This window comes from Symphalangus syndactylus, chromosome 11, assembly GCF_028878055.3.
Source record: "Symphalangus syndactylus isolate Jambi chromosome 11, NHGRI_mSymSyn1-v2.1_pri, whole genome shotgun sequence".
Classification (NCBI taxonomy): domain Eukaryota; kingdom Metazoa; phylum Chordata; class Mammalia; order Primates; family Hylobatidae; genus Symphalangus; species Symphalangus syndactylus.
In genome coordinates this window covers 41,139,934-41,428,291 of record NC_072433.2, presented here as the reverse complement: position 1 = coordinate 41,428,291, position 288,358 = coordinate 41,139,934, and the positions used below count along the sequence as shown (strand labels likewise).

Sequence of the window (288,358 nt, the reverse complement as noted above, 5' to 3'; positions counted from 1 at the left end):
GGGCTGAGGTAGAAGAATTGCTTGAACCCAGGAGGCGGAGGTTGCAGTGAGCCAAGATCGCGTCACTGCACTCCAGCCTGGGCCACAGAGCGAGACTCCATCTCAAAAAAAAAAAAAAAAAAAAAAAAACGAATCCTGTCTATCTTGTTCATTGCTGTACCTGTACCCCCAGCATGTAGAACATTACCTAACATATATAATGAGCTCAATAAATAGCTGCTGGGTAAATAAATAATTTTTGCTTTTTCCTTAAATATTATTAGAAGCTTCAGGACAATACCATCTAGAACAGGTATCACTTTTATAGTCAGTTTACTGTGCTTGAGACAGTATTACTCAACAGTTGAATAAAATAGCTGGCAATAACTAAATTCAATGGGAAGTATTGTTAGGATACGAATCCTTGGCATATTCTCACTAGATTATAAGCTCCTTGGGGGTAAAAGTCAACTCTTTTTCATTGCTGTGCTTCCTGTAGTGCCCAGCAAGCATCGTTAAGTGCACTTTTATAATAAGAGCTTAGCTATGTCAAATGGAATTGAACAGACTAGCACAAGCGTCTGCAGAAATGTTCAAACACCCGCAAGAGGCAACAATAAAACTGCAAACTCATACCCGCTTCCTCTGCACCATTGGCTTGGATCTTAGAAAAGCACTATCTATAATTAGGATTTTGTTCTTTTTATATCTGCAGTACAAGAAAGGAGCTCTTACTTTCTGGGTGGCTGGAAAAACATAAAATAAACCACCATGTGAAACAAAAATGAAGATGCTCAAATTGTTTTCATCTTATTACCAGATCCCTGATTAAATGTGCCTGTCTGCATTTCCTTATTCTTCAATAGACCCTATTTCTAATGTAAGCCTTGTCATACCTGACCAAATATATCTTTTACCACTGGAAATTTAGGCTGATAACAAAGATAAGATAGGTTAGTGTCTAGGAAGCATCTTTCAGTTGCTGGGGCTAATGACCTTCTCATTAACTCATAACTCATAATAAGGAGGAAGGTGGTGGCTTCTATTTATTAAGTACATACTATGTGGCCAGTGCCAATAATATGTTAAGTGAGACACGTGTATTAACCATATAGTATTTTACATATATTAAAAAAGAAAACGCCAAACCTGATACTGGTGAAATCTGAATACTGCCTAATAGTTTGGTTGATGTTATTGTACCAATGTCAGTTTCTGGTATTGATAATGTACTAATTTATCTAATACATTACATGTTAGGAAGCTGGCAGAAAGGTGCAAGAAAACTGTCTACTCTTCTTATAACTTTCTATGGATCTAGAATTATTTCAAAATAAAAAGTTTTTTAAAAAATAAAAAAACAGAAGCAAATACTAGGATGGACACAAGGAGGTTAAATACCTTGCCTAGATCACAAAGCTCAAATGTGAAGGGGTGGGTTCATTTGAACCCAGGTTCACCTGGTTGGAGCCCATGGGTTAACTACCATTCACTACTTACAGGCCATGCTCTCAATTTCTCCCCCTTATTTCTCTCAAATAACACAAGCTCCTTAGCTCCATGTTGTTCCTCACCTTGGCTACCAGGAAGCTCAGAGCTAAGTGATACTAAATTACATCATCTCTTGACTATTACTGGAATATCAGTTTCATTCCTCTTGGGTCAGTTTCCTTCTAACAGCCACCCACCTTGGACTTTCTTAGATTCATTTTTATCTTTTTTTATTTTTTTTGGTTTTGGTAAGTTGCAACTCCTTTGAAAAATGATTCCAGATTACAGATAAAGTTAAGGCTCTTTCTCCAGAAGCTGTAACAATACTCTTACCTTCAAGTTTGTTTCTGAACCTAGGGATCAATTCATACCCCTCGGCCAGTATCCCACAGTACTTCCTAACACTAGAAATGTAACCAAGGCAAAAGACTAGGTATAAACCAATGGCTTTATGATTGCAAAAGGTGACAGGCCTTTCCTATCTTTATTTTATTGTCTCAAAATTAAATACTTGGCAGGGTTTTCCTTGAGCTAATTAGCATCTCTTCTTAACATTTTAAGTAACTGCTCATTTAAAGCAGTGAATGATTGCTCTGAGATTAGAGTGTAGGGAAAATCTTTCTGTTGGGAATAATCTACTTATGCGGCTGTTTGTTTGAAGCAGAGATAAACAGAGATTTTTTTTTTCCTTCTCAACATGCCAGGCATAAGAGAACAAGGTGATTAATGAAACTCAGCTTTTCACCAATAAATTTCTGACTTCAGATACAAGCTCACAGTTGCTGAGTTTTTTGAGTTAATAAATTTTTTAACCCACAGGAAAAAGAAAATGGCACCATGTAGATTCTAGAGCCCATTTAAATCTGTTACATTGTGAACTATTTTTGGTTCTTAAAATGGTTTAGGTAATTTTTCATTGGCTCTACTGGGAATGCCACTTTGTGCTCTGTTATTTATAATCTGCAGAAATTAATTATGCTGCTAATTAACAGCTTGCAAACAAATTATTGCTCACGGAGGTATTTATTCAGTTATGAAAGCACAACTTCAGGGTTCTATATAGATCCTTTCTGACAGCTCTTTTATTTCTGCTTTTGTTTCTGAATTTTTCTGCTTCTAAGATTCAATGAAGTTCTACTTGGAGGAGTGGGGATTAGTCAGGATCTCAGCAGCCAGAAAGTATGTCAACTACTCTACTGGGAGGAGGAGAAAGGCAAAAGGGTTGCACAGCCTGCTTAGTGTGTACCCTGGGGTTGATAAAGAAATTCCTTATGTGAGTGGTGGTTCCTCTAACAACCACTACAAGGCTTCACACCTCCACTTTTGCATTTCCCAGGCTCGCAGGAGAGCTCTGGAGACAATACTGGCATCAGATAAGGGGAAGGTAGAAATGTAAGCATGTGCCACATAGATGACTACACCCCATGCACATGCTTATGGCAGACAGTAACTGATCAGATTCAGCTCCAGACTCTGAATCCTTCTTGACACAGTGTTCCAGGTAGGCGTTACCTGCAGTAGGAGGAAAGCACCAGTGAGAGTGGGTGGCTTGATATTTCTAACTCATGCAAACAACTCTCCATCCATAACTAGGCTGTGGGATTGACCAGCGGGACGGGGAAAGTTGTAGATTAAAAAGCTCTTTTTCTCTCTTGGCAAGATCTCAAAGGGCCAATAAGGACACTGCCCAACTCTAACTGACCCTGCCCTGCCCAAAGAGATACAAAATTATTGGGTCCTGGCAAGAACATAAAGAGCTGGTATTAGTCTGTTCTCGCATTGCTATAAACAAAATCTGAGGCTGGGTAATTTGTAAAAAAAATAAGTTTAATTGGATCATGGTTCTGCAGGCTGTACAGAAAGCATGATGCTGGCATCTGCTCAGCTTCTGGGGAGGCCTCAGGAAGCTTACAATCATGGCAGAAGACAAAGAGGGAGCCAGCCCTTCACATGGCCAAAGCAGCAAGGAGGGGAAGAGGAGGTACTACACACTTTTAAACAACTAGATCTCACGAGAACTCACTATCGCCAATGACTGCACCAAGGAGGATAGTGTTAAACCATGAGAAACCACCTGCCCCCATGATCCCATTACCTCCCATGAGGCCCCACCTCCAACATTGAGGATTACAATTCAACATGAGATTTGGGTGGGACACAGATCTAAACCACAGCTGAGCTAGTCCCAGGGGATGGGCAAGTGGAACAGGCCATGACCCTGCAAGGGGCAAGGAGGCCACAAGAAAAAGTAAAAAGAACTCTGGGCAGGGGTTAGTCTATCTGGTTCTGAGTCCTTGCATGCCATTCAGCGGCTGTGAGACCCTGAGTAAGTTACTTCCCTATCTGACCCTTAGTCTTTCTCCCTCTGCCAAATGAGGGAAGTGGGCTCAGGGCTTCTGGGATCCTTCCAGCTCTGCTGTCCAGTGTTCCAATGCTGCTGCCGATGTTGGATGCACCTGGAGCCACCCAAGGCCGGGTCAGTAAAATGAAGATGCTAATGAAGATTGTTCTGGCACCTAGATAAGGGAGCACAGAGCTGGGCTTGTGGATCAAATTGAAGAATGTTGAGGACAATAGGAGAAAAGCAAGTTCAAGTGTGAAGGTCACCATGTTGTCTTTGATGGTTGGCACCAATGTAGCAGCATTTACCCCCAAATTCAAAGGAACCAAATGCACCTTGTGGTGCTGGAGACACTTAGTCTCTGAAACTCCCTTCACTTCAGCATCCCTCCAAGCACATCTTGCTCTTTCTAACTAACCAGCCCACCTTTCTTCCAATCTAGAACTCAAGGCCTCACCTATTCTAAACAAATGGATTGGCTGCCTTTCAGCATCTGTCTTAAAGCCAAGAAACAAGGACCCATATTTACTTTATCAGAAAAACCCAGAACCTTGGTCACTTGTCGCTGCAGTTAGACGCTTCCATGCTGCCAGGACCAGAATTCTGCCACAAGCGAGACCAGATGTCCCTGCAGCGTAAGCCATCCTCTCGCATCTCACAGAATTCAAGGCTGCCAGTCCCTGAGACAGTACCCTCTTCCTGCTTTCAGACCTTAACTCTCCATGTTCAAGGAAATCAGATTTACTCTGGAAGAGTATTCTCTCCAGCTTACAGGTGACAAATTGTCAAGAGTCAAAAACTGAGCGACATTTTCTGAATTCCAACCAACAGATTTAACAATGTCCATGAATACAGCACATTTTTATCATAAAATTTTCCCCTATACATTATCTTCCTTGAAGTTCACAACCAGCCTATGAGCTGAGAATGTCATAACCCCCATTTCAGAGATGACCTTTGGAAAGGTGAAGCAAGGGCCTCAAGTTCCAAAGCTGGGAGGTCACAAAGCTGGGTCTTGACTCCATGACTTATGAGAGTCGATCCTGTTCTGACCCCACACCATGGGCCTGTCTGATGTGTCATTGCTCAATAACTGGCACTGGGAAATTGAGGAGCAAATTTCAGGCCAGTGAAGCATCCACGACACTTCCTTTTTCAGATCCCCCTCCAAGCAGTACCCCTGCTGTCTGGAGGGCCTTCCAGCCAAATGTAGCAAAGCAATGAATATGGACTGGATTTGAACTCTGGCCCTTACTTGATTAACTGACTGATGTCAGACAAGTTTCTTAAATGCTTTGAGTCAGTTTTCTTTTCTGGAAAATGGCAACGATAAACTCTTACCATGCACAGAGAAAAATGTACAAAGACATTGGTCACAGTCTTGTTTACTATAGTAAAAACAGGAAACAATGTAATTATACATCAGTAGGAGACTGAACAAATAGACTGATGTTTAGTCATAAAATGGAATACTCTGCCACATTTAAAATGAACAAACTAGATAGACAGAGAGAGAGAGAGATGATAGATAAAATTAGGTGGATAAATCTAAAAAACCAGGAGTAAATACAGCAAAATGAAAACAATAGGAGGTATATAATATAATATATGGCATATATCCCATATTTTAACGTTTATATGTCTATCTACTAAAAGAATAAAAATATGATTGCGAATGATACTCAACAATCTACGGATATTGTCTCCTCTGTGGAGGGAAAAAGGTAAAAGCACATGAGTGGAAATGTTAATGTTTCTGATATAAGCACTGCACGATTGCCTTTAGGTCCGGTTCATGTTTCTAGTAAAGTTTCGGTAATTTGGGGTTTTTCACGCTGAATCCTATTTTAGATGTACCATGTAAGATCAATATTTAAAGAAACCTTTGATAATTTCAGCCTTAGCAAAGAATCTTTCTGTTATATAATTAGTCAGCCCCTAATTCTGTCTATAGCTTAAACTAATACTTCAAAACTGTTTTCCAAAAGATACTTATTCATTCAACGTATATTTAGTGAAGGAAAACTGTGCCAGTCACTGGGCTAGGAGAGGCATACAGAGAAAAATAAAGTAAATATGGATCCTGCAGTCTGAGAGCTTACAGTTGGGGAAAAATTTAACAAGTAAACAAATTGTGCAAAATTCTGTGAAAGAAGTGAATACGGTGTTATAATTTTATATATTAAATACATATATATTATTTTAGATGGATAAATCCCAAAAACTAAGAGTAAGGCAAAATGCAAACAATAAGGGGTGTATAATACAATATATGGTAAAAAAATCTCGTACTTTAACGTGGCAGAGTCTCAGTTATCTATTGTTTGTAATAAATGACCTCAAAATTTAATGTCTTAAAATAGCAACTCTACTATGTCTCACAATTCTGTGGGTTGACTGGATGGTTCTGCTTTCTGAGGTGTTGGTTGGGGTGTGGAGATGGCTGGAAGGTCCAAAGTGGCCTCACCCATAAGCTGGGCAGTTAGTGCTGGCTGCCAGCTGGGAACTCAACTGGGTCTACCAGCCAGGGCCCCAGTTCTTGCCCACAAACGCCTTCCTATGAGGCTGCTTGAGCTTCACCAGCATGGTGGTTGGGTTCAAGAAGGAGTGTTCCAAGTAGAAAAAATAGAAGCTTTGTACCTCCTAAGGTCCAGCCCCAAAATGACACTGGGTCACTTTTGCCACATTCTATTTATTAAAATAAGTCATGGGCCCATCCCAGATTCAAAGGTATGGAAATTCGGCTCTACTTGTACATGGAAAGACACGCAAAGACTTGATGGCCACCTTTAGTCCACCACCCAGAGGTAACAATTGCTTGTACTTAAGAAACACTGGGTACCATATCTTTTTCTTAGATATTAACCATGTTTATTATCAAAATGAAGTTTCTAAGAAGTCCTGAAGTAAAGATCATTATTTTACATATCTTTATAAAAATATGTTTCATTTATTTCAACCTGTATATATTTTTTACTTTTCTAACCCAGTATTTTCCAAAGTTAGTTGACCAAGTTGCTCTTTTTATTCACAGAATGCCTAGAACTAGCATTTTTGCACTCAGTATGAGAAATGACTGTTTTAAGTGAAATAGATTTTTGTAGTTTAGAGTTGCTTAAAGCAGGGTCCAAATGACAGGTATCTTGTGTTCCTTGGAGTAAACGTTCTTCTGCATAAATCAGAAAAATTAATAAACACTGCGACACAGTCTGCATGACAAAGCCCAGACCTGAGACAGGGAGGGGTCTTCAGCAAAGGGGGAAGGAAGGGGATCTGGGTTTTGTCACCTGCTCAGGCCTCCCCGGACTTTCAGCATTTCTCTGTTAATGCCTCTGGCCTAGAAATGACAAACTCTAGAATTTAATTTGCATCTGGAATAAAAATCTACAAGTAAAATGCCATCAACCTGTAATACTACAACCACCTGGACAATTATTAGATATGAACTGCTGTGAGTCACATGGAAGACCACTGTACCCCTCTTGAACTCAATCCAGCATCCAGCAGACAGGCTGTGATGTTCAGCAGCCTCAGCGGCCGTGTTACAATTGAATTACAAGGGGGAAAACAGCTCTGTGCTGATTTCATAATTATCATGATCTACTATTATGATCCATCACCAACAGAGCAGTCGGCGAAGCCGCAATAAATCATCGTTATTTATATTCCAACAAATCACGTGGAAGTATCATCGAGAATCATAATTCACACTCACTTCAGATCATAATTACCTATATATGACTGTCTAGCGATGTCATGAAGGTAACACAAGAAAAAAAAAATTATAACTCCTGCTGTCTTGAAGACTTGGTTTCTCTAAACAAGTTTTTAAGCTTTGCAAGGAGGAGAGCCAAGTTTTGCTATTTCTTTCCCCCAGTATCTTTTCTGGGTTTTAGGGGATCACATCAGAAGTGGGCTGAGTTCTAGGATCCATCTTTAAAAGGAACACTGGCCAACATTATAAGCTCTTAGACTTGACACTATTCTTGTGAAAAACAGCTAGAGAGATTGGGAATATTTATCCTGGGGGAAATATGACTTGCAAGAATGAAATATTTGGAGGATTGTCCTACAACTGTGCTGCCTCAAGAGGAGTCAAGCTCTGTCTCCATCGGGTGTGCAAGTAGGGACTAGACAGGATTATGGCTCCAGATAAAAGCTGGTTAGATAAAACATTTTCACATATTTTGTAGCCACCAAATTCTCAGAATCAGTAACAGTGCTGTGCTGGCCATATTGGAGACTGATGAAAAAGGAAATACCGATAATACTGATCTTATCTTCACTTAAAATATTACAACAAAATTGTGATATTTTGTTCATCTTTTTGCATTAATTTTAACGTGTAAAAATATTTTGGTGAAGTATTACTTATCTAAATTACTGGTTCTGAGGTGCTCCCTTAGATTTTGCAACCTAGATGAGTGCCACAGGTATTCATGCTAGTCCTATCCTGTTGAATTTTCTCAACAATTCCATAAAGTAGATACGATTATAATCCCTACTGTAGATGAGAAATCTGAGGCCCTGGCAGGTTACGTGATGCCTAAGCCATGCTCTGGACAGCCCTGAAACTTGCTAGAGTAAGAACAACTCACAGACTTCTTTTGTCTCCTTTACTTCTACACTATATTGCTGAATAATGAAGCTGAATTAGAGTGATTTTCAGTCCGAAGGAAGAGACCTAGAGTAACAATGGACCATAAATTAGAGGAAGAGATTGGCCGTACGTGCAGCACACTTCATTATTCACCATAGAGCAGGAACGCTTAACAAAGGGTCTACTACCTTTACAGGGTCCAGCAAAGAACAACTCCCCCAGTGTTATCTAAAAAGGTGTGTGTGGTCTGTGTGCATGTGTGTGTGTGTGTGCATGTGTGTGTGTGTGTGTTGGCCAGAGGGGGTCTATAGGTGTCATCAAATTCTCAAAGTGATCCTTGACTTCTGAAAGTTTAGAATCACAGCTATAAGGATTTGGATAACTTTCACTATGAAGTCTTACATTAAATGATCTGGAAACAATCTTCAAATTGTATCTATCACAACCAAGGTGTCTCCAGGAGAGCAACATGCAGTTATTGGAACCAAATATTGTTCCTCTCTACAAGCTTGGTTGGGCATAAGTTATTAACAGTCCCCCAATAAAATAACTGTAGAGATCACCTAGTCTTAAAACCCAATCTTAAATTCATTTTATTTATATGTCAATAAAATGAGGCTCAGATAAATGGTGTGACCTGTCCCCTGTCCCAGCTGAGTCATCACAGGGCTGAGTTAAATCTAAAGCTAGGCCCCTGAGCACCCTTCTCCATTCAAGCTTCTGGCTTCCACTGGATGAGCACACCTAGGACCCAGTTAACTCAGGTGTGACTGACCAACAATACTGACATGCTCTAAGGTCTGAGCCGCTGGTGCACATAAGCTAACGCTTTATGTACGTTAGCCCCAACTCACCTGGGACTCAAACCCTAAGCCTCCACTTCTTTGCATCTTCTTTCACATATAGACAATTGTGAAGCTTTTGTGAAGACCTTCTGCACTAAACCAGAGACTCCCTTTAGTTTGGGATTTGGAACCCACTACCCTGTAATTGGCACCACTCCCCAGAATCTTATGACAGCCCTCTCAGGGCCCAATTTCTAAAGAATTCCTCTCTGAAGCCAACATGTATAGTGATGATTATTCTTTAAAAATAAAGAGAATCTGGCTTCGGAGAGTGCACGTGAAGCCTGGTCTCAGAAATGGTAAATGATCTCATTTGGAAATAAATGTGGCTTGATAGCATGGTTTTCCAATAATTAAATTAAGGAATGCAAAAAGAAACAGAGCTGAAGATGGCAGGACTGGACAGATAAGCTTTAATGGGGTCTCAGGCCTCAAGAAAGAAAAACGATTTAACAAGGTAGAAAAAAGGTATCAGACAAAAATCACTAATAAACATTATCAACAATTTGAAAGTGGTGAAGTTCCCACCTGTCATGTGTTCAAGCTCATTTTGAGCCAAAAACTTCTGGGCACACTGTGGGACACACAGAGAGAGAAGAAATAGCCACTGTTGGCCAGGTGCAGTGACTCATGCCTGTAATCCAAGCACTTTGGGAGGCCAAGGTGGGTGGATCACCTGAGATCAGGAGTTCAACACTAGACTGGCCAATGTGGTGAAACCCTGTCTTTACTGAAAATGCACTGTTGGCTGGGCATGGTGGTGGGCACCTGTAACCCCAGCTACTAGGGAGGCTGATTCAGGAGAATTGCTTGAATCCAGGAGGCAGAGGTTGCAGTGATCTGAGATCATGCCATTGCACTCCAGCATGGGCAACAGGAGTGAAACTCAGTCTCAAAAAAAGAAATAGTCACTGTCCTTGGGGAGTTTACAATCTAGTTGCATTGTTAAGCGTAAAGCATAGCAATCAATCAGTGAATAATGTGACATACTACATAAACATGGTGCCATTGTCTTGGAGAAGAGAGTACCAGTATGAGTTGAAATAGCAATGGGAGGTAAGGCCTCCAATTAAGTAAGCCCTAACTATAATCTGCTAAGAAGGTATTTACCACCTCACGTCCTGTGCGTGCACCTCTGCACTCTATTACAGTCCGAAGCTGTCTTCCAGTATCAGGTTAATTCAGGACGAACTTGTTGTATCAGTTGGTGCAAAAGCAATTGCAAAACTGAAGTTTTTATATATCCAAAGGCCAGAAAAGGGAAAAATGTATTATAAGACTACAGGTATTCTGCTAGGTAGGACTGCATGGAGATTAAAATACAGCATTAGACCATTTTTTGAGAATTGTCTATTCATGTCCTTTGCTCACTTATTAATGGGATTATTTGTTTTTCTTTTTATTTTTTTTATTTTGTAGATATAGGAGACCCCTATGTTACTCAGGCTGGTCTCTAACTCCTGGGCTCAAGTGATCTTCCCACCTTGGCCTCACAAAGTGCTGGGATTACAGGCATGAGCCACTGTGCCCAGCCTGTTTGATTTTTTTAATTGTTGAGTTATTTGAGTTTCTTGTATAGTCTGGAAATTAGTTTCTGGTCAGATAAACAGTTTGCAAATATTTTCTCCCATTCAATAGGCTGAAATGATAAATATTCAAAGTGCTAGATACCTCAAATACCCTGATTTGATCATTACATGTTATGCATGTAACAAAGTATCACATTTACCCTAGAAATGCATGAAATATCATGTATCAATTTTTAATGCATACAAAAATATTAGGCAGGCAGAGGTATTTTGAATTTCTTTCTCAGATCTTTGATATGATAAAGGAAAATAGAAAGTTGGCTGTATACCTGGAATAGAGCATTGCACCTATATATATATATATATTTTTTTTTTTTTTTTTGAGACAGGGTCTTTTTCCCATTGCCGAAGCTGGAGGGCAGTGGCACGATCATGGTTCACTGAAGCCTTGACTTCCTGGGCTCAGGCGATCCTCCCACCTCAGCCTCCTGAGTAGCTGGAACTACAGGCCTACACCACTACATCCAGCTATCTTTTTGTGTTCATATTTTTAGTAGAAGTGGGGTCTCACCAGCTGGGCGTGGTGGCTCATGCCTGTAATCCCAGCGCTTTGGGAGGCTGAGGCAGGTGGATCATGAGGTCAGGAGGTCGAGACCATCCTGGCTAACACAGTGAAACCCCGTCTCTACTAAAAATACAAAAAAATTAGCTGGGTGTGGTGGCGGGCACCTGTAGTCCCAGCTACTCGGGAGGCTGAGGCAGGAGAATGGTGTGAATGCAGGAAGCAGAGCTTGCAGTGAGCTGAGATCACGCCACTGCACTCCAACCTGGGCGACAAAGTAAGCCTCCATCTCAAAATAAATAAATAAATAAATAAATAAAATAAAATTTAAAAAAAGATATGGGGTCTCACCATGTTGCCCAGGCTGGTCTTGAACTCCTGGGCTCAAGTGATCCTCCCTTCTCAGCTTCCCAAAGTGCAAGGATTACAGGCATGAGCCACCACACCCAGCCCCAACATATTTCTTGAAAGTGCCCCCTCACACTCACACCTAGAAGTAGAAATGTATAAACAGGAGGCTGGGAGAACCATGGACACCAGAGGAGGGTTGGGCCTATCACAGCTGGAGGAAAGCCAGTAAACCAGGAAGGAGGAGACATTGGAAAAAATGGAGAATTCTAGAGGAGAGAAAGAGTTAAAAAGACAGAGACACTGAAAAGGGAAGAGAGACATAGAGGGGAACTCAACAGGGCACGTGCTGGCCTCAGGTCTTGGTAGTGAGGCCACTGTGACTTCACAGAGCACAAACCAAAGCATGGATTGATTGGAGCACCACCACAGGCAGTTTCATCACCCTCTGCTGTCCCCTCTAAATGCCATATTGCCCCTGTATGATGTAAATTTTTATCACTAGAAATATCAACAAGTGAAGAGATTTCTGAACCTCTGTTTTTGTGTCTATGAGGTATGTGCAGCAAAAGTGATGAAAACACAATAGCTGAAGTTTTTTCATTGAGTTGGGTGAGTGCTCTCCATGAAATAACTCATTGAATCATCCTAGGGATCAACTAAGAGGGGGCAAATCACTGCCTCTTTCTCCATCAATGATCAGAAATTGAGATCTCTTTAGTGGGAAATTTTGGGGAAAAGGGTTCACTCTTAAAAGAGCCTCATCTAGAAATAAAAAAACAGTAAGATGATGGTCTTGTTTTCCTTCCTTCCTCATCTCTCTCCAAAGCATCCCCACCAATAAAGAAAAGCTTTAGAATCCCTACGGCCAAATAAAGAGCCTGGTACCAACTTAAACTCACAATTCCAGCCCCCTGCTCCACCCTGAGCCAATGTAAGCATTCCTCTGGTCTGTGAAACAAACAAATCAACAAATACTCCCTTGATCGAGACATACATACTTTGTAAAAATGTCCTTGACATAAACTCAAGTTTTCCTTTGCACGTGTGCACACACACACACACACACACTCCCCTTATTGAATAAGAGTATCCTCCAGCCCTTGGAAATTTACTGTACAGCTCATCTTTTCTGATACCTGATCCTTCCCAGAGTGGTCCTTATAGTTACCTTGCAGATAATGCCAAGACCTTACCAGCCCACTCCAAAGTGGTGTCCCAGTCACCCCATCTCTCTTCCACATCTCGATACTCTCAGCCAACACTGGGCACTGCGCAGTCAAAAATGAGTACAGTTCATGTTCCTGACCATTGATCTGCCATCAATTTTTTCCAAGCCTGAGGCATGCGATTATCTGCAAAGCTGACTTACAAGATAAAATCCCCAGGCCTCTCCCCTCCCCCTCCTCCTCCAACAAGCAGACATTGATTTTACACAGAATGTGCATGGCTTTGGTGGTGTTATTGCAATCAACATGAAAAATACCACTACAGTGCTTATCCGGACATCTCAGTTGTTTTGCCTCGTAGCACAAGTGATTGTTTAAAGAGGCTTGACACTGTTGGAGTCTTTTGTTTTATGGATTTTGCAAAGCATTGCTCTTTGTCTTTTGGGCTAGCAGAAGAGAGAGCTCTTTTTTCAAGGCAATGGGCAGTGCTTTTAGAAAATAGGATCCAAGGTGTGGACTGCTTCGGGGGTATCTTTAGCTCTCACACTTATGTGCAATTTTTCCTAAGGAAAGGCTTCAGCTACCTGGTCTGTACATTTAACTTCCTTCCTCTGGCCAGATTACCCTCTAAACGTTTACCCCCATCTGTTCACCATGATATTCTGCCATCCTTATTCCATCCTGATCCTAAGCAACTAAATGGGCTGTCTTTGCCCCCCTCTCAGTTTTCTCTCTCTACCTCTCTCTTTCTCTACCTCACAGCTGACCAATTATCTGACTCATCTGATCCCTAGCAAAAGTAAACAAAGAAACTTGGCACAAGCACCATTCACGTGCTACCCCTCCCTGCAGGCAAGAAGCCAGAGGCTGAAACTCCCCCACCTCTTCCCTGTCTGTAGCAACACAGGCACTTGTACCATTCTGTTCACCCACCTCTCCCATTAGAATGGGACCCCCAGAAGGCAGAAACTGTTCAACATGTTTTCTGCACTTTTCTTGGCTTGTTGCCCAATTAGTGCTGACTTTGAATTACACGGAGAAATAGGGCGAAGGTAAGGATTTAATTGGAAAATTGTGAGGCCATATATCAGAGAACGATTGCTAAATTCTCAAGAAGGTTATTTCAACATAGGCACTATTGACACACAGGACCAGATACCTTTTTGTTGTGGGAGGATGTTCTGTGCATTATAAGACATTTTATCAATATCTAAAAATGTCTTCAGATATTACCAAATATCCCATGGGGGGCAAAATCACCCTGGTAAGAACCACTGCCCTAGTGTATCATGGGCATATGAAACTGACAGTGCTAACACCATGTTCGTGAAAAGACGTTAGAGTTAGGAGAAAATGAGCTGTAGGGTTTCCAACATAGGATCATTTCACATCATGCCTTTCCCTACCTCTAGTCACCACATGACTCCCTACCAAACCACATAATGATTTTGACCCACCCACCCTTCTGAGAATCAGCATGAAACCATGCATTCCTGTTGACCCATGGAATATCAAAACTTCCGGCTTTAAATTTCATCCCTGAATTTATTAGTCAGTGTTTGGGTCCAACTTAGGGTTCACAGTTTCTTAGAGTAGATATAGAGAGAAAAGCTGGAAATTCCTGGGTAACAGCCTTAGAGAAACGGTTCTAGGCTTAGAATCAAGGCAAGTGGCTATGGGGCCCAGATCTGCCCCTGGGTGCCATGGGGCAGCTCCTCTTCCCTCCATGGGCTAGGCTTCTTTAGCTTTCATTCCACGGAAAAGGGCAGAAAAAGAAGAGGATGGATCAGATCAAGAGTTTGCTAAAGGTTATCTCAGGAGCCACATTAGGAGATGAGAGAAAACATGAGATGAAAGATTCCAGGCTGCCCCTTGAATCAAAGCCAATCAGAGTAATTTTCCTCTTAACTATTCTACATACTGGGCTTCTGGGTTAAATGTCCTTTCCAACCAAAAGAGTGTTTTAAGATTAAACATGCCCGTGTATGTGCATGTATGTGTGTGTATACATACATATGTTATTGTTATTAAAGACTTAAAACCACTAGACTTGATAACCTCAATGAACCCGTCTAGTTGCAATATTCTAGAAAATCTCTCAACATAGAAATAATTTTATGTACAAAAATACTTCAATGGCCACTAGAAGTCAGACTTGGGGAGTGCAGGAATTTGACCCATTCCTCCTTCACTTTACCCATGGCCACAAAATCCCTAGGTGGCCCCATGGAAAAGGACCGAAAATAAGGTGCATTTTGGAAAGCCTGAATTTAAAGAATATGGGGGAGGGCAGTGAGGGTACAGAGGGAGGGTTGATAGTTTACCATATTTTTCTCCTCCACCATACTCCTCTCCCCCAGCGCCTTTACCTATTTGCTCAGAGCTTGCAGCCTCCATCTACCAGTGCAGGCAACATTTCAGCTTCCCCTAGCCCCTCCAAGCCTCTGAAGAGGACTGGAGCCCTCAAACTTATTTCTGAAGCCTGAGCTCTTGACAGCAGGCCGGCCGGACAGCCGTGACTCCACAGACTTCTCCCTGAACCCCGTGGTCCTCCTGTTTTATTAATACTGCACATAACGAGCAGATGCAGCCCGAGTGGCAGCTACAAAGACACTCATCTCCTAAAATGTGATATTTGATCACAGGAGGATTTTGCAGTGGGATAGCTTATAATCCCAAATTTAAATCCTTCCTGAATTTCAGTGGTTCCAGTATTAAAATCCTTTTAGGATTTTTCAAAGTGCGTAATCTGTTTAGAATTTTTTAAGAACTCTCTGGCCCATTCTTTCTCCAAAAATAGGCCTGTTACATTTTTAACTTCCTTTAAAAAAAAAAAGAAAGAAATGTCTTTTTAAAAAATTATTTTGTTGTTTATTTGACTTAAGGGGCAACCGTTTCTAAGACATCCAATGAGATATTCTTACTAAAATAAAGTGAAACTTCTTTCAGTGACTGCAAATAAAACTAGAAGAAACATTTATTTTAAAAGGGATTAAGGAGAGAGAGAAACACAAGAAGTTATGCTAAGGGAAAACAAAAAAATAGAAGTACACCAGAAAAAAATACAGAACTCTCTTCTTCCGTCCTCTAAAACTCCCCATAACACCATGGAAAAGAGCAGGCTGGTGGCTTATTATAACTAAAGTGATACAGATTAAAGTGTGCAGAATAAGTGTTCCCTTGAGTCCAAGAGGTGCTGAATGAATGAAAGGGAGGAGGAAGCGGTGGTAGCAGAGAATGAAGATGAAGGGAGAGATAACCAAGGAGACTAGGCAGCTATTGCCCATGCTCAGCTATCTGAGCAAACCTCAACCCAGGGTAGATCTGGGACTTTCCTGGCTACTGAACGAGTTAGAAAAGTGTCCCCGAAGACAGTCTACAGGTAGAGATTTCCTCAGAATGGCTGAACCTCATGGACAAATTTTTCCATGTGATTTTCATTCCATTTTCATCATCTGTTATAACATAAAATTTCATCAACTGTAAATGTCAGTTCTTCCCTTTATTATTTGCTAATGTCATAAAAATCTGAATTGTTTGCTTTGTTAAAGGGCTTGCTGGGCATTGACTTTTCCTTATTTGTACGTTACTACCCCAACTGTGTGGGGTTTATTTATTAAAAAAAAAATAACATCCCTTTTGAAATGGGATTTAAATAACAGAGCAAGGTTTGCCATTATCATAAATGTATAAAGTGCTTCGTGAGTAATAAAATGGATCATGGATTCAGGATAATTCAAACTGAAATGTTATGTTCAGTATCAAGATTAGATTACATTAATGCAGTTCATTTTAAATGGTTTAAAGGCCATGAGATGCATGTGAAAAGAATCTGTATCATAACTTAGAATAAATAGACTGAGACATTTGTTTATAATGTCAGTGCTAAACAAATCTATTACTACATTTCTGCATGTAGCATTATATTACCACTGCTATTAAACAAACAGAGCATGAAGATAAATTATAGCTTTAATTATAAACATTACCTTTGCGTATTTATTAATTTAAAATGGAACAATGTTCAATAACCTTAGGTTATTTATATCAGCTAACATTTTAATTAACTTTGTTGTATTTATGCGACTTGGTAATTGTTGCTACCAGGCTCGTGTAGCTCCTTGAATAATGGAGGCAATCTAACCTATCCCTGTGAATATTACCCATTAAATGAGATGGTAACATTGTAACTCCTGCCAGGGAGTCAGACTCTGCTGCTCAGGCTCCCTGGGTGAGGAGCCCTAAGGCTACAAAACTTGCCTTTCTCCTTGGAAACCGCTGACCGGGAGCACCTTGAATTCCTGGACAGACTATAAAGAAAGGTGGCAGAGGGGACAGACTGTAATTATCCTGTGAATTAAGAATAGTAAGTATCTTTCAAAGAGGTTGAGCTGGAGAACCATCCTCGTTGAGCAAGTGTCCAGAGACCATGGTCCTTCCACAATTGTGTTCCAATTAAATATACCCATCACAGGCATGAATCTCAGTCATAAACCTCAGACAGGCAATGACTATCGCAATTCTGTATTTTTCATTAATCATCTTAAATTTTTCCCCTAAGCCCTCATTGCATGATTGATGGACAAGCCTTTCTCAGTCTTGGCTGGAGTTATACCACAATTCTGAAAGTAGAACGAAAAGCGAGGAAGCGCTTAGACGACAGCTCACCGTGTTTTCTGCTGATAATCTCTTTGCTTGCCTTTCCATTGGTTTTTTTTGGAGCCTGGTTGCTACCCACTTTCATGCCATGAAAGGTCTGTGAAAGCCGTACAGTGACTGAGAACCCTATTCTTCCTAGTGAGATCCTGTACAGTCACACACGGCACAACGGTGTTTCGGTTAATGATGGACCACATATATGTCAGTGATTCTGTAAGATTATAATACTGTATTTTTACTGAACCTTTTCTGTGGTTAGATATGCAAATACTACAATTGTGTTACAATTGCCTACAGGATTCAGTACAGTCGCATGCCTAAGAGCAATAGGCTACACCACACAGCCTAGGGGTGTAGTAGGCTACACCATCCATGTTCATTAAGTGCACTCTATGATGTTCACACCATGACAAAATCTAAAGATGCATTTCTCAGAGCACATCCCCCTCGTTAAATGACACATGACAGTAGTCATGCCCTCTAAGGTTTGCCTACTCCTTGAGGGCTGAATCAGAGCAGCACTTGGGTCAACCCTCCCAGGCCACATCCACAGCTCTGTCCTCCATCCAAACCCAGGGGAATAATCTCCACTCTCTCCTGTGTTCCCACAGCTTTCTGCCTTTTTCCTAAAACATGCTTTTATTTTGTCATTTTCATGATAGATGCATCAGCCCATTAAATGTGAAGACCAAAGTATTCAAAACACAAAAATGTGTTCCCTGTTCTCAAGGGCAGTGGGGGCTTAATCTTTATATTTTTAAATTTTTAACTTTTTAAACTTGTATTTCAGGTTCAGGGGTATATATGGAGGTTTCTTATATAGGTAAACTCATGGCACTGGGGTTTGTTGTACAGATTATTTTGTCACCCAGGTACTAAGCCTAGTACTCAATAGTTATTTTTCCTGATCCTCCCACCCTGCACCCTCAGGTTGGCCCCAGCGTCAGTTGTTCCCCTCTTTGCATCCATGTGTTCTTGTTATTTAACTCTTACTTATAAGTGAGAACATGTGGTATTTGGTTTTCTGTTCCTGCATTACTTTGCTAATCATAATGGCCTCCAGCACCATCTGTGTTCCTGCAAAGCACAGGATCTCCTTCTTTTTTATGGAGGGCTTAATCTTCATATACCACGTCAAACTCCAAGTAACCAGGGGAGAGAAGAATGTATGACTCTGCAGGAATAGGAAAAAAAAGCCTTCTCTCTAAACCTTTGTCTGTCACATTTGTGTCCCACCACATCCTTTACCCTCTCAACCCCAGTAGCTGCAAGTCTACCCAAAGGGCCTCTGGATAGGGAGCCCGTTGAATGGAGGAATTCTTCCTTTTCTAAGAGTATGTCTCTAGAACTCAGCACACAGCTAAGCACATGGAGAATGCACAATATGGATTAGTTAAAAATTCTAGATAAAAGGTAATTCTCTTCAACGATAAAAAAACAAACAACCCAATTCAAAAATGGGCAAAAACTTGAATAGAAATTTCTCCAGAGAAGATATGCAAATGGACAATAAGCATATGAAAAGATGTTGAACATCACTAATCATTAGAGCAATGAAAATCAAAACCACAGTGAGATACTACCTCACACCCATTAGGATGGCTACTATTTAAAAACACACACACACACACACACACAGTCAACAAGTATTGGTGAGGTTGTGGGAAATTGGAGTCCTTGTATACTGTTAATGGGAATGGAAAATGGTACAGCCGTTGTGGAAAACAGTATGATGTATCCTCCAAAAATTAAAAATAGTATCACCATACAATTCAGCAGTTTCCCATCTAGGTATAGACCCAAAAGAATTGAGAGTCTCAAAGAGATATTTAAATACTGATGTTCATAGTAACATTATTCACAGTAGCTAAAACATGAAAGCAACACAAGTGCCTATCAGCAGATGAATGAATAAGCAAACTGTAGTTTATACATACAACGAAATATTATTCTGTCTTAAAAAGGAAGGAAATTCAGATATATGCTACAATATGGATGAACCTTAAGAACATAATGCTAAGTGATATAAGGCAGTCACAAAAAGACAAATCCTGTAAGATTGCACTTGTATGAGGTCGTTTGAGTGGTTAAATTCATAGAGGCAGAAAATAGTGTGGTGGTTGCCAGGGCTGGAGGGAGGGAGAAATGTGGAGTAGTTAGTGCTTAATGGGTACAGAGTTTCAGTTTTACAAGATGAAAAGAGTTCTGGAAATGAATAGTGGTGATGATTGTACAATATTATGAATGCATTTAATACCACTAAACTATACATTTAAAAATAGTTAAGATGTTAAATTTTATGTTATCGTATTTTACCATAATAAAAAATAAATTGAGCTCCTAACTCTCACCATATATGAAAATGAACTCTAAATAGATTAAAGACTTAAAACTATGAAACCACTAGAAGAAAACAGGGGAAACACTTCATGACATTGGACTAGGCAAGGATTTTTTGGGTAAGACTTCAAAAGCGCAGGCAACAAATGCAAAAATAGACAAATGGGATTATATCAAACTAAAAAGCTTCTCCACAGCAAAAGAAAGAATCAACAAAATGAGAAACAACCTAAAAATTGGGAGAAAATATTTGCAAACTATGCATCTGATAAAAGGTTAATATGCAGAATATATAAGGGACTCAAACAATTCAAAAACAATAAAGCAAATAATCCAATTTTTTAAATGGGCAAAGGACTTGAATAGACATTTATCAAAGAAGACGTACAAATAACCAAGAGGCACATGAAAAAAATGCTCATCACTAATCATCAGGGAAGTGCAAATCAAACCAATAATGAGCTATCATCTCACTGCAATTGGAATGGCTGTTTTCAAAACAAAAATTGCAAATGCCAATGTGGATATAGAGAAAAGGGAAGCCTTATACACTGTTGGTGGGAATGTAAATTGGTATAGCCATTATGGAAAATACTATGGAAGTTCCTCAAAAAATTAAAAATAAAACTACTGTATGGTCCAGCAATCCCACAACTGGGTATATATACAAAGGACATGAAATCAGTATGTTGGAGATCTATCTGCACTCCCATGTTTACTGAACACTATTCACAAGAGCCAAGAGATGGAATCAGTCTAAATGTCTATCAACAGATGAATGGATAAAGAAAATGTAGTATATATATAACAATGGATTGCTATTAGCTATAAAAAGAGAATAAAATCCTGTCATTTGCAGTGGCATGGATGAATCTGGAAGACATTGTGATAAGTGAAATAAGCTAGGTGCAGAAAGACAAATACCACATGATCTTACTTTTACGTGGAATACAAAAAAATGGATCTCATAGAAGTAGAGAGTAGAACAGTGGTTACCAGACGATCGGGAGGGGAGGGCGGAGGGAAGATGGGAAGAGGTTGATCAGTTAGATAGGAGCAATAAGTTCTGGTGCTCTATAACATAGTAGTGTGACTATAGCTAATAACAATGTATTGTATATTTCAAGTTTGCTTAGAAAAGATGATTGGAGATGTTCGCACTACAAAGAAATAATAAATGTTGAAGGTGATGGATATGTCAACTACCTTGATTCGGTCATTATACAATGTAGACCTGTATTGAAACATCACACTGTATCCCATAAACCTGTACAACTATTATGGGTCAATTTTAAACAAAATTTTAAAAAATAATAATTTAAAAAAAAATTAATGATTCCCACCACAGGTATCAGTCAGTCCTGATAGTGTAATATAATCTGCAACAATCATGTCTCTATCTTCAGAAAACAAGCGGGTCAGTCCTAAAGTTCAGCATATCCCAGTGATCTGTAATGGTTCTCACTCTAGTCCTGATATTACGATAATGTCCAGGGTCAAAATGTCCAAAATTCCATAACAAGATTGTGAGGAGATCAAAATGGGACCTCTTTTAAAAGACACACAAGAAGTATTTAAATAAGCAGTCTTCTTTACCTACATATTTTTCATTCCTTTTTCTCCCATCCCTATAAAAAATTCAGCCAAATGATGGAAATGCATACACATTCACACACACTCCAGTTCTCTCCTCCACCCTCCCACTCTCCCTGTTGACTTTATTATCATTACCTCCATCTAGAAGGTCTGAATTTCATTTTTTCTACCACTGGCCAATTAGGCAACCTCTGAACATCTTCATTCTAAGATTCTATTTGTTCATCTATGGAATAACATCAATAATTTAATTCTTACCTACCTTCCCAGAAGGATCACTGTATCCAGTGAAATGTGGATATGAACGTATTTAGGCAGAAATAATAACCCATCTAAATAAAAGCAGTTATTTTACTAAAAACAAAAAATCATTAGGAGGGCTCCTGAAGAGAGTTAGGAAGTTGAGGCTTTATGCTGAATTGAAAATTCTTACTAGAATTGAGAAGTTCTAGAAAGACTCAGTGTAGATTATCCAATGCTTGCTGAGTTATTTATTAAAGATCTATTTTCCAGAAATAATGACAAAATCAGTATTTCCAGATGCTCCCCACCCCATAGAGTTTTGTTTTTTCAGAACACAAGCATTGGCTCTTGCCAATTGGTGGCTCTTGCCAATTGGTGGCTCTTGGGTCCATTTGCCTGCTAGTTACATTTCTAGGTGTGACTCGCTACTCATTTCTGCCTGGCTTCACCCAGTGGGAGACCCTGGAAGATACAGGAGGGCAGGGCAGAGAGAATTCAGGGTATTCCCTGCCTCTAACTTTACTTTCAGTGATGTCTCCAACAGGGATTACATCTCTCTCTGTGGCCCTAGTTCCCAGCTGGGCAGCCTCTGCCGTGGCTTCAGCCTCCATGGACAATTCTGGCATTGGGGCTTTGGCACTGCCACCTGCTCCCATTATTCTTCTAGCACTAGGAGTGAAGGCAGTTTTCTGTTGTTGCTACTGTCTGGATTGCCTCAACTTTCCCTGTTTGTCTTTGATACTCTCCCAACCCCCTTATAACTAGTTGCCATTATTAATGTCTTCTGTTAGACTACGTGGCATTGGTTGTAATTTATGAATGGATCTTGAGTGTCAGTTTCTCACTTCTGAGCAAGAAGGGAAGAATTACAAATGTAAATTGGGGATCCCCAACATTACACAGAAAGAAAAGTGGTCTTGAAAGGACATGGAAAGGGAGCTATCAACAAGCCAGAAGAGAAGCAGAAAACTCCATTCAGTGTTCCTGTGATTCATCCTCTTTCTCCCATAGTAAATTTATATTTTAATCAATTCCTTCAAGAAATAGAATGTTTAGAAGCCAAATGAATACAAAGCAGCATGGTAGGGAGAAATTTGGAGGATGCCTCTCAAACGCCATCACATGAACACGGCCATCTGCCAGCACCCAGGACACTAGCTGTCTCTTGGACACAGGGGACCCTCAGCCAGGCATATTTTACTCAGTGGCTGAGCCAGGCTGTGTTTATAATCTTAATAACACAGCAGCTTAATCAAGTCAGCCTTACTGCCTTAGCTATCATTTAATTGCCTGTGGTTTATATCTTGCATATTCAGTGGTTATGTGATTGAAAACTTAACGATTGAGCCACTTAAGAAAGGAAAAAAAGAAGACAAATATTAACACACATTGCATGAGAAATTCAGATTAAATAGAGTAATTTTACATTTCATCAGATTTTTTTCCAAACTACTGAATAAAGCTTGTGCACACATGCTGAGAGAATATTCTTCCCAACCTGAGCTTAACAGTGTACTTTTCTCCCATCAATAAATCTGCATAGCAGTGCTTATAAAATCACCTAAGTGCACCTCATTAACCTATATTTATCTGTGTTGAGTACCTGGTGATCACTGATGTTTCTAGAATTGATTATCTCCTTCCAGGTGATTCTGAAAGAACCCTGAGCTGTGAAAACTTTAATAGATCTGTTGACATTTCCAAAGGATTTTGAATTCCAATTTCCCTTCCTTGACCACCAGTTCCCAATCATTTTACTTGTTTCCCTGGAAGTTTCAAATCACTTTATCTTTGCCCCCAAGCAGAATCGGTGACCTAACAGACACATTTGACCTCCCTAGAACCGCCCCAGAACTTCTGCAGCCCATCAAAATGTGTGGTGGTCTCAATGACAGATGATGCTTACTGTAGTCAGGAAGTGAGTAAAAATTAATTGTGCTTTCAGGAACTGTGAGGTGACAGCAGGCTGAACCCAAGGCAGAGTCCATGAAACAAACACCCACTGGCTCAGTTTACAGCCACTCAAGCTTCCTTGGCAGTGTTCATGGCTGACTTAGCAGTTGGATGCTCCATGAGAGCAGGGACCCTTTCTGTTCCCCGCAGTGCTCAAACATCACTCATTGAATGAACTAATGAAACTTAAATAGTACGAATGTAACATAAATATGTTATGTAATATAAATATGTGAATGGGAATACTAAACATAGACTACAAACTTTCCAATCCAAAGAGACTTAGAAATCATCTATGCCCCTACCTTCCCTCTGGAGGTAATTACGGCATCAGAATTAGCCACTGGAATCAAACAACTTGCTGCACATATAAAAGCTATGTCTCTGGGTGAGCGAGTCTACTTTTCTAAGACTCAGTTTCCTCATCTTTGAAATGGGCATAATAATGGTAGATAATAGCATATGTTAAACAAAAAGAAGAGTGGCCAGCCCTCAATATCTGTTAATTACTGTTACCTACGTCAGTAGGTAATCAGGTCAGAGAATTTGGTTTACTTTAGTTTAGATTTTTTTAAAAAAACATAGAAACTTATTTTTCCCAGACAAAGTCTTGATAGAGAAAGAGCTCATAATATAAAGCAGATTGAAGCAGAATTACCCTGGTAGATACCAATGGGGGTGAGGAGGCTTCGAACACTAGTCAGTTTTCTTCTTGTACCCTGAGGTGACCCCAGGTTCATCTCCAGTAAGACCTGGAGAAAATCAGATACTGTATTTGCCTGGATCACTCCTCTCATTCCACAGACAGGGACACTGATGTTCAGAGAGAGGAAGTTATCTGCTTAACATCACACAGCAAGTTTCTGACCCAAGTTTCCTGAATCTTTCTATCCACCTTCCACCACCTCCAGAATCTCATAGCTGGCAGGGCCTTTGAGAGTGGAACAATGTGGTCCTCTCCCTCTGTAATATGCCTTGTTCATGTTGGATGTCTCCCTTATTAGGAATTCTAACGCTAGAGAATTCTGGCTGAAATCTGCCTGACTGCAACTTTTGCTCATATGCAGTTTTTATTTCAGTACATTATACCAAATAACATCCTGAGATGTGTAAAGATAAGTCAATACCTCTCATGTAGCAGTGAGGAGACATTCAGGTCCAATGTGAGGAACTGCCCTTTTCTAGTATTTGTAGTTATGCAAATAAAGCAAAATGAAAGAGTCACACCCAAGTATCCATTGACAGAAGAATGGATAAACAAAATGTGGTAAATACATACAAAAAAATATTATTCAGCCTTAAAAAGCAAGCACATTCTGACATAATCTACAGTGTGAATGGATCTTGAGGACATTATGCCAAATGAAATGAGCCAGTCTCAAAAAGACAAATGTTGTACGATTCCACTTACATGAGGTACCTAATCAAATTCGTAGAAACAAAAAATAGAATGGAGACTACCAACAGCTTGGGGGAAGATGGAATGGAGAGTTATTTTTTAATGGGTACAGGGTTTCAGTTTGGGAAGATGAAAGCGTTCTGGAGATAGATGGTGGTGATGGTTGTACAGCAATGTAAATGCACTTAATTGTACATTTAATAATGGTTAAAATAGGAAATTACATATTATGTATATTTTATTGCAATAAAAAATACTAAGTTTCTTTTTCAATCCATATCACTGGAGTACACAATGGGAGAAAAATGCAAGTGCCTCTCCAACAATAAATCAACTATAGTTCTTTTTTTTTTTTTTGAGACGGAGTCTCGCTCTCTCTCCCAAGTTGGAGTGCAGTGGCGCCATCTCGGCTCACTACAAGCTCCGCCTCCCGGGTTCACGCCATTCTCCTGCCTCAGCCTCCCGAGTAGCTGGGACTACAGGCGCCCGCATCACGCCCAGCTAATTTTTTGTGTTTTTAGTAGAGACAGGGTTTCACCATGTTAGCCAGGATGGTCTCGATCTCCTGACCTCATGATCCACCCACCTCGGCCTCCCAAAGTGCTGGGATTACGAGCGTGAGCCACCGCGCCTGGCCGATCAGCTATATTTCTACCCAAGACTGCAATAGGGGTTAGATGAAGTGTACTAGCTGCCAATGCACCTTCCACTAAGTCAAGTCCCCATGAGGAAGGAAGAGCAGAAAGAGCCTGGTCCACTGCTAAACCACCAGAAGTCATGTACCAGGGTCACAAGTTCTCCAAGCAAGAATTGGGGCTACTTGTTTCTCCCTTATGTGTATGATGATTTTTACCATCCCCGGACACATGACTATGAAGGAGCTGGATCAGCCTCAACTGGTAATCATTTTTCAGTGTTCATTACTGTAAGACCATTTCTCCAGAAACAACACCAGTCCCCAGCCCCTGTTGAACTTCTCTAGAGAAGCATAATATAATTGTACACCCTCCCTTCTGTAAGTCCAAATGATCTATCAAAGAACTCTTAGAATTTAACCTCTTCCAGGAAATCTTCCTGGCTTAATCAGAGAAGAAAAAAATGAGACAATCCAGTGGATATTCAATTTGCTTTTCCTCCCAAGTTGCAATAATGCCTCAATTAATTGGATTCTAAAAAGTTGTGCCATATTTGAGCGGCCACTGGGGCTAAAACATGAACAATACAAAATTTCTACCCGTAAGGAGGCAGGTTAGAAAGAAAGGGAGATAAATAAGCCATTTCTAAACAAGAGATTTTAAAACTGAGCTAGGGAGCTAAGGGGAAGAAGCACCTCACAGTGCTGCCTCTAAAAAGGGATTCATAATGGGACATCACAAGGGTATCATACTGGCTCCGTGCTGATCACAGAGTAGAAGCTTGGTCAATACTTGCTGATTATCTCTTCTGCTACCTTTAAGTAAGTTTAGAATATGCCCTCCCCTTAAGTGAGTCTCCTCGAAAATTTAAATGGCTGTTTTTCTATGTTTACCTTTCCCAATAATGTTTAGTATCATCTTGAGTCTTGCTCCAAAACAATATACCCCCAAAAAGTTCTTATCGGAATTTTCATTGAAATTGTATGCAATATATGGATTAATGTGGAAGAAACTGAACACTATCAGTTCTTCTCATTAAAGAGTCAAGTATGATATCCCATTTATTCAAATCTTTTCTAAACTACAAAGTTTCTATGCTAAGAAATTGTATGGTTTTCTTAGAGAGATGTTGCATATTTGTTATTATCTTTATTTCTTGGTGTTTATTTATGTAAATGTGGTTAATTGTTGTTATTTTAACTGATTATTTCCCAAACTTAGGAAAGCACATAATTATTTTTATTCTAGTCTGATATTTGTATTGAACTCTATTATTGGTCTTGATAGATTTTTATTTGCTTTATATCTGAGATGTTTTATGTATGTAATATTATATTATGCATATGTATATATGGATGTATTATACAAAGGATGATTATATTCTTTCCAATATTTATACCTCATTTCTTTTTCGTATCTTGTTTCATTTGCCAAGATTCCCAAATATTGAATAATATTGGTGATTGCCAACATCTTTAACTTATTGTTGATTTTAATGGGACTATCTAGTGTTTTACTGTGAAATCTATTACCCATTGTTTGTTTTAAAGCTTTCTATATATTTGCATGTATGTTACTCAACTGTAGGAAGAGAAAATTATGCATAGAATTTAGAGCAATAACACTATAATACCCTCAGTTTTCTGACAAGGACATAAGTTATGGTATTTCCCTGGACTTGCTAAGATGAGAAAATAACACATACTCCTTAGGAAACGTTTCAAAAATAAAAAGTTAAAAAGCAATAGAATTTTCCAAATGATCTTATTTAATTCAGAAGTTTAAAATACGTAGAATTAGCCAACTGTTGATGCCGCCAAACAGGAAAAACTTGTCTCCTTGAGCAAATTACTGATTCTCTGAACCATAAATTTTTCACAATTGAAAAATAGTACTATCCCACCTCCTATGATTGTTTTTAAGATTACCCACCTCCTAAGATTGTTTTTAAGATTACCCACCTCCTATGATTGTTTTTAAGATTAAGTGAGATACAAGACATTTATATATATATATTGCTCATACTAAGCACACAATACATTTTAGCTCTTTTCCTTTGGTCAAGGTTCTCATACATAATAATCACTGTATAAATATGTATGGAAAGAAATAGAATTTAGCATTCAATACATTTAACCTTGGTAGACTCGAATTACTCACCATCCATTTTTTTCTACAATAGACTCAGATTCAACACACACATTTTGAGCAGCTGTTACATTCCAAGTACGCTATGCTAGTCCATTTAACATGTGTTCTCTAATAAAAACCTAACAGTAGATTTTAGATTACATAGTTGGAGAGGTATATTAGTCCATGCTCATGCTGCTATGAAGAAATACCAGAGATTGGGTAATTTATAAAGAAAAGAGGTTTAATTGACTCACAGTTCTGCATGGCTGGGGAGGCCTCAAGAAACTTAAAATCATGGTGGGAGGCATTTCTTCACAGGGCGGCAGAAGAGAGAAATGACAGCAAGCAAGGGAAATGCCAGATGCTTATAAAACCATCAGATCTCGTGAGAACTCACTCACTATCATGAGAACAGCATGGAGCAAACTGTCCCCATGATTCAATTACCTCCATCTGGTCCTGCCTTTGACCTGTGGGAATTATTACAATTCAAGGTGAGATTTAGGTATGCACACAGAATCAAACCATATCAAGAGGTCTCCATGATTCTTCCTGTATGTTGTTCAGTACTGAATTGTTTGCTATTAAGAAATCAATGCTTTTTGGATGACAATCATTTGGAAAGCTCAGAGAATCTGAGTTGGAAGGGATGAAGAAAAAACTAGAGGAAAGGGGAGTTGTCCCCATTGTATCACGATTGATGTGGGTGTTAATAAGTGTGCATTTATTTTTGAAATGCAAAAAGACATTTGTTAAGCATCTGTCATTTGTTATGTGCCTGGCAATGTCTAGGCACTAGACATGTAGCTCTATTCAACAGTGACAAGGTTCCTGCTCTCTCAGAGCTTAACTCTTGTGCAAGAGACATCCAAAAATGCATAAAGAATTGAACAAGATAATCTAGATAGCAATAAATGTTGTAAAGAAAACAAAACAGGGTGGTGTGATGAAGAGTGCCAGAGGGATGTTTCATGAAAGGCCCCTTAAAGAGTGCAATCTGAGCAGAGACCAAGGAGACGACAATAATTTGGAGGGTTCTTGGACAAGTGTGACTCAGCCAGAAAAAAAGTATAAAAAACTTAAGGAAGGAAAGAGACTGGCATGTTACAAGAATATATAGAGGTCTTTAGAATGAGAAACCATTATTTGCAACATGCCTGGGCTTTTGGCATGTCAACTCAAGAGCCACAAGTGTCATAGGTCAGACTGTATCAATATTTTGCTCATAACCCTCTTAGAGCACCTTCTTTCACTCAGGGTAAAGGCCAAAGCGCTTCAATGCTCTCCACGTGATTTGCTCCACTGGGAGCTCTCTGACCTCATATCTACTGCTCTCATTCTCTTGTTTACATGACTCTAGCCACACAGGCCTCCTTATTGCTTCCTAAGCATGTCAGGCAAGCATCTACCTCAGGATCTTCACACTTCCTGTTTCTAATATCTGGAAATCCCTTCTCCAAGATACTCATTTGGCTCCCTCTTTTAGTGTCCTTTAGGTCTCTACTCAAACATTATATTCTCAAAGAAGTCCGCCCTATTAGTTTGTCTAGAGGCCAATATTCCTTGGTCTGATCTTCGTCACGTGTCTAAATTTTTTAACATGCTATTGGTTCATATTAAACCTATGGACAGCCAAAACTCTAGGGCCTTTTTTCATATAGACGGTTTTGTCAGGCCTCTGAGCCCAAGCTAAGCCATCAGCCCCTGTGACCTGCACGTACACATCCAGATGGCCAGTTCCTGCCTTAAATGATGACATTCCACCACAAAAGAAGTGAAAATGGCCTGTTCCTGCCTTAACTGATGACATTGTCTTGTGAAATTCCTTCTCCTGGCTCATCCTGGCTCAAAAGCTCCCCCACTGAGTACCTTGTGACCCCCACTGCTGACCATCAGAGAACAACCCGCTTTGACTGTAATTTTCCTTTACCTACTCAAATCCTATAAAACGGCCCCACCCCATCTCCCTTCACTGACTCTCTTTTCGGACTCAGCCCGCCTGCAACCAGGTGAAATAAACAGCCATGTTGCTCACACAAAGCGTGTTTGGTGGTCTCTTCACAGGGACGCGCATGAAATTTGGTGCCAAAACCCTGGATGAAATTTGGTGCCGTGACTCGGATTGGGGGACCTCCCTTGGGAGATCAATCCCCCGTCCTCCTGCTCTTTGCTCCGTGAGAAAGATCCACCTACAACCTCAGGTCCTCAGACTGACCAGCCCAAGAAACATCTCGCTAATTTCAAATCTGGTAAGTGGCCTCTTTTTACTCTCTTCTCCAACCTCCCTCACTATCCCTCAACCTCTTTCTCCTTTCAATCTTGGCACCACACTTCAATCTCTCCCTTCTCTTAATTTCAATTCCTTTCCTTTTCTGGTAGGGACAAAGGAGACACGTTTTATCCATGGACCCAAAACTCCGGTGCCGGTCACGGACTGGGAAGGCAGCCTTCCTTTGGTGTTTAATCATTGGAGGGATGCCTCTCTGATTATTCACTCACGTTTCAGAGGTGTCGGACCATGCAGGGATGCCTGCCTTGGTCCTTCACCCTTAGCGTCAAGTCCTGCTTTTCTGGGAGAGGGGCAAGTACCCTAACCCCTTCTCTCCATGTCTCTACTCCTTCTCTGCTTTTCTGGGACAGGGGCAAGAACCCCTCAACCCCTTCTCCTTCACCCTTAGCGGCAAGTCCCGCTTTTCTGTGGGAGGGGCAAGTACCCCAAACCCTTCTCTCCATGTCTCTACCCCTTTTCTGCTTTTCTGGGGCAGGAGCAAGAACCCCTCTACCCCTTCTCCTTCACCCTTAGCAGCAAGTCCCGCTTTTCTAGGGGGCAAGAACCCCCAATCACTTATTTCCACACCCCGACCTCTTATCTCTGCACCCCAATTGCTTATTTCCGCACCCCAACCTCATCTCTGCACCCCGATCCCTTATTTCCATGCCCCAACCTCTTATATCTCTGTGCCCCAATCCCTTATTTCCATGCCTCAACCCCTTCTCTGCTTTTCTGGAGGGCAAGAACCCCCCCCACCCCTTCTCCGTGTCTCTACTCTTTTCTCTGGGATTGCCTCCTTCACTATGGGCAATCTTCCACCTTCCATTCCTCCTTCTTTTCCCTTAGCCTGTGTTCTTAACAACTTAAAACCTCTTCAACTCTCACCTGACCTAAAATCTAAGTGTCTTATTTTCTTCTGCAATGCCGCTTGACCCCAATACAAACTCAACAGTAGTTCCAAATAGCTGGAAAATGGCACTTTCAATTTTTCCATCCTACAAGATCTAAATAATTCTTATCGTAAAATGGGCAAATGGTCTGAGGTGTCTGATGTCCAGGCACTCTTTTACACATTGGTCCCTCTCTAGTCTCTGTTCCCAATGCAACTCATCCCAAATCTTCCTTCTTTCCCTCCCACCTGTCCCCTCAGTCCCAACCCCAAGCGTCGCTGAGTCTTTCTAATCTTCCTTTTCTACAGACCCATCTGACCTCTCCCCTCCTCCCCAGGCTGCTCCTCGCCAGGCCAAGCTAGGTCCCAATTCTTCCTCAGCCTCCGCTCCTCCACCCTATAATCTTTTTATCACCTCCCCTCCTCACACCCAGTCTGGTTTATAGTTTCATTCCGTGAGTAGCCCTCCCCCACCTGCCCAGCAATTTCCTCTTAAAAACGTGGCTGAAGCTAAAGGCATAGTCAAGGTTAATGCTCCTTTTTCTTTATCAGACCTCTCCCAAATCAGTGAGCGTTTAGGCTCTTTCATCAAATATGAAAAACCGAGCCCAGTTCATGGCTCATTCGGCAGCAACCCTGAGATGCTTTACAGCCCTAGACCCTAAAAGGTCAAAAGGCTGTCTTAGTCTCAATATACATTTTATTACCCAATCTGCTCCCAACATTAAATAAAACTCCAAAAATTAAATTCTGGCCCTCAAACCCCACAAGAAGATTTAATTAACCTTGCCTTCAAGGTGTACAATAATAGAAAAAAGTTGCAATTCCTTGCCTCCACTGTGAGACAAACCCCAGCCACATCTCCAGCACACAAGAACTTCCAAACGCCTGAACCACAGTGGCCAGGCATTCCTCCAGAACCTCCTCCCCCAGGAGCTTGCTACAAGTGCCAGAAATCTGGCCACCAGGCCAAGGAATGCCCACAGCCCAGGATTCCTCCTAAGCCATGTCCCGTCTATGCGGTACCCCACTGGAAATCAGACGTTCAACTCACCTGGCAGCTACTCCCAGAGCCCCTGGAACTCTGGCCCAAGGCTCTCTGACTGACTCCTTCCCAGATCTTCTCGGCTTAGCAGATGAAGACTAATGCTGCCCAATTGTCTCGGAAGCCCCATAAACCATCACGGATACTGAGCTTTAGGTAACGCTCACAGTAGAGGGTAAGTCCGTCCTCTTCTTAATCAATACGGAGGCTACCCACTCCACATTACCTTCTTTTCAAGTACCTGTTTCCCTTGCCTCCATAACTGTTGTGGGTATTGACAGCCAGGCTTCTAAACCTCTTAAAACTCCCCAACTCTGGTGCTAACTTAGACAATACTCTTTTAAGCACTCCTTTTTAATTATCCCCACCTGCCTAGTTCCCTTATTAGGCTGAAACACTTTAACTAAATTATTGGCTTCCCTGACTATTCCTGGGCTACAGCCACACCTCACTGCTGCCTCTTCCCCCAGTGCAAAGCCTCCTTCACATCCTCCCCTTGTATCTCCCCACCTTAACCCACAAGTATAAGACACCTCTATTCCCTCCTTAGCGACCGATCATGCACCCCTTACCATCCCATTAAAACCTAATCACTCTTACCTGGCTCAATGCCAATATCCCATCCCACAACATGCTTTGAAAGGATTAAAGCCTGTTATCACTCGCCTGTTACAGCATGGCCTTTTAAAGCCTATAAACTCTTTTTACCATTCCCCCATTTTACCTGTCCTAAAACCAGACAAGGCTTACAGGTTAGTTCAGAATCTGCGCCTTATCAACCAAATTGTTTTGTCTATCCACCCTGTGGTGCCAAACCCATATACTCTCCTATCCTCAATACCTCCCTCTACAACCCATTATTCTGTTCTGGATCTCAAACATGCTTTCTTTACTATTCCTTTGCACCCTTCATCCCAGCCTTTCTTTGCTTTCACTTAGACTGACACACCCATTACGCTCAGCAAATTACCTGGGCTGTACTGCCGCAAGGCTTCACAGACAGCCCGCATTACTTCAGTCAAGCCCAAATTTCATCCTCATCTGTTGCCTATCTCGGCATAATTCTCATAAAAACACACGTGCTCTCCCTGCTGATTGTGTCAGATTAATCTCCCAACTCTCAATCCCTTACAAAACAACAACTCCTTTCCTTCCTAGGCATGGTTAGTGCAGTCAAAATTCTTACACGAGAGCCAGGACCGCACCCTGTAGCCTTTCTGTCCAAACAACTTGACCTTACTGTTTTAGCCTAGCCATCATGTCTCCGTGCAGCGGCTGCTGCCGCCCTAATACTTTTAGAGGCCCTCAAAATCACAAACTATGCTCAACTCACTCTCTACATTTCTCATAACTTCCAAAATCTATTTTCTTCCTTATACCTGACACATATACTTTCTGCTCCCCAGCTCCTTCAGCTGTACTCACTCTTTGTTAAGTCCCACAATTACCATTGTTCCTGGCCCAGACTTCAATCCAGCCTCCCACATTATTCCTGATACCACACCTGACCTCCATGACTGTATCTCTCTGATCCACCTGACATTCACCCCATTTCCCCATATTTCCGTCTTTCTTGTTCCTCACCCTGAGCATGCTTGATTTATTGATGGCAGTTCCACCAGGTCTAATCGCCACATACCAGCAAAGGCAGGCTGTGCTATAGTACAAGCCACTAGCCCGCCTCTTAGAACCTCTCATTTCCTTTCCATCGTGGAAATCTATCCTCAAAGAAATAATTTCTCAGTGTTCCATCTGCTATTCTACTACTACTCAGGGATTATTCAGGCCCCCTCCCTTCCCTACACATCAAGCTCGAGGATTTGCCCCCACCCAGGACTGGCAAATTAGCTTTACTCAACATGCCCCGAGTCAGATAACTAAAATACCTCTTAGTCTAGGCAGACACTTTCACTGGATAGGTAGAGGCCTTTCCTACAGGGTCTGAGAAGGCCACCGCAGTCATTTCTTCCCTTCTGTCAGACATAATTCCTCAGTTTAGCCTTCCCACCTCTATACAGTCTGATAACAGACCAGCCTTTATTAGTCAAATAAGCTAAGCAGTTTTTCAGGCTCTTAGTATTCAGTGAAACCTTTATATCCCTTACGGTTCTCCATCTTCAGGAAAAGTAGAACAGACTAATGGTCTTTTAAAAACACACCTCACCAAGCTCAGCCACCAACTTAAAAAGGACTGGACAATACTTTTACCACTTTCCCTTCTCAGAAGTCAGACCTGTCCTCAGAATGCTACAGGGTACAGCCCATTTGAGCTTCTGTATAGATGCTCCTTTTTATTAGGCCCCAGTCTCATTCTAGACATCAGACCAACTTAGACTGTGCCCCAGAAAATCTTGTCATCCCTACTATCTTCTGTCTAGTCATACTCCTATTCACCGTTCTCAACTACTCATACATGCCCTGCTCCTGTTTACACTGCCAGTTTACACTGTTTCTCCAAGCCATCACAGCTGATATCTCCTGGTGCTATCCCCAAACTGCCACTCTTAACTCTTGAAGTAAATAAATAATCTTTGTTGGCAGGACTATGCTGAATCTCCTTAGGCACTCTCTAATCAGATGTCCTGGGTCCTCCCAATTCTTAGACCTTTTACACCTGTTTTTCTCCTTCTCTTATTCCATTTAGTTTTTCAATTCATACAAAACCATATCCAGGCCATCACCAATAATTCTTCACAACAAATGTTTCTTCTAACAACCCCACAATATCACCCCTTAACACAAAGTCTTCCTTCAGCTTAATCTCTCCCACTCTAGATTCCCACACCACCCCTAATCCCACTCAAAGCAGCCCTGAGAAACATCGCCAATTATCTCTCCATACCACCCCCAAAAATTTTCACCGTCCCAACACTTTACCACTATTTCATTTTATTTTTCTTATTAATATAAGAAGATGGGAATGTCAGGCCTCTGAGCCCAAGCTAAGCCATCATACCTCTGTGACCTGCACGTACACATCCAGATGGCCGGTTCCTGCCTTAACTGATGACATTCCACCACAAAAGAAGTGAAAATGACCTGTTCCTGCCTTAACTGATGACATTGTCTTGTGAAATTCCTTCTCCTGGCTCATCCTGGCTCAAAAGCTCCCCCACTGAGTACCTTGTGACCCCCACTGCTGCCCGCCAGAGAACAACCCCCTTTGACTGTAATTTTCCTTTACCTACCCAAATCCTATAAAACGGCCCCACCCCATCTCCCTTCGCTGCCTCTCTTTTCAGACTCAGCCTGCCTGCACCCAGGTGAAATAAACAGCCATGTTGCTCACACAAAGCCTGTTTGGTGGTCTCTTCACACGGACACGCATGAAAAGCTTCTCTCTCTTGCTGTACTTACAACCCCGAGATCACCATATGAGCAAGCTCAAGCCTAGCCCCCTGGAAGATGAGAGACCACATGAAGCAGAGAGAAGCTGTCCCAGCTAAGGCCCCCTAGACTATCCAGTTTGCCAAACACCAGACACATGAGGAAGCCCGTCCTAGACCATCCAGCTGCAAACCAAAATGTGAGCTGACCTCAGACACCAGAGATCCAAACAGAGGTCAGCCAAGCCAGTTCAGTCCAGAACCACCCAGCCAGTTCATAGAATCATGAACTAAATAAAATGGTTATTGTTTTGGGCTACATTGTAGGGCTAGTTTTTATCAGAAAAAGCTAACTAATGCAGGTTGACTCAAGTTTTCTGGTTTTAGAAGCAGTGCTTTAAGGAATGTCTTTGCACATATATCCTGGTGCACCTGATAGACAGCAAGCCCTCATAATTGTGACTAAGGTAACTTAGGAAGTTGCACAGATAAGGAAACTGACACACAGCTAAAGTAAACAGTAATACCAAACTCACACATGGGGAGGAAGATATTTGGAATTAGTAGCCAGGTCTTCAAATCCCAATTTAACATTCATTCAAACCTAACATCCTCTTATTGATGGAGAAAAAGCAACACGTTTTTCAAAGTCAAATATTAAAGCCAGGCATGGTGGACTCATGCCTTTAATCCCAGCACTTTGGAAGGCCAAACCAGGAGGACTGCTTGAGCCCAGGAATTTGAGACTAGCCAGGGCAACAAAGCAAGATCCCATCTGTACAAAAATAAAATAAGATAATTAGCCATGTTTAGTGGCTCACATGTGTAGTCCTGGCTACTCGGGAGGCCAAGGCAGGAAGATCACTTGAGCCCAGGAGATCTAGGCTGCAGTGAGCCATGATCTTGCCACTGTACTCCAGCCTGGGCAACAGAATGAGACTTCATCTCAAAAAAAAATTAAAGAAGTTCAAATTCAGTTTGCTGGGCTATAACAAGCCTACATTTTTTAACCTGTGTCCTTTAATCTTGACAACAAACTTGAGCTTGTCAGGCTTTTAGGAAAAGAGTTCCAATAAGAAAGACCACTGGGAAGGCTGGATTCAATTTCAATACAGCAATATTGCTGTCCCCTAGGAACAAAATGTAATTGACATAATTTCCCTGACCTGATTGGTCTAATACTGGCCACGCATTGTAAAGGGTTAAACAAAGATTACAAGCTCTCTTTAGCAGGGGATGGTAAAGTTTATTATTTTTTTGCCCAGTCTGAGGAAGTACAAAAATATTATTTTCCTGGAACTTGGAAGGAGAGTTTGGCAGACAGTATGAATTTCAGGAAAATATTTTTGCCATTAATTATGTCATAAGCAAAAGAGTAAAATAAACTGTTTATTATCACATATAAAATGCTTTTGATCAGTCAACTGAAAAACTAATTTCATTTTCTCATTACACTGCCTCAGGCATCCTTTAACGTCAATTTTTATTATAGCAAAAGCAAGGAAATTAAAATGATCAGTATGGTACAGAGAGAAACATTTGCTTCAAAATTTTTAAAGGTAAGAATAACGAAGCACTGAATCTCTTTATCATTCATAATAATCACAACTCATCTGCAGAGGGGGTAATTCTACTCCAAGGGTCTAGAGGATCATCTAATCATAACCCTCTTTGAACCCCATGGGATCCTCAGGGTTGGTTGGTACTGAGACAGATGCTAGGGGTCCTGTTATGTGTCTAGAAAAAAAAAATGGAGTTAAATTTCCAGCCCAACTGGGCCTCCATAGATGGATCAGGGTAGAAGGGGGCTATATTAACACCCAGAGAAGCTAAAGAAGAATGCTATGCAAAGGGTTGAGGAAGGATCAGCTTGATTTCCATCCATTGGCCCAGCAGTGTATGTTACGGAAAGAAATAATTTTAAAAAGAAAAAAAGTTAGGTGACAGGTTTTCCAAACTTGTCCCAGTCCCTTAAAAACTCTGTGAGGTAGGGGGGGCGTGGTGGGGGGCATTCTGAGACTGAGTGTCCTGGCTCAACACAGTGTTCTGAAGCACCAACAAGGCTATGTATGTGAAAGCACTTTGTAAAGTGATAATCAAAGGCTGTTTAACAATGACCATTAGCATCGTAGAATGCCTTGGCTGAGGTGGACCTGGGACTTGGGTGCTTCTTGTGGAGAACCGTTGACATTGAATGGCTCTCTTGCTTTTTAGCTGTAGGAAGAGGAAGGTATTCTGGTGAAGGGTTGATAGGAAGGGGATAAAGAAGTCTTTGGTAATGGTGTGATGGCAGAGTCTCTGGCCCCTCATCAGCCTGAATGATCTGATTGACAGCCCTATGGAAGAAGGAATAGGAAAAACTAAAAGAGCCATGTCTCCATGAGACGTGGAGTGAAAGTCCTAATCCAGGGCATGGATAGTAAGGTTGTTGAGGGTCCCTAGTCCTTTCTGAGCCACTGCTCCATGCATAGTGTGGAACAGACAGCCTGACATGGTTACATTTCATGAAACAGAGGTGGTGATGGAAATCTTGAGAAGATGGCAAAGGCAGGAAAAATGAGTTCACTTGCTCTTGATTAAACAAATTTTCTGCCCCAAACCTGGGCATGCCCTAAAAAGCTCAGTTAGATTTCCCTTATTATGACTGTTATGACTGTAAGACTTATTACCTAAGGCCAAGCAACTTGTACACTCTAGCTACCCATAGACACTGTGGAGAAGGCACTGTCTTCTGTAGAGAGCATTGAACAGGCCTCCCCACTTTCCCAAGACTCCAGAGATAAGGGATTTCAAGCCTATATGCTCTAAGCAGCTCTGCCTGCCAGGTGAGAGAAAGTAAGTCTCAAATAGACTTTGCTTTTAAGGATAAGTCAATCCACCAGGGAGTCCAAATGTAGCGAGCAAAGAGAAAACACTGTATAACTGTGTGGCTCCAGGTAAGAAAGAGGGACAATGTTGGGGAGGGTCTTCTGAGAGGAAATTTAGCTTAAAGAAGGATAAACCACATTCTAGCATATAATATCTTATTCTTTCTGTTTCTGAGTTTTTTCACTTAAAATAATGACCTCTAATTCGATCTATGTTGCTGCAAAAACATGATTTTATTCTTTTTCGTGGCTGAATAATATTTCTTTGTGTATATACGCCATGTTTTCTTTATCCAGTCATCCATTGGTGGACATTCAGGTTAATTCCAATCTTTGCTGCTGTGAATAGTGCTGCAATGAATATACAAGTGCATGTACTGGCACAGCATAAGATTATACAAATAAAATTTAAAAATCTGTATGTGCAAACTTTTCATAATAAATCCAAGGCAGAAAAAAGACCTTATTCTATTCTTGATAACGATTTATTTTATTTTCCTTTTGTCCCACTTGCCTCTGAGAAGTCTGTGTTGATCGTACTCTTACCATGAGCTCTAAGGAGGAACTTGCCAATGAGTCACTATATCCAGCCACTCAAGTGATAAGGCCAGTTAGGTGTCCTTATCTCTCAGCTTTGCCTTCTTCACCATTGGCTCCATTATCGGGCACATTCTCCCATGTGTAAGTAAGAGGGCACCAGGAGTTCCAATATGGCATGATTCCAGCATCAAGAGAAAGAGGGCTTCTCTTTTCTAACAGTTCAAACACAAGTTCTAGAATCCAGTCCCTTTGGGCCTGGATGACCTCACTTGCATGGGTCAGGTGCTCATAAGAACAAATTGCTAGTCCAGGACAACATGATATCCTGATTGGCCAGGTGCAGGTCACCTGACCTTTTCTGGGCTGGGGTAGAGTTAGTTCCTCCACAAAATAAATGAAAAGATGACCCTATACAATTGACAATAAAGTTCTACACAAATTGTACAGAGGAAAAATGGAGAAAAGGTTCAATGGAAAGATGGCATCTGAAGAAGGCACCCATCAAAGGCCCTTCTTGCTAAATCAGGCCTGTTTGATGACAGCTAATTGCCTGGAGTTCAGGGTTTTCCCTCAGACCAGGTCAAGACTCGGATCCTCCTAATAGCATCATAAACCTTACTCCTTAGGCCATTTGTGAACAATTAGACATTATTATTTAGCAGTAAACTATTGATGTACTGGAACTGTTTTCAAATTTGGAAGTGCTTGGGCTTGTCTTGCCTTCTTAAGTTAATCATGATATGTATGGATACATATGGACTAAAACTAAGAAAAGGGTGGTTCCTCAAGAAAAATAAGAGTGCCCTTACTGGGAAAGGATGGCAGAGAAGCAAAAATCAGCAGATGGTTCTGTAAGCACCGACAGCTATGTTTAACCTTTTCCAAGCTTTCTTTAGGGCTTGGTTTGGAGCAGGGAGGAGGTCTCAGGGCAGATCCTGGATCTCCTCATGCTTGTGGCATTTGACAGGCACAGGCAGGTACCAGGTAAGTACAGGACAGCCCTGTTTTCCTCCAGCCAAGATAACCCAGCCAGATGAAAGGACAAGGCATCCAGCTGCCTCTCAGTAATCCCTCAGCCCATTTGGTAACCATCTGTCCTTCTCATTTCCAAATTTGGCCCAAATTAAAGGGGCCTGTATTTGCTTTTTTGGAAAATGTTATGATTTTTTCAAGTAAACAGTAGAAAGTGTATAAAGCCATGAGATTTATTGAAACTGCCAAACTGTCTGGACTTGATCAAACTGGTTTATGCTGGTTTAAATGTGTGTTCTATTCTCTCCATTTTATTATCATAAACAACAATTCCTATTTATTTAGACAGGACCAGAACTTCTCTTTATTTTTTCACATATTATTTCATTTGATCCCACATACGGAACAAAGGTCAGTACTACTGTCAGGCCCAGTTTATGGATGGCAGCATTGGCAACCTAAATAATTAAGCGTTTCCAGAACTCAATTTAGTGGCAGCATGCAGGGTTTTGAGCTCAGCTCTTCTGTAGAAGACTGTGTTCCTTCTGGTGTATCCTGTCATACCTGGACTCAGCCCACAACCATAACACCAATCACACACCCTCTGCCTCATTCTTTACCAATTCAATATTAAAAAGAAGAAAAGAAGGAATAAATTTAACAATCATTCACTCATTGTCCACACCTGGGGTTTGTGCTACTTACAACCTGGACAGCCCAGGTCATTGTATTCAATGGACAGTTTTATTGCTTCTATGGAAAAAACAAAAACCACTGTCCTAGATACTCTGTTAAGATACACAGATAAATAAGAAATGTTACTTATCTTCAAAATCTTGATGTCTAGTTGTGGACACAAGACTCATGTGAGAAAAAGATTAAAAATCTAAAGACAGTTTAAAATTTTATTTAAAAAAAATAAAAATTTAGATAGGTAGACAGATTGATCCATACACACAGTGAGGTAAAAGAGCTTGAGACAAAATAAATGAAATGGTGACCTTACATGATTTGTGATAAAATCCCACACAAACTATACAGAGGAAAAATGGAGAAAGGGTTGAATGGCAAGATGGCATCTGACAAAGCCACCCTTCAAAGGCCCTTCTTGCCAAATCGAACCTGTTCGATGACAGCTAATTGCTTGAATTCAGGATTTCTCAAAGATCCGGTCAAAAATTGGACCCTCCTAAATGCATTATAAACCCTAGTCCTTAGGTCATTTGTGAACAATCAGACATTGTTATTTAGCAGTTAGTTAATGATGTCCTGGACTGTCCTCAATTTTGGAAGTGCTTGGGCTCGTCTTATTAATCATAAGCCTCAGCAGTTCAGAAACCTTGTTCTCTATCTTCCCTGCCCCTTTCTCACCATGCCTAGCAAGAGTTTATATTCATAGCCAAAGCTAAATACTATAAACTGGTATTAATATTTACTGGAAAAAAGTTAATTTAGCTAATGAGCTCTAAATACAGTATATAGCTTTTTAACCATGCAGTGTTTAGGAAACACTCCCTGAAATCCTGGCATAACTGAGAACTAGATGGGACCAAAGAGCAGCTGGGAAATAGCACATTGTAAGTGCAGGCTACCCTCAGTAGCAGATTCTCCTTTTTCTTACCTTTGATTTTCCACGAGTAAACCATGGATTACCTTAAAAGAAAGGGAGGGATGAGTAGCTTGGCAGAAAAGAGACTTACCTCAGACCCTTAGGGTTGGGGATATCTTTAATACCTCTCTGTGACCTCTATTCTACCCTAGTGATCTTTGCTTCATGGTCGTTTGAACCAAGAAAGGAACCCATTTCCCATGGACAGGCAATTGGAAACAGTATTGAGCACCATGGACTCTAAGAAGATGCACCTGAACAGGAACCAGCACACAGAAAAAATAAAATAATTGGAATTTTTTAAATTCCATGCCTCAAAGACTTCAGTTTTTTTCCCTCTTCTGCCCTGTTAGAAGCTTCCACTTGTGCTTGTAAGATTCCTGACTGAAACTGCTTTAATAAGTTATTTCTTTTCCAAGCAATGAGTTGATCCAGCCTTGTTTGGTACATCTATTATAACACATCACAGACTCTCATAATTATTCTTTTATTTAATTCTACACATTCTGATTAGCTGTGTCTGTTCCAGGCAAGTAGTAGGAGTGTGCTAAGTGCCCTTCATTCAAAAAGAGTTCTTCAAAACACTATGAAGTGAAATTAAAGTAATTATTAAGTAATAGAAACTAAACACAATTCCATAATAGGCAGAGGGCTGGCAAATAACTAGCACACTGCTGTCAGAGAAATGTGTTTAGGGCTGCTCTCTGAAATACTTCCTGGTATCGGGTTCTTGGTAATGACACAGAGTGAGTGAAGAGGAAGGAAAACAGATTCGAGGGCCACTTTAAGATTTAAAAGGAGCTTTCTCTTCAACACTGATGGGGAACTCAAGAAGCAGTGTTCGAGAAGAAGAGATGTGTGCCACAGTATGTCCAGAAAAGCCTGCCTTCTTGAGCTCATCTCTTTAGCTCTCACGCATATTCCGTGGACCAAGAAGTTTTTAGTATAGAAGAGACAATTAAATTCCAGCTTTTCACCATTGTATCTCTTGCTCCAGAGTGAGCGATAGGGCATAGTGCAATAGACTTAAATTAGATTGCAGCAGAACATGTGTACTGACCTTTTCTCAGAGCAGATCTATTTACTTTATAATGCAGTTCAACTTGTAGGAACTGATGTACTCCTAGCTGGAGTAAAGGTTAAGAAATATGTGCATCTTAATTCATCTGGATTTCAACTCTGCTCTAGTCTTCTGCTTACTGTATAGACCAACATGTGTTGGCCCCAACAAAATGGAGAAAGCAACATGATTTGGAAGTTAGTAATGCATGGGCCCCTCTATCACTTAGTGCAGTGGTTTTCAAAGTGTGGTTTTAGGCAGGATTATCAGTGTTACCTGGGGTCTTGTTAGGAATGTAAATGTTGAGGTCCTGTGCCAAACCTACTGAGTCAGAAACCCTTTGTTGCAACAAGCCCTTCTGATGCATGCTAATATTTGAGAACTACGTGTGTGTGTGTGTGTGTGTGTGTTTGTGTGTGTGTGTCCCCACCAGGTGCTTTTGATGTGTCACCAGAGTCAATAGTCACTGATGTAGTTTCCTGTCTCCTAAAAAATGGAATGCAGCAGGTACCACTGGTGACACACAAATGTTAAGTGGTAGACAAGTAACTTCGCATGATCTGGAAGGTGTGATTTAAAATGGCAGTGGAATGTAATTTTAGATGATATTGAATCTCTTGGTGAAAAAGTGAATCTTTTTCTACCCTTGTCATTGTTCAAAAAAACTTTGTGTGTTATGAACAGAGACTCTATTATCTCTCTAACCCTTGTTAATCTCCCTTTTAAAATAAAGACAGAGCAGAGCCCAGGCTCAGAACCTCTAGTATTTAACAGCATCAAGACATAATATGATTAATATTATTAAACGTTATTTGAGTTATGTTTATGGATTGCTTTTTATTTATGTCAAATGACACTGTTTTTCACTATATGATAGTGATGTATATTTTTCCTTTTAATTAACTTTTTCTCAAAGAAGTATGAAACATTTAAAAATAAATATTTAGTAAGTCGTTCAAATAATATATGGCTATCAGGAACTCACTTACAAGACAGAGAGGGAAGGCAATTTCTTTGGCAGTGTTCAGTTATTACATATTATGCCTAACTTCCAGCACTGGCTCCATCTCTATCCCCAGGCCTCGATCCTCAGAAAGATGACCTGAAGCCTGAGATATTTGCCATCAGTGAAGAAAAATTTCATTATGTTTACTACACAATTTACTAAGATAGAAAAGTGACTCATACATATCAGAACAATGTGTCATCACAAAATTTGAAATCAAAAGGGTTCTGAATTACCCAGATGATTAAAATGTCAAAAATAGCCCATTCCTCAAAATTCAGGGTAATTGAATTTGGGTTGATCTTGAAAAAAGAACTTAGCTTTTTTTCATTTTTATAAAAGCAATGAGATTTTTCAATACAATATTTGGAAAAAATAGAAAGAAGAAATGTATCACATCATCCATTGTTATATTCCTTAAAAAGACAGTTGTACTATTAAGATTTTGGCCAGTTTTCTTCCAGTCCTTTTTTCTCCATTTAATTGTGACACACACACACACACATATATATACACACACAATTCTATGCCTTACTTTAGCATGAGAGCATAACATTTTCTTTTATATTTTAATTAGGGTTTTATTGTATAGATAATAGAAGAATAAATAAATCACTTTTAATAAGGGTCTCTATGTCCACAATTTCAGTACAAAAAGTACATCTCTTAGGTTGCTTTTGGCTGCAAGTAACAGAAAACCCAACTCAAATTGGCTGAAACAATAAAGATATGTATTATCTCACATAACAGAAAACCCAAAGTGGAGTAGATTATTCTACAATGACCAGCTTGACAGTGACAATAGGACCTGGATTCCTACATCTTCCTAGTGTAAGCTTCATCCTCAGACTGGTAGTTAAAGGGTTCAGCAGTTCTAGGTATCAAGGCCAGCTTCCCATGGGAAAAGAAAAAATAATATTTTTACTTAGACCTGTCTTAGAAAAGAGAAAATGTTCTGCAGAAATTCCCCAACAGACTTCCCCTTACCTCTCATGAGACAGAGTTGGGTGACATGCTCACCACTTCTGACCCAGTCATGGGTCAGGGAAAAGAACTTTACCTGATTGGCTTACCTCAAATTCCTTAGGCGGTGAATCAAGTACCTTTCCCTCCAAAAAAAAAAAAAAAGACGAAAACAGATAGGGAGGTCTTTTTAGCATATTGACATAGCAAATAGTGTGGTGCAATGTTTAAAGAAGATATTTAACATTTCTCAGTGGCTAATTGATTTTACATAGTGCATAAAATCTAATGAGCTTCTAGTTTAACTCCTAGTCCCTCTGTGTTTTAGTCCATTCTGCCTCTTTATCTTTATTTATTCACCATTTCCAAGATAATTTTACATTCTAATCAGTCACTATTTTCCCTTGTTTCATAAGTACACATTTTCTTCTCCAATGATGTCCTAATCAGGTTTTACTTCAACTCCCATTCCATATCCAACTCCTGATACTTTCTTATATTTGTAGAGCATCTCTTAGGTAAGCAGAATTTCCCCTCTACCTTTATTGGTTTACCTCCTATGGTAAACATATCTTGCATTTGTCTGTCCAACATGTACTCCTCTAGTGTCTTACTGATTGAACCCCAAATTTCCATGGAGAAATACACTTCCCCTACTTTCAATCCATATGACTCAAATCTCCAGTCAACAGAGAATCATGATCAGACAACAACAATGAATACTTCAAAGATGGACAATTGGGTTGATTAAAGTCTATTAGCCTGAATTCCAGGACTTTTAGAACTGATTTGCTTTTGGTTTGGGTTGCTAATGGGATTTAAATCTGGAAATCCTGGCAGCCATCTTGCCACCAAAGAGACGGCCTGCCTGGGAATGAAGCCAACATAAGTTAAAGAAGATACAAACCAATAGGTGGAGAAGATGAGACCAAACTCTAGGAACAACACTGGATTCCATGGAGCCAGCCATGCTCGAAACACATTCACCTCTGGACTTTTCAGATATGAACAAAGGCGTTCCCTTTTTCACTTAAGCTAGTTTGAATATAATTCTATCTCTTGCAAACAAGAGAGCTATGGTTAATATGGCTCCTTCTCCCTCATTCTAATTCTATTCATCCTTCATCATTCTAATTCTATTTATCTTTAAAGGAGCAATTCAAATGGCATCTTCTCTAAGAAGTCTTCCCTATCCACCCATCTTTACTTCTCTCTCTTTTTCTGAACAATTTCATCTGTTTATTGCCTATTTGATTTTTTTGAATGAGTTTCAGCCCTAAGAAGTACAATATTCCAATTAGGGGCCATGTTTTATGTTTCTTTTTTATTCACCTCAAAACCTGAAACAGAGTTTAAAACACAGTAGGTACTTCCTAATTTATATGTGACATTTCTCAAAAAACTGAACTAGAGATGCTTATTATGCAGAGTTCTTGGGAAGGGGTCAAGATGCTATTGAACTTTGAAAATATCATGTTGTGAGTTTCTGTCATTTGTCTGCTATGACCCAAGAGGACATATCTATTATTTGGGTCTCTGAGGGAGGTCTCTCAAACTAGAATCCCTCAAACCCAACTGACTTCTACATACTTTGAAAAAAACAAAGAAAATAAATGAAGGCCAAAATATCAGTCATAAATTAATATAGACCAGCATGGAAGATGACCCATCAGGAATGATCATCATGTGAGCTTACTAATACTGAATCCCCAAATCAGGAAGACTTAATTTCCTAGTGTTGGCAGCACTGAACCAGGGATGCTTCACCTCCTCACTTCTTCTAGGGTAGAAGGAGAAGCAGAGAAATTATGCTCCCTGTGGACAGCTCACTTCCAAGATAAATAAAGTCAAGATGGAGCCAACTATACCCGGTTATTCCATTAACATTTACAATCAAACAGCATTCCACCTCCCCAGGCAAAGGATAGAGAGGGTAAGACCATAAGTGCCATACCTAAGGAGTTTCCTCTGCCTTGAAGGAAACATCAACAGTAGAGAAGAAGCATTCCCATCTCTCAACACATACTCCCAGCCACTTGCTCTAGTCATACCTTAGATACATGCGACTGATGGGTGCTAATGGTCTCCACTTATGTTCCCAGTGATAAAAAAAGAAGCCACAAAGAGATTGTGAGGAAATGATCTAAGAGACTGGGTAATATCATCCAGGAGAAGTAGACATGGTGTTACTTTATAAAAAAAAAAAAAAAATCTCTTTTTTCATTATTTCAGTCCTGACTTTTTCTTACCCAAAGTTTCTTTCTAAATCTTTTTTTTCTCATGTTTTTGGGACTATGCTGAAGTGGAATTTTATGCTTCAAGAAGAGAGTTGATGATTCATGGAAAGTGTAATTGACAAAGAGTTGGCATGTTTTTCACTCTTCTTTTTTCTGCATCAACTGAGTAAGATTAGTGTTTTACATGGATTATTTTTTCAATAATAGGGAAGGCTATGTTGGCAACAAAAATTGCAAAACAGCAACATCATAAGCTTGCCTAACCATCCAGTGGAAGAGAATTTTCATCTTGAAAAACACTCTTGGTCTAGCAATCTAAGGACCTGAGTAACAATTACAACTGAAATCATTAAGCATCCACGTTTTCTCCTATGGAGAAATTGGACCCTCTAGGGTTCTTAGAGGGAAAATCAGAAACATTAGGGGAAGACCTTACATAATAACCTTTCTGTAAATCTTGGATGGCACAAATGATTTTATAAGACATTCAAGTCACATGTCATTAATCAGAAATGACAGTCTTTATTCACATATATTTGACTGAGCTGCGTAATTTTAGACTCCAATAGGTCTAGATAAATGACCCTAAGTATTGTACTATTTCAAATTGACAATGATTGATGATAGAGGGAAAAAACGAATGCTGAAAAGGGACCCTGAAGTAAACATTGAAAATCAGTCGCACTACCTTGGGGAAAAAAAGTTTGGGAATTTTCTTCTTCAAGACTTTTCCTCTTTCTTAACATCTCTATCTCCTTAACTCTCAGTTTAATCAGTTATATATTGTCGGGATTTCACACTGCAGTGAAAAACAGACTCATTTTGTTATTTTTGTTCAAATAGGCAGAAGAGAAGATAATGATTAATAAAAATGTGTCTGCTCTGTAAATATTTCCTGAACCTTTTATATATCAGGCATTGTTCTAGGCACTAGGGCTTCAGCAGATACAGTTCTTGCTCTCTAAGAATGCTCATCTTAGTGGAAAGAGATAGGCAATATCCAAGTGAACAAATAAATAAATGAGATTATTTCAGAGAGTTCTATGTTGTATAAAGAAAATAAAACAGGATGATTTAATAGAAAGTGATAGAGATGGAGATTTCACTTGGAAGGTCAAGAAAAAACTTGCTGGCCAGGTGCAGTGGCTCACACCTGTAATCCTAGCACTTTGGGAGGCCAAGGCAGGCATTTGAACCCAGGAGTTCAAGACCACCCTGGGCAACGTGGCAAAACCCTGTCTCTACAAAAATTAATCTACAAAAATTAAGCAGGCATGGTGGCAAGTGTTAGTAGTCCCAGCTACTAGGGAGGCTTAGGTGGGATGATTACCTAAGTCTAGGAGTTTGAGGCTGCAGTGAACCATGATCATGCCACTGCACCCCAGCTTTGGCAACAGAGTGAGATCCTGTCTCAAAAAAAAAATTTTTAAAAAGAGAGAGAGGCCTTGATAAATAGATGACATTTTAGCTGAATAGAAGCCAGTTTTTCAAAGAATATATTAGGCAGTGAGAGCAGCAAATTCAATGGCCCTGAGGCAGGGACAGCTTGGTCCATGGAAAGAAGAGACAGGAGGCAAACACGCCCCTTTTCCTGGTAAGAAGGGAGAGGTAGTAAGTCAGGACAGAGAGACCATCAGGGCCAGATTATATAAGGCCTTTCAGGTCGTTTTAAGGAGTTTGAATGTTGGGCTACATGCGGTTTTAATTAAGCAGAAGGAAACCTCAGTTTCACCAAAACAAGATCTATCATTGCTTAAACCCTCCTGAGCAAGGCATTGTGTCTCGTATACTACATTTCATTATACAACCTCCTTGCAAAGAAAGTTATTGTGTTTTAAAGACAGGGAAACAACGAGCTCTTATCAAGGTTGCAGAGCTAGTAAGTAATAAAGCCCAGATTCAGATTCAAACCTCAGGCCATCTATTTCCAAAGTAAAATACTGCCCACTACCCTCCATCATATTTTCTTATTTTCTCAAAATATTAAAGGAACAAACACACAATTATATTCTTGGCCCCAATGAAGACATGATAATGTTTACTAGTAGTGCATAATAAAATAATTCATAATGTCTATGTCAAATGTTTATGTGCATTTTGATCCTTTTTAAAATTTTCTTAATAATTGCATGAGGCTATTTCTTGCTAATTCTCCCTGGTGAGTAGCTTTCCTTAGAAATAGCTTTCTGAGTAGAAGCCTGTGATGGGCAGGTGTTATCCAATGGCTATTGATTCAATCATTCAAAGATTCATGGAGTGGCCACTATGGTTCTAGGTATGAGGGATACAACAGTGAATAGAACAGCAAAAACATATCTCTCCTCACGAAGCTACATTCTAACAGAGGAAACATCTATGTGTCACGATAAAACCGAAATTACTTTTCCACCAATGATCCCCACAGTACTAGTGTTCTGCCTTTCTTTTCTTTAAAAAAATAAAATTCATTCTTATTTTTTGTTATTATACATTAAGTTCTGGGGTACATGTGCAGAACATGCTGTTTTGTTACATAGGTATACACGTGCCATGGTGGTTTGCTGCACCCACCAACCCATCATCTACATTAGATATTTCTCCTAATGTTTTCCCTCCCCAAGCCCCCTAATCCCCCGACTGGCCCTGTGTGTGATGTTCCCCTCCCTGCGTCCATGTGTTCTCATTGTTCAGCTCCCACTTATGAGTGAGAACATGCAGTGTTTGGTTTTCTGTTCTTGTGTTAGTTTGCTGAGAACGATGATGGTTTCCAGCTTCATCTATGTCCCTGCAAAGGACATGAACTAATCCTCTTTTATGGTTGCATAGTATTCCATGGTGTATATGTGCCATATTTTCTTTATCGAGTCTATCACTGATAGGCAATTGGGCTGGTTCCAAGTCTTTGCTATTGTGAATAGTGCCACAGTAAACCTAAGTGTGCATGTGTCTTTATAATAGAATGATTTCTAATCCTTTGGGTATATACCCAGTAATGGGATTGCTGGGTCAAATGATATTTCTGGTTCTAGATCCTTGAGGAATCACCACACTGTCTTCCACAATGGTTGAACTAATTTACACTCCCACCAATAGTGTAAAAGTGTTCCTATTTCTCCACATCCTCTCCAGCATCTGTTGTTTCCTGACTTTTTAATGATCGCCATTCTAACTGGTGCGAGATGGTATCTCATTGTGGTTTTGATTTTCATTTCTCTAATGACCAGTGATGATGAGCTTTTTTTCATATGTCTGTTGGCTGCATAAATGTCTTCTTTTGAGAAGTATCTGTTCATATCCTTTGCCCACTTTTTGATGGGGTTGTTTGTTTGTTTTTCTTGTAACTATCACTTCTCTGAAAAAATATTTATCTGCCAAACATCCTGGGCTGAAAACAAAACAAAACAAAACAAAAACAAAAAAACTACAACAATACCAAAAATCCTTACCTGATAGTGGCAGAATATTCATTAAAAAGTGACAAATTTGATTTATCAATTTTCTAATATTGTTACCAAGCAAAACGGGCTCACTGCCTGATGCTCTAGAAGCCAGTACAATGACACTGGGTTTTTGAGAAAAGAAAAGCTTTTTATTGAAGGTCAATCAAAAAGGAGATAGGAGTCCAGCTCAAATCTGTCTCCTGGTGCCAGCTTCAAGGCAGTATTTTTATTAGAAAATGTTCAAGGGTGGATTCTGGCTTTAGTACGTGATTGGGGGAGGGAAAGAGGAGGTCTGGAGAGTCCTCAAGCATGTACTGTTATCTCTTCATGCCTCCTCATGAGTCACACATGCAATTTCAGGAGAAGATAGTATGAACCATGTGGTGGGAATTTGGACTGTGATGTCAGCAAGTTCATTCTGCATAGACTGTAGTCAGCCATATTGGTTCCAATCAATTTCAGCCAGTTTTGTTATCCTACAAGCAGAGGGAGTTCCAGAATTTCAGCAAGTTGTTGTTTTTTTCATCTGTCATCCTACAAACTCAAGAATCTGTTAGGCATTTATTTCTTTAACTCTTTGGAGTACAATTTTAATATCAATTATAAATTAACATTTTTAAAGTGCATATGGCTAAAAGTGCTACACAAAAGCTACAGAGAAATGAATAATACATAGTCCTTGCCTTCTATGAGCTTACAAATCCACCAAGAATTGGAAAGAACAAATAAAAAACTGAAAAGTTCAAAGATAAGGTGACTATTGGAGTTGCCAGTGCCAAGATTCCAAATCAGAACACTGGAATTATTTCATAGAGTAGCTATGTTTAAATCTCACTGGGTGGCATAGTCAAATACAGAGAGTATTACCTGGATTGTGTGGCATTAAAAGAGTGAGATCAATAAAGGAAACAGAAGTCAGATAAGATAGAGAGATGTGGTCTTAAATTATCTACTATGAGCACCATTGATAGGGATTCTCTTAGTTTTTATTGGGCCTACAAATATCTTTGTTTTTCTTCCTTTTTGAAGGGTATTTTCTCTTGACAGAGAATCCTAGGTTAATGGGGAAGTTTTTGTTTGTTTGTTTGTTGGCATTTTAAAGATGTCATTCTATTGTCTTCTGGCCAGCATTGTTTCTGATGAGAAGTCAGCATTCATTCTTACCTTGGATCCCCTATATACAATGTATACTTTTTTCTCTTGCTGCTTTTAAGAGTTTCCCTTTATCACTGGTTTCCAGCAATTTGACTTTTTGTAGCTTGATGCAGTTTTCTTTGCGTTTACCCTGATTTTGGTTTGTTGAATTTGTTGGATCTGTAAATTTCAAGTTGTTATCAAATTTGAAAGTTTGTAGGCATCTTTTCTTAAAACATTTTTTCGGTTCCTTTCCCTTTTCTGGGACTTCAGTAACACATATTAGGACTTTGTATATTGCCCCATTGGTCAATGAGGCTTTCTTATTTTGATTTTTATTATTTTTTCTCTGTTTCAGTTTGGTTTGTTTCTATTGCTATAACTTCAAGTTCACTAATATTTTTCATCAGTGTCTAATTAAGCCAATCCATTGAATTTTTTATTTTCAATATTGTATTTTTCAATAAAAATATTTCAATATGTTTTATTCTTTTTTATATCTTTCATTTCCCTCTTCAACTGTGTGCATATTTTTATCTAAATTTTTGAGCCTATATATAAGACCTGTTTTAAAGTCTTGTCTGCTATTTAGGTCTTCTCTGTCACTTCTGAGTCTATTTCTATTGATTGATTTCTTGTAGTTATGGGTCACATTCCCGTTTTTCTTATCATTTCTATTATTTTGTAATTGGATTCCAGAAATTATCAATGTTACAATATTGAGTTTCTAGATTTTGATTGTCTTTGAACAGTGTTGAATTTTGTTTTACTAGGAAGTTTCATGTACATTTGCTTGTTCCTTTTGAGATTTGTTTGTAATTTTTGTTACAGAGAGTATAGAGTAGGCTTTACTCGAGGGCTACATCCCACTTTTAAGCTATGGCCCTCTGGGCTTTCTACTGAGTGTAAATATTCAACAAATTTTTTCCATGTGATATGGGAAAAGTTGAATGTCTCTCAGTCCAGTGTGAGATCTAAGAATTGTTCAGCTTCAGTAGTTTTTCTGGGCTAATCTCATGACGTTTCTTACTGTGTACATGCATTTTAGCATTTAACCAAAAGGCTCAAGAACTCCTATGAAAATTTTGAGAGCTCTTTCTAAGCATACCTCCTCTTCTTCTGTACTCTGGCCCACAAATTCCAGCTACCTAGGCCTCCCCAGTCTCCTTCTCCTGAACTCAGGGGGTCTGATTTGCTTTCACTGAGCTTTCCCAATTTATTGTAATCCATAAAACGTCTCAAGCAGAAAGTTTTGGTGATCATTGGTCTCACTTCATTGGTCTCACTTCTTCCAGAACTCACAATCCTGTACATTTATTGCCCAGTATCTGAAACCACAGTTAGATAGCAATTACTTTCTCATGGTCAGCAGTGGAAGTCCGGCACCATTAATATGAGAGAACAGTTTGAAACAGGGATAAATAATATTTGACAGAGAAAAAGATAGGTAAGAGGATCTCTACGGGAAGTAGTACAGAATTCCAGTAAAGGAAATAATTTTTAATGTCTGACAGATCTTCATTCAAATGCTAGATTTGCAATGTGAATGGGTAAAGGGAGGATTAAATGAGATAATGCATGCTAAATCCATAGTATAATACTATCATAGAGAAAAACCCAATCAATATTGTGAGAAATAATAATGGAAAGAATAACTGGGTAATAACTGAAGAATTCAGAGTCTTATGGAATGCCTCAAATAGTGAGGAAATAAAGAATTGCACATGCACACTAAAGAAGAAATTGGTATAACATACAAATGAGAGATGACTTTAAAATCTTTTTTAACTAGATCAGTTTTCCCACATATTGCCTCTGATCCTGCTACTCACACTAGTGAAATATTAGTAACATGATGTTTCAATGATGAGGAAAATAAGAAAACAAGAAAAGAAAACAGCTTCCTAAAGAATAAGCAACTGGAGATCAAGAGTCATCTCTTGTTCATATGGCATGATTTCTAATTTAAAGCTGGGACACTATAAATAGCATTTAATATAAAAAAGTACACACTAAAATCTATCATTTATGCATGCATTCAGTGAGTGTTTAATAAGCATCTTCTCTAGCCTACAACTACAGACTGCATATGAATAGGCATTCTAATCCCCCTTCACTCTTGTCCAGTCCCATGACAGAAGCTATTATACAAATGTCTGATCTCTACTGTAGCAGGTTCCCTGGCAGCTGGGTGTGGTCATGTGATAAAGATCTGATATGAGAGAAAATTAATTTTTCCCTTCTTCCTTCAGATATTCTCATGTGAGAACTTGACACTTAGAGTACATACTCCATCTTGCAAATCTGAAGTGACAACTTTGAGTATGCAAAACCAAGAAACTGTAGATAGCACGATGGATGAACAGAAAGAGCTAGAGGTCTATGTATACCATTAAACAACCAAGCCATCCGTGAATCACTGACCTCCAGAACTCTTGTTATGTGAGAAAAGTAAATGTCTTCAGCTTTTAATCCAGTGTTAACTAGGATTTTCTTTCATTTCAGCTAAAATCATCCACATACCATCGAGACTACCAAGATGTCAAGTCAGTCAGATACTTTCATGGGGACCTTGAAACAGGAAGCTAAGGAATGCAGGCAAATAGCAATAAAGTTTAAATACAGGTTTGAGTAAAATACAGGTTTTTAGGTAAAAAACAAAATACCCTTCTGGGTCAGTCTTGGAAATCTTAGTGGAAGACATAGGGTTTAAACTAGAATTCTTGTTGAACCTCTAATATAATTCATGCAACATAAAAATAAGAAGTGCGGCACTATTCATAATAGCAAAGACTTGGAACCAACCCAAATGTCCAACAATGATAGACTGGATTAAGAAAATGTGGCACATATACACCATGGAATACTATGCAGCCATAGAAAGTGATGTGTTCATGTCCTTTGTAGGGACATGGATGAAGCTGGAAACCATCATTCTCAGCAAACTATCGCAAGGACAAAAAACCAAACACGGCATGTTCTTACTCATAGGTGGGAATTGAACAATGAGAACACATGGACACAGGAAGGGGAACATCACACACCAGGGCCTGTTGTGTGGTGGGGAGAGGGGGGAGGGATAGCATTAGGAGATATACCTTATGTTAAATGACGAGTTAATGGGTACAGCACACCAACATGGCACATGTATACATATGTAACAAACCTGCACATTGTGCACATGTACCCTAAAACTTAAAGTATAATAACAATTAAAAAAGAAGTGCCACAAAGAAGTACAAATAATTATGTGTAAAGTTGGAAAAGGGAAAACTGTATACTTGGCACTTTTCAAGGCACTATGGAGCACAGAAAAAGAAAAATGTTTGCTAACCTCAGGCAACTTTAAGTCCATACTGGCAGTTTATCAATGCCAGTACATTTGAAGAAAGAAAGATTAAAACATGTCAATTTTCAGAGTAAGACTATAAAGGGTTTATTCCCTTGAAGGTGAGATCTGAGAAGTCAGTTCAACAGTTCAAACTGGGCAGTTTCTGGGAAAGTTTTATTGAGCTCTCAGCCAGTGGTCTCCTGCTTGCAGCCTTGGTCTATGGCACCTCAGTGAACTTCTCTACCATCCAGTGGGGGTAGAACCACCTGCTCTGCATCAGGTGTGAATCTCATCGTATATTCTTTCTAGTTCTCTTTATTCCTCATTAACCAGTCCCCTGACACTCGTTAATAACAATTTTGTATTAAACCTTTCCAGTTCAAATGACGTTGCAGCTTCTGTCTCTTCACTGGACCCTGACTGATACCCATGCCATTTTATGTCCACATCTCCCCACATCTTGTCCACTCTGTTACGTTGTTTCTTAGTTTAATAAATGCTCTAAGAGGCACTAGGTTAATTTGTTTAACTAGGAGTTTCCTAGGTTTGCTGGACCACAAGACATTTTTATAGCTAAGCACCTGTTATTTGAGTACCTTAAAGTACACTGATATTTAATGGATCAGTTTGGGAAATGTTGCTTAGGGGACTCATGGCTAATCTAATTGTTTCCTAAGAAGGTGAAAAGTGCTTGCAGCCTCCAAAGACACTAATTTTGATTCACTACATTATTGAATATCTACAGTGTTCAGGACACAGCATCACCAGAAAGCTTATAATAAATGGAAATGTGAATGTCAAAAAATGTCATGGGGAATTTTAGGATGCTGTGGAAAAATAAAGGAGTGAGAAATTCAATTTATTAGGGGAAGTACTAGGGAAAACTTTCTGGAAGCAAGGACATGGAATTCAATCTTTGAGAATAAGCAGATTTTGATGGAGATGCATATAATGGAGTGGGCCAGGGTAAGAAAAATAGGCAGGTGGGGTAGGAGGCAAAGACCTGTGGTTATTAGGACTCCCATGCTACCACTGACAAAAATCCAACTCAATGACTTAAGCAGAAAAATGAATTTATTGGCATGAATAATTAAGAAGTCCAACTCATGCTGCAGGCACAGCTGGATCCAGAGACTTAAATCATGTCACGAGACTCAGGTTTACTCTTTGATTTCCTGGTTTCACTTTTCTCAATTGGACACCATTTCCACTCATGGAATGTCTCTCCTAGAGTTAGTTGTTATGTTCGATTCTGAGCAACCTTAGAAAAACTAAGGATTATCTTTTTCCTAAGAGATCTAGAAATAAAAAGCCTCACAGAATTCAGTTCCATAAACTGTGACTGAGTCACATGTCCATCTGTAAGCCTATTCTTGTGAGCAATAAGACATGATGCTCTCAGTGGCCAGGCCTGGTTCACACATCTATCCTTGTGCCAAAAACGGAGTCGGCAACATCCATGACACGTAAATGAAGGAACACCAGGAGGCAGTTACCAAAAAAGAAGAATAGCTAACAGACAAGCAAAAAGGAAAAGAAAAAGGAGAGCTTATACTTCCATAGGGAAAGAGTAGAAGATGGAATTTCATGATGCTGAAAAAAACTTGATGCTGAAACCAATGACCCAAAAAATTCAGATTGATCAGGTTTGTAAGTGAAATCATTTGATACTTGAAAAATAGAAAAGTCTTGCCTAACTCTAAGGCACACACATTAACCTTCTCAGATTAGCAAAACTAAGTAAAGATCTAAAGTCATTTTCCCTACATCAGAGGAGACATCAGGAAGGTTTGGATTTTCCAGAATGCCTGGAGAGAACATCACTCTGGTATTTTGTGAGCAACTTTAATGTTCACAACGAGAGAAGGCACTAAAAATAGAACAAGAGATGGCATTGCTTCCTGACAGTGGGTTCGTACAGTTGATATTAGATACCAATGTACAATGCAAAAATAAGGACACCAAACATTACCCAATTTGAATGAGGTTTTTTCTCAATTTCTCATTACCTAGGAGGCTTAATATCACATTAACCAACTAAAGCTGCCACAATGCTGATGGGCCCTGGTGAGGAGCTGCTAACAAGATCTGAACATGCTTAATAAAATGACCAAATCTCACTGATTTATAGCCAACTAATTACCTGGCAAATATCCAGGCTGTGTTCTCCCTGCTGGAATTGATAGCAGGCTGTCAATGTGAGAAGGGACAAAAAGGCAGTTCACAGTTGAAAAATAAGAAGAAATGTTTGATATATTAGAGTGGACACTGTTACTCTCTATCAACTTATCTTGGGGTGTCTAGAGTCATACTGTCAGCCAAGTGCAAACTGGTATTTTTAGGGAAATCTAGAGTTACCCGGAATCCCATCCACATACAAAATATTGGAAAGGGGTGGTAAAGGCTATTTGTAAAGTTTGGCTCTCAGGAAAAAAGAAAACAGAAAGCATACTAGGGCTGTAGAAGTCAGTTGCCTTACTACAGAGATCCCTTATTTCTTACAAAGAATGTGCATTTGGGAAACCTCTGTCTGTGGCATTATTATTCATTTGGGGAACACTGTGTCACAAATTTTCTAATGCTCAAGACTGAAGTTTAAATGAAAGATTTCTGGTTAAATAAAAGACTACCCAAGCAACTGACCACTAAAGTTTGGTGCTTTTGCAAGAACATCTATGTATGTTAGTAGACACATCTGACTTAAGCAGGCAGAAGCTAGCTACCAGTGGCTTGGAATTAAGAGACTGAACAAAAACAGAACATCTCACTGACTGTGTGCTCAAAAGCAAAACAAAACAAAACCAAAAAAACATTTGACCTGGCCTTTCTTGACCCAGCTGTCAAAGGGATCATGACAGGGGATCATGGTGCTTTTCCAATTTAGCCTCATTTATCTCATATATCAATGTTACATCTAAAGATGAACACAGGGCATCCTTGTACAAAGGGGATATTGACCAAGAAGGCTTGGGGCATTGGCAAGTTTCTGAAAATGAAATGATAGGAAAAAAATAAGGCGTCAGGCATATAATAGGTCACATAGATCTGCAAAAACAATAGCTACAGCTTGTTAATTTTCTTAAAAGGCCAGAGTCCCTCATTTATTATGTTTTTCTCCTTTCCAGGGAAAATGAATGTAGAGCATATTCTAGCATGAAGTCTTCCCCCACTCAGCTATGAGCTTTGTTCAATTAGCTCATCTACTTCTGGCGTACGCATCTACGGTTTCTTTCCTCTTCTGATATCAACATGTAATACCCTTTGTCTGGTCCCTCAAGAAATGATATATTTTCAAATTCATAGTCTTTTATTGTAAGCAATAGAAATGAACACTAGTAAAGTAAATAAATAAAGACAAAAGAGGAGGTACTAGGCTTATTTATGAAATGAAGAGTGGAAAAATTGCCCGGACTTGGGAAGGAAGGACCAAGCCTGCTAAGGAAATCCCACAGTGAAGATTCCTAAACCTTCTCTAACAAGTGTTTTCCAAGTCAATTGATGATAGGACTCACTTAAAGTGTTTTGTTAAAACACTGATTGCTGGGTCTAACCCACACCTGCTGAATCAGAACTTTGGGCGGGGAGGGTATGCTGGAATCTGTACATTTTATAGAAAAGACCAAGAAACACTGAAGAAAGTGCTAATATTAACTCCACTCCATTGAACCTCAGGCTCTGCTCCAACTGGCAAATTCCAGGAAGGGATAAGCTGATTGGCTCACCCAGGGACAGGTGTCTGCCCCTGAGTCCATCAGCTACGGCCAGAAAGACTGTGTATTGAAAAACACTGTCCAGTGTATCGGGGGCCAGTGCCAGAGAAGGAGAAATCACCAAGAGCAGAGAATCACTGCTAAGTAGTGTCTATTACCAACAAAATAATCCAAAGCTACGTACATTTCACTATCCAGTCTTTAAATCTCATTTAGGGTTCTGAAATATTATATCAACTATTTTTTGAAATTATAAGATGATGCTGTGCTGGAAAATTGGAGGAAGTATCCTGGTGGCAAATCCAACCTTGACCAAGAGTTTGCATGGAGCAAGAGGAAAACAGCCAAGACACGGAGGCTTACAGTGACGAATGCTACATCTAAAGCATCTAGGACACCACTTATACTATGGAGGGCTACCCCTCTTCCCAACTTCCAAGCCCACACCCTGAAATATCCCCAAATTGGAGTGCAATCAAGTCATTAAGTCAGTGTACAAGCTTGGGAAAGCCCCAGCACCCCGTTCCTGGCTGGCTTTTGGGGGTTACCATCCATGTCTTCTGCTTTTCCCCCAGAGGCCCCATGGCCACTGATTTTGCCAAATGATGGCAGCTTAACAGACAGTCTTCTTTGTCCACAAGGTCTTAGTCACTGTGAAAATTCAATAGATTGTTTTGCTGCAGGCGTATTTTCAAATGCCAGGAAAGCATCTGACAGTGTTGGATGTTTGGAGGGCTATTGTTAGGAAGATTAAGTGCTGCCCTATGTTCAATCATTTATTCAACAGCCACACGGGGAAGTTAACAAGAGGAGGCAAGTGTGATATGGATGTTTGGTGGGTTTCTCCTTATTTTATGCATAAAGCCAAGGACAGGGAATCTGAACAAGAAGCAGGTCATATGGCCTTACTTTGAAGAATAGACTGTTGGAGTTGACTCTAGGCAATGTCCTCACATAAAAGGCAGGCTGAGAGTACGAGAACACCTTCCAAAAGCCATAAAACTAATTATTTTGGAATAAGCCAAAAGTGAGTTTTTCCTTTTCCCAGACTCCTGAGAAATGCTTTCTTATCAGCCAACTCTCTGAAAAGAATTTTCTTTGCAAAAAGTGTGTCACATGCACTGTTAATGTCACCCAGCATCCACTCACTTTTCTTCTGACAACAGGGGTCTCGTTTTTCACAGGAGAAGCACTTCTCTCTGTTCTTACCCCATGTACTTCTCGTGGAGTTGAACCCATCCTCAGTTCTGGGGATGAGCATGTGACTTGAACCTAACCAATTAGATCAGTACCCTACACTAGCTCATCGTCATTGCTTTATACTTGAGCACAAGACCCAATTTGACCCAGCTAAACACAGAGATTTTATTGAGATGGTGAGAGAAGAGACCATTCTCTTTTCTGCTGGAAATGCTAGCAGTACGGATATTTGAGCTGGGCTTCCAGAAGTCATTGAGTGAAAACAGAGAATGGAAACACCCCAGTAGAAGTCAGAACAAAGATATAGAGAGAAAATTAGTGCTGATGACATGTTTGCACTCTTGGCACCAGTTGTGTCTGAAGCTACTTATGTCCCTGGACTTCACAGTTATACAAGCAAATAAATGCGCTTACTTTCCCTCATCCAATTTGATTTGGGTTTTTATCTCTTGTAATTGAGAGTACTAATTAAAACAGGAATAAACAGAATAATGCATTGTCTTAATTCTGTTTCTTTTAAAACTATTGAGCATGTGCTTTGGGCTTCTGAAGAAGTAGAAGGCATTGTCCTTCTGAGGTGCTAAAGGAAAAGACAGTGTTTATACATGCACAAAGTATAGCATAACATCAACTTATAGCAATAAAAAGGTGTTTATGTAGCAAATGAAATACAGAAGGGCTGAGGTGGTCCAAAGAGAAAAGTCAACATGGAAGGCAGAGGTATAGTTTTCTTGGAGGAGAGATAAGCTGGGTCAATGTCAAATTTGGTTATTTCTTCCCCCCTTAGCCAGATGGGCTTGGGCCAGACGGTTTATGCTTGAGAAAGCAGTAAGAGTCTTGGCCAACACCACAATCCTCTTAGATGCCACTGGGAAATCTAACAATTCAGCTTCCCCTCCCACGTGCTTTTTGGTGTGTTGGATATGGAGAGCTCTCCGGATGCTCCAGGGTTAAGTCAGATCAGCTATAGTCATCTGAATATCCCCCTACAATAACTTTGAAGATGCACTATTCTTGAACTCTGCATCCTATTATTGACTTCACATAAAAATTATCTAGAAATCAGTCAATCAACATCTGTAAGCATCTATTGTGGGCCCACCTTGTGATGAGGGGAATGTAAACATTCTTGTGTAAGACACGGACCCTGTATTCCATGAGCTTTACAATCAGTAGTGACCTACATAACAAATTAGATTATCAGCAAATGCTTGTATGTGTACCCAATAAAGTGCAATGGTTAGTATGAAAAGAGGGAGGACCAGAATGTAAGCTCTCTACATGATTCAGCCATAAAAAAGAATGAAATCACATCTTTTGCAGCAACATGGATGGAACTGGACGTCATTACCTTCAGTTAAATAAACCAAGCACAGGAAGTCAACCATCATATGTTCTCACTCATAAGTGGGTGCTAAAAAATGTGTGCACATGTGCATAGAGAGTGGAGTGATAGATAGTGGAGACTGGGATGGATGAGGGGATGGGAGAGAGGCACATGATGAGAAGTTGTTAATGGGTACGACGTATGTTAATCGGGTGATGAATACCCTAAAAGCCTTGACTTGACTGCTATGCAAACCATGCATTTAATAAAATTGTACATATACCCCATCAACTTGTACAAATAAAATAATAATAATAGCAATGATCATACATGTTAAAAAGCTACCTGAAAGCAAAACTTGCATTTCAGGCAATTTGTTCCCTGCTAGATCCAATACAGAACCTTACAAAGGCTCACTCCATATATTGCTGGGGATTATAGAAGATTTACTGAAGAAGGTGTCTGAAAGTAATATTTGGAATATACAGCCCAGAGTGATGGGCAATGCTCTGCTTCTAAATGTGGAAGATTTCATCGTGTGGGGAAAATGCCATAACTGTCATTGAAGACTGTGGTTTGAATGGTTTGGCTGGATTTCCAAAGCCTTCTGTACATTCACAAGTGAGTGAAAGATGACAGGCTAAGTTTCTGTATATTGGACTCTGAAAACATTTCTTCTTTCTGCCCCTCCTAGTCTTGTCCTATTCATTAAAAATCAGAAATAAGAGTGAAGATTGGACAAAAAACTGCAATGCAGTAATTACTTTGGGTAAAGGAAATCAAAGGTCTTTAAGAACAAGTGACTTTCCCCTGCAATGGGAGGTTTCCTAGGTCATCTCACTCTCTCGCATACTATATTCTATCCAAGGCCAGAAATATCATTACTCCTTCACAGTACAGCATCCCAGCATATTTTGGAATGTCCCTCTTTGCTGAGCAGTGGCTGGGTGGATTGACAATATGTGTGTTCAGCCTACCTTTCTATGTGCCCTATGTTCTCTCCTATCGCAGCCCTCACCAAACTGTTTTGTAATTACTTTTGTCTATAATTTGCTGGATCTGCCGGCCTCTGCACTTGTTCCTCTATGGTTTATCCTCAACCCAGCAGCCAGAATGATCTGTCTCAAACAAAAGGCAGATTGTGTCAGTCGACTGTTCAGAATTCTCCATTGACTTCATTTCTCACTCATAGTAAAATCCCAAGTCCTAAGAATGACCTAGAAGACCCTATACCTGTGGTTCTCCTACTAATAGGAAATTAACAAAACCTAGAGAGGCTTATGAAAAACAAACAAGCAAGCAATGTCAATGCTGCACCCAAAACTAATTACATCAATTCCTGGAGCTGTTATTTTTCTAAAAGTCCCCCAGGTAATTCTTTTTAATGTTATTATTATGGAGAATTTTGAACATACACTAAAGTAGACAAGCTAGCACTTTGACCTCTGTGTATCCATCATCCAGCCATCTCTCAACCCATGGCCAATCCTGCCCCCTCCACATCCCCATCCAGTTCCCCTGTCTTGTATTACTATGGAGCAAATTCAGACATCATCGCATTATCCAGATAGTCATTATCTAGATTATCGATATCTATAAATATTTCAGAATGCAACTCAATAAATTAAGAATTCATTTTTCTTCCAACGTAACCACAATGTCATTAACACATCTAAGGAAGAATGTACAGCTATTGCGATCCACTGCAAGGATGGAGAACCACTGCCCTACGCAGCCTGCCTTGGGGCTTCCCATTTAGACCTCATCCACTGCTTTTTCTCTTTCATTCCTCTCAAATCACAGGCGCTGCCTTGCAGCATCTCAAACACTGCATACCTGGGAGCCTTTAGTCACCTTTTCTCTGTCTAGGATGATCTTCTCCCAGATAAACACACAGAATCATCCTTCATCCATTGTCACTTTTTCAATAAGCCCCTCCTTGCCTACCCTATTTAAACTTGTAGCTCATCCCCTATCCACCCCATACCCTCTTTCTCTCCCTTCCATGCTTATTTTTATTTATGGCATTTATTGGGTGCCCCAATACTTACTGAATAAAACTGCATTCCCCCATCAGAATATAACTCCATGAGAGAAGGCTCCATGTAAATATTTGCTAAATGAATGCGTAAGTGAATGACTCAATTGGATAATATTATTTTGGCATGTAAGCCAATGAGATGATGGGATAAAGGGTAAAAAGTCAAATAAATAGATACTCTATATTATAAAGCTTAGAGAAAAACAGCAACGTTTGTAAACATGACAAGGTGAGAATAATTAATAGGTAATGCATTCACAGCAAGCTATTAATGGAAGCTAGAATGTTTGAAATAAAATCCTAAGCACTGAGGGTGACATCAGAAAGCACAATGGTTCTCTTTTATTAACAGTCCCTTGGGCTGCTTGCACCATAGAATTAAGCCAGGTTGGTAAAAAGTGGTACTATACAATCATAAAGAAACAGTTGTAAAGTGTAGGTCAAACTTAGCAGTACATAAATATGTATGCATGTGTGCTACCTGCAAAAAAATATTAGAGTGAGCGAGTCCAGACTCAGGTAGGTGAAACTCCAAGCATCCTTGCTCACTAAGCATTCACATTCTCTTTCTCAGGAACTCTGATCCTGGAGTTCACTGTATGTGTTGTTGCTCTCATTGAGTCAGTAGCCTTCTTGGCCATCTTCCAGGTATAGGAAACAGCAAGATAGCTGAGAATCTCTGAAAGGCTGAAGCTACACACTCAGGTGTAAAGGTACTAAAGCCATACTTCACTGCCTCCCTCCTCCAGGGCCAAGGAGGACATTTGGAAGCATTCTCTTTGGAAACCATACCTAAGACAGGTTGCTTCAGTTCAGGCTTGGAACATTAAGTCTTGGCTTCCAATGTAACGAGAGCTTACTCTCACTCTCCCAGGCTGCTAAGGCACAAGATGTCCTGTTTGTCATCTGGCAGATAAATATTCAAGGGCACCGTCATTATGACAACAGAAGATGGGCTTGCACGAGTAATGGTCTCCAGCCTGGCATGTGCTCCTCTGCATTAGGAATCATGGAAATTGGAGAGGGGTCCAGACAGTAAAGATGCTTCTCACTCTCAATGCTAACATAGCACATATTGGACATCTCTTGAAACTACTTTGTCATCAAAGCTTAGCAATTAGCCTCCAGAGTAACAGGCAAAAGTTTAGCAAAGGATGCCACCCATGAGTAGGAGCAAAGGACTGCATGATTTCCATTCCCATTACAGGTGTGTTAGAAAACAAAACTATCACAAAGTCATTTGTTCTAATGTTCGCTTCCTGTGCTCTACTGTTCCCTGCATGAAGAGTTGCCATGCTTATGAACACAGACCTGTTTTGTATATGCAATTAAAAAGAAATGAAGTTTCACTTAAAACTGTAATGAATTTTATTTTTGGTTGTTTTGTAGCTTAGGGGTGATAGGGACATAGGCTTATCTTTCTATTAGAAAACATAGGAGATTATGCATATAACAATTAGACACTATAGATTCACCAATTTCATCCAGAAATATTAAAATAAGCATTATGCTCATGTGCCAATTGCCACAATTTGGCCCAACAGAACTCTCCTTTGCTGACTTGGAGAAAGCTAGAGAATTGTGTATTTTCCACAGAACATGCCCGTTCTTCTCTTCTCTTTTGTATCTGCCAAAATATTGTTATCCACATTCATTCATTCATTTGGGTGGTCCAATGCAGTTGACTTCTCAAGTCCACAGGTGACTAGAAGGAGAGCTTGCTACTAAGGGTGAGTAAGGGCAGCTGATTCCCCTAAGGATGCAAGAAAGAGAACCCAGCCTTTTATATTTGCAACTTCGCCAAATCTTGTGTAAGTTTGTAAACACCATAAAATATGTTACGATGTTTACAGCATATGTCTCTTATTGTTAAGAACTATTGTGGAAGTATGAGTGAGTCTACTTCTTAAAATATTTTTTATATAATAGTTATGGCATTCAATTATACAATAGTAATTGTGAATAATTATACCAAACCCCAGTCTGTTTTATGACTACTTCTCACGCTGAGCTCACATACTCTATATAAACACCATCTGTATCAAACATAAAACTCTTAGTTGTTGTAAGAATACGGGCTTACAAAATGTAGCTTATTAGTTCTGGGGCCAAGCAGTTTCATGGCTATTGCCTAGGCTTCCACAATCCACATGAATCCAATGATCTTCTCCAGCTGTGTTCCGTTCCTTTGACTTGAAGCCTGATAACCTTGATAGCTTAGGATCACGGCAGAAATCATGGCCCACGTGCCTGGAATGTTGACACACCTCTGCAGTTCTGTTCAGCATTAAGTGCACTTACTTTGTGCTACAGATTTCTGCTCATTTCCTATATGTGTGGTACAGATTTAGGTCCTTAAATTTGGCCAACAGGAATGCTTCCTAAATTTCCCTTCATGAAGTGCTATCAGGGTCTTTCGGTGCCCCTTCCAAGCTGTTCCTCCAGAATTCTCCAAATGAAGTTTTCCCCCTGAAGAGGCCCCCTCACTATGTAAAAAGTTTTAACAATTAAAGAGAACAGCAACTTTTAAAATATGACTGATCTCTGAACAATCTTTGGTCTAAGAATTTAAACCTCTATTGACAGCTATTTAACCTACTCAAGACAGCCTGACTTTGAGAGGACTGAACAAAGTAAACATTTTGTCTCCAATAGATAAGTGGTTCTTCAGCAGGAAACAAACTTCAGATACAACCTACAAATAAACAAAAATATCTTTGCAGAAATTTAACCCAATCTAAGAAAGATAAGTTGTGCCCATTCTCAAAAGTCATTCTGCTCAGATTTGTTGCTTGTCTTTAGCCATCGACTGAGCCCAATGAGCACATTTCTGGGTGTTTGATGATCTAGAAGTCAATATCATTGTCACCTTTATAGCATTTTTTTTTTTTTAGATGTTTTCTCTCTCTGTCACCCAGGCTGGAGTGCAGTGGCACGATCTCAGCTCACTGCAAGCTCCACCTCCCGGGTTCACACCATTCTCCTGCCTCAGCCTCCCTAGTAGCTGGGACTACAGGTGCCCACCACCATGCCCGGCTAATTTTTTGTATTTTTAGTAGAGACGGGGTTTCACTGTATTCACCAAGATGGTCTTGATCTCCTGACCTCGTGATCTGCCCGCCTCGGCCTCTCAAAGTGTTGGGATTACAGGAGTGAGCCACCGCGCCTGGCCTTTAGCATATTTTAGTCTTGAAAATTTTCCTTATTAGAAGGCCTGATCTCCTTGCCAACTAAGACTTTAGGATTTAAGCTATGAAAAAACATACTGTTTCTTCTCTCTTTTTTTTGTTACAAAATTTCTACCTCCAAGCAGCATAAACAATGGTTTTGTTGCATGCAAAAGGATATTGCAGTTCCCCCATGGAATTAATTTCTGATTTGGAAAGAACTATAGCTATATTCACATTCTTTGGCCAAAATATTCTAAGCATCATTTAAAAGTTACAAGCTAGGTATGCCAGCATTTGGACACAATTTATAAAAGTGTTATTATGAACAAAATGGTGCCATTCCTTCCAGGTAACAGTCCAAATATCGAAAAATGGATGTCTTAATTTGGCATCCAAAATACACACACGGAGTCAGACTGTATGTAGGTAATTTCCTCAGATGCTATTATTTGTCCCCTGGGATCCCACATACGCAATATCAATTATAGAGGAGAGGATTAAGAATAGGCAAAAAGGGTGAGGGCTGCAACAGCAGGCCTGAATGATTTGGACTAAGATCTTATATCAAATTTGCAAATTACCAATTAAGGCAGGTTTAGAACATGGCATCATTTTCGCTCACTGTGACAAACTGGAAATTAAGGCTCTCTCTGCATGTCAGAAGAATGACAGTAATGACACAACAAGAAATGCTATCAGAAGCATCTTTCCTGGTAACAATATATCCTTAGACACAAGGCAAACTGCCTGGTAAGAAAAAATAGGCCAAAAATCTGAAAATAAACGTAAGACCTGAATCTCAAAAAAACCACTACTCAATTGCCTCTGGATAAGTCACTCAAATACCTTGCAAATGAAAGCCTCAAATACCAGAATGCTCATACCTGGTGTCTGGATGAATATGTTCAAAACTGTCATTCACTTCTACTCAATTTTAGCAAGTGACCATTTGCAAGGTAGCTTTAGTGCACTGTTCATTTAAAACTAAGACAATAATAAAATCTTGTGGACTTGGGACATATCTCCTTTGACAAATGAGTGGTAGCATGCACCGCACTTAGTAAGGGGCATGTGGTCTCAGAAATTGAATGGTAACTCATGAAGCAGTATACAGTGTTGTTACTGCATAATTCCTGGGAAGATACATCCCCTATATTGTCTTAGATTTTTCATGCTCGACATTGGAGCGGTTCATTGGATTCCTTAAATAATGTTTAACAATGAACACCTACCCGATGCTCACCCATCTCAAGCTTCCTTAAATCTTGTTTTTCTTTTTAAATGTATAGAAGGATACTATGCCTTGGCACTTTTGTAGTACCTCCAGCCATAACACTTGAATACCACAAGGCAAAGGTGTTTGCTTGAATATAAAAGAATGACAGAGAGGTAGGGAAAATAGACTGGAAAGCATTCACACCAAAAAAAGTCCCATGTGGCATTAAGCCCCATTGAGAACGTTGGCTACTACTTGTGGCACTCACTCTGCCTTACTGCCTGCCTCGCCATGAGGAAAGCACGGAGTAATGTTTCTGTTCAGTGTTGTGATGGATGTGTCATCTAGCTAGCTACACACACAAACATATATTTACACATCTTATATACAAATATACGATAGGCATAAATCTATATCAAATATATATGTCATACATATACGAATATTTGACCTAGAGCAAGGACATATCCATTCCATTTCGGGCTGTCCCTCTTAAAAAAAAGAGATATTGAAACAAGCCGCCACCACCCCTCTGTGCCTCAGTTTCCTAATTTGTTACATGAGGTTAACTCTACCCTATCTAGAAAGGGAACCAAATGAAGTAATACACAGAAAACTGCTTTGAAAAGTCCAGAGTGCTATACAAATGCCAGGGATAATGATATGTTTCACAAAAGAGCATTATTCCTTTGCTAAGAAGGGTACATCCACATTCACATTTTCTGTGAAGGTTCTTCTTTGAAATTAAATTGAGACCGTAACCAACATCTCTCCCAGTGCTGCCTGAGGTTTTACTCAGCAACAAAGCAAGGGCTTCTTTCATCCTTCATCACATTTGAGTTCAAGCACCAAGAGGTACTTTTTACCAGTGGTGAAAATAGCTTTCTTTTCACAGCAGAAACACAGAAAATGATCTCTCTCTTGATGCTAATGGAAGGATAAGGCTTATTCTACAGTTGCCACCACACACACACACACACGCACACACACACATACAAAAAACACCTTGATTGATTTGATTTGGCTTTGTTGATGGTGTGTTCTTGCACCAGGAAGATGGGAGTGGCATGAGAAAGAGGAGAAAGCACATGAAGCGATGGCTTCATTTATCCATATGAATAATTAAATATTGAGATACATTTTCAAGTGGTCATCTTGTTCCATTTTTCTTTCAGCTTTCAGTGTCCCCTGGACACTCCCTTCGAAAAAAAATAGATTAAACACTTCAGCCTTCATACATTCAATTAATTCTCATCATACCTGCCTTACTTGGATGCCTTCAGTGCTTTTTGAGTTCATCATAATTCCCCAGCAGATCTTCTACAAATCTGACCCCACACTTCCTCTCCAGTGCTTTTCCTACTCACCTCCACAAAAGCTGTTTGTCCAGTTTTGTTTGATTCTCTTCGGCAGTTTTGAGGTGCCTGTGCTTTCAACCTGAACGGATTTTCTCTGCTCTCCCTTTGGCTGCAGATGTCATCTACTTCTACCAGGATGACTTTTATCTTGGCCTGTTCAGATCCTACACAATCTCCAAGGCACGTCTTAAATGTCCATAATTTCATGTAGCTTTCCTTAATACCCCTAACCAATGGCAATCTCTCCCCTTTCTAAATACATTTTAATTTTCTCAGATTAAAAAACACACTTTAAAAATGGCTCTTATGGGCACACAAATCATTGTGTCTGGTGGGTATCTTTTCCACCTCAATAAAAAATGAAAGCTCCTGAAGTTCAGAATGGCTTTGTTTTATTTTAAACATTTATTATGAAAAATTTCAAACATATACAAAATAAACAGAAGGCACTTTTGTTTTTGCATCTCTTTGGGACCTATCGCAGTGTTTTGCATGTAGCAGAGGTAAATTTAAGTAATTAGGGCCTTAGGCAAATGGAGCTCTCTGTCTGCATATCTGATGCCGTCGTCTTCTGGATGGTTAAGCTTTTCCTCAGTCACACACACACACAACCCACACACCTGTAGGATCACAACCTACAAGGATTAAACATGCTCACTGGCTTTAAAATTCAGGGAAAGTCTTTATTCTGAGGTCAGTTCAGATCATCAGTAAAGCTAACTGCATTCAAGGGGATGGGGAGAAAACATTTATTTATTTAAGAATATTTTTTAAGAGAATTCAAGTTGGGTTGTATATCTGTTTGATTTTCTTAGTAAGGCACATTTTTTTATAAATGTGTAATACCTGAAGAATAATGTACAAATATGGAGGGCTTTCTATTAATACCAGGTTTTCTTCACTTTGCATTCACATTTTTCAATGTCTTCCCTTCCCAAAACCTCAGACTCCTAAAAGTCTATTTTATGTATTTTTTTAACTTGCGCCTACTTAGCCCATTATTTGCTACTGAGTGTGTGTGTGTGTATGTGTGTGTGTGTGTGTGTATTTGGGAGAGAAGTCAGATCCTTAAAGTGAACCAGAATTCAGGAGTGATAGATTACATGTCCATGCTGTGTCATATCCAATTATCTCAAATTGACTGTACACTGCATTATTCTGTTAGTGCATGGAAGATCAATAAATATGGGGAAAAGCCACCCCAGCTCTCCACTTTCCCATCCGATTCTAGTAGGTCTGAGACGGATCATGCTACTGTGATGTGTACGCCACAGCTAAGGCAGGCAGGTGGTGCATAGACACCATTCAAACTTGGCCTATTCAATCCCAACTCCTCTAACTCTCCATTCATGCATAGCAAAACACCATCTGGTCCTATTTTGCCTCCAGCAATCACAGCTGACCAAAAACGATAATAACAGCTGTTGCAAAACAAAAGCCAAACAAAGGGGGGTGGGGGGGCAGGGAGGAAAGGTTATATTGAAGTCCAGTGCTGAAAAATGCTCCATGAAGTGAGAAATGGGAAAGAAACCATTCAGATGTCTAAAGCTTACTGAATGGACACAGTGGAGGACTTCTACTTAAACTTGAGATATTAATCCATCTGTCTAGAAAGCCTTCAAACCTCCGTCAGGTGGTAATATATTGCAGAAATTATGCTGCACAAAGGCATTTAAGCTTTTGTTCTTTGACTCGGGAACTAATGACCCCATGTCAGCTAAAAATGAAAATGCCTTATGTTCTCTCATCATACAGCAGTATGGGTTAATGCAAAGAGAGCACATGTTTAGCCAGAGTAATAAAATAATGTCTACATGGCATTGGGAGAGACAAGGGGTGTGTGTGTGTGTGTGTGTGTGTGAAATGGAGGTGGTGGGGGTGGGGGGGGTGTCTGTAGACCACTTAAAAGGGAAGGCATTTAGGCCATTTAGGTATGACACTAATCAGATACCACATTTCTCATGTCTATTTTTCATTATCCTGATTTATTTCTGACCTGTAACAAAAGAAAAAGTGCACCAAGTACTTACTTAAGTCTCAGGAATAGAAACCAGTCATATGTATAAACTGAAATATAAATGGATATATAACATGCTTTGTGAATCCTGAAAACAATAATTTGGCAACAAGGTTGAGGAATTCTTTTCATGGTTGAAGCCTTTTGACATTTTAAATGTATAATTTTGCCTGGTGATTAATTTTATAAACTGTAGTCATTAAACTTTTTTTTTCCTCTGGAATTGACCGTCAGTGGCTTAGCAGCATTTAATCAAATGTGATAAAACCTAAGATTTATAAAATCATTTAATAGATGTTACAACACCTGCTTCTAACTGCAAACAGTTGAAAACAGACTTCACTTGCAATTAAGTCTTATCACTAGTGACATTTTTTTCCAAGCAATACTTCATGGGTTTTCAAAATGACAATTACAGAACTAATACACAATTACTGTCACATGTAGTTTAGCAATTAATTTTGAAGACATTTGTCTAAAGGTTTCACAACAGAATATAAAATGGTTATTGTTATGTAATGTTAGTTTCAATTCACAGAAAATCTTTTACCATTCGAGCTCTACTTCTGATGGGTCTGATGCTAGCACATCATTTCTTTGTGGAATACAATCACTCCCTTGTAGATGTAATTAGGCATCATTCTAAGGCTGTTTGAACACTGATACCTGTCAACTAATACATCTTATGAAAAGCTTCAATTTAGACATAAATTTTTCTACAGCAAGAAATCCATAAATTTATAATTAGAATCTCTTGCTGTTCAATATTTGTACATAATACAGAGTAGGAGAGGATTATGAAATATTGAAAGCTGAATTCATTATTCATAACCCACAACATACAGTAAATATTCTCTGAAATACAACAACTTTGAGGGATCCGTATTCCATTATTTTTGAATGTCTTGCACAAAGTAGCTGTGGAGCGCACCACGCACACCCTCATTCTTTCCAGATTAGGATTCTGGTCAGGGTTGACACTTGCTGTTTTTAATTTTCATTTTATCATAAGCAGTTTAAGACTGTTGCCAGTGGTAATTTGCAATTTTTATCAAGACCTCTTCATTATAGCTTCTGACAGGACAGATGCTGTAATTAATCATGCAAGACAACTGGGGATAGTGGTCACACTGCTCTCAAAGAGGAACCGCTACAGAGCAAGAAAAGGGGGGAATAAATGGGCACCAAAATAATTATTTTGGCTTAAGAATTAGCATTCACCATCCATTTTAATAGCAATAACATCACAATACCCAGCTAGCTCTAGCCCCCTCAAAAAAGCTATTACTTTTTTCTCTATACTTACCTTGTACTTGCATCTTAAAAAAAAAAAAAAAAAGACAATTACACAAATACTGCCAATACGTTGTTTTGGTTTTTTCAAGGATCTTCATTTCAGGCTATGCAATGCATATTCTTGGCCATAAATATCATATTTCCAATAGAAAAATGGAAGATGATGCTTGGACTCAAATGAAACTTGGTATGTGGCGTATTTCCCCATCTTACATGTATTCAAGGAACCAAAAATGAAATCTGACATATCATTTTATTCGAAAAGTGAACAGTTTCCTTGTTGTTGCATCAAAATACAGTTCACAGTTTTTACTGAAATGTGTTTATTCTATAGCAAGATAAAAGCATTTTTGTTTTAGTTAAGCAAAATACAAACAACTTAATTGCTGCTATCATAACTCATAAAAAAGTATAAAACAGCATAAAAACACAATAAGCAACGTAGCAATGAATGGTTTATGTCACCAGTGTTTACGTTAAAGCCTCATTTAGGAAAACTTTACAGCACATAATATGAAAACTTACAACTTTGAAAGAAAATATTTACATTGATTATTCAGATGTGGTGTGCCTTTTAAATATTCTACTGGTATTACATCATAATAAAAACTCTTGCTTTTTCTTTTTAAATCTTAACTTTTGTAATAACTGTTTTCATTTAAGTGCATTTCCCTTTTAAAAATACAGTGTTTTTATTTTTCGAAACTTGTCACTCAAAACACGGAATATAATATTCACATTTCTTTTCTTCTAATTGGAATGAATATAATGGGCTAACAGTGGTCATAGATATTGTTACAACATATACTGTGGTTTGATTTGGAGAAGTCATGGATAAAAAGTGGAAATTAGTCAATAATTGAATTTAATCACTTGCATTTTTTTTCTGGAGAGATTTAGGAAAAAAATAAGAGCTTTGGCAAAAGTCTGTGATTTACATTATTTTTTTTCATGACAAAAAAATGCCATCAACTATTCACATCATACAAATGTTTGTATGAAACTGGATCTTCATATTTCAGGTAGTTACAACTGTGCTTTTTATTTTTAGGGCTTCAGAAGTTCAGATAGCCTGGAAGTGTGGTTTACTCACTTCTGGAAAAATAAGGCCATTTTCTATGACTCAGAGAGGCCAGTTTATAGTCATCAATATGTCCCAGGATTCATTAAACAGTTTGATTCACATATTGTAGGTATAGCCTGAATAAATAAAAAAGGCATCACATAAAAGAGCACAGCTTTTCTTGTTTAAAAACAAAGTGATTTATAGTCAGCTAAAAGATGTTACTCAGCTACACTGTAGTTCTTATTGCCTATCTAATAGACACTTGAGAGGACCGTTTGATCTGTTACACATTTCTGCATAACCAACACCAACTTACAGGTTTCAGCCACATATGCTTTTCCCTCCTATGCCACTCTCCTCGGTATATGCAAATCCATCTGCCAAATGCGTCTTCAGAAAATACTGACCTGCGATAATACTTGAGTCTGTGTCTGAGACTGTATTTGCGACTGGTGCTGCTGAGAGGCTGGCTGGGGGCTCCCGATGGCAGGGATGGGGGATGTTATCTGAGAGGCGACAGGGGAGTGCTGCCGAGGAGAAGGCTGGGACTGGTGCTGCATGTGTTGCAGCTGCTGCAGCTGGAGGCGCTGCTGCAGCTGCTGCTGCAGCTGCTGTTGATTAATTTGCTGCTGGAGATGCTGCTGCTGCTGCTGCAGGTGCTGCTGCATGTGGTGCTGGAAATGCTGCTGCTGCATCTGCTGCTGGATTTGCTGATGCATTTGGTGCTGCTGGAGTTGTTGCTGCTGCATCTGTTGCATCTGTTGTTGTTGCTGCTGCTGCTGCTGCTGCAATTGCATCTGATGCTGCTGGGTTTGCACCGAAGGACTCACTTGGGTGGAGGGTGCTGAGCCAACCATGGTCGTTCCCATGGAGCTTATCAGTGGAGCCCCAATGTTCGAGGGCATGTTGGCTGCAATGGTGACTGATGTGACAATCTGGTTCATGGGGAGTCTCATGGTTAAGGGTTTGGGAGCGATTGACCTAGGGAGGGATTGCTGGAGAGTCTGAGGTGATGCTGACACTGTTCCATGTTGAGACAGTGGAGTGTTGAGAAGGAGAGAGGATGTTAGATTGGTCGACGCCAGGGTCTGCTGAACAGAACGGATGGTCTGGGCTTCTGCTGACTCAGCAGCAGCCTGCATTTTGGGGGAGAAAATTCCAGACTGTTACAACACATAAGTATTTAAAATATTTAAGCATTTTTAGATATTATACATTGATTTTTTTTAATGGCCACCATTATTCATGCCCTCCTGTATCTGTACTCTTTGTCTTGTGACTCTTTCACTCTTCCCAGAAGTGGAGTCAAATCCCCTACCTCCTTGAGTCTGGGCGGTTCTTGTGCCTTTGCTTTAGCTAACAACGTGATGACAGTGATACTGCTCCAGTTCCAAGATGAGGCTTCAAGCCTGCCCCTGCCATGTGCGTGATGACAGACATGTGGCCCAATTACCCCCCTCAAGAGTCAGTTCACTGCCAGCCAGCCAACTGTGATCAATGTGAATGAGTCCAGCCTCCTCCAACATGCAAGCTGACCCCAGACAGAAAAGCAAGACCAGCTGGTTCTACCAAGCCTGGCCTAGATCTGAAGAACCAGCCAACCAATTGGCACTCTCTGAGGATAAATGCTTGTCTTGTATCACATCACTGAGCTTTGGGGATGGTTGTTACACAGCACTATTGTGGCAAAAGATAACTGATACACATATTTAAGAGCAACAATTCTTCTGCATTTAAGTCTGTACTAACGACTTTACCATTGAGTACCATATGTTTAAAGACAACAGAGTACAGGCTGCCTGAGTTCAATTGCAGTTCTCTGACTTAACAACTTTGTGACACTGGGCAAGTTAATTTACTCATCTGTTCCTGTTTCCTTATCTGTAACATTGGGTTATATGGTATTTTTCTTTCTTTCTTTTTTTTTTTTTTTTTTTTTTTGAGGTGGAGTCTCGCTGTGTCACCCAGGCTGGAGTGCAGTGTCGCGATCTCAGCTCACTGCAACCTCTGCCTCCCAGGTTTGTGCCATTCTCCTGCCTCAGCCTCCTGAGGAGCTGGCACTACAGGTGCCCACCACCACACCCGGCTAATTTTTTGTATTTTTTAGTAGAGACAGGGTTTTACCATGTTAGCCAGGATGGTCTCGATCTCCTGACCTCGTGATCCACCCACCTCAGCCTCCTGAAGTGCTGAGATTACAGGTGTGAGCCACCACCCCTGGCCAGGTTATATGGTATTTTTCTTGTGCAGAGGTCGTGAGAATTAAATGAACTGACATGTTAAGCATTTAGGAAAGTGCCTGGTCCATAGGAAGCAATAAATATTAGCTATTTTTATTAGTTAACAGTTACTATTACCAGAAAATGGCCACTGGAATACTTGAAAGCCCTGTGTTGTGTGATTATTTATAACAAGGTTCACTCAAGTATAAGAAAACCATTATTGGTTTCCTCAGAGATACCAAATTGAAGTTTTCACAATTTTAGAAATGTTTTAGTTAATCAACTATTTTTGAAGATTTCTAGAATTTATCAAAGGAGTCATAGATAAGGGGAAAATGTTCCACTTCATGGGACCAAATTGCCTGTTAAAAGATAAGCAGCAGCAGATATAGGGCTGAACATAGGGAGAAACTATCTATTACATTTTGTACTAAAAACACTTCACTGCCTCCACAAAAAGAAATTCTTCCAGTAATGCAACAGTGATTGGAATGATTCATTCCAGAGACAATTTTTTCCTTGTATTTTTCATTTGATTAGGATGTTTTGGGGGGGAGTGTTGTAGGGGCATCTAGGAGACATCAAGCAGCCATCCATTATCTTTAATAATTTTATATTTCTAAATTTTTATGACTCTGATTTATAAAATCCTGCTGTTGGAAAGAAACTGAGATGTAACCTCATACAGAGAGTCATCCAGTGTAGGAAAAGCCATCTCTGATGTTTTCTATTTGAACACATGTCATCATTGTAAGGCACTCCCCTTCAGTGGACAGCTCTCCACATTACACAACTCAGTGGGGCTGCATGTTCCTGAACCGTCATGTTCTAAGGTCTTAGGGTAAGAAGCAGCCTGTAAATATTCAAATTTGTCTTCAAAAAACCATTAAATCACCCATAAAGTAGAATACACACAATAAACATGTACATAATTCTTATATACTCTAGTAGTTAAAAATTAACAAGCTGTCTTTTTTTTTTTTTTTTACCAGAATCTTTTTTTTTTTTTTTTTATTACATTAATACATACTGGTTTATTATACTTTAGGGTTTTAGGGTACATGTGCACAATGTGCAAGTTTGTTACATATGTATCCATGTGCCATGTTGATTTCCTGCACCCATTAACTCGTCATTTAGCATTAGGTGTATCTCCTAATGCTGTCCCTCCCCCCTCCCCCCACCCCACAACAGTCCCCGGAGCGTGATGTTCCCCTTCCTATGTCCATGAGTTCTCATTGTTCAATTCCCACCTATGAGTGAGAACATGCGGTATTTGGTTTTTTGTCCTTGCGATAGTTTACTGAGAATGATGTTTTCCAGTTTCATCCATGTCCCTACAAAGGACACGAACTCATCATTTTTTATGGCTGCATAGTATTCCATGGTGTATATGTGCCACATTTTCTTAATCCAGTCTATCGTTGTTGGACATTTGGGTTGGTTCCAACTCTTTGCTATTGTGAATAGTGCCGCAATAAACATACGTGTGCATGTGTCTTTATAGCAGCATGATTTATAGTCCTTTGGGTATATACCCAGTAATGGGATGGCTGGGTCAAATGGTATTTCTAGTTCTAGATCCCTGAGGAATCGCCACACTGACTTCCACAATGGTTGAACTAGTTTACAGTCCCACCAACAGTGTAAAAGTGTTCCTATTTCTCCACATCCTCTCCAGCACCTGTTGTTTCCTGATTTTTTAATGATGGCCATTCTAACTGGTGTGAGATGGTATCTCACTGTGGTTTTGATTTGCATTTCTCTGATGGCCAGTGATGAGGAGCATTTCTTCATGTGTTTTTTGGCTGCATAAATGTCTTCTTTTGAGAAGTGTCTGTTCATGTCCTCTGCCCACTTTTTGATGGGGTTGTTTGTTTTTTGCTAAAGAGCTTCTGCACAACAATGGGAGAAAATTTTTGCAACCTACTCATCTGACAAAGGGCTAATATCCAGAATCTACAATGAACTCAAACAAATTTACAAGAAAAATTAACAAGCTGTCTTAAAGAAAAAAAAAACACAAAGAAAGTCTGTCTGTATTTCAACACCTGGGCAGCTCAGTTGCACAATTGTGCCTTTACGATGCTGCCTTAATGGTAAATGGAGATGGGTGGATGATTGCACAGAGTTCTTCCTTGCCTGCCTTCTTGCTCCTTTATGGTTTAATAGTAAGCGTCCATGAATTTCTTTGGTTGTTGTAAAGATTAAAAGTGATAGCAGAGTTGTATCTTAAGGGGGGAGGTCTGAGGCTCTGCGTGCAGAGGCATAAGTTAAATGTGCATATGATGCAACCCTATTGATATTTCTGATGCTGGGGCTGAACTCTCCCTCCCTGTAAGCTCACCCCTTGGATGAGTTCTCCTCTCTTGGGCACAAAGATCGACTTCATTTCCCTTATATAACGGCCCTTATATTTGAGGACTAAGATCATATGCCTCCAAGTCCTTGCCTCCCTGATTCTTTCAGTTATTCTAACATGATGTGATTTTCGGTCCTCGCCATCGTGGAGGCAACGCTCTAGAGAGACATCAGTTGATTGTCATCTCTCTTTAAATTGTGGGATCCAAAACAGAACCAATTCTTCAGAAGTGGTCTAATAATCACTGTACAATCTGATGTTGCTTCCTGTGCGATCACTATATTAGCAGCTACTTCACGCTTTGGGTTCAGGTTAAAATTATTCTAAGCTTATACCTAAAGGACTATATTAGTTGCCTCACAGTTCTTTGAATAGAGATTTAGGATCCTCTCAAAGTGCTTTACTGAATTACAAAACAAACAAGCCAAACCCTAGTATTTTAAATTTATTCCTTCTAAATTCTATCCTATTGTTTTTTTTTTTTTTTTTTCTCCTTTTTGGTGTCATTGAATTCCGCCTGGAAGTATTTCTGAATCCTGATTCTAGTATGCAATGTATAAGTTTTAAGTTATCCCCTCTACGTCAGTCACAGGCTTCATGAGCCCGATCATGGTTAATATTCCCTGAATGCCTTTTGAGATACCGGATCTTGGTTTAAATCCATATACGGTCAATTATTCATGCTTTAATGCACGAAATCACCTATACCTGCTCTGGATAAATGAATGAATAAATGATCCACTTAAGAAGTACATGCACACTGTTACTCTATTCACTTCACTCCATCTAATTAACCACCAACTATACTTTAGTTCTTAACATCTGCAGCCCACACAGTCAGCTGTTTTCTACCAACGTGCAAGTCTGAGTACAACATCGGTAGATCTTCCAGTATGTGTCTTCCAGAGTCTGAGAAAGAGGTTTTGCTATTGACCTGATAAATGTTTTCTCTAACTAATGAAGTGGGAAGTATCCTAATAGCTGTCAACAAAGAGAGGAGGACCTCTGTTGATCTGGTTCTGAGCAGCTGCAAATGGTAGATCTTGATACAAATACTTAATACATATAATATAAAGAAGAAACAACTCAGGTGAAAAGAGAAAAAAGGGAATGAACCCTTTTAAAATGGCTTTGAGACCCTAGGTTGTACTTGAGACAGCAACAGTGACAATGAAATTGTATCTCTACTTGTCAGAAAAAAGTTATCTAGAGCAAAAATATATTAGATCAAATTATCCTTTCCAAAACCTCTAAAATCTAGAAAGGCAACAGACAAAGCTAATTAAATGTTGATATAATGTAACAGCTCATATTCCTTTGGATTAAGGTAATTATAATCTAGAGGGACATTTGCTTGGGATATTGGTGCATTTTATAACACACCGGGGTCCACTGTATACCCTCTATATAATACATATAGGTTTTGTTTAGTACTTGGAGTATAATTTCATTTTCAATGATCATGAGGTTTATTTATTTATATGATATGGAACAGTTTGGTCAAAAATGCAACGCCCCCCTATTATAGTAACGTGACTACAGGAGAATTTATAATATGACGTCCAAAAATGCCTCACAAACATACCTCCCAGTTTAAACAGAGGACATTAGCACAGGTCTCAATCCCTGACCAGAAGAAGGCATAAGAGCCTATTTAAAAATTATGTATATAGCTGCATACACATATATAAAGATCAGGGAAATCTTTCAGAAACAACTTAGACTCGGCTACTTAAATTAACTCATATTTTCAGATCATCATTTGGGTAATCTCTAATGGAAACACCTAAGTTTACAAGTTGTTCAAGATGCCTTTCCATCAACTTTTAGGGGAGCTGCAATTATGTTTTCAATGCTTGAGGGCTGTTTTCCATGCTGTAACTATTTCGGAGCCTGGCCGCCCCTGCCCAGGCTTACCTTAGAAACGAGGCTGGCCCTGTATGCTGCCAGGGCCTTCAGGTATTCCTTTTTGGCAGCTTCTGTTTTCCTTTTATATACCTATTAAAAGACCACAGTTAGCACCACCTTTAGCGTATAAATTCTCAGCTATAAAATAACTGCTGCACAAATTAGGTCACATAAACACAACTCACATAAAAAGGTTGGTCTCCTTGGCTTTGATTTTTAAATGTTAGCGCGTGCACACACACACACACACACACACACACACACACAGAGAGAGAGATATGAAAACAAAACAGAACTCTGCCACCCTCACTGGAGCACAATTTTTATATTTACTATCACAAATAAGAAAAAGATTTCGGGTTGCAATACAGATTACTTGAGAATCACTTTTTCTTGAGAACAGCTGAAAACCTCATGCTAAGGCAATAAATAAGGTAGCAAGAAGAATAAGCTTTGCTGCAAATGGCTTACTTTAGAGAAAGTAATGAGTTTCTCCATCAATGTCTTCTTTCCCTCAGATACCTTTCTAAACTATACCAAACCAGAGGATAAAAACAACAGGTAGAATGATGAAGACAGAAGAGAAAAGAGCAAAGCATTTCAACCTTGGTTTTCTTTTGGAGCAAAATTAAAAGTCAGAAATCATCCAAGCTAGGAGATTTCCATAAGTGACCCCACTGAGTTACATAAATAAAATTCCAGCATATTAAACATGATTTGGGCTTCTGCTTTTCTTAAGTGGTCTGATGGCTGGGTGTTCGATCAACATGCATCTTTCTCTCCAGAGTTTAAAAGTTAGGTGCTGCACTTCTCCAGTCCCTCAGAATTATATTTCTGGGACAGAAAATCAGTCTGCTATCTACAGTAATAAACTCAGTGCAAACTAACAAGAAATTTCTAATGTTGCACCATCCCAACAAAACAAGCTTCTAGGAATGAATTCCTGAAAAAAGTTCATGATTTGTAAATAAAAATCAAGGACTTTCCACTCTTCATTCTTGAAAACAATTATTCTATTTTATCACTCATAGGGGTTGATCTATTCTTCTGTGGATATGTAAAAGTTAACTTCTATTAATGGTAATTGGAGTTTCATGCAAGGAGCAAGTGGGGGGACTGACCCCCAAGGAACCCATTCTTCTCTTCGTTTGTGTGGAGGAGTTGCAAGGGGAAGGAGAGGAGACGAAGCCCCTGAGGAAGTATCTCCCACCAGCATGGCTAATTTCTGAATACCTCTCATACCGCCTTGCTTTAAAATGAACTTGGAATAAAATTTCAAATGCCCGGTGACAATAATGAGACACGCAGAGGCAGCTTCAAAGTTTGGAAACCCACCAGGACAGCAAAAGGGTTCAGAAAGATGATCAATGGAAAGGCAAGCGGGATGGACCTAATCCCTTTGTAGTGCCCTTTTTGAACAAAGGGGAAAAAATTCCACATTATTTAAAATGAAAAGATTATCATCAAAAGTTTATGCTTGCAGGATACTGCCTGGATTTCTTCCAACCTTCCTCTGAATGGGTTCTGAACGTGCACCCATAAGCTGACAGAGAAATCAATAAAACTGGAGAGTTGTTTACATTTATATGTCTGGGTTTTTAAATTCCATCGCTTAGAAAAGGATTTCAAAAGAAGCAATCATATTCAGTGAACACATGCACTCGGAAAAGGTGTGAGGAATATTTTAAATGATCATGAGTTTTATTTATGATGCCTTGATGGGTCTTTGTCTCACCTGCTTTTGTTCTTCTCCAAGGCTGTCCCACATAGATGCTACAATTTTTGAGACCTCTCCAAAGGTTGCATTGGGGTTTTGACCTTTAATTGCAGCCTGTGTGTCTCTGAAAAACAGGGCATATGCTGACACTGGCTTCTGTGGCTCATTGGGATCTTTCTTTTTCTTTTTCTTTGGAGTCTTGGGCTTCTTGCCAGAGTCTGGAGCAGCTCTTTTCTCTCCAATGGCCTGCAAAGCAAGAAGAAAATTCACTGCCTAGAATATACTTGCAGAGAATGCAACAAGACTTAACTCAGATCCATAATTGTTCTTTGAAGGTTTTGTTAGGCATCATCAACAGATGAATCACCACCAAAACTGGGGGAGGGGTAAACTTGCTTGGAGTTAACCAGACAGCAGAGATTAGCATTTAGAATATCGATTAATGAGACTCAGAAGTATCTTCAATACGTTCACAACATATGCTCTAAATAGCAATTATGAGTAATGAAAAACAGAACGCTCTGTACCAGGCAATGCTATATATATGCTACACTACACATACATACATCAGCAAAATATTTTATATTTTCAGAGATTTTAGAAGTAAAACCTAAATAATATTCAGGATGTTGATCATATTCAAATATTTTAAATGAGGTCCCTAGCCATAGTCACACGCCATATGTGTGATCTGTCTGAATTGATTTTTTTTTGAGGCTGATTTTTTAATTTTACCAGAATGTTACTTTGCTAATGGCTCTCCAGAAACTCAAATGGAAATGAGCTCCAATTTCTATACTTGCACCATAAGGAAAAAAGGTAATCTTTATTTTCTAAAATAACAATAATTTTCTAAAGATTAACAGCAAATGTAAAAATGTCAAAACTACTTTAAGTAGAGATAAAAGGGAAATTGATACTCTCCATAAAATTAAAAACTTGTAAAAAAAAAGAGCAATGGTTGATCTTAAAAATCACTAAGCAGACTAAAAAGAAGATGTTTGTTATTTATGGCAAGTAACCCTGCTCACAAGAATACTCCATAGAGACTCACACACATTGACCACATGAACTCTGAGAGATCAGAACCATAAACTGATACGGGTATAGTTTCCCAATTTAAAGATGACTAAGCTCCATATTCACCAGCTACCATCATCTAAGTTCACTGATGATTTAACATACTTATCAGAGAAGCAGGGAAATGATTTGTAAACCTCGTTTTATTCCCCTAGATTACAATGTTGAAGATAATTTTGCAGTTAACTTCATCAAGAATCCTGCAATGTTTGACAAAATCTGTTTTCAAAGCCAGCCTTGGGCAAGATCAACCAAGATAGATTCAAGTTACTAACAGATTGGCTTTTAATGGCTTGAATTCTAATTCAAATTTTCCTAGAGTATTATTTACTTTCTAAATGAGGGTCATTTGGAACTTTCACTAAATTCTTACCATTTACTAAAATTCTTAGGGAGGAAACTGATAAGGAACTTTTCTTAGAGAGCTCTGAACCCTCAAAGTGTTAAGAAACCACTGGCCTACCTCTAGGTGAGCCTATTGTTTGCACTATTTAAGTGATAACAGCATCCACACTTTATCTGAGTAGTTTATAAGCTTCAGATGGTTTTAAGTCATATCTCACTTCTCCTCCAAAATGCCATCTTTCATAACTCACACAATTAATTCATAATTCTCTAGAGCCCATAGTCTTTTTTCTAAATTTTCAAAATAAGTGACACTTGTTTAATTCTACTTAATGCATGTGAATTTCCAAGAGAGTCAGATGCCTTTCAGTTAGAGCTTCACTGGGAGCCAAGTTTTCCTTCAATGAAAAACATTATTTAAACAAGAAATGCTATATACAGACACACATATTTCTAGTTGAGTCCAACAACTATATTCTTCTCCTGGAAGAAAATCTGGCACTGTTAGAGCCACAATACCCTGACCCATGGCAAGATGCTATTACTTTCCAGAGGAGCTTTTTTTCCAAATGAGAGGAGTTCAGTTTCATTCTCTGTAAAACAATATTCAAATGTCGACCACCTTTGATGCCTTTCTTGGATAACCATGATGTGCCCTAATCATTATTACTTTTTAAAAATAAACCAGAAATGTGGAGTCTCACAATTTAAATAAAAATTCAGAATTAATTTTCCTAAGGAAATTTTTGTGTCATTGACTTAAAAGGGTTGAGACAGAAAGCTGGAGAAAAAGCTTTACCCTAAAGAGACATAATCAATGATAGTTTTAATCGTCCTTTCTCAGCTAAGGTTCAATGAAGATAAATTGGCTGTATTGTCTTTACACAAAACCTAGACCCTCGCTTAAAATGGAGCAAGCTAGGAGTCCCATAAGAGGTCCTCTTTAAGACATGACAATTTCAGTTTGGTACAGCGGCAAGTATGAAGATCAGTGGACATGCGACTGGAGGGAAAGGAATCCCTCTGAACTGTAATGGCTAAGCTGTTACCTAACCCCATCAGATCATATCCCTCAAGAGTCTTTAACCATTACTTCTCAGTCCTCTGGACTGAAGTTCTGTGAATGTGAGAAGACTGTCAGTGCATTTACCATTCCTGGGCCCAATGGGTGTGCTAACATGATGTTATAGAATAAACCCTTCATCTTGAAACCCCTTCGATTTCTGCAGCATCACTTGAACCTCCCTCCTCTGTTCCTCATCACTCTTAATCTTCTCTAGCTCCTCTTCTTCCTTTTGCTACTTATAAATAGATGATGCTCAGGGTTCTGTCCTTGACTTGCTCCTTATACTCTCTGAGAAGTCCTGATTACTTTCACATCTTCTCATCCACGTGCTGATGGTCCCAAAATCTATAGTTCCAGTTCCCATGAACTGAGTTCTAGACTCCAATGTAAGCACCTCAGATTCAACTCTAACATCCCAAACTCTCATGTTCCCCATGGGGGAGAATACTCCTCTCTTTGTGGGTTGCTCCTCTCATTTGCTGATAGCCATTCTGGCTCTCAAACTAAAACCCAATTTGTCTCTTCTTCAAATTCCAGTGGATCACCAAATCCTTAAAATCTTTATGATTCTCACTCCTAAAATGCCTGCTAATCTGGTACCTCCTGTTCATTCCCTCCCTTGATGAAAGGAAACATAACAAAAGAGTCTTCTAATTCATTTCCTTTTCTTTGGTCCCTCCCTTTATAAGGCATTCTATATAGCCAAAGTTATCTCTCTAAAGCATAAATTACTTATGCCATTCCTCGATGCAAATAATTAATCAGCTTTCAGCTACCAACAGAAGAAAGACCACCACATTTAAGCCATTTCGTTCTTCAACTTCTATTTCTCTCTTCCCCCATATCAAACTTCACTATACCCATAAACAGCATGTACTTCCACTGTTCCTCACTAGCCCCTCACCAAAATGTTGGCCTCTGTCTTCTGCCTCACAAACTTTTATTCGTCTTCTTAGACCTAATTCAAATATCGTTTTCTCAGTAAAGTCTTCCTCAAATCACTCTCCCAAGCAGAATCGATTAGAATCTCAGCACACCAGATACATCAGTTATATCACTAATCACATCTGGAGCTAGTTTTAAACATTGCTATTCATCCCCAATGGGGAGTCTCATGAGCAGTAATTCTCTTATAAATCTTTGTATCACAAGAACCAAACAAAATGCCAAGCACAGAGTAGGTATACAGCACATAATTAATGAGTGACTAATGAGTAATTATGTACTATTACAGTACCCTTTTTCATTATTCTAAGCATTTGGAAAAGTCATACCTGGAACACAGTTTTCATTTCAAACTTTGTATCATTTAAAATTATACATTTCCCATGACAAAGGCAAAAATGTAAGATGATGAGAATGAACTCAGCGATAAACATCACTGAAGCTGCAAGGCTGTCAAATGTGGCAGCAGCTTGACCAACACACTGGATGAAACTTGCTCACATGGACATTAACTTAGAACCAGAGCAGTTTAGAATTTCTGGAATGTCTAGAACTTCTGGAAATTTGTAGCAGGGAGTCCAAGCCCTCCTTTTGCAGATTAGAAAAATTGGGCCTACAAGAATTAAATAACATGTCCAATGCCTTACAGCTATAGTAGGAGAAGCCAGATCTCTCAATTTCCAGTCCAATATACTTTCTAAAGAAAATAAATGAAAGAGCGAAGAAAAACAACAAACCATCATACATTTAAATGCTACTCCAAATCCATGAAGAAAAACAAGGCAACACCATGAATGAAATTCAAACAGCATGGGGTAATCCCATATTCTACACTAAGGCAGCTCTAACTTACTCTGTTAGCTTCATCAGCATCCTCTTCATTGATGGAGCTGGAAGGGGAGGGAGTGGCCGATTTGCTTGCTGGAGGTGAAGGAGATGTGTGAGGCATACTGGCACCTCCCAAATTCAACCCCAACTGGGCGCTGAGCTGAGACTGGTTGATGGTGGTGAGCTGGGCAGGAGGCATGACCCCAGAACGCGCAGCATCAGTCATGTGGACGATGGACCGCATGATCAGGGAGGGATCCTGCCGGTACTGGGACACTTGTGTGTGGCTCTGATCCTAGAAAGGCAGCAACGAAGGGGAAAAAGATTTCCGTTTTTCCAGATATCAGTGAACTTATCAGGTTAGCATCTGCTTAGATAGGTTTGAACTGTTGCAATGTTGATAGGTCTGACCTATTGCAGGATGATGGTCTCCGTTCATTTATTAAATATAAGGACCCATGCCAAGAAGTTGAAAGGTGAGAAGCACAAAATCCAAATATCCAGCACAGAATATTTCATTATAGAACTGTCAGTGGATGTGGAAGGAAGGAAGGAAGGAAGGAAAGGAGGGAGGGAGGGAAGAAAGAAGAAAGGAAATTAGCAAAACTAAATATAATCTTTCAGCTCTTGTTTTTTATTGAGTAAACTGGTGGCAGGGAAAGGGCTGAAGCAGAGACCGCACCCATTCAGGCTCCTGCATTAGTTTACCATCCTTCCCACACACGTAGCTGTTATGAGAGAAAGCGAAGCCATTCTTTATTTTATTCTCCCAGAAATGCATAGGACATGCAGAGGATGGGCCAGCAAAGCACAGAGCTTTAGTTGCACAGAGCTTTAGTTTCACAGAGCAAACATCTGTTTGCTTTAGGGCACCCTTTCTGTGAAATCCTCTGTGGTTAACCAGACAGTCATTCCGATTCTGAATTACATTGTCAGCGGCATCTGGAAGTCATTCAATGTCTTTTGGATTGGATATCACTTTTTTCACTTAAACCTACTTTGTTTTCTTTTGTTCAATCCATCATGATTTAATATACTAATGAATTTTCTCATAAATACCTATAAAAAGATGGTAGAGATCATCAGAAATAGCTTTTTCTGAAACTTATTGCAGTTACTTCAAATGCAGCTTCCTCTGTTGTTGGTAGTCATACAGAAAGGCCTTATAGTTGTTACTGCTTATTCTCTATTTTTTTTAATTCCAAAGAATCAAAAAATGAAGACATGTTTTTCAAATGACTTACTTTAAGACATGTCATTTGGAGTGAGTCTGTGATTTTGCTGAAACCAAATTCTCTTGACTCACAGTGACCCAGAATCTAATTTTATACACAAGCCTATGAATTCTTAACTGTTCCTTTTTTGAGTCCTTCTGATAACGTTTATTTTTGCTCTTTAAAGAAGCAGAATGAATTGTAAATAACTAAATTGGAGCATTTGGTTTCTTCATATTAAATATATAAATGCCACTCAATAAGAAGATCTATCAAAGAAAACCAGTTGAATAAATTATGGTCTACCCATACGTCAAAGTGTTATGAAGCTTTTAAAAATAATGAATTAGATTTATGTGCATTGACCTAGGGCAGAATTTCTCAATTTCAGCTCTCTTGACATTTTGGACCAGATAATTTTTATTGTAGGGGCTTGTCCTGCATATTGAGGGGGCTTGTCCTGCATATTGTAGGTACTCAGATGCATCCCCAGCCTCTTCCCACTAGATGCTGACAACGTCCCTCCCCCTACCAGTCATGACAATGAAAAATGTCTCCAGACTTTGCCCCAGACGGGGCAAAACTACTCCCAGTTGAGAGCCACTAACCTACCCAACATACAGTACATAAAAGGCAAGTTAAATAATAACTCTACAGGACAGCCTTGTTTTCTTTGAGAAAAAAAAAAAGAAAGTGTATCCTAATGTTAACAATGGTTACATTATAAGGGGTAGAATGGGAGGGGCAAGGAGGGGAGAGTTTCAACTTTTTTTACGTACATGTGTATGCCGTTTTGATAAGCTGTGACCACAATACAAAAGTAAACAAAAACTAAAACACTTTAATCAGAAAAAAAAGGAAGATAATGCAAGTGGTTAAAAGAGTCCGTCAACAAGTGTTAGAACATTAAATACATACATTTCCCATTTCTTAATAATTTCCAAATAATCACTGTGAAATCCTGGAGGAAAGTGTCACAAGTATCAGAACACCACACTCCCTTATATCACCGGCAATGTTCTCCTTCGTTGTTCCTACAATATTACGTTCTACTTGCAGGTGTCTTTCTGCAGATTGTGTGGATTTTATGTTATCTGTTCATCCTAATTATCTTTTTTATTGGAATTCTACCACATTTGCTCATTTCTCCTAGAAAATCTGAGCTATCTGTGCAGTCTTCCATGTTCTCTTGAAGTGTAACCACTGCTCACTGACATAACTTCCACCCCCAAACTACTGGTAATTATGCCATCTAGCTTATTCTAAATTTTCTTCTTCATATATGTCTTTCAGAATGCTTTTTTTTTTTTTTTTTGATGGAGTCTCGCTCTGTTGCCCAGGCTGGAGTGCAGTGGTACCATCTCAGCTCACTGCAACCTCCACCTCCCAGGTTCAAGTGATTCTCCTGCCTTAGCCTCCTGAGTAGCTGAAATTACAGGTGCACACCACCACACCCAGCTAATTTTTGTATTTTTAGTAGAGACGGGGTTTCACCATGTTGGTCAGGCTTGTCTTGAACTCCTGACCTCAAGTGATCTGCCAGCCTCGGCTTCCCAAAGTGCTGGGATTACAGGCATGAGGCACCACACCCGGCCCAGAATGCTTTTTAAAAATCTTTCCATCTTATTTAAATCTAGATGTTTTAAAGTATCTACAGGCAAATTCCAGGGCACATTTAAATGAAGTATTTTAATTCTGACTGTATAATACCAAATTAGTTAACTGGTATGGCCATGAAATGTGATCATCTGATTTATGCAGTTTTCTCATTAGCAGAGAGTTACTTTGCTCTCTTTGCTCCAACGCTTGTGAAAATCTGCACATGTAGGTGCTCGATTGACTCACCCCACACCTACGGCATTTTTCAGATGGCTCTCATGGCCAAACACAAGGCCAAGAAGCATGTCTCCTTGGCTTCGTCAGCCCTTCCTGAATTCCATCTGCAATTTATGCCTTTATTATGGATCTTGTTGCTGGGGAGCTCCTTTGATAGACAGCCAAGGTTCACTGTACTAAAAAGGAAGTTTTACTGTGTGTTTATTACTATGTGCCAGCATTTGTGCTAAGCTTAATACGCACTTTCTAATTTAATCCTCTGGATTGCTTTCTGCATTAGATACTAGTCCTATACTCATTCTTAGACAGATAAGAGTGATTCCCCAGGCCCCCAAGCTAGCTAGTGAAGGTTTGACAGAAAACCTGGGCCCTAGAGAGCCATGGTATCTTCATGGTAGAGATGTGTCCTGGCAGAGAGAGATGAATGAGACTCTGGGATCTCCGCTGCCATCATCCCCCTTTAACAAAATCAACTCCATTTCCATTTGTTTTATAAATTGAGGTTCCTCATAATATTTCATTACAAAAAAAGAAAAAAAACAAAAACAAGGTTCTTTTGCAGGATGACAGTATGGAAACCATTCCTGAAGAGTACTGGTGGTGAGGCCAAGGCCCTGCCAAAACGTAGAGTCATCCACATAGTCTTCAGATCCAAAAAGATGTCATCTCCCACTGGACAAGATACCAAGGGCCTCTAGCCTATTTTTAAAGTAACCGCTGACCCACGTAATTCACGCATCAAAATGTGCTACCACTCACCATGGTTCACAGTTATCTGATAATCACTTCCTATGAGTGAAGATTATAATGTAGGACGATTAATGGCTAAAGTGTCTCTTTGGAAATTCAAGCTCCTTTAGGGCCACCAATTTTTTTTTTTTTTTTTTTTTGAGACGGAGTCTCGCTCTGTCGCCCAGGCTGGAGTGCATTGGCGCAATCTCGGCTCACTGCAAGCTCCGCCTCCCCGGTTCACGTCATTCTCCTGCCTCAGCCTCTCTGAGTAGCTGGGACTACAGGCACCCGCCACCACGCCTGGCTAATTTTTTGTATTTTTTAGTAGAGACGGGGTTTCACCGTGGTCTCGATCTCCTGACATCGTGATCCACCCGCCTTGGCCTCCCAAAGTGCTGGGATTACAAGCGTGAGCCACCACGCCCGGCCAGGGCCACCAATTATTAACAACTGCCTTGGGGAACTTGAGGATCCTCAACAGCTCCAATCATTTTCCATAAAAGTAACCTTTAAAAGATGTTACCCTTGATCTTAGGACTACCACATAAAAAGAGAAAGATGTCAGCTCAGTTTAAAAGTATTTATTGAGCACCTACTATGTATCAGGCCAGAGAAGGCAATATATCAAAGCTTATATCTTTGAGAACCAGGAAATTATCATGTGATTATTTTACACAATAAATGAAATCTTGAATGGATGAACAAATTTACTACAACAAAATGTAGGCCAGAATAATTTTTTATATACTCCCACCAAAATTGCTCACAATTTTTCCCAGTAGTAATGACACAATAAGGAAATGTATAACCATGAATATAGCCCAGAGAAATTTAATGTGCTTTTGTTAATATTACTTCTCACTTACAAAAATTAAGTCCTGAAAGATTTACCAGTGATCATTTAAAGGCAAAGCAGCTATTGGGTTCTAAGAGATTGCCCACTATCATAACTAAAAACAAGAGTTGAATGCTGGTAGCTTTTCCACTCCTTTCACAATTACATTTTATATGTAATGTTCCTTTATATAGTTTCCTAAATTTTTCAGTATTTGGGAAAAACTCATTCTCTCTTCCTTGTCTCGTTTTGTCTTCTAATTGGCGATATTAGATAAGAGTGTCTCAACCTGAGTGGTACTAACATTTGGGTCTGGATGATCCTTTGTTGGGGGCGGGGCATTCTGTGCATTATAGAATATTTAGCAGCATCTCTGGCCTCTACCCACTAGATACCAGTAGCCGCCCCTCTCCTACTGGGTTGTGACAACCAAAATGTATCCAGACATTGGCAAATGTCAAAATCCCCTTCATTTGCAAACTACTGTATTAGACAAATATCATAAAAATCATTTTCTTGGGGGAGTCAGGTAGTGAATGTTCAAAGCTTATGTTCTGTTCCTAAAAATAGAAAGCATACACATAAACAAGACTCCAACTGTGATAAATATTGGGAAGAAAATAAATAGGTTATACAAAAAAGAGTTATTGGGGAAGTATGGCTACATTTGATTGGGTCAATAGGAAAGATCTCTCAAAAAAGATAGCATTTGAGCTGATGCTGAAGGATGAGGAGAAGCCAACTGTGAAGTGAAGGGAAAAGCATGTCTCATGCAGAGGGAACATCATGTGCAAAGTCTGAAGTGGGAGAGATCTTCACATGCTTGAGAAATGAAAAGGTGGACAGGAAAGCTGGGTGCAGGGTAGGCAAGGTAAAGGGTGAAATGCAATAGGCTTGGAGAGACTGGCCTCATCGTGAAAGGTGGGGAAATCATGGGATGCTTCCCCGAAGAGGTGACCTACTATGCTGAGGTATAAAGGGAAGCAGAAGCCAACCAAGCCAGGGCATCCCAGACAGAGATGAACATGTACCTAAACCTGGGGCATGGGCAAACATACCACCGATAAGGAAATGACAGTCCAGAGTGACTGGGCCAGGAAGAGCACAGCTGGCTATGAGGCTGGAACAGCAAGTCATGGCCATAAAGTGACAAGGTTTATTGTCTGGGTTAGGAAGTCTGGATTATATTCACAGTGTAGAAGGCTGCCATTGAAAGTTTAAAGCATGGTGTATATCTAGTGGGACTATTCATTGCAATAAATATTAACTGACCATACCTCATGGGCAACCAACCCATCTAAATCAATTGCGGACATTTCTATTTCGTTTAAATATAAATGTATGGCCCGCCACCTCAATCTGTGTTTCGAAGAATACCCAAAGATTAATATTTGCAGTCGCAGAAGGTCACTCAGAATGGGTGGGCCATGGATCTCATAAAATGCTCTCACTAATAGGAGGGGCACTGCCTTCTATCTATTGGCCTGTATGATTCATGCCTGTGGTGTTCAACAAAGCCTTCTGGTTTCTGTATGTCTTGGTGGGGGTAGGGGAGTGCCTGGCGGAGGCTTGCCTCTCTCTCCACCTGATGAAAGAGGCTCTTTGTCTTTTTTAAACAGGAAAAATCCAATGAATGGATATTTTGGGTAGCAATCCCTCATTTTCTTAAATTGCCTGAAACCCAGCCTATTATTGAACATTAATCATTTGAGTGAATGGTTAAAATCTGAATAATGTTATATTAATAAGGAAACTTTAGATCACTAACATAAATGAAAAATTAAAATCACTCATGGCCAATGGAATGCCAAATAAACACCAGGAAAAGAAAATAATACTGTTATAGTCAGTGTGGATACCGGGGCCTGCCTGAGGCTCTGGGCCTGAGTTCTGCTTTCTTTAACTTAAGAAGGCTAAAAGAAAGGTGTGAAAGACTTAATTAGCCCCAAACTGAGTCTTTCTCCTGGACTTAATCAAGATTAAAAGAGAAATGAAAGGTGAAAAACTTCCTTACCGTGTAAGTCACTATGTTATAATATCATGTTTGTACTTCATATGAAGATATGTCTTAGGGTAGCAGGATATGAGAAGAGAATGGATAAAACTTGCTCTAATTTCCTTAAATGAGAAAACTCTACATATTTAAATCCTTCTCACTCATTTTTTCAGGCCTGGAGCAGTGCTACATTTATCTTTGTGCTGCACACTTAGTAGTACATAGTTATACATACTATGGTCTTGCTTCGTTTTGTTTCTTTTTGCAAATCTAAGATATAAGCTTTCACATTGACATTTTATTGTAAATATTATACATTATTATTCTATATTATCTGTTTATACTTATTACAATGGCACTTACACTTGGGTTGATTTCATCATTAAAAAATTTTTAAATTCTAATATGCAAATGTGTTTAATGCATCTTCTATCTATACTTACACATAAATATTCTCCATAACGATCCAATATTAGGTTTTCAAAATAGAGCATAACATCCAATTAAGAAGCAACTAACCCAAATATATTAGAGTGTGACTAAATATATTTTCACTGTGCCAGTTTTTAATCAATATTTCTTGAGAAATGAAGTAATTAAACAATTATCAGCAATAAAAATTACTTTGTATTCATAAATATCAGAGTTAACTGCAAATAGGAAATGCAGGCCAGTAATTTTATGTTCAATTATTTAGTTATGTCTTATAGCAATGTTAAAATTTTATTTCCAAATTAACAACGATCAAATAGTTATGCATAGCTACTACTTTTGTAACTCCAATGGACCCTGACACAGTCATGCCAAATGCATACCAATGATAATTACAGACCTGCATACCACCACCTTTATATTCATCAAAATATCTGCACTGAAATAGATCATTTTTACTTAATAACTACTCTCAGGGTTGTAATCAGACATACCTACCCATGAAAGTTTTGTAAAAAACAGTGTTCCCTAAAGTTAATTAATAGTTTCTTGGCAAAATAAAATTTTCAAGAGTTTATTATGAACACTTAATGGTAGTTTACTCATGTACCCTGTAACTGACTTTGTTTTACCAAAGGGACAGCTCCATGCTTATTTTATTCAGTCCTAAATTAAAATTTTAAAGAGCAATTCCACTTTTATAGCTGTTGATACTTCAAGCCCCCTCCCCTCCATTTTAACTTAGCAGTCTAAGTATGCTCTTAATAACAAGTAAATATCCTTTCATTGTCCTTTTATTCATTTATATATTGAAGAAATGAAATATTTATTGAAAGTCAAGTATATTCCAGGCCCAGGGATGACTCCAAACAGACCCAAGGAGCACTTGCCTTCCTGGAGCTTCTATTCTGGTAGGGAGGAGACAGATGGGAAGCAAGCAAAGGAAAGCATTGCAAAGGACGACAAGGGCTGTGAATAAAAGGAACAGGGGTAATGGTATACAGAGTAACTCTCACCTCTCCAAAAAATATTTGAGCCATCGTGTCAGTCTTATGTGGGAATCTAAGTGCTGGAAAAGGGTGTTTTTGCTGTCTCCGAACCATCACTAAGTACTACAACACTTAACTGTAGATGATCTATGTTAAAAAGAAGATACAGGGAAATAAACCACAGCCAGCCTCCTCATAACACTTTCCTTTAAACGTTATAAACCAAACAATAATCATGTATCACACTGCACAAGGGCTAATTAGGTTTAGTAGAAGTTTGGAACACAGTCCTACTTTGACAGACGACCCTCAAGTTAACTCAGCCCTAAAGACAATTCTTATCTGTTCAGAGTCAGTAGTATGCACAGGCCAAGAATAAAGAATATTTATTTTAAGCTCAGTGTGGTACAAGGCTCTACAAAGAAGGCAGCTTGTAAAAGTGTCTGTGGCCTGGATATTTTTGGCAGACAATTATCAAGGTATAGTAACAGCTAAATTAAAGTTGGCTTTTGACAATAAGCTTCTTTCAGGCAGCAGTCAGATTGAATCTCTGTAATTCATTGAGGGGACACTGGTAGTCAAAAAAAAAAAAAGAAACACAAAACAATTTCACAAACAGTATAATCAAGCTCTAATGATTAAAAACAGGCCAGGTGCAGTGGCTCATGCTTCTAATCACTGCACTTTGGGAGGCCAAGACAGAACAGCTGGAAGCCAGGAATTCAAGACCAGCCTGGGCAACTGACAGCAAGGCCCTGTCTCTATAAAAATTTTAAAAACTAGCTGGACGTGGTGGCACACACTTGTAGTCCCAGCTACTCGGGAAGCTGAGGATCGCTTGAACACGGGAGTTCGAGACTGCAGTGAGCTATGATCATACCACTGTACCTCAGCCTGAGTAACAGAGTGAGATCCTCTCTCTAAAAAATATGTAAAATTAAAAAAAAGGCAACAAACAATATACAGCACTTAGTAGGTGCTCAGTAAATATTCATTGAAGGTTAATATATGGTTTCAGTTTTATAATTTAGACTTCACACAGATAGGTCTTATTCCATTGAATGTGTATTTTTGCCTAGGTAAGTTGTGACTTTTATATTGTTAATTTATAATAAAATAGTTTTTGACCATAACTTGACCAAAGTTATTCAATCTGTATGATAAATTTGTAAGCATTCAATTTGTATGAGAAATTGCTTGTCCCCCCATGGCTAAATAGTCATCATCCTGTGGACTTTAGCTCCCCAACCTCTATTGACAATGGCAATGAATGCATTCATAACAATAATCAGGGCTTGTTTTAATAGAACGTTCCATGCATTAAACACCTTAATGATCCATGAAATAACCGCTTTATCTGTAACACATTAAGCAACATTGCTAAAAACAATGTATTAATTTAAAGTCTGCTATTTTTCTTAACGTAAGATTTTTTTAAGTATAAAAATGGCATGAAAGTCATTTTCTTAAAAACAAATATAATAATTCAATTTCAAAATGAGAGCCATGCCAAATGATGGTATAAAAACTTATAAAATAAGCCTGGTAATTTGAGATGTAATATTCTGATAAATTACCATTTTTCTATCAACAATGATATCTGTCTGGATTATGACTTGAGTCTTATGAATATTTTAAAAGCTCATAATTTTCTTCTCTGCATAAGTGTCTCCTATAGGACCTTTTCCTCTCTTTTTCTCTTCCCTTTAACAGGTACGAATACCACCATACTCAAATACTTTCCTTACTTCCATCTTTTTCAATTTTCTAACACTCCATTTGATACTGCTAGAGCACCACTATAGCATTTTCTATAAATATGTGTGATCACAATTAAATCCAAGGTAATATCAAACAGAAAATGTCAGTCCTGTAAACATGGAAATATAATATATGAAGAAAAGTATGTGAATTATCAGTGTGTTTTATAAATTCTCTTTTGGGGGGCATACAAAATATCAGACCAGAGACAATTATTTTACTGTCTGTTTCTTAGATATCAAAGAGAATTCTGAAATTCATCAAAGCTAACCTTCTGTTATGTACAACAGGCTAAGCTGAAAAGAATGTTAACAAGTTCAATTTTCATTCAATCAGCACTACTGCTCTCTGAAATGTTTCATTGCAGGAAAGAAATAAAAATAATCTATATGGTAATTATGAGGATGAATCCCCCAGTAACTTTCAGCTACATGAAAGGTCAGTTCTATTCAAGATATTTTATCAGTCCCCTGCACATACTCCTGTCCTGTCATTTTAAATCTGAACAGCATTTTATTTTCCCATTTACAGCTACCTGCAGAATTAAGTACTTAAGCCAAATAAGAAAAAAAAAAAGAAATGTTGAATGCTGGCAAAGGCTATAATAGCATAGAGATAAATCGTTCATCTGCTCTCTCTCAAGCCTCTAGGGCTGCAGATTTTTCTTCTCCTGGTGCACTGTGGGTATTCAAAACTTGTTCAACATGATTTCATTTCATTTCAGCCACTGCCTGAGAAAACTAAATTACAGAATCAATCATACAGAAGGTCAGAGTGAGACTTCATTACAAGTATTGCATGCTTGCATGAATATCTTTCATTTATGACTGACCCAATATGTCACAATAGCTGTCTAGTAAAAATAATCCACTTTCTGAAATTGATGTACTACTGATGTCAATGCTACTCAGCAGGCTGGGCAGATTATAGAGAGGTGTTAAAAAAAAACACACAACCCTTTGGAACGCACATTGAAGATTTTTAGAATTGCAATCTTTTGTGGATTAAAACAATTTCCAGATGATCATCTGAACTGACAATAACACTTAGAGGTAACAAATTTTTAACGAAAATATACTGTTGATTTTGATTTGCCAACCACATCCTGTTTTAAAATACACATATTTACGACAAGCAAATCAAGGTTGTTCTTTGAAGTCACAAATGCATCGACATTCAATTTTTCAGCAATTCGCTTTTGAATACTGGGGCATTATTTGCATATTTTGAAATGTGAATGCTAATCACTGGACTCTTTTTAATCCCCCTTTTTTGTTCCTGCCTTCTGTTTTTAAATATAATGGCATAAATTTAACGAAGATAAACATGTTGTGCTTGTTGCCAACAATAATGCAGCTAATCAGTAATGTGACAAACTGTCACTCTTTCTAAAGGAAAACCGATGAAGCTCTGAAGAAAAGCTGGTTCAATACAACATCAACAAGCTGGCTTTTCTTCTTATATGATAGTCTTAATTCACCATAGCAATCCTTAACAGACAGCCATATTCATTTGGATAATAAAACTTCTTACTTGCATAAGGTATGAAATATCCAACACACACTGGGAAGCTGAATGCATGATGTATAAAGTATTATTTATTATTTTTCTGGTGACTTTCCTAAGGGAAATCTCTGAGGAGGCTTCTGTGGAGTGTTATGATGTAGCCAGCCAACTCAGTACCCGCAGGGAGATATAGAAGAACCCTGACATAACCAATTTTCAACCATGCCTCTGGCGATTCTGAATTCAAGTTTATAGGTGAACATGTCAGGTAGTACATAGAACAAAGCCAACGACACATTGTATTCATCATAATTCTGTCCTAGTACATTTTATTTTTTCCAACATTTGTGATTTAAAATCCCATGACATTTCTTCAAGGTGAAATTCTACTAGAATTTTCAACAAGATTAGTTTGTTTCAAGCCAAAATAAATATCACTCAGGTTCAGCAAAACTTCAAAAAGGCACCAATAAATGTGATGAGGTCCATGTAAATACCATGACAACAGCCTGCACTTAGCTAAAGTACCTATACTTTCAAAAGTCAATGAAATAATTCAACTGCTTTAGCGATTAGCCATACATTACAAAAGAAGCATTAAAAATTGAGTCCTCTTTCCCAACGCCAGTCTGTGAAAGCATTGTTCTTTAAGTGTATGTGAATATCATAATTATTTTATGATTCCATCTTTAGTTCTTTCCAATATAGTAAATTCAATTGACCATGAAATGAAATTTCATAGTCAAAATGCCTCCTTTACACTTTTTTATGGCAGCAATAACAGTTTTATAGCTTTAAGACAAGGTAATTCATCAGATGTTTAATTTAAAGGCAGATTCTTATATTATTAATAAATATTTACCAATTTAATAAAGTACACATTTTAACATACATTTAACTATTTCTGCAACTCAAATGAGCCTCGCTGAGCATCTATGAATGACGGTGAACCCTGGCAAACTCCCTTGGTGACTAAACACACCCATTTTACTTTTATTCTTTTCTAAGCAAAACATTGCAAGCCTGGCTGTGGAGAAACAGAGAATAGAACCCTCCATTCCAGTGTCAAAGGTACAAAAATATAAGAAAGTCCCCTGGAAACAATTATTTTGATGTCGAGTAACGCTTATGAATACTTAATGGCTATTTCCCCACTGTTCACTGAATTCTTTTCTGACAAAAAAAAAATAAAGTAAAAAATAAAAACCCCGATGTTCAGCTCAAACACAAAAGATCACAGGCAAAGAAAATTATGTTGCTGCAATCCTATTTGGGAAAGTAATCTTATATTTCAGAGAGCACATTGAATCTTTGCACCACTAATCCACTACATATTTTGCAATCATACGTTGTTATCTGGGGAATTAACAATGAAGCCAATAAACATCACTGGCATGGTCCTAATGTGCAGAGAAATATGTAAACAAGCAAGAGGATTTGTTTTTTGTTATACCAACACATCTGTTTCATTTTACCAGGGTTTTTTTTTTTTAAAAAAAGCTCTATAAACTATTAATCTTGTTTTAAAAATGTCTACTTAGTACCTCACCTAGATAGACACAAATGCATTATATGCTATGATGGAAAAAAAAGAAAAATCCCAGCAGAAGAGTTTAAAATACTTAAGCAGATTTACTCTAGTGATTGCTGACTATAATTGCACACTAAGAAAAATAGAACCAAAATTATTGCATTAGTTGTCTTGGCTCCCTGGAGTGCCTTAATCGATGTTTATGACAATAAATAACACAATTAGGTGTATTTCACACAATCGCTTGTTCTATATTTTTCTCTGCTGGTTATAAGCAATTACACTTTTTCCCTTTTTTGGTATCTCAGTTTGGTATTTCATTTGCAGTAAGAGTAAATCATGTATTGTAAGCATTATAATACTAAAAACTCAAAAGACCTAGGCACCTGATAAGGACTTCCATTTCTAAAATCTTGCCTGGGCAAACTTTCAACTCAAGCACACCTTTGTGTTAAACCAACAGCAAGGGAAGATTGGCTACTTCCAAACCAATCAATTAGACTTTTGAAAAAAATCACTTTAAATCAGCAGAATCTTTTTGGATCATCTCTTTTTGGTTACTGTCAACCAACCCAATACCCTTTTGTTCAATACCAGGCAGCAATCCAGTACTGCATGTAAATAGCACTAGGATCAATCCACTAGGAACAGGCAAGAGCACGTTTCAGAACATGGACTCTCAGATCTTTACTATGATTTGTGCAAATGATAAAAAATAATTTCAGTAATAAATGTGGTGCCTACCATATGCAACCCACTGCTATGAAGCACGCCATCTTGTTCCACGAGATTTCTTGAGATTGTAATGGAAGGGAGGTCCAGGCTTTGAGGGGGAAACTGGGGTGTGAATTCACTTCCCTGGGAAGGTAATGGATCACTGAGGGCTTGAAAGGGTAGCAGTACATCCGGCATGCCTAGGGCAGGGTCTGACTCTGGAGGAGGCGTGATTGGTGGAATTTCGAATTCCTCGTCCCCAAGGCTTGGTGTATGGAATGTCTGCTAAAAGGAAACAAAATACAGATATATTCTTATTCTGTTCCTATATCTTATTCCTCCTGGGAGGGAAAGAGAAAGACATTGCATGAAAACACTACATACATATCTAGGCCAAATATTTATTTCTCAAATGAAAACATCTTAAACACAGATTTCCATATATAAAGTTTTGCTGATCATTCTGATTAAAGATTTAAGTCTCATTATCATATGGTTTTAATGGAGTATCAGTATTAACAGTTTTTTAATGCCTACTTAATTAGCAACATCTGTCTTTGTTGTTAGTTGGAGTATATAACAAATTGCTACTTTATTGATATGTTAGTGAAACAGCTCAAACCGCTGACACTATCCACATGCTTTATAAAATGCTGATGATTTTGTGGCACACACACACACACACACACACATTAATCCAGAACTGAACATTACATATATTTACTTTCTGCCACAACATATAAAACAAGTAATATTAAATTTGTGGTTTGCTTTTTTAATTTCCTCATTGGTATATTCCCAAGTGCAATGACTACTTCTATGGAAATTGTTACTGTGTGTAATACAATGTTTTATATAAGGATTATCATAGCTCATATTAAAAGATGCCAGCGCTTTTATTTAAACTATAAAGAGGGTTATTTTCTTTTACATGAACATTTTAATATGTATTTATCTGAACATTTTCTACCAGTCTTCTACTTTTTAAAGATGATCTAGAGAGCATACAGCTATATTGATATAGAAATACTAACTAGATTTGATGCTGTTCGCTTACTTAGACAAGTACTATATCTCAAGACCTAAGTCTTAATGCATTGTTTTTCTTCACTGATACTGAGATTCTTTTTTTTTTGGGGGGGGTGGGGATAGAGTCTCGCTCTGTCGCCCAGGCTGGAGGGCAGTGGCGCCATCTTGGCTCACTGCAAGCTCCGCCTCCTGGGTTCACGCCATTCTCCTGCCTCAGCCTCCCGAGTAGCTCGGACTACAGGTGCCCACCACCATACCCGGCTAATTTTTGAATTTTTTAGTAGAGACAGGGTTTCACCATGTTAGCCAGGATGGTCTCGATCTCCTGACCTTGTGATCCACCCACCTCAGCCTCCCAAGTGCTGGGATTACAGGAATGAGCCACCATACCCAGCCAATACTGAGATTCTTAAAGGCAGTGTTTTAAAATAGGGCCTCGTGATATAAATCAGGCTTGCTCCACCCAACCACACTAACCATTTTCCGGGGGATTTTTTTTGGCAAGAGGTTCTGGGAGAGTGGCAAGGTCTAGGTTTTTTTTTTGTTGTTTCTTTTTTTGTTTCTTTTTTTTTTTTTTTTTTTTTTTTGGTCAAGTGAAGGGTTTGGGGGACTACTCATATTTTTTATTCCTAGCTCAGAGGGTCAAACTTATAGTTCATTTATTATTAATAGTATTTGAAAGAATGAACTGGTGCAAGATAATTTGAGTCTGCTATTATCAGTTAAGAGGACTAATTAAGTGCTGAAAATCATCATTCTTCAAGCTATCAATCATGATATAACGTAATGACCACTTGAAAGAAAAGAAAAACTCAAGAAAAAAAAGCAACAAAAAACATTTCTTACATATAGAACCTGTCAAATGTTATTTGTATCTCACCAGAAAAAAAGAGGTCACAGGCTATGGCAGTCTATGGTGGGACAACTGAACATCTTGAGGTTCTTAGCAGGCTCAATATATGCAAAACCTCGTAGCAGAATAATACATTTGAATGCTAGACTAAAATATTGGATTTTCTGACACATGCATTCTAATAATGACCCCAAAAGCTGTCAGTTTCTAACTGTGGAACCCCTGGTTCCCAAACACAAAGGGATGAATTGGCCACAAACGTGGTTGGCTAACGAACATAACCCTATGGTTGCATTTGCCGTTATTTTGGCACTAATGTGGTCTAGTAACAGATGCAACTGTAATTTGTGACTCATTTGCTACCCCATTACTGCTTAATGAAATCTAACATATCACATTAACAATACGGATAAACACTCATTCTTGATATGTGGCATTTGGCTGTTTTCATTACCACTGTAATTAACACTTGAAATATTATTTCAATAAATATTTAAAGTACTTTAAAAATGGTCAGGGTAATCATGACACAGACAGAAAACATAAAGCAAATGTGTGAATTTCAAACTCAGAGTATCCTAGTCCCTGTAGTGTTATCTACAGGACAATATCCATGTGAAGGGAATTGGTTTCAGGCACAATTTAGACTTTACAGCATGCAAACCTAAAGACTTCCTGAATTAGTTTACACTCATTAAAATGTTAAAAAAGCAAGTAAATTTACTTTTAATGGAGTGTCTGGGAAATCAGGCACGTGCTATAATGTAGCATTAACATTTACTTGGGCTTTATTTTTTGTTCAAGAAAAGATGTACAGAGAAATCATTACATAAGATTACTTCCAAAACTAACATAAAACATGTCTATGCTAAGCAGTCACAATTAGGAAGGTTTTTATTTTTGTTAAGGAACAGATAGAGATGTCATATGCAATATGTCCCTATGGTATAATTTTTTTAATGGCAAATTAATTTCAATTTAGCATATTACAATATCCTAACCTAATATAATCAATGAAATAACCAAGAAAATGTTAAAATGTTAAACTACCTTTAAAGGCAGGTAATATATTAAAATTAAGCTTTCCTTAGAGAAAAAAGGAATCCAAAATGCTGGATATCTGAGATTATTAAAAAAAAAACCATATATGGCAAAAACAACAAAAAGACACACTGACTTTGGTAACTGTGCCGTCTGACCAATATCAGATTAATCATTTAGAGTTTACGTGATTATTTTTTACAGATACTGACTTTTCAATGTTTACCTTGAACATGTTAAAGTAGTATGTTCATGGTTAAATACCATCTGTACTGAAATGTTCAAAACATTTGTTCCTTTTGATAAAAATGCAAATCTGGAGAACTGTTGTATCAACATATAACAGCCAATGTCTGACACGGTGAATTATCACAGCTGGAATTAAATTGTCTCTGAACAGCTGCTGGCAGTAGAGCTTTCATCAATGTTTGATTCAAATGTAGGGAAAAAAATCCTACAGAATGAAACATCATGTTGTCCTTACAGATGGGGTTTGTGTTCATTATCACAAACAACACAGCAGCCAGTGCCAAACAATATTCCCTTATCTAAGCTGTCTTCTTGGTTAGAGAGATGATGGTCACTATAAAAATGATTAATCCAGGAATACCCTTAATTCTTGATTCCCCATTTATTCTAATAATTTCTCAAAGTTAATTTCTTTCATAACACTTGCCTCCCTTTACCAAGATCATTTATGAAGCCATTATTATTTTCATTCTCTGGGGTCAAGCTAGTTCAGTTTCCTGTATTTGAATGTATCTGGAAAATGAGGACTTTATATTACATGAACCGCAAGAGGAAATGTTCCATTTGGGCCAATTTCACTTCTGTTTGTTCTTGTTCTAAAACCTTAAATCTCACACAGTCTACCATTTTGGGGAAACCATGTTTTATCTAATCAAGATTGAGGTTTTTCTGGAGGGCAGGCCAATGAGACCAAACAGCAGCCCAAAATCAATAATAGGAAATGCAGTAAAAACAGCAGCAAGAAGACGATGCTTGTTTCATCTGCACCCGTAAACTGAAGACAGACCCAGAGACAATGAGGTGCTGGATTTAGATTCCATCACCCAGTTTCCCCAGCTGCGACCAAGTTTTGGAGCATGCCAGCCACTCATTCATTCATTCTATAAATATTTATTGAGCACCTACTACTGCCAGGCACTGTACTGGGCTATGGAGATCTAGCAACAAATTACAACACTCATTTCACATCACCCCAAGCCCCAAGAAACTATAATACTCTTCTGTTGCATAGTTTCCCAAACCATGACAACTTAATGACACTTAATTATCCCTAGGTATAGGTGAAGTTAAACTATTTTCCATTAAAAGTCACTTCTAGCCTGGTTTCTAAAAAAATAACCACTTATCTGCTTAGATACCAACACTGTATATGTGTGTGTGTGTGTGTGTGTGTTTTAACATACATTCTTATATATTTACTTTCTGTTTGCATTATTTTTTAACCAAAAGATTTGTATGAAGTTACTAACATTAGTAACAGTCTACAGACAAGTGATAAAATACTTATCAGGTTTTCTTTTCCAATAAGCTTTTCTCATTTCTCCTCCAAAGTCGTTACCTTGTGCCACATAAGAGAGAGATAAATTTGATACTTTGTTTTTCCCTTCAAGCCTATTAAATTATCTCAATAACACAAAAAACAGGAACAAACACATTAAGACAGTCACCTACCTCACTGGCAGCGAAGAACGCATTGTTCGCCTCAGCCATATTCATATAGTTATTATTATTTCCAAACTGAAAGAAAACAGATAGTTTTACATTAATATGCGGCATAATAAAGCATTCTGGCTGGGATTTGGAAAGAATGCTGGTGTTGCTAAATAAAAGAGAGTTTTATCAGCCCAAATGCAAAACATGACAAAGGTTTCAAGGCACTATGCTATACTGTCAACTGGTTCCCTCAGAAAATAAAGCACAGAGTTAAGCTAACTCAATAATTCTATAAAATAGTTTTGTTTCTCACCAAGACTAACTGTGAAGGGAGAGGATTACAAACATTAAGCCAACTGGTCACCAGTGTGTGTTGCTTATTGACCTGGCATTTGTGAGAGGTGAGAGGGAAAAGAGTTTCCAAGAAAATCACCTTGACACATTTTAAAAGCACATAAGGATTTTATAGCTTAGTTTTCAAGAACAGATGTCACAAGTGTGGGTAGGTTAAAATGTGAATTAAAGGGAATAAAATTCAATTCCCAGGACTCAAATTCTATTTTCTAGTGAATGGGGTGTGGCATGAATATAAATAAATTATACGACTAAAGAATATTTTTAAAATCTCCAAACAGAGCTTAAAGCGATATCTATATCCATCAGAGCTGCTGAAAACAGTGATATTTAATCTCTCAATGTAACATTAAGTGCAAAGAGGTTTAAAAATAAGCGGGATCTCATGAACACAGCAATTTTTATTTCATTCCCTAACACAATGGGCCATTCATATCATCACAAATAAGACCATATCAGCATTTCAGACTTAAGCTCTTTACTTCTAGGGACCTGTTATCAAAATGTAAAACTTGGATTTTGGCAGAAATGTATTTTCAGGTTCAAATGGTCTAAATCGGCACATTTTGTTGCTTTAAACATTGTTATCAGTCTGGCAATATGGAAAGGCTCTGTGAGTATAATAATCTAGAGCTATATTATTTTCATGATTTTTAACTGGTAAAAGAATGTCCTTTTTATAAAGTGTATTATTTCCTTCCTTGAATGCATCAAATAAAACATAGGTTTGGTCTCCAAAGGGTGAAATGTATATATCTATTCTCTAATATAAATAAAGCTAGTAATTATTTAAAAATACAATTTTCCCAAGGAGAGCGAGAGATGGATGGATGGAGATAAACGGGTAGGTACATAGATAGATACACAGATAAATATCGAGAATAAATAGAATATGGAGAGAGATACACAGATATGGAAGACTTATATAATCCTCTTCCTCAATAAACTAACACTTATTTCTGGGGGGCTCTCAATCCCTGACTCTGAAGGACTTGCACCCAGAAGCAGGATTGACATGCTACACTTTATCATGTCAGGGATCCAAGAACTAAGCAGCATTTATACGAAAGACGCTAATGGTTCCAGAGTATCCCACAACAGCCAACATATCTCAATGCACATACAATGAGCCATCCGACAAGCTCTCACTGAGCACTCAGCTTCATTTAGGTAAATATCTTTATAAGGATTTCTGAAAGATGAACTGGCGCTTAAGAAAGACCTTTATCTGGTTTCTCTGAAGGCATGTGATATCAGAAACATGTGCATGGCTGCACATGGGCACACACACACTCACACACATATTTTCCCTTGTTTTTCTACAATGTTAAATACATGCAAGAAAAAGTATTTTAAGTATTTTATTTTCTATCATGAAATTTTTGATGAATGAATGATGCTAGCGTTAAAATCTCAGGTCTCCATGCAAATGTTCCTTTTGGATATTTATAAGAACCTGGGCTCGAGATGAGTATTCCGTGCACCAGTCCTGGCCCCCCAAACCGCCTAACAGCCTATATCACAACTTCAACGTTATTTAAATGTAGGTTTTGTTGGGGAATTAGAAATCCATTTAAAGCAAACAGCTCATTATCACAGAGTATTTTTTTTTAAGATTAAACTAACTTATTATCTAATAGCACCTAAAACAACAAAGAAAAATAAAATGGCTATTAAACTAAGGGCCTAAACAATTCAAAAAACAAATTAAGCTTAGAGTGAAATAAGAACTGGGTTAGAAATCCTCTTCTGAACAGTTAGTATGCGAATGTAATTACTGAAGAAACTACAGCTAATCAGCTGTGAATTGTATCCATTAATTAGTATTTGCCCTGGAGAAATGAGAAAAATCAGTAACAACTCTGGCACCGCAGCGCACACTGATGAGCGGAGCAGGCCACGCGGCGTTTAGTCAAGCAGGTGGCTCCAGTGGTCCAGGTAATTTGAAACGCTCTCACCTGAAGTACTGAGCTAGCATTACAAAGCACTTCTTGCATATCTTTTGTATCTATAGAAGGCCTTAATTAATGGCTTTTAATTCGGAAACACTTGCCGATCAGGCGGGAACAGTTATAAATCATTTCAAATAGAAGTAAAGGTTTCTATTCTTTATTGGGTAAAACAGCCCCTCTACAAAGGGGGCTTTAAATATCGACTTGTTGCAGGCAATTGTCTTTCTCCTGCACAGGTACCTGGGACCCTAGTTCAGTGTGGCAAGGTAGTTAGATAATATACAGGACACCCAGTTAAATTTATCAAATAAATAGCAAATTTGCTTTAGCATAAGTATATCCCACGCGTTATTTGGGGGTATACTTATATTAAAAGAACTATTCTTTATCTGAGATTCAAATTTAATTGGGTGCTGTGTATTTTTATTTGGTAAATCTGGCCACCCTACCATGGTGGTTAAACTAATCAGAATGAAAGGGTGGCATTTTCATTTGATTACCTTACCTAGTAATGCTAGCTTGATCTTATTTGTTTTATTTTAAAATGTGACCTATGAATCCTGCTTTAGTCATTTGGTGTAAGAACAGATCTGATTCTGAGAGAAAAAGTGCTCCTTTGGGGCAGGTCTCTAATATAATGACCTCAGAACAATTAACTTTCAGTGAATTGCGTACAATTAAATTTACTTTATGTTCTAAGAGGCAGTGACATCAGTAAACACATGATAGTACAAAACCCCGTAGGTCCATGGGGAAGGGGCCTTAACTGTGTTCACTGACATCTCTCCCAGAACTAACAATGCCTGGAATATTATAAGCACTCTAGTATTTGTTGAAGGGAGAGAGGGAGAAAGGTTGATCACACATAAACTTCAATGCCTCCTAATCGCCCATCCTAACTGGAGTCATTTTCATTTTCTTTTTAAAAGATAATAGTAATAAGTATTTAGCCCAGTGACACCCTCTACATTATTTCATTTAGTTTTCCAAACTGGAACTAATCATAATCTATTTTCCCAACACCCAGTAAGATAATTATCATCCCTATTTTATGGATCAGTAGACTGAGGCTTCTAGGGCTCAAGTAACTTGCCCAAGGTTATAGATTCAACCACGGAAGTCTAGCCTCCTCCCCACCTCATGATCTCTATCATTTACATTCCGGTATACGCAAAAGCTTGAATATTTCACTCAGTGATCAATTCAGTTTTACTTTTTTATCTATTTTACTCAAAGTTAGAATTTCCCAGAGGTACTCAAGTCTAGTAAAATGCTCCTCAAGAAATGGTTCCATGGTCCAGTAAGTTTTGGGAAAGGCTGACTTCCCTTTGATGAGTCACAATGCTTGCTATAAAGTTAAAGTCTGAGAAGTCCCACAGTTCCTTCATCCAACAAATATTTATGTGCCTATTATGTACAAGGGGCTGTGCTAGGCACTGGAGGCAATATGATGGAAAAGATGACAAGTTTTCTACTTGGATGAAGCTTACATTTTTCTTTAAGGGAGAGACAGGAAACAAACAAACAACAAGCTGTGGATCACTTCCTTTTGTTTCCCCTGCAATACCCTGTGACAACACAGTTTGGGAAGGCTTGTTCTAAGCCCTTTATTGACAATATTATTTTATTTTCCCTGAATCTATCTTAGGAAAGCTAATATCCTAATTTTACACCCTGGTAAAATGTGTTTGTTTTATTAATATGAATCAACTAAATAAGAATTTTTAATTATTCATTCTAAGTCACCTTAACTTGGTCTATTTCTCAACTTTCTAGATTATAACCCGCCACTGACGTTCCCTCAAAGATCCCCTACTCAACCATATATGGGGCCTTCTATGCAATTTCAAGAGTCAAAACAAAATATTCCAAATAAACTAAATGAATATCAGGTGAAGTAGTTAATTGTTCTAAAGGTCATATACAAACATTTATTAAAGAAATCAGCCAATTCCAACTGTTTTAAAGACACATAAAGGGTCACTGCGAATGAGGGGCATTTGGCATTTATGAGGCACACTGGTGGTGATAGGTCCTTTTCCATGCTGATAGGCTCTAATAGATGTGATCCCCAAAGATAGAGTCCCCAAAGATATCATTATAAAGCAGAACTAAATTACTCTGCGATTGAACTTCTGTATCTTAATAATTTCAAAAAGAACATCTTCATTGTACTTGGAGGTAGATTTGCTTTTGCTGCTTGATGAGTAATTATAGCTTGGGCAAATACAATTTATGAAGGACGTCAATTAAAAAGGAGCACCGCAGGATTTTTTAGAAATTTATTAAGGACCATCGTGTTCGTGGCCTGTTTGACCGTGTGAAGTGCCAAAGTAAATTAATGTGGATTGTTAAGTCTAGCTAGTCCAGCAAAGGGGCCGGAAGAAAGTGGAACAGCCCAGACAAAAACCCATCTGTAATCACAAGATGAATACTTCAGCTTGATGCGCCCACACAACATCATTTTCACTGAAATTATTTTGACACCCATGTGAAGAATTGTATAGGCTTCTAATAAAGCAGTATTAACTACAGGGTCTCAAACAGCTAAACGGCACAAACTTAATCCTAATAAAAAAAGATAATCCTCTGAATTCTCTTTTCTTTTTCCGCCATTAGATTTGTTAGCAGACACCATCCAACTTGATGCCTCACTATGGACATCTGTCAAGTCACTTACACAAGTGAACTGTGCCATGATGGATCAAGTGTGCCAAGCATGGTCACATGCTGGTGGAGGCAGGACTGCAAAGTCCACACGCACGTGAAGGCTCGGTTAACTACCCCCTGGAAGAGAACTTAGGAGAGACTATCAAGGTTCAACCATTTTCAGCATTAGTAATCTGTTTCAAGACACAAAGTCCAAAGGAGTGAAAACAAGTCAATATGGCAGATGATGATGAATACCGATGATTATCATGGATGGGTCTGGAGCATCACATTAGGAAGCAAAGCATGACTTTGTGACTAAAGACCATCTACACCAAAGGTTGGAGGTTCAACAATACTTTAGAAACAAAACATTGCAAACAACAGGCTATTAGGTATAATATAGGAATCTATATATAATTATATATAGTTATGTGTATACACAAGCATATATGCACACAATTCTGCTAATTACATACATACAATTATATAGATTTACACACACATACATATAATTACAAACACACACGTCCATATGCTAAAACTCCTAGATGAGGATCCCCTGAGCACCATACTCATACATCTAACTGTCTACAGCCCTTCCAATTGGATGTCAGTAAACATCTTAGACCTATGTCCAAAACTGAATTCCTCATCTTCTCCTCAAAGCCTGCTCCACCCACAGTCTTTGATGGGAAAATGACTCACTTTTGGTGACTCAGGCCAAATATCATTCTTGAATCCTCTCTCTCTGTCTCCCTTCCTTCATCCAGTCATCAGGAGATTCTGTTGGCTTATCTTTCCAACTGTACCCAAAATGGACCATGTGTGCCTGCCTCTCGGGATCCACCCAGGCCCAAGCCATCCATTTCCTCCTGGACCTCTGCAACTACCTTCCCAGCAAGTCCCTCTGGTTCTACCATACTTCCCAACAGACTATCCTCAACACAGAAACAAAGAGGCCTTTCGAAAATCTAAGTTTAGCCTGGGCAACATAGTGAGACCCCATCTCTACTAAAAAAAAAATTACAGGCATGCTGGCACACACCTGTAGTTTCAGCTACACATGAGCCTGAGATGGGAGGATTGCTTGAGCCCAGGAGTTTGAGGCTGCAATAAGCTATGACTATGCCACTGCACTCTAGCCAGGGTGACAAAGTGAGACCCTGTCTCAAAAAAAAGAAGAAAGAGGAAAGGAAGAAAATGAAGGAAAGGAAGAAAGAAGGGAGGGAGAGAGGGACAGAGGAAAAGAAAGAGAAAGTAAGAGACAGAGGGAAGGAAGAAAAGAACTAAGGAAGGAGGGAAGGAAGGGAGGGAGGGAGGGAGTAAATCTAACTCAGACCATGTCACTCTTCTGCTCAAAACTCTCCAGTGGCTTCCGATTCATTCAAGGGAGATGCCCAATCCTTACAATTGCCCCATTTCTTCTTACGTTTTGGCCATCGTCCTTCCCCTTGCTCACACTCCTCTACCCTACTGGCTTCCTATTGTTCCTTCACCACCCCAGACATGTTCCCAACCCAGGGCCTTTGCACTGGCTGTTTCTTCCGTCTGGACTATTGTCCCTGTAAATGTTCCCAGGGTTCATTCCCTGCCTGCCTTTGGAGTCTTTTCTCAGATGTCACCTTCTCTCTGACTACCCTCCTCCACCTCCAACACTCTCTATCCCTCTTCCCCAAGTCTACTTTTTCCATGAATAGTTTTCAACATCAAATAATATCATTACTGCCTTTCTCTTCCCACTAGAATATAAATTCAATAAAGATAAGAATGTTTTGTCTGTCTTTTACACTGATGTCCCAGTAAGAAGAAGAGTGTTTGGTAAATAGTAGGTGTTCAATAGGCACAAATGAATTTCTGGGTGCAAAATAATGATACTCAGAACTGCTGTCCAAGCCCATCCAGACACAGTACTTGAAATCCAAGTGAAAATAAGATGTCCAGCAGCCAACACCACTAGTCACTCCCCAAACTACATCTATGGGAAAAATATGGTAACATTAAGGCTTCTGTGTTATAATAAAAGTCCTATTTTGAATCCCAGAACTATCTACCTAGAAAAAGGCTTTATTCTAGAAAATGCACTAACCTTTTTATAGAGCCCTAGGTGGATGGGGGTTGGGTGCTAGGGATAGGTGCCTTCGGTGGCTGAGCACAAACTGCAATGAACAACACAGATTCTAGCCTGCAGGCAAAATGCTGAGAGAAGAGAGAACCAACAGCATAAAGTCATTGGGGGCAAGGATTCAAGTATTAGATTTGACAGCTAATTTTTTTTCTAATTTAAAATTTCCTCTTCTAAAAAAATTGCTTTATATTATAGGTCAGGGTTTCTCCAAGTGTTGTGCTAAGGACTGCAGAACAACCAGATGGCCGTTAAAAATGCGCATTACCCGCTCCCCACTCTGGATTTACTGTAGCAGAATCTCTAGGCGGTGGGACCCTAATACATGTATTTTTAACCAACTTTGAAGGAACTCCAAAGCACTCTAATATTTGAGAATGACTAGCCTAGTTCATTTTAGACTAATGTGGAAATTCCTTTTTTTTAAAATAAACGTTTCTACACATCTCACAGAAATGCTGATAGAGCACAAGCTGTTTTGTTTATAGCAATGAAGGCTTGGCACGCATATTTACAATCTCCTCTCACTTTCTTGGATGACAGGGACATGCAACCATTTGTGAGGTGACCATCCAGCCCCTTCTACCCATATCACCAGGAGGAAGGATGGGAACATCCTAACTTGGATCAAGAAGGAACACAAGTTCCACTGTTGGATTCTTCAACAAGTTCTGTGGACCCACACAAGTAACAACAATGCCTAAACATATGGACTCTGCTCAAACACGGAGGCCTTGGGATTTTCATGATCTGGACACATTTGAGTCTGTGAATCGCATAACCATCTGGACTAGTTAAAAGTGGCAAGAAAGAAAAAACACCCTCTCAAACCCAACTGCACTTGTTTAATATCAGGAAAACAAATACAAGTAGGAGTGGATACTAAGGTTCCAGAATTAAGGGAGCTTTTTTGTTTTGTTTTGGGGAGTTTTTTGTTGCTTTTTTTTTTTTTTTTAGCAAAAATGGGGCCATCTTTGAGATTGGCCAAGCAACCAATCATCACCAATATTCGGAGAACAGGAAGAGAAGGCCTCTGATCTCTGGTTCTCTTCAAATACATACCCACAAAAAAAGCCAGTAGTAACACATATGTTGCGAAGTGACTACATCTTTTGTGTTAATTCCAGTTCGTCTCCCTGCCTTCTCCCTGAAAGCCTTACCAACACTTAACTGAGTCCCTATTAAATGCTACTTAATAGGATATATTTAGTGGAATATATTATCTACTTCTCTGTAGATGCAGAGAAGTAGAAGATATGATTGTTGATTTTAAGGGATGAAAACTCAGTTGGGGTGATGAGACAAAAAAATATATCAAGCTAAGGGCCAACTCAGTGACAAGTGGCTTGCAAATCTAGGAGGAGGAGTCAAAAAGGAATGGCCTTTCAGAGGAACAAGTCTTTTTTCAATATATAATTTCACCTTTTATTTTAGATTCATGGAGTAGATGTACATGTTTGTTACATGGGCATATTGCATGATGCTGAGGTTTGGGGTATGAATGATTCTGTCATCTAGGTACTGAGCATAGTACCCAATAGTTAGGAACAAGTCTTTAACCAAGAAAGAAGGCAGACAGAGGGGGAGTCCCAGGCAAAAAGGAGGGAGTGAGTGAAGCTTCAGACCTACTTGTACACAGGCTATGTTCAACGAACAAAGCAGAGAGCAATTTGGCTACAGAAGAAAGGGTAGAAAGCTCGAAGAGATGGTAGGAAGCCAGGCTCCGGTGGGCCTTGAAGGCTAACCTAAATATTTTGAAATATATTAAATAAGAGTGTCCACAAAGGATTTTGTTAGAGGAAGGAGGCAGAGACAGAGAGATGTAAAGCCCACACCTGAACTTATCAATAGTGTGAGATGCACAAGAGTAGTATTAAGAAAGGCTGGTGCCAAGGAGACCAGTGAAGAACACTTCAAGGCTGGTAGGAGGTTGAAAGTGTCTAGACTGGGCAGAGGCAACAGTAGGAAGAACAAAATTCAGAAAGCACTTTACAGGAGTCAGACTAACTTTGAATTCCAATCCTAGCACCAAACTAGTTGTGGGATGGCAGGCAAGCTGTCTTATGTGTCTTAAGAACAAGCTCAGCTTCCAGCTGAACTACTTGCTAGCTGTCATTGTGTACAAGCTGTTTAGTCTCCATGTGTTTCAATTTTCCCATCAATAAAACAGGGATAAGAACAGTATTTGCCACATCACAGGGGTTTTGAGGATTAAATGGGTAAGTGTGTATAACGTCACCTTTTCTTTTTCAAAAATTTTTAAATTTTTTAAGAGACAGAGTCTTGCTCTGTTGCCCAGGATGGAGTGCAATGGTGCTATATCATAGCTCACTGTAGCCTCAAACTCCTAGGCTCAAATGATCCTCCCACTTAAGCCTCCCAAGTCACTTGGATTACAGGCATGTGCCACCATGCCAGGCTTAAAGCCACCTTTTGTATATATACTAATGGCCAGGTGACATTTCAGTGAGTTTTGAAGAAACCAACAGAGACCAAGCATATCTGTTTTACAAACTACTATAGCTTATATGACAGTGCAAGAGAATTTTACTATTTAGAGAACTCCAATGGCTTCCCAAAGACACTTAGAGTAAAATTCAAACTCCTCGCCATGGGCTACAAGCCCCTATATCATCTGGGTGCTGGCTCCTTCTCCAAACTCCCTCCTAAGAGAGCAGCTGCCACCCACCAAGCTCCAGAAACACTGCACTGCCTGGTCCTCAGTTCTTTCTCTGGGCCACTCATTGCACCTGCTGTTCTTGTCTGGGCCGCTCTCCCTTCTATCCCTACTTTATGTAGGTTTCTGCTCAATATTCACTCCTCAGGGAGTCCTCTCAGGTCAGCTTAGCTAAAAGAACCTGCACGTGCTCTCCCTGTCTCTTGCCCATTCTCTTCCTTTATATCTCATCAGAGATACAAAGTCACTCATCACTGACTAATGTACTGGATTTATTTGTCCATTTACTATTTCTCTCCATTCTAGAATAGACAGTCCATTTGTCTCGTTCAATGCTGTTTCCTTGGAAGAGTATCTGGCCCACAGGAGATGCTCAGTATGTTTCTGTTGAATGCATAAGTGAATGAGAGAGCCAGAAACATCCAAATTCAAAGCCCAGCTCTACCACTTACAAGCTGGGTATCATCAGGTAAGTTGCTTCGTGTTACCTCTCTGAACTTCTGTTTCCTCATTTCTAGGGAAGAAAGCATAGAACTATATGGGACTGGGCTTTGCAAGAAAAAGGGAGACAACACAAACTCCCAGGAAAGGATGTCATACAGAGAGGCACTTGATAAATGTCAGAGTTGGAAATGAGAAGCCTGGGAAAACAGAAGTTCAATGATCTGGGGAAAATGAATGGGTCATTGAAACATTCTGTATAACATTTATTAAGTGCCTATAATATAAAAGATACAATGGTAAATATTGGGCTAAAAATGTGAATAAGACCCAGTTTCTACCCAAGAACAGCTTTAATAGGAAAGACAGATATGACTCATGACAGGTACTACATGGAGGAGATATTTGAAGTACTCTCCCTTGAAAGTCAGCAGAAGTTTTCAAATAAGAGGAGCCATTGGAGTGGGGTCTTGAAGGATGTGTAGGATCTCACCTATAAGACAAAAGCACTTTGGTAGATAAAACTACTTGGGCAAAGGCATACCTAATGTCATCAAAGTGAGCCTTGCATATGAAGAAATGAAGATGTATGCATTCTAGGCAGGAAGGACAGAGAGAAGGCTGATATAGGAGCCTGCAAGTATACACTGTGCTTAGGGGAGGCTTAGCTTGAACATGCTTATGACTAAAAGGAGACTTGCGAATGTTTGCAGGTAGAGAAGAGACTAAACACAAAGGAGAAGGAAGATCAGACCATGACAGCTGAAGATAAAATTTGAGGCACAATTTTCAAAAGGTAAGAATAATGTCTATTCTGCATGTCTTGTATTTGGCAAACTACTGGGCATCTCTTATAAAATGACAGCAACTTACAAAAGAGATGTGCTTGGTCTGTTTTGGTTTTTATGAGAATCACTGAAATGACAGCTAAGAGAATCCATTAGTCCAGATGGAAAAGGTGGTTACTTTCTCTGATGTTGCTAGAATTGAAAAGACCCCTTCTCCATGGAAAGATATGACATGCAAGCTTCTATCACTAGTAGTATCCTCTCTTGGGTTTAGAAAGGGTTGTGACCTGTTATAAATCCCAATATCGCTGGGAGGAATAACAACTTAGCTCTCATCTGCCATGGGCACTTTAGTGTGAATTCGTTCATAATAAGTAGTTCTACTGATGCACACAGTAGGTATCATCTTCAAGGATGCTCAGAAAACAACTCTTTGGAAAAGCCTTCCTTGGCACCACCTTCCTCTCCCCTAGCTGGACTGGATTCTCCTCCTTTAAGCTCCAAGGCAATCTGTGCATTGCTCTAAACTGTGTTAAAATGATCCCATTTCAGTGTCTGTCTCCCTGCTACAGTCCTTGGGGGCAGAGGCAATGCCTCATTGGCCATTGCAACACCAGGGCCAGGCACACAATAGGTACTCAGTTGATAATGCAATGGCCTCAGGGTCAACCCCAGGGAGGCTCGCACTTGGCAGCTTCAATGTGGTTAAAGACACTTGTTACTAAGCCATTTATTTTTCTGTACACATGATGCAGCCCACATGAAATTCAGGTGAACCACTGCTATTATGGTTGCCAAAGTACTGTCAAGCCTTAAAACAAAATAGAAATAAAAAGTCATGTAAGATAAAATCTGAGTTATTTTCCTTGTACTGCCAGACTTCGTAGTTCTTGCTGCAATCCAATGAAGGACCTTAGAGACTTTTCTGCTGAAAACAAACTTTCAGGCCTCTAATGACATGACGTATTTCTACTGGACACCCCGAGTAAGTCTCCTGGGCATCACTTCTTGCACAATCATGTGAAACTTCAAATGTAAAAAAGGAACAACAAATTAAATAAAATGTTCCTCAGTATTTTTAAATGAAAACCTTTTAACTAATTACAAAACTCCCTTAGTTCAGTAACTGAACTCTTTCACTAACCAATAGTAAAAACACACGCTCTCTAATTTCAATAAATCCCTTTAATTATGAGTTAGTGTGAATTCCACCAAAACATCAATGAGTTCCTATACTAGCTTCCATTCTTTGATTTCTAAAGTATAAAATGTAATACTCTTAAACCATAATCATGTTCAGGTGCCAAAAACTAATGTGCTAATACACAGATGCAGACAAAGTTATAAACAGTTATAAACAGATAGGTATAAACATCAGTGATTCTCTACCGGGGCAATTTTATTCCTCAGGGGACCTTTGATAATGTCTGGAGAGAGTTTTTTTTATTGTCATGACTTCTGGCATCCAGAGAATAAAGGCCAGGGTGTCACTAAACATCCTACAATTCACGGGGCAACCTCCCACAACAAAGACCTGCCCTACCCAAAGCATCAGCAGAGACTGAGAAAGTCTGATATAGATCAATCCATACATTAAACATAAATTCGAGACGAGGTATTTTACAATAAATATTACAGAATCATTGCTTCTACACTATCCAAATACAATGTGTTCTTTCTTCAGGAGGGCATTGTGTTGCCTTTGGATATATCTATAAGACTACTGACTGCAATTAAGGATTCTCTTAAATGTGTTTCAAATATATATCAACTAGTAGGTTCTCAGCAATGAAGTTTTCCATTTATATAAACACCCAGTTGCTTTTTTTGTTCCTGCTGAGAATAAGCCAGAAACAGAAATAGTTTAACATGTTCTTTTAAGGCTAACATTTTTAAAAGATCAATAAACTGATAAATTCTTCCTTAAGTATTATAAGGGACTGAATGTGTTTATTTTCCAGTCTTAATCATATTTGATAAACCAAATACCTAAAGCCTACTTAACTCACAAATCATCAATGATAAGAAGTTCATAAGCATATATAACATATAATCATTTAAGCCAAACAGGATTACATCTGAGGTCTATTAATGTCTCTTAATTCACATTTATCATTGTTTAAGAGCAAGTCTAAGATAGCTGATAAGAAACTATGGGAATCTATGAAACCACTGGTACCAGTCTGGCTTTAGAAACATGTCAGGGCTAATGTTTTACTGCATAGTGGCAGAGAGCTTTTGCTCACACTGCAAGAATATCTTGATTACATACATTTTTCTGTGATTTTATGATTACCGGAATTCTGTAGGGACAACTTTTTACCAGATGGGTGATCATATAGCTTTCATTAGTTCTCTGTATTTTACCAGTTGTGTTTATCTAAAATCTTTTACTAGGAAAGAGCTCACATGAGGCTCTACATCCCACTTCTGATGAGGTCTTAGGGCAGGAAGGACAGAAATCACATTCCTCCCAACCAACTATTCCAAAATCTGTAACTTAAGATTTTATACCTTATATTTATTTTAAAACAAGGTTTTTTGCTAAACCTATATTTTAATTAGTTTGAGTATGCGGCTAATGGTTTCTTAAACATAACCATAAAATAAAATCCCTTCAAAGTAGGGGCTGCTGGCTTTCATCTTGAAGACAAATAATGGAATTCAATCAAGATGTAAATTTTAATCTGGTGTTCAGCTACAACTTATTTTAGCATTTTATATAAAATAGCCATTAATTTAAGTATTCCTAAATAAGGGAGGCATTTTATTTTTGGGATCCCGAACAGTCACTGTATACTAATACATTTAAGATTACCTTAACATTTCCTTACAAACATTTAAAAAGATGTGATTATACAGCAATTTGTAAGTAGCTCTTCTTAAATCATATATTAAATTTTACTCACTTCAGCAAAAATCAAATTCTAAAAGACTCAACTGTATTTAGGCAAATTATATCAAGTTGTAAATGCAAAAGTGACCAAAAGGGAGGAAAAACAGATGTAAAAATTCTTAAAACAACCACAAAAGGATATCAGTTCGGGTGCATTTTAAGCTAAAGACACTATATATACTATCTAAATATTTATTAACCGTCTGGATATGCCACAGTTAAAAATGCAGCATATTTGGAGAGAAAATTCTTGTTGAGAAGCTAAAAAAAGGGAGGGGGGACACACTACTTACCTTTAAAGTAAAATGTAAGCACCTTATTTACAGCAACTCTTATACAAAGTGTACATATTACCATACACACTGACTCCATTTATTCCTAACAAAAAAGAATTATTTTTCTCATCGCTACTAGTGGAAAAACATATATGGCACACAGGAAAAATTATGACACATTCCACAGTGCTGGTTAATAACTGAGGGGAATAGTAGAATCCATCTATAAAGCCAATCTATAAATTTCTTTGGCCATAATAAAAATAAGTTAGAGGTATGATTTTTTTTAAAGAACTGCAGCTGCCTTCATATCAAGATTAATATTGAAAATAAACCCCGTATAACAGGGCCCCTGGGATAAGTAACAGATTCCATGAGGGATGTCCATCTGGCACTAACCATAAGCCACTCCCTTTTCCACTGTGCTAAATACTCCAGACCAAAAATATGCCCTCCCAAGAAAACTTCCCAGGAAAACCACGCCTTCAACAATGACGCACATCACCCACACTGTTTCACTTCCATGTTTTAATGACTTTAATAAGATTATAAAGTGGTGACACTGAATATCTTAATGCACAACTGAAAATAAAAGAGTGCATATCAAAGGAAAGCTCTAGACACAAGGGATCAGAATTCCCCAAGGAAAAATAAACCCTCCAGAGAAAACAGAAAACACATTATATTAAGTCAAAGTTCTTGACTCTTGCATTGCCTAGAAGGGGACAGCTGGGAAAACACCACGGGCGTATCTCATTTCAGCACTGTACAGTTATAAACTCCCTTCATGTGCCTTTGTGAAATGAGCTGAGATGAAACCTACATGTTGCCTACCCATTCACTGTTGGGTAAAATGGTGAAGTTGCTTCCTCTACTAGACAGGGCAGTTTGTTTTTTTTGTTTGTTTTTTTGTTTTTGAGACAAGAGTCTTGCTCTGTCACCCAGGCTGGAGTGCAGTGGTGCGATCATGGCTCACTTCAACCTCTGCCTCCTGGGTTCAAGTCATTCTCCTGCCTCAGCCTCCCGAGTAGCTTGGATTACAGGTGCCTGCCACCACACCCGGTTAATTTTTGTATTTTTAGTAGAGATAGGGTTTCACCATGTTGCTCAGGCTGGTCTCAAACTCCTGACCTCAAGTGATCCTCCCACTTTGGCCTCCCAAAGTGCTGGGATTACAGGCATGAGAGGAGCCACAGGGCAGTTTTTTTAATACAAGAAAAGTAACCTTAACAAAGAAATATTTAATTCCTAGTGGTAGAACCTGAAGTTAGCACTTAATGTGGTTAACTGGAACTATATACAATGTTGCTTTGTAAAAAATACTAACCAAGGAATCCTCATACTAGCCTTGAGAAATTGGAATGATGGAAGATCCAGATAATAACATGGGTTACATAAACTGGCAGTAGTTACTGAAGCAGAAAACATATTTTTGACCCTAAACAAAATGTAATATATTTTAAAAGGAGCCTAAAGTTCATCATACCTTATGGACTCCAATACTTTAGGGAAATTTCTTTAAACAAAGTCTTTCCAAGAGTTTTCATTCATCAAAGATAAATATTCTAGAAAGGTTTTGTGTCTCAAATTTGTCAATTTAATTTTAAACAATTCTGAAGCAGTTTGAATGACAAAGGAAAATAGTCATGGTGTAACAGAAAAACATGATTCAAAACCATACCCAGTTTGATAGAATTCTTTTATTCTTTTGCTTTTCTATGCTTTCCATGTGTTTTAACATTAGGACCTACTAGTTCTGCAATCAGAAAAAAAGTATGTATTTATTTATAATGAAACTGCTCAAGAAGGATTTCATTAATCTCCATCGGCATGAAGCATGTAAATAAACATAAGTTCTGAAAATAACAAACAGCAATAATCAAGTTTTACTGTTGATTCATTTACTCATTCTTACAACAAATATATTCTGATTAACTCCTATGCGCCAGAAAGTTTGCTAAGGTAGTGAAAAAACATTAGAAAAAAAAAAATTCTATGCCTTCATGGAGCATCTAGCCCAGTGCAGAGAAATAAGATAACAGTCAAATAACTACAGATATAAGCGAATAAATGAATGAATGTGAGACTTCTCCTGTGAATTATGCCATGAAGGATACAGCTATTGATGGGAATGGAAATTAGTTCAATCTCTATGAAAAACAGTATGGAGGTTTCTCAAAGAACTAAAAATAGAGCTACCATTCAACCCAGCAATCCTAGTACTGAGTATCTACCCAAAGAAAAAGAAATCATGATATAAAAATGACACCTATACTTGTTATGTTCATTGCAGCACTATTCACAATAGCAAAGTCATGGAACCAACGTAAGTACACATAAGCAGCTGACTGGATAAAGAAAATGTGAGATATATATATATCTCTATACACACACATACACACACACATATATACATGTATGTATATATATATATGTATGTATGTGTATATATATATACATGTAGGTATATATGTGTGTGTGTATAGATATATGTGTGTATATATATACATATATGTGTGTGTGTGTATATATATATATATATATATATATATATATATATATCTCCCCCATGGAATACTATGGAGTCATAAAAAAAATGAAATCATGTTCTTTGCAGCAACATAGATAGAACTGGAGGCCATTATCCTAAGTAAACTTAACTCAGAAACAGAAAACCAAATACCACATATTGTCACTTAACAGTGAGAGCTAAACAGTGGGTACACATGGACATAAAAAATGGAAATGGCAGACACTGGGGACTCCAAAAGGAATTCAAGGGGTGATGAAGGTTGCAGAATTACCTATGAGGTACAGTGTTCACTATTTGGGTAACAGGTACACTAGAAGACCAACCCGACCAGTTGGGTTGCAATATACCCATGCAATATACCCATGTAACAAACATGCACATGTACCCCTTGAATCTAAAATAAAATTAAATTAACAAAAAAGGAAGCATATAGGTGGAGAATAAATAAGAGTGAGCACTGGCAGATCAGTTAGGAAAATTGTGCATCAGACCAGATGAGAGATGATGATGGCATGACCCCAGATGGTAATGGAGAGAAGAGAGCGAAGATGGGGAAGGTTGAGTCATGGATGGATCCCAGGAACTTCCTTAGGAGTGTTTTCCCTGGACTTGATGATGAATTGAGAGGGGTGAGGGAGAAGAACCATCAAGGAAGCTTCTAGGTTTGGGGCTGGCATAACTGGATATGTGGCAATGCCATTCATCAACACAGGGGAAGCTGAACACAATCAGTCTTCCAGCAGTGGGCCAAAGCACGGGTGCATTTTAAACATTGTTGGGGTTGAGGTGCCAAGAGATGTCTGTCATTTACCAGAAAAGTCTGGAATACAGTGACCTTTTCATGTAAGACTCTTTGTGAGACACATGGGTGCTGGTGTTCAATGAATGAGGCCCCCGTACTGAGACTGGGAAGGGAGAACATCCCAAGTGAGATGAGAAGAGGCCTAGAGGAGAACCCTGAAGAGCACCAATGTCTGATGACCAAGACACAGATCCCAAAAAAGGAGCCTGAGAAAGGGCAGCAAGGGATGTGGAAGGGAAGCCTAGAAAGGGTGGGATCCCTGACATCAAGAGAAGACTTCACTAAAGAGAAAGTGATTAATAATGTTGAATGCTGCAAAAGCTTGAAGTACAATGAGGCTGAAATAGATCTGTTGGGTTCAATGACATCAAAGACACTTTGGTATTTATCAAAAGCACAGAGAAGAAGTACAAGGGAGGGATGGCACCAGCTGCCCTCCAGGAGTTGTGAAAACAGGACGAACATGCACGTACCTACACAGAACCGTATCAAAAAGAAATTCAAATACTCAACTCCAGTGTCGGTGGGAGAATGGAGAAGTGGCTGAGAGTAAGAGAGCCTGCTATGGCCAAGGAAGAATTAAAGATATAAAGAAATTGTAGGCCGGGTGCAGTGCCTCATGCCTGTAATCCCAGCACTTTGGGAGACCTAGGCAGGAGGATCAGTTGAGCCCTGGAGTTCGAGACCAGCCTGGGCAATATATTGAGACCCCTGTCTTTCCAAAAAATGTATTTTAAATTAGCAGAGTGTGGTAGTGTGTGCCCATAGTCCCAGCTACTCTGGAGGCTGAGACGGAGAATCACTTGAGCCCAGGAAGTTGAGAGTGTATTAAGATACGATTGTACCACTGCACTCCAGCCTGAGCAACAAAGCGAGCCTCTACATCTTTAATTAATTAATTAATTTTTAAAAGAAAAAAAGTGGTGTCCATCCACCATATGATCTTGCTTTGTTCTAAGGGGAAAAATAATAAGCATTATGCCCCTAGCATACAAATTACCCCTGTGTAGATAAAGAGTCCAAAATGGTACATAAATGGAAATCCTTGGAACAAATGGACAAAAACTATTTTCTTATAATAAAGCAGAAGATGCATCTTTCGGGATTAGTGAGAAGGCCTTGTTCACCATGGGATGACAACAGTCGTACAATTCGGAAACTGTTGGCTTCTGGTAGTGACCATGCATGGCGCCAAGCTCACCCCCTAATCCCACATTCCTCTCCATCAGGACCACCAGAGCAGCTGAGTCAGATGGAAAAAAAAAAAAAAAAAAGAAAGAAAGAGAAAAAGAAAAAAACATCCCTTCATCATGAATGGTGGCAAAATGAAGAAAAATAAGCTTCCTCAATACCCTTTCACTACTAGGGAGTGTCATATATCAGAAGGTAATGTAGATTGCTTTCACCTCAAGAACTAATAGCTCTAAAGAAGGATCAGTTCAAAACTAAACACATATGTATTGCGTGAGAAACACCTCCATCCCCAATTTTATATACCCACGTCCTTTAAGTAAGAGAAAGTATCTGAATGTGTTCATAAGAAAGTGACATCTACTAAAAGAAACAGGATTAAAGGATTGTTTTCGTCTCCAGGACAACAAAATGTATAAGCCCCAAACTACTGTTGTCCTGTATCTTTTCAATAAGGTCTTAAAAACAAGAGAATCAGATGAGGGTTTGCAGTTAAAGTTAACACATGAAATATTAACTGGGAATTTAAAGAAATTTCTGACAAAACTTGAAACCATTGTTCAACATAATTTGGTTGTGATAAATGTTGACGTTGGGACCCTTTGCAACTGACAGTTGTGTCTGTGGAGCAATGTGAATTTAAGTTTGTGATTTTTGGAATCAAATATTTAATGACTAATAGGGAAAAGCAAATTTTTCCCCACAATTCTGATACGTCTAAAAAAATGAAACTGACCCACATTGAATCCTTTCCCCTTTCATCTGAGGCCCTATCAGTTATCTTAAGTAAGCCAAAGGGAAACTTCCAAGTGCCAAAACTTGACGATGAGTAACTAACTCACTGTGCTTTCTGCATATGGATATATCTGCCTATGTATCCTGGTATGTATATTTTATTTCTTGACCACATTCCATATTTTCCCAACTTCAGGCTTTCTCTTCCATTGGAAACTCTTCTTCTTGCCACCTCCATTCCAAAACACTCTGTCCCTAGCCAGTGGCCCCCTGCTGAAATTCCATGCTTTCATCAGTGTCCCGTGTAAACCACCTCCCCTACTGCAGGAACTTTGCTCAGCTCAAGCTACCAGATTTACTGACCCCCTTCTCTGGAATGTCCAAAGCTCTTCCTTTCCATCTCCTTTTATGACACAGCTTTTGTTGATAACGGTTAATTCTTCCTCTGCTGCATCCCACAACCCCCATGCCCACTACAGTGGAAGCTTCTAAGGGCAATGACCATCTTGTTGCCATGACTTTTCTGCAAGTCTAATGCTTCATCCATAGAAAAGACAGAAGAAGTGTTTGGATGTAATTTTTTCTTCTTGCATGAACTTTCTTTTTAGTGGAAGAGGCAATATCAAGTATAGAGAAGGAAAACAAAAGTCAAAAAAGTAAAGCAGACTCAGGAAAAAGATTCAAATCTTGGCATTATATTTACTTGGGTTCTAGGAAGTAGACCAAAAAAATTGTCCACAAATCTATGATTGACTCATTTATTCAACAAATGGGTACTGAGCTCTCAGTATGGAATAGATATACACACAGAGAGAGACATAGAGATACACACACGATTAATATACCTTGGAGATATAAGCATCAAAAATGTCTCTCTAACAATAGGCATGAGCTTTTTTATTGTTAGGTTTCTGACTCAGCAGAGCCTCTCCAAGCACTCAGTACCTGTAACTTTTCCTATCCCATTTCCCCACAGCAGCTCTGCCAAGCTTTCAGCACCAAACCTCACCCACTTGTCAACTAATGGACTTTGTCCCTCAATGAGTAAACAGAGGCCATGAGGTATACAGTTCTTTTGCAACTATCACCCCAAACCAGAACTTCAAATCATCCCTTTTTTTTTCCTTTGCCCAGCAAAACATATTCTTCCATCTGGGTTCTGAATCCCACTCCACCATTGTTTGGTTTGGCTCTGTCAATTTACCTCCATTTGATTCTTCAACTTTTCCCACTCCACTGTTTCCTCCTAGCAAAATGTTCCAGTCCCATTCACCCTTAGAGTTAGGGGAGCAAACACTGCTGAGCCCCTCTCAAATTAATCTTGTATCTCCCTCCCCCAAACCCACTAACTATGTGTCCGTCTCCACATTGTGATCTGTCCCCCTTCACCTTTAATCCTCCTACAATTTGTCTTCTTCTATTTAATATGCTGTGATCATTAAGTCTACTGTGGACTTCTAATCTCCAAAGCCCATGGACATGTCCCCCATAGTATCTAGGTCTCAAATGATTACTTTTCCTCCCCTGACACTTTCAGCTGTCACCCTCTGGAAAGAGTTATTTTCATTTGGAAACAGTCACTCTAAGCCAGTGGTCTTATCCCCTGGAAAGGTTCTCAGATTCTTCTTAACACATCCTCTAACAATTCATCATGTCCCAATGCATCCACCACGAATGCTCTCCAGTTTGAGTATCTTTCACTATACTGAGTTGCAAATTTCTAACTCCTGAATATTGCCTTGGATGACTTACTAACAACTTATATTCAACAAATCAGATACAGAGCTTATCTTTACCAATCTCAGACATGCTCCTGTCCAGAAATCAATCACTCTATTAAATTTCCTTTCCAAAGCCACCACCTTTGATTCTCTCTTATCCTCCACATGTGGTCATTCAACTACACCAACCACACAAACATCTTTCACATCACTGCATATCTTTCTATTGGTACCACCAATCCTAACCGATCTTCAGATGCCAATTTCCCCCCTTCAAACCCATCCTCCACACTGCACCTGGAGTTACCTTTTGATATGGTTTGGATTTGTATCCCTGCCCAAATCTCACGTTGAATTGATGACAGGCATAAGCTACCGCGCCCAGCCTATGATGTGATTTTTTAACACAGTATGCCAAGGTAGAAGGCGACTGCATCATGGGGGAAGATTTCCCGCTTGCTGTTCTTGTGATAGTGAGTGAGTTCTCAGGAAATCTGACAGTGTAAAAGTGTGTGGCACTTCCCCATTCACTCTCTCCCTCTCTCCTGCCACCATGTGAAGAAGGTCCTTGCTTCCCTTCCGCCTTCTGCCATGATTTTAAGTTTCCTGAGGCCTCCCAGTCATGCTTCCTGTTAAGCCTGTGGAACTGTGAGTCAATTAAACCTCTTTTCTTCATAAACTACCCAGTCTCATGTAGTTCTTTACAGCAGTATGAGAATGGACTAATACACCTTTATTTCCATTTGTCATTTATATTTCATTGTTTAAAATAATGGAAAATACTGGAAAGCCTGAAGACTAACATAAAAGGCATTTCTCACCCCACCCTCAAGATGAATACATCACAAGGGGGAACCAAAAGGTATATTTGGTAGATTTTTTAAATTGAAAAGTATTCTGTAATCATTTTCTTCACTGAGACCTTCTTGGATGTAATTTTTTTTTTTTTTTTTTTTTTTTTTTTTTTTAATACAGGGTCTTGCTCTGTCACCCAGGCTGGAGTGCAGTGGCATGAACATGGCTTACTGCAGCCTTAGCTTCCTGGACTCAACCAATCCTCCCACCTCAGCCTCCTGAGTAGCTGGGACTACAGGTGCACACCACCACACCCAGCTAATTTTTTATTTTTTGTAGAGACAAGGTCTCTCTATGTTGCCCAGGCTGGTCTCAAACTTCTGGGCTCAAGCGATCCACCAACCTCAGCCTCCCAAAATGCCAGGATGACAGTTGTAAGCTACCACGCCTGGCCTAAGATGTGATTTTTAACACAGTATGCCAAGGCATGGCTAGAGCATAATTTACTTAATTGGTTTTCAGTAGGGTTAGTCTTCCAATATGGAAGTCTGATCATACATGTCACTGTCAGGGTTAAAATACTTCCACAGTTACCCACAGCCTAATTAAAACTTCTTTCCTCATTGAAGGAAAAAGCCATTTACAAATCAACATCACTTTGTTTATACAGCCTCATTCCCTTCTGTTCCTTCTGCTCCTCTCCTCCATTGCCAACCTCATCACCTCTACTCTCATAATCCTTCTCTTCTTCTTGGTTCTTCCAGTCCCTTCCATAGAAGGATCCTTTTCTGTTAACATCCAATGGGGTGAGCTCTCCTTCCTCCTGCCCCTACACTGAAGCGCTTTCACACTGGACTATGATTGGTTTCTTTGTCTTTCTTCCTAATTAAGCTGTGAGCGCCCCCAGTAGACATGTAATCTTACCACACAGCTAAAGACTCACAGCAGCTCCTCAAATCTGTTAAATAAATGGGAGTAATGCTTTATTTCATTTAGATTTGTCAGCAGAAAAGGACTTATTGTGTAATATTTCCGACAAGAGCTCACACGTATTGAGTGCTAAGTATGTGCTGGTATGTATAACCTTGTTTGATCATCAGAGTTGCAATTTTACATGTCTTTGGGTAATTATTGGACTGATGTGCTTGTCCTACCCATGGACTGGAAATGTCACAAAGGAATTACATCTCTTTTTGCTCCCTCTTTTGTTCTCAGTATTGGATACACTATGTGGAACACTGTTGATGCTAAATATGTATTTTCTGCATAGATGAAGAAATGACCCTGTGAGGTCATTCGCAGTGTTATCTCCATCCTTAGAGAGGGGAACTGAAGCAGAATTCCTTTGGTTGGGTTTCACAACAGAGATGAGAAGATGACACGCCAGTATGTTTCAATATTCCGTTCTAATTTTTCTGATGGTTTCTTGCCTCTCATGAAAGAAAGTACCACGGCCACAGATGAAGCTGTGCTCGGGGCTACACACCACATTGCCAGGAGCAGTAGGAAGCATTGAGCTTTTGCAGGACTCCAATCTGAACAGCTTTACTAGGCCCCTTGACACAACAAAGGCTGACTCTGAAGCATTCCTCTTCAGTTGTTCCTGTCTTTGTAAGTGAAATCTATTTCTCAAAATGGGTCTGTACAATGAATTCTGACATCAAAATTACTTTGTCAATATTTGGGAAACTTTTTAATAGTGCTGCGTTATTGGTCATTTTTCAAACTAATATATGTATATTTATATTATATATTATATAATGGTTGAGAGGGAGGAAAAGATTGTCTATAAATCTCTATTTCAGTATAATGAAAATTGGATATTACATTTTCTTCCATTTATTCTCACTAGAATTTACTCTCACCTCCATCCCATCATCAATTATCAAATATTATCATCATGAATATTATATATAATATATATATTAGTTTGAAAAATGACCAATAACATTGCACTATATTAGTTGTATATAAATACGTATACATATATATATATTCCTTAATTTTTTCCTTTCAGGTAAATGAGAAACTAAATTTTCATATACTGAATCTGAGACCTAAGACAGATGGCCAATCAAAATTAAGTTACTCTTCATTTTCCCAGCTGAGTTATGGCTCCACATGTTACCAGGTGTTATCAGATATGACAAGAAAAGAAAAAAAAGACCCTAACTTTGCTTCTGATTTGCGGGATGATGAAAAGCCCCTTCCTTTTTTTCCTCAACAGTAGATTCTTTCAACTCCCAATTGTGTTTTCATGAGAGGCACAAGGTAGATCAGAAAACCCAACTGCAAAAAAAAAAAAAAAAAAAAAAAAAAGTTCACACCATCTTTCGTTCTGAGAACAGCCAGATCAAAAGAATTTTTCTGAAGGCAAAACAGGTGGGTTTTTCCCCTTTATACTTACAAGTGAAACAAACATGTACTTTGTACTTTCACTGAACACAGAACAAGTGGACAGAACCAAGCTTCCCTGTGCTTAGTCAATATTCATACCCGCAAAGGACTCCAGTCCTACAAAAGAAATAGGCACCTGGAATCAGTGACTTATAACTGGGGCAACAGGAACAGGATCTCAATAGCAATATTTCAAGGAACTTGTGCAGAGTAACATGCAAGTGAGAAAGACATGTAAGGCAAAACTGAGAACTCTTTCACCTTGGACACGCATATACTTATACGCATGGCCACACCTACACACACATGGTATACCCACATATGCATCAGCCCTCTTCCTCTCAGAATCCAGCTCTTTGGGAAAGTGAGAGTGCAATTTTTATTCGAGTTCAGTGTATCCACAAATTGGACCATAAAATGAAAGTGGTAATGGTGAATTCCCAGGAGAAGTTAAAAAATAAATGTATATATAAACCACAGGGTGAAGCAAAGCAATAAAGTACATTTTATGCCAAATATCATCTGAAGAGAATTACTTACTGGCAAGAATAAAGAGAGAAAATTGGTTATAAATATTTGACAAACCTAAATATTCTCGTTTGTTCTCCCTAGCCCCTTTTTTCTCACAAGAAAATGTCCTCCATATCTTCTTTTTTTATCCTACTCCATCACAGAATCATCTTAAAAACACCGCCTAAAGAACAAGCCTTCTCATCTAAACAGTCTTTGTTTCCACCTCTTGAAATCCCACCTTTCCTACAAAGTCTCCCTTTTCATTTGGAGGAAAGGTGGTAATTATTTCCCAAACTCCTACCCATTTAAGCACATAATTACCCAGACAGTTCTTCAGTCACTGACACACTCCTTATATTCAATGTCAATACTTCAGATGCTTCTCCACTGTTGATAATTCTCCCTGTGGGCACATGCTCTTTAAACATTTATCTTCACTAATATTGAAAGGCTTGAATTTCATATCTTAGGAGAACAGATATTTTCTGACTGATAATCCAAAACTCCCCTATAACCCTTTCACCCACAACTGTAATAATAATTTTATTATCTCTTCTTCCAGCTCCCCAAAGAATCTTCTAATACTGACAAACAAATCTGCTTGTCATATGTGGCAGCTAGGCTAATTATTTTCTAAGAGTCATGCTCCTCTTACCATCATATATAATTATGGGCTGTTTCCAACCCCCTTGCATTTTGATGCGGGTTGGGGGGCAGGCAATTTAGCTCTTACTAGTGCAATGTGAGCAGAAGGATGTGTCTCACTTTCAGGCCAAAGCAGCTGAGCAGGTGTGGCTTCTCCAACTTCTCTATGTCCCGTTCCACCCCAATTGGGTGTTCGAACTTAAGACAATATGGCAAGGCCTCCACTGGCCTGGGTCCCTCCTCCACTGCCTACCAGAACAACCTTGAACTTAATACTTGAACAGGAAATACACCTCTATTACATTTACCTCATTATACATGGTGGGTTTATCTGTTAACAGCTGTTACGGTATTCTAACTGAGCCACCATCTCCTATTTATTTGTTTCTACTTTCCGTATCCTTTAGGCTATCTCAGTAGTTCTACATTTGTTAGATTATTGTGTGCCCCTTTTGTCCTTCAAGTCTCTGATTAAATCCATCTCTCTAACAAAAACTTCCACTCAAGATCATCCTCTCAACATTTTGAGGATGTTTCTACTACATTCGCTTGCATTTGGTTACATCACTCATTCAGCCTCTCCATCAATAAATATTAACTCGGCACCCTTACATCAGATGCAAAATTATTTCACCAATCTGATTATATGATTCTAGAGGACAGAGGTTTTTTTCAGTTTGTTTGCTCTTTGTGACAAACCATCTACCTGTGGCATAGGCCAGTAGGTATGAGTTTACGTCAAATGGCTAGTAATTGGCTTGTTTACACCACAATTCTCAGTACCATACAGGTAGGGGAGATCTTCCATGGAGAAGTGACTCTCCTAAAATAGGCTTACTGCCTGCTGTGGGTGAAAGTGGCATCGGTTTACAGTCTTGGGCACATGGGTTCAAATCCCATCCACTTGCTGGGGTTAGGTAAGTTCTTTATAAGGTCCTTCTCTACATTCTCATTTCCTTATCTATAAAACAAGATAATACTGATGCTAACCTTGCAGAATTGTTGTCCATCAATTGATAAAGCAATGTAAGAAAACCCCTTTTACCTTTAAGACATCATAATAAAACTTTGAAAGGAGTTGGGAGCCCAGAATGTGCTTTTGGAAAGAGAAGAGCTTCCTAATTCCCCAAAATGCAATTCCCTGATGCCTTATATTCTCTTCAAAATTAAATTCATTTTGTCCCAGGATATAGAGAACAGCCATGTTACTCTCCACTAATGATTATCAAATAATTTTCTAGTGAAAGGAAGGTAAGTACTAAAGCTACCACCCTGGACCAACTTTTTCAAATCTCACCAGGCCTAAAGTGTGGGGGAAGGCAGACCTTAATAACAGTAGCATTTATTGGCATTTCAGTACATTTCACCTTGATCATAACCCTATTGGGGAAGTATTACTTTCTCCTCTGGTTACAGGTGCAGACTCTCAGAGAGGTTTAGTATCTTGTTTTAAAATCACACAGCGCATGCACATGTGGTGTATGCAGAATTTGAAGCCAGTCTGTATAATACCAGATGGTATGCTCTTAACTACCACCACGGTGTTAACACACAACTCATGTCTTTCCAGAGTACAGTTAACACATATACAATCTCCAAATTCTTCCACTAGGCACTTGATCCCAAAATTTCACCCAAAATTCATCTAGAAATTCTCCAAATTAAGTCATGGTTGAGAGGGAGGAAAAGATGTCTATAAATCTCTATTTCAGTATAATGAAATTTGGATACTACATTTTCTTCCATTTATTCTCACAAGAATTTACTCTCACCCCCACCCCATCATCAACGATTATCAAATATTACCATCATGAACCATGGGGCAATAAAAAGAGGTGCTATATCAGTTTTACTAAATCCTGCCCACAGAAAGACTATCAAATTCTACCTATCAGTTTCTCTCATTCTTTCCTAACGAAAGACTTAAAAGCCAAATAAAACAGTAACTGGAAGCTTAAAAAACATGTAAAATACCATATAATCAAGATTGCTTAAATGTATAAAACTGTCAAGCAGATTATCCTTTATGCAATTCAAATGAGCCTTTGGGAGACAGAATTAACTGAGGGCAAACAAGAGCTCAACTTTAAAAGACAAAGAGTTGGCTTATATCAAGTTGACACTTCCAGATAAGATACTGCATTATACCAGGTTATACTTGCAGTAATAATTTTTGATTGGCATATCATTTGCCACTAACTGCTGCCTGGCTTCCACTGAGCACACGCAACATACTATAAACTGTTAAGAAAGATGTCTTTGTATTGTTCAATATTTACAGGGTACGTTATTTTATAAATGCTCCAGTTGGCAGAAGTTTAAAAAGAAAAAGCATTAAAACATTTCAGATCAAAATGATCCCCTTTGCTTTACAAAAGAAGTACTCTCTAAAGACAGGTGACAATTCTGTTCAGAAATTTTCACACCAAGGCTAAGTAAATGTTCAGTGGTAAAAACAGAATTGCTTTGTTCAGCTGCACAAACAGATTTCTACATTGCCTCTATTTGCGTATTCCTGAATATCCTCTTTCAGATCCCACTTTTATGGGAAGCAAAATCAATTTTCTTTTGGACAAAAAGTGAGATCTGGTCTAATGATTTTAATCTTTTAAATAAACATGAACTGAACTTGGAGCACAAGCTTTTCCCTTAAGAAAAGATCTTTGTTGTTCAGAAAGATCTCTTTCAACCCATGAACAGTTAATGCCCATGACAGTCTAACCTGGGGAAAAAAAAAATGGAAAATACATATTTATACCTATGTTATTTCTTTGTTAAAAAAAAAAGCAAGTGTTTAAAAACAAAAACCCTGCAATCAAATTATCTTGCCACTAATGGAGACGGATGTTAAGTTTAATTTTTGAAGCAAATTAGGTTCCCCAATTCAATTTTAAACAAACAGAAAATAAGAAACAGAAAACTGTAACATAAAACTTTTATTGCTACTTTGCTAAAAAAGCACACTCATGTTTATGAAATAGAGTCTCCCTTAGCCTCAAAAGGGGAATTATTCTGAAAATCAGCAATACTTCAGGCTCCTCACAAACACCAGCCCAGTGCAGCCTTTCTAGGCCTGTTTCAGCCCTGCTAATAGTTATTGTTTGTACAACTGTAACTAAGTACATTACCAACCAGTTGTTCAATCTATATAAATTTAAGAAACACACATTGCCAAGGAGTGACTCATATATCAGTCTATTATATGCTACAGGGCTGACTGTATTAAACAAATCACTCTGCCTACAGCTGAAGAATAGAAGCTATATACAGAGCAGAGGTTATTGTCTAATTTAAATCTTGGCTTGCTTCCCAGTGCTGTACAAGATTCCAATTTGTGGAAATGTTGCTCTCTGCTACTGCCAGAAAGGCTGCAGAAAATGGTATTGGGAGCCTTCCAGAAATATGTCTGCAAAATGCCAATCAACAAGTCACTAAAGATTAACAGTATGACTGTACCAAATTAATTTAAATTATAGAAACATATGGCTAGGATGTTTGCTTTGCACTTAAGACAACACCTACCTCACGAAGAGCTAGGTTTATTCCACAGTACAAAATAATGGCCCAATGTTCAGATTACTGCAAAATGTGATCATCAACTAATATCTCAGGAGCTAGATGTCCTTACAGAGCCAGTTGTTTTTTTTTTTAATGTTCAGGGTCATATCTTTAATATATTCAAAACATAGGGGAAAATACTTTTCATAACAAGGTATTTTTCACCCACAAAGATATAAAGAAAAAATCAACATTATTCAGCAACTGAAAACAATTTGCTCTATAATAGGAAGAAAGTTCTAGCTTTACTGAGATTCACCGTAGAACCCAGAGGATGATGCGATCTACTGCACATTATTCTCCATTCTAAAATATGATATTGGGCTAAGAATTTAATATATGGCCAAGAGAAATTCACCAATTATGTGACCAAATCACGAAAATAAAAAGACAACACAATTTCTACCCCGCCAGCTGCTCTCAATGTATATGATATTCATGCTGCCTCTCCATTATTTTCATGGGAATCTTTAATATATACAATCATGTCATCAACCAAAAAGGAGGAAAATCAATGGCACTTCAAGCCATAGTTATACATTAGTGTACACTGTATTTCAACTGAATAGGAAGGGAACTGTTTTGTGTTTCTCTCCACCGCTTTTCTATTATTGCCTAGCTAATGGAAATACATCAAACAAATGTTATACAAGAGCAATAAATATTAAAGTTGACCTATCCATCTGGGAAAAATGAGAACACTACTGCTCACTTTTAGCCCAAATATGACACTGATAAATGAAGCGATGAGATTCCATCACACTTGGCAACAACCTGGGCTGGGAGCCCCCGCGTGATCCTGGTACCAGCAATTTTCTTCATTCATCTTCATTAGGCAGTCACTTGACCTGCCTCCCAACATCCCTGTCAAATCTGAACTTTGTAGGGGGTGGGAGGGAGGTTGTATTTTCTAACAATGTAGTCAAAATGTGCCCTTCAAGTTTTAAAAAAGGCCAGAAGAAGGCCTCCATGAGCAAGAAAGGTGCAAACAAGTCCTCTGGAAACAAAGAGACATCCAATGTAACTCATGATTAAAAGGGAAACCGCAGGATAAAACCGGTCCATGCATATCCTGCTTTCCTGTGCATCGCCACGGTGGCAGGGAAGGCCTCCGAGTGTGCGAACAAGCACACCCTGCGCCATCGAAAGACAATTACGTATTCAAATGAAGGATGTACGCGGGGCCTTATCACAGATGTAGAAATGCTTTCCATTTCCTTCCTCAATCACAGTTTCAAGTGAGCTGGAACAAGAAAGGGGAACATTCTTAACCTAACACAATGAACGAGTTTCATCACATTAGCAGTTTTACATTACAGTCCCATTATTTTCTATTTCAACGGCATAATAAGAGAGGTGCTGATTTGATTATTCCGTAATAGTGAAAATGAATACCAATGCAATATAAAATTGCTATTATAACACAAAGCTACTAATATGATTCACAAGACCCCCTGGAAATTAGGTTTTATAACTATGATCACAGGGGAAAAATTAGAAAGCCAGTAAGCAACAGAAGGGAATTAGGTGCTCCACACCAGAGCCTTAGCAATGCAGACAGCTGCTCAAATGAAGCCAGGCAGCATTTACTTCGAAACGACATGCAAAACCCAGTCCTAGCAAATTATTCGAAGGTTTTCTTTTGTTTTTCTTCATGGCAGGTGTTCCAGATACTCAAAACATTAACTAAAGCTGTGTTCAAGTACAGTATTAAGGCAAGATTCACTGATTCATAAAATAAATACAAGACAAACAAACAAACAAAAAACATAAATGAGATGATGCTAGGGAAAGTATGAAGAATCTATCACTTCAGGAATCAGATTCTTAGAACCAGATTGATTCTACAAATCCACAAGAAACAAAATTGCCTGAGGATTTTGTCAAAGGACTTTTTTTAGACCTGGCCCTCACCCTAAATAACAAGGATGCTAAAACTAGTTGTGATTATTTCTAAACCAGTGTCCTGCACAGTAGTCTGGAAAGATCTAAGATCCACTCCAGCATACTCTCACCTGGACGCCATGGTTCTACTGAGCTGAAAATATGTTTTCCCTATGGCTTCAAACACATACCTGCCTAGGCAGGCAGAGGATGAACACAGAAGCTGCTGAACGACTTTCCAGCCACCCCAGGTACAAGGAAAGGATGCAAAGCTCTTAATAAAAGCTCTTTCCAAGTCACTTCTCCATCAGGTTCTGAGAGTGTACAATCTGAGATGAGCAGAAAACCATGACAAGCACCAATCTTTGGCCTGAACACAAGGGTCGCTGGCTACAAAGTGACAACTACAAATTTCTGCTTCTGATCCAATGTAACAAGAGATATGTTTATGTTGGCCAGAAGTTTTCCATCTCTGCAGAGACAGGGAGCTCTGATACTGGAAATGAAAATGCTTATCATGGTTTTCTCCTCCAAACAGCAGAGATTCTGCTATATTTAAGAGATTCTTAAAAACATATTAATGTTTAGTCTGTAAAGGAAGTCACATCGCATCAAATGTTACTCTATATCTGTATGCTTCCTTCTCGTGTGTTTTAAACATTTAGGTTATTAGAGGAGGCAGCACTATGATTGGAGCAAAAATCAAAGAGTATGTAAATAAAACAGGTACATCCCATGCACATCTTCTTAGCCTAGGCCTTAACTGCTGGCACAGACTTCTAATCAAAAAATACCCTGTTAATTGAGGAGTATGGGTAACAGTTAATCGGCATTCGATCATACGAAGCAATAATATCACATAGCAGTGTTTCACAGGGTTTTTGGAGAATATTAAAACATGGCCACATTTCCCAAGCTGGGTACCACAGGAGTATTCCAAGAGTTGTAAAGGTGAAAGTCTATAATCCTACTAGATATCAACGGCTGATCAAGACCTTCCAACTATTGTCACTGCATTTTGCATTCTCATTTCCCTCTTAGAATAATGCATATGCCAATATATCTTAATAATAACGGTTAACATTTATTAAACACCATCTATATTCTAGGCATTATGCTAACCACTTCCCATTCATCATCTTATTTCTTCCTCACAACAACCTTAGAAAGTAGAAGCTATCATATTTCATAAAATCTAAGACACCATTGATTATAAGATATAATCTAACTACAGACATGTTAAAATGTGAAAAATATGTGTGCCTAAGTCAGTAAAATATGCTACTATTATTACCATGCCCATTTATAGCTAACTTGTCCACAGTTACACACAAGAAAGTCTGGACTCGAACTAACAACTGTTTGAGTTTGAAGTCTTACGTGCTAAATAAGTAGTCTCCCAATTATTTTATACTACACACCTCTACTAAAGATTTTCTTATAAATAATAACAGTTAACACTTACATATAACTTGCCATGTGCCAGGTACAGTTTAAAGCACTTTCCATATGTTAACTCATTAATTCCTCACAACAGCCTATGAGACAGGTACAATCACTGTACCCATTCTACAGAGGAATAAACTGAGGACTTTGGCCAAGCCTACATGATGATGCAGACAAACAGGCCTCCAAGTCTACACTCTGAGCCATTGTACTGTCTCTTTAATAACATGGGCACCCACTTCCAACGTATGCAGGTTTGTTTATTTATTTATAAACTATATATACAGTTACCACCATCCTGATGTATTGTGTGTATTTCAGAACATACCAAAAATTATAATTAAAAATGATGAATAAAAATAGAGAGGGCTGAGCACGGTGGCTCATGCCTGTAATCCCAGCATTTTGGGAGGCTGAGGCAGGCGGATCACCTGAGGCCAGGAGTTCAAGACCAGCCTGGCCAACATGGTGAAACCCTGTCGCTACTAAAAATACAAAAATTAGCCAGGCATGGTGGCGGGCGCCTGTAATCCCAGCTACTCGGGAGGCTGAAGCAGGAGAATCGCTTGAAGCCAGGAGGCGGAGGTTGCAGTGAGTCAACATCGCACCACTGCACTCCAGCCTGGGCGACAAAGCAAGACTCTATCTCAAAAAAAAAAAAAAAAAAAAAAAGAGAGAGAGAGAGAATTACTAATATTTTCTTCTCCAACCTTAATGCTCACTCCCTGAGCTATGTGGATTATAGCAGTGAAAGTACTGCCTTAACCCACTAATGTAAACAGATTCCTTTTAAGAAGCCTTCCTATCGAGAATGGTCTATAAGAGACAACCACGTCAACAAGTAAAGTTCCTTCTGCCTTCCCTCCTGGGATGGGCTAAGATGGACTCTTCTCACCATTCCCAATTACCTGCAGCAAGGCAGCAACAGAATAGGCAAGGAGGGTAACACAGTTTCCTGTACTTTAAATACCCGCCCCCCAAGTAAAACTTGAGCCATGCCAATGAGGGAGAAAGTGGCCACACTTTCCCAGGTGGCTTAGTAATACACAGTTTTCTGATACACTGCAACTCCGTTGTTTCCTAAAAGTTCCTTCCAAGCCTGTAGGCACTGTAAGACAAACAGCTAAGCACTTCCTGAGTGCCTACTATTTGCCAGGCTGTATGCAGCACCAGGAACACAAAAATAAAAGCTATGGCCATTCAGGAATAAGATATCAAAATGAAAAAATAGGAGGAAAATCTAACATGGATGGAAAAAAGCCACACTTTTCCGTGATTCAAGTTTAATTTCCATTTCTAAAATGTCTGTCCTCATATGTTAGCCAGAAAGCCAGTTTCCAGCAAGACAAGCAGCAATAAATACTATGCAAGTCAAACCTACAAGAATGGGTCTTCAAGAAAGGGAAATAGTTTTCAGTCAAAATCTAAAAATCCATATTCAACAAAAAAAGCACAGATTGAGAAACTAATTTAATAGCAAAAAAGGAAAATTACCATTGATCCAGGTTGCCATTTTTAATAAAAAGCAGTAAGGTCTTAAAGAAAATATTAGCATTGAAGTTCAACCAAATAAATTACTTTGTCATCAAAATGAAGAATTCCAGAAAGTTCTTTGAAATATAATTTTTAATAAAACTAAGAGAGCAGAGGAAGTATTTTTTAATATTACAAATTTTTTGACACCAACTCCATGATATCCTAAAGAGCAATGAACCCAGGTAATGCAGTTTCTAGAAATTTTAAAACACTGTCAAATAATATTGCTTCTTGAATTAAGTATTACATTGGTTTGCTAGAATAATCCTAACAATGACAATACAAGTTACTTTAAATTGGAGTCAAAAAACTTTTTTCTTAAAGTACCAGATAGTCAATCTTTTAAGCTCTATGGGTCATCCACAGACACACTGCAACTATACAAACTATATCACCTCTGTTGCAACTATACAAAAAGCAGGAAAGCAACCACAGAAGACAGACAATACATAAACAAATGAGTATGACTGTGTTCCAATAAAATTTTATTAATAAAAACAGGCAACTGGCCCATGGGTGGTAATTTGCTGAAACTTGGTTTAAATTATTATTAGTATCTATCTTTTTTTAAAAGATGATGTTCTTTAGGGTCTTTCCATCATGAAAATTATGTTTTTATGAAAGTGATTTGGGAAGTATTAAAATACAGAATAAAGAGCAAGTCTTGGGCTATGAAGTCAAATAGGACTGGGTTCCAGGACTGCTGTGTGACTTTGGGAAACTGACCTGCCATCTCTAGGTGCCAGCTTCCTCACTTGTAAAATTAAGATGCTGACAGCCCTCACCTCATAGGGTCACTCACTGCAAGGACCACACAAGTGAACATGCATACAGCACTTAGCATAGTTATGGATAACCCTGCACCTACCCTATTATAGCAATTGCTATCAACTTTCTTCTAGATTATCATTAATGATACTATAAAAACACCCAGCATAACGCCACCATAAGGATGTGCTCACATTGAATGAATGAGCAAATGAAAGGAGGCAGTGCAATGGCAAAATTTTACCTTGGTTTCCAAGCTAAAGTACAACCTGAGTTTTTTTAATGCTTTACAAAAAGGAAAGGCAATCAGAACCAATAATTAATATTTAAGCTGTTTGACAGGTTTTCTAGGGAAAATTCTATAGAACTTGTTATTCCCCAACTTCCAAAAATAAGCAATAAATTTTTTTTAAAAGAGCTGTTGTTTTAAGACATTATTTGAACCAAAGAATGTGTTTATGGTAACAATGTACAGGTTGTAAATTAATCAGTTTCAATGTTATAAAATAATACTTCCAAGAAAAAATGTATCATATAATCTATGTACATCATGTCAGATAGTTTAAATAAATACATTAAATAAATACATCATTCCGAAGTCCGCTTTATCATTGTTTGTAAAATCCAATTGTCATATTCTGGTATTTGTTCTCCAAAAGAATCATCACTTTCATATTCACTACAGCATGAGATGAGATATTTAATAAATAATAGGTCATCATAATCCAGGGATTAAGTAGTTTCTTTTAGCAAAATTGGACATGAGGGTAGCATATGCCAACCGTTCCTAGTTGAGCAACAATTTTTGTGTTGGGAGAGGATGATAAAGCCAGGTATTTTCCCATAAGAAGTTCACACTCTAAAGGGCCGGGCGCGGTGGCTCACGCCTGTAATCCCAGCACTTTGGGAGGCTGAGGCGGGCGGATCACCAGGTCAGGAGATCGAGACCATCCTGGCTAACACGGTGAAACCCTGTCTCTACTAAAAATACAAAAAAATTAGCCGGGCGTGGTGGTGGGCGCCTGTAGTCCCAGCTACTCGGGAGGCTGAGGCAGGAGAATGGAGTCAACCCAGGAGGCGGAGCTTGCAGTGAGCCGAGATCGTGCCACTGCACTCCAGCCTGGGTGATAGAGTGAGACTCCGTCTCAAAAAAAAAAAAAAGTTCACACTCTAAAATGAAGAGAAATGAGAAATGTCTATGTGCACACAATGTTCCACACACACACATTAGTTAGAGACCACAGTCATGCCCACCCTCCAGCTCACGTGATATTTCAAAGCAGAGATGAGACTTAAAGGATGGAAGAAATGGTGTTTGTTTCATGGATGGGGTAACGGAGGCTTTTAGGGGCTTATGGGATGGACAAGTAAAGGACCAATGAGACAGAAAGACAAGGCAAGGCAAGGGACTCGATCTCAGGAAGTGGAGAGTAGAGATGAAAGAAGTCCAATGGAATGGCAGTCACTGGAGATATATTTAAAGAAGAGGGTCTTTTTGTTTGTTTGTTTGAGATACAGTCTTGCTCTGTTGTCCAGGCTGGAGTGCAGTGGCACATCTTGGCTCACTGCAACCTCCGCCTCCCGGGTTCAAGCGATTCTCCTGCCTCAGCCACCCAAGTAGCTGGGATTTCAGGCCTGCGTCACCACGCCCGGCTAATTTTTGTATTTTTAGTAGAGACAGGTTTCACCATGTTGGCCAGGCTGGTCTTGAACTCCTGACCTTAAATGATCTGCTCATCTTGGCCCCACAAAGTGCTGAGATTACAGGCATGAACCACCGCACCTGGCCAAGAAGAGGGTCTTTTAAAGAAGCAAGATAGGAAGATCCGTTAAAGAGAGAACTGCATGGGAAGGAAAAGGCCTGGCTAGGATTCCCTGAACCTTCTCATTTCACTACTCGCTTGTTAGTCATCAACGCAGTTAAGAATCAAAGCAATCAAATCGAATCACATAGTGATTAATTTGTGCCACCGATAGCTCTAATTTTGTTAACTTCTCATTCCAATAAAAATAATCATCTGGTTAATCCATTTCTTCAGAGGGATTACTTGTTTGCTTGTTTCTTTAGCTATAATAAACTCTGAATGCCAGAGCCACCAAACTAAGCATTAAACAAACTGATTGACAATTTGGAAGCATAGGAATAATTACAGATGATGCTAGACAATATCACTAGATTGGGTTTTTATGAAGCTCGTGACTGGATTTTGCCACAAAAATCCCTAACTGCTTTGGCTTCCAGAGAATGGCCTCATGGATAAGCCCCAAGTTCCAAAAACTACAAAATAGTCAAAATCACATTCAACTAATTAATAATTTTATATCACAATAAGAATTAGGAATCTCTAGAAGGCTGGGTACAGTGGCTCATGTCTGTAATCCCAGCACTTTGGGAGATCGAGGCAGGCAGATCACTTGAGCCCAGCAGTTCAAGACCAGTCTGGGCAACATAGGGAGACCCTGTCCTATAAAAAATATAAAAATTAGCTGGGTGTGGTGGCACATGCCTATAGTCCCAGCTACCCAGGAGGCTGAGGTGGGAGGATTGATTGAGCCCAGGAGATTGCAGCTGTAGTGAGCCATGATCATACCACTGCACTCCAGCCTGGGTGACAGAGCGAGACCCTGTCTCAAAAAAAGAAAAGAATTTCTAGGAAAGTCTTAATTTTTATCTAAACCTATCTGAAATTCAATGATGAATTTTATTAACTTAGCCCTGAACTGACACTCCTGGTCAAAACTGCAATCATTGTAGGACAAGAGCCGTCATGTTAAATGCTAAGGCTATTTTATACACATCCAATATTTTGGGAGCACTGCAATTAAAAGTCTTCTCACAGTAAAACCAATGCACAAAGCACCTCTCAGTTTTAAGCCTCACTAGGCTGATGCCTGAAACACAGCAAAATGCTCATGCTCCTTTATACACATGTCCAAAGGTCTAGCTATCAAACGACAGATAAAAAGGAGCATTTTCCCCCAACTGATGGAAGCAAGTCCAAGGTGAAGAAAGAGGATAGAACGAGAAGGTAAACCATCTCTCAAAGGTGAGAAATCAACACAGAGTCAACCAATGTCTTCATCTCAACCCAACCCACCAAGCAATGTATCAGATTGGATTGGAGACAGATTGTAGACTCTATGAAAGAACTGGCATGCACAACCCAAGGACCTCCTGGATTCTTGGCCCTTCTTTTAAAGAAGGGGGGTTTCTAGACAGGAATAGAACCCACAGATTCATGGAAGCCAGCGCCCTACCATAAATTGTTCATAACCACAAGCTTATTGGTCAGGTTTATGAAGTGATTCAGACTCTTTAGAGGCTACAGGAAGGGTGCAGATAAGAGGACACTTATGCTGGAGTGGGGAATTATTGGAGTAGCCTCCAACAATGAGATATCACCTATAATTACATTAAAGATTTAAAAACATGATTGAATCACATGTTAACAATCTCCTAATTAGACCTCTGACTCTCCTTAGAATGTCCAACATCCACTGCATCTAAGAAGCACTAGTATTTATTATGTAGTATTGTTTGTGTTAAATTCTCAAAAAAGGTTATCTTGAAGGTTAATGGATTTAAGTAGCTGGAAACCCTGATTAGAGTTGCCCATAGAAATCTGAATTCTGCTCAAACAGTCCAAAGCTGACATCAAAACAGTGATGGACTCTGAAAGTGAAGAGACCCATAGAGTTCACATGTAACATTAAAATGTTCGGCACTTCACTTTTCAATTTGGGTACATATATACCAAGACCTACATCTTAAAAGTTTCCAGAGTTACAGAATGAACTGGATCATGTCTCAGATTATCAATTGATTCAAAGAATGGGGATAGAAAGGGAGCCATGACAAAAAAAGCGGGGGGGGGCTGCTTTGTATCATAGCAAACAAGGAAAATCATTAATGCCAGAGGGTGGTGGCTCATGCCTGTAATCCCACCATTTTGGTAGGCCAAGGCAGAATTGTTTGAAGTCAGAAGTCCAAGACAGGCCTGAGAAACATAGTGAGAGTGAGACCCCATCTCCACACACACAAAAACATCTTTGCATTAAAAAATGAAACTAGAGGCTTTAAAGAACTGCTGCAGGCTACATGACTTAAAGAATATAATAAGTTCTCTGCCTTCTTTGTCATCAGGAGTGCTTCTGTGATTACGTATAGAAAGGCAAACCTTAAAGGAGGTAACTGAAATCTTTACTTCAACATACTCAATTGTATGCACACGGCTTGGTAAGCAAAATAAGTCACAAATAAGCACTATTGCTTCAAAAACCTTTTTTTAAAAAAAGATACATAATCAATTATTTTCATATTAATAGAGCAAAGGAATACCATGACTAATCCAAGATACCAGGTAATCCAGAAGTCAGATACTGAGAAATGAAATACATCAGATAATTTTAACAGTGTGTCTATGACCTTAATTACATTTTACTAATCCTAATACTAGTTTTTTTTTCTTTTTTAGAATTTCTAGATTACATTATTTGAAATTAAATAATGGCTTCAAATCATGTTAGGCAACAGAATTCCCAGGAAGGAGTGAAGGTAAATCAGATGACTGAACTATACTACAATTAAGCTGTGATGTTTGCATAACTATAACAATATTATAAATGAGCTTGAGGTTTCTTACTGAACATGTTTAATATTTGATCCAAAATATCGAGCAGTTTTGACTAAGTGCTGTAAGCAAAGAAATACACTATCATAGCATGACTCCTGTAAGTTTCCATTACATAAGAAAATGTTTCCTTTGTTTAACTGGAGAGTCAATTAATCATACAAATATCTTGAGACATTATTGTGAAGGCTGATTTGGAGGAAATGTATAATGCAGACACATTCTGGGTGTGAGTATTAAATTCATACAACCATTCTGGAAAATAATTCAATGTTGCCAAGTCGAGAGCATTCCCTAAAACCCATGAGTTCCACTCCCAAGTAAAGACATGAGAACAATTCTTGCACATGTGCAACAGAGTGCATACACAAGGGTGTTTGCAGGACCCACCCATGATAGCAAAGCACTGGTAACAAATCAAATGTCCAGAGGGAGTATATTCAGACCATGGAATACTGTACAGTGGCAAACCAAAAGAAAGACACCTGCATCCACTTAGATGAATATTACAAAACTAATATTGAAGCGGGGAAAAACAAGTTAGAAAATAAAATATATAACATCATTCCACTTATAAAGAAACCAGGAATATGTATAACTAAGTAATATATCATTAAGGGATAAAGAGATGTATGGTAAAATTTTATATAAAGAAAAAACAAGGGAATAATAAATGTAAAATTCAGGAAAGTGACTATCTCTGGGGGCAGGAAGGGAGGGAGTTGCAATTGAGAAGCTCACAGAAAGAACTTGATTGATAACTTTCAACAAAGTTGGATGTTAGACAAATAGGTGATCGTTTTATTACTATTATTTAAACATACTCATAATTTAAATTCACATATATAGCTATATATTATATATTATAGATATAAAACAATTCAGAGGTATAAAATGCAATAAAAGAGTGTACGAGCCCAAATCTCTAGCATACTGCCAATCAAAAGATGATTGTTATTCATAAAGTATCTCAAAAAGGAACATTAGACTATTTCCAGAAATCCTGGTTGCTCTATTATTCATTTATTATTTATTACCCCAGGAAAACAAATTTTAGGAAGGTTCTACTTTGAGTGTCTTTCTTCTAAGTTGCAAATACAAATAAATGCTTATTTAGAATTATAACTATACTGGAAGCTCATGTTGCAAATAAAGCTATTTATATACAGCTTCATCATTGTTTGAATGCTTATCATTGCAGCCTCATTACAAAGAACATCTAAAAGATTTTTTTCCAAGCTAAGAAAAAACAGTGCTATAATAAGGTATCTTACATTCATGGGTAAAAATACTCCTTTTAGAGAACATAATATAATTAGTTTCTATTCCAAGTCTGTCAGTGTGCACTGTTAACCTCTGACAATTATGCATGAACCTTTTAATTAGCATGTTATCTTTGGTGCAATTAATAACTTGTACTTCATGTTATAGGCAAATTAAAGTTTTCCCACTAAAACCAAATTCTTCAGCATAGTTCTAAAAGTGTTTTGCCATTTAAATGAAATTTTAACATTCAGACCTCTTGCTCCCAAAACACATAAGCTATATTTTTCCAAAGCTAGACAGCTTTTCTCTATCCACGTTCTTTCAAATATTTTACCTAAGACAGAGAATCTCATATTAAATTCAATTTCACACTTGCCAATCACACACACCCACTCACAATTCCTCCAGATGACGCAATGTGGCCTCATGTGTATGCGTATGTGTGTACATGTGCACACACAAACAGGCATAATGTTTAAACACATATAAACACATTCATTGCTAGGTATTGGTTAAAACAAACAGGCTTGCAGCATACCAACTTATTAAACATAATGACTGATATTAGTAGCTTCACTAGTGTAATTAACCTTTAGATTTGAATTATCAAGTTCAAAGTCTAAGACCGAGAGCAGTGGTTCTCAGGCCGGTACAATAATGGCAAGTCATGGTATTCAAGAGATGAGTCTAAAAGGGCCCTCAGTCCTGCCCCTACCAGAAACCAGAGATATTTGCTGCTAGTAATAATGAGGAGGGGGTTTCTAAGTACAAGATCAGCTCTATTCTTTCATTCCCTGGAAATCTGCCCCCGCTTCTGATACCTCAAAAAATATCTGTTCCATTTCCAAGGGAAAGAACAATGATATAAGCCTTGCTGTTAAACAAACAAACAAAAAAAAAATGGCGCTACTTACAAGATAAAAGGCAAGGTGTTTTATTTGTTTTTTTCCCCTTTCTCTTAGAATAGGCCTGAATAATCTCAAAATATTTGTTTGTCAATAAAGTGATTACAATAAAGTGATAGACAAGACATAAAGATTAGAGAAATGAATCAAAGTAATATCTGGGACCAGGGTCTTACAAATCTAGAGTATGTTCAGCAGAAATAGATACTAAAAATTTACATTAGAACAAAATAAAAATGGATTTAGTAATGCTGGATTTAAATTGGAAATAGCTGTTTAAACTCATGACCTTAAAGAAAATTTGTCTTGGCCAGCTGCGGTGGCATACGCCTGTAATCCCAGCACTTTGGGAGGCCAAGGCAGGCAGATCACTTGAGGTCAGAAATTTGAGACCAGCCTGGCCAACATGGTGAAATCCCATCTTTGCTAAAAATACAAAAATTAGCTGGGCATGGTGGTGCATGCCTGTAATCCCAGCTGCTTGGGACGCTGAGGCAAGAGAATCGCTTGAACCTGGGAGGTGGAGGTTGCAGTGAGCCGAGATCTCACCACTGCACTCCAGCCTGGGAAACAGACAGAGAAGGACCCTGTCTCAAAAAAAAAAAAAGAAGAAGAAAAAGAAAATTTGTCTTCTAGCTCTCTCCCTAAAATGAACTAACTGGGGAGTCATTTCTACCTTCCAAAAGCATTTGAATGGAAGAGCTTGACATCATGCAGAGCACCTAAATTTTGGATGCCACTATGCTCTATTAAAGGAATCAGAGCTCCTCAGAGAATAGCTGACTCCATGTACTGGGTCATGAGAAAATCAAGATCCACTGGAACTTGTGGTTCTCAGAAAACAACAGTGCTTTCAGGAATGCCTGGGGGTAATGCTAAGGGGACCAAAGAGGACATTTAAAGGGACTCCCGCAGGTCATGCTGTGACCATCTGAGCATCGACATGACAATATGAATTATAATTAATTAGAACAAGTGCATCCCATAAAACCTGAGAGTCCGGGATACTCAAAGAGAAACAGTAAAGCTGGCTCGGCTTGGTGACTCATGCCTGTAATCCCAGCATTTTGGGAGGCCGAGGTGGGTGGATCACGAGGTCAGGAGTTAGAGACCAGCCTGGACAACATGGTGAAACCCTGTCTCTACTAAAAATACAAAAATTACCCGGGAGTGGTGGCAAGCACCTGTAATCCCAGTTACTCGTGAGACTGAGGCAGGAAAATTGCTTGAACCTGGGAGGCGGAGGTTGCAGTGGGCCGAGATTGTGCCATTGCACTCCAGCTCTGGGCGACAGAGCAAGACTCCATCTCGGGCAGGGGAAGAAAGAGTAAGGCCTACTGAAAACACATTTGTATCATAATACCAAAGAAGAGTGACTATACGATGTCCTAAAAATAGATGGTGAAGTATTTACAGATTAGGATATTCTGTTTCTCCTGTGAAGCATGTGCTTCTTTATGAGGAAAAAATCTACATTTTTCTTTATGTGTGTTTGTAGGAAAGAATGAATGCAGAGAATTCTAACCCAAATAGTTCCAAAAAAGTAGGAATATACCATGAAAGATAGCAGCAATAGTTTGAAGAGTGAGTCAGAAAACAAGTAGTTTGAGAACCATTAGCCTATATTCTAATGACTTGAAAGTTTAGTGCATGGAGAAAACATATTTAATGTAAAGTCATGTTTGCCTTTATAATTTCAAAGAATACTTAAAGCAGTATGGGAAATGCCTAAATGGACATATTCAGAACTCCTGAGGGAACTAGCAGAACACAGAGGGCAAGAGAACTTGGAATCAGATATTCCATGTTCAAGCACCACGTTGCCTATTCCCCAATTTTAAAAATGATCAATCCTGTCATATCTGCCCCCCAGAGTAAGTCTGAGGAACCGTCCCTGTGGTTTATGTTTGTTCGACTGTATTTGCAGGTCCATCTTTAAGATAGTTTGCCCATGAAGATAGCAAGATACTTTTTATGACCCTATCTCAAAATCAAGACACATTCTGTTAAAGACATATAAATATTGGCTCAAATGGATTTCGTTCTACCTGAATCAAAGGGATTTTGTTTTACCTGAATCAAAGGGATGAAAATTTGCCCCAGAAATAGTTGACCAAGTACCAGGAGGTTTCAAAGGAAAAACTAGGAAGCTGACAGATTGAATGTTCAAAACGATTCCAACCCAAAATGCTCTATTACCCAGAACTTGACTCCAGAGATAATCCAACCAACGTGAACCTCTGTTTTCTGTTTACTCATAGCATAGTTGCTGCTCAATACATCCATTCATGCAACAAATGCCATATTCATGATCCCATGCCAGGCACATTCTATGTGCTTAAGATGCAGTTAGTGACAAAAGAGGCCAAAGTCCATGCCCTTGGTGACTGGGGACAGGCAAAGGTGGATGGCAACAAATAAGAATATTAGATGAAGGAAGTAAAATAAGACTATGTCACTTAAAATGACTTGGTGGGTAGCACACTTTTGAAAGGCTTCTCAGAAGCGGTGACATTTTTGAGCTGAGACACAAATGACAAGGAGCTGGCCTTACAAAGAGCTGGGGAAAGAATTCCTTGCAGAAGAAAGAATCAATGGAAAAGCTCTGAGTTAGGAATGTGGCTGGCATGTTATTAAAAAAAAAAAAAAGAAAAGAAGGCTTAAACAAAGTGAATGCCAAGAAGTGTTAAGATGTGAGCTTGCAGGGGAAGGAAAGAGCTAGAGAACATGGTGCAAGCAACCTCAGGGAAAAGAATAAATAATACCATTCTTCACATCCAAAAGCTGATCAGATTTCTTTTTCCAATGCCAAAATACACGTAAGTACATAATGTCACGTTGCATACCACTGCGGTGGAACACAAGGAAGGAAGAGCTATAATGCAAACAAACAGCAACTGACTCTTTGGGGAGCTTAAGAAAAAAGAAGTCCAGGCACCAACACAAAAGGCTGAATAAATCACAACCTTACTCAAAGAACAATATTAAGGGCATAGGCTGTAGAAAAGGCAACTGGTTCAGTGCTTCTCATGCCCTCTGAGCGCTATCACAATTAATGGCATCATCTTCCAAACAACAGGTAATACAATGTTACTTCTGTGTTATAGAAACATCTGGGTTATAACTGGAGATGTATGGTATATTCATCACAAAGATGATAATCATTTCCTCTTTGCATATTCAATGCACAGAAATCTCTAGGACTAGGCCTCTGCTTCCCAAATATTCATGCAACTGGAACTGTTACAAGGGTAAAGGCATGAATTAAAATTATAGAAATCTAGATGAGATGGAAATTGGAAATACACTAAAACCTAAAGTCTCCTATAGTTAATACGGGATAATATATTCAAAGTTCCTAACAGAGTATCTACAATCCTATAAGGGCTGAATAAATGTTAGTTTCCTTTCCAAAGTAAAAGCGACCTGATTTTTCTGTGTTGCTTCTACTTGAGATCTAAAGCTAAACCTCTACTGAATAAAAGCAGAGTGACTTAGAATTGAGACAGGCCAATCTAAAATTGAAAAATTTTAAATGTCAAACTTTTAAAATAAGGGGATGTTCACTGCTTATTTGACCCATTAAAAATAAAAATATCTAGTGATTGTGAATTTAAAACTGTAGACTTATGATTTGTTCATTTTATATATGTTATTCCTCAATTAAAAGTTCAAGAAATAATAATGGGAGGCCTGTATTAAACCATTTATATAAAAGTTTCTCAACCATAATGGAATGATCAAGATATCTAGGATAATTTGAAAGTATGTCTCTATTTCCCAGAAACCTTGGCTTGGAAAAGTTAAACTCTAAATATTTGTACAGAAAGAAGTATTCTGGGTTTCGTTCATTAAACGTCATTGACCACTGCAGAAAAGGAAGAGCAAGAGATTTACATATATTTTTCTCGATGTTTTATATGCATTAGGCCTGGCAATGAACTTGAGGTAGGTATTACTATCTCCTTATTTCTAAGGGAATCAGAATAATGTAAACAAAGACATGGAGCTAAATAATGGAGTCAAATCCTGGCTTACTAGGCTCCAAATACATGTTGCTCCACTTTATCAGACTGCCACCCAAATGTACAAGTTTAACAAATTCCAAATTATTGGGGCCTAAATAGACACTTTTTTGATTCAATATTGCCCTTCCTCCCTTGTATTCTGAATATCATGTCAACCATGAATCAGAAGCCAATGCTTACAAATTTAACTTCACATGATGAGTTTTGAGCCCAACTGATGCCTAACCACTAAACCATTTACATAACACACTTAAAAGAAGCCATTTAAGAAATGAGAAAAATAGGTATTGTTTTCTCTGTATGGCTGTAAAAGCTGAGATAAGAACAGTTTTGGCAAGTTCAATAGAGCCAAAAATAGACAGAAAGCTTGTGAAGGCTATGGGAGGATGAGTATATTGGAAGAAGATCAGTAGGTCAAGAATATAAGAAGAGGTATTTATATGGGAGATAGGAATTACCTTGAAGGAAGAAGAAGAAAAACAGAACATAACAGCTAACTACAAAAGGACCCAGGGCCAGGCGGGGTGGCTTACGCCTGTAATCCCAGCACTTTGGGAGGCCGAGGAGGGTGGATCATGAGGTCAGGAGATCGAGACCATCCTGGTTAACACGGTGAAACCCCATCTCTACCATAAATATAAAAAATTAGCCGGGCATGGTGGCAGGCACCTGTAGTCCCAGCTACTTGGGAGGTTGAGGCAGAAGAATGGCATGAACCCGGGAGGCGGAAGTTGCAGTGAGCCGAGATCGCAGCCACTGCACTCCAGCCTGGGCCACAGAGCGAGACTCCGTCTCAAAAAAAAAAAAAAAAAAGGCCGGGCGTGGTGGCTCACGCTTGTAATCCCAGCACTTTGGGAGGCCGAGGCGGGCAGATCACGAGGTCAGGAGATCGAGACCACGGTGAAACCCCGTCTCTACTAAAAATACAAAAAATTAGCCGGGCGTGGTGGCGGGCGCCTGTGGTCCCAGCTACTCGGAGAGGCTGAGGCAGGAGAATGGCGTGAACCCGGGAGGCAGAGCTTGCAGTGAGCTGAGATCGTGCCACTGCACTCCAGCCTGGGCGACAGAGCGAGACTCCGTCTCAAAAAAAAAAAAAAAAAAAAAAAAAGGACCCAAGAGAATATAAGTTCCATGAAAACAGACCTCGAGTCTGTCTTCTCACATTACCTATTTGATACTCAATAGGTAATTTAATTTCTGAGTGAATAAATTAAGCAAATGAATAACTTACAAGTATAGCTATGAATGTTAAAAAAGAAGAAAGAAAGAAAGAAAAAAGAAAAAATTAAGTGGGGAGAGGCATGCCTATGGCCTTGTCCTTGGTCCTGAATAACTGTTTGGCCAGACAGTATGGTTTCCTAACCCCAGCTCATGGTGTTCAAATTCTACTAGTTTTTCTTTGTTTGAACTTTCTATCTCTATGAAACTAAAAAGTATAATTTTTAAGCTGCAGAACAAATCATTCTATGTCTTATTTTCTGAGGTTACATAGCTGGCTGCATGTACTTTCAACAATTCTACCATGCTTTGACACTTAGAAATATTTTCCCTACTGGCTTTGGGAAGCTGGGAGGTTTGTGTTTACCATCCTCCCCTGATGTTATGCTTTAGTTTAAAAATAACAGTCATTATCACTCAATTATTCAGTGATCAAGTGTAACACCAGGTGCAAACAAAAGTTCTGACAACACTAGAACATGCTCTTGTTACTGCAAACGATTTAAGAGCTTTGCGTTTATGAAGCTAGTGATCATGTTACTCTAAATTAGAAGCAAGCAAAACAGAAGAATGGCATAAGCTAAATTTCTTCTTTACGTTTCTTACTTCCTTTTTCTTTTTAAGGATACCTATAACAAACTATATTAGCTTTCTATTTTCTCCACTATTTGCACTAGCATTAATCAACATCCAAAAAGTGTACAAATTATTTTAACTTATCTTTATGATCAATCTTCTGAAATGCTAACTTGAAAATATGAACAGCACAATTACCTTTTTCTCTTTTCTTTCCCATTTGAAATGTGTGCTTGTGTGTGTGTGTGTGTATCTGAATCTGTATATATAAATCAAATACACACACATATACTTGTTTTAAAAAAAATCCTCAAAGAATCAATCACATATTATAGAACTTAAGGAATACTGGAGTTCATCTGGTCCAAAGTGTTGGTATTGTAAAATCACTTTGAAATTTCACAGTTATCCAAATGGTAATGAATATTAATACCTAAGAAAATCAATCAAAGATTAACCTTAAGACATTAGATTTTAAAAATCATCTCATTTAAATATTTTTTATCCATTTTCAAATTTCAGAAACTAGATCTATATTGTCCTATAGATCTAATGAGCACTATAAAAGAAAAATTACAAAGATTTCCCAATATACAGATAGACACATAAATGAAAACCTTTAATTGCAAGAGAAAGGGAACTGGATTCATCAGTTATATGCATTTAGAAAAATCTGTCTCATTCATCAGCAGCAATGAAGGAGAAAAGTTGGCAACAGAGCCAAGTATACTTACTTTCTAAGTAGCAAATAATTGGAGGCATTTAAAAATCTTTTTCACTAAAATATACATTTTTTGCTCAAACCCCAGATTTCCGACATTTCCTCATTCTACTGATAATGACTTCATGTGAGCAAAATGTAATGAAAGATTGAAAAAAAATCAGATATATGCTACCCATAAAAGTTTATCAATATGATATATCTAAACATTTATATACTTATTGGTTTAACTTAGTTGATATAAACAAATATGTATATCATACATATCATGTGAACAGATGAGCAGATCAGTGGCTGGGGGTAGGGGATTAACTGCAAAGGGGTACAAGGAAACTTGTGGTGATGGAAATGTTCTATATTTATCATGTGGTGGTTGTTCACAACTGTACATGTTTGTCAAAACTTACCAATAGCACATTTTAAATTGGCAGATTTTATTGTATGTAACATATCTGACTCCCCGACCAAAAAAACCAAAACTCTGTCATACCATGACACCTAAAAATAATTCCTATAGAGACTTACCTAGAACATCATGAACACTCAAATATTAACCATGACCCAAGAAAACACATAAAGTATGCATAAACAGTGATTCTCCTATAAAATCTACACACATATACAATATGTTAAGGAATGAGTACAAAAATTAGGGGAGCTACTATAATACGTGGCAGAAACAGATTTCCTACCCCCTGCCATAACTATCATTTACCAATGTTCAATCAAATTTAAGAATTGAGGGAATTTCAGAGAGTATCTTAATTCACTTCCTAATTCACTTCCTCTAGATACTACCACTCAAAGATTCCTGTGGTTTCCAGAGCCTTCACTTGACATTCATACAACTTTGACCAGGAAAGAAGGGTGCCCCACCTCCACCTGTGCCTCTGCCTCTATATTAGAAGGATTAGGCAGAGAAAGAGATTCAAATACTGGAAGGAAAAGAAGGTATTGGGAAGCCACGATGGTTTGTTGGGGCAAAATGTTCTCTTGTCACACAGATGGCTCTCTTTTTGGTGGTGCCCCAGCCCACCATCAAGGGTGTCTATAAATAGAAGAGAAAAGCACTAATAACGATGATTGTAACATAATTAAATAATTTATGAAGGATAAAATATCAGAGTCATGAGGGCTCTGAAAGAATAGGTAGACTACATGCATCTTACCTACATGTTGAGTATTAAAAATCCTAGCTGCCCTCTGCAGTGATGCCCCACCAAGAAGACTAATGCATTGGAACTATTGCAATCTGATCAGATTAAACACACCAAGGTCACTCTGAAAGTATGGAGGAAAACACTAAATTAAGAAGAAAATAATACTTTTAAAACATAAACCAGTTTAAAAGTATCAAAAACATTTCTATTTAGTCCATCTTTGATCTCTCTCCCAAACCTCTGACCAAAAGAGACACAGATTTTTGCTTCTAAAAACAAAGTACATTTTACCAACAGGATAATATATGCGCTTTCAATTTTATCTAATAAAAAGTGGGGCAAAGTAAAAAACAGGTGCCTCTACAGATGGAGTATACTAAATACATGTAACACTTCTGATAATGTTGAACCACCCCCTCCCCTTTTGGAACTTGAAACATCCCAAATGAGACCTGCATTTTTCAAATATTGCTAAATATTTAGAGTCTAAAAAGATGAGATTCATTATTTTGCACAGTAACACATCTTCAAATAATATTTCAGGCTAGTTTTGAAGAACTGCAATTGATATCTTTTCCATATATACTTAACCTCCTACAGATTTATTTGATTCTCAATAATTACTATTCTCTGGTAAAAGGCATATGTTATTACAGTACACTGCACTCCCACAAGCTGCCCATTCAGTGTATTTTAATAAATCTCTGCCAGAGCTGTATAAATTTGATCCTGTTTAAATTTAATAAGGATCAGAATATATCAAAGCACAAATACCCATGGGAGAAATAGATATTTTGCATAGTTATTGAATGGCCTATTCAGGGATACAATATGTAAGACCCAGACCATCAACCTTGAATTAAAAAGACAGATTAATGTGTTCAAAGCCAGCTACTTGTTAAATAACATATGAAATTAGTATTTAATAAAACATCTTCTCTATATTGTTGCTAATGGTATCCATCCTAATACAGCTTTAATATCAATATTCTCATACAGAATTCTAAAATTTACAAGAATTGTCAGCAATGTATTCCTTAAATATCTACATTACCTTGATAAAATGCAACAATATATGGAACAGAGATGAAGAATACCTCATAGTAATTTGGAATTGCTGAGTTTAATGTCTATTTGAATAATATAAACAAAAAGAACAACCACTTTGCTGGATATAGTTTTCACAGATTACAAGCCTGAGGATCGATGAACTGCTTTCCCAAACATTCTCTTCTGTAGCTGGATACGTTTCTGATTTGAATCGTATTTCAATAATCATTAATATCCTGTGGTTGAGCAAATCATTTCAATTTTTTCCAACCAAAATTTACACTTGAGTGTAAACACCAATGGCAATGATTAATGAGCCTGGATTCAGAGGCTGTTAGAAGATACAGGGAGCAAAATGTCAGGTATCAGGAAATCCTTCCTCATAGTAAGGACGACTCACAAGACAACTATTGCCAGGAAGATGAAAGGGAAATGGTATCATGCGAGACATGTAGAACCAACCTGTTCTAGCACTAATGCATCAGACAGATGGATGGGCTAATCCATCTTCAGTTATCTACAAATACTGTGGGGGCCACAAATTGTTTAAAACCACTGAAACTGACATTCGTTCATGCATGTCATATTTGAATCTACACCTCATTATTCCCAACCACTTTCATCTTATTTAAACTAGAAATGTAAGGGTTAGTTCATTCATCAGACAAACTGATAAAAGACACTATCCAGTTAGCCTGTCCAGATCCATTAGAAACCTCACCAGAAGATTAGGTCTTACTTTCAGATAGGTAGTTATCAGGTAATGAGGGCTCTCCTTAATGTGCCTGGCTCCCAAGCTAGGTTGGCCCTAATCATCCTCCACTACGTCTTCTATGAGTATCTAAATCCTCTCTACCCTCTTCTGACTCTTCTATGAGTATCTAAATCCTCTCTACCCTCTTCTGACTCTTCTGTCCTCTGCTGGATGGGGTTCAGTGAGAGAAATGCATCCTAGCTGAGCAGACAAAAAAAAAACAACATGGTTGGGCAATCAGCTATTTGTCACACTGAGAAGACATCACTTCTTACCAAGTAAGAAGTAGTAGAATGGGCTGGGTGTAGTGGCTCACGCCTGTAATCCCAGCACTTTGGGAGGCCAACACAGCAGGAGCTCTTGGGCCTAGGAGTTCAAGACCAACCTGGGCAATGTATTGAGAGCTTGTCTCTACAAAAAAAAAAATTTAAAAATTAGATGAGCAGGGTGGCACGTATCCACAGTCCCAGATACTCAAGAGGCTGAGGTGGGAGGATTGCTTGAGCCTGGGAGGTCAAGGCTGCAGTGAGCACAGTGAGCACTGGTCACACCACTGCACTCCAGCCTGGGTGGCAGAGCAAGACTCTGTCTCAAAAACAAAAAAAAAGAAGAAGGAGAAGACGTAGTAGTAGATGAGCTACAAATACAATGCCCCAATAGTTGAAGGAAACTGAAGTATGGATGCAGATATGACATGTCCCATATATCTAACTTTATGAAATATCAATATATAAAATCCAAACATAAAAAGCAGATCCATAAGACTAATGAGTGTATTTAAAAGTTCCTGAAATAGTATTCTAAATATATTTAAAAACTAGCATTGGTTGAATGTCTTCAGTTTTCCAATAAAATTGTGTAATTTATTATGCTATAATTTTTCTTTAAAACTTTTATTTTAAAAGCCCAGGCTTGGCAGGCTGGCCAAGACTAGCACCTTATCTTACACAAAATACAGTGCTCTGCCTGTTAACAAATATAGATGTAACCACTACCAGCTGTTTACAGCAAGCAAAAGCTGGGAAACCCTATTAGATGTTATGTTTGTTCTGCTCGTGTTAATAGACTCATGTTCAATGACAGCTCTTCTTCCTAGATCAGTGTCTGCCAAATTTCAGTTATTTGTATACCACTTTCATGGATTTTGCCATTTAAAGCAGGTCCACACCCTACCTTATCCAAAACCTCAGGGCCATATGTATTTTACAGTTGAAAGTTTTTAAGATTTAGAAAAGTAATATGGTGCATATTCCATTATTACATAATACCTCTAGTGGTCTGAGGCAGCACCCCATAATCAAACATGTGGACATTTTTGTAGCAAAATGTCTGAATATTCACATAAAGATAAATACAGGAGAAAAGTTTCATATGAATTCAGGTCAGGTTTTGCTGAAATGTGTAACTCTAAACATTTTTTTAAAATTTGTTTTTCAGAGCATTTAGAATTTGGAATTATGGCTAAGGTGTAGTATTGTGAGCCTTTACTTTTCTTTAATTCATGCATTTGCATAAAAATTAATGTGCTTTTTTATTAACAAAAGGAAACTTTATGTCATACATGGAAAACCAGTATTCCTTTCCATAAATAGCACATAACCATTAAAAGAAATACAATAAATACAAAATAATCTATTTAATTCTAGCAAACCAAAGCTACAGAAGGGTTTGTAACTGGGTCCTGTATGATCTCCTCTGTCTCTCCCTCTCTCTCACTTCCCCTATAATGTATCTCAATCTCTCTGCTAAAAAAGAGATTAGCAAGTATTAGGTGTTAAAGACATATTCGCACCAAACTGAGATTTTCTCACTGATGTAATAAGAAAGCCTGAAAGGAAAATGGAAATGCTTTCTATGTAATTCAATATGGTTTAAAAACATATCCTTGTAGCTAAAAATCAAGCTATAGCCTACCAATAGTAGAAGCCCAGCACCACCTGCCTAGCTTCCCTCTATCCTATACCAACCAGCACGCCATGTTTGCTCATGTCCCTGGCCAGCTCTACCTTCTCTGCCAGATATTTGGAAACATACAGGGGTTGTAGTATTCAGCTGAAAAAAAAAAAAAGTTCAGTGGTATAAGACCACAGGGGTCCAGGAAGTGCTTCATTTTACATAAAGCCCATTTTACTTTATGCCCCTTAAATATGTTTTGCCTTTGTTCGTGGTCATCTGTGCCGATGACACTGTTATCACTAGAGTACCTAAATGAGTGCAGTGATCAACTGTGCGTACACAGCTTCAGTGGATGCAAGTATGATCTCTCTGATGATCCCGGGTCCCTTCAGAGACCTTTGGATGGTTCTGAGCAGTAGAACTCAAACTGTGATCCCAGGAAGGCAGCATCAGCGTCACCTAACAACTTGTTAGAAATGCAAATTCTTCGGCCCTACCCCAGACCTACTGAATCAGAAGCTCTGGGTGTGGAGCGGCAATGTGGATTCTAAGAAGGCCTTCAGGTGACTCTGATGCTCAGTGAAGTTTGAAAAGCCTGTGGGTAACCAGCACAGTCTCTGGAACCCACCTGTTGATTTGAAGGAATCCCAGATCAATCACCTCCTTGCCTGCGACTTTGAACAAGTTATTTAATTTCAGCCGTGCTTCCATTTCCTATTCTGTTAACTGGGACATTAATAGTACTTACCTTATAGAGTTGTGGAAGATTAAATTTATTAATACAGACAGGGTACTTAGAATAGTTCCTGAAAATACTGCACAAATGTCAATAGTATTCCATGTAAGCTACATAAAACCTTTACTTACAGCTAAATAATAATATTTTCTCCAAATAATAAAGACAATTAATAACTACATGCTTCATTTGACGCTCAAAATGAGGTTCATAGGCTTTGTCTCCTAATAAATTGGAAGTGTGGAACTTCAGCAGAGACAGCCAAATGTCAGGCCACAGGCCAGATGCAGACTTTAGACAGTTTCCAAATAGTGCTAACATTTAAAAATGTTAAAATATCACAGAAATCAAAATTTCTGGTTCTCCTTGAAAAATCAGGACCTCGGACAACACTACTCTAGGATTCCCTAGAGCTACTGGCAGGCAGAGTGGAGAAGCAACCACCTCCTTTGAAAAAGCCTCGTCTCCTGCAGTCTCACACGAACGGGCAGGTCAGCTGCAGTCATGCACCATCTTCCTCACACCTATGACACGGGGGTTTGTGAGCCCTGTCCTTCTGCAAACTCTAAGGCCTCTAAGTGTGTCCTCTGTGTGCAGGACAGGGTGACAGCTGTCCCACTGGGAAAGCAAAGGAGTTCCCAGGACACTGGTCTTTCATGCAACAACAGGGAGAGTCCCAGGAAACCTGGGACAAGATGGTCACCCTATCTGTGCAGATGGTTCCCAAGTCTACATTCCAAGTGTCTCTCCTATCTGGTCTCTGTTTCCAAGTACCATGAGAAGCATTTTTTTGTTTGTTTGTTTTTTGTTTTTTCGAATCCCACTTTTGCCTCAAAAGACACTTTCCTTCATGTTTATCATGTGCTATTCAAGTACTTCTTGGATGAAGTCCTCCTCTATAGCAGGCACAGTCCTGGACACTGGAGACGAGGCAACGAACAAAAGAGACAGAAATCTCTGCCTTCGCCAGGTTATGTTCTAGCATGGAAGAGAAAGACAACAAAATAAATAAGGTAGAGGGAATGTTGAATGGTGGTAAGTGCCTGGAGAAAACAGAAGCAAGGCAGGAGGACGGAGAGTATCAGGGAAAGCAATGAGGTGCCCATTAAAGTCCTCCCTGAGAAAAGGGACATCTGAGGAAAGACTTGAAGAGAATGAACAATTGAGCCATGAAAATATTTGAAGCAACGGTATTTGGGGCAGAGGGAAACAGGCCCAGGGCCTTAAGGTGGGCGTGTGCCAGGGGTTTCCAAGTGATCAAGAAGAGCTGGGTATGTGGTGGGAGGGAAGCCAGACAGGTCTTGATGAGGTCAAGGAAATAATGTCCACCACTGAGTTAAGACCAGGCTTTCCTCTAAATGAATCAGGGAGCCATTGGAGAGCTCCGAGCAGAGGAGTCACAGGGACCTAGCTTACTTATTTTTCTCAAATAATCATCGACATCTAGTTGTTTTGACTTGTTATTCAACAAGGTCAGTCCAAGGAAACTAGATTCCCCACCTTCTATAATTTCAGCATCCCCCCTCATTGAAGACAGGAACCACGTTTAACATCAATGAGTCCTGTGGTAATAAAGACTGACAGGGAACCAAACAGCAAAAGGGAAGACTTACCTCAATTTATCTATGGGGATTTACATACTGCAGGCTAATATTCTATTTCACTGGAATATTTGTGTTTATGAAGACATCCTGATGAACGAGACTTTTTTTTCAGTTCATGAAATTTTCATCATAAAAGAACCCTGAATTCCTATTTTGAAATCCATTGTGCCATTTTTATTCTGCCTGTATTTTAATATAGCATCAATATTTAACTACTCATTAAATGAAGTGTGACTTTTATAGTGAAAATGTCAGTCTTTGCAGTTCATTAAATTCATTTAAAGTATAGCTGCTTGATATTTTTTTTTCCTGGAAGAATAAAAGAACTGTGAATTGAAGATATAAACTTTAAATTTAAGCATGTGTTTTCTTCAAAATTAACATTCAGGATCTGTAACATTATTCACGAGATTGAGGGGCTGTTTGCATCTTTCTGCATTTACTTAGTGACTGTCATCTTTTATGGAGTATAGAGCTGTTTATCACAGTTGGATATGACCAGTGGAATGTCACTGTGGACATTAAGATGTCATAAGCTATTATGAATCTCTAGAATTCTGCATGTAGTATTAAAAAAACATTATCTTGAACTACGGCATCAGAAAAAATAAACCCTGGAAGATGTGAAATTTAATAACTTGCTGAATCCAATAGGGCCTAAAAGTGGTCTGTTTCAGTTTTAAAAAATAATTCTGATAAGACTTCAGACTGCCTGAAAGAAAAGGATATATTAAAAATGGAATTTGAGAAATGAATTCAAATGAATTTTTTAGATGTTTGCAATTCTTTCTTCCTAAAATTACTATGATTTACATGTATGGAGCAGTAAATGCAAATGATTTCCAATCACCACGGGTACGTGTACTCAATTACAAAGTCTCTTAATGAGCGTTGAGAAGATTTCAGCATTCACTGAACAAGACATAAAGGAAATGAACTCTTCAGTGCCCTCCCCTTCCCACAGAGGGCTGAAAGGGACTCACTCTTGTCACAAGAACACGGCCACTCCTCCCTCTCTTCCTCTCCCCAGTCCATCCCTCATCCCAGTTTCAGCCACCATCCAAACAGAAATCGCAGCACGGCCCTTGAAGCACATTGAGCTTAAAAGTGCCTAGAAGATAAAGCCTAAACTGCAGCACGACAGGCAAGACCTTTCAAAATCTGGCCTCGACCCTCGTCTCTGGGTCTCCTTTCTGAGAACCCCTATTTTCTGCCTTTTCACAACTCCACACTTATGCATGATGCTGTTTTCCCTCCCTGGCTCACCCACCCTAACGTTCTTCTTCTGTGATGGTAACCTCCCCAGAAAGTCTCTTGAGCTAGAGTGATCATTAAAAAAAAAAAAAAAAAAAAAATCCTACTTTGTTCTATTCTGATTTCAAAAACCTGAAAGGCAAGATACTTTAGGGAAAAAAGAGAATATAGTTTTGTTGCTTTTTAAAAAATAGATTTGCAGGACCTGACAATCCCATGCTTTGTGTGTGCTGATCACATTGCAATCTAATCAGGTACAGTAAATAAAACGACTTGAGAATCTTTCTGATGAATGCAAAGGCTGATGATACTTTGTGGGTGGAGGGCTATCCATGTATCTTCTTTCAGTACACTAAAGATCCATTTAATTAAGTTTGGGGAGGGGGGCTCTCTTTCGTTTCCTCTGTCCTTTTTTCCTGAAGCTCTCCTACTGGAAAGGAAATGGAAGAAAACCTTACGTGGAGTCCAGAGTGTCTACCTAAATTACTATGACAATAAAGGACATACAAAAGAAGATAATCAAATGCTACTTTGGGTACCTGGACACTTGCTAAGAGCATGCATCCTGCAATCAGTAACATTACCATCTATACTCAGAGGGCAAACACTAATTTCAAATCAAGAGCAACGTCAAGGATTTATCACTGTATCCCAAAGTATCTTTGCTATCAAAGACACTGGGGGCATGAACTACAAAGGCAATAACTAAAAAGAGGGGCTCATCTCACACCTCTACTCCTCTCCAATATTGGGAAGTCCATTTGAGTTCTATAGAGTGTTCATGCCAAAATGCAAGTCCGTGCATGTGTGCACACATACACACACACACACACGCACACCATTCCAACATTTTCCAATATTTTGTCCACTCCCTCTCTTCCTTGTTATAGGTAGCAGCAGTGATAATGTACTTTAATGGAAACCTGTCTAATGAACCCAAAAGGAAAACGATTAGGAAAAAAATATGCAATACATCGCATTGAAAGGTGCCCATAATCAAATTACTTGTTCCTGTTTTTAAATAGTGCAAATATTAGTATGCCCACAAAGAACTAAAGGTTTGTTTTAATCTAGATCTTCCAGAATTGGCTGTTCAGGAACTGCCCATGTTGCCCAAAGTAGCTACTTTTTATAAGAACTTCCCACTGCCTTTGAAATATTCTCCAACATTCCCATTGGCTTAAGTATTCTCATACTTTTCTGCCTAAATTTGTAGTTTCCCAAGTTTAATTACCCCAGAACAATCTGGTCATCAATAACCAAATAAAAGAGGATGGTATTTTTTTTCCCTCATAAATCTATTCATCAAGATTCGGCCAAGTCTGCCTGGAATGTCCAGGGAAAGCTTCAATAATCAGGGAGAAATGAGTTGCAGAAACTCAAAGAGAACAGAATAGCCAAGGCGGGAGATTACGAAGCCAGGAGATGAGGGCACACTGAATTAAACATTCTTAAGCAGACTTACATACATAATGAATTGGTCAATTCTGTCCAATGTTTCTGAAAGAGATTACCCTTCCAACAAGCCAAATGAGTGTTCAAGGATGGTAGCTCGGATGGATTCCTGAACAAAATAAGTGTTAATCACTTTATCTCCCCCAATCTTTTTTGTGAAGAAGAGCAACTTTTCATTTCCATAAAGCCTTGAAATCGTTGGCTGGCAGGGGATGGGGGTGGTGGGGGAGGGCTGGTTAGAGGATACAGACAATGAAGTCCCTGAAAAGGGGGATTTCCTGACAATAAACCCCTGATCAGAGCCAGAGAGGGGACATTGTTGTCTTCAGCACTCCCCTCTCCTTCGGGAATTCCAGGCGTAGTAGAGAGAAGAGGGTCACAGTGACAACTGCTTGGGAAGGCTCTAACCAGGTAATCTTTGCCATTTACTGTTTGGGAAACGCTGGCCTACAACAATACATTTTCTTGGAATGTGTTCTTTTAAAAAAATTGCTACAGACTTTCTTAAGACATCCTGTCAATTGTTCCAAGAATGTGTAATCAGCTTATGAAATCTTTAAGCAAAGAACACTAAATGTTGGCATAAAATCTCATAACTAGTCATGTATTGAGATTCTCCTACATGCCAGGCACAGTGCTGGGTACTAAACACACAGCAGCGAACAAACGAAACACAACGGTCACTACTCTCTGGAAATCACAGTTGGGAAGGACAAAACTGCTTCTTAAATCTCTGTGCACTCCATGCCAGACGCAGTAGCCATTCCATAAATATTTGAGGAATGAATGAATAAAAAGACTTCAGAGCTTGAGGTTCATGTGACTCAAGATTAAAAAATAAAAAAATAAACAAGTAAAGAAAAGAAAAAACTAGTAGGTATACTAGAACCAAACACACAAAATAATGAGCCAGAGTGTGCTCCCACAATATTAGGAGAAATGGAACAAGAAATCAAAACCCTTGACATATTGCTTCTATTTATTATTTTAATATCATCGTTGCACAGAACCAGTCATTGGTGGTGTTTTAACAATTCCTCCTAAATAGCTTTGTGACTTAGTTCAAGCACCCAGAGACACAGGTGGGCCCCAATTCAGGCAAATCCCCTGCTGAAGGACAACTATTTCCTCAAATGAACAAAGACCTTCTCTTTTCAATCCGCCAGATCACACAGCTTTATAAGTTTGAAATGTCTTTTTGCTAACCTAGAGATATTCTCTAATGGAAAGAGGGAGATGGAAAAAGAAAACATTTGCAAGGTGCTGAAACAGGTGTAGATTATTTTACCTGATCCAGGAGCCTCCTTCCCTGGTGACTATCTACTCCTCAGAATGAGTGCTGGCCTCTTAGCTATTCTGGGGAACACAATGATGGAGGCTCCTTTTAGCTCCATCAGGCCCTAGAGAAATAACTGCCCTATATTTAGATAGATGCCCTTTGTAACAAAGGAATAACTCATCCCAGTTAGCACTTTCTAAATGACAGAACCAGAAAGTTTTCCAAAATATTCTTCTAGCTCAGTGGTTCTGAACCAGGGGCCATTTGGCAACATCTAAAGACATATTTTGTTGTCATAACTGGGGGTGCTACTGGCATCTAGTGGGTGGAGGCCAGGGATGCTGCTAAACATCCTACGATAAACAGGAAAGTTCCCCTAAACAAAGAACTATTTGGCCCAAAACATCAACAGTGCTGAGATTAAGAAATCCTGCTTAAGTTATACATCAAATAAAGAACAGTGGGGCATCTATCGGTGACCCCAGATAGTTCTGTTAAAATATTCTGAAGTAGGATTCTTCTCCCAGAGTCTATGTTCAGCAACTTATCCACATGTTAAAAACTGACCTGATCTTAGGATGTTAATAATATTTTAGAATAATAATGATGATAATGGTGACATTAATGAAATGCTTGGTATACAGAGAGTTACAGTCTATATTTACAACGACCCTCTGTTGCAAATGTTATTAGTGTCCTCTAGAAGGTAAGTGTATTAATCACATACAATAACTCTATGGAGTAGGTGGGTTTATAACCCCCTAGGAAGTGTGTGCTATGGGCAAGACTTGATCTGTTTTTTTTTCACCACCATCTGTCCAGCACCCAGCAGAGTGAAATCTCCATTTCAGAAATGATGATGCTGAGAGGCTCAGGAACATGCCAGAGATCACAGGGTCAATAAATGGTGGAACCCCAGTTCAAACTGGGCAGACTGCCTGGTTCCCTAGCCTCTCTCTCTCGCACCCTGCCAGCCGGCCAACTGCTTCATATGTGGAGTCACTGAAACCCATTAGACCTCTTGAGTCTAACCTTAGATAAGCAGAACCAACCTAAGGGGGAAGGAATTAGGCTGCTTTCCAAAGTTACCAAAAGTTTCCCAATATTCAAGAGACTGATTAAACAAACCAGTGACCCCAAGACAATGGTGAAGTACATTTGTATTGCCATGAGCCACTTGAAAGCAATCTAAGAGGGTGGCTGGTTTTATAAGAGGTTAACTGCTTCTCAGTTTGAGCAAGACTCATGTGGCACCAGGCACCGGGCAGGCTTCCTGAAGCTAAAATGGCCACTTTCTCAAAGGACAAATGCCCTGCATGAGTGCAGAAACTCTTTGTAACCACTAGGGAGCTAACTCAGGGATCATGGGATTTACACGTGGACCAGACGACAACTTGGCCACCAGTCCAATGGATCCCCAATGCCAAGTTAACCTTAGCACAGTCTTCAGGTAAAATCTAGATCAATGCTGATTATATCAGGAGGTCAACTTTCAGGAATTAATACTTTTTGAATGACAAAAGAGCTCAAACATTAATTTAAAGTCTCACAGAGTATACTAATTTTCCTGTTTTCATCATTTCAGTAGATTCTATAATTCTAGGGGGAAATATCCCATAAGAAATAAATTCTAGCAAGTACTGTAAATAAAGAATTGTATCCACCTTTATAAAAAGACTAAAATAAGAAGAGATAAGAGCTTGTTTTTTAGTTTTACAATATTGACATAGTAGGCTTTATTTTTTTTTAAATGTGAAAATTTCCCTTTTAGAATGATAAGAATACTAGCCTGGACACTATACAAACATAGTCATTGTACTTATAAGTGCTTTAAGTATTTATTCATAGCCTGCCTTTCGCTACAAAGGAAGTGAGGTGACTTTTAAAAGCATATTTGACTTTTAAAAGGTAAGTAACAGGTGAATCAAAGCAAGGAAAAAGTAAATTTGAGAAAATAATAAAGCCTAGATGGCCAGCACACAGGAATGCACATCGTACTACCCTAGACAGCTACTAAATGGGTTTCCTGTTTGACTCCAAGCTTCTTGGCCATCAATGCAAAGAAAGAACAAGAATGGTAAGATTAATACCCAATAAGATACAGCGAAGTGGACTTTTTTCAGTTCTTCTTGATATAGTAACCCAAGAAGATTCTCGTAAATCATCATTTTAAAAGACACCATGAGGTGTAATGAGCTATACATTGTAAACAGAATTTTTTTAAAAAATGATGTTCACGAAACCATTACTCATGATCCTCTCAATACAAAGTGAAGCCTTAATCAGTGTGCAATTCAATAAAGCAGAGAGGGCTTGTGAAGGCAACTGTGAAGTGGGGTGCCACATAAGATGCCATCGTGAGCATTCAGCTCTCTCACAACTCTGGCAGAAATCTATTATCAAATTAGGTTATCTGGATGAACGGAAGGAAGCAAGGCATATTCTTCAGGCCATTCTCCTTAGATATATTATTTTTTCCAACAGATTTTATTAACACACACTGGGCAGCAGGGACTTCAAGAAGGACAAAAATCCTATGTCAAAACCATTACATATGTTGGCAACATTTATCATCAGGAAAAGCGTCCCAGGAAGTTGAATTCTAATGTATGGGTAGTGTTACAATGGAAATTTTAGTGTGCAACTGGAATCAGGCCATGAGTTTTGTCTGTCATCAAATGTATCTGTTAACTTAGGGTTGACCTGCCCCCCGCCCCACTTTTTTTTTTTTTTTTTTTTTGAGACAGTGTCTCACTCTCTTGCCCAGGCTAAAGTGCAGTGGCATGATCTCAACCCACTGCAACCTCTGCCTCCCAGGTTCAAGCAATTCTCCGGCCTCAATCTCCCGAGTAGCTGGGATTACAGGTGCCCACCACCATGCCCGGCTACTTTTTATATTTGTAGTAGAGACGGGGTTTCACCATGTTGGCCATGGTTGGCCAGGATGGTCTGGAACTCCTGACCTCAGGTGATGTGCCCTGCCTCGGCCTCCCAAAGTGTTGGGATTACAGGCGTGAGCCACCATGCCTGGCCACTCTTTTTTTTTTTTTTTTTAACTATACCCTTCTCTTTTTCCTCTCTACAACTGAATGGTCTTTCTCCCTGATATAAGAATCTTCTAGATCACTCCCATCCATTGCATTCTTCTTGGTCTTCTGTTATCACTCTTCTTACTAGCTTTTAACTTGACTAGGTTTTCCTTTACTTGGTTTCTGCCTTGGACTTCCAAAAGCTTCACCCTAATAATCATGCAGCCTTGAAAAACATGGAGGAAGGAAAATGCTGTCACCTGCCATCTTGTACCTGCTTATAGCTCCACTGTTTTCAGTGTTTAAACTATGAAGAAAGGCTCAGGTGATTAAAGCTGTATAGTCAAAACTACAGTGTCTTCTAGGAATCTAGGATTGAGACAAGACGTAAAAAGAGGAATATGTAATATATTATTTTACCCCATTGGCAATTAGAAATCATTAGCCAAAGGCAGGATTGGGGAGGATATTCGGAAAGTTATTAATGCAGGCAGAGCAAGGCTTTTATGCCACCAGGAAAGTTATTTATTATAAACAATGGGTTTTGAGTCACATGGACAATAGCTATTTTAAAAACAATGAATATATCCAGGAAAGGTGCAAAAATATAAAGGCAGGCAATCCTAGTTTGTGGTGCTGATCTATTACCACTGCAATGACTGTCAGTAGTGACCCTGAGCAGAACTCAAACAGTTAAGAAAACTCACCAGCTGTTTTCCAAGGAATTTTATTTTTGCTTAAGGTGGTAAGTTTGATACTAAATATGGAGGGTGTTCAATGTCAAGTTGAGGACATAGCAACTTACCCTGAAAGCCAGTGTTCTCAGTGTCTACTATTCATATTAGATTAACTTAAGTGGTATCTAAAAAACTTTTTAAAAGTTTAATAGCTATGCATTTATTGTATGGGTAATCTTTACACATGGCAAGCAATATAGGGTCGCCATATGCAATGGTGATACAAATTAAAAAGTGGGTCAGTGAAAAAATTATAAATAATAGCAGTGATAGGTAGATATAACGGAAATGAATGTGGCAAGTCTGAGAACACATTGCAAGACATTGGAAGTGTTCAGAAGGAAAATGGTAGCTGTCTAAGCTATCCTTTAGAAGATTAAACCAGAAGTAAAGCATAGATTCCATCGAAGGTGAGAAAAGATGACAAGCAGGGAGCGAGGCCTGGGCTAGGATACTGACGGCTGAAAGAAAAGAAAAAGATTATCAGAAGTAAAATAAAGAAGACATGAAGACTCCCTGGACTAAGGGAATGAAAGAAGCCGAGTAACCTAAATTAATTTTGAAGTTTTGCACCTGGAAATGATATGGCACCGAAAAAAATAGAAATTCACAGGGGAGTTTGGGGGGCAGTGGGGATGCAGGTTGCCCTCTGGCTTATGCTGGATTTGAACTGACGGCAGACAGGGAAGCGGTCATAGCCTGGAAAGAGACACTATGCAGGAGATGAGAAATGTAGATCACAATAGAGATGAGGATTTGAGACCCTGAGGTAGATTGCAAAAATGGCCACAATTCTCCACACCTCTGTCTATTCATGCCCTTCTGTAATGTAACTTTGTGGCTCCTCCCATCAAGAAATGGATTCTGTGTCCTCTCCCCTAGAACCTGGGCTGGTCCAGTGACTTGCTTTAGCCAGTAGAATGTAGTAGAAGGAACAGTGTGCCATTTCTGGGCCTGGACTCAAGGGTTCTTGTGTACCTTCCTGCTGTCTCGAAATACTGCCATCATGAACAAGCCCAGGCTGGCGTGCTGGAGGTGAAAGATACATGCCAGAGAACTGAAGGACCCCAGTGGACAGCCAGCCAACCTCCTGAAGCAAACCCTCCCTGCCAATCTGCAGTTGACTGCAAACACATAAGAGACCCAGAAGAGGAGAAGCACTGCCCTTCTGTGCCCAGCCTAAATTGCTGATATGCAGAATCACAAACAAAATATGTGTTTTTGAAGTCACAAAGTTTAGAGGTGGTTTGTCACTAGCGATAGATAACTGATACAAACAACACCCGTCTGCCTAAAAAGCAAAAAACATACAGAGGCAAGAGAGTAAGAGGTCAAGCTTTAGGAGGATATTCCCAATTCCTAGGAAGAAGGGGGAAAGCTGTAGACAAGACAACAGGGCAATGGCGATCAGAAACATTCAAGTATATAATATCAGGGAACCAGCAACATGGGGGCAGGGGACACAGAGGATAAAAGTGGGGGTAGGAGAAGTCAAGGACTCATCAGGGAAGTATAGCACTGGGCTTAGCAGAGCATCTGCCTAGAGAAGGCACTGGTATTTTTGCATGAATGATTGAAGTTTGATCTGTCAAGGCAGAGCTCGCTGGAGAAGAGTGAGGAGACAGTGTCAGTAACGTAACAAGAAATAGAAGTGGTCTATGGAGTGTTAAGGAGGGCCTGGGTGGGAAAGATATGGAACCCTAGGTAAAGATTACTTGTTTGAAGAATCATTCAGAGAGATGTTGAAGACGAGGTCAACAGAGTTGGACAAAAGTGTAAATGTGAATGGTCCTTTCTCTAGGACTCTACAATCACAAGTGTGGCTGGGACCATTCATGCCAGCATCACTTGGGAACTTGTTAGCAATGCCCACTCTCAGGCCCACCCCAGACCTATTACCTGTCTTTTATCCACACCCCCATGTGCCATTCAAGTTTGAGAAGCTCTGCTCTAGGAAGTACAAAGACAAGGACTGAAGAGCATTTAATGACATCTTGAGAAAGTCATTCTGTTTTGAATTCCCTTTCAATCCCCCAGATAAAATAAGACAAAGTCTTGGCTTGGTACTAAGCCATCTTCGACACCTCCCTAACACTTGCAAATCTCCCTTTTCAACAGAGTTCAACAGAGAACAGAGCCTTAGGCAAGCAAGGTCTCCAGTGAGATTTGAAAAACACTGTTTACACCCCTTTTGTGTTTATTTTTAGGATTTTCTTTTATGTGTGGAAAGCAATCAGGTTTTCCATTTGCAGTAGTCTTAATTTCACATTAATTTATTTAAGAGAAAAAAAGAGGTAAATAAAAATATGTAGCATATAATAATGTGGATGCAAATGAGAAGACAGCAAAAGTTGTTACAAGTGAGGTAGCACTCAAAGCGAAGACTGGAAAATCTATAGTGGAAGTCAGAAGACATCTGGGCACATTTGAAGGTAGAAAGGCAAGAGACAGGGAAGATGGGAGCTGTTGCAGAACCAAGAATATTCAACAGGCAGGAAGGACTGTTGGAAGGATTTATCCCAGAGTAGAAGCTGCCCTCTCTGGGCCTGGAAGAAAGAAAGAACTGGTCCCTAAATGGGTGAGGATGACAAATCAGAGATCTAAGGCAGATAATATCAAATTCTTCATAAATAAAAGATTGGAGGCCTCCTCTAAAATGAGGGTAGGTTGGTTTGACTGGGACCAGAAAAGAGTATGAAAGACAGAATATCCATTGTGGACAATGCCCAAGAAAATAAACAGATGAAAAGGATTCGGCAGCAAAGGCCCAGGGACAGTCAGGCAGCATTAACTTTTAGTAAGGAAAACGGACACAGCTTATCCCGAAGCTGAGAAATGAAACTCTAAGGCTGGCACAAAAAATACAACAGCAAAGAAAGGGGGCAGAGGAGATTAGGTAGTAGTGGCAAGCATAGCTGACAAGTCCTCGTAGTCAAGGTTATATACAAAGTCAAAGGTTGGCCAGGTGCAGTGGCTCACGTCTGTAATTCCAACACTTTGGAGGGCCAAGGCGAGAGGGTCACTTGAGGCCAGGAGTTCAAGACCAGTCTGGTCAACATAACGAGACCCCATCTCTACAAAAATATTAAAAATTAGCTGGGTATGGGGTGTGCACTTGCAGTTCTAGCTACTCAGGAAGCTAAAGTAGGAGGTTTGCTTGAGCCCAGGAGTTTGAGGCTGCAGTGGCTGTGATCACACCACTGCACTCCAGCCGGGGCAAAACAATAAGACCCTGACTCTTAAAAAAAACAAAAAAGAGTTAATGGAAAAGGCCAGTAGATTGGACTGTGGGAACAAGATTCTCAGTGGATACAGGGATATAAGGAGTGAGAAATAAACTAGGTTTGATCAAAAAGGAAAAACATCATGTTTTAAAAAAACTGGTTTTTAAAATGCCAACTAAATATTAACTAATGTTCAAAATTTTGTTACCAAGAGTTGGGACTTGATAAATGGCACTACAAAAACTCAGGAAAAATTTTGAAAAGAGGGGAAATTTGGGCCTAAAATGCAGGTAATCAATTAAAATTAGGACATAATGATGTGTGGTTCTTGCAAAGAATATAAATCACTGGGTATTTTAAGCGTGCCCAAAATAAAATCCCAAAACTGAAGAAAGGCCTGAAAAGATATAAATCTTATCACAGTGTATCTCTCTCACCAAAAGAGGATCATCCAAGAAGCACATAAAAACTAAAACTTTGAAGTTTAGGAAAAACAGGAACACTACAGAGTATACATAAAATTTCAAACTTGGAGATACCCAAGACGGGTTTCTCAGACCTCACCCATAGCTCATTCACACACAACACACCTGCTGAACTACCTGGTGTCCCTTCCTCTCCACTCACTCCTTCCATAGTAATTGAGAGTTTCACTGGGCACATTGCCAGCCACAATATAAAGTACATTTCCTGAGTACCCAGGTGTGGCCATGTGATGCAGGCTAGCCAGTGAGATATAAGCAAAGTGACATGTGGCAGCTTCTGGAAACCTCCGTTTGCCCTTGATCCCCTTCAATCCCCTTCCTCCTCCTTGCTGGTCAGACCATGGAGGTTGACTAGAGGTCAACCTTGAGCCATAAGGATGAGGGTCACAGGATAGCTAGAAGCAGCTTGGCTCTTCAGTGTTTAAGAAGCCCCCATACTAGCCTTGGACTACTTCCCTCTAGATTTGGTTAGGGAAACAAGAAATGAGTATTTACTTCATTTAAGACATTGCTGTTCAAGATTTTTTCTATTGCATATAAGTTGAACCCTAATGTGCCCTCTTTGCTATTATGGGGGCCTCCTATTCCTTGACCATTTCTTCAATGGCCTGAATAGTTGGATTAAAAGCAATCACTTCGATACCTCATTTCCCTCAGCTACTGTTCTTCTCTCATCCCTGCCTAGGCAAAATCCGCCACCACATCATCTTCATATCCATTGTTCTCTTCCTGCCACCAACACATCAAATACTGATAAAAAAAAAATAAAAATAAAATGTAAACTTAAACATTTCTAATAGGGATCATCATAACTGCAGTCCAGCTCCTTGAAAATGGACAAGTGACTTCACTGCTGCATTCCTATTGCCTAGAAGTGTCTGACCCATACTATGTCAACACATATTCACTCAAATACTAAACTACAATCAGATCTTCTGCTCAACAGTATTTTTATTCATCTCTAGTTCACTTCTTACCACATTTTATGTGCCAGGCACTTCTCTAAATGTGAGATATACCATGTGTATCAAAGTAAATACACCCCCTACCCTCATGAAGTTTACATTTCAGTGGAAAGAGATCAACAAGCAGCAGATGAATAAATGAATAATCAAGAAATTCAAATAGGGTACATGCTACGAACAAAATTATGAAGGTAGAGAGATATTAATTAGAGGAATGGGGAAAAGGATGTTTTAGAAATTGAGATATTTTTAAATGGTCAGGAAATTCTTGAAGGTGATATCTGGGCTCAGACATGGGTGCTGAGAAGAGGCCAGCCAAGTAAAAACATTTGGGGAGAGGGCTCTAGACAGAGAGAATAGCAAGTTAAAAAAGATGGAATGAAGGCTGGTACTGTTAAAACACATAAAGCGAGGGTAGAGGGGAGGAGTGGTAAGAAAAGGAGGTAGGAAAAGTACACAGGGATAGATCTCAGGCTTGTCAATCAATTCCCATGCCCATACATATTGTTCTCTCTCTCTCTCCTCTCTTCCCCAACATCTTTTCTACTGAAATAGATATACACTATACATATATATATATATATATATATATGTGTATATGTAGAACAAGATACATTTCTCACTCTATATCCATACAGCCACTGAGAATCTTGTTCCCACAGTCCAATCCACTGACCCTTTTCCTTAACTCTTGATATTTTTAAGAGTCAAGGTCTTGCTGTGTTTCCCAGGCTGGAGTGCAGTGGTGTGTGTGTGTGTGTGTGTGTGTGTGTGTGTGTGTACATATATACGTATATATACACGTGTTCACATATTTACATATTTTATATATATATGAATCTTCAGCCATCTTCTCTTTCTTTCCTATTATCGCAAAGAAATAGTTACCAAGGCTTCATTTAAGGGCTAACTCTCCTTTATCTACAGTCTTCATTCCAACAGCAACTGACCACCCAATCCATCATTCAATAGCTCTCTCACTCTCTCTCTAATCTCTTCTTCAAACATGTTCAGACATTGTCTTGAAAATATCTTCTCATTAGCCCCACTTCAAAATGTCACCCTCTACCTATACACACATATATGTAATGTAAACACATACATATGCAAATGTACCGAGACACACACATACACACATAGTTTACTAGTACCTACTCAATACAACCTAGGATCTTTCACCAGACATTCTAGTGTCTCCACACTTTGTTCTCAACCAACCACATCTCCCACCATGGAAAGAGAAAATCTCACATCCACAGAATATCCAGGTGACCTATAGGTTTCTTGAAGACAGACCACATCCAATCTCAGCCCCAACAAGAAGAGTGTTCCTAATATAAACAATATGTATGATATTTACATTACATAAGCACAGGCTCATTTTGGTTTCCACAAAGAATAATAATAAACATAGACAATGGAAATCCTCAGAAATCTTCAAAATCATCAAGCTTCACTCCAGTTAGCCATTTCAATGGACTTTGCTTTCCTATCCTACACCCACATTCTCTCATTGTGACATCAGCACTTTGTTTTCCCGCCGAAGAACCACTGCTCCATACTCATAGCTCCTGTGGCTTCCAAGAAGATGACAGTGTCCAGCTCCCCCACTGGCATGCCTACATGGCAATGAGCCTGGGCATGGGACCCAAGTCTATCCAATGAGACTTGATCCAGAAAAGCTGCTGAAACAAGCAAGAAAGAATCTCTCCCTCTTGAAGAAGCTGAGCTGTGAGAATGTAACTTGGAGCTGCTGCTGGACAACTTCCCACTACTTGAGTACAGCCTGGCTGATATGAAAAAAAAAAAAAAAAAAAAAAAAGAAAGAAAGAAAGAAAAAAACGGATGAAAGCAGAGCTAATCTAAGAAAGTCTTGATAGCATCCCTTGAGACTCTAGATCCAGCTATGCCTGAAACAAAACTTACAATCCCTTTTCTATTTAACTCAGTTTGACTGAAGTCTTTTTCTCACTTGCAACCAAAGCATTTTTACTAAAACAATCATTTTAACCACTTTCCATTAAACTTTCTTATTAGAATTTTTAAATAAGTCAAATAATAAGGGTTGAATCTCTCATTAAAGATAAGTTGGCATCAAGGAGCAGCACGATGGATCTACCGAGTATATTTTATTAACTGCTTGATATTTCTAGATTTAACTCATCCCCTTTGCAAGAAGATCAACTTCCAATCAATCATACATATTTCGTAAAAGTTTTCTAGTCAGGTCAGCATTTTGAACTTCTACTTCCTACACCTAGGAGATTTTTTAAAGAAACTATAGAATTTTTATTATTCTACAGTAAATCCCTTGCTTATTACAAATTAGCTGTAGAAACTGCTGGAAAAATCGCACAATACAGTACAGTTATACTACATCCATTTAAAATAAATTGAATTTTAAAACTCACTCTTACCACCATCTTTGACATAACTCTTCTGCATAAACAATTTAGTCAATGTAGATAAGGCTACATTAAATTTGCAACATTTGGAATAGAAGGACCCAGCTTAAAACCTCACTCCCCCAAAAGAATGAGTATATATCATTCAAATACGAATTTAGAGTAAAAACTCAAATGTGTCTTCATATTAGCCCATTTGTCTATCTTCAAATTCTTCTTTTATAAACAAAGCAAAATTGAATTAAGATTAAAGATAGAATGTTAATCATACAAGAAGGGCCATTTTCCAGGGTCTGGCGTGTTTTACACAAGCATGAAACATATTTAAGAGAACATGGCCTCCCTGAGGAAGAGATTAAGGATACAAACCTAGGAAACAAAGAAAATAAAATGATCTACCTCAAAGGGATAAGATTAAACCTGTGAGAAGCTCATGCAGACCTTAAATAAAAGCCTCTACTCCTTATATTTTTAAACAGGGTTTTTTGTTTGTTTGTTTGTTTTAGAGCACTAAATCCACCTTCAAAATATATTTGAATTTGTAAGTATACTCAACAAAAATCCTGTCCTTTCTTATTAACCATACTCAAAACAGATTCTCTAAAATAGTTATGACACCATTAACATTTCACAAAATCCAAAACAAGAGTCTTCCAAAAAAATAAATGTTTTCATTCATAAATGGCTAATATGGTTTTAAATTATGTTACTGCAAATTTTGCATGATTCCCCCTTAATAACCATTTAAGAATGTTTCCTTCCAAATAACTATTAAGAGAGAAAGGGTGTTTCATCATGCAAACACACACATAAACACACACTCCTTGTTTATGTCATTGTTTTTAATGGTGCAGTAGGATTTCCAAATTCTCCGAGTTTCACACATTCAAGAATGTTTCCTTCCAAATAACTATTAAGAGAGAAAGGATGTCTCATCATGCAAACACACACATAAGCACACACTCCTTGTTTATGTCATTGTTTTTAATGGTGCAGTAGGATTTCCAAATTCTCCGAGTTTCACATGTTACTTCCTAAATTACTGCCTCACTGGCTGGGAAGTAGAATTGGCAACACCAGCCAATCCTCAGGTCCAAGGATGTTGTCCTTGCATTTCCTGTCTCCTTCCTCTTGAAGGACTCAAATTCACTTCATTCATTTGCTTTACCACAAACAGAAAGACTCCATCTTTGGTGGTCTAGCCCCAAACTCTCTCTTGAGTTCCAGTGCATGACTCTGTGAGAATATACCACTGAAATATTCAAAATGAGCTTGATCTGGTTATCTTTCCTCAAAACCAGCTTCTCCTCTCTCTGCTCTGCTTCCACTCAAGGTCTTACCATTCGTCCAGGCCCCAAATTCAAACACCCTCAATCATTTCTGCTTCCTCTTTCTGCCTTCCAGTCCGGAGGTTCTGTTTAGTGCTTTCTTTTCTTTTGCATCCAAATTCACATCTCCTTGATTCAAATCCTTCCCATACCTTATCTCAACTGGGTGATGGCATCCTACTCCTGGTCTCTCCTACTCTTGCCAGGGCCTACAGCAATCTACTCAAAAGGTCAGATCCATCTTTACAAAAGTAAAACTCTAACCAAGCCACCAGTCCACTTAAAACTTTTCAGGCTGGGCGCAGTGGTTCACACCTGTAATCTCAGCACTTTGGGAGGTCAAAGGCAGGAGGATCACTGGAGGCCAAGAGTTCAAGACCAACCCTGGCAACATAGCAAGACCCTATCTCTGCAAAAAATAAAATGAAAAAGTTAGCCAAGCATGGTGAACACACACCTGTGGTCCCAGCTACTCAGGAGGCCTCCCAGGAGGCCTGAGTAGCTGGGACCACAGGTATGTGTGCATCTCTTGAGCCTGGGAAATTGAGGCTACAATAAGCCATGGTCACTGCACTCAAGCCTGGGTGACATAGCAAGACCCCATCTCAAAAAATATTTATGTGTATATGTATATTCTTCGAATGCACTCAGTTGCAGACATCATTGACTTTCCAACAGCCTTCTTCCTTGCTAACAGAGCACAACACTAATTAATTATGCTCACATGGCAATGCCCAGCCTCAAGGGATATTGGATTGGTCTAAACTGATCAAAGTAATCTTCCTCTCTGCTAGTGAGCAGCCTAGGGTTGGTACACAACCCATTTCTGACCAATAAGATAAAAGAGAGGGTCTAGTGGAAAAGCTTTTCCTTCTTGCCAAGAGATGTACAGGAAGAGAAAGTACTCATTTGCTACCACTCCCACCACCATCACCTTGCTTCTTATTTTGTGTGTTTTCATGTGAGGATGTGACACCCAGAGCTACAGCAGCCAACTTGTAGCCATGGGAAGACTGCTAAAACTCCAAGGATAGCAGAATAAAAAGAAAATCAAAGAAAGGCTCTTAAAGACATGATTGAACCATCCAAAACAGTCTGGAACTGCCAACCTAAAGACTTCTTTGAAGGTAAACAAGTGTCTTTTATGGTCTATGCCACTGTTTGTTGAGTTTTCTGTTATTTGCAGCCCAAAGCACTCTAACTGATAAACTTAGAAAGAGCAAACTCTTGACCTGAGAAGGCCCTCTGCTTGATGCGCTACTCAAAGTGTGTACTCTACAGACCCACAACCTTAGCATTGCCTGGGAGCCCAGCCCTGGGCCCATGAATCAGAATCTCTAAGGTAAAGTCCAAAAGTCTGTGTTATAACAAGCTCCCAGGTGGTTCTTGTGCATGGTAAAGTTTGAGAAACACTGCTCTACAAAACGATCACAAATTACTTTTTACCATCTCGGCTACTACCGTACATAGCATGAGGTGCACTTGATCTGCAATTTGTCTGGTGGCAGTAACCTTTCTGGGTTTGAGCATCATTTGTTGCTCCTTTAGTTTCTTCTCCTCTTAATCAAAGTCTTCAAAGTTGAAGCCTCCAGGACCTGAGAGGATTACAAAGGTCTGAATACGAGACAGACTGTGAAGCAGGCCGTGATGAACTATGGGGTACAGGCACATCTGAAGGACACCGAGCAGATGTTGCCATACAAGGATATTGGTTGAGTGTTGCCACATTTCTAAAGAAAAGCTGGAATCCAGATTTATATGCAAAGTTTTTTAGATATAGACAACCGAGCCTTTTTTAATACTCTGCAGATTAAACAAATTTTCAAGTGGATTCACATCCAGCTGAGTTTGTGACATGAAGTAGAGATTCCTTGAAATATCGCCACATACTTTGAAAACTGTGACCACATACATGCACTGACTTCATTTAAAATGACTAAAATTAATTTTCTTTGGCTAACTATATGCTAGTCTCTACTGAGCACAGGGTCTTCATCAATAGCCCAGCGTCTGGAGTGGTCAAATACAGTTTGTGGACCTCTAGTTAGGAGCAGCAGGACTGTTTTAAACATTAGTCACTATATACCACACACTTAGAACTGCAAGCTTCTCATGGGCCCACAACAATGTTTAAAATGTGAGAAAAAAATTAACTGGCCACACAACACCAGAAAACTACAAAATTACAGCTAATAGATGTGAAGCTAAATATTTACAAAATGTAAACTAAGTCAACGGATCCATATCAACTCGGATATGGTATCATATCATGTTAGATTAAATGCAGGATGTGGATGCATTTTAATGTTTGATGGGGCGTGGAGGGGAGCTCAGATCAATAGTGCTTAGAGCTGCCAAGGTTCTAAAAAGGCCCTGGGTACCAACCTGAAGCCAACCATTCTGTGGTAAGTCTAGTCTTCACAGGTGTCACAAATTTCTTTACGCAGCTCTACTCCATTCTATTCAACTATCTACATAGTTGGACACGGGAGCAGAACTGTCCACATAGTTGCACATAAACCATAGATGACTTATTAAAAAGTTATGTTTGGATCCTCATCTACATATGAATTTAAGACAAGAAGTGCAGGAATCAGCACACAAGCAAGTTTTGAGGGTCCCACATAATGATTTTAATTATTTTTTTGTTAATTTATTCCCACATTTAAAATTCATGATAATTCACATAAAAACCCAGATTATCATCCTCTTGAAAAAAGAATTGTAAAGTATACAGATATTGGACCCAAATGTTGGCATGGCAACACTCTACTAATGCTGACCAAGGCTACCCCTTTAAATGGGGTATGTTCTCTACTTGGCCACAAACCCTATCTCCATGTAGGCTAACTTGCTGTACCAAGAGACAATTGAGTTTATGCCCCCTGGTCTAAGGCTCTTAGGAAAACCTTATTTCTTTTTCACAATGTGGCTTCAATATCTTACGTGAAGACCTGTCATGATAGGATACAGGAATCTCTCAATCTAAGAAGAGTTTCAATCAAATTCCCCTCTCAATATGTTCTCAATTTGAACCATGATCCCCAAGAAGATGGACAAATGACAAATTACCCTTCAGTTTCTTTTGCCCTTCAAGCTAGCCAAGGCAGAAGCCCAATCAGGTGGAGTCAAAGCACTAATATAAGAATGTCTTAATTAAGCAGAGTGATCAATAAACAATACACATAATAATTAGAAAGCACGGTCTGGGACTGATAGAATAAAAACAACATAGCATTAATCTCAGTAAGGGTGAGAGGTCAATAGCCATAATTGAAAAGGAAAAGCCCTAAAAATATGCAGAAATAGCTAGTAACTAGAGTTTAGTCCAAGTTCATTAACAACCCACTGTATGATTTCTCCTCACACCCACATTAAATACAGTCTCTTATTTTGGGAAGGCAGAATTCTGACAGCTACAGGTTGAGTATCCCTTATCTGAAATGCTTAGGACTAGAAGTTTCAGATTTAGGTGTTCTTCGGATTTTGGAATATTTGCATTATACTTACCAGTTAAGCATCCCTAATCCAAAAATCTGAAATCCGAAATGTTCCAATGAGCATTTCCTTTGACTGTCACATCGCTGCTCAAAAAAGTTTTGGATTTTGGAGTATGTTGGATTTCAGATTAGTGCTGAATTATATTTGCTAATTGATATTCTGTGTATTGTTTTCTTACTGGTGAAAAGACAAATTGAACTCAGGAAAGAAAAATTACAAATATATAGTCAAAGAGTCACCAATTCATTTGAGTAACATAATGAGTTTTTATTTCTTAATATACAGGGTTTAATTTGTTAACCACACCAGAAAAAGAAATGTTCAAACAGTCGACTTTCTGCTTGAAATTAAAATGGAAATTAGCCCTTAGGAAACAGTGATGACTTTAAGTTTATACATCAGTGGCTGGTTCATGAATTATTAACTGATTTTAATGATCCTGGCTATATTTTATTTGAAGTTATTCTCCTACTTGCAACGACTTTTGAACCCACAAAACTCTTTCATCCATTCTCCATAGACACAGTACACTTTCATGAGCGCTGACATTTGAAAAAGATCCATATACTCACAGAATGTAAAGATAATACACATGCATATAAGTTATACAAAGGACTCTGGTCATTTGTTAAAGAGAGAAATGAATGAAACCCTATTATTCACGGTTTGTAAATAAATTTAAAGATAAGCACTAACTTTCACTTGTTAAGCCTAAAGCCAAGAGTTCGATGCTTCTTCCAAAGTTTCCCAGATGGTCATTAAAACAAGAGAGGGCAGAAACATACTTTCTTTGAAATCCATCATTTCCCATCCAGAAAGATATAATACATGTCATCAAAAGTTAAGTCTTTAGAGATTAATAATGTGAGTATTTTCAAATAAAATAAATGCATGTCTTTATATGCTAGTTTTTACATTTTCAGTATAAACCTATATTGAACAGCACCACTTCAGACACACAAATTAGCTGTGAAACAAAATGCTATAAACCTTTAATTAGCACTTGCTGCTTTATACCCATAAAGTTAATACTTCCTCTTCTACTATATTCTCTGTAAAGAAGAATTATGGGAAATAAAATTGTTTTTCACTTCTGAAAATAAAAGTAGCAAAATATAGTATTGTGGCTCAACTTAAAGATAGTTATATTTTTACTTGCAAGGAAGTCAATACAAACATCCCTTACAATAAGTATAATTTGATTCCTACCAATATTAAGCGCTATGTCTAACTTTCATAACTTGGGTACACAGAGCACTGATGACGATCAGATTGCTAAATAAGTAAGAAAGCAAGTTATTTCAGGCAAATAGCTGCGTTAAGAAAATACGACAATAAGCCAACTTGCATCCACACTCCTGAAGCTGAACAAGCATCTCAATAAATAATGTCTGTTTTCAAGCTTTATATACCCTCCATGAAATAAATGTTCTGAGCTTAAATAGACTCAAAATAGCCTTTCTCAGAAAATAAAAAAGAGACACACACAAAACACCCCCAATTTCCTCTGGTCCCTTGAAGTACCCTTGGGATCCCAGTGAACAGAGATTTGCCACGCATTGCAGTGACTGCATTTGTACAATAGGTTTCTATTTTGGTGTCATTCGAGTGTTGCTGATCTTAAATCAGAGAGAGAAGGAGTTACATTAGGCAAGGTAATGGCTTCCAAAAATAAGAGCATGCCCAGTTTATACAAGGCTTGCATCCACATGCTAAGTTGTAAGGGGATAAATAATACCCCACTGGAACAATTAGGTGGATTCTCAGAAACACTACATACTTAATTAGGCCGCCTAAGTCCCTGACTGAGCATACATGGGGGACCTTTTAAAGCATTTAATAACCTGAGTAAATCCAAAATCAGAGGACACAAACTAATCCTAAACTCTGGCTCCGGCGATCGGCCTTTTCTTGCCTCTCTATAAATGCTTAGCGTAGCCCTTAGAATTCGGAGAGCACGAACGCTCCAACCACCAAAGGGTTAAAGCACACGGAATAAAGTCCCCTCGATCTATATTTGTTGGGAGGCCCCTCTGTGCCAGACGCTGAGCTGGGCGATGATGACACGCGAGGGCGAGCAAGAGAGACCCTAATCGTCTTTTACAAACTTCAGCACTGGAGTTGGGAACGGAGTATAAACAAATAGGAAGGAACACGAGCCTCCATCAGCCACGGGGCACAGCAAACTGTTCCTCACTCTAGATGCACTTCCTCCTCTTCCTGTTATTTATTCATTAGTTTTGTTTAGCACCTTTCTTTCAGCAGGCTCTTTATTTCCTCCTGTTTTCCAAGCAATCACAAACAAACTACGATTTGAAAGAAAAAGGGAGGGAGGAGGGAGGAGCAGGAGGAAGGGGAAAGAAAACCACATTCAAACGGCACAGGCCATCCAGAGCGCGGCTGTTTCTCTGAATCTCGCCCTCAGGGTGATGTTTTCGGCAAATTCGGCGCTGGGGGCTTCAGGGAGGACGGAGGACACCGGGGTTAGGGGGGAATTCCGCGCGGCCCGGGTACCAGGGCTGCGACACTCGCCCGCCTCGCTGCTCTGAGCGACGCCCGCTGCCCTTCTGAGGTCCACCTCGCCACCTGGAACGCTCGGTCCTCGAAGTTGGCGCAGGGGGAGGTGGAGAAGTTGGGGTGACCCCAGGGTATGGTGTGGAGGTCTCCAATCCCGATCTCCCCGAAGTGCAAAACTTATCCCCCCCAAAAAAATGAGAGTAAAGAAGCCACTTACTCTAAGCGGGGAGGGGCGGGCACCCCGGTTCCGAGGTCCAAAGCGCCCTAGCGAAAGGGCAGCAAAGGTCACCTGCGGGGTCCCACCACTTCCCCCCACTCCCCTGTCCAAGGCATACTCAAAAGTTTGTTCCTTTCCGTCCGTAAGCGGCCCCGAGGCCGGCTCTCGAGTAGGTGGGGGAGGTAAGAAGGACTGGAGGTGGGGGAGGGCAAGATCATCGGACCAGGAGATCAGGGACCCCTGCGTAGCCCCTCACTCAGTCCAGGGGGGCTGCGATCGTGTTTACTAATAATAGCAACAAACAATCACACGCAAGCCCCTCTTTCAGTCCTCGGGCTCTCTTCGCTTCTTTGGGGCAGCAAAGGAGAGTCTGGCGGGAGGTGGGAGGGAGCAGAGGGGCTGAGGAGAGCGCCGGCTGGGGGACAAAAAGTGGCGTGGGATGGGGCAGAAAGAGAAGCGGGGAGAGCTGGACAGAGACGAAGACTCAAAGGTAAAGGAGTAGACATGGGAGGAAAGAGGCCAAAGAAAAGTGCAGCAGGCGGTGAGCCCGAGCGCGGGGCGCGCCCGGGAAGGGAAGGTGGCCCCCGCCCCCCCGGCCCAGCCCGGTCACCTTGCTGTAGCCGTAGTACCCCAGGCACTGCGCGAAGTCCAGGCTGGCAGGGTCCCCGGCCGCCGCGGGGTAGAACCTCACATCCATGCCGAAGCCGGGCCCGGGGCCGGGGGCCGGGACTAGGGTTCGCCGGGGCCGGGACCAGGACCCGCCTCCTCGCCGCCGCTAGATCCACCGTCGGGGGCGCCCGGGGGTGGCGCGCGGGACTCGCGGCCGGAGGGGCGCCGGGACCAGAGCCCGAGGAGCTCGGGAGCCGCGGCCGCCGCACACAAAGGCGCGGCCACGCGAGCCGCGGGAGAGCGGGAGGCGGCCCGGCGGACGCGGCCCGCCGGGGCACCGAGGCAGCGCTGCGCGCAGGCCGGGCGCCGGGGGCGCGGGGCGCGGCGCGGGGGCCCGGGGCGGCGCGGCGAGTTCAGGTGCGCTGGGCGAGGCTGGGACGGCGGCGGCTGGCCCCGCTCCTCCTCCTCCTCCCTGGGCGGACTGAGGAGACGAGCCGCGGAGACAAGGGGCCCGGCCCCTCCCCTCCTTCTCCCCCTCCTGCCTCCGCCGCCGGTCCCCTCCCCGCGCCGCCGCCGCTCCGCCCCTCCCACCGCGGGCAGCTGGCGCGCCGCCCGCCCCGCCGGTGCGCTCCTCGGCCCGGACCGCCTCCGGGCGCGCCCACCCCGCCCCGCCGGCCCCATCACCCCCGCCGCGGCCGCCCCCTCTCCGGGGCCCCTCTTCTCCCTACCTCGCCCCCCTTCCCGCTCCGGTCCTCTTTGTCCCCGCTGCCTCGGAGCGCTCCTCTCTCCCCTCCTTTCCTCGGCCGAAGCGGACGCCAGCCCTGCGTCCCGTGTGTCGCACCCTGCTCCTGCGCGACCACAGCTTCCCCGGGCCCCAGCATCCCCAAGCCGTCTGCTCCCTTCCTGTCGCTTTCCTCCCCAAGCCCCCCTTCCTTCCTCATGAGTGACTGTCCCCGGGCCCCTCTCCTCGACCCCGCCTTGCCTCTCGAATGTCCCCTGCGTGGACACACCTAACCCAGACGCCAACCTGCACGAGTGTCTCCCGGTAGCCGGGAGCCGGGACCCCACGTTCACCTGTAGGATTTCCCAGAAGGGGTGTTGGGGCCTGACCTTTCACAGGTAGGCAGACTTGAAGCTTCCCAGGTGAAGCCTCGTGTCGGTTCTCTTTGTATTCTCTTTGCTCTTGTTTGTATTCGAAAGGCATTTGAGTAACTGGATCTAGGCAGATCATTCACTGCCCTGGGAGAGAAAATGTCCCTATTTTCCTAAAAGGTCCTAGCTGATTAACTTCCCCACTCTGCACTCACCCACCCCTCTTTATTTCTTTATATTTCTTAAGCTCCATCTTTATTTTTTTTTCTCATCGACTTTATTGCTTTGAGTTAATCTGAGAGTTTGGCCTTCAGCCTTGGCGAAGGGAAAGGGGCTTTATACTAGATGAGAACGTTCTGGAGAGGCCGTGAGATCTGCGCCCTCCCCAGTTTAGTTATCTGCGAGCTACTTTAACCAGAATGGCGACATTCTGAAAGATTTCCTATGACACTCGCTAAGTTTCGTCCCCTGATCACACCTTGCTGGCCCAGGGACTGAGCTTTTTCAGACAAGCATGACATAGGTTTTCTTTCCATTTCTTCTGTTCTCCAAAGTAGATCGGGCTTGTGACACCTGTGTGTGTACCTTCACTCAATATTATCTTTCTGGAACGGAGCAGAAAAAAATAAATTTCAATTAGGTGAAAGTTTGTGTATTTGCTCTTCTCTTAGCAAAAACTTGGGTCAGGAAACTACTGCATGAGAGAGCAGTGCGTGTTCAGAAAAGAAACAACTGCCCACATTGTCCCGGGGTTGACTCCGATCCCCACCCTCCAGAAAAAGCTTTGGTTTCCCCTCCCTAGTCTCCATTTAACGTTGACAATCCAGCGGCGCTCCCTAATGGCCCAGCAGGTTGCACAAATTGACAGTGAGCTGAGATATTATCAGGACAACACCCCATTGAGTAAGTTCTTGAAACGCAGAAGTGGAGGCCCTTTCTCTGGGCCACTGGGCGCCTGTGGCCTTTCCACCAATCAGAGCTGGAGGTTGCAGTGGCCACCTGTTGTCTCGCAAGAGAACATCTTTTAAGTTTCGCTATTAGTATTTCACAATGGCCTGTAGAGCAGGATCTGGCCACAGGAGAGGAGCAATGTGATGATCTGGGGTACCAAAAAAGAATTATTTTTTTAAAAAATTTTACAGATAGCTCTTACAAGGAGCCAAAAGTCTGGAAAGCTTAAGTTTTTCTTTGCACACTCACAATCCTCACCTTCTGCTCATTCTGTTTTGCATCTGGAGCAATCTGAGCTTGATTAAAGGATGAAGAAAAGTATAATCAAAGTTACAGAGACTAAACCTGAGCTTGTAATCAGACTTCGAGGATCAGGAATATAAATACGCTTCTCAGTGGAAACCCACTAGCTGCAAGAATGGGAATTGCAAGTGGGCTGATGTACTGCATTCAGCTTTGGGCGGTAGAGCCTAGAAAATGAAGCGAGAACTTTACCCCTAAGGCTCTCAGGAGTTAGGAATGCTCAGTGACGATCCCTAACTCCTGGCCATTGTTTTGGAAAAGTCTTTCTCTTAAAATTCCCTTCCCTGTTAGGATGCAAATACCTTTGAGAAGGGAACAGTACTCATCTGTCTGCATTTTATTATTTGATTAAGGATGTAAGGTAAGCAAAAGATCTGAGTTTAGATTTTGATTTCGGGGGAGGGGAAGAATCCGGGTGATGAGCTGAAGATGTGTATGTTGAGGCATTTAGAATGAGAAAATCACTGGAACAGAAAAAGGGCATTGGTGAAGGCTGCTGACTTGACGATTTTACCCAATCTCCACGCATTTGGCAGCTTTATTTATTTATTTATTTATTTTGAATACCTACCATGTGCCAGACATGATTTTAGGCACTTGTGAATGAGAAAGAGGATTCAATTCCCAACATGACACATATAGAAGTCCTCAAAGAGGACTATGATTTGGGCTCTTGGAACACAAAATACACACGTACTCACATGCACAGGTGTATACATGCCCTGAACCATCCCATTCACCTGGAGATACTGTCGTGGCACAGCCACTAGCTGCTGTTGAGAGAAGCAACATGAAAAACAAACTCACATACAGTGTGAAGGATGCCAGCCTCTACAACCCCATGGTATTTGTATAAGAAGGCTCAAGGGATGAGGCAGTGCACACTGCTACATCATTGCTGGATCTCAAGAACCTCAGACCATGCTTGGTACATAGTTTGTTTGCAGGAAATAAATATTCATTAAAGAAAGAAAGTTTAGAAAGAACACGGGAAGGAAGAAGGAAAAAAAAAAACAGAATGTTTTAATAGTGTAATTTGTTTGCAGAGAACCTTAAGGCAGGATTTGAGAAGAGTGTATCCAGGGCCTCTGATGTGAATTAGAACAATCTACCTTGGGTGGGATGGGGGCCTTTTGTACCCTGCTGTTGTAGACCCTTCGCAGACATAAAAACTAGGATCCTATGTGGTTTCCTTTAGAACTGATCTGATTACACTCTCCATTGCTTTCGCACTATCATCTAATTTTAAGGGTTACAGTGGTTTTCAAGACTATCCATTAAAAACTTTAGAATAGTGCTTTAAAAAATTAAATGCAATTGTAACTGTCATGGTATTTGTTATCTTAAGGGTGTCACTATTTTCAGTCTGTCAGCAGTCTTGTTTCTGAAAGCCATAGACAAAGGTTTCCTTTATACTGGATTAGCCTTGAATTTGAAGAAACTTCTCCAAGAACATATCTTAAATATGCTTTGAATTTATGCTGAACAATGCTAACAGTTATTGACTTAGAAGGGTAGCAGAAGAATCAATTCTGCAGCCAAAATACAACTTCTGGGCATAAGAAAATTCCTTTAGGGTTTTGAGATGATTTGGATCAAAACTGTCCATCTTATGATAATGCTTGATGTTTCTAATTAAATAGTCAATGTCATCCAAGAATCCCTTAAAAATGGGGAGAAAATACACAAACTTTACATTGTGGGAAAACCACCTTACATCTTGACAGAACCTAAAAACTTCCTCTACTTTATCTGGTTTCAAATTATGCAAGAAAGTCCCCATGAGGACGTCATTAAACCTGCCAGAGTTTTATAACCAAAAACCTCAGTGGAACCCCCACTTTTACGAATCTATGAAAGTAATTTAACCCCTCTGTGTTCTGCTTGCCCAAGATGAGATGCGAATACTATTAAACAGTATATACACTTTAATTCTCTTGAGTTTTGGTGATGAAAAACCCTATCCAAATATTATGATCTTTGCAATATGTAATGTAACCAAATTAACGACAGCTCCAAGTGGAAATTAACAAGGCCAGGGCTACTCACGTTTCCTCTCATCTATTCCCATAGTAACAGCTAATGTATTATATTGCTAAAATATCTTATATTCAGTTTTATATCTGAACTTGGTGTTGTGTCATAAAGCGTAGCATTCCTATCCAGCCTGGATTCTTAATACGTGTATCCTCATGAAATTTAGGAGAGTTTCGTGTCTGCAAATCAACACTTCGCGTGCATAGGCTAAACCACATGCAGATAGAAGCAAGTCAGAACCTACCAAGATTCTCACCATAGTGAACCTACACATGGTATAGAGGAAGAATTCTTACTTGGGGGACCTGATGACACATCACCAGTGCAGGACCTAAAACGAATCACCATAGAGAGATCCACACACGAATTATAGTGTGAAAAAAAATCCCCAAGCATAGACGTTGTTAGCCTCAGTTTTCAGTGAATCTAAACTCTTCTAGTATGAAAATGTGAGCTATTTTGATATTTTTACTTTGGTCAAAAAAATACAGAAATCCAAAAAATACAGAAATCTGGGGAAATGGGATAAAAATAAGCAAACTTTTCCTTCATGATAATAAATATATATTCAGTTGTGTACCTGAGGTTGTTTCTCATACTACTACAAACAATTTTAGTCCTATTGGTCTCTGTATTACCAGGCACAAGAAGAGCTCTAGAAAACTAATCATTTTGTCAGTTGACTATTACTTTTACAAAGAATAGATACACCCATAGGTTCTGACAGATACATCGTAATTATGGAACAGTCACCTGCAACACCGTGGTAGCAAAAAACTATTAAGCCAAGAATTCATTACCACAAATATGAAATGCAGCAAGTATTTGCTTGTGACCTAAGTAGCTCTTCAATAAAGCTATTTTAGAAACCAAAACACTCCACACAATCAGGAGGTGTGCAATTTTCACTGTATTTACACTCTGCCTTAAAACAAAAATTTGTATGTTGTCCTGCCTGTTTTCTGAAATATATTCTATTTCTTTTAAAGTGAAAGAATGACCTCTTTTACAGGAACAATTTTCAGAGACAGCATGTTTATCAAATGGTTTCTCTGCTTTCATAAAAACAATTTATTTTCACTGAACTCTTCAAGATAAGCATCAAAGCCAGGAAGAATGTACAATGAAGTTTATAATTTCACTCCAGAAACAAATACTGGGTAGTTTTTATTTTGCTTAAGTGAAAAACATTTTTTTTTCCCCAAGGAGACAAAGGTAGTAATGGGGGAGGGGGTTTATACAGGAGTGAAAATCAGGAAGTTCAGACAGTCTTCAGCAGGAGGGGCCCCTGGTGTTGTCCACAAAGACCACCGGCTGAACAATGAAAGCTGAAGACCCAGTACTTTCTTCGCAAATGGGTGGGGGTCAGTCCACAGTTTTATTCTTCACTAAGGGACAGCTATAGAGGCATTAAGGAGAGAAAATCATTAGGCAGATATAATTAAACCCTTCTATGACAGATCTATATACCATTGCACATAGATATCTCTCATAGTTGGTGCTTTGGATGACAATCCTTTCTTTGATAAGCATCCATGTTTCTAGGCTTAATTTATATGACATGTTATTTTTTAATAACCATAGAACAATAAAATTGTAAAAATAACCAAGAAAAGAACTGAGTCTAATAAAGATTCTGTTTCTTAAGAAATGGGAAACAATTGCATTTGATCACAGAACAGCCAAGGACTAGCAGCAAAATAATCTCTCCTAATTTACATAGATCTGTGCGTGCCAAACAGATGAGTGTTTGCTTTTCGAGTAATAGTGCAGGTGCGTATCCTGCAGTGACTAAATCTCTAACTCATCAAACTGTTTCGCCAGAGTGGGACATGCCCTCTTTTTCTGGAAGAGTTTCAAGTTTTCTCCCCAGCATTCCAGCCACCTGTTTATGGAGTTCATCCTCGGGAGAAGATGCATGCAATTAGAAACAAGAAAATGAAAATAAATGACCTTGTTTGTTATTTATAACAAAGAAACTCGGCAAAATTAATGCTGTGAAGCTTGACCTCCTGACCCGGGAAAAAGAGCCACCTCATGGCTTTGTGGCCAATGGACAATAGTCTGGCAGCTCCCATTGTCCAGCCACCCTGACTTTTGGATGGTCATTAAAGCCATATATCGAAAATATTAAATGTTTTACAAGTTAGATTAGAGGATTTGCACTTTTTTAAATGCATGTTTTAAAAACTGAGGTTAGTTAGCACAAGAGATTTTCTTTTTAAAGAGAGCAGGTAAAAATCATTTAGCTTCATCTACTCCCTCTATCCTGTGTCAACAACATGTTGAAGGAAACGAAAAGATTTAAAAATTCTGAACTAGTGCTTTGGGAATTGAATAATGGTTAAATATATAATAGAAATCAAATAGAAAGGTAGTCTTTGAAAGTGGTTCAGGGAAAACATTGTGTTTCCTCCCTGTTGAGGCCTCAGGGAGGAAAGGGGGAATTACAATGTTCTGTTACATAAATGCAGTGTGGATGGTGCCCCCTAGAGTTGTGCAATGAAATAGCATTGCTGTTTTTCCTTCCACCTCTTATCCCAATCCACACATCCTAGAAGCCCAGGGCAGGCAGGAAATGAAAATGGTAACAGAGTTTTGAAGACTCTTAGAACTGGTGCTTGGGTGGAACATCTTGAGGTAGGATGGTGACTGAAAATGACACTCTCTTGTGTGGCTGATTCTAAAGCTGGCCTCCCCTACTGCCTCTTGCCTCTTTCCCCATTTGGTCTCCTTCATTCACCCACAACAAATTCCATGAGTGTCCTGGATTAGTCTAAACCTTAGAGTAAAATCCATGTTTGATTTTTTTCCATTCAAGTTGCTTATTTATTGGCCAATCTGCCCAGTGCTACTACATCTTTAATTGTTTTATTTTTCCCCAGGAGGAAGTAACTGTTTATTCAAGAAGGATCTCTACTGTTCCTCAAAATATCTTCTTCACTGTGAAATAAAATCAGTTTCATAAGGCATGCAGATTGTCATGCAAACACCACCCTGAGCATTCTAGATCATACCTCCTCACCTTCCCTTTTCTTTCTGATCCCCTGAGCGTAGCTCATTATATGCCCCTCCCTACCCCTTCTTGGGGATGCTGCAGCCATAAATCTGGAGAGGTCATTAGAATTACGAACTCTGGTTGGTGTCTCACATACCTACAACAACAACAACAACACAATTATAGCCACTGTAGAGCCAATGTCCTGGTTAATGTTTGTGTAACTGGCCAGTTCTCAGGCCCAGAGAAAGGAGTTTAAGAAAGTTTTTGCATCTCACCAGTCTAAAACTTCTTCTACAGTCCAAAACCACATTTCAACTATTGTTTAACTGAAAGACTGAGCCCTCTTAATCTGGAACCACCAACTAAACTCCCCCTGTGTGCTTAAACACCAAGTTAGAGAGCTGTGTTCAGTGCCAGCAAGAAAGAGTCGAGTGTGATTACCCCATTCTACCCACAGCTGAAACCTGTGTCATTTATTTTTCAACAAATGTTGACTGTGCCTTTCTAACTATATGCTACTACTTTTCCAGAAATGGGAAAAAGCATGATCCCTGTTTATACTAAACATGACAAGACATGAGGAAAGCAGTATAATAATGAAATATTGTAATCAGTGCCATAGGAAAAGCATTCTCAGGCTAGTGTAGTCAACAAACATTTATTTACAGAAATTGTTGCAGGTAATATGTTAGTGTGCTGCTTAGAAAAGGCGAGAATCATTTCTGATCAGGATAATCAGAGGAAACTTCATGGAGAAGGCATTTGAAAGTAGATAGCATTTTGGGGAGGCAAGAGGGATGAAAAAATACACTAGTGGAGGGAAGTTTTGAACACAGTTATTAAAGAGAAAATATTCCATGTGTGGTGGGAATTTTGGGTTGCATCAGCCATTTGTTGGGTAGATTAAGCTTCAGTAACAAATAACCTTTAATATCTTAGTGGGTTACCAGCACAGAGGACTATTTCTCAGCCCCGTTCCGGTCCACCACCCATCAGCTGCTGTTCATTTGCACCTCTTCATCTCAGGACCAAAGCTGAAAAAGAAGCTTCTATCTGGGGCATGTGGGTCTTGTAGTAGAGGAAAAAGAGAGAGTGGAAACCTGCTACGGTTGTCAAAGCTTCCGCTCACATCATTCCCGCTCACTTTTCACTGGGCAAAGCAAATCAGATGGCCAAGCCCCATGTCAATGGGGCAGAAACTATGATCCTCCTGGAGGGACTGGCCTGGCAAAGAGTAAGGAGGAGCCCCCTATTTTGCAATAATGTAGTCGGTGCCATGGAAAGAGCGTTTTAGAGACCTACCAAAAGTTTCAGGCAGCAAGCAAAATTGTTTAGCAGAAGGAGTGAGTGAGTGTTGAGGGGAAGAGTTTGGTGAGATAAGATGCCGGGAAGTCATAGGGGGAAGGAGACAAGCTGGGAAGTGAAACATTATGAAGTTTTGAAGGCTGGGCAGCTGAGTTAGATTCGGTGCAAGAGGAGGTATGATGGCATGAAAAAACGCGGCTGTGAGTTCTGATCTAAAGTTTATTTTGACCCATATAGAGCAGACTCATTTAACATTTAATTAGTTTATACTGTGTGTCAGTTGTGGTGGCATGTAGACATTTGCATAGATCTATATTTTAAATTTTGATCCTCATGACACCTCTCTGGGTTAGATAAGTATTATTCTCTTTGTTAAGCTGAAGGAGGCTCACCAAGGTTGAATGACTTGCTTAAGGGCACAAAAGCAGCACACAGAACTGTTATGCAAAGTGAGGTCTTTCTACTGCATCACTGCAGGGCAAAGAAATTAAAATGTCACCTTTCTTTAGTATCGACTTGTTATTCTTTATCTTCTCCTTAAATACACAGTCTGAAAGCAAGGTTAATATGATGCTTTTTCTCCTCAAGCGGAAGTTGTAATTAAAATGATGTTTATATAACTACTTCTTGCATAGTATAACTTTATAAGTGAATAAAAAAGAGACAGATCTTTAACTAAGGTATTTATTATAAAATTTCGTGGCAGAGACAGTTACTTCTAACCAAATACAGAATGCTCCCCACTATGTATTTCCCAGTTTTTCCTGCTGTTAGGTGAGGAGCAGCTGAGGCAATTAAGAATTGGTGTGCTTCCTCCATATGTTTCTTGACCTACTGTGGTGTCCTTGGAAGACACGTGCACCAGATGGAAGAAGACAATTCATGCCTCAGAATTCACATGAGCAAAACCATGTCTTGATGCTATTGCACTACAAGATATCTAGTGTCTATTTGTTACAGCAGCATAGCCCAACCTATCCTGATTAATACAGATCCTTCTGACTTTAATTGATACAAGGAAAGTGACCATATCTGTCTTGCACATCCGCTTATCCCTACTGCTGAATACAGGACCTCCCACATAATATATGCTCAATAAATGTTGATTAGAGGAAAATGAATGAATCTCAAATTGAGTCTGGCCTCTGTCTACTATTTGGTTAAACCACTTATTAACTGCTCTTAGAAACCAGTGGTTGATCAATCTTTCTGATATATCATTTCATCAGATCACTCCTCAGATTAAGACTTTATTATATATTTAATCAATTTTAAACTCCTTCCTTTGACATTCAAGGTCCTCATAATCTCACCTAGATTCCTACAATTTTACTAATTTATTGCTCTAATCCAATCTAACCTATCACTACTGGCCTGTGTCCCCTGGTCACTATATTCACTGTTCTAGGGACAAACATTGTGTTTTCTTAAGCAAATCATTTCAAGTCTCTGAGCCTCAGTTTCTCATTCTGTAAAGCTGTTATTTGTAGCAAAAGACATAATGCATACAAAAGTTTAAGTTATGGCCGGGCGCAGTGGCTCATGCTTGTAATCCCAGCACTTTGGGAGGCCGAGGCAGGCGGATCACGAGATCAGGAGATCGAGGCCACAGTGAAACCCCGTCTCTACTAAAAATACAAAAAATTAGCCGGGCGTGGTGGCAGGCGCCTGTAGTCCCAGCTACTCAGAGAGGCTGAGGCAGGAGAATGGCGTGAACCCGGGAGGCGGAGCTTGCAGTGAGCTGAGACTGCGCCACTGCACTCCAGCCTGGGCGACAGAGCAAGACTCCGTCTCAAAAAAAAAAAAAAAAAAAAAAAAAGTTTAAGTTATGCAGGGTTATGAACATCCAAGCTTATTTTGTACTTGTTGTTGGTATATATTAAATTGATAGATCAGAGGAGTGACATTAAAAAAGGTGTTGCCATTTCAGTAACACATTTGCCAAAATCTCCCATGACAATCTTGCATGGAATTGCTGTCTAGGGAGCACTGGTAAAGGAAACCAGGGAGACCCTGTTGGTTACCTACTCCAAATTCATTCCTTCTTTTTTTTCTTAACCCTACCTCTATTTTATTTAAGTTCTGCTCTTCTCCTTGGGACCATATTTATCCAGGGAGGATCCTTTATGATGGCCCTATTTTCACTGCCAGTGATTACTGTAGTTATGAACTCTGATGCATTTCTGGTTGATAAGATGTGGAAAAGAGTGTAAGAGGGCTTCTAAGAAGGGTTTCCGTGCTTTTAAAAAGAAACACTCAGAAAATATATAATAATTTCTTCTTCTGGACAGTGTCATGTCTCGAAACGTTGCAGCCAGCTCATCAGCATGAAAGGATCTCTAGCCCGAGGTCAGAGCTGACACGCTGAGATGAGAATGGAGGGGCAGAAACACGGAAAGAACATAGATCCTTGATGATGTCAGGAGTCACTGATTAACTAACCCTGGAGCTCCTTCTGTCCTGATTTCTAGTTATGTGAAATAACTCATAATCTTATCTTTTGATCTAATTGAGTCCTAGTTTTCTGTTACATGCAATGGAAAGCAGTGAAACCCTCTTAGACTGAGTCCATTAGGGTACCCACAACAAAATACTACAGGCTGGGTGGCTTTCATAACAGAAATTCATATTCTCAAGATTATGAAGGCTGGAAGTCCCAGATCAAGGTGTAGCAGGTTTAGATTCTCCTGAGGCCTCTCTCCTTGGCTTGCAGACGGCCACCTTCTTGCTGTATCCTCACGTGGCCCTCCCTCTGTGAGTGCACATCTCTGGTGTCTCTTCCTCTCTCATAAAGTCACAAGACAGATTGGATTAGGGCCCACCCTGAGGGCCTCATTTTAACCTAACCACCTCTTTAAAGGCTCTATCTCCAAGTACAGTCACATTCTGAGGTACTGGGGGTTAGAGCTTTGACATATGAATTTTTTTTATTTTTTTTATTTTTTTGAGATGGAGTCTCACTCTGTCACCCAGGCTAGAGTGCAGCAGTGTGATCCTGGCTCACTGCAACCTCTGCCTCCTGTGTTTAAGTGATTCTCCTGCCTCAGCCTCCCAAGTAGCTGGGATTACAGGCACATGCCACCACACCTGGCTAATTTTTGTATTTTTAGTACAGACGAGTTTCACCATGTTGGCCAGGCTAGTCTCGAACTCTTGACCTCAAGTGATCTGCCCACCTCGGCCTCCCAAAGTGCTGAGATTACAGGCATGAGCCACTGCACCTGGCCGAAATATGAATTTTGTCAGGGACACAGTTCAGCCTATAACATTTGCTCAAGCCAAAAAAAGGAGTTTATTTTAAAATTTCAGAAAAAAGCCTCACAGAATCCAAGTGCACTTTATCAAAGTCAGACATCCAGAGAACCGGAAAGTCAATAGGCAGCTACTCTCTTCATGTTTTTCCCTCTTCATGGCTTCAATTTTACATTTCTCTCAGCATGCATGCTTTGGTTTTTTCTTTCTCCTCACCCTTCTGCTTATACAAAGCTCATCATGTGCCCGATGATGGGCTTCAGCCCCTAAGTCACATGACCCTTATGTTTGGCTACCCCTAGCTAGCAAACTCAAGCTCCATGCCTCTTTGTGAAATTCTTGAGATAGAGAATCTGATTGGCCCAGTTTGTATCAAGTGTTTATCCTTGGTCCAATAGGCTGTGGCCAGGGGCATGGGTCAGGCAGTACACAAGGGCTGCCTCTTGTGATCTAAGTCAGCTCACCAAGAGGACTTGAATGGGAATAAATTCCTTAGCAGCTCTAGTGGAAGAGGGTAATGTGGATAAAATTATAGTGTAGTCAAGTGGATTTGAAGCAGATGAAACAGTCATACACAAATGTGTTGATTCATTACTGACAGGCTGGAAGAAATCTTCAGTAAAGTCCCACTTTATCTTGCCCTGGGTTCTGATTTTTTTTAATGTTCCTAATATTTTAATAAACAGATTAGGACATAGAAAATATGCCTACTGAATTTTTAGTTGACAAAATGATGGAAACATTAGTTAAGATAGTTAGAAATGAGATTCAGACTCAAAATCATCTTAAAGGGCTAGAAATCTGTGTAGAATCAATAAGACAAAAATTAGCTCACATAAGTATTAACTTCCAAATTTGGATTTCAGTGCTCACTTGCAAAGTGATGGAATGGAGTTTTCAAAATGAACTCTTAAATAAATTATAGCACTCTGTGGATATGTGTCTCTCTTTCCAAGAAGGAAGTCCTTTTTAATTAGTCGCATGCTAAAGTTAGTTTGGCTAAGTAAATGTTTTCCTAGGGTTGGAAGATTTCTATAATTTCAGTTTCCCTTTTGTTTGCAGATCAAGTAGTTTAAATGACCCAGTAAATAATTTGGAGTCACCACAGTTAACTCACCAACTTTGAAAATCCCTGAACCAAGAGGCCCCTTGATACTGTAAGGGAGGGCTACCATAATTAATAGCATAAGTCTAACCAGGGTACCATACCTTTCCCTATATTGCTGGATATTCTGTAAGTTTGGCTTTCCCAAATTAGGAAACAGAGATAAGGATAAACTCACTTTCCAGCATTTTGTTATGCCTTTTTTATTTCTTTCATCTTTTGGAAATGACCTTATGAATTTCCTCTTATTATGAAATATATCTTTATTGAAAACTGGAGTCCAAACATTACAAAAAAATACATAGCATAGGAAGTGAAATGAAATACTGCATAACCAATGTAAATGATTAGGTGACTCCTCTTTCAGATTACATTCCTGAGCATTTTCTAACAAATTATCAATATCTTTATTTTAATTAATATAGAATCACACCCTACATATTCTTTTGTAATTTGCTTTTCCCATGTAATAATACGGCTTGCAGGCTGTAATGATAGACTTGTTTGTTGCAGAACAATCCATTAGCCAAGGGCAACTAGAAAAGCCAGACAAAATATTCGATTGATTTGGTTTGAAGGCATGAGAGAGCTACCATGCCTGCAAGGACTTGAGGGGCTAAGATTTTTGAGAAAAGGGAAGTACAAGGAGTGTGCTCGACATTCAGTCTGCTTTCCTCTCAAGGTCTTTAGCTGATTCACAAGTAGTGGCTGAGAGCAGAGAAGCTGAGCTAAGCTTCTGGCAGTCTTATCATACTGAGGGGAAAAATTAGAATTCAGAGCCCTAAAAGGAAAAGAGTCCATGATAAGCATCCCAAGGTTTTAGTTGACGTCCACCAAGGGCTATACCCTAGAACATAGGAGTGAACCAGAAATAGACCAACCCTCACCAAGAACAAAGTCTAGCTTTGATTAAACATTATCCCTGATTGGATTAGGTGATCTGCCTCTATGCTAACAGTTTACTAAAAATAAAAATGAATCTTCCTTGAAAGAAAATAAAATTACCAAGAGGCTCAAATTATCTTAATCTTATGTACACATCTGGCATCTAATTTCAAACTACCAGTCATTTAAGGAGACAAGACCACATGACTGAAGAAATAGATGAGAGGAGCGGACCCTAAGAGTGTCCGGATATTGGAGTTACTAGACATAGACTTTAAAATAACTGTGATTACATGGTCATTCTCCACTCACATTACTCGAGATACTTAGTACATGGACTTAGCACATGAGCTGTGTATATAATAGTCCCTCAACAAATATTTAATGATATGAACTGATAATCCAAAATAATGGTACTAATATATTTGCAATTTTAACCTAAGTAATATATGGGCAATTGGGGTTTCTGAACACCCTATTAAGTCTTATTGTCTGAGGGCTCCATTAAATCACCTCAGGTTCCTTGAGATGATTTAATGGAGCCCACAGACACTAAATTACATGGAGAAAGTCACTCTTTTCTATTTTTTTTAAGAGAAGGTTCTCACTCTGTTGTCCAGGCTGTAGTGCAGTAGTGCAATCATAGTTCACTGCAGCCTCAAACTCCTGGGCTCAGGTGATCTTCCTGCCTCAGCCTCTTGAGTAGCTGGGACTACAGGCATGCATCATCACATCCAACTAAGTTTCTAACAAAAATTTTGTAAAGACAGGATCTCACTATGTTGCCCAGGCTAGTCTTAAACTCCTGGCCTCAAGTGATCCTCCTACCTCGGCCTCCCAAAGTGCTAGAATTATAGGTGTGAGATACCTGGCCCCTTTTCTATTTCCTTTTAGTCCTTCTGATTATGTCATAGAGGAAGTCTCAGCTTGATGCTGACATGTCTTTTATACCATCCTAATGCTATTTGATATATATATTTTTTTTAACAGAGAAAGATCTCAAGCTTTGCAGTCAATGTCTTGGTATCTCTACTCTGGTGTTCTTAAGGAAAATGCTATGGGCTCCTTTGGACATCTGGTGAAGTCTATGAACCCTATTTCAAAATAATGCTTGTAAATTCTTACAATAAAATACCTAGTATTACAAAATAAAGAATATGTTGAAATACAGTTTCATCCACCATCCTCTCGCCACTACAGTTTGTGATTGTTGTATTTATTTTCATGGTTATTTTCTATTTATGGAAAGTGCAATTGGTTTCTGTTTATAGTCATGACATATAATTTGCATTTTAAATACACTTGTTTAAATTAAAGAGGAAAGATGAATTAAGAAAATAAGTAAGTAAAAGTAGGAAATATGATAAAGCTAAAAGTGGTGTGCTGTGATTGAGTGACGAATGCAGACTTAACCCAAGAAGTGACTTTAATAATGGGAATTTCAGGCACCCTTTCATATTGAGGGCTGTACTAAACCAGGCTTGACACAAGCCTCACTTGTCCATCAGTCAATGTCCATTGATTGAGCAGCCCCATCAAGTACCAGACACTGTTCCAGGTGTGAGGGCAGGGCATTGAACAAGGCAATTTATTCTCAAGGTGTTTACATTGTAGGGAAAGGATATAGACAACAGGCAGGCCAAAACATTCAATTGAAAGGTAACTTCAGATACTCATTTTTGTCCTGAAGGGCAAAAGGGTGACTAGAAGGGTGACTAGAGAGGGAGTGACTTGGGGTAGGTGTGGGAGAGTAGCAGTGGGGTTTGTGGCTTGGCCCGGGGCTGCATTAGAAAAAGACCAGTCTCCCACTGCAGCATTGCCCGGAAAAATGCAGAGACAAGCCAGGATTTCTGGATCATTACCATGAGGAAGGGAATAAATGTGTGTTCTCTTTCAGTTGCTCCTCTTGACACCTGGGTAAATGGCTGTTTACACAGGCAGATCACCCAGCCGCTCCCTCAAAGGTAAACAGCTGCTTCCTGCCTCCCCTGCTAGCACAGATTGGGGCCCTGAAACAGTGTGTACCCAGGTGAAAGAGGAGGTATTCTCCATTTAGGTTTCCATTCATTCATTCAAGTAAGACTTCTTGAGTGCCTCCTAAAATGCAGGCACCGAGGTAGGTACTGGGAACACAGTAAGGAACAATAAAGAGGTCCCTCCTCCCTGACCTCTCTCTCCTCTCCACCTAGAATCCAAGCTAGAGGTGTGCCTCAGAGTCTCAGGCCACTCCTCTCATGGTACAGATGGAAATATCAGAATCAGAAGAGGCAAAGTGACTTGCCCAAGATCCGGAGCTAGCCCGCTTCAATCAAGTCAGGTCTCAAAACGGTGTCATCTGCTTTCATTGCCTACTACCTGACTTGCTCAATCTTGGTCAGTATTTGGATTGGCACTTTTTAGTGTATTCTCCATTACTAGACTATTATGGCTTAGGGAAGGAGAAACCAGAGGTCCATCCTACAAGCACACTGAAATGTAATCCAATTCTAAGTCCCTGTATTACAACATGGACTACTGTGACTGACCACATTTGCCTTATATTTACCTTCTTCCATAGCGATATGCCCGATTTCAGTTTCCCATGTTGAAAAATAACTATAAAGCCTACAGTTGAGACAAACATACATATTTAAGCATACCTTCCATTTTTTATAAGGTACTATATTTTTAATTGTTTCAATCACTGTGAAATTAACAAATGTTCATGAGCACCCACTGTGGGAGCTCACAGTGTGGGAGCTCCGCCCTGGTGGAGGTACTGGGATTTAATGGTAAACCAAAGACAAATATATGCTCAATCTGGTCTCTGCCCTCATATCTAGTCTGGGAGGTAAGCATTTGTCAAATAATCGCACATATATGATTGTGCATGTATGTATAAAACTAAATGCTTTGAGTTGTTTAATTTAAAAAAGGTCAAAAAGAAGTTTGCTTTGAAGAATGAGATCAAGGAATAAAAAGTAGTCAGTTAAAAAAATTACATATATAAACATAAATTTACCACCATAATAGATATTTGTGTTAGTGCAGGTCCTCCGTGATGCACACTAAGACAGGAATAAACAGGTAAGGGATTTATTGGGGAAAATGCCTGTGAGTGAAAATTGGAGGTCAAGCACGATGGCTCACGCATGTAATCCCAGCACTTTGGGAGGCCGAAGTAGGTAGGCTGCTTGAGCCCAGGAGTTCAAGATGAGCCTGGGAAACACAGCAAAACCCCATCTCTACAAAAAAACATAGAAAAATTAGCCAGCTATGGTGCCGCATGCCTGTCATCCCACCTACTGGGAGGCTGAGGTGGGAGAATCACTTGAGCCAGGGAGTTCGAGGCTACAGTGAGTCTTGATCACGCCACTGCACTCCAATCTGGGCAACAGACTGAGACCCTGTCTCAAAAAAAATAAATAAATAAAGGAAATAAATAAAATAAAGGAAATAAATAAATAAAGGAAAAAATAAAAGAAAATGGTCAGGGGGAGGCTGGAGAAGGCCAGGAAAGCCATCAGACAGGGAAGTAGTTCTGTGAAGAGGAGAAAGAAGGATGGATGCATGGGTGGTCTTTGATTCAGTGTCATCCTAAGGAAGTTCTGGCAAGGCCACAGTTGCCCATCAGAAGAGTCCCCCTTTCTCAAGGATGGAACTGGCTTAGTTTTCCTGCTGGGCTTAGCTATAAGCTGGGAACAGCCATTGGGAAATGTGGTCTCTGCAGACATGTAGTGATGGATTTGGAGTACAGCAGCTGGGGCTGTCCATCAGTAAGAGATCTAAGAATTACATGCTCATGGCCACTGCAATGCTACCATAGAGCAAAACACAATAATAATAAGATAAATTAGAGGGACATGATCTGGTCTGGGACAATGAAGATTGTTTCAGAAAATAGTCTCTGTCTTACGTTCACAAGGGAAAAGAGCAATGTTCCAGAAAGAGAGTGGCAAGTGCAAAGGCCCTGTGGCAGAAGGCAGTGTGGGATGTTCAAGAAACTGAAAGAAGGCCAGAGCAGCCTAATGGAAATAATATAGGACAGAGTGGAATGGGAGGCTGAGAGGTGAGCATTGCTGGGCACCCCTACAAGGCCTTTAAGCAGAGGACATTGTTTTAAACACACATCTAAAACTCACTACTTACATGATAGACATAGGGCAGAAGGTGGAGTACTAGGCATGTGCCTGGGTTTCCAGGTGGCTGAACTGTAGCATGACTGGTGAGACTGAAGGAGTGGAGAGGCTAAGGCCTTGATGTCACCTACTTTTGTTAGGATTAGAACAGGGGTCACAAACTGTTGGACCCCATGGCAAATGTAATTTTCTTTTTTAATTTTTTATTTTTTGAGACAGAGTCTCACTCTGTCACACAGGCTAGAGTGCAGTGGCACGATCTCAGCTCACTGTAGCCTCAACCTCCCTGGCTCAAGCCATGCTCCCCCACCTCAGCCTCCTGAGTAGCTGGGACTACAGGCACACACCACTCCACCCGGCTAATTTTTTTACTTTTTCTTTTTTGTAGAGATGGGGTCTCAACTTTGTTGTTCAGGTTGATCTCGAATTCTTGGGCTCAAGCAGTCCTCCCATCTCGGCCTCCCAAAGTGCTGGGATTACAGATACGAGCCACTGCACCCAGCCACAAAGGTAACCTAAAGGTGTGTTTACTTTGACCCAGAAAGTAGTTTTAAAAAGTTTTAATTTGTTGTTCACATTTAAAAGTTGGACAATTTCACATAAAAATCTGAATTACTCATGTCTCTTAAAAAAATAACATCTAGCAATGGTAGGCCCACATTCCTGCCTGAAAATAATTAGCTGGGAAAGAGTAGGGACTGCCCCCTTTAGACATGGTATAAATAGCATGGGAGTTGATCAGTAAATATTTGCGGAATGAATGAATACATGAATGAAAAGTCAGAGACCTATAGGTCAGCGTGGACTGTGGTAAAGGAACCTGGCTGAGCCTGAAAGAGAATGTGATCTAAGATGAAATCCAGGGAGTGCTGGTAAATGTTTAACAACCAACTCTTTGGGGAGGAAAAAAAGTCCCAATTTGTAGTGTTTGCTGATTATTGTGATGTAAATACTCCCATCATGACCAATTTCAAGCTACCAACATGCTGACACTGAACTTGGAGTTGGAAGGAGATGAACAGGCATAATCAGGTCTCGTGAGATGGTCCAAGCCTGCCCCAGCACACCACTGTTATATATGAGGCTAGAATTACTACATAACTAGAATAGCAACTTTCTGGACCATATGCCTGGAACACAGCAGGTGCTGAATAAATGTTTGTTGATCCAGGAACTGACTGTATTGAAGCCCACAGATGGGAAATCAGTAGAAGGCAGGTGAAAGTTAAAAGAGGGGCAGAGAATTGAGGGTGCAGACCCCTGAACCATAAGTCAGAGGAACGTTGTACGTTTCCAGGTCCCTCACTGGTCAAATGAAGGCAAAGGGTTAGATCTCTCCAAATCTTTAGAGGGACATGATGTAACTCCATGAAGTAACTCAGTGATTTTCAACATTAAAAAGTGTAATTATCTTTTCAAACTAAATATTACAAATAAATTCTGATAAAAGGAAATGTACGTCTGTTGAGAGCCCTGATTCTATAACTGGTTTAGTATTCCCTGAAGCCACTTGTAGTAGCCTATTCACATGGGGACTCCCCAGTGAACATTTTCTCTTATCCACACTCTTGTGAAGGTCCTTCACCTTGAATCTGGACTGGGCCTGTGGCCTGATTCAATGCATAGAATGCACAGATGAGAATAGGTGGGTTTCTGGTGTAAGCTCAAAGAAGGCACAGTGGCTTCCAGAGCCCTGAGCTACTAGTAAGAAAGTCCAGCTACCCTGCTGGGAAGGCCATGGAGAGAGGCCATGGGGAGCTCATAGAGAAAGAGAGGGACCCTGAGACTACATGGAGCGAGGGAGAACAACACCCAGCCATCCCAGTGTCCCAGCTGAGCCCCACTCCAAACCCATCTGCCAACGGAGCACATCTACAAGAGTAACAACTGACAGGCCAGCACAAGCCCAGCTGAGTCCAGTTCAAACTGCAGATTGTAAACGAATAAAGCAGTTGATGTTTTAAGGTTTTTAGATGATCTTAGAGTTTAGATTATGTTAAATATGTGGGATCCCTAAATAGCCATCAATAAAAAAATTGATCTATACAATGGAGAACTACACAGCTATTAAAAGAAGAAGGCAAATCCATGTTTACCAACATGAAAGAAAATCACCAAGATTTACTCTAACATGACAGAGCAAGATTCAGAAGAATCTGTAAGGTATAGTACGGGATTTGCCGTTGCATAAAAAAGGGAAGGTAAGTGTGTGTGCAAGCGTGCATGTGCATATGTATGTGTGTGTGTGTGTGACTATAAATTTGTAAATGCATGGAAGACTGCTGGAAAGATCATAAGACATTAGAACAGACTGGAAGACTTGAAGAAGAGGGGAGATTGTGTATCCTTTTGTACATATTTTCATTGTGTATCCTTTTGTACATATTTTTACCTTGTTTGCAGGTATCACTTATTCAAATCATAGGAATAACATTTTAACAAAATGTGAGTCCTGCTTATATAATGTTGCAGACAACTAGCTACCACACTATGGGAACACACTATTATATTAAACTTGATGATTTGAGTTTTGCCTAAATTTTACTCAGAATCGAATTCAAGAATAGAGGAAAGAATTTGAAACCCATCTGGCTAATGCATACCCTTGCCAACTATTCTATTAGAAAGGAAGATGGCAGTGGGGAGGGGGTTCTTACAATAGAAAAGTTACTGGCTTCCCTAGTACCTGAGGTTGGGTTCTCCAAGAAGCAAATTCAGAGTGAAGGATTTTAATGAGAGTAATCTATGTGGGAAGTGGTCCCAGGAAGCACCAAAACAGAAGTGGGGAAAGGACACAGAGAAGGAAAGGAAGTCACTGAAGGGGCTGTGAGTTACCATTGTGGGCAACTGGGGTTTCGTCCCACTGGGGACCTCTGGGAGACACTGTAGGACATGTTTTAGGGTGTCCCATCCAAAGTGGGAGGAATTTGGAGAATTTATCCTCTGCTCCCAGGGGCATCAATTCTCCAGCGTTTCCAGTCAGCTCTGCTTGCTGGCTGAGATACCAGAGCAAGTGCTGGTCTGGGGAAGTTGTCAGCGTGTAGAGGAAGTGAGTACTAAGCAGATACAGGCAGGGCACTGTCAGTGCATTTGCTTACCTAGACAGCAAAGCCAGAGACAAACACTCGTGTGCTTATGTGGCAGGGGGAGACAGAGTGAACCATGCAGGGAAGTGCATTACTTTATGATTTTTTTTTTTTCTTTTGAGATGGAGTTTCGCTGTCATTGCCCAGGCTGGAGTGCAGTGGCGCTATCTCAGCTCACTGCAACGTCTCCCTCCCAGTTTCAAGCGATTCTCCTGCCCTCAGCCTCCCAAGTAGCTGGGATTACAGGCGCCCACCACCAAGCCTCGCTAATTTTTTCTTTTTTGTATTTTTAGTAGAGATGGAGTTTTGCCATGTTGGCCAGGCTGGTCTCAAACTCCTGACCTCAGGTGATCCACCTGCCTCAGCCTCCCAAAGTGCTGGGATTACAGGCATGAGCCACCGTGCCCAGCCGACAAGTTGATTTTTTAGTCTTATCAGATGTTTTCTAGGAGACCGCAGGAAGCTACCTTGTCTATACATTACGCCTCTGTAAAAGAAGAAGGAAGAAATTTCTAGGGGATTTCAGCTCCTCTGCACTTCTGCGTTGTCCACATAAAGGTGCTTATTGAGTATGGATCGTGGTGTCTTGCACCTTGGTGGCAGCAGGAAAGTCCTGGGGCAGGAAGTGAGTGGTACATAATGCAGGAGAGGGGAGAGGAGGTGCCTGATAACCCTGAGAGTCTGGGAGCTGCTGCCCCAGTGAGCTCCTCCATCTGTAACACTGGCGGAAACTGCAGTAAGCAGGCTTTACAATAGTGGGAAGCATGCATGCCGATGTCAGGGCCTCCCATCCAAAAGCAAGGCCAGGATGGATCCAGAGTGGTGAGTAAATGAAACCTAATCCAGGACCTAACAAAGGAGACTGCGCCAAGTCCAGGAGGAGCGCCCTGACAGTTTACAGCATCTTAGAGCACATTGCACCACATTATGCTATTTCACCAAGGAGAAACTTCATAAACATTTTTAAAAGTAGATTCTCAACACTAGACATTATTTTAATATTGCTTATTGACAATTATAAGGTACAGAATGTTGGTGAGCAGGTAGAAAAGAAAGGTAATTACTAGGACCTAATACTGGTTCTCCAGAAATAGATCATAGTGTACCATCCAATTTCCATTTTTGATAGAATTACTTTGCTGATATACATTGATCTAAGCATTGCTTCTGGCCATGTCACTGATAATATTTTTCTGGACAACATACCAAAACACAGGTGGAATGACTGTACAGTCAAAAATATTTTTCGACTGTACAGCAGATTTCAATCAACTGTACTCAGCTCTCTAGAGATATGCCACAGGTGCTTGCTTTTACTCTTGTGTTTATTGTGTTCGGTATTCTTTCCTCAGTGATTTGGAAGAAGATGTAGCAGGCATACTCACCACATTTATGGAAGGAATCATTGGCATGTTTGATGGTGGAATCAGAATTCAAATTGTACTGACAGGTCAGGATGTTAGGTCAACACCAATCATATGCAATTTAAGAGTAATAGAATCTGTATTTAACATTAAAAAGTCAGTTGTGTTGGCACAGGACTGGGGAGTTGGATTGACAAAAATTGAGTTGGAAAAGACCTGTGGGTTTTAATTAACCCAAAGTTCAATAGGATCCAACAACGAAACAGCTTATTTTTTAAAGCAATTTTAGGCTGCAGTAATAAAAGTCTTATTCTCAGTTGAAGGGCAGTGATGATCCTAATAGATTCTGTGAGGCTACATCTGGAGTATTGTGTACTCAGTTCTGGGTGAAAGAGTGAGCAATTACATACAGTAGGGATTTCAAATGCATGTCACACAAGGACTGGTTACCAGCACCGAGGATGAATGCGAACAAAATGATAATATTTTACGGAATAATAGTGACCTCCATCTATTTGATGAGCATTCAGGTGTAAAAGGGAGTAAACCTATTCTTTTTGCTCTATGCTTTAGTCAGCTATGGTCACATTAATACTATGTTGGCTTGTAATAACATCTATTTATCTCTTATGCATTCGCAGATAAGCTGGAGTTTGTCTGGTCTAATGTAGGCTTGGCTGGGCTTGGCTCCAGGCCATGTGTTTGCTCCATGTGTTTCTTTTTCTTTGGGAATCAGTAGGTGCCCCGGGAATATTTTTCTTACGGTGATAGAACAGGCACAAGAGGGTGCATGCATTAAAAGCCTCTGCTGATATCATGTCTGCCAATATCCATTGCCCAAGTTAAGCCATCCCAAATTTAAGGGGCTTCAGCCACTGTGAGGCCATGGGAAGGGAACTGCATGTATTCCTATTACGGAGTAGTGGAACAAATAATTTAATTTATTCCACTCCAGACTAGCAGGTCAAAACGAGGGTCAGTGGTCTGAAGCTATAGGAAGATAGATTTTGGTAATAAAAAACTGGATGATCATTGCAACTGTCCAAGGATGGATGCAAACAACTGAAGTCTTTGTCCCAGAAGGGATTAGACAGAGTTCAATGGCTCATTTCCCAAGAGCATCCCAGATGGAATTCCGGTGTCATTTGGAAAGTTAGAGACTGAGCCGGTAGTATCTTTCCTACTCTAACATCCTCAAATTCCATAGTCCTGTTCTATCCCATACTCTTCCTCCTGACTCTGACATCCTGGGGCTTTTACTCTCTGTGCCATTCCTTGGGGAACCTAATTATATATGGCTTCTTTGTGTCTCTAAGAGATTTGGTGAGTATTTCTTGTCTTCCTAATTGCTTTGGAAGCATTTCAATGGTGCAGGCTGAATCTTAAATTTCTCTTAAATTGCCTATAGCCATTAGCTCAGTGTCAGGCACCAAGCCCTTAGCATGGCATTAAATCATCATCCAACACCCAGTGCAGCCTCAAACCATCTTTGCAGCCTGTCTCCTACCTTTCCCATCTTATTATCCAGCCGAATTGAGATACTTGTCCTTCCCGATACACAGCCCCTGCTTTTCAAGTCTTTGCTCACTTATAGACCATTATCCTCACTTGTCTAGACCCCACCCATCCCACTCAGTGCAAACCAAGTGCTACCTTTTCCAAGATGTTTTCACTGATGCTCCAACCAAAAAGAAGTCTCTCTACCTCTTCTGAGTGGTCTTAACACTTCTCATGGTATTCGAGATGTTTGTGGTATAGAAAAGTGATTCTCCACTCTAACTATCCGTGATGACTTGAGAATACTGAAATCATACATGCCCAGGTCCCATCCCAAGATAGTCTCATATTATTGATCTGGAAACAGAAACTCCAAGTAATAGCAGTGTCAGCAATAAAGCAAGAACTCACATAGCAAAGTGTAGGAAATAAGTTATTCCAGGGTTGGTATGGCAGTTTAATGATGCCACCAAGAACCCAGGCTCTTTCTTCCTGATCTGCCATTCCCAATGTATCAGCAATGTCTTTCCTCATGGTTGCAAAACAGCTGCTATGGCTCCAAGCATCACGTCCTCACACCAGCATACCAGGCAGGAACAAAGCAAGCATAGGAAAACTGTTCTTCTCACATCTTTCTCTTGCTGGAGAGAGAGAACCAGGAAGTTTCCTGCATACATTTCCTCACACCTCATTGGCTGGAACTGGGTCACATGCACATCCTTGACCTATCATTGGCAAAAGGAAATGGGTCATCAAAATTGCTTAAGGCCAAGCAGGGGCCATTGTTAGAGTTAGACTGTCCTGAACAAAATCTAGGCTTTGAACAATAGGCAAGAAAGAAGAGGGGATGGCCACAACTTCCTTTACACGGTAAATAAGAAGAGCAGCTTAAGTAAGTAGATGCCCCTGTGGGACAGTAATCTTGCTGTGGGCAGAAACATGTCCATGAACACAGAAGCTTTAGGAATCTTCAGAGAGGCTCCATAGTCACTTGTGAATCACTGAAGCCTCTCTCTCCAAGCCATTGTCTTGAATGCTGTTTTTAACTGATTACAATGCATGCAGCTCCTGTGCCCCACTTATTTTAGCTGTTGAGGATGTTCATTTCCCCAGAATCTCCAAATATAAATCAGGTTTTCACAGAAAACCACAGAGCCCTCACAGGTGTAGAAATCATCTAAAGATATGCTAATGATTTGGGTTTCTAGAGAAATGTATATCTATGAAGGAGGCATGGATTAAGCACAGCTAGTATTTATGATTTTTTCTTTTCCTTTCATCACCTGTAATAAGGCAGGATGGAGACTGAATGTATCAGACAAAACAGGGATCAAATACCAGTTTCAACATTTGCTGCCTGTGTGACCTTGGGCAAATTCTTTAACCTCTCTGAGCCTTGGGGCCTTGTTCTCTTCATGCATAAAATGAACCCTCCTGCAGGGATGATATATAGACCAACACTGATAATAATGACAGTAATACGGGTTACGCTGTCATGGGTGTCCATTCCATGACAGGCCTGACTCTAGGCATTTTATACACATTCTCTTTCCTTTTTTTTTTTTTTTTGAGACATGATCTTGCTTTGTTGCTCAGGCTGGGGTGCAGTGGTGCAATCACAGCTCACTGTAGCCTCAAACTCCTGGGCTCAAGTGATCCTACCATCTCAGCCTCCTGTCTGAATAGCTGACACTACAAATTTCAGCTAATTTTTTTTTTTTCATTTTTTTGTAGAGCCTGAGGTTTTGCTATATTGCCCAGGCTGGTTCTCAAACTTCTAGCCTCAAGTGATCCTCCTGCTTTGGCCTCCCAAATTACAGGCATGAGCCACTGCACCTGGCCACATCATCTTCACAAAAAATGCAATGAGTAGGGGCTTGTGTTGCTCCCAATGCTTAGAGTATTGAAGGGACCAGCCTAAAGTCACAAAGCTAATGGGCAAGGGTTGAACCCATGTGTCTGACTCCAAAGCCAGTTCTGCAGCATATTAATTGCATATTTCTTGGTTTATTTTTTTTTTTTTTTTTTTTTTTTTTTTATTATACTTTAGGGTTTTAGGGTACATGTGCACAATGTGCAGGTTTGTTACATATGTATCCATGTGCCATGTTGATTTCCTGCACCCATTAATTCGTCATTTAGCATTAGGTGTATCTCCTAATGCTGTCCCTCCCCCCTCCCCCCACCCCACAACAGTCCCCGGAGTGTGATGTTCCCCTTCCTGTGTCCATGAGTTCTCATTGTTCAATTCCCACCTATGAGTGAGAACATGCGGTGTTTGGTTTTTTGTCCTTGCGATAGTTTACTGAGAATGATGTTTTCCAGTTTCATCCATGTCCCTACAAAGGACACGAACTCATCATTTTTTATGGCTGCATAGTATTCCATGGTGTATATGTGCCACATTTTCTTAATCCAGTCTATCGTTGTTGGACATTTGGGTTGGTTCCAACTCTTTGCTATTGTGAATAGTGCCGCAATAAATTATTTGATGCTATGCCAAAATCATCAGAATTGTTCCTGTAGGCACTCCTTTTCTTAATTACATATTGCATTGTTCTCTTTCTCACTTTCCCTTGTTTGATCCAAGGTAAATTTTTAGTCTTTTTAAAAATGCTCATACATTATAAATCCTTGCTAATACACAGTTCTTTCAGACTGTCCTGGCTTGCTTGGGGAAGCAGATGTGGGTCAGGGAGAAAGAACGACCGATGAACTCAAATAGCCTTTTCACTTTTATTCTCTCTTTTCGCTTCAGAATGCTGTGTCATCAGTGAATCCCCTCCTCATAATCTCTTCTTTCCTGGAGAATACCAGCCTAGTTTCACTTCCCTTTTAAAACATCCACAGATCTTTGTGCCCCAATCACTTTGGCTGTATTGGACTAGGCCTCACTAATGGCACAATATCCTTTTCATAATAAGGTATCCCACATGACACAGTAGACTTTTGTACCTGGCCAGAATCACCACATTCATCGCAGATACCACGTGCTGTCTATTGGATACCCTCATTTTCTCTTTTCAGGAAGGGCTGGTATCAGCTTTCCTCCTGCCTCTTATGAACCAGGAACTTTTTCTCCCTGTATCTTGGGGCTGCTGTTTTCCAGCCTCTGCCAAGTTTCCATTTTCGTGGGACATCTGTTGACCTGCATACCCGTACCCTGGACAGGGACTTGGGTTAACTGAGCATTGGCATTCTCCCCAAAGCCTGTTCTGCATATATTCTTGAAAACCTATTGGTTTTCTGCCTACCTTCTTTCCTCCATGAGTAGATTTCAATGGACACATCACTCTCTTTCTTCAGTAATTACCTGGTCTCTCCTGCTCATCATAAAAGAGCCATTCTTATTGTTAGGGCTGACAGATTCACTTTGCAGGTGATTTAGTCTGCATCTGTAGCGTCCACAGAACATGTTCTATAAGTTAAAAGTACATAATATAATGAAAACCCAGATGCAACTTTTGCTTGAAATATGAGTATAGCAAAGACATTTGAGAGAAGAGCCTGAAAATAGATTAATAGTAGTTTAATTGTATCTAATAAGAGCTACCATTGATTAAGCCTATAATAATGCTAGTAATTCCCCTAAACATGCTCTATACATTACATCATTTAATCTACATAATAAGACTCACAGGAATGTATTACCATCCCAGATTTACAGAGTAAATGTATTACCATCCCAGATTCACAGAGAAAATTAAGGCTAAGAATGTTAGGCAATTGGCCTAGTAGCCTGCAGCTAGTAAGTATCAGAGAAGGGATTTGAACCCAGGCCTTGGCTGGTTTCCAAGTCCACAAGCTTAGCTGCTGCTACCCAGCTTCACTGATTTTTGTTCCGTGCACCGCCTCTAGGATGTTTCCGTATTTGCCTTCTGGTTAATATTTACTCCCTCCTCCCTAGCACACCACATTAAAGGTGTGGCATGGGCTTTTCACTTCCTGAATGTTTGTTACTCAGTTTCAACCAGCTTTACTCTCTTTCAAATCGACATAAAAGTGACAGTCCTTTAAGCTCACAGAAAACCAGGAGCTGATTCCAGTGCGCGATTGACTACCATGCGAGATTTTGTCTTTCCTTTTATATTGTTGAAGATTCCTTAATGGCAACATGGCCCACACATTATCTAACCTTCAGACAATCCCAGAGGATCTGCAGGAAACCCCCAAGCACCCCAGAGGGGTCACTGGCAACAAATGGATTAAGGAAATGGCCTGATTTATGGGATTGTTGGGGATCGGGGTGGAGAATTATAGACAATTTTGTTTCTACTGCAGAATTGGCAAGGTAGAGTGAATATGGGCTTTGGAGTCAGGCCCAGGCCTGTAGGATGACCTGGGAAGCAGTCTAGGCAGCTTTGGCCCACTTCAGCTTGTAAGATAGAGATAATACATCATCCTAGAAATATCGAATGGATTTATGAGATTTTGTATATAAAGTCCCCAGCAGATACCTGGCACACTGTAAGTGCTCCCAAAACCAAAGCAACAGTTCTTAGAAGCTTAGCTTGGCTCAGACTGAAATCTCCAATGATCTAGGGTTCACTCTCCACCCATTTCTAAGCCATTGAATGAAACTGGACATGTTAGTTCTGGTGTTGACTTCAGAATCCTAAGTTAGGAAATAGAACTCATCATTCCACTCCTCCTTTTAAGTATTTTGATAAGAATAACTGAGAAGTCCATGTAGCATTTTGAAAATATAAAATACTGTGAGATTGTTTTTGTTTTGTTTTCATAGTAAAGAGAAAGGAAGAAGGAAGGGAGAGGAGAAAAAGAGATAAGAATTCAGGACTGATATTTTCAAATTTCCAAAGTGAGCAAGATTGGTGTTTGGTACTCTTTGATCTCTCCTTTTCTTAAAAAAAGGGGGGGATGAATGTGTTAGAGTCCTACCCTATCTAGAATTAGAGAGAGAGGAAAAGAGAGAGGTAAAAAATCCTTCCTATTATCCCTCAAATTTTGCCACAGAGAAAACAACTCACTCTGCTTTTACATCAATGACCTTACTGCCTCAGTGTCCTCATCGGTTGAAATGTGTTTAGGAACAGCTGCCCTACACACCTGTCCAAGGTGTTAAAAGAGCCAGATAAATAAGACAATGGGGAAACTTATTTTAAAAATCAAGTAGTATTAAAATCAAGGTGGAGAGAAGGAACACCAGGCCAAGAGTGAGCAAATCTGTGTTTGAAGCTGGGTTTGTATGATCAGCAGCTTTGTGACTTTGGGCAAGTCATTTCACCTCTCCATACTGCAGTTCCTCATCTTGCAATATGGAAAGCAGAACTTCTCTGGGTTGGAGGATCCTGTGGGATCCCATGTGAGATGGCACCTTGAAATTGCACATACAGGGCACATCGTTTCTACCATCACCTAAGATCAATCCTAGGTTATTGCTGGCCCTTTGTTTTGCTATGTTTTCCATCTTTCTCACAAATTAAAAATGCAGACATGTAAATTCTCTATCTATGTGCACTTCAGGAACTTCCAAGGTCCCTTTGGGCTTATATCTTTGCTTAGCCTCTTGCAAACCTGAAAGCAAGGTGACTGTAGGACAAACTGTGTGGGCACTGGATGGGAAATACATGCCTCTGGTAGAAGGGGAAGCCAGAATTCAGAGCTAAAGAACAGGCACCATGCAGGACTATGAGTCCAGGATGTCCATATCTGACTTCTAAAGGAATGCCAGTGATACTGATTGTTTTTAACATAAAATCTACCATTTACAAAATACAGGCTCAAGAATAATTGTAAACACTGCACAGGGCAAGTTTTATTGTTTTTCTTAAAAGAGCTGAAAACCATAATCGAGTGCATCTGCCCTTTGTTGTAGATTGGGGCCTGGAATCTAGGGAGTAGAGAAAGGCTGCCTGACTGGTCAGCAATCAAAACACAGAGCTGGGGCCGTCTAGTCCGAATGCAGTGTTCATCGTTCTTGGCTAAACACAAGGCGACCATGGTTGTTGTGGTTAGCAAGGTTGCCTGGCTTCCTAGGCAGACCTTGTTCCACCACACTGGGCTTCCTTTGCTAGAAAGGACATGGAAAAAGGAGTGATAAGAGAGGCAAAAGAGCTAGTGAAGGAAAGAGAGGAAGGTCCCCAGTTGTTATTACCTAGGGAGTGGCCAGCATGCGTTTCAGAGGAACACAGGTGGGTACCCCTTTCTCCTGCCTGCTGCAGCCCACCACCACCAATAACAACTGTGCACCCTCACTGTTGCCCCCATGCATGGAGCAGAGATAGAACAGAGATAGGGAGAAAAGAGTTTTCAAAATGAGTTGGAATAGTGACTTCTGCAAGCCTGGCAGTTTTGTCTCTATTCTGGTATCCTTGCCACTGCACCAGGTGAAGGGGAAGCAGACTGTAAAATACTTTGAACATTATCAAGGTTATTTGAGGAAAAAAACCAGCAACCACCTCACCTGATTGTGCCAGGTTTGTGATAGGAATCTGTGGGGGAGGTGTCCTCAATGACCTCCATTTCTTGAATGACCCGTGGCCCACCTGCTATCTCTGAGATGAGTCAGGGGACACAACTTTCTTGGTTTCTGTCATCACTTGCCTGCTACTGCTGCAGAGGCTCTAGTGGAAAATGTCATGTCTTGAAGTCATGGCTTTGGTGTCTGGTGACAGGGAGTGGGTAGAGTTTGGACAGAGCCACTCATGAGCTGTGTGGTTTAACCTCTCTGAACCTCAGAGTCTTTAGCTCTAAAAGGCGGAAGCAGCCTCAATGAGAAAACTAAAAACAAAATAACAAATGTAAAGCACTTATCCCAAGACAAGGCACATGAGAAGTATTCATCAAAGGACAGCTCTAGTTATGGTGGTGATGGCCTCTAAAGCTTCCAGACTCAGATTCCTAACCAGACAGTCATGAGAGATGGCCCCCACAGTGGCAAAAGGGTAGGCTCCAGGCTGCCTGAGTTTAAATATACTGACTCTACCACTTCAGCAAGTTACTTAACTCTGTTCTTCTTGCCTCATCTGTAAGATGAAGATACCTCATCGGGCTATTGTGAAGATTGACAGGGGTCACCCTTATAATGTGCTCAGCACAACGCTTGGACCAGGATGGATGCTGCTTGGGTGATGTTATTATCCAGGTGGGCACTGTGGAACACAGACTAATACCTAACCTCAGCACTTGCCCTCATGGAGCTTACAGTCTAGATGGAATAGGTGCACATGAGATTTTTCTCAGCAAAGTTGTAGTCAGTGCTGCCCATGCCACCCATCTGGTCTCAGCATTGCTGCTCATGTGCACTGTCGTGACCCATCTTTCTGCTACTGACCTTAAGAAACTCTGCCTTAAGGTCTGCTTTGGTGAAACCAAATTATGACAGATACAAACTGAAGTGCCAGGATGAATCTTTCAAAGTGCTATGATGTCCAGATACATGGCGACTGCCAGGAATTTGTGTTTGGGACCACTGGGAGAGAAGTTCTTTTCCCCAGCTTCCCACAGTGGAAAGCTGCTGTATGTCTGATACCTGTGCTCCACGAATCTACCCTCGAGTTCTTATTTGGGAACAGGCTTGCTTAGCAATGTCCCTGGGGGCAGGGAGCCATGGGTGGGCTGATGCAAGAAACTACAGTTGTGTCCCTAGGCTGTGACAGCATCCCAGCTGTGGGCTTCTCAATGTAAATGCAACATCTGTGCACAAGAGGAAGCACCCTCCATCCAGGCAAGTTGAAGTTTTCTTTCTTGTATCTTTAACAGAGGTTAAAATGTAAACACAAAACAAAGCAAAACCCAACTTAATTTTCTGGGTCGTGTTTCTGTTAAAAACATTTTTTTTAATAATAATAATTAGAACAGTAGACCCAGCTGAGAGAATTCTGTCTCATAATAACGGGAGAGACTAAAACACACTATCCCCCAAACAGATAAGGAAATAGTGAGCTAAAAAGTAAAACTTAAGAGTGCTACTTCTCAACTCAGTAACTGATGCATGAATAAGTTCTAGCCCAATTTTCTAATAAAAATAACAACATAGAAAGAGAAAAGAAAAGCCACTCAGATGCAGCTATGTCACCCAAGTGTTCACTGGAGAAATTTAATATGTGTCAGAGAAAAATCTGCCTTCTCCAAAACGTTGCCCCCTCCAAAAAAACATGCTTCTTGTTGTAGCATTTTTCCTCCACACTGACAGATAGTTTGAAAGTAAAGCAGCAGACTAGAGTGTGGATGCCCACGCCTTAGAACAAAGAGATTAAAGAACAGGCTTTTCTTCAAATAAATTCGATTTTTTTGCAACAAATTCAGGGCCTAGACAGTTTAATGAAGAACAAAGAACGCTCAGACCCCTCTCTTTCAGCTTTTCCAAACAAACACAGTCATTTCCAACCACTCACAGGTGTTTTTCTTCCCAAAACAAACACAGAAACAAATATTTACAGAGTTATGAAAATTCAATAGAAGTCACGGGGGCACAAATTTCCTCACCTGCGTCCAAGATCTCTGGCCTGGGATTATCAAACAGAATGTCACACCTACTTTCCATTACGGGACAGGAAACCTTTGGGCCAAAGAGAATCGGTCCGCAGAATGTGTTCATAAGGATAAAGGCCTCATCTTTTCAAGAAAGCATTTGCAGCTCCAAGGAAGAATGGACTTTGGACAAAGGAAATGCCGGTGACTTTTTCCTCATCTGCCCATATGTGCAGAAATGCCCTTGAAGAGCTCATGACTGCCTTTTGAATTAATTCCCTATGTTGACCAACAACACAAAGTGTGGTGCTGACTACCACACTGACCACCAGGAATAATTTCTCACTTAGGTGTTTGCTGGAAAGGATCTTGTTTGCTTTTCTCGAATGTCCCAGATGTGAACAGGTCTCAAAATTAGGAAATGCAGCTGGGAATGGTTGCTATCAACAACCCTTATTTCATCTTTTTTCTTTCTTCAATAGAGCTAGAGAAACAGGCAAGAAAAAAAAATGATGCAGTTATGAAAGGAGGGAGGAAAGACAGAGGGAAGGGAGCTGGGCAGAAGGGAAGAGAAAAGAAGAAAGGGAGGACAGAATGGGGACAAAAGATGGCAGAGAGGGAGTGAGGGAGGAAGGAGGAGAACGGAGAGGAAAGGAGAAAGGAAGGAAGGAGAGAGGCAGAAAGTGAGAGAGACAAAAAGAAGGAATGAGAGAGAAACCTGCTGTTGTCAGACCCTGACTGGTTTACACTGAGAAACTAGATAGCCTCTCAGTGAAAAGCTGAGATTAAGCTCACAACATAATTTTCATTATGTTAATGTTGCTTTAAAATATATTGCACAGAGTGCTGCAACAATCAAATTATCAATTATAATGTCTACTCAGAGTAGAAAAGTGTTGCAAACAGAGGGCTGATTACTGCTTCAGTACATCCAATCTGCATACTCATTGTTCAGTACAGGGAAAACAAATTATCTTGTGTTGGCCCCAGTTCAAATTTAATTAAATGAGTGCAATGCAATTATAATAAAGTACAATAGTGTAGTAATGAAAGGAAAATAACTCATTAACCTATTAATCTTTATTTATGTTCCTCTCAAATAACTATGTAATTTCTTTATCACCACATCCCATAAGAAAAAGTAGGGTCTCACTGCTCACGGCCTGGTTTAACAGGTTCTATTTGGTTAAGATGCCTTCGTGGCCACCATTTATACTCACTTTGCTTAGCTTTGGGGCCACACACCCCCCAGCTCTCTGTCATGCTCCCTGCCCACACGTATGCGTACCTGGTCTAGATTTAGCACTCTTCTCCCACATTTCCCTGACACTTGTCAGTTACACAAGGTAAATCTCTCTGGAAGTGAGAAGTGCTTACCACAGCATATGGGAAAGAGGCATCCTCCAGCATCTGGTATGTAAGGCAATGCAAAAAAGGGGAGAGGATAGAATCGCTTCTGGTTTAGAGAGAGCCCAGTGCTTTACAGCTGAAGCGATTCCACTAAAAGCTAACACTCCACTGTGCTTTCCAGTTAATAAAGCTTTTTACATATATGATTTCATTGAGGCCTCCTGAGAACACTGTGAGGGTGCCTGATGTACAGATGAGGAAACAGAATCATGAAGTAGGAAAGTATGATGTTCAAGCCTTACCACTCATGAGTAGCAGATCCAGGATTCTAATTTAGGTCTACAGCCCCTAAATCTTCATTTCATTCCCTTAGAACCTTGCTACTCAAAGTGTGGTCCAGGGACCAGGAGCATTGGCACCACCTGGAAGCTCATTGGAATCTTGGGCCTCACCCTAGACCTGCAGAATAAGACTCCACATTTTACGAGATCCTCTAGTGATTCTTAGACATTGAAGTTTAAGAAGCACTGGAACTATTGGATAGTACACTGCCTTTTATTGAGAGAATGGTGACTCAGGCAAATCTCCCAGCAACTACTTGGTTAAGCATTTCCTTGCAATTTGCAACACCTTGAGATGACCTTGAGATGATCTTGAGTGATCAAGGTTGATTCTGGCTTCCATTTTCATGTTATCTGAAGACAGGGCTGGAAGTAGAGGATATAGTAAAAGCAGAAATGATTTCTCTTTCTAGATCCACAGCAGACCCGAAAATCTTCCCCTTTTTCTTCCAAAGAGAATTTGTAAAACAGAGAGAAAGGAGAGGGGAGAAACTGATGAATTAAGGAAGGAAACAGACACTTGTTAAGTTTCTACCCTGTTCTTGGAGGTTTTCCATGTATTCCTTCATTTAATCTTCACAACAAGCACCTTTTTAAGATAAGGTGACTGATGACAGGTTTAAGTGATATGCCCAAGGTCACCCACACTGCTGGGTAACAGAAATGGTATTTGGCTTGGATTCAAAGTTTACACTTCCACTGTACTCTATTTTCTCTTAAAAACAAAAAAAGGAAAGGGGAAGGAAATCAAGATGAGATAAAAGGGTGATGTGGTAGTCATTAGTGCTGTTCACCAAGTATCTCCAGTCTTTAGTCTCTGAGGTATGTGAAGGATTATACTTCCTGTCCTGCTTAGAAGTAGGCGGGAGCCATGTAAATAGCTTTGGCCAATGAATTTCCAGCAGAAGTTTCATATTTCATTGTCAGATCAAATATTTAATTGCTTGTGGACACCTTACAGAGCTATCTCTCTTTCCTCTGCCATGAAAATTGCCAATATTCAAGATGGTGGTTGCATCATAAACCTGTGTTCCATAGTGAGTGAATATGCTCACCAGAGACCCCCACCAACCTACGATAGACACATAATGAGAGTGATAAAAGCAATAAAACTTTGTGTTCTTTTGAGCCCCAGAAGTGTGATGGTTGCTTGCTACGGTAGCATCACTGAGCCCATCCCGACCCTTCCGGATGCTAGGAAGAGGTGGGAAGGGAAACAGTTAACATTTCTACACTGCATCTTTTTCACTTGAGACTCACAGCATTCCTATGAGAAAGGTAAGGAATGGCTATTACTTATTATGTATTTATAAATTACTATTTACAGATAATTTAACACTGACATAGCAGTTTAAGTGTCCTGCCCAAGATCACAAAGTTTATAAGTGGAAGGGCTAGGTTTGGAGCACAAGGCTTGTAATGACTGATTTTTCTTCAATGCAGAACACTTCCTCCAAAAAAGGACTGGAGCACCATTACCTGCCCTTGGCTATACTCAGATTGGTATATCTAGCTTTGTACTCACACTTCTCTTTCCCCACCACTCAAGAGGAATCCAAGTTATTGGGCAAAAATTAGGCCAAGGAAAAACAAGTACATGCAGTTGCCAGCAGATGACGACATTGGGTCTTTGCTGGGGGCAGAAACCACCAGAGAAAGTTCACAGTGATAACCCTCAATGAAGTCAACTGTAAGGAGCTTCACTGTCCAGTTTGAGTTTTTTTTGTTTTTTGTTTTTTGTTTGAGAAAGGGTCTTGCTCCATCGCCCAGGCTGGAGTGCAGTGGCACAATCATTGCTCACTGCAGCCTCAACCTCCTGGGCTCAAGCGATCCTCCTACTCCAGCCTCCCAAGTAGCTAGAACCACAGGTACATGCTACCCCACTCAGCAAATTTAATTTTTTTTTTTTTTTTTAGAGACAGGGTCTCCCTTGCTCAATCTGGTCTCTAACTCCTGGGATCAAGCGATCTTCCCACGTTGGCCTCCCAAAGTGTTGGGATTATAGGTGTGAGCCACCATGCCTGGCCTGAGTTCATCTTTCATGTGACAGTTTTTGCAAGATAGAAAGGCAAAAGTCAGTAGTGGCAGGATTGACCTTTGTAATATGATCTTAAAAATATTGTCTCCTAATTTGCATATGGAAGAATCTCAACTAAATAACCTCCTTTTAACCAGTTCACTAAACAAACCAAAGTTCTCCTTTTTTCCTGTAAAACACACTTCTAATGCAGGTTGAAGGCTCATGGCAAGTAGGCTACTGTCCAGCATGTCCAAGGTTCTGCTCTCCCATCATTGAGTGCTATGTTTACTAAGAGTCTATTAGGTTCATTCCCAGGCTTGTTTATTCTCATTGTATTTCTAATTGTCATTATGTACATTAATGTAATGTGAGTCAGAAAAAAAACAGATATTTCTGGGAAGACTGGATAGAATGCTTTGGAAAGATTTGATAAAAGCAAGTTACTAAAAAGAGTGTTGGCAGATCTGTAACAAAAATTGAGAAAAGTTATGATCTACATGGAACCTGCCCTCAGAATGTTCTTTTAGTTTCCCAAGGCTTCACATTCTGTGTTAAAGAAACAAACTGAAAATTCATGGACAATGCATTGTGAGTGTGACTTATACAAGAAAGGCAATCTAGAAGTCTTAGCAATGGAATGTAACCATGTTTTTTAAAAGCCTAAGTCATATGTCAAATGATTGTCAGAATGATACTCCAAAACAATGTATAGGTTTCGTGTTAAAATAAAATGAAATATTTAAAGTATGGATCATTTTTAATCATTTCTGAATTCAAACCCTACCTATTTGTCCCAATTGCTTCTGATAGAAGGACTTTCACATAATTACTTTTCCTGTTTGCCATTTTCCCATTTCCCCTTCCACAGACATACTGTGCTTCCTTTAAGCTCAAGGTCTTTCACATATTTTCTTTATCCAATTAGCTCATTCAACAATATTTATTTTAAAATTTTTTTAAAGAGATGGGATCTCCATATGTTGCCCAGGTTGGTCTCAAACTCCTGGGCTAATGCAATCCTCCCACCTTGGCCTCCCAAAGTGCTGCATTACATGCATGAGCCACCCGTGGCCCTCTACAAATATTTCCTGAACAATTACTATGTGCCAAGCACTGGCCTGGGTCCCGGGCATAGACCAATGAAATGTAGAGCCAACAGTAGAGAAAACAGACTTTGAATAATCAGAGAATCATCATTTAATAATAACTGTGGTGTGCATTATGGAGAAATTCAGAGTTCACTCTGTTTTTATGTAACTCAGACCTGGGATGGATTTCCTACTTCTGAATGGCAAAGTAAGTGTCTGAGTAGATGAGCCACCAGCCTTCTTCCTTGTATTCTATTTTTAATGCAGCTTCTTTGGGCAAAATGATCACTGTCATCCTTACCAGCTCCAGACTGTGATTCTATAGTGGCTGGAGTGCCTTGGAGCTTAGAGCAGGTTATTTTAGTTTGCTCCATGGATACTCTCTCCTCCCTTCTCCACTTCATGATGGTTAATATTGAGTGTCAACTTGATTGGATTGAAGGATGCAAATTATTGTTCCTGGGTGTGTCTGTGAGGGTGTTGCCAAAGGAGATTAATATTTGAGTCAGTGGACTGGGGAAGGCAGACTCACCCTCAATCTGGGTGGACACAATTTAATCAGCTGCCAGCATGACCACAATAAAAGCAGGCAAAGAACATGAAAAGACTAGACTTGTTTAGTCTTCTGGCCTACATCTTTCTCCTGTGCTGGATGCTTCCTGCCCTCAAACATCAGACTCGAAGTTCTTCAGTTCTGGCTTCCTTGATCCTCAGCTTGCAGACGGCCTATTGTGGGACCTCATCCTGTGACCGTGAGTCAATACTCCTTAATAACTCCTTTTTATATAAACATCTATCCTATTAGTTCCATCCCTCTAGAGAACCCTAAGACAACCCTATTCCCTAAGAGGTGGACCTTTATGGACCCAATCAACTGCCTCCCTCACCCTGTGCCTCCAGGTAGCTTGGAAAGCAGGAGGCAATGAAGGCTGTGGGTTTTGTTCTCCATCTATCTATCTGCAGAGTTGTCAAGTGTTGGCAGCATCTCTCTTGGCAAAGCCAGGGCCCTTGTCAAGCAGCACTCTCTTTATAGCTATTCTCTAGGTCAGGGATTGTCAAACAAGGCCCAGACTAAGGAGTGGCAAGCAAAGTGCCTCGGAAGCCAAGGTTACCCTCGGAGTTATGCAAATGCAGAGCCCGAGAGTCCATTCTTTCTTAAATTTTGCACCCTGGACACCTCACTTGCCTTACCCTTGTCCCGGCCTTGATGCAAACTTCCTTTGTAAAGGGCTAGAGAATAAATATTTTAGGCTTTGTAGGCCACACAGTTTTTGATGCAAGTATTCAATTCTGCTTTTGAAATGTGAGGGAAGTCACAGACAATACGTAAACAAATGGGCACAACTGTGTTTCAATAAAACTTTATTTTCAGAAACAGGTACGGGGCCAGATTTGATCCATGGGCCCTAGTTTCCCAACACCTGCTCTAAGTGAGACAGTTCCCCACGGTTGCTTACTCTGGGACAGCATGGTCCCTTGTGGTTTCCTTTAATCCTGCTCACATCTTTGCAAAAACCCCCTTTACTAAGCTCCCCTCGAATTATCCAAATTGAGTGTGCCATCTGTTTCTTGCTAGGACCCTAATTGATGCACTTGGCTTTGCATTTCTCCAACACAGGCTTTAATTGCGAAGTAACAACAATAAAAAAAACAAAATGGAGACTACAACCAATTACTCTATAGCAGGGAAGTGGTGGTGTTTACATGTATTCATCCATTCCCAAATATGATAGAATATTTCACAAAGTTGCAGTACACTCTTTAAGTTGATGGGAGCTGAAATAAATAAGCCTTTTTTTCCCCCTGGGGCCTGTAGTCTCAACCCTGCTGCCCTACTTGTCCTCTTCTAATGGAATGGAGGTCTATTCTAATTAAACAGGAAAACACATCTTTTCACAAGGGGAGAACGGAGGACATTGTACTCTGTGCCTCAAAGAAAGCATGCTTTAATAAGAATCCTTTTATAATCCCTGCTTTTATTTGTAGCTTCCCAAAGCTTTTGCTGGTAATAAAAGGATTGTAAAGTTGACAAATATAAGCAGGGACAAAGAAGTTTGGGGAGATAATGCTCTAGTGAATGGGCTAGTATTTGAAAGTTTATTGATCCCACAACACAGAGATGATCACGAAGAGCCAATGCTGCCATCAATCAGGGTGATATTTCTATTACAAAGTAAAAGCCCTTCCAGGCAGGGCTATCCATTTCTCATATCATGTAAGAATTATGCTTTGTGCTGAGAAAAATAATTCAGGCCAAAATGCAGGGCTTGGTATCTGAAGATCTGTGTTCAAATCTGACTTCATAGAACTTCTAACCTACTGCTTTATCATATGGAAGCAGCAAATAGAGCTGTAACAAATGCAGTGTGTTCTGTTGTGGGGTTGCGGACATCTGCTGTCATTCCACCACTATGACTATCACAAGTAGCATCCATTACTCCTTCTGGCAAAAGCCACTCGTTTTCACTTGACGTTCCCTCACTCTCACACTTAAAGCCTCACACTTTCCACTTCTGGTGGAGCTCCATCTCTGTGGCAAGGGTGGAACATATGACCAAGCCTAGACCAATTAATATACTGTATCCCTTGGGCAGAGAGATTTGTTTAATTATAGGGAAATGATCCAGTTAGAGCCAATGAGACTTTCTAGGAAAGTGATTAGATGGGCTGTCCTTTCTCACTAGGTTTGAATGTGAGGGCTGGAACTGCTGCAGCCATTGTGGATATATGGGGACGCTGAGGCTGAAGTCAACAGAGTAGAAGGATGACATTGTTCAAGCCCCACATAGAGCCATGCCTAAAGCTGGCATTGGTTGGGAACAAATATAGAAAGGTTTTCACACTTTCCTTTATCCAAACCCTTTGTAATGTGACTTTGCAGGTTCTCCCATTGAGAACATTAAGAGATGGAAACTACTTCCTACTCCTTGAATATGGGCTGGTCTTGTAACTTGCTTTGATCCATGCATTCCAGTGGAAGTGATGGTGTGCACTTTTGCTGTCAGAATCCTGCACCATGCAGAAAAGCCTAGGTGAACCTGCTGGAGGATGAGACACAATGTGGATGAGAGCCAAGGCATCCCAACAGCCAGAAGCAGTGTTGCCTAGCTGACCCACAGCTAACTGCAGATGAATAAGGGAGCCCAGTTCAGACCGGAAGAAGCACCCAACTGAGCCCAGCTTAAATCACTGACTTGCAGATTTTGTGCGAAATAAGCAGTTGTTTTAAGCTACTGTATGTTGAGGTGATTTATTATTCATCAATAACCGATACACATCCCATCTCTGAATTTTTCATTTATATGAACCGATAATTTTATTTTTGATGTAGTCAGTTAGGACTGGGTTTTCTGTGATTTGAAATAAAACAATTCTTAACGCATCAAAGATGTGTCTTCATTTCCCCCACTAGATAGCATCATTAGGGGTTCTGTCTTATCCTTATCCAAACCACTTGCCCTATCTGGATCCAAAGCTGAGTGATTGATCAATAACTACTTAGTGATTGACTATGTCATATTGACAGATTCACAAATCACATTCTGAAGAGCAAAGAATATATTTGCTCTTGAGTCTCCAATGTCATCTCTAGGGGGATTGTACTTTATCTGGCTTAGATCCTCAACAGAAATTTGGAAGATACAAGGCGCTTCTCCAACCATCACAATAGCTGAAAACAAATACATCTGAGACATCGTATTTAAGGAACCAAACTCTGCCATCTCCCTCAAGGGAACCCAGAAAAATCTGGGCCTTAATCCTACCTTCCTTGCTATAAAAACCTGAAATGACGTCATCTCTTTCTAAAATAAAATAAAGGCATGTAGTGCTTCTAGGCAAGAGGTCCAGATGCATCTGACTTTGCTGTCCTCCAAGACACCATCCACTTATTGCTACAACTTGCTGCATTGTTCCTGCAATTTATTTTCTTCCTTTTGCAAAAAAAAAGGAAGAAAAACTAAAGCAGGGATTCCATAGAAGTCATCCTCTACTTTAGTAAAAAAGTAGAATCCACCTGGCCTATTCTGTGTGTTAGAGTGGAATCCAGCAGCCAATTCTCTCCAATTATTGACAAATTGTGTGTGTGTGTGTGTGTGTGTGTGTGTGTAGATAGAGAGAGTGTGCGTGTGTAGACAGAGAGAGAAAAAAATGTAGATACGCACCAGCGTTTTTATTCTTAAATCAGAGGATAACCAGGCTTTCTCCCGCCCAAGTGAGTTTATATTTTAAATTCTTAGATGGCTGTTTTTTTTTTTTTCTCAGATCTGCAGACAAAGGTCCAAAGGAAGAAGATTTTGTTGAAGACTGAAAAGAGAAATATACTTGGTGGACAGAGATAACTCCTTTCAGCACAGAGGTCAGGTAAGGGAATCACAGACTGACATTTACCCTTCACTCTGAACTCTCCCAGGCCTCAACAGCTCCTAATCTTTCCTTTCTTCATTCTCTCTCCTCCTCATTCACAGGCTCATCTCTTTCCCCAAGAAGACTCAAGAAAAAGTCCAAGATAAGAAATTCCATTTATAAGAAAAGGAAGGCACAGGTTAATTTGGTTTATCTCCTCCAACCTCAACAACGGATGTGAGTTCTAACAATTGATTGTGGTCAGAACCAAACTTTCCTTCCTCATTAGATGACAAGGTCGCAGCATGAAGAGGATGCCATATTGTGGAACTGGGTGCCAAGGAGAAGACATTCGAAGGTGCATGAACAAAGTGAAGGTGATGCAAGCAAGTGCAGAGGAGGTGGGGAGACTGGAGTGCTGGGCGAAGGGTCAGCAGAAGCTAGCAAACATGAAAGACACAACACAAAACAAGCAGTTATGCAAATTAGGATGATAAGGGGGGAGTGGTCAAAGGTGTATTTCTCATGGCTCACCCAATGCAAACTCAGTCTTATGACCCTACATGACTGACTGCACCTGGCCTCTGCATCCCTTCAGACTCCTCCTCAAAAGGACTCCTCCTTATTGCCAGCCACACAAGCCTTCCTTCATTTCCTCTAACAGGCCAGACTTGTTCCTGCCTCCTGGTCTTGGCACTCACTGTTTTTTTCTGCCATAGCTGGCTCCTTCCCAAACACCAAATCTCAGCCCAAACAACATCTCCTCTGAAAGGCCAGCCTTGATCACCTTTATAAAATACAGATCTGCTCCTGCCCATCACTTTCTATCTCATGACCCTACAATGTGCCCCTTCATGATAGCTCACACCAGCTAAAACCATCTTGTTTGTGCATTGCTCACTTGGCCCCTGCCTGTCTCTAGCTCTAGGAGGTCGGCTCCCTGTCACTGTCTGGTCTACTGTGTGGTATCACCCATGCCCAGCACCTGGCCTGGCACATTGTAGGAACTCAATGCAAACTTCTTGAGTGAAAGGAAAATGAAGAAACTCAGCCTTGGGAGAGAAAACAACCGTTAAATGATTATTTAATAAAAGAGTATTAATCTGTTTTATATTAATTATTAATTTAGTTCATAAAATATTAATTGTCTTTACAATGAATGTGTCCTTAGTCACTGGTGTTTGTGCTTTGTGAATCTTCACATCCCATGGGGCCAGTAATGGGGCTGGGGGTGTAGTGCGGGAAGGGGGGCAGGGAACCAATCTGGCCTGCAGGGGTTACCTGCCCCACGGGTGCCTGCAGGCTCCATGTGGTTTCAGTGGCATGGCACCCGGGTGGGAAGAGTGGCTCAGAATTGGTGGGGTATGGTGATAATAAAAAGCCAAACAACTTTTAGTTGACTATTGTTTTTTAATTCTATACAGATTATGGCCCCTTCATTGCCTGCACCCTGTGAGGAGACTTTTCCCACATCTGTCCTACTCCCACCCTCGCACTCCACTGTTTTTTTCCCCTTCTTGAGTGAACACACGCACTAGAAGGGCAAGTGTCCTTGAAGGGAGGACCAGCTCCATGGCAGCACACATGTCCTCCCAAACACAAACATACACAAACAAGGAACAAATTAGAATCTATCCTGGCTCCTGGGAACCCTTGCCCTCAGGCCACTAAAGCACCTTGATAATAAATTGTCCTGTGCCTGCTAACTGTCTCCACCTGTTCCTGGCAGAAATCTCTTCCCTCATTCCAGCCACTCTCTGGAGGGCAGGCAGAGTTCTATTTATCCATGTCCACAGGCCTTGCCAACCAATGGCTCATGGCTTCCCCACTTCCAGGAAAGCCACATGGCCCAGGATACAATAGAGTAGGGAATGAGTAGGAGGAGAACTGGTCTCTTTATCCCAGCAATATGGACCTTGTGCTGGCAAGAGACCTAAAGACAGTCACATTTACTTCTCATCTCTACTCTGGCCCTTTCACACCTAACAGAGTATGGCAATTGGTACATGGATAACACTGAGTGAGCTGAGTGACCCATGATTACTTCCTGCCATCAGATGTTTATGTTCCATCCCAGTAGGGTCCCCTAGTCACAATGAAGATCCAGTCTCTATGCTACCTCCATCTGATTTCTTCCTTGATGTCTACTCCTTTTATCTCACTAAAAAATTTTGTATTATTACTTGTCATTTATTCAAAAGTATGTATTTGTGAACAAAAAATAAAATTTCTCTTTTCATATGGTTCAGATTTGAATCCCACATACGTGATATCTGCAAGCAAGTTGCTTTGCTGGGGCGATTTGTGAAATTTCCTCACACTCAGGTTGTAAGCTACTTTGTGGTCCTCATCTCTTTTCACATGGACAAAACTCTTACAGAAATTAAGAACTTTATTTTGCTGTAGAAAACCAGATGTAAGCCCATTGAAAGGAGAAACCTTGGCTATCTTTGTTATTATAATAAATCTAGTATGAAATTGGTGATTAGAAAATATTAAATGAAAGGAAGACAGAGAAGGAGGGAAGAGGAAGGTAGGGAGGGAAGAGGAAGGTAGGAAGGGAAGAGGAAGGTAGGAAGGGAAGAGGGAGCTAGAGAAAAGGGGGTGGGAGGGGGAAAAGAAATTAAATTGTCTTGAAACTCAACTGCTAGGACAGTTACTGTGAGTAAAGAGGAAATAACAGTTTATAGAAAAATATGTTTCTTATTTTGAAAAAAAAAGTTTGGAATAAAACAAAAAATATAATGACCCCTATTTTTTAGAATTATGAGGAGTTGGAGGAATCACTTAAATGTTTGTTAAGCATCACTACTTCTACTTATAAAGAGGAAAATTTTAACTGGAGTGATATTTGGGACTTAAAATGTCTGTGGTACCAATTTTAGCCATTTCTCATCCGAGAGCAGGAAGTTTGCATTGTTTATGACTGAATATTCAAGTATCTTTCCCCTACTAGGATTTACTGTAGGTTTGTGTTAGTGACAGGGGATTTAAATGAAAATTTTTAGGTCTTGGTCAGTAAAACGACCTGTGTCAGCCTAGAGAAAGAGGAAGAGAGGAGACAGGGTTGACCCAACGCTGGACAGAGGAGTCTGAAGATGTGCATGGGGAGAAAATAACCGAGCTCATGTGACCCAAAGTCAAGTGTACTCTGGGTTTAGGTCTCAGCTGCAGAATTTATTGGTCATGTGACTGTGAGGATCATTTCAGCTCCCTGAGCCTCAGTTTACTACTCATCTACAGAATGGAATTAATAACATTAAATGAGATGATGCATTGCAAGACATTTAGCTCAGAGCATGGCATGTATTACATATGCCATAACTGTTAGCTATTGTTATGATAATCTTTGTTATTATTATAGTCAAGATGCCTACTGCAAGACTAAATATATATCAAATGTTTTCTGTTGAGCATACAACTTGAGCATATTTTCCAACTTACCTTACAATTTCATGTAGCCACGTGGCTGGATTCTGAACAATGACTACTTCCAGACCTGACTTACAAAATCTCTCTCCATACTCTCTCATTTCCCTCATCTTCCAAGCAGATCCAATGGAGGACTTCAAAGTCCTAGAAGACGGCACAGTGACAAGACAGAAAGAATGTCATCCATGAATGACCATGTGGAGCCGACCCACTCCCTGCCCTGCTGTCCCACATTGCACAAGAATGTGACATAGAAACACAATTTCATTTCTCTTATGTCACGGAAATTTGAGGACTCTTCCTTATAGTAGCTAGTATTACTTACCCTAGCTAATGCCGAGGAAGACCAAAAAAGTCTTTCAGACGCTTTGTAAGGACTAACCAGAAGACACACATAAACACAGCTTTGCTCAAACTCCTTTTTGTCACAAATCACTTCTTCAGGGCCTCAGAATGTGAATTCCAGCTGCTCTGTCAACCAATGTCTACAATCACTTTTGCTGTTGAGTGCAAATTCTTCATTCATGAGGGTGCTCTCCAAACACATTCATTCCATGGTGTTCATTTCTTGGTATAGAAGCAGATGAGGAGCAGCACATTCCCCGGATCTGTATCCCACATTACCTGTATTAATAAGAATGCTAGGCTGCACCCATTCATTACCTACCAGCCTGCCAGACAAAATGATTCACCCTAGACTTACAGGTTGAAGTCGATTGAGTATCCTTTGAACTGGAGGGAGAGGCACTTCCATAAAGTGGTGAGAGTTTTACAGCAGAAAGTTCTATTAATGACCCCACTTCAGTGCTTATCAGGAGCAGGCCATATAATCCCTTCCTGGAATTACATGCTGGTCGGTTCAGATAAATAACACAGATCTCTGTCATTTATAATCCAAAATGTTAACAATTAATTTCCAAAATCAATCCTAAAGGGGGCTAGAAGGCTAAATCGCTAGGTCCAGGCAGACCCCACTCCATGAATTTCTCATGAGTCAAAATTTAAGCCTTGAAACTTGTAACTAACTGTTGTCAAGACACAGCTGACTTAGGCAATCAAGACAACAGTATTCAGCAGTAACCTGGGTGAAACATACTCTAAGTGTGAATTAATAAGTCGGCTGACACCAGGCCCCAGATGTTTCCCACCCTGGCAATATGCCCGAAGTGATGATAAGCAGATTTACATACTTAACTAATATGTTTATTTAAAAGAAATTTCCAAATCCAAAATAACATCCAGATTTCTCATTTGGCTGCAGATCAAAAGACATCCTATCAATAAAGACAGAATCCAGGATAAACCTTTTCAACATCTGCTTAAAACCAAACAACAGATTTGAGAGTTTTGGTAAAACTTAATTGCAGACAAATTTCACTGCCTCTTACATAAATATATATTTTCATGTCCCTGGAGTGGTTCTGACCTCATCAATTTTCGTGTTCACAATACACAACATTGTTCTTTTACCAGCACCGACAATTCCGCCTTTATGGAGAATTCCCGTCCCAAGGTTTTCTTTCAGACTGAAGGATAAACAGTCTTTCTCTCTGGCCAGGAAAAGTCGAACAAAAGTCAGGGGCATGTGCTAATGCTTGGAATGTTGTAGAAAAGAAAAATCGACCCCTCTACCAGTAAGATCTTTGTTTTTCTATAATTACTAGAAAGCATTTATTTGGTCTCCATCTCTGATAAATCTAGAAGGAGAATAGAGAAGTAGAGATGCTCCTTGAGTTTTACTTTTTTTTTCTTTTTGGTGGTGTTGATTCCCCAACGGAGAGCATAGGAACTGGATCAAAGTCTTAACAGATCTGTGTGCTTGTGAAGGAGATGATAATAGGAGGGGTGTTGGCCATAGTAGCACTTACCCCTTTAGTGTGAATTAGTTCACTTTCTCCAGGTTTTAGCTGTCTGAAATTGGACCATGATGCTTGGGCACTGAGACATTTTTTCTCCCATCTGGCCAGTGCTGCAATTGAGCTAAGGATTTGGCTCAGAGACTCCTGCTACCTGGGGATCTGTTTAATGTCAAGACCAATATTAGCTGGTTGACCCTGGGGTCGGGTGACTTAGAGAGTCAGAAGTGATCCATGTTTGCTGCTGCTCCACCCTTTGAGCTTAGTCATGATAAACTCCTTGGGCCAATCCTGTTACAGCCAAAACAGCAAGAAAAGGGTGGTAGAAGCAATCAGAAAAATGCATACTAAGACACCAATGAGGTACCATCCTCCTCTTCTCAACTGGCACACACTTTAAAACAGGGGTGTTCAGTCTTTTGGCTTCCCTGGGCCACACTGGAAGAAGAATTGTCTCGGGCCACACATAAAATACACTAACACCAGTGACAACTGATGGGCAAAAAAAATCACAAAAAATTTCTTATAATGTTTTAAGAAAGTTTACAAATTTTTGTTGGGCCGCATTCAAAGCCATCCTGGGCCACATGCAGGACAAGCTTGCTTTAAAATATCCCATTTGAAGATAGTTCAGATTTCCCTAGTTATAGGTGATTTACCAAATAACTATATATGTATGAAATTAATATATCAAAAGCCTTAAGATATTTCCAACCTTTGACTCAAAAAATGTTCTTCTAGGATGTATCTTAAAAAATAATTATGATTTGTGCACAAATTTAGCTATGAAAATGTAGTTTTACTTATGATATGACAAAAATATCACAAATGACCTAGGTGTCAAACAATAGAGACTAGTTAATTAAATGATGGTCCACAACTTACATAATTATTGAAAACATTTAGGCCATTTACATTTAATAAAACTCATACTGAGGGCATTTAGATTGTTTCTAATTTGGACTTTTATGAATAAAACTACAATGAAATTATTGTATAGTTTTTCTTTTTATAAATAGATGCTTTCATTTGTTTTGGGTAACCCTCCATGAGTAAAATAACTGGATTATATGGGAAATAAATGTTTAACTTTTTAAAGAACTACCAAACTTGTTTCCAAAGTGATTATATCATTTTACAACCCTGCAACAATGTATGAAAATTCTAGTTGCTCCACCTCCTTCTCAATACTTGGTTTCCCAATCATTTTAATTTTAGCCATTCTAGCAGGTGTGTAGTGATATGTCATTATCGTTTTAATTTACATTCCCCTGATAATTAAGAATGTGAGCATCTTTTCATGTGCTTATTCTCCATTCGGGTACTTTATTTTGTGAGTTGACTATTCAAATCTTGTTTTCATTTTTTATTAGGTCATCTGTCTTATTGAGTTGTAGGAGTTCTTCATATATTCTGGATATAAGCCCTTTGTCAGATGTTTTGCAAATATTTTCTCCCAACCTGTGGTTTTCATTTTCATTTTGTTTTTTCTTTCTTTCTTTCTTTCTTTCTTTCTTTCTTTCTTTCTTTCTTTCTTTCTTTCTTTCTTCCTTTCTTTCTTTCTTTCTCTCTTTCTTTCTTTCTTTTTCTTTCTTTCTTTTTCTTTCTTTCTTTCTTCCTCTTTCTTTCTTTCTTTCTTCCTCTTTCTTTCTTTCTTTATTTCTTTTTCTTTCCTTTTAGTTCTTTTGTGAGACAGTCTCACTCTATCACCCAGGCTGGAGTGCAGTGGCACCATCTCAGCTCGCTGCAACCTCCACCTCCTGGGTTCAAGTGATTCTCATATAGCAGCCGGGATTACAGGCACTTGCCAACACACTCAGCTAATTTTTGTATTTTTAGTAGAGACAGGGTTTTCCCATGCTGGCCAGCCTGGTCTCAACTCTTGGCCTTAAGAGATCTGCCCACCTCGGCCTCTCAAAGTGCTGGGATTACAGGCGTGAGCCACCGTGCATGGCTTCATCATAGTATCTTTCTAAGTGCAGAAGTTTTGAACTTCATTTGCTTTTGAGAAAAAGAAATGTTGTGGTGCTTAGTGAAAAGATTCAAGAGCACCTGCCTTTCAACCCCTGCTCAGCCTTTGTTTTTTTTACTTGGCTGCCATCTCTCTTGTTGTGTGGACTTTTCCTCATCAACCCAACCATCAGGTGCCTACTAGTGGAAGCTGTGAGTGGGTAATGGCAGATGAGGTGTCAGGGAACAACAATAGAAACAGAAGCCAAACCTAACCTGCCCTGGAGCTTCCCATGTGCTCTAGAAAGGGAAGTGCCTTGTCTGCTGAGGCACCTTCTAGTACTTTCCAGCTTTAAACGAAGCATGGATCCTTTCCTTCACAATTAACAAAAGCCTTTGTTAAGGTATATTTGGCACGTGCTGTCATGCTTCTTTGTCACAAGCAAAACAAGAAATTAGAGATTCTTCAAAATTCTATTAGAAAATAGACCTTTCAGGAAATGTTGCAGAGTTGGCTTTCTGGGATATGGGGCCAAATATTCCTTCATTCCCTGAGAATTGACTTCTTTGTGCTGTATGCTCCAAATGAACTCCATATATACATGCCTCTAAATTTTTAGGGCACACATTTCTTTACATGTCTACCTCCTGCAATTACACTGGAAGCCCCCTTGAAAGTATGGCCATGTTTTGTACATCTTTGTATGTATAGTGCCTGTCTTAGTCCATTTCTGTTGCTATAACAAAATACCTGAAATCTGGTAAATTATACATCATAGAGATTTATTTCTCACAGTCCTGATGGCTGGGAAGTCCAACATCAGGGCACCAGAAGATTTGATGTCTGCAAAGGGCTCAGTCTCTGCTTTCAAGATGGTTTCTTCTTGGTGCATCCTCACATAGCAAAATGAGAGAGCAAAAAGGACCAAACAGACTTCTTCAAGATCTTTTACAAGGGCACTAATTCCATTCATAAGGGCAGGGCCTCATGACCTAATCACCTCCTGATGGCCCCTCCTCTTAATACCATTGCATTGGTGATTAAGTTTTAACACAAATTTTAGAAAGACACAAACATTCAAACCATAGCAGTGCCTACCACACAACTGATACAGAATAAGAACTCAATGGATACTACTTGAATGGCTGAATGAATGAAGTGAATTAATTGTTAGTATCCCCAAATCTGAGAGATATCTCTCTGTTCAATAATCTATTTTGTTAAAACTTTGCTCTGGAGTTGGACAGACCTGGGATCACATCTCAGCTCCAGTTCTTGCTAGCTGTGTAACTGAGACAAAGTTCTCAGCTTCCTTTGAGTCCCATGGCTTATTAAAGGGGAACAATGGTTATAATTATAATAACTACTTCATGAGTGTGTATGGACTCAATGAGTTAACACAAAGTGTGTAAGCCAGTGCCTGGTTCTTAATAAGTGCTCTGTAAATGTTAGCTCTGGTTATTTACATGCTGTGTTTTATGTGACCCATTTCTTCTGAAATAATGTTTGCTACAGGTAGAAGATGATGGTGATGGCCAAATGTGCATTATATATTTTAGTCTTCATAACAACCTTGATTCACAGTTACTATTATCCTTTGTTCAATTGTAACTGAAGTGACATGCATGAGGTCACAAAGCCAGTGATAAAGCTGGGATTCAGACTCAGGCTGACCAGACTCTAATCTCTAAACATAGTCACTCTGTCCCTTCACACAGGAAAGCATTCTCTGATTTGGAGGAGAAAATTCCTGTAGCCAAGGATGGTGGCATAGGCCATAGACATGGGGCTGGCAATTACTTAGCTAGAAGAACAAGAGTCGGCCAACTTTGGGGACTCCCAGTTCTATCCTCCTCCCTCTTATGGCAATAGGATTAAGTTTTGTATATTAGTCCATTTTCATGAGGCTGATAAAGACATATGAAAGACAGGGTAATTTATTAAAAAAAACAAAAGAGATTTAATGGACTCACAGTTCCACATGGCTAGGGAGGCCTCACAATCATGGCAGAAGACAAAAGTCACGTCTTACATGGTGGCAGACAAGAGAGAATGAGAGCCAAGTGAAAGGGGGATCTGTCTTAATAAAACCATCAGATCTCATCAGAGTTACTCACTACCATGAGAACAGTATGAGCAAACTGTCCCCCATGATTCATTTCTCTCCCACCAGGTCCCTCCTACAACACTTGGGAATTACGGGAGCTACAATTAAAGATGAGATTTGAGCGGGGACACAGCCAAATCATACCAAGTATATTACAGAAAACACGAATAACAGTGGCTAAAACAAGATACAATTTTTTTTTTCTCTTACGTAAGAAAAGAGTAGCCTAAAGCTTATTTAGCCTAAAGCTGGTATGGTGGGTTCCAGTTCACAGGACCAGGGTTCTACTTTTTTGCTACTTGAAAATAAGCATCCGGGAGAAGTGCTGTTCTTCCTCACAGGACCTGAGATTCTCCTCCCCCACCAAGTGTCACCTTTCTGCTGGCCTGCAGAAACTCCTCTGTCTCTTCAGGCATCACCAGATACACCAAGCAGACCAAAACAACATCACAAAGGCTCTGAAAATTAAACTGCCTTTGGAACCACAGTCCACGAAAGTATGCCAAGACCTCTGTGCTAAACCTAAACAGGCTGACTGCCTGCTAAAATAAAAGATTAAAACAGGATCCAGAGTCTCCTAACATAATAGCCAAAATGTCCAGTATACACTAAAAAGCCATGACACTGAGAACCAAGCAAAACACAAGCGAACTAAAAAAGACCATCAACTGACACCAACGCTCAGATGAATCAGATGCTGGAATTGCCTAACAAGGATTTTAAAGGAGACAGAAATGCTTCAACAATCAATTACACATTCTCTTGAAACAAATGAAAAAAATATAAAATCTGGGCAAAAAATAGTTTTTTATTTTTTTAGAAAAAGGAAACCACAGAACTCTAAAATATGCAACAGAAATAGAAAGGGCATGTCTCCTAGCCAGATCAGCCATTCAAAGAAGTGCAGAAGAACTATTCGATGATGTTCACCTAATTTCCTTGGCTACTTTCCAGCTGCAAGGAATGCTGGGAAATGTAGTCTTTAAGCAGGCACACCAATGATAGACTGGAGTTTTGTTTATCAGGTAAAAGGAAAGAATATGTATTGGGTTACTAAGCTACCCAGGTCTGCCCCTGACACAAAGGGCTCATACATTGGGAACAAAATCAAGGCTCTGGGAGTTTGCATTGGAATATGAGCTTACTGTGGATAAGACCAAAGAAATCCTGTGCACATGGAGGAGGATTATAAATCGTGGTTCTGGCTGGCATGATCCACAGTTACCATGATTCCCGTATGCCTGCAGAAAGACAACTTGATGTGACCTAATGTCACTAACACCTCGACAGGCTCACCTTTTGAGGGAAGGCCATTTAATTACCTGATTAACTTGCTCATCTTAATTAACTTGTTCCTATTGTTGATAACCTTGTATTGATTGCTCTGCTGGTAGTAATTAGAAAACTGGTAAAGAAGTAAGGAGAGAAGCCCAAAGAGGGGGGCAGCACAGCACACAGATTGTCTTCCTGTCTCCTAAGAACCTACTGCGTAGGCTGTGAGCTTAGCATATTTGCTTCTCTTTTTAGGTAAATATGTTATAGACACAAATGATGTTCTCTGTTGATTATTTATACCCACTCCACATTCCTTCTTAGAGTATCTGCCCTTTTCATTTTTTCAAAGACTCAGCTCTCATGAGCCCCACATGGACTGCCACCCCCATCAACCACAGCTGATTGGATAAGCACCTGACCTAGACTGTGCCAGTCACATTTGATTGTTTCAGATTTCTGAATCAGAGCATGAAGAAACAGTACCAGTTAACTTTGGATGCTGAAACTATAGGATGATGCGGACTTGGAAGGTGGACAAGGTAGCTATTTTGTGACAGCCACCATGGACCCTGTATTCCTACCAACAATCAGAGAGCACTTGTCAGTTAAGTTCACCAGACTCCTAATGGCGTTATAGTTCTCCCACCAAACTTCTTGCCCCAGGGTGTATAGACTACCTCTGATTCTTTGATAGAAGTTTCCCTGTACATTAGCTCACTCAAGTTCATTGCCATTTTTTGCAGCCCAAAGAGTCCCTTCTATAACAAAGCACTCTCATCACTGAGTTCTCTCTATCTTAGTTTTAAGTGCCTCTGGTGAAAATGCAAATTTAAAGGACCTATTAAAAACAACAGAGTGGGAGTTGCTATCAAATAAAGTATAAATTGCTAAACTGCTAAGGCCTCTATCAAGACCAGTGCTGGGCTAACTCTTTCCAACCCAGTAAAACGAGGCTTTATTGTCCACCACTAACATGTCACCACCTCCCCTATTGACTTCAGTCCTTTGGGACCCCCTAATTGTCATACCCCACCCAGCTTCCGAGAACTCTATTGCCTCCCCAGAAGTAATCATAGTCAACACTTAGTGGTAGTTATTTTGGCTTGAGGCCATGGCCTTGCAAAGCTGGTGTTGAAGTGATGCTCTCCTATCTAATTTGACTGAATTGAGTGTTCCAGTAAGACTGGTGATGTTTTCCTTGCTTCAGGGTCCATCCTAATGAGTAAATGCTGCCTCACTTTCATAGAAGGCTGCAAATGTAGGCTTGTAAAGAAAATCTTTACAAACACTTCTTGGTGTCTTAGAGATCACCCAACACAATTACACATGGGGATATGCTGGGAAGTACTAAAATAAACCTGATTTATCCTTCACATATGCCTTTCATTTGCTATTGTGGCTTCAAAGCTGAAAAAAAAACAGAGAGATGTTTCTCTAAACTTTCACTGTTTATTAACTGAGAATATAATGGAAGTGAAACAGCCAACAAAAATTAAAAGCAGCTTACTCAGGGATACAGAGTCATGACTATGTGGAGCCCCATATTCTTTACTTCTTTGTCTAAAGTCCTCATATGCACTGTCTGAGTTTTCATGAGTCCCACAAACTAGAACAACTCCCAACTTCATTGAGAAGAATGAGGACATCTTTGCAAAGAAGGCAGAGGAAAGCCACGTGCTGCTTATAACACTTTGATGGCTACCCAGTGCCAAGGCTTTTTTTTTTTTTTTTAACCAATCCTGACAGCAAAAATCTGGAAGCTTGATCCTAGAAGACTGAAGAGCCCCCAACATAACCCTGAACTCTCGCATAAGAGAGGAACTCTTAGTTCGTTTGCCATTAAGACAAAACCACAGACTAGATCATTTATAATGAACAGAAATTTATCTTCTCACAGTTCTAAATGCTGGGACATCCAAGATCATGGGACCCGCATCCGACAAGAGTGTTCTAGCTGCATCATTCCATGGTGGAACGGCCAGAGAGGGTGAGGGAGAGAAGCAAAAAGGGGCCAAACTCATCCTTCTATAAGGGACTCCCTCCTGAGATAACAGCATTAATCATTCATCACAGCACAGCCCTCACGGCCTAATCACCTTTTGAAGGTCCTGTCTCTTAATACTGTTATAATTAAACTTCAACCCATGCTTGGGAGGGAACAAACATTCAAGCCACAGTAGAAACCAACTTCTTTTTCTGTTGTTAAAGCAACACTTTTTTTCTTCTCTGTTACCTGCAGCCTAACCAGATCCTAATAAATACACAAGCTTCTATGTCGACAAATATGTCTACAATGCTGTTTAAATGGCAGCATGGTATTCCAGGATATGGAAGTGCCACCATTTACTCAACCAGCCCATTCTTGGAGGATGTTTAAGCTATTTCCAATATTTTGCTATGTTCAACAAACTATAAAGGATCTCCCTAGTAGCTAAGCACCCATGTAAATCCTTAGATATCTTAGGATAAACCTGTAAACTAGTTTATGTGTCCTAGTTTAGCTGGGCCCAGCTGGACCATCACACGTATTTAAATTTTTTTGAAACTTATTGCCAACATGCATCTCCAGAGAGGTAGTACACCAAATTATGCTCCTACAAAAGTTGCAGAAAGTTGCCTGTCCATCCATACTGTCACCCACAATGGTGATTATTACTTTTTATCTGTGACAATTTGATTTATGCTGGGATTTTGCAGCCAGCACCAAGGTAGCATGTTGTCTCTCAGTCTAATAATAATTTCCCTTTCCCTCATCATCATCACCAGCACTACCAATTTCTCTGCACTATGGGTACTAGCATCAAAAATGTTCCCATCACATTTACTTCATTTTGAGGAAAAGAACAGTTACTACCATTCATTCATTCACTCATCACACCAATATTATTGAATCCTACCTTGGACCAGCATTGTTATGGTAGATCTTGATAATGTAGTGATAGACAATACCATCCTTCCCACCATTTACATAGTAGACTGCCTGGGGCTCATAGTCTACTCCCATCTCAGCACATGAGATAGTCCCGTTATCACATTCTCTTCTATCTCTCTCATAGGAATTCACTCACTAGCCATGGAGAACTTAATGGGCATTAGGTTCTTAATCCTGCTGGGTATAATTGGAGATAACCACCCTGGCTGACTGAGCACTATACCAGGCTACTCATGGATGATTTGGTTATTAGACATAATCAGAGTGTCCCTTGTATGCTAAAAAGGAGACTCAGTCTCCATCCCATAGAAGATGACATTTTTCTGACTGCCATCCCTCAGATCTAGATGGTATTGTCTCCCTGACACCCAAATATCTTCAATCATACGACCAAGCCATGGTTCCCATCACTCTTCAAACTCCTGAGCATTTAAGCAACCTAAGGAAGTCAGAGCTCTGGAATCTTCCAGGAATCACAGTCTCTAAGGCAGATGGAATCTTAGAAGTAGAGGATCCTATTTGGTAATTTCTCCCAAGTCACCTCTCACGTGCCCTGATTCTACACTAGCCATTCTCCCACCTTTGCAGCTTTCCAGGGTGGATACATGGGAGGACACGACCCAGAATCCACGGACCTTTCCCACACGTATCCAGAGTCATCACACAGGTGTTAGGGCTGCAAAGAGGTGCCCAGATGTTATGGTTTGAGGTACAGAAAGCGGACAACTGATCCAAGCAAACTGGGATCTCTCTGGATTCTCGACAAGACCCCCAGTCTAGTCATAGAGGTATGCTTCTTGCAAATTTGACAGGAAAAAATAATGTATCTCTCAGCAGCATTCCAAGTTCAAGAAGACAGTGTGTGTACATGTGAGTGTATATGTTTACATACATGAGTATGTGTGCTGTGGCAGGGGGCTCTTTGGAAACCATCTAGCAAATACAGGTGATGCCTTAACAGGTTGATATGGTTTGGCTCTGTGTCCCCACCCAAATCTCATCTCCAATTGTAATCCCCATGTGTGGAGGGAGGGACCTGTAATTCCCACATGTCGAGAGAAGAAGGTGATTGGATCATGGAGGCGGTTTCCCCCATGCCTTTCTCATAACGGTGAGTGAGTTCTCACGAGATCTGATGCTTTTATAGGTGTTTGGAAGTTCCTCCTTCTCTCTCTTTCTCCCTCCTGCTGCCTTGTGAAGAAGGTCCTTGCTTCCCCTTCATCTTTGCCATGATTGTAAGTTTCCTGAGGCCTTCCCAGCCATGTGGAACTGCGAGTCAGTTAAACCTCTACTTTTATAAATTACCCAGTCTCAGGTATTTCTTTATAGCAGTATGAAAGTGGGTTAATACACACATGTATGCCAGTTTCTATTCTGCTATTTTCCACAGGGCAAGAGAAAAGTTTTTGAGCTCTGCCCAGTTTTCATTGTGCATTCATTTATTTGTTTTTGTCTGTTCCCTGATAGAAGATAAGCCCTCTGGGAGCAGAGGGCTTGTCTATCTTGCTTGGTACTACCTCCCAATAGCCCAGAAGGGTCGCTGGCATACAGTAGTTGCTCAAAATATAAGGTAAACAAATAGGTAATCACATTTCATTAACAAAGCCATCTGTGAGGGAACCTCTATCATTCATTCATATTCTCATTCATACTGTGTGGCTGATGCTAGGACATAAGCCACAGTTAATTTTCTACCTCCACCCTGCCAGGTGCATTTTGGAGCCTAAATGTATCACCAGCGATGGAAATGTGCCCTTATTAGCATATTTTATCTGTCTCTTCAAATCCATTTTGGAACAAGGGAGGGAAATAAAGACATTTGATTTATCACTGGCGATGTAGATGAACTTAGTCCCCCCACCCCACATATACACACACTCACACATATGGGATTCAGTGGAAGAGATGTGGTTCCACTCTACACTGACATCCCTGCCTTTCTCCACAGTGCAGGCAGGCAGGATCCCACTTGACTTAAGCACATGTCTCAAGTTCACCACCTCTCCTCTCCCTCCAACACAGAGTCTCAGCTTAGACTGGGGCTCATCCTCCACGGGACAAGTCTCTCTCATCCTAAGCTGGGAATCCCCAAAGGGGAGTATACCTCCCCACCCAAGAATCAGGCTAGAAAGCCGGAAGCATGCCTGCAGGCTCAGTCTTCTCAAGGCAATGTTGGGAGAAGGATCACCAGAGGGCAAAGTCTCCTGCAGCCAGCTCACTGATGATTGGCACCTAGGTTTACTGGGGCTAGCTTCAGGGCCTGGGATCAGGCACACTGCCATCTCAACAGATGGGCACATGGGTAGATAGCCAACAGATAATGCATGAGCAACAAATGTGTTTGTCGAGGGTAGTTTTTCCAGGCAGAAACATCAAAACAGGCTCATCTTTTTCTTTTCTTTTCTTTTTTTGAAACAGATCTCACTCTATCTCCCAGGCTAGAGCGCAGTGGCACAATCTTGGCTACTGCAACCTCCGCCTCCCAGGTTCAAGCATTTCTCCTGCCTCAGCCACCCAAATGGCTGGAATTACAGGTGCACACCACTACGCTCAGCTAATGTTTGTATTTTTAGTAAAGACAGGGTTTCATCATGTTGTCCAGGCTGGTCTCGAACTCCTGAACTCAAGCTATCCACCCACTGCCGGGGCCTCCCAAAGTGCTGGGATTACAGGCATTAGTCACTGCACCTGGCCCAAAATGGAATCTAATTCCTGAAGAAGGAGGAAGGGGTGACACCAGGGAGCATGAGGTTAGGACGCCCCTGGGGGGAAACAAAAAATGCCACTCCTTATTTTCTATGCAGGCAACAAGAGGGAGTGAGGTTAGACATGAAATAGATCCCTGGGGGTCTTGCTTCCTCTCACAGCTGAGAAGTTGTTAAAACCCATTTTGTGACACTCACGTAGCTGTGATGAGCTTTGAAAAAGATCTGGAAATGTGCAAAACATTGACAACAGCCCTGCGATCTTCTCTCTGGGAAATAAGGAGCTCTATCCTCATGAGCTATAAATTATGAATCTTATGACAAGTATCCAGAGGTAAGAAATGTCCATGTACTGATACTGCTTTATGCCCACTCACGGCAGACACTGCTAACTGGTTACAATGTATTTAGTATTTTCTCACCAACCCAAGGTTGTACTTCAGACCTTCTTTTCAATAGCCCATATATTCACAGGGTACAACATTCAAAAAACAAATACGAAAGGAGAGATATACTTGAGAAACCTTCCTCCCACCCCTGACCCCAAGACACTCTGTTCCCCTCCCCAAATGGAGACCGAGGTACCTGGTCTCAGAATCTTTTGTGAGACAGCATTTTAGGAAACCAATAGCTTTGAAAGGTGAAACTGATCAGATTTAGAATCTTAGAATCTAGTTCCATTTCAGAAGAGTGACCCCACTGTGCTTCAGCCAGTAGTGAGCTGAGACGGAGCAGACTTAGCTCTGTAGCAATGATAGAGGTCCAGAAAGCACTTTACATCAAGGGGCACTGCTTTGCCCACAATGACCAATACGTTCCTGAGCAACATCTGGACTTCCCAGGGGCTGGTGTCCACTGTGCAGGGCGGCACTGTCAGGGCTCCAGCCTCTGCCAGCAGGACCTTTTCATGGACTATCTTAGGCTTGCTCTTAGGGATCGGGGTCAGATACCACACTGGGAAATTTCACAGGGCTGTGAATGTTGATGAAGCCTTGGGAAAGCAAGGGGCAGCAGAGAAAGCACTTGGCCCAGGAATCAGAAGAATCTGGGTCCTTTAATCAGTTCTGGTATCTTTCAGCTGTGTGACCTTGAGAACATCATTTCCCTTGTCTGGCATAAAATGAGGGGGCTGCCCTGTTGAAGAGCAGTAGAGAGAGTGGTTACACCCACAAGCTTTCAAGCCAGGCCTGTTAAATTTGAATCTTCTTTACATCACCCACCAGCTTAGTGACAGTATGCAAGACACAGAAGCTTTTCTAACTTTCATTCCCCACAACTTAAAGTGAGGAGAATAATAGTACCTACTTCATGAGGTTATTGCAATAATTAAATGGGTTCACAATACATTTAAACCATGTGGCATAATACCTAACACATGATAGGCACTCAATAAATGCCAGCTATTATTTTATGATGACTTTCAAAGGTGGCATTAGATCATAACAGGAATAGACAGAGGAACGAGCTACCTATTTTAATACTAGTACTCCTGATGACAACTGGCTACCAAGTTATTAGAAATTTCTCACTTGGCTATGGATGCCACCCATGTACTCCAAAAATTGTGTCATTAATTGTTGCAATCAATGATTACCATAAGGGAGGTTTATCATGATGACCATCTTCCACCAAAATAAAGCTTTTACCTTATCACCAAAATCACCTAGGCCAATAGAGAGATTAGAAAATCTTCACAGGGAAACCAGGCATTTGGATCCTGAACCCTGAAGAAGGGGTCATGACTTTTCTTCTCAGTAAACAAAATGTGGGAGATCTATTTGGTGGTGAGAGGGTTAAGGTCTCATGTTATCAAAGTGGCATCAGACTTTCATTAAGGCCTCCTCTTGATATGTATCATTAGGATAACTGTTATGAGTTGAATCATGTCCTCTAAAAAGATATGTTGAAGTCCTAATCCCTGGTACCTGTGACTATGCTTTTATAGAGTCTTTGTAGATGTAATCAAGTGAAGACAAGGTCATACGGAATGAGAGTGGGTCCCAATCCGACATGGTTGATGTCTTTGTAAGAAGAGGAAAACAGACAGACATGCATGGGGAGAAAGCCCTGTGATTACAGAGGCAGAACTTGGAGCAATGTGTCTACTCCAAGCTGAGGAATTACAAGGATTTCCAGCTAACACCAAAAACTATGAGAAAGCATAGAACACATTTTCCCCTACATCCTTCAGAGAGAGTATGGCCCTACAGACACCTTTATTTCAGACTGGTGGCCTCTATAACTATAATGAAATAAATTTCTCTTGTTTTAAACCACTCAAGTTTGTGGTAATTTACTAGAGCAGCCCTAGGAAACTAAGACAGTCCTTGACGAAGGTAGACTGGGGGCTTGGTTTTAAAAAAATCAAGGAAAGATAGAGGCACAAGATCTTTGGGAAAATCTATGACTATTCTCATTTGCACATATTTAGAGAATTATGCACATAAGGACTCCACAAGTAACATCCTGCTAACACAGTTCTCATTGTAGGGACCACCTGGCTATTCCCTCACACTAGAAAGCTCTTGGTCCTGGACCTTACCAAGTAATCTTCCTTCTAGAATTCAGCTTCCTGTGTTAGATTTCACCTCCTCTGAGACGCCCCCATGGACTGTCCTCTTAATAGTAGCTTAAAACTCTAGATCATCTTTATCTTTTTTTTCTGTTATGTTGTTCCAAAATGTAATACCATATGAAATCCTCTTGTTGACTTGTTCCTGTTTGACTTGCCTGACTCCACTGTGGTGGGATGTGAACACCACTAGAGGATGGTGCTGTCTGGGGTTCCACTGTCTCTGGAACCCAGACAACAGCCTGGCTTGTAACAGGCACACGATTCCATATTCCATCACGTCTAAGATGATCTCAATTGTGAGATGGATCACCATTACTGTATGTGATATTAAGAAAAAAAAAAAATGTGCTGCTAATTAAACTCCAACCTGACAATGATGAAGAAACATAACCCAACCTTAGAGATGTTAAATCACAAAAAAAAAATGTGTCTTAGATGCAATGAAATATGGTAAAGGTTTCCATAATAATAACCTCCACACAGGGTTCTGTTATTGAAAGAATCACTCAAGCCCTGTGAAGACCAATGTGGAAGTTGTAGCGCTGCCCCTGAGCACAGTTCTCAGAGTGTGAGTGGAGGGAGAGAGTAAGGCAGGTGTCAAAGAGGACCTGCAGATGGGGCCAATGCAGCTGCAGCAGGGAACATTCTGGCCATTTCTGAGACTCACGATGATGTCACAGAGCTTCAGAACCCTAGTATACCCTAGACCACCCAGACGTCCCACAACCTGTTGAATCTCACAACATATGTTTGGATAGCACTTCCCAGCCTACAACGCACTTTCACAGGGATTCTCAAACTTCCTCCCACCTCACATCCTTTTAAAGCAAGTGAGTGTGGGAACTCTGGCTCAGGGAAGTTAAATCACTTGCCTAAGGTCATGTAGATCATTAATGCCATAGCCAAGACCTGAGCAAGTTCTTCTAACGCCAGGTCAGGCCTCTTGCCACATACTCCATTGACTCCAGCGCCTAACCCATGCTCATCACAGAGCTCACATTGGAACGATTGTTAAACAGACTTCATTCCGCTGGTAAATATTTTGGAAGATTCCAGAAAAATATAACAAGTGTTTGAGTGCTCTTAAGGGGATTGTCTAACACCTTGGCTCCTGACTCATCCTTAGAAGTCTTCCAGCCACCTTGTACCCATTTCAAGCCCAAGGGCTCTTTAATGTAAATGAGTTACTGAGCAGGTGAGGGAAAAAGTCTGGTCCCCTTTTGAGGGGGTGTATTTTGAAGCAGTTTGCTGTTTTCTTAAAGCTTGGGGAAGAGTAAGCAGTAATCAATAGTGAAATCTGCCTGAATCTAGGAGGCTCGATGAAGGTGCTTTTGAAGCACATCACAGAGCTTGATTTTCTGTTATTTAGTGCCAAAAGTTATTACCTCAGCAGCAGTGCAATGTCTAATTTATACCAAATTGTTAGCTGAAATCTATTAAAGTTTATTAGCACCATCTCAGAATACAGTAACATCTCACTGCTTCAGCTCCTGTTTAAATTGACCAGCTGGTTTAACTCTATTAGCTTTGAGGCTGAGATAAACTGGAGTCCACAGGAGCCATCCACAGCACTGGGGGGAATGAATACAGATGAAGCTCAGGGTATTTGGGGTGTTAGCTGCTACCAAATTGCTGCAGGCTTCATCTCTCTTGATGCAGCCTCTATCCTGTTATTGTATTACCTACAGGATAGGGAGCGTCCTCAGAATTCAGAAAGCAGTTGTCAATGGGCTGGAGCTTTCAGCAGATAAGGAAGCATTTATGGAATTGTGAGGCTGTTGGCCTACCACCAGGACTTGGGGAAACTTGGGTTATCTGAAAGAAGAAGGGATTTTTTTTTTTTTTTTTTTTTGAGACAGAGTTTTGTTCTTATTGCCTAGGCTGGAGTGCAATGGCACGATCTCAGCTCACTGCAACCTCTGCCTCCCGGATTCGAGTGATTCTCCTGCCTCAGCCTCCCAAGTAGCTGGATTATAGGCATGTGCCACTATACCTGGCTAATTTTGTATTTTTGTAGAGACAGGGTTTCGCCATGTTGGTCAGGCTGGTCTCAAACTCCTGACCTCAGGTGATCTGCCCTCTTGGGCCTCCCAAAGTGCTGGGATTACAGGCATGAGCTACCACACCCGGCCAAGAAAGGGATTTTTTAAGACATTCCCCAGATTGCCAGCAAGCCCATGACTTCTAGAGCGCACTTCCAGTTGGATGGAGGGAGGACAAAAGATCTAACGTTACCAATAGAGAGAGATTCTGACTTTAGGTCCATCCTATCTGTCCCCAGGGTAAGGATCCCAAAGAAATCGGACCACACCCATATGGAAGCATTTAGGGAGAGGCTGAACAACCCTCCACAATGATACACAATGTTCAGTCATTTTGGACAGCCTGAAGCAGTGGGCATATTGGCCTTAAAAGTCACCCAGATCTGGTTGGAAAGCCAACCTCATTGCTTACTGGCTGCACAGTCTTGAAAAAGTGACCTGGCATTCTTGGTCCCAGTTTTCTCTCCAGGAAAAATAGCTTTTCATGACAGTTTGAGTATTGCACATGAAGCATCTAGCAAAGCCTCAAGCACACGGTAAATATGTATTCAGCATTAATTTCCTTATCTTTACCTCTCTTGGCATTTTACAGTCATTGAGTTAATTATATTTTCATTTTGCTCTATGCTTCTTTTAAGCTCCCTCGTGCTCATTATCTCCAGTCTGAAAAGAACCCAAAGAAGTAGGTGGAGCAGGAATTTATAGCCCTGTTTTACATGTTAGGAAATCCTTGATTTAGAGAGGTTAAGAAACCCACCCAATGTCACACTGTTCCTGTAGAAGGAGGCAAGAAGGCTGAGTTCCTAAATTCCACTCCAGCTCACCACATGGTTATGACGCCACAGAGTTCTATAAGGAAGATGGACTTCAGAAAAGCAACTAGCACACCAAGCCCCAATGTTAGGGCCAGAGCTGTGTTGTCTCAGTAGTAGCAGAAGCAAAATTCACAATCCTAGTGCTTGACACATAGAAGGTGCTCATCATGTGTGCACTGAATGAATGAACTGATGAACCAAGCTAAACTCACTCTATCAGGATCTCCCGAATAAAAGTAGGAAGAAGCTATGTTAAACAAGAGATAAAGTGCAAAGATGGTAGAAAGATTTAGAGCTTCTAAGTACCTGACCATGATCCTTCAGTGAATACATGTAAAATGCACTCCATTCTGAGTCAAAGGCAGCCAGACCATCCCTGGCAGGAGAGAGAAGGCTCCTGGGGCATTGGACTATTAGTGCCCAAGGGGTGGAGCTCTCCAGGCAGTCAGCCTGACTCCCCACACCTTCTGCCTGGCTATTGATACCAAACCTCCAGCACTTGACTCTCTTCAAGACCCCTTGAACTTTTGTCAATACACTCTGTATCCCTGGTACCAAGCACAGGGCCTGACTACAAAACTGGCTTTTCTGTGTTAAATAAAGGAGGTCAAATAAAGCAGATGTTACTAGCTCCACTTTATAGCTAAGGAAAATTAAGCCCAGGAAATGAGCCCAGTGGAAGGAAGACTTTCATTCCCTCACAAATATTAATTCAATAATTCAGTAGAGTCTCCATGCCTGCATTGTCTTAGGTGCAGGGAGATACCATGATAAAAGAGCAGACAATGTTGCTGCCCTCAAGGAGCTGACATTCTAGTGGAGGAAGACAGATGCAAAGAGGAATGTATGCCCACATCACACAACTAAATTGTGGCATGATGGAGTTCAACAAAATATGGATACAGAGAGCAAGGTTTGAGGGTAAATTTAACCAAGGTAGGGTAATCAGAGGAGCCTGATCTAAAAAGGTAGGAATTAAAATAAGCTCTAAAGGATTATAGAAACCAGGAAGAGAGGAGCTGACTGGTAGAAATAGAGAGTGTTTCAGGGAGAGCAAAAAGCCCCTTCAAAAACCTCATTCAATGAAGAGTTGGGCAATTTGAAGAATTGAAATGAAACTCTAGGACTGGGCATGGAGAATGTGAAGAAGTGAGGTGGGGGATGGAGCTGGAGAGATAGGTGGGACTGGATCCCATACAGCTTGGTAAGTCATAGATTTTATTGTAAGTAAAACTGGAACCTCAATGGAAGGGTATTAAACAAGGAAGTGACATGACTAATTTATAATTTAAGATTACCCTCTGCTGTAGGGTGAAAATAGAGGGGTGGGGGTTGTGAAAAATGGACCTACAGTATAGCAGGTCATGGATTTTATTATAAATAAAATTGGAACTTCAGTGGAGAGGTATGAAACAAGAAAGTGACATGATTAATGCACAATTTAAGAAGATTGCCCTCTGCTCTAGGGTGAAAAATGGATGGGGGAGGGGGCGAAGCATGGAAGTAGGTTGGCAAGTTGGGAGGCCATTCCAGTTGGGGCAAGAGATAATGATGGCTTTTCTTGGACTGGTAGAGACCTAAGAGGAGGCTTTACTGCAGTCAGAGAGTAGTTAAGGCTTCAACCAAAACGAGAGCCTGGGTCTCCTAGTTGTCCAACTGGATCCTTTAAACTGACCATGTTCTGATGGTATATGGAACAAAGGAAGATGACTGGTGGGGAAATAAGAAGGTCATTAAAAGAATACATCTAGAACACTGCACCCAAACTAGAGTCCACAGCCCCTCAGGGTCCACACACATTCTCTCCAAAATAAATTTTCATTGTCACATGAAATTTCAGCGACAAGCAAGAATAAATCAATGGAAGCATGTTGTGGATTATTTGCAATGGCCACCTTCTCATTGAATTCAGCTATATGATTTCAGAAAAGATTTTTCTTTTGTAATTTGCCATCCTGTAGGCTCCTAATAATACTACCTGTTACCTGCAGAAAAGAACAGAGAAAGATCCAGTGCAAAAACTCATAGAAAATGATCAATTCATGCCAATTGATGAGAACTAGAGAAGAGAGATGAAAGCATTGCTCATACACTATGGTCTAGGTCTCCTACCACAAGAGAACTTGCAACAAAGCCCAAAGTACAACAGTCATGTTTAAAGAGAAGATTCCATTTCAGCCAGACAACATGATCCATCATATTTATTTAATATTGTTAATTTGAATTTTATTAGATCTGTAGTGATGTTTGTATTTAATTTCTAATTTGTTTTGGTTTCATATTGACTAAAACAATAAGCACAAAGAGTTTCTATCTGACTTTATGTTTATATATTAACATTTTAATAAAAGTCTTTTATATATTCATTGGGATCCATGGTAATTATTTTCCTCTCAAAAGGGTCTCTATATAACTCAAGTTTGAGAAACCCTAGTCTCAGTGAAATAAAAATCAAACAATGGGCTACCTTATTCTAGACTACATGATTTTGCTTTTTAGTGGTGGCAGGGAGGAAGAAGGAGTACCAGGAAGAGGAATCATTTATTCTTCCTGGTACAACTCCCAGAAGGTGCAAAATCTGCTAAAAGTTAAGTTTAAAAGAATGGGCTTAAATTATGTTAATTTATTATTGGACTCTCCCATTACAGTAGAGTATAGTTTCTACCTCTTAAAATAAAAAGCAAGTTATGGTTTTCAGAATCCCATAGGAAGAAGCTCAGTGAGTTCAACATATGAAGTTCTCCTTCTAACACTGTAATGATTGTGGATTCTTGGGTCTGGTTCCTGACAAAGTAGTTAGCTTGAAGGCAAGCGCCATGCCCTGTGGAAACTAAGTTCCTATTCCCCTTCTCAGCCTCACATGGAGTGGAACTGTGGGTAAAATCATCGGGACTTTAAAATTTTTCTTTCTCCTCCTTCTTTTGGTTGTCTCCTGGGCCTATCATGTAAATAAACCATGCACATAAGCAGCAGAATTCTGAAGCTATTGTACAGGGTAATGTTGGCTTTTCCTGAAGGAGAGGAGGTCAAAAACAGTGGGTGTTATTTTCTATGTGGCACTCAAAGTATTCAAGGTAAGCTTGAGTATCCTGGGGTGAATATTTTTTAAAAGAGACAAAGATAATTTTTGCCCAAGACTTGCACTGATGGACAGTGCCATTCATCAGCTCTCTGATGAAGCATATAGAAATCCCAACACCTAAAAAATGGAGGCAGGACATCAGAAGACCCAGATCAGGAAAGTGAGCTTGGACAGAAAGAACAGGTGACTGCTGATGTCTTCACAGTGCTTCTGTTCACCCAGCTCCAGGATGGAATGGTCCATCCAAAATTCAAAAGAGAATGAAAGCCAGCTGTGATAGCCCAGAGAAGGTGGTGGCTACTAAAATAGATTTCCTTTGTTTTGTTCATCCCACTGACCTCTGTCACTCGTCATTCCCAAGGCACACAGAGCGCATTCCTGCCCCATTGCTTTTTAGGTAAACATTAAACAGCACTGCACATGGAAAGAAGCCAAAGCGTTTGATAATTCAGCAGCAGCAGCAAACCTGAGTGTTTCTGTGCAATGCAAATTGCTTTGGCTTCCACACAGCTCCTGTCGCTTCAAGTGCGGATGGTAAATAGCCTTCCTTGGGATTACTATCAAGTATTCATTTTAACAACGTTAATTTACAACGTGTTATCCCACTTTACATTGTGCTACATGACTTATTCACAGAGCCAGCCCCTCAGCGCCTGATGTTGATTCATTCTAATCACCGCACTTGCCTATGATTTTTAGGTTAATGGGACTTGGACTGGAAAAGGATTGTTTGTGTGGGAATCATTCATGGCCAAGGCAGTGACACCTCCTTCAAAAACCTGTGTCTTTCTGGCAGAGTGTGGCGGGAAATGGCCACTGGAGAGGCTGAGTCAAATCAATCTCCTCACCTGAGGACTTCCTGAGACCAGCGCACTGAGGGACCAGCAGCAACAGCAACAGTAATGCTAATGCTCCCTTATGGTAAGTTACACTTTCCAAGTCCTATCTAATCTATTATTCTCACAATAACCCTATAAAGTAAATACAGTGGGTGGTTTAAGAGTATGGGATCTGAGGACTGTGTCTTGGGTAGAAAATTGATCTATTGCTTTCTAGCCAAGTGACCTTGGGCAAGTGACTCAATCTTTATTTCCCTCAATTTCCTCATCTTAAAAAATGATATATAATAGCTGTACATATTTTGGGGTACATGTAATATTTTGATACCTGTGTACAATCCAGAATGATCAAATCAGGATTGGGATACCCATTACCTCAAACATTTATCATTTGTTTGTGTTGGAAACAGTACAATTTTTCTCTTCTGGCTACTTTGAAATATGCAATAAATTATTATTAACTATAATTTAGGTACTGTTCTATAGGATATTAGATATACTATATTATATTAGTAATATGTACTATATTAATACTATAATATTAGAACTTATTCCTTCTATTTAACTGTATCTTTGTATTCGTTAACCAACTTCTCATCCACCCTCCACACTACCCTTCTATGCCTCTGATAACCATCACTCTACTCTCTAACAAATATGGTATTTGTCTTTCTTTTCCTTTCTTATTTCACTTAACACAATGACCTCTAGTTCCATCCATCTTGCTGCAAACGACAGGAGTTCTTTCTTTTTTATGGCCGAATAGTATTCCGCTGTGTTTATATGTAACATTTTCTTTGTCCATTTATCCACTGATGGGCACTTAGGCTGATTCCATTTCTTGGCTCTTGCGAACAGGGTTTCAGAGACCATGGGAGTTCAGATACTTCATCTTTAAAATGGGGATAGCAATCATAGTTACTACACAGGGTTGTTGGCAAGTAAGTGGATTGTTACAGTAAAGCAGGTAGAACAGAAACTGGCACATGGATTATGGTAGTTCATAAACAGTCCTGTTCCTCTTCTTTCCTGTCCAGGACAGGACTGCAATTCTGTGCCTGCGGAAGCTCAGCTATGACCACGTGACTTGCCTTGGCCAATGAAAGAGGAAGAGTATGTAACACTGCTGAATGGAAGCAAGTGACCCCTGCCCCTGCTGCAGAGATTCTAGACATGTGTGCCATGCTGGAGCAAGGAAGCAGGGAGTCCTGGAGAAAGCAGACAGGGAACAGAGCTCCCAGCCCAATCAATATGTAACGTGAGTGAGAAATAAATAACTTTGTTGCTAGAAGCTTTTATTTCAACTTCCCCTGACCCATGCAGAAAGTCATCTATCGATGTTAAATATCACTAAATTTATTTTACAGAAGAAGAATCTAAAGCTCAGAGTAATGGTCTCAATATCACTCAGCAATTATGTGATGGAAGCATACTGAAGGCCCACGTTTTAAAGTGGACACCAAGGGAAATATAGCATAAATAGAAATTTTCTAACTGCAGGGAATTCTTGCTATACAACTGCAAAGAATAGGCCCCACTACTTCATAGCTGTGCCTCAATTTCCTGATCAGTTAAATGGGACTAATAAAAGAGCAGCTAGTGGCCGGGCGTGGTGGCCCACGCCTGTAATCCCAGAATTTTGGGAGGCAGAGGCGGGCGGATCACGAGGTCAGGATATCGAGACCATGGTGAAACCCCGTCTCTACTGAAAATACAAAAAATTAGCTGGGTACAGCGGCGGGCGCCTGTAGTCTCAGCTACTCGGGAGGCTGAGGCAGGAGAACGGCGTGAACCCGGAAGGCGGAGCTTGCAGTGAGCCGAGATCGCTCCACTGCACTCCAGCCTGGGCGACAGAGCAAGACTCTGTCTCAAAAAAAAAAAAAAAAAAGAGCAGCTAGTGCAAGAGATGCAGAAGGGATTAAATGAGAACACATGTAAATTGCTCATAAGATTATCTAGAATAAACCAAATATTCAAAAATGTTAGCTACTATTATTATTAACAATTGCTATTATCATCCTAATATCACCTATTTCTCATCAGTCGGTGGATACAAGCAATTACATTTACATAAATATGTAAAGTAATAAAGCGAAACCAGAGACTCCTAACCACCTTCCTGCTTAGTGCTTCTTCATCCTGTAATTTAATTCCCGTCTCTACCTCCACGGGGACAGTTCCTCCTACTGTGAAACATCTCCTTTACCAAGAAGCCTTTCCTGCTCGCTTTCACCCAAGACTGTTATGTGCTTCCATAGAACCTGATACCACATGTTCATAGGATGCATCCTGGGTCTTTTTACCATTGGTCAAAGTCTATCTTCCCAGCTGGATTGGAAGCTCCATGAGGGAATAGACCTGTCACGTTCACAATGGTAGGAGCTCGATATTTATTCATAAGAAAAAATAAACAGACACCGGGACAGATGCTATCAGCAGCCACTTACAGAAGAAATACCTTTAGCAACAAACATGTCGAGTGGTGCTCAGTTTCACTAATATTAAAGAAATGTACAAAAAAAGATATTATTTTCACTAAAGAGATGGGCCAAAAACCAAAAGCCAACATTGATAACATTAAGTGCAGGAAAGAGTAGGGAGAGGAGAGCAGATTCATACTGTATTAAAACATTGGTACAATATTGTGAAGGGTAATTTACCAGTATCTATTAAAATGTTGCATGTGACCTAATAATTCTATTTCTGGGATTCTACTCTACAAAAATAATAGTGTGAGTATGTAAAGATAAATATGCAAGTGTTCTCATTACAGTATTTTTTGTAACAGTAAATAAAATTGAAACAATTCAGAATGCCCATCTTTGGGGAATTGGTTAAGTAAAATCTGGTACATCTATATGATGAAATATTACATCCTAACATAAATTTTTATTGTATGATTCACTAGAGTAGAAGCTTTGTCTTGTTCACCACTAAAAAAACACCAGGCACATAGACAGTGATCACTAAATATTTGCTGAATACATTAATGAATATATGGTAATTGAAACATTTTAATGATATAGAATTAAGAGAAAAGATTTAGCCATTTTGAGTAACATCCAAATATTGTTCTCAAATGCATGTAGTTGAACAAATTGTTCAAAATTGTATATGTGAATAGATAGATAAATAGGTGGGCAAATAGAAGGTAGATAGATAGATAGAGGAATAACTTTGCTCCATACTTTTAACAATGCTTTTCTTTGGAAGGTGAATCTGATAGTGCTGGAGTTTGTAAGGAGTGGAGAGGCAATTCTTTCCTCCTCATTTTGAATAATTCATTTAACCCCTGATATTATAGATTAGTTTTCTTTCTTTTTGCTATTTTTCTGAATGTGTCAAGTAAAAAACTTTTTTTTTTTTTTAATTACACTTTAGGTTTTAGGGTAGTTGTGCACAATGTGCAGGTTTGTTACATATGTATCCATGTGCCGAGTTGATTTCCTCCACCCATTAACTCATCATTTAGCATTAGGTATATCTCCTAATGCTGTCCCTCCCCCCTCCCCCAACCCCACAACAGTCCCCGGAGGGTGATGTTCCCCTTCCTGTGTCCATGAGTTCTCATTGTTCAATTCCCACCTATGAGTGAGAACATACAGTGTTTGGTTTTTTGTCCTTGCGATAGTTTACTGAGAATGATGTTTTCCAGTTTCATCCATGTCCCTACAAAGGACATGAACTCATCTTTTTTATGGCTGCATAGTATTCCATGGTGTATATGTGCCACATTTTCTTAATCCAGTCTATCGTTGTTGGACATTTGGGTTGGTTCCAACTCTTTGCTATTGTGAATAGTGCCGCAATAAACATACGTGTGCATGTGTCTTTATAGCAGCATGATTTATAGTCCTTTGGGTATATACCCAGTAATGGGATGGCTGGGTCAAATGGTATTTCTAGTTCTAGATCCCTGAGGCATTGCCACACTGACTTCCACAATGGTTGAACTAGTTTACAGTTCCACCAACAGTGTAAAAGTATTCCTATTTCTCCACATCCTCTCCAGCACCTGTTGTTTCCTGATTTTTTAATGATGGCCATTCTAACTGGTGTGAGATGGTATCTCACTGGTTTTGATTTGCATTTCTCTGATGGCCAGTGATGATGAGCATTTCTTCATGTGTTTTTTGGCTGCATAAATGTCTTCTTTTGAGAAGTGTCTGTTCATGTCCTTTGCCCACTTTTTGATGGGGTTGTTTGTTTTTTTCTTGTAAATTTGTTTGAGTTCATTGTAGATTCTGGAAACCACTGCTCAATGAAATAAAAAAGGATACAAACAAATGGAAGAACATTCCATGCTCATAGGTTGGAAGAATCAATATCGTGAAAATGGCCATACTGCCCAAGGTAATTTATAGATTCAATGCCATCCCCATCAAGCTACCAATGACTTTCTTCACAGAATTGGAAAAAACTACTTTAAAGTTCATATGGAACCAAAAAAGAGCCCGCATCGCCAAGTCAATCCTAAGCCAAAAGAACAAAGCTGGAGGCATCACGCTACCTGACTTCGAACTATACTACAAGGCTACAGTAACCAAAACAGCATGGTACTGGTACCACAACAGAGACATAGATCAATGGAACAGAACAGAGCCCTCAGAAATGATGCCGCATATCTACAACTATCTGACCTTTGACAAACCTGACAAAAACAAGAAATGGGGAAAGGATTCCCTATTCAATAAATGGTGCTGGGAAAACTGGATAGCCATATGTAGAAAGCTGAAACTGGATCCCTTCCTTATACCTTATACAAAAATTAATTCAAGATGGATTAAAGACTTAAATGTTAGACCTAAAACCATTAAAATCCTACAAGAAAACCTAGGCAATACCATTCAGGACATAGGCGTGGGCAAGGACTTCATGTCTAAAACACCAAAAGCAATGGCAACAAAAGCCAAAATTGACAAATGGGATCTAATTAAACTAAAGAGCTTCTGCACAGCAAAAGAAACTACCATCAGAGTGAACAGGCAACCTATAGAATGGGAGAAAATTTTTGCAACCTACTCATATGACAAAAAACATTTTTATCATATAATAAATAATGATTGCTTGTCCAAACAATCCTAATATGGAAAATTAGGAACTAAGACCCTTTCGAAGTCACATCACTTATTTCTGTAATCCTCAAAGGAAGTTTTGCCCCCTATCCAACCTATTTTTTTAAAAAGCAGCCAAGTATATCAATGGACATTCGTTGATGGAAAGGGGAAGGTTGCTTATACAAGTACTTTCTGGACTCAGCTCAGCTAAGCAAATACACACATGAGCCTTTGAATGAGATGGAGTTGGAAGGAGGGAGATAGATGAAGAAATCATCCTCCAAAAGATTGCCATTTTGTAAACGGATGATGAAAATTGTGATTTACCAGAAATCACTACTAGCAGATCTTGATTTGAACTCTCTGCTCCAACATAACTGTATGACTATGCAAAAGTTATTTCAATTCTTTGAACTCAGCTCTCTTATCTGTAAAAGAAGAGTCATCTATTAGGATAATTAGCATTAACTGCTATGACAAACAAACCCCAAATTTCGATAGTTTAATACAATCAAAATTAATTTCTCACTCACACAAAATTCAGTATCGATGTTCCTGGTTGGGTGGTTCTACCAGACAGCTTTTTACCCAGTAGTGTGTCTTAAAATGGGTCCCACAGTGAGAAGAGGCAAAGGCTTATGTTGAAGTGATTTGTTAGGAAGTATGGTATCAGGGAACAACAGTGAGAGCAAGGAGAATAAAGCAGGTAGAGGAAAATTGAGCACAACGATGCCTTGTTGCATTGAGGGCAGTGGGCTGTGTGGTCCTGCGGACTCAAAAAAAAAATCATAAAATGGGCCATAAGACTATATGTCTTGTAGCATAAGGGTGAAGCATTTATCCCATTGGCTCCCATCCCCTTGGATCAAAACTTTACCCCAATGAGGCTTTCCCACTCGTCCCCATGTCTGTCATCCATATGTTCTCCAACACCACTGAAGCCCTGGTGTACATAAGAGTTGCATGACTGAATTCTCATGGAGAGCTGGCAACCGTAGCAGTGGCTGGAGCATTGTCCAAGTGAGACCTTGAGAATCTGAGAGGTGCATTTGAGATGTCTCAGGCATAGAGACCCAGGGAGGTACGTACAAAAGGTATAGGCTTCTTCCATATTACAGCCTGACCATCTTCACCCATGGCATCCATGCCACAGAAGGGGAAGATGGAGGAGAAGAAAAAGCCAGGCCTGGAGGTAGCAAATGACATTCCTACCCACATTCCATGGACCAGATCTTGTCACACACACCTCCATCTTCCCATCAAAAGGGATATCTTAAAAATATATCCTTCCTGAGAGCCCAAGAGAAAAAAAAATGATTTGGTGAAAAGATAACCTTGTTTCTTCCACTGGCTACACTGGCAATCTCTCATAGCTATTTAGGGCTCTGAGATCATGTATGTTCCAGGAACTGGATGTTCCAGGCACATAGAGGGCAGTTGACGAATGATGCCTCTAATTAACATTCTGCAAAATGAAAATTATATTTGGCTCTAAAAGGTATTCCTCCATGAGAAAGCTAGAAAAATGATCTTGGCTAGCACAGATCTTATTCAAAAGTAGGAGGATTGGTGCTAGTTGTGCCTATATAATGGACTTACGGTTACACTCCCTATTGTCTGGGGATCACGAAGGGAAATTGCCAAGCATGACTTGGGCAGAGGGTTACACATGGGAAACCAGCCCCCTTGCTACCAAGTTAGGCCACTGCTGTGGACCTGTACAGGCAAGCACCACATTCTTATTGGATGTCTCTCCCGCCAAGGGGGCAATTACTGACCAGATGAAACAACTTTACCCAGGGATTCAGGAAAGGAGTGCTCACCTTTATACTCTGCCTGGAATTCTCTTACCTTGTAGTTTCACAAGGATAAGGTGATCTTTGCCTATGCCCTGGCTTAAAGCTGGGGAAATAGGATAAGTGTCTGGCATCCAAACTCTGCTTGGCATCTGTGATTGTTAATTATAGGTCCCAATTTGACTGGATGAAGGTATACCCAGATAGCTGGTAAAGCATTATTTCTGGGTGTGTCTGTGGGGGTGTTTCCAGAAGAGATGCATTTGAATCAGTGGACTGAGTAAGGAAGATCCACCCTCATCCTATGTGGGTGGGTACCATCTAATGAGCTGAGGGCCTGGACAGAATAAAAAAGCAGAGGAAAATGAATGCTCTCTCTCTCTCTTCTGGAGCCAGAATACCCTTCTACTCCTGTCCTTGGGTATCAGAGCTTCAGATTCTCTGGCCTTTGGATTCTGGAGCTGGCACTAACTCCCCTGGTTCTCCAGATGACCCATGGTGAGTCTTATCAGCCTCCATAATCGTGTAAGCCAATTCTCCTAATAAGTCCCCTCTCATATATCTATCTCTAGCTCTAGCTCTATCTTTATAGCCACATCTCTATCTCTATCTATCTATCTATCTATCTATCTATCTATCATCTATCTATCTATACATCTGTCTATCATCTCTCTGTCTGTCTAACCTATCCATCTATTCATCTATCTATCTATCTATCTATCTATCTATCTATCTATCTATCATCTATCACCTATCTATCTATCTATCTATCTATCTATCTATCATCTATCTATCATCTATCTATCTATCTGTCTGTCTGTCTCTGTGTCTGCCTGTCTAACCTATCCATCTAATTATCTGTCTATTCATCTATATATCCATCCATCCATCTATTTATCTGTTCATTTGTCTATCCATTTATCTATTCATCTATCTGTACATCTATTGATTCATCTATTATTTATTATCTAATCTATAATTTATCCATCTAATCTATCGTCTATCTATCTATCTATCTATCTATCTATCATCTATCTGTCTATCTAATCTATCCATCCATCCATCCATTCATCCATCCTATTGGTTCTGTCTCTCTGGAAAACCTTGATTAATACAGCAGCCATTTTAAAAATACTTACTAATCAGGTGCAATGTGCCAGGCTCTCTGCTAAGTAGTGGGGACACAGAAGAAATGAGTCAGAAGGTCATAGTTTTGGTCCAGTGAGAGAGAAAGACATTGAGTAATAATCACACAAATAAAGATCTAATTACAAATTGAAGAAGTGTGATAAGGAAAAATACAAAGTTCTTTGACAGTTGCCGTATAGTGCCCATCCTCCCTTTCTCATTCACCACCAGAACTCTACTTTTTAGCTGATATAAAGCCTTAAAAAACAAAACAAAAAAAATTAGATTCCCTCAGACTCTTTCGTAGATAGGTGTGGTCATCTGACTAAATTCTAGCCAATAGGATATGAGTAAAAGTGGAGTGTTGTTCTACTTTCTTTTCTTCCTTCAAATTGGTTGGAAGTCAGATGTGATGGCAGGAGCTACAGCAACATTTCTGGACTTCAAGTCAGAAGCCATGTTGAAGAAGGAGCCTGGTCCTTCATGATCGTGTAGCTGCCTAACAGCCTTTAACCCACACTTCCGCATGCAAGAAAAAGAAACACTGCTATTTGAAAATCTATTTGTTGAGAAAGCAGGACCTATTTTTGGTAAGACTGTCTAATATGAGAGTTGAAAAGGAACTAAGCACATGAAAAGTGAAGGGGAAGTGCTCCAGGCAAAAGGAATCTCAAGTGCAATAAACTGAAAGAACGTCAGAGTGGCTTATAGGCAAACAGCAAGAAGAAAGTGATGTGGAGTGAAGTAAGTAGGGGATGGCTTTGCAACTAAATAGATGTTCATTCCTGGGCCTGTCATTTACCTCATAGGTCCTCAGTTTCCATATCTGTTAAGTGGGAATAATAAGCAGCCTTCTGCTCCCAGGATTGCTGTAAAGATCCAATGATAGGTTGAGAGGAGGAAACAGCATAACACATTGGTGCAGAGCACTGGCATTCCAACCAAGTTCAACCAAGTGCAAATCCTGTCTCTCCACTGACTAGTTGTGTGACTCCTAGTTACCTACAAACACCTATGTGCCTGTTTCCTCATCTATAAAATGGAGGTTGTAATAGGATTTATTTCATAAGGATGCTGAGAGAATGAAATTAGTTAATATTTGCCAAGCACTGAGAATAGTACCTGCCACATACTAAGTTCTATATATATGCTTGTTGAATAAATCAAAAAGTGTTTATGACTTTGAAGATTTACATTAGCTGTAGGTACCATGGACTGTCACTGTAGACAGAAACGTGGATTTTGACTTTTTCCAGTCACTTTTCACTACTTCCTAGCACCTAAGGAAGTGCTTCCTTTTAAAATGATCTCATTAAAAGAGACTTCTCAAGGAGGAAATTAAGAGAAGTACTTAAGGCGCAGTGACTTCTCTAGCCCCCATTTCCTCTCCACCTGCAGCAATGGGGAGAATCATAGTCCCTGCTTTCGAAGGTATTTGTAAGAATAAGGTGTTGTACATAAATAGGGATTGGCAAACTTTTTCTGTAAAGGTCCAGACTGTAAATATTTTAGGCTTTGTGGGTCATATGATTTCTGCTACGACAGCTTAACCCTGCCTTCATAGCCCACAAGCAGCCATAAATAATAGGTAGAGATGAACACAGTTCATTGAATGGATGAATGAACATAACTGTGTTCCAATGAAACTTTACTTACGGACATTGTGATTTGAATTTCATGTAATTTTTGTGAGTCATAAAATATTCTTTTTCCGAATTTTTAAAAATTATTTTAAAATATGTCAAAACAATTCTGAGCATGCCAGCTGCACAAAAAGAAGCAGTGGATTAGACTTGGTCCATGAGTCATAGTTTGACCACCCTTGTCTGTAAATATTTGGTACAATATCTGGCACATAGTAAGTGTCCATTAGTTATTGTTAACTTGTTTGTTATTAATATTAACAAGGGAGCACTGGGCATTAGTTCTGCAACCTGTCATTCTATAAGCACCAGAAAATCAGTCCTTGCCTGGGCCTTTACTTTTTCCTTTTGTCTTTTAAACAGCTGAACCTGACCTAGGTAGGGGCTGGGAGTTGGGGTGGGGATAGAGGAGGAGGGCTGTGTGAAGTCAATGCCTTGGTTCAACGGCTTCCTAAACATCCTGACTGCTTGGACCAAAAACTGCCAGCTTGAAAGGGGCTTTATAAATGGAGAGCCTGTAAAGCAATTCAGAATCTGATTTTGCTGCAAAAGCATGATTTTAACAGATCTGTAGCTGTTTCCAACCTTTTAACACTGTCTCCTGTGAGTCAAGAGATTTTGATCTTGTAACTAAATTGACTCTGTCGCAGGTTTGCCATCCCCCTGGGTAAATTCTCTGACATGCACAGCTTCAGACCCAACCCCCTTTCACATAAAAAAAAAAAAAAAAAAAAAAAACCTCTTCTGTACCCAGTCATCAGTCATCCCCTATTTCATTTTCTCCAAATTGAAATATTTTTTAAATACTATAATGAATGTCAGAATCAACTCCCTTTGGTCCTAAACCTAGTATTCTCCTTTTTTTTTTTTTTGGCAGGAGAAATTTCTGTTTAATCCTAATGCTAATATTTAGAAAAGTGGCAGCGGATTTAAAATAGTTATTTGCCTCATGTTAGAGATCTATTGTGTTTCCTGGTCAGCAATCAGTAGGTGGCAATCAGGTCTTTCTTTCTTTCTTTTTCTTTCTTTCTTTCTTTCTTTCTTTCTTTCTTTCTTTCTTTCTTTTTCTTTCTTCTTTCTTTCTTCTTTCTTTCTTTCTTCTTTCTTTTCTTTCTCTCTCTTTCTCTCTCTCTCTCACCCTCTTTCTCTCTTTTTGTCTTTCTTTCTTTTTTTCTTTTTCTTTCTTTCAAGATAGACTGTTGGAGAATACAACAAGACATGACTTCCAAATAAAGAGCTCAAAGAGTCGCTTGGCCAGGGCTGAAAGTGGCAGCTCTGGAAATGAAGGCTTTTCTGGATGGAGCAACAATGTCCGAATTCTACAGAGAAGGGAAGAGGCTGCTCTGCTGTGGTCCAGTGCCAGCATCCCTCTGGGCATGCGCCTGCCCACAAAAGCTGTGCTCATGCATGATGAACACAGCCCTGGGGACTGGTTTTGTGGAGCTGAAAATGCATCTCATCTCCTAGAATTGAGAATAGAATATGGCCAGGAATGAACATGCCTCTTGAATAACTGAGGGAGAGGGAGGTAGGAAGAAGGAAAGAGGAAAAGAGAGGGCTGGGGAGAGCAGATACAGAGGGAAAAAATGCAGACAGAACTGAGATGAAAACATAGAAGAAACAAGGAGCAAGTGCCTGAGGGGCTAGAGAGAAAGCAAGAGAAGGTAGATGAGAAGGGAGGCAGGGGAGCTGCAAGCCTTCAGTCCTTGTACCTTTTAGGATGTAGGGACACCTAGAGAACAGCCCTCAACAAGATCTGGAAAGAAGAGCTGTTACCACAGACTTAGAAAATAGGTGTATTTTTTTACAAATCCAAAATGCCTATAGCTCATAATCACAGGTGTGTGTTGAGCAGGGCAGATTTCCTTTCCTAATCTCTCTTTTCTCTTTCAGAATAATAGGTTATTCCCCTCTGTCCTGAGTTCTGCTTGAAAAACTGAGAGTTCTAGAACTTTGCAAAAGCTCCTCTATTGTTCCGAGATGAGCATTTTTCTGGGGTGAACTGGGCAGAGGTTTGACTGGCAAGCAGGGAGTGGGACGTCCGAGCTCTGGGTGTACATTTCATCCAACAGTCTCATGGTGGTCGAAGGAGATCCCCAGATGCAAAATCGAAGTTGCTTGGATTTCCATTTCTTCCCCATCTAGGAAAAGGGCAATGGAATCAAAGCCTTTAAAAAATGTAGTAAGAGAAAGACTCTCTAATTAATCAGAACCTTCTGGCAACCAGCACTTTGGCCCATCTACTGAGCAATACTTTATCAGTGTCTTTAGTAAAGGCCCCCAAGGTGCACAGGACATTTTTGGTTGTTGAAATAGAGTGTCTTCTAAGTCAAGTAAAAGAGAAATTCTGCTCAGAAGACTTTTGGATAGTACCCAACATTTGTTGAGGCTTACTATATTACATGCATTACCTCGCTAAATCACCACATTAGAACACTTACAGGTAAGTCTTATGATTATCATCATTTTACAGTCATGGAAACTGGGATGTAGAGGGTAGGATAACTTGCCCAGGGTTACAGCTAAGGATTGGACAAGCTGAGATTTGAACCCCAGCACGTTCATCTGGCATGAGAGGTCTCGTGCTTAATCTCCAAGCTATAACACTTTCTTGCACAAAGGTGTGTGCTTGCAGAGGAATAAATATAAAATAAACAGAACAGAGATACCCTAAGGGAGCTCAGAGTGTTGTCTAGCATATATGAATAATGTGTGAGTAAATAAAAAGAGAGGGATGGAAGGTGGTGCTATGCAATGAGGTATCCAGCCTCAGAGTGCTACTTTGTGTCAAGCCACTTCATCATCTCATTTTAGTACAGAAGACAGACAGAAAAGAAAGAAAGTCTCATTCTCAAGGAGGGCTTTCTGGAAGTGAGGTAGGGGGTGGTATATGTAAGCCGGGTTCTAACAGGTGAGTAGGAGTTAATAGGAAAGAGGTTCAGATGGGAAAGAGGCTTCAGAAAGAGGAAACAGGGATGTTCAGAGGCATGGAGTCACAAACACCATGCAGTTTCAGGGATTAAAAGCAGTTATAAATGCCCGGAACATTCATTGCAAGATCAAGTGTGGTAATAGTTCAGACAAAAGAAGTAGGCAGGAGTCAGAGTTTAAATGGCCTTGTGTGTAATACCAAGAGTTTGGACTTACTAGGGCCTTCCTGAACCTGCCTTGTTCAGAAGCATCATATACATATCTGTGAGGCAGGATAATAAGACTGGTAGAAAATGAAGTTATTGAGACCAAGCAAAATAGCCTTTTATGCACAGCAGGAACAACCAGAAACACAACTTCGATGTGGTGAAAGCTTGAGTTTATGAAAAAGAGAAGGCTTATATCACTGTTTTCTTAAAGGATGGCATCCCAAATCAGCAGTGTTCTTTTTTTCTTTTTATTTCTTCCTATAACTGAGCTTTCCCTATACTGATGATTTGTGATTCGCCTGCAGAACAGGAGCTTGGGATGGGGTAGATGGCATACTCTTTTGAGAGCTGAGGGTGGCAGGGGGTGATCTGGCCAGCCTTTGAGCAATCCTTTTATGTTTTAAGAACAACATTTCCACTCACACCGATAGGATCTTGACAGCCACCCTACTAGCAAAATGTATTGGACCAAAGAGAGACAAGACACGTGGCTTAAGTTAGTTTAAACAGATTCTCTTTACCAGAAATGTGAATAAAATAGGAACTCAGAGATAACCACATAGTCTCTGTGAATGGGAGATTTTGAAGGACATGGTAAAAGCTTAGAAACTCTAGAACAGTCATATTTTTTATATAGACTAAGAAGCAGAAAGAACTGCTGTGTAAAGAGAAGAGTCATAGATGCTCAGAGAGAAGCAGAGATGAGTGGGAGCACTGCCTGGACTCCTAGCTGCTTTCCCAGTTTTTGAGAGCAATTTCTTCCTGAGACTCAAATATATTCCTCACCTTGGGTTCCATGAGACATTCATATTCTTAGTAAATCTATATTTTTTTGCTTGAGCTTTCTTAAGTTGGCTTCTGTTACTTGAAACACAGAGAGTTTTGACAGTACCTAAATCAGAGTCCCCACCTGCTAGTGGCCACCAGGAATCATAAAGACTAACAAGATATGAAGGAGGAGAGCAGAAAATGTCTCAAGTACTAATATTGCTGAAACAAGTCACCTACCTTTTGTTTTCTTTTGAGACGGAATCTCATTCTGTTCTCCAGGCTGGAGTGCAGTGGTGTGAACACAGCTGACTGCAGCCTCAACTTCCTGGGCTCAAGAAATCTTTCCAGCTCAGCCTCCTGAATAGCTACACTACTTTTTAATTATTATTATTTTTTTTTTTATAGAGACAGAGTCACACTTTGTTGCCCAGGCTGGTCTCAAACTTCTGGGCTCAAGCAATCCTCCCGACTTGGCCTCCCACGGTGCTGGAATTACAGGCATGAGCCACTGTGCCTGCCCCTCTCTTTTCTAAACAGCATGAACACACCCCATTTCTAGGACCTTTTCTCCAACCTGGCTTGCCAGATACTCCTCAACTGCCTCATTGATCAATCTGGTGCTGAAGCCATGGCTAAAATGTAATGGCTGAAGCTATTGGTTCCATCGCCATGGATAGCCCTCATTAGATTGTCTTCTCCTCCAAGAAGCTTTCTTAGACCCCTCAGCCCTCACATATCCCTTCCTCCCTGCTCTTTGAGTGAACTTCACTTGCACATATATTACTACACTTACAACAGTTATTCCAGAACCATAATTGAATTTGTACAGCTGTCTCCGCCTGCAGCTGGTGAGTCATTTGAGAAAAGGATCACATCTTACTTGTTTCTATTTCTCCCATAGTTATTATTAAAAACCTCAAAACTACAAGCCCTTCAATGAATGCCTTTAAAAAAATTTTTAGGGGAAATTTTCACCAATGAATGTGGCTCATGCAGAGATATGATTTTCTCAACCCCTTCTGACATCATTTGAAGGAAAATCGAGTGAATCCTATGAATCGGGCTTCAGTTTGGAGCCTGCAGTTTCCCCCACATTAGTTTATGTTTAGAGATGTGTCAGTTCATGGGAACAAGGGGAAACAGTTGCTTCAGCTAGGGTGCAGAACCCAGGATCTCCCATGGGGGCTGGCAATCCTGATGATATCTCTTCTCTCTGGACCAGCCTGCACCTTATTTCTTTTACATCACAATGAGATGGAGATTCTAAACTACCAGGTGAGATTGACTGAAAGGATTCACCTGCCTTTACTCACAATCTTAATAGCCAAACCATATGCAGGCACAACACACATTTCGGCATTTGCCTAAAGATGAAATCTTCAAGCATTTGAGTGGCTCTGAGCCTCAGGGCCAGTATTAAGGCCTTTTAACCAAATTTCTCTCCCAAGCCACCAGTGCAATGAAGGAAAATAGGGTTGTCCACAGTGAAATCCATTGCTCTCTTCAGAATACAAAGGAGGGGTCATTTGTGGAGAAATACAAAACCAAGGAGTAAGTCAACTGAATTTTTAATCAAATGGGCTCTGCTATGGTTTGAATGTGTCCCCGAAGTTTATGTGTTGGAAATTTGATCCTCAATGCAGAAGTGTTGGGAGGTGAGGCCTTTAAAAGGTGATTAGGTCATAAGGGCTCTGCTCTCATGAATGGATTAATGCCATTATTGCAGGAGGGGATTCCTTATAGAAGGATGAGTTCAGCCTCCTCCCACCTCTCTTGAGCCCATGTGATGCCTTCTGCTAGGTTATGACAAAACAAGAAGGCCCTTACAAGATACTAGCACCTTGATCTTGAACTTCCCAGCCTCCAGAACCGTAAGCCAATGAATTTCTGTTCTTCATAAATTCCCCAGTCTCATGTATTCTGTTATAGCAACACAAAACAGACTGATACAGGGTCTCCCCAAAATTTTAGATGTTTCTCACTTTCCTGTAGTACGGACATGTCACAACGTTACAGGAAATAACTCAGTGACATCTGGCTTATTAAATGGTGGTCCTAATTTATTAGCATTCTATGTTCCTGAAAGAAGGGAAAAGATCATCTCAGAGTTTGTGTTAAAGTTTTAATTTTAAGCCCCACCCAGAATCTTTCCAGAGAATCTTCCATAACGAAGCTTTCAACTTAGGCTCTTAGAAAATTGCAAAGGAAAACCTAAACCCACCTCTCTGGATCTTTGTGAAAAGTATAGATGCAGTCATTAAATCCTTTTCATCCTGTTTAGGGCTTGCTCTGTGTACCTTAGTAGACCTTCCAGAAGCCAGAACTGGTGAAGGGTGCCTTGGGGCATGAATAATGAACAGACATTCTAATTAACAAACATTTGTTGATTTCCTACTCTGTGTTCAACCATTTTCTAGCTTCTGTGGGGGAAATAAAAGCAAATGTAAGACAAGCAGCTAAGTATTTTTGATACTCGTGCACATTCCAAAATTTTCAGTTTGTGAAATGTTTTCACTCAATTAGTTCACTTAATACTAATAACTATTTGATGAGACAAACAATATAAGGAATGCCTTCTTTTGATAGGTGAGGAAATTGAGGCTCAGAATGGTTAAGGCACTTGACCAAGGTTCACATGATGAATAAAAATGGTGGGGGAGGGAAAATTAGAATCCTAGTTTGATTCTTCTTGGTGCACTTGTCTTTCTGTCCCCTATGCCCCCACTTAACCTACAGGAGAAGACATGCTATAAAAAATAAGGCAAGGCTATGTCTGATGGATTTCTAGACTGCACAGTCCAGTAGGTTACATGAGAGGATCAATAATGAAGACCAGTTGTGATGGCTCATTCCTGTAATACCAGCACTTCGGTTGGTCAAGGCTGGAGGATCACTTGCACCCAGCAGCTCAAGACAAGCCTGTGCAGCATAGGGTGAACCCGATCTCTATGAAAAATAAAAATTAGCTAGCCATGGTTGTGTACCGGTGATCCCAGCTACTCAGGAGGCTTAGGTGGAAGGATCACTTGAGGGAGGTCAAGGCTGCAGTGAGCTATGATAGAAAGCACCACTGCACTCCAATTTTGGCAACACAGTGAGCAAGACCCTGTCTCAAAAAAGCAAAAAAATGAAAAATTAGGGGGAGCCAGAGGGTCGTGGAAGGTTTGAAGGAGGACAAGTGTCTTGAGTTGGACCACAAAGAGTGAAGACAACATTTCCATGAAAGGAATGGAAGCAATGAGAAGAAGAAAGTTTCTCAAGGATATTGGTAGTTTCCCAGAGTGTGAGACTCAGAAAAACAAAAATGGAAAATGCTGAAGTCCATTAAGAAGAGGATCTCAGAACAATTTTATTCTGGAACATAAACTAACACTACCACTAAGGAAAACAGTATGAAGATTTCTTAAAGAACCAAAAGTAGAATTACTGTTTGATCCAGCACTCCTACTACTGATATCTACCCAAAGGAAAGTAAGTCATTACATGAAAAACACACATGCACGTGCACGTTTATAGTAGCACAATTCTCAATTGCCAAGATATGGAACCAACCTAAGTGCCCATCAACCAACAAGTGGATAAAGAAAATGTCGTCTATATAGTGATAAAAAGGAAAGAAATAATACCTTTCTCAGAAATTTGGATGAAGTTGGAGGCCATTATTCTAAGTGAAATGACTCAGAAAGGGAAAATCAAATATAACATGTTCTCACTTACAATTGGGAGCTAATTTATAAGGATGCAAAGGTATAAGAATGTCATAATGTACTTTGGGGACTCAGTGGGGAAGGTAGTTGAGGGATAAAAGACTACATATTGGATACAGTGTACACTGCTCAGGAGATGGGTGCCCTAAAATCTCAGAAATCATTACTGAAGAACTTAATTATGTAACCAAAAACCACCTGTACCCACCAAAACTATTAAAATAAAAATTAATAAATTAAAAAAGAGAAGAGATCTTCAGGGCTGAGGATTGCTTGAGGCAGGAGGTCGGGACCAGCATGGGCAACACAGCAAGACCCTGTCTCTACAAAAAAAAAAAAAAAAAAAATTTGGCCAGGCTTAGTGGCACATACCTGTAGTCTCAGCTACTTAAGAGGCTGAGTTTGGAGGATCAGTTGAGCCCAGGAGATTGAGGCTGCAGCTATGATCATGTCACTGCACTCCAGCCTGGGTGACAGAGTGAGACCCTGTTTCAGAGAGAGAGAGAGAGACCCTCAGGAACCAGGGCTGGGCAAGCCATCTCCAGCACTCCATCCTCCAAGGTGCAGAGGATGCACAATTGCCACTAGCCCTACCTTGAGTATAATGCAACTTTTGTAGCATGGTGATGACTAGAGGATGGGAAGTGGTAGCGGAGAAATTAGTCAATCTTTGACACCGCAGAGAGAATTTGGGGAAGGTTCTCTTTCTCTCTCCTGAATTTCCGTGCTAGCTTCTTTTCTTCAGGTTAGCTCTCCTAGCAACAACATTAAGGTCAAGAGGCCAAGTAGAATTTTGTGGAGAGTCTGGGCCTCTCATTGGATTGGTGGAGGACCAGTTGGCAGGGTCTCTATTCTCTATCTTCTAGAGGTGATATCCACTGAACCAAAGGGGCAATTGAGTTGACCTTGAGGTAGAAGGGCTTGAATCACCTATTCCTGAGCTGCCCAGCTAGAAGAATTTATTGCTGTCATCAGAATACATAAAAAAGAGTCAAGGTCAGAAAAGCAGGAGTCTGTTCTCTGCCTCCCCCACCTGACCCACTTCTCCACAATCCACCTGCTTCAGCTACCTCAGGCCTGATCCCAGCTGCCAGACTCCAACAGAGTCAGATCCTCAAATTGCCAGGAGATCGCTATCCAAACTGTCACCCCCTGATCAGAAAAGAAGGAGTTATGTAAGTAACTGACAGCACCTGAGCGATCTCTCATTTGGATTAAATCAGGTTCTTTAAATATTTATAAAGTTCTGGTATCTGAAATAGCCAGCCTTTGCCTTGCACGTGGGCTGTTGAAATATGGGCCTGGTGCATTCTAAACCGAATACTCATCTGAACAGTCATATATTTTGTTTGTGCATGAGACTGCGTGTGACAGTGTGTGTGAGTGTGTGTGTGGGTGTGTGTATGTTGAAAAACCTATTGCATTATGTTAAATATCCCAAGGGCTCAGTGTAGAACACGACTGGAATGAATACAGGATGAGAATAACTTTTTTCTATCTCATTAGATGGTCTGAGTTTTGAAATCTGCTCTAAAAGTGTGGTAAAGTGTGCAGTGTTGTAGATTAATGCACTGAATACATTTCTACAGTTCTTGATGTGTTTCATAAAAGGTCCATTTCAAAAGTGTGCTGTATTATAGGTGAACACTCGCAGTAAATAATCTTGTTACAGAAACCTAAGCAATTTTTACAAGGCGTATTTCTGGCTGACTGAACAATTTATTCTCCAGATGTCACATTGTATTTTTCCAATATAAAATGAAACAGCTTTTTTTTTTTCTTTTAAGGCCGACTGTGCTGCTTTGTCTGAATCTAGAACAAAGGATCGGCCCTTAAGGAGGCTGATGCGATGTTAAAGCCCATCACTCGAAAATTGACACCACACCTGGGAAGAGCAGGCAGCACCATCACTGGCTTTCCTCTTCAAGAATGACACCTGTCAATCAGGCAGGACATCCCCTTGGGTTGTCCAGTCCAAGAAAACTCACTGGCTTCTTGAAAAGCCAAAGAGATCAAGAGAAAAAGGATGGGGAGAGTGAATAGAGGGGAGGAGGGAACAATAGGAAAGGGAGGAGAGGTGAGAAGAAAGAAAAGAGGGAGGAGAGTTGAGAAGAAAGAAAAGAGGGAGGAAAAGAGAAGGAGAAATTGGAAGCAAAGGTAGAATAATGAGAGGATGTGGAAGAGCAGGTAGAGGCAGAAGAACAGGTGGGAGAAGAGGAGAGAAGACAAATGAGGGGAAGAAGAAGACAGGCAGTGTAAAAGATGGTTAGAAGAGATGGGAAATACAAGAGAAATAAGCAAAATTCTGCCGCCACCAGAGGCAACATTTGCCAACTTTTTTGCAGAGTGTTAAGCCCATGAAACTCTCTATGATCAAACAATTTTGGAAAACAGTGAATTTATGTATACCCTCTTTTCTTGGAGTCTCACAATTCATGTTAGCAGATTAAAGGCTCTGAGAAGTCTTGCTGGAAAGAAACCTCTTTAACTTCATCGAATCCAGTGTTTCCAAGCTTATTTGAGCCTTAAACCTCTTTTTTTTTTTCTTGCAAAGCATCTGTGATCCTTCCATGGTTTGGATACGTTCTCCTAAAGGTTTCTGACACATCCCTCATTTGTTATGTTTAGAAACGGTAGACCATCCATGGCCTTCATATCAACGTATGAAAACCAACATACTCTCCAGCAAGCTCTACAGCTATATGACCCTTATCCACGGCAAGTCCTTTGGGAAAATTATTCCTTAACATGGTGTTGAATGCTGACAAGGTATATCAGTCAGCTTTGGCTAGGTAAGGCTACAGTAACAAACATTCCCCAACTTTTCAGTGCCTTATGGTGGTCCATTTCTCACCCACTTTATTTGTTGCTGCAGCAAAGTGAAGGCTCTGTACCTCTGCTCCACGTGTTTTCTGCAACCTGAGATGCAGGTCTCATGGCTCAGGGAAAAGAGCACTAGGAATGAACCATTCAAAGTCTTTTAAAGCTTCTGCACAGAGATATTTTGTGTCACATTCCATTGGCCAAAGCAAGTCACATGATCAAGTTTGAGGTCAAGAGGGCAGGAAAGTACACTTCTTCAGGGAGTACTGCAAGTCACATGGCAGTGGGTGGGGAAAGTATAAACCTCCTACAGGGAGGAGAGTGAATAAAGGAGAACAATAACACAGAAACTACATGGAGGTTAGGGGAGAAAGCTATGGTCTATTGGTATGTCTTTTAGGGGCTCCTTTTTTTTCTGTCACCCAGGTTGGAGTGCAGTGGTGCAATCTCGACTCACTGCAACCTCTGCCTCCTGGGTTCAAGCGATTCTCCTACCTCAGCCTCCCGAGTTGCTAGGATTACAGGCATGTGCCACCATGCCTGGCTGATTTTTGTATTTTTAGTAGAGATGGGTTTCCAGGCTGGTCTCGAACTCCTGACCTCGTGATCCACCCACCTCAGCCTCCCAAAGTACTGGGATTACAGGCGTGAGCCACTGCATCAAGCCCAGGGCTCCTTATTTTAGGTTCAGCCACCTCATGGTCCCAGAAGGTGAAAAAAGTTAGACAAGGTCCAGAAATGGAGCTGGTGCTGTGGTAGATGTGTTAGCAAATTAATGAATACAGGTGAGTCCCACTGCAAGAAAATTCAATACATGAAAAGTGAGTTTATATTATGGCTTAAGTGTTCTGAGAAGACAAAGAGACCTTTGCTTAGCAAAAGATTTCCCAGCAAGGGTCCATTGAACAGAGCTGTATTTAATTCGATGCATTAAATTGAGCCATATAAAATGGCCATTTTTGAGGTTAAAAAAATTGCCTATCAGCAATTTCATGTGGCTCAACCTAATACAAAAATTTAATTTATAGGTGTATCATCAGAAATCATCATCAAGGACGGCCAAAAGGTTTCATGTTGGGTGCCAACCTTGACTGACTGTGGCTGTTGAGAAGGTTTCTGAAGTGGCATCTTGTCTCAGCAGGCAAAGGCGCTAAATCAATATGTGCCATCTACTGTGAAATCAAGGCATTTGTGTCATGCATTTGCCATCCCTGCTCTCTTGCAGTGGGGTATGGGGTACAGTCCTCTTTTCAAGCCATTATTAGCATTTCAGTAACAGTCCCTGAAAGTAGGACAGATACCTGCCAAACTCAAAGGACTTCTGCTAGAGTATGAATAGAATCTTATTGTAGGAGGCATCATGGACCACTCAAAATTTCCCCTCTTAGGAAAGAACTTTATTTCTGGGAGTTAAAGAAAACACTAAAAACAATAATCTATAGGGCAGGCAAGCCATGAGAGGGAAAGAGGTACCCAGGTGAAAACCATCTCCTTGGAGTTTTCCACTTGAGCTGTCTTCCACAGCAAACAGGTTTGCTTCTGCAAACACAGCAGGGTCTTTGCATTGGATGTCCCTCCACATGGAATATTCTTCCTCCCAATAGCCACATCTCTCACTCCCTTACTTTTTTCAAGTGTCTGCTCAAATGTTGCCTGTGCAGAGAGGCCTCCCCTGACCACTTCACATTAAATAGATACCCCTGTCACTCTTGGTTTCCCTTAGTCTGCTGTATCTTTCTTCAGAGTCCTTACGCCCATGACATGACAAATGATGTGGACATTTAATAGACACACAGTAAACTACTCTTGAGGGAGTGAATGAGTAAGTGAATGAATGAAATCCGATCAGTAACATAGTGGTCCAACAATAGCAACATTTTGGAGAAGCAGCCTTTCCTATACAGATTTATTGTTGAAAAATTGAATTCTGAGTAGTGATTTCAAAACTATTTTTGAATCTGTGAAATTAGACTAGTCAAAAAGGAATAATCTAAAATTAGAAATAATTTCAAAGGCATGAACAATAGGATGAATAATGAAGAAAAATATCCAATGAGTGAAGTAGAAGACAAACTTGACAAAAGCAGCCTAATCTCCAAAGAGAACAAAGAGTTTGAAAATGGAAAAAAAAAGAGAAGAATGATGAGCGGGCACCCACAGGAGGTGCAGTTTAAAAGTAAAGGGAAGATCAAAAAGGAAAGAAGAGAGGAAGCAGAAACAAAAAAATCAAAGAAAATAATAATAGAAAACTTGTTTGAGCTAAAGGAAAGTCTGAATCTGCAAAGGTCTTCTGAACACCAGGCAAATTAGTAAAAATGAGTCTTTTAAAAATCTAACTTAATTTTAGGACTTACTGTGTGCCAGTCACTGTGTTCAGTGGTCACAATATACATCATCTCATTTAATCCCCACAACCATAGGCAAGGTCGTACTATTATACCCATTTTGCAGATGAGGAAATGGAGGTCTAGAGAGGTCATGTGAACAGCCTGAGGTCACATCGACAGCCATCAGCCAGGTTTCAAGCCTCCCTGGCTCCCAGGCCTTGCTCTGACCATCCCACCAGTCTGCCTCTTGATTAATATGAAAGATTCAGTACAGACTTCCAGGGAGCACACCACAGGCCCAGGCGCTAAACGGGTGCTTATAATGCTGGCAATGAGGAAGATACGCTGCCTTCCCTCGGAGAGCTGTGTGGGCTTTGAGTTGATTTTCTAGGGGTGGGGATTTTTTCACTTAGCCATTCTCTCTCTCTCTCTCTGTCTTATCTTCTACCCTCATTGCTAGCATCTAAGAGCAAGGTCAAGAGGGCAGTATTTGTTTCTAGAGCAAATCACAGTGCAGTGGTTAAGCTTGCCTTCCGAAGCCAGGCTGACTGGGTTTAAATTCTGGTTCTGTCACCAACTAGCTGTGTGACTTTTTAAAAGCTAATGAACTTCTCTGTGCTTCAATTTTCTTATCAGAAAAAAATAGTAATATCTAACTCATAGAGTTCATGTAAGAATTAAATAAGTAGAGACACAAAATCCTTGGATCAGTGCCTGGCATATAGGAAGCACCCATTCATGTAAGATTTCAATAGCTTTCTGGCTCTGATCAAGCTCTGCCCTCAGTGTCTTGCACCCACCTCCCAAGCCCCTGCCACAAGACACTGGTGGCAAGCGGATTCTGCTCCACAGAAGAGATTCTGCACCTTGTTTAACTGGTTTCTAGCCAACGCTATGTAACATCCCTCCAAAGTGGGCCACAGCAAGTCTTGTGCAGCCTGGCTCTCTCTCCTTGGGCCTTCTGAATGGCCTCTCCCCCTTCACACCATTTAGTCAATGCCGTTAATCAAAATCCTATAGCAGAAAACGCATGCATAAGTCCGACACATTTATTGCTATGGCAACAATTCAGGCACTTGTCCCAGTGTCAAGCTATATCAGTGGAGATAAATTCTATTGTTTTCACAGTGACAGTTTTCTCTGTGTTGGACTTAATCCATGGAAAAATATAGCCTTTCTCCTTATTTAAGAGAGTGAGAGAGAGCTGGAAAGAAAAAGAAAGTGACCTCTGGGTTTCTTACCCCATGCATCCAGAACTGAAATAAAATTTTTTCCTTTCTTCTAAAAATGAAGGAAGACATTCAGTGATTTGCAGCAGCATCATACTGATCAATTGATCAGCAGTATCCCCATAACCAAGATTCTGTTATTTGGAACCTGGAGTTCTGGGTGGAGCCAAATACATGAAGCAAATTTGCAAAATCCTGCTCTGCAATGGCTTTCACTGTCTTAGCCTATGCCAGGGCCCAGCACTTTGGACACACTGGTGACTTCCAACTGATGCCTCTGCAAACAGTGTTGGTAAATAGAAACGGGCTTGCTCGTAATACACGTTTTCCCCCTGATGAGTAGCATCTCTCACCCAGAGAGACGGCCTCTTGTGTTTTGTGGAAAAGAGTGAAAGGTCTTTCCCCCACATCTTCCCCAAACATTTTTGCCTAGAGTCTCAGGGCACAGTGGCATTTATTTGTATATTTTTTTTTTGCAGTAATATTTTTCAGCTTTTTAAAATCAGGGGTACATGTGCAAGTTTGTTATAAAAAGGTATGTTGTATGATACTGAAGTTTGGGATGTGAATGAATCCATAACCGAAGTAGTGAGCAAAGTACCCAACAGGTGGTTTTTCAGCCTTTTCCCCCTTCCCTCTCTCTCCATCCATCCTCAGTGTCTTTTGTGCCCATCTTTATGTTCATGTGTATCCAGTGTTTAGCTCCCACTTATAAGTAAGAATATACAATATTTGGTTTTCTGTTTCTGCATTAATTTGCGTAGGAAAATGACCTCCAGCTGCATTCATGTTGCTGCAAACAATATGATTTTTTCTTTTTTATGGCTGTATAGTATTCCATGGTGCATCTGTACCACATTTTCCTTATCCAATCCACTGTGGATGGGCACCTCGGTTGATTTCATGCCTTTGCAATTGGGAATAATGCCATGATGAACATGAAGTGCAGGTATCTTTTTGATAGATAATTTATTTTTCTTTGGGTATATTTAAATCTGGCTTCTGTATTACATGCCTTTGAAGGTAACCTACACTCAATAAACCCACATTTCCAGAGAAAGCTGATTTGCCTTCTATAACCCGTTTGTTCCCTTTCTACACTGAATCTCTTTCCCATCCTTCCTGCCAGAATCAATGCTCAAATGTAAAATTAAATCTGAGTCTGGAAAGTTTTTTGAGCATTGGTGTGTCCCTAGTAATCTGGTAGGCACTGAGGAGAATGCAAAAGAAGTAAGAAACAGCCAAGCACAGTGTCTCACACCTGTAATCCTAACACTTTGGGAGGCCGAGGTGGGAGGATCAGTTGAGCTCAGGAGTTCAAGACCAGTCTGGGCAATATAGCAAGACCCCGTCTCAAAAAAATAAAATTAACTAGGAATAGTGGTGTGCACCTGTCATCCAAACTAAGTGGGAGGATGACAGTTGGAGGATTGCTTGAGCCCAGAATCCAAGGCTCCAATGAGCTGTGATTGCCACTGTACTTCTGCCTGGGTGACAGAGTGAGACCTTGTCTCAAAAAAAAAAAAAAGCGAGTAAGAAACTTCGTCTCTAAGTTGCCGATAGTCTAGTGGGAAAACACTAACAGTCTCTGCCTACCAACTGTTCAACCACCCACTATATGCCAGGTGTTTCCCACACAACACCTGTGTATTAGTTTCCACTTGCTGCTGTAAGAAACTACCACATACTCAGAGGCTTACAGCAACATAACTTTATTCTCCTATAGCTCTGGAGACTGGAAATCCAAAATGGATCTCACTGTCCTGAAAGCAAGGTGTCATCCAAGCTGCATTTCCCAGCCTTTTCCAATTTCCAGGACACCCACATCCCTTGGCTTGTGGCCTTATTCTTCCATCTTCAAAGCCAACAATCTCAGTCTTATAGCACCTTCCTGTAGTGCCATCTCTCTGGCTCTCTTCTGCCTCACTTTTCCCTTTTTAAAGATCCTCATGATTACACTGGGCCTACCCAGATAATTCAGGATAATCTCCCTGTTTTAAGGTTAACTGATTAGCATCCTTAATCCCATCTGCATGTTTAATTCCCCTTTCTTTACTACGTGACATAACATATTCCCAAGTTTCAGGGATTAGGATGTGGACATCTTTGTAGGGAAGGTATTGTTCTGCCTATCACACTTGTAAGTTTTTTAACTACCCTGTAAGGTAGGTATTATCCTGATTTTACAGATGAGAAAACTCAGGGTCAAAGAATTAGTCTTATAGGGAACCATACAGCTAAATAAATGGTGTAGATGAAAATGGAACACAATTTCCAAAGAATTCCACAGTATTTCCTACCTAGATCACAGTTCTTCTCTTGTTTATTTACTCAACAGATAGTCTTTATTGAGCACCTATTATGTGAATTTCTGAGAAACATGCTTATTTGAGGGCAGAGCTGAAAGATAAACAAGGCAATGTCCCTGAAAGAAAGACAGGATGGTGTATAATTAGATTAGGAGTTGTGCCATTCCTACAAAAAGGAACCTAGTATGAGCTAAGGTCATCCAGGAAGGCTTCTAGGATATAGCGCTGGGCCCACATTAAAAGAAGGGTATAGAAAAATGGCTCTTTCCTTCCAGGTTCTTTGGTATATGAATATGGGGGAAGAGGTACCCTCAATTCTTGTCCTCAGATTTTTGGGGAGCCCATCCCAGGGAAGGAAGACTTCATTCTTTCCAATCCTGGAGTTCAGAGTTGCTGTTCCAACTTCCACAGAAGCCTCAGTAAATTGCAACCAAGGTCATTCCCCCTTGGATTCAGAGTGGAGTTGGATGCTGTGTTCTGTCAATCCAGGGTGCTAAAGGCAACAGCTGATAAAGCCAAAGCTCTCTATTACATTGCACAAGACCTGCATTTCCCATGATAAGCACAAGGCCGAGGCCTCCTTTACTTTTTATTTCCTTTCTTCCCCTTCCTTTCTGTCATCTTTTCTTTTCCTTTTCTTTCCTTTCCTTTCTTTCTTTCCTTTTCTTTTTTGGCTTCTTTCTCAAAAAAGGAACTGGGGACCACAGGATAGGCGTTGTATGTCCTGAGGACTCTCTTGGGCACTTCAGACATATGAATGTGGCCTGTGGTTCTTAGCGGACATCCCTCTGTGGATCACATGAGCTCCTTCTGCATTGGGTCCCGGTTAGGCCTTTGTTCTAGCGAGGCCTCTGGCCCCTTAGTCCCAGTGTGCAGTAGCAGAAGGTAAGATGGCTCAGCCCTGCTAGCCATAGTCCTCTCCAGGTCTGGCAGAGTGGGAGTTGCTCGGGGGACAAACCTTTTTGTCCTGAAATGCAAAGAGGAGCTCTGCATCTGGATCAAGGCATGGGTGCAGGAGAAGGAAGTGATGGGGTATTAGGGGAAGGGCCTTTGCAACAGCATTTTCTAAGCCCTGAGAATCCTCTCTCCATGAATTATGGAAGAAAGGTGGCATTTAAACATCATGCTTACAGAACAATGGGTAAGCCTAAAAAGAGGCCCAGAGAACCTGAAAGAAGAAAACCAGGTGAGAGAGGTCTAGAGTGAAAGAGGGAGGGAAGGGAAAGAACCTAGAGAAATGGCAGATAGCAGGGGTGGGCTAGAGCAATGAGCCACAGGAAGGGAGGGAAGGATTCAGCAGAAACTACAGAATTTCTAGATAGGAGTAGTCTAGGAAAAGCAGGCTGGCAGAAAGGAGGGCTTGAAGATGGCCTTGAGAGTGTGTAAGGCTATTTCTTGCATTGCTATAAAGAAATATCTGAGTCTGAGTAACTTATAAAGAGGGTTAATTGGCCAGACGTGGTGGCTCATGCCTGTAATTACAGCACTTTGGGAGGCCAAGGCGGGCAGATCACAAGGTCAGGAGATTGAGACCATCCTGGTTAACACGGTGAAACCCCGTCTCTACTAAAAATACAAAAAATTAGCTGGGCGTGGTGGCGGGCGCCTGTACTCCCAGCTACTCGGGAGACTGAGGCAGAAGAATGGCATGAACCTTGGAGGCGGAGCTTGCAGTGAGCCAAGATGGTGCCACTGCACTCCAGCCTGGGCAACAGAGAGAGACTTTGTCTCAAAAAAACAAGAAAAGAGGGTTAATTTTTTCATGGTTCTGAAGACTGTACAAGCATGGGACAGTAATTGGCACAGCTTCTAGGGAGGCCTCAGGAAGATTTTACTCATGGTGAAAGCGGATGCATGTCACATCGCAAAGGCAGAAACAAGAGAGAAAGTTGGGTGGGTGGGGGGATGCCATAGTTTACAACAACCAGATCTCGAGAGAACTCACTCACCGTTGCAAGGACAGCACCAAGCTATGATGAGGGGTCTGCCCCCATGACCCAAATGCCTTCCACCAGCCCACCTCCAATATTGGGGATTACAATTCAACATGAGATTTGGGCAGGAACAAATATCCAAACTATGTTACAGAGCTGTATACAAAGACTAAGAGGCCAACAATTACCATCTCAAACAATGGTGGGGCAATAAAGATTATGGGAATATAATGGCATCCTTGGGGCCAACACTGGGTCTATTAAACTGGAATGAAGAAGAAGAATGGATTGCAGTAGGCCTTGTAGTGTGAGCTGAGATGGTAAGACTGGGGCCACACTAGCAACCAGACCAAGTTCAGAGAAACTGCTAGGGACCAGAGTGGTAGAGGAACATGTAAATAAAGGGAGAAAACTCAGGGGTGGCTGCGGGGGCCTACTTGTTCTCTGGCAATCTTGTTAGTTATTTCAGTGCCTGTAGTTCTAGACAGTGGGAAGTACGAATCTCACTGTTGCACTGTATAAAACACAGTTGCCAAAATCTGCTTGAGGACTAGGGGATGTCTGTACCCTGGGGAGGAAAGGGGCCACTTAGAGTGTTTGAAGATCTCAGGGAAAGGCTAGCAAGGAACAAAATGGATTTGGAAGTGAAAGTTGAGGCAGATTGTTGTTGCTCTTAAAGCATGAAGAAAAATCCTTTGCTCTAAAGCAGTTTCCCAAATTCCAGCTGATCATGTTTCACCTTCATGGGTTAGGCCACATCCCTGTCCTATACACCACGTGTATATTTCTGTACTATCCCTGATCACCTCTCTGGGTTATTTGGTTAGTTATTTTTAATTGACTTTTTGTAGTTAAATTTATTTGAAAGAAAGATGTGTATCACTTTTAACCAGAAAATGAGTATCCCCCTAAAGAGAAGCTAAACACAAAATAAATAAACTGGAAATGAAACAATGTGATTAAATGATATGTGCTTATGATTTTCACCGAAAGCTTTCCTCCTGAGAGCAGGTGTCTGTTTGTGGAAGAGGAATTTATTAAGAGTGGCAGAGAATTATCTAAGACAAAACAGCTCTAAACAGAAACTTTCTCCATGGGGCAATTAAAAGGATTGAAAGCAAATTGAGACAGAAGTAACATCTTCACCATCAGATTCCACGTTGTATCTGCTGTGACGTCTAAAACCATCTCCCAAACACTGGTGGTAGCATCCAGTATTGGGGGAGATGCTGCTGACAGGTGGTGTCCTAGCACAGTTCCATGGAGAATGGCCTGAGGCAAAGCTTATGGGCTGGGGCTTTACTGGAGCACACAACACCAGGACACCAAAAGTGAGGAAAAAGAGATGAGCATCAGGGAGGAAGGAAGAAAAAAATACCAGGAGGTGATTTACTGAGCTGGACACAGCCTTGCAAGAAACACAACCCATTGCTTGGTCAAGTAGGACATCTCTCAAGAAACTATGGAACCTCTGCAACTTGCAACTTGTCTGTGAGAAGAAGGAAGAGGGAGGGGTTTATTTGCGGACTTTTTCCCATCTCTTTTCTCTCATTGGATAGAGTTTGCTTCACAAAGTGTTTACTCCTCCACAATTCCGACATGCATTCCACTTTTTGCATTCTGTGGGTCCAAACTGGTTAGACTGAGCACTGGGGGTAGAGCAAAGACAAGGACGATGGAGGTGCTGAAATGCAGCTTCACCCCCAGGGGAGGCAGAGGCGGCCAACAGTGTTAGGAGATGGGGTTATGGAGGTGGAGACTGAGACACCTCCATATCCTCTACTGTACACTAACAGGCTCAGTAAGTAACGTGGGAAACCCCGTCCCATGCTGAAGTTTTTTGTATCTGAGCCATTCTATCACCTCCATTCCTTCTTTTGTAGAGTGAGAGACAGGACAGGTAATGCGGGATTTCCATCCCGTGGATCTGCAGATCTTGGAAGCAGGCAGGAGCAGGAGCGAGCAAATCCAACCAGACATGTCCACTCATTCCTGCACCAGTGCTGACGAAGGCCTACAACTTACGGAGTTGAAATGAAAATTTACGGCATGAGGAAATGGGGAGATATACAATTAGCCACAAATTGTGATTTGGGAAAAGAACAACACACTTGCTTTGCCACAACTTTCTGGCACTGAGAATCAGGGAACAAATTTGGAGCTGGAAGGTGATGCTAAAATCATCTCCTCTAACTCCTTCATTCTATGGTAGGAGAAACTGCGTCCCAGAAAAATAAAGATCTGTGCACACAGTCACGGGCATAGCTGAGACATGAACCCAGTTCTACCAACCTGAAAGCCAGCACACACACCACTCAGGCACACTCCAGCCACAGGAATAATGACCTTCTCCACCTCACCATGAAATGGCATGGCACTTATCAGAATTACATCTCCAGCTTACTACTTTGCTTAATAATGTATTTAAGTGGAGTTACCATTAAAAGTCCATGATACAGAAGCAAGAAATTAGGAGATTCGTAATGGTGGTGGTGGCTGAGACACCTCAATCACTCTATGACTTATTCTGTTTACTCTGTTCCTAGCCTACCATTCTATCCAATATACTGTATTGATTTAAATGATATGTATTTTCATATTATATATATATATATCACAGTGTATCCATAATGTGTGTACACATACACACACTATTATATTAATAGACATATACACAAATACACATACACACACTATCATATTAATAGATATAGATGTAGATATATACACAAATACACATACACACACATACATGTTTTAAATTGTCAGAATGTTCCTGGTCATGGGCCAGTCCCTTTCACTTACCTCAACGACATTGGAAAAATCACTCTTTGGGCAACGTGGCATTATACCATGTATTCCCCATGGCAGGTTTACGTTGTTGTTTTTTTTTTTTTTTTTTTTTTTTGTTTGGTTTGGTTTTCCATTTCTTTAGCTGACATTTTAAAATGTGCATTTATTTTTCTTTTTGTGAAATGCTCTTTTGTGGAAATGAAACTGTGTTTGCATAACAACTAAGATCTTTGTTTTAAAATTGTTGTTGTTCTAAGGAAGTTTTGTCTCTGGGGAAAAAAATAAATCCATGAGACAAGCCCAGATAGAGAGTTGAACTGGGGAGCCAAGTTAAAGGGGAGCTATGTGGAGAGGAAGATGAGGGAAAGTTTGCTTTACTTTAAGATATGACAAGTACGCAGCAATCTTTTCCATTAGAGTGGGGAATGAGATTTCGTTTTGGTTCCAGTGCTGGTATGGAAATTTCTGTTTTGCTCTGCTCAAGGAAGCAACAAGATGTCAAAATGCTATGGATACAGTGTTGTGTAGTAAAAGGGGAACTTTCTCAGGAGTCAAAAGAGCTAAGTGCTAGCCCTCACCATCCCTAATCCTCAAATTTTCAGGTGCAAAATTGGGAATAACAACATCTTTCCAGTCTCACTGGGAACTTTTGCATCAGAATCCCGTTGTAGGGGGGAAATATATGTTGGCAAAACTAGAAAAATTCTCTCTCCTGAAATTACCTGTGCTCAAATTTGGGAAGTCCATAACCTTCCCAAACTCCATAGTGGACCTTTATCCATTGGAGGAGCTGTCAATCCATCTCCATCTCCCATTTCCTCTGCTGTGGCAAAGGTTAGTCTCCATCCTCCAAAGGTTCCTGCTTCCCATTCCATGATGCAGAGCATTGCTAGGAAACAGCCCTCCCAAGTGGGGTTGTATTTCTCACTTCCTTGGCAATTCAAGAGGGATCGTGTGAGTTCTGGCCAGTGGAATGTGAACAGAAGTGATGCCCACCACTTCCAGATGTAGCCCATTAAAAAGAGGCAGAAACACTGGGTGCGATGGCTCACGCCTCTAATCCCAGCGCTTTGGGAGGCCAAGGTGAGAGGGTCACTTGAGCCAGGAGTTTGAGACCAGCCTAGGCAATATACAGAGACCCCATCTCTACAAAAAGTAAAAAAAATTAAAAAAAGCAATTTGCCAGGCATGGTGCCATGCACCTGGCTTATAGTCTCAGCTATTCGGGAGACTAAGGCAGGAGGATCTCTTGACCTCAGGCTTTCAAGGTTTCAGTGAGTTATGATTGTGCCACTGCACTCCAGCCTGAGCAATAGAACAAGGCCTTGTCTATAAAAACAAAAACAAAAAACTCTTCACCCCAAGAATACAGAAGACCTACAGTGTAAGTTTGGGAGCTACATGTCAGCATGCAGAGGTATCAGACAAGAGAATCTAGATCCATGAATTACCCCTTGAAAGTGAGCCTTCTAATTAGAAACAACCAAAATGGATTATTATGCAAGTTGGAAATAAACTTTTACTGTGTTAAGCCAATACAGAAAATTGAGGATATTATCCTGTATGGCAGCTGGCATTCCTTTCATTAATACCACTTTTGAGCAGTTCCATGGTTTCCTTTTGGGAAATTACCTCGCCCATTTTGTGTCACCTGGATGAGATAGCAAATCAGGTGCTCATTTCCCATGGTGGAAGCCAAAAAGACCCTATCTTTTCCTTTCCTCTCCTCAGCACAGCCAGGGAGCCACCAGGGAACATGACTTAAACTCAACCAATCGCATGCTGTGTTAGCAGAGAGTGAAACCAGGAGAGAGGTATTTTCGTGTTTGGAGGTGGTAGTAGCTTTCTGGCCACTCTGTTCTGCTACAAGATACTTTCTGTAATTCCTATTTTCTAGCCCGTCAGAGCTGTCCTGGTTCCTGTCCATTTCTAATCAAGCTCAAGGCTCTCAGCAATTCTGTGAGTTTCTGATATCCTTCCAATAAATGTTCTCTTCTTAAGTTAGTTGGACTTAGTTTCTTTTGCCTATGACCAGGATGCTCTAGTTAATGCTACACCCTTAAAAGAACAAACACTAAAAATAAAATTTAAAAGAGCCCATGTTCCAATAGGTAACTTAAAGATTGAGTTTGTTAAACAATATTCATGGCAAACCTAGATCCATTAAAATATAAATATGCTTTACCTAGATGTCTGCTTGAGTTTTGCAGGTATATCGTGTGGGAAAGGGAAATTAGGAAAGAATTAATGGTGTGGTTTTCCATAAGTTGCAAGAAATATAAAGACAGTGTAGTCAAGTCAGAGAAACTGTGATTGATTTATTACATTACAATTCATTAAAAGTGTTCTATTGCCTTTCAAAAACCATCTAGTCATTAAAATTCTTTGTGAATACAACTTCCAACATCATTATAAGGGATTCTTGACAGCTCTTCATTTTTAATGGTGCTGTTATAAACAGACTCCATAATGGTTCTGCTTAGTGGGAGGCTGGTCTGGAGGCCAGTGACTAAAGGAGTCAGAGCTTACGTGGTGGTCCTGTGCAAAGATTGAGTCTGAAGCTAATTTGTGCAGAGTGATTGAAGAACTTCAGTTTTGTGGTGCGATACTGAAGGAACTTTCTAAAAGGGGCTAGAATACCAAACAGGGCTCTAAAATGTGTTTTCTCCTGTAAATCTGAAAGACAAGAACAAACAACTGAAGTGTCAGATTGTTCTTAAACGTCCAACAGGAAAAAATGGGACTTATATGCAATTCAAATTGGAAAGGAAAGACTGTGCCTCAGCCCGACTGAAGGGAAAACGGTGGTTTTCTAATTTGTAGCAAATGAAGATGAGCTCTCAGCTGGTTTGGCCAGGGTTCCCAAGAGATCGGGCAGCAGGAGGTGGGAGGGAGGCTGCACTTGGGCCACTGCTGCTTCCCTCCCCTCTGCCCACTACTCACCCTAGGGAAAGTATGAGAAATACAGCCTGCATCCTCAGGGTATGGAAATACCCATTGCATCCCAGAAATGAACGCAGAGTCCAATTACTTGCACTCAATTCATTTCCACAAATGTTTACTGAGCACTTACTATGTCTCTGGCACCATGTCAGACATTGTGGGGATATGGAAATGAAGGGGGTATAATGTGTCATCAGAACTAGTTTGACCACTCAAGATCAAAGGGAAACTTGAGCATGGCTGGTAACAGAAGTGCTGAAGGAGTTAGGGAAGATGTCTGTTATTTGTACCTGCCCAGCATCCCCTCTTCTGGAGATGAAAACCTTATTTTTCTTTAGATGAAATGCCTTTCCACTCAGATGAGGCTGGCTCCTACACCACCCTACTTCATACCCTGGCTGCAGAGCTGGGCACATGTTCCAGGTCTGAGCAATCAGAACATCTCCACTCTCCTGGTCTTAGTGGTCAGCTCAGGCATGGACACTTGACCCAAGCCAGGACAATGAAACTCAACTCCAGTACTCTGGCTGGAACTATTGAAGTTCCTATGGAAGAGGTATTGAGTTTTCACTGGGGTTATGCAGCCAATGGATGCAAACTTGGAGTTCCTGGCAGGTGTGTTGTTCCTACATGAAGAGCTTTTGTTTGAAAATAAAAACAAGACGGGAGAGCAGAGTTAAAAGATGGACAAATACAGTTACCTGATGACATCGTTGAACATCTGCTTCCATCTCAGCCTGAAGCCTTTTCACCCTGGATATTTTTAAAAAGTGGGCCACTTGCAACTGAAAAGAGCCCTGATTGTTACTAGAACAGTACCATCATGTGGAAAGGATTAAGTCAGATCTCCAGGAATCAGGCATGGCTAGTGAGCAGGTGCCACCTGAACTGGCTGAAAGGCAATTTATGAAACTCCACATGCCTTTCATGTCCTCAATTCTGTGCTCAGCCATTCTGGTCACAGTCATTCCTGGGAAGTGCTTTGCCTTGTTTGTGTCACATGGTCCTGTGTACTGGTCACTTGCCCCATTTGCTCTTCAATCCCTTGCCCGCCTTGGCCTTGCCCTCTTCTGTATCCCAGGGGATGGGCCCCTGCCAATTATGATATGCCCAGGCTCCATAGTAACAGGCTTTTGGTAGGAGTCTCATGGGAGCCCCAACAGGAGATTAAAGAGTGGGAGAAGGGATAGAGCTAAAGTATTGATATGCTCCTATTTCTTTGGGACTCTCTTTGGCAGTAGCTACATCACCTCTTGGATTCCAGCTCCCACCAGACAGTCCCTACCATGGCTCCAGCTCTCACAGGTGACTCTGGTTCCTGGACACTTGTAACACCTCCTGCTCTCTTTGTCCCTCCAGTCATATGAGCAGTAAAGCCTCTTTGCCATTGCTAAATCTGGGATGCCTCACCATCTCCTATTTGCTTTTTGCACTCTTCTAATTGTCCAAGGCATTCCAACTAGAGCAAGTCAATCTTAAATAGGGGCCGGGTAAAATAAAGCTAAGACCTACTGGGCTGCATTCCTAGGAGGTTTATACATTCTAAGTCACAGAACGAGATAGGAGGTTGGCACAAAATAAAGGTCATAAAGACCTTGCTGATCAAACAGGTTGCAGTAAAGAAGCCATTCAAAACCCACCAAAACCAAGATGGCAATGAGACTGACCTCTGGTCATCCTCACTGCTCATTACCTGCTAATTATAATGTATTAGCATGTTAAAGACACTCCCACCAGCCATGACGTTTAAAAATGCCATGGCAACGTCAGGAAGTTATTCTGTATGGTCTAAAAAGGGGAGGAACCCTCAGTTCTTGGAAGTGCCCATCCCTTTCCCAGAAAACTCATGAATAATCCACCCTTTGTTGGACATATCATCAAGAAATAACCATAAAAATGGCCAACCAACATCTCAGGCTGCTGTTCTGCCTATGGGGTAGCCATTCTTTTATTCCTCTACTTTTTTAAATAAACTTGCTTTCACTTTACTCTATGGACTCGCCCCATATTCTTTCTTGCATGAGATCCAAGAACCCTCGCTTGGAGTCTGGATTGGGACCCCTTTGTGGTAACACAGCTTTTTAAAAACTGATTCTCTGTATTAATTCCCCTCTATTTAATTATCTGGTATGGATTCTGTTCCCATTCTCTATTGCCATATAACAAAGCACCCCTAAACATAGTGGCTTTAAACAACAACAATCATTTTAGTATCTCTCACGGATTCTGTAGGTCAGAATGAGGGAAATGAAAAAAGTAAGATGAACTACCATAAAAAAGACAACCTAAAAATAAATGCAAAATAATATTATTCAAGTCTAGCAAGATAATGTTGATTGCTGAAGGCTCTTAACCTAAGCCCTATCCTCTCTTTGTTGAAACAGGAAATTAGCAAGTCTTAGGTGTTAAAGACAAGCACCAAACTGAGATAATCAAAAGGACTGAAAGGGAATTTCTTTCTCGGAATGGAAATCGATGATGATGCTTTAAAAGGCTGCAGCTATGCACCATGTAAAAATCATCTCTCCTGCTGCCTAAATATCAGCTTGTGCACCCCAGGGGTACACATTCCAGATTTGGGGAAGCAGTTTGGTTCAAGGCAAGTTTGCTTGCAGAGAACAGAAGCCCAATTAAGCTAGATGAAATTAAAGCGGCTTTATCTTGAGAAAGCACAGCCAACTCTCTCCCCAACCCCTTTCTTCAGAAAAGCATCTCTGCTCCACCTGCAAGCTTAAACTCTTATCCCTCACATCTAAATGACCTGCTAAGTCTAGTCACACCTGCTAGAGATTCAGTCATTTAATACTGAATGTGGGGAAAGAAAACCCAATTTGCCAGTGTGGGTGGGAAATCCAGCCCTTATTCAGTTGACCACAGCCCCAGTAGAGGTGTGACCCCTGGGGGTAAGCATCCCTAAGATTGAGACAAGCCTTGGACGGAGTCTTCAGTGGCCTATCAGCCGCTGTGGAAATCAGGAAATTAGCTCTGTCCAGAGTATTCTGAGAAGCCACTGGCTATATGGGGAGAGCCCGAGGCAATGCAGTAGCTGTGGGTCTCTGAATTATGTTTGGCTAAAGCTTCTAGTCCCTGCCCAGAGGCCGCTTGTGTCTTTTAATCAGCGGTAGATGAGTTATGGTTTTGCATGTGGTTGCTCACTTCTGGATAAACACACCAATAAGAATGCAAATGCTCTCATCTTCAACTACTCAAAACTTACTTTTAAGTAAATTTGCTAATTTGTTTTTGTTCCCTGTTCATCAGGTTATTCTTATATCACTGTCTTATATCCCCAGGAGCAGAAAGTAATAATGACTTACCTACTTTGTGCCCTGTATTGACTCATCAGATGTTCAGTTCTAGGATCACAGCCTAGGGTGCCTGGGGAGAAGTAATTAGGCTGATTTTAGCTAACACTCCTCTTTTCTGTTTTTAATGATAACATAGATGTTTAAATAACTAAAATGGCAAGCCCTTCTCCTAACTCCTAAATTCCTGTTTATGTTTGTCTAACAGTCATGCCATTTGGTTCTTTTCAAACACATAATGATATCTTCACCCTTCCTCCATAATTAGTTAGAAAATTCATCCCCAACCTGCCACCCTAATACCAATCATTTGAGAACCTAGATCAGGGACTGCAAATAGCATTTTACATGCCAGCTCTCATCAGTGGCAGAGGCTTCATGGAGTGTTGTGTTGAAGAAGACTCTAAAGTTGAGCCAGAGAGGTTGAGCTCAAGCAAACTGAGGCAGAAAAGACTGCTAAGATTGATTGATGATGTCTCCCACAGGTAGAAAGGAGGCATGGCCTTCTATATGGGAATGTCTCTCTCTCAGGGCCAAGACACACCAGAGCAGGTATAGATGTAGCTACTTGGGGCATTTGAACAACATTTAAAGATCTCATTAGGTCCTCATGACACCTCAGTGAAGTAGGTCGGAATGAAATTATTATGACCATTTGATAGACAAGAAAGACTGAGACATGGAGGTCCTCTAAACAGAAGTCATTGAAGCAGAATTCCTGTGCATTTGACTCCTCCTGAGAAGGAGGACCATACAAATATGGGGAAAGGCCCAATGCTGAGCATTACATGATGTTCTATTACCATCCTATTCTGTGATGATCTCTTGAATTAATCAATTAAGTAATTTAATTAATGTTCCAGCAATAATTCTGGTGGCTTTGCTAGTTGCCCCACCTCCTCCTTCACACATGAGCTCTTTGCTGTACCTCATCTCACACTCCTACTTGCAACATACCTGGAAAATATTCTCTGAGCCTCAACCTCATGTAAGTTGGAGGCATGGGTCATAGCCTCAATCTTTTTCATCTCACAGTAACTGTGCATGTAGTGGTCCTTAATAAGTGCCTACTCAAAGTCAGCACCATCAGCCCAGGGACTATTCCAAGCAAAATTGTGAAGTAAGTGGGTCACTGGAGGCCCCCACTTTCATTCCTAGGATCTTTTATCAATGGAAAAAGTACATAATCAACTCCTTCCCATTCACACCAGGGCTTACCACTTTCTGAGCTATCCCTCCCAGAGGCCATGACAATTTAAGATAAATACTGGGAGAGGAGGTCTTACATGGCTGTTTTCACCCCATCTAGGGGTCACATAAATCTGATGAAAGCTGTGGATTATGTTTTATCAAGATTCTATTGGCTGTGGTGACAGGTACCAAGTGGAATTAGCTTTTGCCAAAAAGGGCCCTTTAGTGATTCAAATATGCAAATTTAGAAAGGGCATGGGTGGAGTTGGTCCAAGGGGTAACCAGATCAGTGGAGTGCCGTCAGCAATCTCTTATGTTCTCTCTCCCTGGCTCTCATTCTCATCTCTGCTTTTTTCTGATTGACAGCTTACTTCCCTCCTATTACAGATGTGCTTTTGCCACATGGCAGAGGCATGACTGAATCCTCACACCATCAACTAGAATGGGAAGTATGTTCTTTCCTCCAAGTGGAGTTGGAAATGTCCCAGGGAAGGACTCTAACTGGCCCTGTTTGAGTCAGGTGCTCATCCCTCAAGTCAAGCACTGTGATCAGGATGGTGATGACTGGCTTAGCTATGCCCCCACCTCTTTGCTGGCTTTGTCATCAAAAGGGGGAATGACCTCTCTGAGAATTGTTGTAAGACAGGCCATCACCCTCAAATCTACCTACAACAGATCCTTTCCTTCAAAAGTACACAGACACACATACATGCAGTTTTTTACATAAAATTCCAGGGAGTTGTTGGACCCTTCAGGCTCATTCCAGGCCTGGAGATTAACCCTGTTTACACAAAGGATTTGAATTGCTAGCAGAAGAATTCCTAATGGTTGATAATTTGCAGAAGCAGAATCCCTTTCTATAGCCCCTCAAATCCCCTCCAGCTCCATTTCCCTAATCTGCCCCTTTTAGGCCTGTCTCAGATTTTCATTCCAAGTCATTTCTTTCCTTTCTCCTCACTCTCTGTTCCAACCCCCACTAGGATGATGGGAAGCCATTTCTGTGCAGGGAGACCCGGAAAGGACAACAAGATATCAATCAACTTTGAGCATCACCAGGAGAGTGAAAACAATGGTACTGAATTGCAAATTGTAGGACTGCAGAAATAAAGTTCTGTTCACAAAAAAGTGGGTGATGGGGTTTTTTAAAAAAAAGTGTAGAGGAATATTTTCTCAACATTTCATACACAGCCATTTGAAAACTGCCCTAGAGCAAATTGGAAGTCAGTACAATGCCCAGGCGTTCACTTGTTAGACTTGGAAGAATGTGCACACACAAACGGCATTCTTTATACTTACATATTTACACACAATATACATAAAGAATGACCTT

General features: G+C 40.1%; 2 protein-coding genes and 2 long non-coding RNA genes across 14 annotated transcripts; 2 read left to right on the top strand and 2 right to left on the bottom strand.

Moving 5' to 3' along the window:
• The first annotated feature begins 53,662 nt into the window (after window positions 1-53,662).
• On the top strand, window positions 53,663-80,096 carry LOC129493460 (uncharacterized). Its single transcript, XR_008661137.1, has 2 exons — window positions 53,663-53,707; window positions 79,904-80,096. It is a non-coding gene; the product is annotated as an uncharacterized lncRNA (long non-coding RNA).
• On the bottom strand, window positions 70,481-182,253 carry TOX3 (TOX high mobility group box family member 3). Its single transcript, XM_055299677.1, has 7 exons — window positions 181,751-182,253; window positions 103,537-103,602; window positions 98,943-99,197; window positions 85,392-85,661; window positions 81,121-81,348; window positions 79,395-79,475; window positions 70,481-74,029 (listed from the first exon to the last, which is right to left on the bottom strand). The coding sequence occupies exons 1-7, from the start codon at window positions 181,835-181,837 to the stop codon at window positions 73,286-73,288; spliced, it is 1,731 nt and encodes a 576-aa protein (XP_055155652.1). The 5' UTR covers window positions 181,838-182,253; the 3' UTR covers window positions 70,481-73,285.
• Window positions 182,254-187,182: 4,929 nt separating this feature from the next.
• On the bottom strand, window positions 187,183-242,802 carry LOC129457527 (uncharacterized). Of its 9 annotated transcripts, none has more exons than XM_055232773.1 (4): window positions 242,310-242,802; window positions 226,766-226,897; window positions 198,226-198,284; window positions 187,183-187,531 (listed from the first exon to the last, which is right to left on the bottom strand). In XM_055232773.1, the coding sequence occupies exons 1-4, from the start codon at window positions 242,465-242,467 to the stop codon at window positions 187,521-187,523; spliced, it is 360 nt and encodes a 119-aa protein (XP_055088748.1). In that variant the 5' UTR covers window positions 242,468-242,802; the 3' UTR covers window positions 187,183-187,520. The 9 variants fall into 9 exon arrangements, 5 of the variants coding, with proteins under 5 accessions (XP_055088748.1, XP_063468770.1, XP_063468771.1 ...); XR_010114411.1 differs by lacking the exon at window positions 198,226-198,284 and adding an exon at window positions 214,194-214,662 and having other exon boundaries at window positions 187,313-187,531; window positions 242,310-242,621; XR_010114410.1 differs by lacking the exon at window positions 198,226-198,284 and adding an exon at window positions 209,059-209,163 and having other exon boundaries at window positions 187,313-187,531; window positions 242,310-242,621.
• Window positions 242,803-263,868: 21,066 nt separating this feature from the next.
• Window positions 263,869-288,152, top strand: LOC129457674 (uncharacterized). 3 transcript variants are annotated; one of them, XR_008649347.2, is made up of 4 exons: window positions 263,869-264,018; window positions 264,194-264,338; window positions 268,803-268,966; window positions 288,009-288,152. It is a non-coding gene; the product is annotated as an uncharacterized lncRNA (long non-coding RNA). The 3 variants fall into 3 exon arrangements; XR_008649346.2 differs by lacking the exon at window positions 268,803-268,966 and having other exon boundaries at window positions 288,009-288,144; XR_010114412.1 differs by lacking the exons at window positions 268,803-268,966; window positions 288,009-288,152 and adding an exon at window positions 265,204-265,604.
• The last annotated feature ends 206 nt before the right edge of the window (window positions 288,153-288,358 follow it).

Excerpts from the sequence above, each read along its gene's own strand:
- LOC129457527 (XM_055232773.1), bottom strand. The coding sequence starts at position 242,467 with ATGGTGATCCATCTCACAATTGAGATCATCTTAGACGTGATGGAATAT. Across the intron at positions 226,898-242,309 it reads TCCCACCACAGTGGAGTCAG|GACTTTGAAGTCCTCCATTG; the intron begins GCAAGTCAAACA and ends GCCGTCTTCTAG. Across the intron at positions 198,285-226,765 it reads TGGCTACATGAAATTGTAAG|GCTTTATAGTTATTTTTCAA; the intron begins GTAAGTTGGAAA and ends TCTCAACTGTAG.
- TOX3 (XM_055299677.1), bottom strand. The coding sequence starts at position 181,837 with ATGGATGTGAGGTTCTACCCCGCGGCGGCCGGGGACCCTGCCAGCCTG. Across the intron at positions 81,349-85,391 it reads ATGCTGATGAAGCTAACAGA|GCCATTGGAGAGAAAAGAGC; the intron begins GTAAGTTAGAGC and ends CTTGCTTTGCAG. Across the intron at positions 74,030-79,394 it reads GGGCCAGCCTCGTTTCTAAG|GCTGCTGCTGAGTCAGCAGA; the intron begins GTAAGCCTGGGC and ends CCCAAAATGCAG.